Below are 248304 nucleotides of genomic sequence, written 5' to 3' on the forward strand. Positions count from 1 at the left end.
GAATACAGGTGTCGAAATGCCTTTCTAGGTATTCTTAACCTAAAAAAGCGAAGAATATTAGGGGTGTTCCAACGTTTTAAACGAAATGGTTCACTTGTATCTCCTCAAACTCGCGGTGGAGGAGATCGCAAAACTGAAGCATTCAAAGTCAAAGAGGAATCGGTGATTTCATTCATTAATGGTTTCAAGGGTGCGGAATCACATTATGGCAGAGGGAAAAGTAGGGGAATTTATCTTTCTTCGGATCTGAACAATAGAAAAATGTTTTAAATAAGCATAAAATAAGAAACGTTGAAGGTTAAGGAGTCATATTTCCGATACACTTTCAACACCCGCTTCAATATTACCTTCTCAGCGCCTCTTATGGATGTTTGTTCTCTCTGCCTTGAACTGCAAGAGAGACTGAAGCAAGCTGAACAATGAGAAAAAAAAATGAAAAATCGAAGGAAGTATTGGAGACGAAAAAGATTGGTATCTTATAAGCTAATGCATTCTTCAAGCATTTGCGAGAAGAAAGAGGACTGCGAACCATTTCTTTCGACATGCAAAAGAATCTGCCAGATCAAATGGCATACTACAGCCGTCAGCTCTATTGCTATAACTTAGCCGTCGTTACTAACATACATCTTCTACAGCCCCACAAAATACAAGAACATTAAGTGTGCAAACCGTACCAAAGTCGTGAGAAGACAGTTAGGTTGGTGACGAAATTTCCTTCCATTTGAACTAAACTGTTCTTGCAGATTGTTCTTGCTTCTTGGAATTCTGTACGTAAGTATTGGATGGAATAAGACCGTAATTAATAAAATGCTGCGTTCGTCACTTCACATCAAGTACGTTCGAACATGCCACAATTCTACACACCTGGTATTACCCGAACAGATTTACAATTCCACAAAAAAAAAAAAAAAAAGAAAATATGCTTTAATATTACACCCGCAAATGTAAGACTAGTGATTTTAACAATACGACAGTGGTAATATGTAATTCTCGCAAATCACGAGTGCCAACGTGCCAGACTAACAGTAACTGTAAGACATCGTATCGGCAAGAAAGGTTCCTAAACTGTATGGTTAGCGACACTGAAACGAGCACAACAGTTGAAAATAACTAAAAATCATTACTTTCAGTATTAACAGGGGAGAAAGTGTGTGTAGGCTTACGTGCCATTTTTACACTCTGATACCTTTCCTGACTCTAATCGCATGTTAACCGAGCTCGATAGCTGCAGTCGCTTAAGTGCGGCCAGTATCCAGTATTCGGGAGAGAGTAGGTTCGAACCCCACTGTCGGCAGCCCTGAAAATGGTTTTCCGTGGTTTCCCATTTTCACTCCAGGTAAATGCTGGGGCTGTACCTTAAGGCCACGGCCGCTTCCTTCGCACTCCTAGCCCTTTCCTGTCCCATCGTCGCCGTAAGACCTATCTGTGTCGGTGCGACGTAAAACAGCTAGCAAAAAAATCGCATGTGAAGGGATGTGTTGTAGTGAGACGAACAAAAAACCCAGCGTCCGAGTTACAGGAATTTACGAGATAAATTTAAAATCCTCGACCGGCCGACAATCTAATTCCGGGACCTTCTGAACCGAAGGAATCTAAGCTCACTACTGACGAAGTATCATAGGCCTTACTTTAAGTATATTCACTTTACGAATAGAGCAATTTGAGCGAGTTCATGAAATGTTGTTTTGTTTGAGACTGGAACACCATAAGCATTGGTCCTCATAATTAAATACTTACTATGATACATTCAATTACCATTGATATGGTATCTACAACTTTCGTACCTGTCATGCTAACAGGTGGGACACGGATGTTACGCCAACCATTTCTACCGTATAAGAGTGTTGGACTCTCCGACGTGTGAGTATGACCCTCAATGTGAACCACGTCGTATTTATTTGTGCAAAGTACAGTGTTGCGTGATCAGTAATGCTCTCAAACTTTATTAAAGTTGGAACTCCATTTCCAACCAGTGTGCCAGTTCTTTTTTCTCCTGTCAACCACGGAGTATATACGATTTTAGCCGAATTTCTCAAAAATATTAAAATATTTATTTAAAATTTAAATATATAAATAATTTGTCTTTTTTTACCTCTTATTTAATAATTTGTATTGATTTTAGTAATGTTCAGAAAAAAAGCGCAAGTCATGAATTGTGAATGTCAGAACATTCAGGGACTGCGTGGTGTGAAAGAGACGTTTGAGGTGATATTTTCTGTGTGCCTTTTCTGTCATTTCTTCCCTGTGTCTGTAATATGTATTTATATACATTGTTTGTGAGTTGTAAATTTTTAATGGTTTGCTGGCTGTATGGCTGATGAGGCCAAAATCCAAATTTGTTAAAAACAAAAGGAAAAAAATGCTAAGAGGGTAAATGCCCTCCGCCCCAGCAACTAAAGCTCTATCTGAACATTCGCTAGGCGAGTGGAAACCCAGTTCCAAGGAATACCCATACCTGTGATTGCTACCTTGCGGCGTAAGTGGAGAGTACCTAAATAACTGGGCTACCCAGCTAGCTCCAAGTAGCCTGCCTAGCTAATTGAACAGTAAGAATTCAACCGGTATAGTTGGAAACTCTTAGAATTTATTCTCCCAGATAGAATTTGTCGGAAAATTTTTAGTGTATAACACCTACCATATTTTTTATGGTTTTCGCAGACGCCATGGTGCCGGAATTTTGCCCCAGGAGTCTTTTACGTACCAGTACATCTATTGAAACGAGAATTATTATTTGAGCACCTTCAGATACCACCGGACTGACCTGCGAAGTAAAGAGTTGTCTGATATAACGATATCCCGCCAGTGTTATTGGACCTTTGATTTCTTCTGTATGTAAAGAACTGGACTCACGGATAAAGCTTTTTTCAGGTGACTTCATACTGTATATAGTTGCAAATAAGTTAGAGGGGCAACTCCAAAAAACCCCGGCAATGTTCTCAGACGATTGTATGATGGTAAACGGGATGAGAAGTCAGGTTCCAAGTTCATAAAGAGGAAAAAGTCCTCTCAGTTTTAATTACAGTGTTGATGGAGTCAAACTACCTCATGTAAATCATTGTAAGTATTTAGGTGTTAATAAAAGAAAAGATCTGCATTTCGGAAATCACATTAACGAACTTGTAAATGAAGATTACTGATCTCTTCATATGGTTATGAGGGTGTTTAGGAGTTGTAGTAAGGATGTAATGAAGAGGGTGTATTGGGCCCGCGCCAAAATTGCTTGAGACGAGAAATGCAAAAGATTCAAAGGAAAGCAGTGCGACTTGTTTTGGGTGATTTCCGACAAAAGCGTGGAAGTTACGAAAATCTTGCACATTTTTGGCCGAGAAGACTTCGGAGTAAGGTGATGAACTGCTTGACTAAGCGGTATGTTCCGAGCTGTCGGTGGAGAGATAGCGCGTAATGACATTAGTAAACGTATAAGCTTGTGTTAAGCTTTTAAAGGTAGGCAAGACCATAATATTAAGGTACATTTTTAATACAAGAGGATAAAATGGGGTAAATATTCATTTATAGGAAGAGGAATTAGAGATCGGAGCAATTCGATAAATGTCAAAGGTCTTTGAAATCATTTATGGAAATACGAGGCTAACGGTTGATAGGGATTCCGTCAATTGGGCCACAGCCCTAATTGCAGATTAATAATAATAATAATAATAATAATAATAATAATAATAATAATAAATATTTATTATATTATTATAATTATAATAATACTGGGTGAGTTGGCCGTGCGGTTAGGGGCACGCAGCTTTGAGCTTGCATCCGGGAGATAGTGGTTTCGAACCCTATTGTCGGCAGCCCTGAAAATGGTTTTCCGTGATTTCCCATTTTCACACCAGGCAAATGCCACGGCCGCTTCCTTCCCACTCCTAGCGTTCCTATCCTATCGTCATCACAAGACGTAGGGGTAAAGCAGCTTGTAAAGAAATGATGGAGAGAGAGAGAGAGAGAGAGAGAGCGGGGGGGGGGGGGAATGGATCCACCAACAAAAGAATTGTTAAGCTCAGAAGGCCGGCACTTTATACCGCCTGAGCTACTGAATTAAATCGCCTTGTTACTACATACACTTGCTCTGATAATTTCGCTACTAAGAACAGTACCGTTATGTAAGAGAAGGGGAACTGGTTTTCTGACTGAATTAAGGTTACCGGATTACATCAGCCGATGAGAACTAGCGAACTAGCTTCTGTTAGTAAATATGGTCCTTCCTTCACACTGGCCTTATTCTGCAGAACTGCGCATCACTCTAGCTGCCTAGTCTCGTGTTTCTGAACTTCACCGAGAATCCTTCATTCGGGGGCAAGCCAATGTCCACCAGACCACTCTCCTAAACAATGATAAGAGATTTCGTAACAGTGTTTGTCAACATTTGCGCATCTCCTCAATCAATGTTCTTACTTCATTCACTCCTAACACATAACCACTGACGATGCAGAAATTGCGAAAGGACAATGGTTTATCATAACAATACAGGAAATAATCTCCACTGTGTTTAAATGTTGAATATGAACGGACTCCGTCCTACATTGATATGATTGTGCGATCTGATAGAGAATTTATTTTAGGAATGAACGAGAATAATTGTTACAGGTTATAGAAATAACGTTCAATACAGAGATAAGCATGTAGCACGCTTCTTGCTTTCTCAAAGGGATACGCAGAAGATTAATATTCGTTGGCTGACGAGTGAAAGGACATCCGACCTAATGGTGACTGTCCTTTAAAGGGGCAAAGCAATGTTAAATCATCAGTTCCTCAAGATGTCGTGCTTGTACTGCTCAGTTTTATTTAAGAGTAGGCAACGCGAAAGTGCTCAAATACGCCAGCCTTGTCGATAGATTTACCGGCAAATAAGACAGCTCCTTTGGGACTAAATTCTGGTACTTCGGCATCTCCGAAAACCGTAGGTGGTTACCGGGACATATTATTATTGTTATTATTATTATTGTTATTATTGTTATTATTGTTATTATTATTATTATTATTATTATTATTATTATTAAAGATGGGAGCGATATAATTTCGTCATATCGTGAGAATAAATATAATCATAATAATAATAATAATTGTACCGGGCGGTACACCTCCACGCCGCTAATTTAAAATTTGCGCCAGTTGAAACTCCTCTGCTGGAGGAAGTCTGAACTTTATATACGCTATTAATTCGCTACCTTCTCAAAAGATGTCACCACGTGGAAAATTTTGAGTTTTTGAACTGTGTCATTTTTGATGTGTTTTTGTTTTGCTTGAAGTAAGAAGTGTGAACTTTCTCTTCTAGAGGACACTACTGAAGATCAACAATAGTGCACCCTAGTGCGGAGTCAAAGAACTATTTTGTTGGAGAAATTTTTATTTCAAATGTTCGTTCTTTGCTAAATTTCTTTCAGTCATTGGTTAAGTTGGCAATATTAACCCCTTCTTTCCCCTTGTTTTAAATCTAGCCTATCCCGAATTTCTTAAATTAATTTTCCATCAGTTATGTGTTTCTTCTTAGTATTGTGTAGGGGGTTTATGGATGAACCAATAAAATCCTCGTGGGAGGGTGTTCTCATTCCCCTAACGCCTAGAAACTTCCGCGAGAGTATATAAACTGCTAATTTTAGGGTCTCCGGGCCACTTCAGTTCCATCTTTCAGTGTATTAAGTACATAGCAGGAGGCGGGAAGCGCCTCTTTCCTCGGCAGCGGTCAACAACAAGGTAATGGCCGATTAATAACTTCTTTCTTTGCTAGCTCAGCAGTTTAACTCTCGGGGCGGGTTCGAAGCGTTCCACCATGTAACCTTTTCCTAAATGTAACTACTCTTTTCATATATTCTCTTTTAAAGCTACATACTGGGATAGAGAGTGCTAACCCTCTCGAGCTCCCACTCATATTGTTTTGAGGTGAACTTATTTTTCTCAACCTATTCTTCGTTAACGTAAAACAAATTGTTCTCTTCTTAAGTCACCTCTTTAGTATGGGATTAGCCCTTGTATTAACGGCCTAGTGCCAAGTAGGTCTTAATCAAAGTGTATTAGGAGTGCAAGTTCGCCTCCTCTCAAATTGTTATTTTAGAGGTCATTTAATTAACCTCCTTTGCATTTAATAGACCTCAGTAGATTGGGTATTTTACCCCTGTGTTTATGTCCGTTGAGGACAACTTGAAGGTGGAGTTTGGTGTGGCCTGGGAGAGGCTTAAATTTGAGAGCGAGTGGCTCTTTTGAAAATTGAGTGTTGTATGCCTCGTGGAGGCTTTTCAGTGTAATTTGGAGCTAGGGCTCCTAGCCATGAATGGGGTTTTCTGCCCCTCTGTTGAAACTTGTGTTTGGAGGTAAAACTGAGCTGATTGCCCAAGCATTGTGTTTTCAGGGCTCGAAGCCCAAATCCTGTAAATATTGAAACTACCCTTGGACTTGTTACTTTGTACCTGCCATGCTTGTTATTTCTTTGTTTTTGAAAAGAAAATATAACCTGATTAAATTTTAAATTAATTTTACTTTAGTAGCTTGAGACCCGTTCACCACCCCGCACCTTCTTTCACGCATAACTACCACAAAACCACGGTATCAATAATAATAATCATAAACTAGGTATGCTATCGAGGAAACAAAGTTATATGCAGAATTTTCAGCAAAAGTGCAAGAAAGATCAAATTGAAACGGCGTATGGGACGATTTCACAAATATTCTTCCTTCGGGATTAGACGGTTTGGCCAATACAGAAAGGGCCTCAAAACTTCAGAGGGCATTTGCACTGACCTGGGATCACTACAATAAACGAGTAATGTCACGTAATGCTAAAGTGAAACATTAAAAAACAGTTATTCTACCGGAAGCCGTATATGAATCACAAACCTTAACTTTAGGAGATAACTCTAAAATTGCAGATATCAAAATATAATAATGTTATTTGCTTTACGTCCCACTAACTACTTTTTAAGGTCTTCGGAGACGCCGAGGTGCCGGAATTTAGTCCCGCAGGAGTTCTTTTACGTGCCAGTAAATCTACCGACACGGGGCTGTCGTATTTGAGCACCTTCAAATACCACCGGACTGAGCCAGGATCGAACCTGCCAAGTTGGGGTTAGAAGGCCAGCGCCTTAACCGCTGAGCCACTCAGCCCGGCCAGATATCAAAAACCAAGAACTTAAAATTCTTAGAAAAATGTTCAGCCCCATACAAGAAAATGGAATTTGGATCAAAAGGTGAACTGCAGACCTCTATAGCAAATTCAGTAGAAACAATACACGACACTTCCGGATAAAGCCTTGTTAAAATGGGAGACAGTTCGCAAGTGGCGCTCCTAGTGGCGTGACCTGGAAATTCGCGCTAAATTCAAATATCAATGGAAAAGCATATATACGGAAATAGATAAATAAATTACATCTAGAAAGAAAGTGTTAAGATACCAACATCAAAGTTGGTAAAGCTATTCTGGATAAACGAATCCAAGAATTATTTAACAGGTTATTAGGCCTATTTATAAAGACTGAAATTAGACATATAATCAAGATGTGAAATGGACTGCTGTGAAAGGGCCTGATCTTTCATTTATGCATTACTTTTTTAGCTTTAGCAGTCCTGCCTGAACTTTCACGGCTAGATTTGTCATTTTTCTCATTTAAAAAACAATGTATCATTCCATTAAGACACTTGTCAATAAAAATATCGACGCATATGATTCAGTGAATTAACATTTAAGAGCTGGGCAATTTTCCTCTTAACCTGAAGCCTACTAACAGAAAGAAAATCTATAAATTTAGCCTCAAACACGTTCAAAATACTTGAGTGCTTGACAACGCATTACTGCATTCCAAATGGGGTGACTTGGAACACAAGCAGCCACACACATATGCACATACATTTTTCTGAATTAAATCAAAACCCACAGAATGCACCTACAACAACACATCAGTATTGAAGGTTAACTGCTGCACTATACAATAAAAAAAGCTTATCATATTTTCAGCCAGTTAAAATACGGGTCGCGCAGGTCAGAAATTAGGAAGTACTATAAAAATCTCGTGTCATTTGAAGAATATGTATGCAAACAGAATATGTACTTACATTTTCTTTTCACGACGTAAACGGAAGAAAGACCGCGAATCCTTCTGCACTTAATAGTTATTACAGCCAAACACAGCACATATCTTTCAACTCATGTTGAGAGGAGATAAAAAGGAATAACACACGCTGCTATTTACTTATGTCAAGTTACTGCAAACGCATAAATATCGCCAAAAACTTCACAAACAAATGCACGTTCTTTTATGACAGAATCATTAACTCCAGGTCACTCCGCTAGACAGAGCTCTAATCGCTGTCCATCGATATCTCGCAGTGTGTCCGTATTGTCTATAGTTACAGATAGTTTCATCACTACTGTACGGAGGAGACGTTTGAAACTTTCTGGAGATACATTTTTAGGATAGATAATAATAGACTCACAAAAAAGTTATTAAATGTAATAAATTCCCAAAACAGGAGAATAAATTGGCTGGAGGAAACAAGAGGAGACCTGAATGAATTGAACATTGGGGAAGACATCATGAAAAATCGCAGTCTTCAGGACCTCCGTAAATAAACACACACTTGTGGTCAAAACTAGCAGCAGGACTGGTACAAAGTGGTGAGAAGAACGGAAGAGGCAACAAAGCGAGTCCATGAAGAGAGTTTAGAAGAATGGAAAAGCGAGAGTCATCAAGCCAATGAACAAGTTCCAGCGCGCTCTGTGAATGGGCATAACGAAACGAGAAGAATGGTTATGGACGAATCAGTTACAAACCCACCTTCAGAAGATATCTTCGAAAACCAGTGAAGTCCAAAATACTTCCAATAGCTCATTAACATTTGTTCACGCACTCAGTATCATTATCTTGAATTAAGCTAATTAGTATTGCATCTTGTACGTTCAGTTTGCCGATACGAGATGTGTTTTATATGACTTTCTCGACACACACGAGACGGTAAACTGACGCATTAGGAACGATCATTACCGAAGTTTCGTCATCCGAGACTTCAGCATCACATCACAGCGCATAGCAAGTGATCGCTGGCGAGAGGTGGACCCGGGCGGAGAGAAAGTGGCACGTCACTACCAGATCACGAGACTACGGTCGCCCGCACCGGAAATTCAAGGTAGGTCTGCACAACCTTCAAGATCTAGATGAGATTGATTTGTACTAATATTTACCAGCAATAAACCAATACAACTTGGCTGAGATAATAGGCAGCGGATAGAGTGGCTCGAACAGTAGATATTTAGCCTTCATAGCCTAAGTTACCAAATTCAATCCCGGCTCTGTCCGGCAGACTTGAAGATGCTCAAATACGACAGTCGAAATCTCTAGACATTTTGTTAAGAATGAAGCCGTATTTTTCAGTGCCAACTTAGTTAAATGTAACAAAAACTTTTCAGTGTCTACACACAGCAAATCCAATCTAAATTATAACACTATAAACATACCTGTAAAAAATACACACTGTTATGCAGAGAATGACGTATTTCGTTCTACAAGGACATCCTCAGATTCTATCAAGTCACTTATGTACAGTATTGTTTACTTTGTGTAAACTTGTCTATAATATAGTTGAGTGATAACATGAATATGAACCAGTAATGACAAAAAATAAATTTACAAGTATTAATATAATGAAAAACTTACGTACTTACTGTCTCTAGCTGTATCAAGTTGATATATTTACCGTCTGGCTCCCTAGTTCATGATGAAAGTCGTTCAGTTGTTTAAGAACTGTATTTGTTATTTCTCTAACATTGAAGAAAAAACCCACAATATTTGTTGTCTGCCTCTTAGTTCTTGTAATATCTGTTGAAATATTCAAACTTTGTTCTGGTTTCATTTAAGTAAAATTCATTAAGTTGCACGAATAGGATAATATTTACTTCCTCTTTGTAGATCTCCGATTTAAAACGAACATTAAAGAGCATCATTGCCAATATTGTGAAATTCCTATTTTTGCTATATTTTGGTTCTTAGAGTCGAGACAAATCTTAGAAATGATCGTGCTCGTCCTATTGACTGTTGGCTATTAAGAATGTACACTCGTTTCGCTATTTGACACTTAATTGTAAGAGGCTTAACATCTCTACGGAGCGAGTTGGCCGTGTGGTTAGGGGCACACAGCTGTGAGCTTGCGTTCGGGAGATAGTGGGTTGTATGTTGAGTGCTCAGCTCGGGGACTTGTTTGGACCTCGACAGCTCCGCCATCAGCCGTTATAGGTGTCACTGAAGAGGGGTACTAGGGAAATGAGTGAGGTAGTTTCTCGTTGCTTTCCTCACTGAGCCAGAAGTTGCTGTTACATATGTCTGCCAAGCCCACTGAAATGCATACACCAGCCGACCCTATGAGCGATATTTTCACACCATTCATAGCGGGGACTGGCTGTATAAGGAATGGCATTACTAGCATCGCCCATACCTCAGTCACTTTCACGTTGTCAAGGCCAAGGATGAGACTGAGACATGGGCGTAGCCAAGGGAGGGTTACTGGGGGGGGGGGTTAGAAACCCCCCCCCATAGAAATTGTACAAAAATATTGACAAACAATAAACCTTCAGAGGCATTATGGTAGAACCAACAGATCTGGTGAATCTATTTTCTAGGAACCTGTACAACTTGTTGACTTTGATCGTATTTTCTTGATCTGTATTTTAATGTAACATAGCCCGCCTGGTGGCCATGATCGTTAAGGCGTTGAAGTCTAAATGGTCTGACACCGTGGTTAGCCAGTTCGAGTCCCGTTGGTGGAAAACATGTTCACCGTCAAGAATGTTGGCCGGGAAGGTAGAGGAGGTGGTGGTATATAATTTCTAATAACTAGATTGCGTGCCAAAAGCCTAGATTACATTCCAAATCTCTCCGCAGAGCTCATATGGAGTGAGGGCATATGACTCTTTTGATGGTGATTCTCGTCCGTCGGATGGAGACGTAAAGTCTTGAGCAGACCCCTTGGTGTTTTTCGACAGAAGCAGGCTATGTGCCGGCACAGAGTTTCACCCTATCCCTTCCTACTATATATATCACGTCATCCATTTCATCTCATTAACTCCTCTGATGAGGTTGACGTCAGGAAGGGCATCCGGTCATAAAAACCCGCCACGACAGATTCATCTCACCTCATACCCGTCCCCGTAGAGAAACGGGACAAGGGTTGGACAAACAAACACTGCATTCTGAATACCAACATAATTCACTTCTATCTTTGTCCTTATAATGACAAGTCTTGCACCTTTGTGTTCTATCATCACTTTGTAACTATTAACCCCCCCAACAATCGGCCGATCCCGGCCACGCTACTAGACTGAGACAGGTGAACGAAAGTAACAAATTCGTTCTAGCCTACACCAGAAGACACAGTGCACTGTAAACTTTAGGTCTTGCCAGCAAAGTCATGCCCTATGTTTCTAAAATACTGCTTCATCCTGTATTAAGTAAATCCATGTATTTACGACATACACTTGTTATGTTTATTTTTTTGTAGTCAGCCCGAAGCATTGATCATCACCGGCGTAATCTTCTGCATCGCGATTGTTAGTAAACACTGGCACGTGCGTAATTGGAGTCGACATTGGTTTCCTCCCTCCCTCTTCCCGTGGCCTGGCCTCGGCCAATGGGCCCAGCGCAATAGCCTGTATGACGCAACTTGAGCGAGCAGCGCGACTATGAAAAGTGTTGACGATTGCTCGATCCAGCATTAGTGTGTGATCAGTGAAACAGAGTGGTTGGTTCCTTCCTTAAACAATGAAGCCTAACCGGTGGTGTCTACTAGTATTGTGCGTCGGACTGCTGTTCCGACCGAAAGAAGCCTTCCTCCTAGACGGTAGAATATTTTATTAAATTAGTCTAATTATGTGATAGGTTGCTTTGGCCAGGATAGAATAACTCTCAAAGAACGGTGGCTTTAATCGGCACTGTCCCTCATAGTGTTCGTCTGACAACTGTTCTGGGCGGAAGAACCTTTCTGCTAAATGGCAAAACTCCTTTGTTTTAGAATTCTGAAATAGGTGACTTGACTGGCAACAGTCCCACTTTCATTACTTACATTGCTCTACGTTAAAAATGATCGTAATACTATCCTAACGGAAAATAGTGTTCATACAACGAAAATTTAGCGTCTTTTACAATTGTTAGCGCAGACCATACTTTGTAGTTAAGTCTTTCTCTGGATACATTGTTTTCTGTTTCCTGGACACAGCTTAACTGTATCTAGCGCAGTGGCATAATTTTCATCAATGTTTCACTTGGTGCGTCTTTAATCAGTGATATGAGTGCTTACGACAGCCAAGTATTTGACATATTAAGTGAAAAATTTCACACACCATTCTCACGTTCGGACCATCGAGATTTGGAAACTGGAACCAAGTAACCATCGAATATCCTATCCAGTGCCTAATCTTGTTTTTCACTGTGAATAATCAGAGCGTTATTGAGGGTTTGTATTGTCGCTGGTAAGACCCGATTAGATTATGGTTCTAACATATGGGACTCTCGCCAGGATTACTTGATTCTAGAACTGGAAAAGATATAGAGGAAAGTAGCACGATTTGTTCTGGGCGATTTCTGACAAGGTAATAGTGTTAAGAAAATATTACAAATTTCTGCTGGGAAGACAAAACAACTGGACGAAGTGGAATATTGCGAACCATTTTACTGTGATATGAGTAGCCGTATAAGCTTGAATGGAGTTTTCCGAAGTGGGAAAGAATATAATCTGAAGATACAGTTGGAATTAAATAGTAGGACAAATTGAGACACTGTTATATGAAAATGAATTAGAGATAAGAATAATTTACCAAGGGAGATACTTGATAAATCTCAGACTTCATTGTAATCATTTAAGAAAAAGACTGGGTATACCATTGGCAGGATATCTGCCACTTAGCCGCTAGCGTAATGCATATCAGTGGTGGATATTGATAGATTACAATTGGATATGTGTTTATATTTTCTCGAGCGTTTCTGAACTTCATTTATATGATCGAAGGAAATGAAAACGATCAGGACAACAGGTTCGTTTTATTGACTATGTAGTTTTAATGTACAAACTCCATTCTTTGGCTCCCATAAATTTAGGGCGTTTGTGTATTCTCTTTGAGTGTCCATTAACCCGAATCTGGTAAATATTTTATTATCCGTTAATCTTCGGCGATGTACAGATGTAAGGAAACAGTGGTGCTTTCGGATTTACGTGACTTCGACATCATGATCATAGTCACAGGACCTCTAGTTTTATGTGGAATCCGAATCACAGTAACACGACTTCTACTTCAGAAGTTTTGCACACATTGGCTGGGATTCGGAAGTGACAAAGTTGGCGAGCAGATAGTAATGATACTGCTCAACCAGTTCAGAGATTTTGCACTTTAAATACTATCTGAAATTCATTATAATTTTGATTTAGTTTTTCCGAATGAAATTTACTTTTATGCTATTACTTTTCATTTATCTTAAACAGCGTGTTACGCTGTGTATTGATAACATCCTTGCTTATTATTGATAGCCAGGCTGAATGGCTCAGGCGGTTGAGGCGCTGCCCTTATGACCCCAACTAGTCAGCTTCGTGTCGGTAGATTTACTGGCACATAAAATAACTCCTGCGGGACTAAATTCCGGTACCTCGTCGTCTCCGAAAACCGTAAAAGTAGTTAGTGGGAGGGTAAAGCAAATAGCACTATTGTTTAATTCCTGATAGTGTGGTTATTTATAGTCGAAAATGAATTATTCATTATTTTAGTGAAATTATCCATAATATTCCTAGAGTCGGACTTTGTAGGTCTAGCTCAAGCGGTACAGCGCTGACCTTTTTGAGGTCTAGTTCGTGGTTTCGAACCAAGTTCAATCCGCTGATATTTGAAGATTATCAAATACGCCAGTTTCATGTCGGTAGATTTACGGACACGCAAGAGAACGCCTTCGGGACAAAAAATTCGAGCACCTCCGGGTCTCCGAATACCGCAGAGTAGTTTAAGGTACATATATCGATGAACAGTATGCATATGTAGAGGTAATAATCACGTTCTATTGATGTGGTCTGATTTCCTATAATCGTAATAATGCTTTCCTGTGCCTACAATATTAATAGAAAATATATTTCATTTAACTAGAACAAAAATCACCCTCTTCCCGTAATCCGCTCGTGGACATGTTCCACTAAAAATTCTCTTTGTGAAAGTAAAGTAATGGCTGGTGGACTTCTCCTGAAAGTCCATTCAGTTCACAAGTGTATTAATTTCCTTCAGATGTATATTTAGTCGTTCGTAACGTGTAACATATAGAGAAGCAAATTTCAATGTCTGGGGATTATTACTGAATGTCGCTAATGTATTTCCCATTACTCAATATATTCTCGTTTAATGTGGAAGCCAAAGAATATAATATAATATAATAAGCCGCTTAGCTCTGTACCTCGATGCGGAAGCATGCTTAGGAAGGTCGTTGTGGTCTGTTCCTAATGATGTGGGGTTGGACGGTGAGAGACGAGTGAACGGATAGTGAAGCCAGTTTGCACGAGAAAGGCAAGAGGTTTTTGCTAAGTGTAGTCCTTAAACTTGAACATTAATCAGTCGATCGCTCCAGCAATCTTTCACAGGGAAAGAGAGTATGGATAGTGTGAGAGTTTCGACACGTTAATCCCCCATTGTTCGTTCATGGTCCTGCATGATCGCGAATAATGAAGGATCGGCTCGAGATGGCTGACTTTGTAGCTTTCCCTGGTAAAATGTAACATAGGTCACTTTGTGTTATTAACAATAAGGTTATTTTATCATTCGAAGATTTGAGGATATCGGTAAAGAAAACGCAGGGCTGTGAATGACGGTATAATGAAGGCCTCTCTAGACTTTCCAAATCTAAGTCCGCTGAGAGAGGAAGAGAAGAGAGGCGATATATGTCATAGACGGAAGGCTCGGTCCCGCGGTCCTGAATTAGTGGAAGTAACTACTAAGTAGACAACAGCAGTGCGTGTCGCTACACAGGGATCCTTGCAGCTAGCCTGACAGTTTTACATGACCATGGTTTTCTTCTCAACACTCTACAAACACTCAATTCAATTGAATTTGATTTAGTTTAATGTAGGATTTTTTCTTTACATCAAGAGTTGAATTTATTATTATTATTATTAGTATTATTATTATTATTATTATTATTATTAGCGAATTCTCCCAGTATTGGAAGACGTTAAGCAAATAACTCAATCGGTTCTTCTGTGGGTTCTTCTTTTTGTTCCAGTAGGCTTTCATTCTTCCCGACAAGGCTTGTTTACGTTCTTCCGACCACTTTGGTCTGTACTGTTTTTGTTGCGGTTGCTCTGTTGTAGCTTCTCAGTTGTTTACTTCTCGTGTCTAAAGATGTTTCTTTCTAGAATGTCTGAACTTAACGTTTGCGTTTTTTAGGTCATTTCGAAGTTCATTAAGTCAGGGTGTTGAGTTCTTAAGCGAGGGTACATAATCTGTTATCCTTTTTGTCATCGATTTTCTGGTAATCTAGTCAGATGGTCGAAGAATTTCATTCGTCTTTTCCTAATGTTTATTATTATTATTATTATTATTATTATTATTATTATTATCATAGCAAATGAAGAGGCTACCGTCATAAGAAAAGGTCCACGGCCTCATCCTTCCAACTCCTAGTCCTTTCCTATCCCATCGTCGCCATAAGACCTGTCCGTGTCGGCGCGACGTAAAACCATTAGCAAATAAAAACGTCCTTAATATTTTCTGTCTGCCGGTCTGAGTTGCTGTGATGGTTAAGGCGCTGGTCTTCTGACCCAAATTTGTCAGGTTCGATCCTGGCTCAGTCCGGTGGTATTTGAAGGTGCTCAAATACGCCAGCCTCTTGTTGGTAGATGTACTGCCACGAAAGAACTCCTGAGGGACTAAATTCCTGCAGCTCGGCTTCTCCGAAAACCGTAAAAGTAATTGGTGGGACGTAAAAACCAATAACTAATAAATTAATTATTAATATTTTCTTAGTTTAAATCTTGATCAATTAATAGAAAAGTATTGAAAGAAATACCGATAGTGGAAGTCGAACCCACCTCTCCTCCTAGTCCGTCAATGCTTACATCACCGGTTAATGCGTTCATCTACTTTGATCGATATGCGAAAATTGTCTGATACGCACTTTTGTTATTGTTGCGGTGTCTATTCAAGAGGACTAGGAAGAGAGAGAGAGAGAGAGAGAGAGAGAGAGAGAGAGATCTTCAGTTCCCCGGACGAGGATTGAAATCTCTAAACAAAGAAATCTAAATGTAAGTACCCAGATATTGACTGATGTTGCGAAATAACTTTCTGATCGCATGTGTGCTCATTTTAAAGTAGAGTTGAAACAATGGGATAAAAAGGTGTATCGGATGACTGACTCTGGAACGAGATGCCTTCGCGTTGTCCTTACCTGGAAATACGGGCACAGGTTTTGTCCGTACCACTTCGTAAACGACCGCTCCACTTTGTATGCGACTACAATTAACAAACCTGTAAGACAAAGTTTCTAACCACTTGCTATTCCTACCACATGCTGAGGTAAATGCAACTGCGTGACGAAAAGTATAGGAGCCACACACACACACTAACATGTGCTAATACATTTGATTATTAATTCAAATCGAATGATATAAAAGAACAGGAAGGATTGGGGAAAGTTTCGCCTTGTTCTTTTTTTTTTATTCATACACAGCAGGAAGTATGGAAGCTCAAAGAGAAATTTAGACAAAAGAATCACCGTTCAAACACAGAAGATTTGAGTTTGTTATAATTCTAGTACACTCTGCAGAGGATTAAGATTATTATTGCTCTTACGTCACGCTAAATATTTTATCGGTTTCCGGGAGGCACTCATGTGGCGGAATTTTTTCTCGAAGGATTTATGTGCCAATAAATCTACCTATACGAGGATGGCGTATTTGAACTCCTTCAACTACCACCGGCCTGAGCTGGGATCAAACCCGGGAACTTGAGCTTAGACGGCCAGCGCTTGACAATTAGAGCTGGTCAGCAGAGGCTCTGGAAATATTGCTCCTGGAGAAAGAGTACAGGATGTAAATTGAACAAACACATCTACAGTCCTTTCTTAAGAAAAGAAATTCGCGATAGATACGTACAGTATATTAGATGTTTCTGAAGATCTTTGTATGGAGAGTCGTATTACATGGAAGTGAAACATAGACAATAATTAGCACAGATATACAGTACAGTAAAAAGAGGTAGCTTCCGTGGCTCTGGCGGCAGCATGCCGGCCTCTCACCTTTTGGTCCAGCGGTTCAAATCCCACCCACTCCATGTGCGATTTGTGCTGGACAAAGCGGAGGCGGGACAGGTTTTTCTCTGGGTACTCCGTGGGTTTCCCTGTCATCTTTCATTCCAGCAACACTCTCCAACATCATTTCATTTCATCTGTCAGTCATTATTAATCATTGCCCCACAGGAGTGTGACAGGCTTCGGCAGCCGGCACAGTTGGTCTCTTCGCCGCTAGATGGGGCTTCATTGATTCCATTCCTGATCCGTCAAATGACTGGAAAGAAGGTTGTGGATTTCATACAGTAAAAAAGTACAGAATTTTTTTAAATGTGTTGATATAGAAGGTGATCTGGGCAGTTCGGATTACAATGGAAGAGATACTGAATCAAGATGATGGAAGGGGAACGATTGGCTGAAATTTGCCTAGGAAAAGAGGTACACACCCACGACTTTTTGCACTTAATTTGGAGCGCAACCTAGGCGGTAAGTGTGGTAGGCCCAGATATAGATATAACAAACAAATCGGAGTAATGTATGAAGCAGCAGTTACGTAAGGATGAAGACTTTACGGCAGCATGAGAGCTGCTTCGAATAATAATAATAATAATAATAATAATAATAATAATAATAATAATAATAATAATAATAACATAACGGCGTATGGATTTCAGTGCCGACAGTGACGGCGGACAAGTTCGGCTCGCCAGATGCAGGTCTTTTCATTTGACTCCCGTAGGCGACCTTCGCATCTTGATGAGGATGAAATGTGATGAAGACGACACATACATCCAGCCCCGTGTCAGCGAAATAAACCAATTATGGTTAAAATTCTCGACCCCGCCGGGAATCGAACCCGAGACTCCTGTGACCAAAGGCCAGCACGCTAACCATTTAACCATGGAGACGGACAATATTAAGGTGAAGTGAAATTAATCGAATAGAAACATTTCTGTTAGCCCCACCGTGTTGGGAAAGCGTGTCTGGCTCTTAACCGGGGACTCTGGGTTCGATTCCCGCCTCATTGGAGGATTTTTAATTCTGCACTGAGAATTGGAACGACGTTCACACTGCACCAGGATGTCAGCTGAAGGTATGTAGCAAATCATCGGTGCGCTGCTGTACGAGACCATCTTGTAGGAGATATACTGACCCGCATCACATGTAAAGAACTAATATTATTTAATACACAGTGAACCCTCGATCTCTGGAATCACCTCGGGAGCTGAATTTTATTTCGAGTTATCGAAATTTCAACATATAGATAAAACCGGTTTTTGAACATGTATAGCGCACAATTGAATCATATGTATCTAAGGGGTCATATTGATTAGATTATTTTTAACAGTACTTAACAATCTACAAACAAACTCTATTTTACGGCATCACTTTAATTATAACCCTTATTAAAATAACTTTTCTGAAGGCAGGATGCAGCATATACCGTAGTGAAACAAGAAACACGCCTCGGTTAACACCTTTGGAAAAAATCCGTTAGTGTCTTCTGTTTATTACGGTTAACCTTTCCTCCCTTCACGTTGAAACTTCTCGTTAATACCACGCAGCCGAGATTCGTAAATGGAGCTTGTCATCCGCGACTTCGGGGGTTGCTTTCGTACGTGAACGGTAATTAATTCACACCCGAGAAACGAGGTTCACCAGTTTTCCGATCATTAGAAGTTTGTTTTTCGGTTCCCGTCATATTAGCTCCCAGCATCACTGTAAATCTTTCTTTACTTGTTAACTGTTCCTCTCAAACCACAAATGCCGTATTGCACGATTGTTGCACACAATTAGTTACAAGTAGTATAATACAGGGATTCGGCCGCCACCGCCACCTCCGGCTCCCAGTGGCCACCTCCACCTCAGCCAGTGGCCGCTTCCAGTACTGCCAACTTAACCTAACTAGCGCGACAGTACTGCCAACTTAACCTAACTAGCGCGAAATTTGAATTTGTAAACAAAGCCACGTGCTTTTTGACAGCTGTCATCGACAACAACGCATCGCTAACCTCAGTACTGCCATCTTGACGGGCCTAAACCTCAGTAGTGCCAACTTAACCTAACTAGCATGAGGTAAACAAAGCCACGTGCTTTTTGACAGCCACGTGCTTTTTGACAGATTTGTAAACAAAGCCACGTGCTTTTTGACAGACAACAACGCATCGCTAACCTCAGTACTGCCATCTTGACGGGCCTAAACCTCAGTAGTGCCAACTTAACCTAACTAGCATGAGGTAAACAAAGCCACGTGTTTTTTGACAGCCACGTGCTTTTTGACAGATTTGTAAACAAAGCCACGTGCTTTTTGACAGACAACAACGCATCGCTAACCTCAGTACTGCCATCTTGACGGGCCTAAACCTCAGTAGTGCCAACTTAACCTAACTAGCATGAGGTAAACAAAGCCACGTGCTTTTTGACAGCCACGTGCTTTTTGACAGATTTGTAAACAAAGCCACGTGCTTTTTGACAGACAACAACGCATCGCTAACCTCAGTACTGCCATCTTGACGGGCCTAAACCTCAGTAGTGCCAACTTAACCTAACTAGCGCGAGGTAAACAAAGCCACGTGCTTTTTGACAGCCACGTGCTTTTTTGACAGCTGTCATCCGCCATCTTTAAACCACAAAGCACTGTGCTGCCCTCTATATCGCAGTAGCTGCAAAATTCGTCACCTGTCATCGGCAGTGCTGCCATCTTGACGGGTCTAAACCTTAGTGCTACCAACTTAACCTCACTAGCGTGAGATAAACAAAGCCACGTGCAGCTGTCATCCACCATCTTTGAGCATCGTGCTGCCCTCTTTAGCTACTTACCTTTGAAATGTGGTACGTTATCCGCCATCTTGCATCCGAAACCTCAGTGCTGCGCTCTATGTAGTGGCGGCAAATTCCATGTGCTCTTGTTTGGAAACAAAGCCACGTGCAGCTGTCATCCACCATCTTTGAGCATCGTGCTGCCCTCTTTAGCTACTTACCTTTGAAATGTGGTACGTTATCCGCCATCTTGCATCCGAAACCTCAGTGCTGCGCTCTATGTAGTGGCGGCAAATTCCATGTGCTCTTGTTTGGAAACAAAGCTACGTGCAGCTGTCATCCACCATCTTTAATCACCGTGCTGCCCTCTTTAGCTACTTACCTTTGACAGTTGTCATCCGCCATCTTGCATCGCCAACCTCAGTGCCGCACTCTATGTAGTGGCGGTAAATTCCACGTGCTCTTGTTTGGAAACAAATTCACGTGCTTTTTTTGACAGCTGTCATCCGCCATCTTTGAGCACCGTGCTGCTATCATGCGGGCAATTTCGTTAGCTGTCATCCGCCATCTTTAATCCAGAGAGAACAGTGCTGCACTCTATGTGGTGGCGGTAAATTCCATGTGCTTTACAAACCTATGTGCTTTTCTGACAGCTGTCATCCGCCATCTTTAATCACCGTGCTGCCATCTATGTGGTGGCGGTAAATTCCACATGCTTTACAAACCTATATGCTTTTCTGACAGCTGTCATCCGCCATCTTTAATCCAGAGAGAACAGTGCTGCCCTCTATGTGGTGGCGGCAAATTCCACGTGCTCTTGTTTGGAAACAAAGCCATGTGCAGCTGTCATCCGCCATCTTTGAGCACCGTGCTGCGAGCAACTTCGTCGGTTGTCATCCGCCATCTTTAATCTACAGAACACCGTGCTGCCCTCTTTATGGCTACTACCTTAAGCACGTAGTAGCGGGCAATTTGAAAAGTTCTGTTAGCTATCATCCGCCATCTTTAATCACCGTGCTGCCATCTTTAGCTAGATACCTTTGAAATGTGGCGGCGGATAATTTGAAAAATGCTTTTTGACAGCAGCTATCTTTGAGCACCGTGCTACCCTCTATGTGGTGGCGGCAAATTCTACATGCTTTACAAACCCACGCGCTTTTTTTTTGACAGCCATCTTTAAGCAACAGAGTACAGTGCTGCCCTCTTTGTTGTGGCGGCAAATTCCACGTGCTCTTGTTTGGAAACAAAGCCACATGCTCTTTTTGACGGCTGTCACCCGCCATCTTTAACCAACAGAGCACTATGCTGCGGGCAATTTCGTTAGCTGTCATCCGACATCTTTAATCAACAGAGCACCGTGCTGCCCTCATGCGGGGTAATTTCGTTAGCTGCCATCCGCCATCTTTAAACACCGTGCTGCCCTCTTTATGACTACTACCTTAAGCACGTAGTAGCGGGCAATTTCGTTAGCTGTCATCCGCTATCTTTGAGCACCGTGCTGCTCTCTGTAGTAGCGGGTAATTTGAAAAGTTCTGTTAGCTGTCATCCGCCATCTTTGAGCACCGTGCTGCCATCTATGTGGTGGCGGCAAATTCCACATGCTTTACAAACTCACGCGCAGCTGTCATCCAGCATCTTACATCGCAAACCTCAGTGCTACACTCTATGTGGTAGCGGATAATTTTAAAAAGAAAAATTCTACAGCAGCCATCTCTCGACGCTAATTGCACAAGATGGTAGCTATACATGACTCCTTAAAGGTGCTCATGCAAGATGATCGCTATACATAGACGCCCTTGGGATGCTTGCGCAAGATGGCGGTTATACAAGGCTCCTTATGAGGGATGCTTGCGCGAGATGGTGGTTGCTCTTATGAGGCGGCTCAAGGATCCATGGCTAGAGACGCCCTAAGGATGCTTGCGCAAGATGGCGGATGCAAGATGGCGGCTATACATAGCTCCTTATGAGACAGCCAGTACAACATGTGATCAGAACATTGATTGATGTGTTCAGAACACAAAATAAGTAGAATCGAACACTGTACTCGATGTCGTTAACTTCAACATGTGATTAAAACATTGTCTGCTGTTTTCAGAACACTACATAAGTAGAATCGAACGCTGTACTCGATGTCGTTACATGTGACCCGATACAACATGTTAGGGGATACCTTTATCCTAAGAACCGAACACTGTACAACATGTTAGGGGATACCTTTGTTTAGATTGAAACTAACAAGACTAGAATCGAACACTGCACTCGATGTCGTTACATGTGATCCGATACAACATGTTAGGGGATACCTTTGTTTAGATTTATACATAGCAAGCCTAGAATCGAACATTGTTTGATGTGTTCAGTACAACTTCAATGATTAACATACACACTGTGCACATATCGCATAGCTAAAAACACACTGTGCACATATCGCATACCTAACACTTCAAATGATTTGCTTAGTACGAAAATAAAAATAAAAAATCTATACCGCGTAGCTAACTCGTTCATCACACTGCTAAGACGCTTAGTAATTGTGAATACACTCATACGAAAATCAAGAAAGCACACTGCGTAGCCAACTCGCTCGGCACGAAAAAAATCTATACCGCGTAGCTAACTCGTTCATCACACTGCTAAGACGCTTAGTAATTGTGAATACACTCATACGAAAATCAAGAAAGCACACTGCGTAGCCAACTCGCTCGGCTCACTCGCTTAGTAATTGCAACACACACGGATAAGAATGTTCCGAGATACTTACATGTTTTTTAAGGGGGGTGAAAGATCATAAATTATATGTACACACATGTTGTCTCCTCCAAGTTGTAAGATGAAATAGACGCAGTACTGCGAGTTTCCACTCTAGCTGGCGAACGGAAGTAGCATGAAATCTCAGCAAAAAATAAAAATACGCGTGAGCTTGCAAGTCAGACACAATGATGGATACCGCGATTCAAATCCTGGTAACTTATGCCGTCGGGAAGGGCATCCGGTGAGCATCTAGCTGTAAATCCCCGATTCTCGACAGATTCTTAATCCGAGTTCTTTGACGTCAGGAAGGGCAGCCGGTTAACAACAATAGCGTATGATGTAAGAGCTTAGATACTACCAGTTTTGCGTCAGGAAGGACAACTAGTCTTAAAACAAAACAGATTCTTAATCCGAGTTGTCAGGAAGTGCAACCGGTTAAAAAACTATAGTGTATGAGGTTAGATACTGCTAGTTTTACGTTAGGAAGGACAACTCAACAAATTCATGCGATTTAAACACATTTTATTCCCAAGAGAATCGAACCCGAGACTACCGGGTGAGAGGCATGCATACTGTAGGCTATGGGTTTGTTCTACAGTCCTTGAAGTATCGGCACAGTCATTCTGAGCGAGCAGCGGAATGCGTGTGTTAGCTGAAATTGTACACGTATCTTCCGGCTCAACCTTGAGCGAGGACACTGATAAGCTACTTGTAACTCGCGAACGTCTTCTTAGCTGAGTGTAAGCTCTTAAAACACAGTACCAATTAAGGTTGTAAAATATTCTGAAATTGTCCTCCTCTGTGGTGTGATTAGCTGCTACCCCCGGAGGTCCGAGTTCGATTCCCGGCTCTGCCACGGAATGTGTAGCATTTAGCCTATGTAAGTTCCTAACGTAAAATATCATGATTGTACGGAGAGGTTAAAACACACACAGTGCCTACTCCTATCGAAAGAACCTGCACGGTACCGGCATGTAGGCTTCTCCTGGTGAAGGAGCCTGCACATAGTTTAACGCCTCCTATCAACAGCCCTTACTTAATGCTGGCTTTTTTTTTTGCACACCCCGCCTCACACCATAGTTTTATACGACCGGCTGCCCTTCCTGACTAGGATTTTAAATCGCAAGAATTTGTTGAGTTGCCCTTCCTAACGCAAAACTGGTAGTATCTAACCTCTTACACGGAATGTGTAGCATTTAGCCTATGTAAGTTCCTAACGTAAAATATCATGATTGTACGGAGAGGTTAAAACACACACAGTGCCTACTCCTATCGAAAGAACCTGCACGGTACCGGCATGTAGGCTTCTCCTGGTGAAGGAACTTGCACATTTTTTAACGCCTCCTATCAACAGCCCTTACTTAATGCTGGCGTTTTTGCACACCCCGCCTCACACCATAGTTTTATACGACCGGCTGCCCTTCCTGACTAGGATTTTAAATCGCAGTATACGCGATAAATTTGTTGTAGCGGGTTTTATAACTAGATATCCCGGTACCGATACATAGCCTACTCCACTGAAAAAGCCTGCACAAGGCTTATTGCCTCCATCCGACAAATGAATCAGCATCAACACACTTGTACTCAAAAAATAATTTTCGAAGGAGTCTGCACAAGGTTTAACGTCCCCATCAACAGCCCTTACTTATTGCTAGCTTTTTGCACACCCCGCCTCACACCATAGTTTTACGACCGGCTGCCCTTCCTGACTAGGATTTTAAATCGATATCCCGACATAGCCTACTCCTACCGAAGAAGGCAGCTTAACGCCTCCATCTAACAAATGAATCACACTAAAACACTCTTCAATCATTCTCGCTACTTCGGATGATAGCGGGTTCGAACTGGAAGCTGTAAATGCTAGGCGTGGGACCTGTGCGATCATCATTACATGATCTAGCCGGATGCCCTTCCCGACGGCATAAGTTACCAGGATTTGAATCGCGGTATCCATCATTGTGTCTGACTTGCAAGCTCACGCGTATTTTTATTTTTTGCTGAGATATCATGCTACTTCCGTTCGCCAGCTAGAGTGGAAACTCGCAGTACTGCGTCTATTTCATCTTACAACTTGGAGGAGACAACATGTGTGTACATATAATTTATGATCTTTCACCCCCCTTAAAAAACATGTAAGTATCTCGGAACATTCTTATCCGTGTGTGTTGCAATTACTAAGCGAGTGAGCCGAGCGAGTTGGCTACGCAGTGTGCTTTCTTGATTTTCGTATGAGTGTATTCACAATTACTAAGCGTCTTAGCAGTGTGATGAACGAGTTAGCTACGCGGTATAGATTTTTTTCGTGCCGAGCGAGTTGGCTACGCAGTGTGCTTTCTTGATTTTCGTATGAGTGTATTCACAATTACTAAGCGTCTTAGCAGTGTGATGAACGAGTTAGCTACGCGGTATAGATTTTTTATTTTTATTTTCGTACTAAGCAAATCATTTGAAGTGTTAGGTATGCGATATGTGCACAGTGTGTTTTTAGCTATGCGATATGTGCACAGTGTGTATGTTAATCATTGAAGTTGTACTGAACACATCAAACAATGTTCGATTCTAGGCTTGCTATGTATAAATCTAAACAAAGGTATCCCCTAACATGTTGTATCGGATCACATGTAACGACATCGAGTGCAGTGTTCGATTCTAGTCTTGTTAGTTTCAATCTAAACAAAGGTATCCCCTAACATGTTGTACAGTGTTCGGTTCTTAGGATAAAGGTATCCCCTAACATGTTGTATCGGGTCACATGTAACGACATCGAGTACAGCGTTCGATTCTACTTATGTAGTGTTCTGAAAACAGCAGACAATGTTTTAATCACATGTTGAAGTTAACGACATCGAGTACAGTGTTCGATTCTACTTATTTTGTGTTCTGAACACATCAATCAATGTTCTGATCACATGTTGTACTGGCTGTCTCATAAGGAGCTATGTATAGCCACCATCTTGCATCCGCCATCTTGCGCAAGCATCCTTAGGGCGTCTCTAGCCATGGATCCTTGAGCCGCCTCATAAGAGCAACCACCATCTCGCGCAAGCATCCCTCATAAGGAGCCTTGTATAACCGCCATCTTGCGCAAGCATCCCAAGGGCGTCTATGTATAGCGATCATCTTGCATGAGCACCTTTAAGGAGTCATGTATAGCTACCATCTTGTGCAATTAGCGTCGAGAGATGGCTGCTGTAGAATTTTTCTTTTTAAAATTATCCGCTACCACATAGAGTGTAGCACTGAGGTTTGCGATGTAAGATGCTGGATGACAGCTGCGCGTGAGTTTGTAAAGCATGTGGAATTTGCCGCCACCACATAGATGGCAGCACGGTGCTCAAAGATGGCGGATGACAGCTAACAGAACTTTTCAAATTACCCGCTACTACAGAGAGCAGCACGGTGCTCAAAGATAGCGGATGACAGCTAACGAAATTGCCCGCTACTACGTGCTTAAGGTAGTAGTCATAAAGAGGGCAGCACGGTGTTTAAAGATGGCGGATGGCAGCTAACGAAATTACCCCGCATGAGGGCAGCACGGTGCTCTGTTGATTAAAGATGTCGGATGACAGCTAACGAAATTGCCCGCAGCATAGTGCTCTGTTGGTTAAAGATGGCGGGTGACAGCCGTCAAAAAGAGCATGTGGCTTTGTTTCCAAACAAGAGCACGTGGAATTTGCCGCCACAACAAAGAGGGCAGCACTGTACTCTGTTGCTTAAAGATGGCTGTCAAAAAAAAGCGCGTGGGTTTGTAAAGCATGTAGAATTTGCCGCCACCACATAGAGGGTAGCACGGTGCTCAAAGATAGCTGCTGTCAAAAAGCATTTTTCAAATTATCCGCCGCCACATTTCAAAGGTATCTAGCTAAAGATGGCAGCACGGTGATTAAAGATGGCGGATGATAGCTAACAGAACTTTTCAAATTGCCCGCTACTACGTGCTTAAGGTAGTAGCCATAAAGAGGGCAGCACGGTGTTCTGTAGATTAAAGATGGCGGATGACAACTGACGAAATTGCTCGCAGCACGGTGCTCAAAGATGGCGGATGACAGCTGCACATGGCTTTGTTTCCAAACAAGAGCACGTGGAATTTGCCGCCACCACATAGAGGGCAGCACTGTTCTCTCTGGATTAAAGATGGCGGATGACAGCTGTCAGAAAAGCATATAGGTTTGTAAAGCATGTGGAATTTACCGCCACCACATAGATGGCAGCACGGTGATTAAAGATGGCGGATGACAGCTGTCAGAAAAGCACATAGGTTTGTAAAGCACATGGAATTTACCGCCACCACATAGAGTGCAGCACTGTTCTCTCTGGATTAAAGATGGCGGATGACAGCTAACGAAATTGCCCGCATGATAGCAGCACGGTGCTCAAAGATGGCGGATGACAGCTGTCAAAAAAAGCACGTGAATTTGTTTCCAAACAAGAGCACGTGGAATTTACCGCCACTACATAGAGTGCGGCACTGAGGTTGGCGATGCAAGATGGCGGATGACAACTGTCAAAGGTAAGTAGCTAAAGAGGGCAGCACGGTGATTAAAGATGGTGGATGACAGCTGCACGTAGCTTTGTTTCCAAACAAGAGCACATGGAATTTGCCGCCACTACATAGAGCGCAGCACTGAGGTTTCGGATGCAAGATGGCGGATAACGTACCACATTTCAAAGGTAAGTAGCTAAAGAGGGCAGCACGATGCTCAAAGATGGTGGATGACAGCTGCACGTGGCTTTGTTTATCTCACGCTAGTGAGGTTAAGTTGGTAGCACTAAGGTTTAGACCCGTCAAGATGGCAGCACTGCCGATGACAGGTGACGAATTTTGCAGCTACTGCGATATAGAGGGCAGCACAGTGCTTTGTGGTTTAAAGATGGCGGATGACAGCTGTCAAAAAAGCACGTGGCTGTCAAAAAGCACGTGGCTTTGTTTACCTCGCGCTAGTTAGGTTAAGTTGGTATCACTAAGGTTTAGGTCCGTCAAGATGGCAGTACTGAGGTTAGCGATGCGTTGTTGTCTGTCAAAAAGCACGTGGCTTTGTTTACAAATCTGTCAAAAAGCACGTGGCTGTCAAAAAACACGTGGCTTTGTTTACCTCATGCTAGTTAGGTTAAGTTGGCACTACTGAGGTTTAGGCCCGTCAAGATAGCAGTACTGAGGTTAGCGATGCGTTGTTGTCGATGACAGCTGTCAAAAAGCACGTGGCTTTGTTTACAAATTCAAATTTCGCGCTAGTTAGGTTAAGTTGGCAGTACTGTCGCGCTAGTTAGGTTAAGTTGGCAGTACTGGAAGAGGCCACTGGCTGAGGTGGAGGTGGCCACTGGGAGCCGGAGGTGGCGGTGGCGGCCGAATCCCTGTATTATACTACTGTTACAGAGTATTGTTTTGCTTCAAAGGAGGAAATGTTTGCGTCGAGAAATTCAAGTAACCGAATTTCGAGTAATAGAGAAATAAATATACGTGAAGAATTGGACAAACGGCCGGGAAATTTAAGTTACTACGAGATACTGAAAATTCAATTAATGGAGGTGCGAGATACCGAGGTTCGACTGTAAATCATACAGATGACAGAACCTTTTTCGGCCAGAATTCTGAAGCAGAATATTTCACATCGCGGTTTTTCTAGGCACAGTAACTATTTAAGGTGGAGCAGACGCAGTAATGAAAGCTAACCAATATAGCTGAGGATACCGCTACTCTCACCAGGTGATGCTCCAGTATCTGCAAGGTCATCTGACTGGACAACTCATCATCGGCGTCGCAGGCAATAGCCCTTATTGAATTGTATACGACACAATTTTTAAATTATAGAAGGTGGGAGTGAACCACCGAAAATGTCTTTTCAAAGCAAGACAAAGTAAAATAAAATAAAACAGTAACGCAGAGATTGGACAGAAATAAAGTATCGAATCAGTGCTAAGAGAAAGTAACTTAATTTCCTCTGCTGGTTTCGTAGTTGATATTGGTGTCATCCTCATTGACACACTTGGGAATCTTGCATCGGCCGTCGGTAAGAACAAGCATCGTAGCGGCAACTAGGGAGGTTAGGAGGGTGGGGGGGGGAGGGCACTTTGTGGAGAAAACATTACATTTTCATTCTATTTTATCCACCTGAAACTAGGAATTATTTTTTAAAGCAATTTCTACAAGCACCGTTGTTTTATCAGTAGAGAAATGAGTTTAAGTGTGGTCAGAAAAGGGGGGAAGAAAGTTTCTGAAAATACATACCAAAAGGTGCAAAAAAAAGGTGTTGATGAAATCACTTTATTAAGGTTTAAACCAGTTACGTGAAATTTCTTTATCCCATTCACTGGATTCTAATAATGAATAAACTTGTTATATTCGATTACACACAACATTCCAATGTTTTTGACAATCAGTTGTAATATTTACTTCGCAGATGACATATCCAAGAATGACGCCACCAGCTTCAATAAATTGCATCTTCAATTCTTCTGAAAGTACATATAACTTCTCCTTACCCCCTGGCATGTTTTTGTGTTGTGAAGTAGTGGTGAGGCTGAGGACGGAGCGGAGCAGAGCAGTTGTGACGTCATCATCTGGCTGTACAGAGTAAACTACCTAGCGAATATACTGTGGCGGCACGTTTAAACACGTTATTGGTACGACAACGTAAAGGTGTTTCACCCGTCTATTCAATGCACTTTTCTCACAACATAATTGTTTAGCTAATACAGCAATGTTGTTTTCTGCTGCAGAAGCCGACCTGCTCATTTCATCTTTGTGATGCCTCTTGATATGATCCCACAAATTTGATACACCACCACCCGTCGCGTAAATACGGCCGCAAAATTTGCATCTTGCTGATTTTTATCATCAGCAATTTCAAAGAACTCCCATGCATCAGACTGTTTTTGTGGCATTTGTGCTACAAATTTCTGTAAAAATGTATTAAATCCCTTTAAATATTCTAAAACATGAATACCATCCAAAATGGAATTGAATATCAAACTAATACCATAATTTATTATCTAATATACTTTGCATTATCTACAAAACACAACAAGCGGAGGAAATTTAGACACAAATGTAATAAGTACAGACTGAATACCCTTATAAGGGGAGGCTACGACGTTCATATCATGGAGTGTGTCCAAATAATTACCCGAAGTCGGTGCGCCTTCTTGGAAGGATCAGATCTCTTCCTCTTTTCCCATTTTGATTAGTGTTAAGGGAAGATTGTTTCACAGTTTTATTTCATCTTAAAACATCCACTACCGGGCGAGTTGGCCGTGCGGTTAGCAGCGCGCAGCTGTGAGCTCGCATCAGGCAGATAGTGGGTTCGAACCCCACTGTCGGCAGCTCTGAAGATTATTTTCCGTGGTGTCCCATTTTCACACCAGGCAAATGCTGGGGCTGTACCTTAAGGCTACGGCAGTTTCCTTCGCATTCCTAGGCCTTTCCTGTCATCGTCGCCATAAGACCTATCTCTGTCGTGCGACGTAAAGCAAACAGCAAAAAAAAATCCACTACCACCACCATCGTATGTCCTTAGCCCATAAATGAAAATAAGGTAAAAAACGATAGGCCTAAACACTCGGTACGTTAGTATACGATCAACTTTCAAACACCAGTCATTTTATCTAACGCCTCAACCTACAAGAAAATTGCATTTCAGGTCACGCGTATTCTCGCGATCTTGTTAAAAGAAATGTGCGTTGAAATTCAATGAGTATACAAGGTTTATACTCGCGCAGCTGTTTCAAGCTTCCCTATAATTTTCAAGCCGTTATCCTGCCCATAAAAGTAGTTAAGGCAGCATACTTTCCCGTCAATTTCTGCCATTAAACAAAACAAAACTGCTAATCTCGGAGAAAGTTTCTACTGCAGAGGTCAACGATAATTCCTATATAATGACATGTTTCGACGTACGTCTGTTAGTTCCTAAGACAGTCCATTGCCTTGATGGTTTCAGACGTATATTACAGGTAATATTTGGTGGCCTAATTTATAAGTTAATCTACCGACTGGGGGGGGGGGGCAATTTTCTATCCTATGAGGTAAAGACGAAAGATGCAGAAACTGCATCTATTTGCCTTCTAGACGATAATGTTGAGCGAGTTAATTAAAGGGGCGCAAAACTATTATTATGTTGACAATTGGGCTGCAGTGAGAATTGATGGTAGAATGAGTTCTTGGTTCAGGGTACTTACAGGGGTTAGACAATGCTGTAATTTTTCACCTTTGTTGTTCGTAGTTTACATGGGTCATCTACTGAAAGGTATGAAGTGGCAGGGAAGAATTCCGTTAGGTGGAAATGTAGTAAGCAGTCTGGCCTATGCTAACGACTTGGTCTTGATGACAGATTGTGCCGAAATCCTGCAGTCTAATTTCTTGGAACTTTAAAATCCTAGGTGCAATGAGTATGTTATGAAAATTAGCGTTTTTAAGACTAAATTGATATTAGTAGGTAAGAAATTCAAGAGAATGGAATGTCATATTGGGGATACGAAGCTGGAACAGATCGATAATTTCAAGTACCGGTATTTAGGATGTGTTCTCCCAGGATGGTAATATACTAAGATTGAATCAAGGTGCAGTAAAGCTAATGCAGTCGGCTCGCAGTTGTGATCTACAGTATTCTGTAAGAAGGAAGTCAGTTGCCGGACGAAACTATCTATATATCTGTCCGTTTTTAGACCAACTTTGCTTGACGGGAGTGAAAGCTGGGTGAACTCAGAATATTTTATTCATGAGCTAGAAGTAACAGACATGAAAGTAGCGTGAATGATTGCTGGTACAAACCGGTGGGAACAATGACAGGACGGTACTCGGACTGAGGCGATAAAGGCTAAGTTAGGAATTAACTCTATGGATGAAGCTGTACGCATAAACCGGCTTCGGCGGTGGGGTCATGTGAGACAAATGGAGAAGGATAGGTTACGTAGGAGAATGATGGACTCTGTTATGGAGGGTAAGAGGAGTAGTAGTAGTAGTAGTCCAAGACGACGATGGTTAGACTCGGTTTCTAACGATTTAGAGATAAAAGGGACCACAGCACTAGTTGCAAATGTTGGTAAATTCACAGAGGGTTGCAGATTGAACGCGGAAAGGCAAATCAGTATATAATGATGTAACATATGTATGTACATTATTATTATTATTATTATTATTATTATTATTATTATTATTATTATTATTATTATTATTGCATACAAAGCAGAGAGCAGTATTTTCACCAATTGAGAACGTAAACACGCAAACACTCTTCTTTCGGACATTTATACTCATCTTAGAATATTCTCCGAAGGAAAGCTGAAACGCTTGTTGCCATACATGGTGTTACACGGAGTAGTGTCGCAAAAATGTGGAGTGGTATGAGAGTTTTAAATAATGTTGCCATATTGTGTTGCCCAGTGTGTTTGGTTTTTGTACTGGTGACATATAACAGTCTTGTGGGGGGGGGGGGAACATACGCTGTAGGTTAGATTAAGGTAAGAATCTGCTGTTCTAATCTATTTTATCTCCCTTTGCCCTTAATAAAGTTCAAGTCCTGAGAGCTTCATCACTTTCACTCTATGAAATTAAATGTCTTATCCTTCATTTTTTTCTACCCTAGCCATGTTCACTCGACGTGGAACACAAGTAGGCTTGTATTTGTTTTCATGTTTTTGCTATAATTAGAGGATCACCCAATGGATATATCTCCGCATCCATTATATTCTCATACCGCTGGGTAACGAAATTCAGTGTCTCATATGGTTTTAATTTCCCAGAAACTCGTGGCTTTAATTCAAGCCAATACAGTCGAACCATGCCTTTGCTGGCGAGATGTAGTGTTTACAGTGCACTATGTCTTCTGGTATGGGCTATATCAATTTTGTTACTTTCATTGATCTGTCGCTGTCTTATCCTTGGCTTTGACAATATGAAAGTGACTGAATTATGAGTGATGCTAGTAATACCATTCCTTCTGCAGCCAGTCCCTGTTATGAATGGTGTGAAAATATCGCTCATAGGGTCGGTTGGTGCATGCATTTCAGTGGGCTTGGCAGACTGATATGTAATAGCAACGGCTGGCTCGGTGAGGAAAGCAACGGGAAACTACCTCACTCCTCATTTCCCTAGTACGCCTCTTCAGTGATACCTAGGCTATTTATGACAGCTGTTGGTGGAGCTGCAGAGAATCAAGCCAGCCTTCGGGCTGAATGCCCAACATACATACACACAGTCGAACCTCGATATCTCGAACTTCGATTACCCGAATTTTCAGTATCTCGAAGTAACTTCAATTTCCCGGCCGTTTGCCCTATTCCCTCCCTCGAAGCAAACAACTCTGTAACTCGAATTTTGTACAACACGGGCTGTGCAATACGGCATTTGTAATTAGTGAGGAACAGTTAACAAGTAAAGAAAGGGTTACAATGATGCTGGCAGCTAATATGACTGGAACCGGGAAACAAACTTCTAGTGATCGGAAAATCCTCAAAGCCTCTAAAAAGTAGTTAGTATATTTTTAAATACTGTAAAAATATTGTACCGGGCGAGTTGGCCGTGCGCGTAGAGGCGCGCGGCTGTGAGCTTGCATCCGGGAGATAGTAGGTTTGAATCCCACTATCGGCAGCCCTGAAGATGGTTTTCCGTGGTTTCCCATTTTCACACCAGACAGATGCTGGGGCTGTACCTTAATTAAGGCCACGGCCGCTTCCTTCCAACTCCTAGGCCTTTCCTATCCCATCGTCGCCATAAGACCTATCTGTGTCGGTGCAACGTAAAGCCACTAGCAAAAAAAAAAATGTATTCAGTACTGTGTAAGCCCGTAGATACATTTGATTCATTTATGCGTTATATATGCTCAAAAACGGTATTCTCTAGATCTCGAAATTTCGATAAATCGAAGTAAAATTCAGCTCCCAAAGTGATTCGAGGTGTCGAGGTTCCACTGTATTTCATAGCGGTAGGTAATAGTTATCTTATTACTAGAGAAATACTTTGCTATATTACGGTTATGAATTCTACTACGTCACAAACCTTCAGTATGTCTTTTGTTCATGTAACACTTTTGTGTGTGAAGTCTTTGCTCGCTTAACTTCTTTGCTTTGCTTGATGTTACTTGGTGGGGCGAGTTGTTGACTTGTGCCCATAATGTAGGATGCTAAATGGTTTATTTTGTCACGTATTCAATACATATAAATTTGACATTCAGGAATTTATTATTAATTCCGCTTGAGACATGTTTCGCCCTTCATTGAGGGCATCATCAGTCAAATTACCTCCTCAAGGCAAAAATCAGGTACCTCATTAGTATTTAACATGCACAAATTAATACACATTACAATGGGAAAATTAATTAATTAGGTAATTTGACTGATGATGCCCTTAATGAAAAGCGAAACATGTCTCAAGCGGAATTAATAATAAATTCCTAAATGTAAAATTTATATGTATTGAATAGGTGACAAAATAAATCATTTAGCATCCTACATTCAGTATCTTCAATAGGGACAACAATGATTTTTATCACTTGTGCCCATAACTCATTAATAGAGTCCGGATTATTAGGTTCTGATAGGTTAGAATGCAAACATACTTTAGCCAGTAACAAGTATACCCTACACTGTACAACGGTTATGGTATGAGATTTGCATAGATATTAGGAGTACAGCCTATAGAACTCCTTGAATTGATGCTACTCTTCCTACATTGTGGTACAACGGGTTGCATGACACTTCGTACAAACCAAATTACTTTGCATTCTAACCTATTACCACCTAAAAATCCGAGGTCTACTCATTAAATTATTGATCAGGCTATTTTGCTTTCAACAAAAATCATTTTTGTGTTAGGTACGATATACTTTTCAGCTTCATTTTCCCGCGCTATTCATGCTGGACAAAGAAATTAAGAATTCGGACATAGCACTTCCATTCGTCTGTGCTAGCCCTGGACCTCAGGGAGGAAACAAAAGACGGCACGATGAAACGGAATGCCACAGAAGAGTCACCGTAGTTACGTATCTAGGTTTCTCTAGTAATAATGGTATTTATTAATTTACCGCTAATTTTAGTGTTGATTTGTGTGAAATCAATTATTCTCCATTTAGGACAAAAATTACAATGAAATTTCATGGATACGATTCCTTCACGTAACCTCTTAGCCTAGTGGTTCTCTCTGTCTGTCAGGTCTTCATCCCGGAGACTCTTTGAATCCTCAAATAGCAACAACCAAAAGTTACGCGGTTATAAGGCAACCACAGAAACTGATAACGGCGGCATTATGAAGTGTACGCGGCATGATGAGGAGTGGGGTAGTTTGCCATTGTTTCTTTTATTGGGACAGAAAGTACTGTACTATGCAGTGCACTGTCAACACTACTGTATCTCACCAGTGTTTGATCTGGGCTTTTGATGCCCTAAGTGAACATCATATGTATGTAATTGTAAATTACTATGCAAAAGAAACGGAAAAATTTCTTCGGAATATCTGTATTTCAGATTTTACTAAAAACAGCTTTGGCAAATGCGTCCGTCTGTTCTACTGGACCGATTTGCTTCATTTTTGTTTTATTCTCTCCAGAATTGCCTGACGGTGAATCATGAGACATTGATAGGTCTCGTAAATTCAGCCAAGTTTGAGTAATCATAAAATCAAATTATTAAATGATCACTCCAATAATTGCAGGCGAAGGCTTACCCTAACCCGCAATACACTCTGTACTGCTAAGCAACTAACACTTTCATTAATATTCTGATATATGTGATTTTCATCCTTACTAATGGCATTGCATGCAGCCATGTTTGATTACTACCTGTGAAGCCAGGGAGTATACACTTCCTTTGATCACGAAAGAATACTATTCCCTGCTAGACACTCTTTGATTATCTAACCTTTTCCAGCAACATATGGCAGAGCGTTCCTAATTACTTGCATGCTGCTAACAAAAAAAGTCTACGTACAAACAGACCCCCATCATGACATACACTTTAGACATCTGGGAGCACCTATCGAATGACAACCTAGCTACACTATAAAGAGTGAAGGTCATGTATATTAAAGTTCTGTGTATGGCAAAAATCGCTCCTTCGAGACTAACCTATGAGCTCACAAGACAAGCGTTCTATACGGAATAACTGCGATTAAAAGTAGCATTGTCTTGTACGAGACAATACCTACCATGCTTCAAATCAAGAACTGAGGAATAAAAAAGTGAATATATGGTTAGATTTTTACCAAACAAAATGGATGTATTCTGAGTATGAACTCCGACATACTGCAAAGCGGACCTTATTACATGTTGGTAACACCTTTGAAAAGGGCAGGAAAAACAATACGACAGGCATATAAATAAGAGTTATTTGACCTTTTTATAACGAATGCTATGGAGCGGCACGGATCCTCTAGTAAAATATATAAAATCGCTAATTGTCATAGCGATATTGAGAAAGGGAGAAGATTTCAACAGCTAAAATTGGTACCAGTTATGGATTGTCTTCTTTACAAGAAAAATACAGTGAACCTCTCATGACCGCGACTTTCTTTCTTCAAGAGAAATACGTTCTATCAGGGAAGTCGCTGTCGCGTACGGTATTCGCCGTGATGACGTAGGTACACAGCTGATGTCGAACTGCGTACATCCTCGTTTGTGTTGCCTTCCACAGAGAGACTTAAACTAGTACCAGTTACGGGTAGGAACGTGCGTTTTTCGGGTTTGCCATAACAAAATATTGCAAAATATTCCCTAAAATGCTTGGGAAACGGTTACCTATGCATAATGTTGTTAAAAATTCGAAAATTGGCCAGATTTATTTCGCGAATTAAAACGAAATGAGACAGTAACGCGAATATGTGAACTTTATACATTTTATATACATAAGTACTCATCATTAACAGAAATGTCGATTCAGCACTAGTGGAAAAAGCGAAGTCTATTCCACTCTTATAAATGAGAATGATTCAGTGATCTCAAAAGGGTACAGCGAACTTCAAGAACAAACCAATCAAATTGCAAGATGGAGTAATAAATATTGTGAAAGTTCTGATTCGTTTGCTTGACAGTCGTCCTGAGTTTAGTGGCAGAGCTCTCCAATCAATGTGGTAACCGTGCTAATGTTGACTGTCACGTTTCTCTTTTTGCTACTCAAGAGTTTTGAGTGACTTGCGTAGCAACAGGAAAGTGACAATGTTCTCCTTTGACAGTTAGAAAAATAAATATGTATTTTTCTTTCATATTATGCCTTCTTCAGTGGTAATTCAATGATAAAAATGTGTTCATGTCTTTAATTAAAACTACATATTGTTGTTCAATAATTTATGTACATGAAAAAATACCTCTAAAATCTCAAAATATGATAGTAACGTGATTAAAAATAACGCGAAATTCTAAAAAAAAAACGGGAAATTCTTCAAAAATAACCTCGATTTGCACCAAAAAAAGAAACTACAAATGCTGGTCTCCAGTTATGGGTTGCAAGAACAATGCAATGAGAAAGTTTTGGAATTGGACAAATTAATTGTAAATAATAGTAGGTTTATTATTTGTATTATTATTATTATGATTCATTGTATTTTAATCTCTTCGTAGATATTATTGTACTTAGGAAGCAAAATATTAATTTATATTGTATATTCTACCACACATTTTATGTGCAGTAGGATAGTATAGTAGTATAGTAATTCATTTGTCTCTTTTTTTCATTTATGCAATATTTTAATGTTTCTTTATTTTATGTTGTTCATGTATTTCACTGGTTAAGCGTATCTATCTATGTACTAGTTGTCATATAATAGTTTCTAGTTGTAAGAAACCTGCAGAGTTTTTCAAGTTAATTTGGGTTACTGAATAATGTTAGAAAACATACGGAGTTACGTACTAATAATTCTTTCGCTAGGGATTCAAGACGTTCAGTCTCAAAACACAATCTACGTCAGATGATACGAACATACTATTTCATAAATAGTGTAAGTCCTTCTAAAGAATCACATGGTTTATGAGCGTGACGTTGGTTCAGGTCAAGTGATAGCGGCAAGTAGTTCTGTTTCGTCTTCGATTATCTGTCTGCTGAATTCAAGGCCATGGCTTATCCAAGGCTGTATCGTATGTGGACTGTTATGTAATACCATAACTGCTACACGCTCGGCTTTTCCAGATACATTGTTATAGGCCAAATTTTGGAATTTAGTCTTTTATACACGCTGATGACTCATTTGGCTGAATGGTCAGCTTTGAGGTTTTCGGTTCAGAGGGCCCCGGTTCCATTCTCGGTCATGTCGGGGATTTTAATCACATCTGATTAAAACTTCTGGCTCGGGGACTGGATATTTGTGTCTGTCGCAACAAATTTCTCTTCAAATTTAGACAATATACTGAACTACCAACCACCAAAGAAACGCGCAATAGCGATTACATCCCTCCGTGTAGGCGTCGGGAAGGGCACCAGGCCGTAAAACAGGGACAAAGCCACAGGTGCAAGACAGTTCGCACCCGCGACCCTATAGATATGAGAAAAAGCGGTAGAAGTAGTCTTATACACGCTGATCCTCTCAATGATACAGCGCTATTATGAAGTCTTCGGCTTGACTACTGCTCTTGTTACATGTAACAAGCTTTAACAGCTTCATTTCTAACAATAATAATAATCCCGTATTGACTAGGTATCAAATAGAGAATATTTAATATAAACTAACATATTATAAAACAAGTGGTCCGCCTATTCAATACAATTTATAATTTATTATATTAGTACAAGTTTCGTCCCCTAACGAACATCATCAGTTATAATAAATTAACATTAATATATCAGAATACCAAATAGATATTATTGAAATGGGCAAGACACATTAAAAATATTGATGTATGATATGACATTTAAAATAGTCTTAGCAAATTTTGTTAAAATTGTAAGTCATATGATCGATAAAAACAGTTGACTTGTCCATTAAACTCTTGATAATGTTCTTGGGAATAATAGTTGTGCTTTATATAAATTTTTAAATGATCACTGTAGTGAATAACACTCTTGATTTAAAGTATTTCTTGATGAGGTTGTTCGGCCTTTGATATACATTTCTTAAATTGTGTATACATTGAATGCTTCAGAATTTGAAGTCAACTCGGGGCCGTAGTGGTAAAGCTCTTTGCAGAAATGAATATCATTTTGCTCCTTATTATTGGCCCCGATGTGCAGAGAATGACTCGCTTCTACTGAGGTGAGTATCTGTTCTTGTCTGTACTTACGAGTGGGTAACAACATGGACAGAAGTATCCATACCCCTACCCACACAATACAAAATGCTCTATTGCTGGACCAATACGGAGTACAGGTCAAAATTACAAAACCAAACGTATACCTTGTACCGTAGTGTACATTAAAAAGCACAAAATAAATTGGAAGTAAATAACAGTACATAACAAAGCAACAAATTCGTATTCCATGACGCTACTTGTCTGGACATAAGTATCCATACCGTATCCCAGAAGAATTCACAACTCAATGAAGAGACAGATATTACCAACTCGATCAGTAGCGCGTTTTTTTTTTTTTGCCTTTCCTGTATATTATTTCTTTTAACCTGCTGGGCATTGAGAACACCAGTTTCCGTGTTAGTTCAGACGAAATGTTCTCCCATTCTTGTTGTAGTAATTGTTTCAAGTGTGCTCTAGTTGTTATGTGGTATTTTCTTAGTCTGGACTCCAATTCTCTCAATAGATGTTAGATGGGGTTGGAATCCGGCGATTGGGGAGGTGTTTTTAGTGTGTGCGGAGTGTTGTAGAGCACCCACAAACGAACAATTTCCGCCGCATGTTTGGGGTCATTGTCGTGTTGGAAGTAAAACTCATTGGAAATCCCAAGGTTTTCAGCCCTTTTGCGAAAGTCTCATTTCAGGATATTCATATATTTAAATCTGTCCATCGTCTTCTCGATAAATACCAACTCCTCAACACCTGAAGCAGCCATTGAGCCCCACGACATAACCCCACACTAAAATGCGTCCATCACTTCGGAAAATATTAAATTTTTTCTCATCTGTAAACATCACTGTCGATCAAAACGCATTTTCTTTCGCCATATGTTCCTTCTGCAAATTGTAGTCTCTTCGGTCGATTCACTATGTGCGGTTTCTTTCTTGGGACCCTAGATCGATACCCAGGGAGTGAAGGACCCTCCTTACTGTTTTGTGTGACACTGCTTGATGGAAATATTCTGCCAGCTGCGATGCTAATGCCGAAGATGTAGTGTGTGGTTGTGTTTTAATTGTGGTTATTATGAACCTCTCTTCTCGTGCGATCAGTTTCTACGGACGTCCATTTCTTTTCTTGCTTATGTTCTCTTTTAACCTTCGTATGATGCTTTGCACAGTTGGTTTACTTCTTCCTATGATGTTTCCGATCTCAGTATACGATTTTCTTTGGTGATGAAGGCGTAGAATAAGTAGTCTCTGACCAGCTAATCAGTCAGTCTCTGCCTGCATCTACTACACAGCTAATGCCACGGAACAACACAGGTTTCTGTTGACTCGTTCAAACCCCACTTTTACACGTAACGTATGAATACTTATGTCCAGACAAGTAGTGCCATGGAGTACGCATTTGTTACTTTGTTATGTACTGTTATTTATTTCCAGTTTATTTTGTGCTTAGTAATGACCACTGTTGTACAAGGTATACGTTTGGGTTTGCAATTTTGACCTATACTCCGTACTGGTCCAACAATAAAGAATTTTGGATGGGTAGGGGTATGAATACTTTTGTCCATGTTTGTATATCCTGTAGCAAGAAGACACCCGTGCAGTACAGCATATCAGGCGTATAATTATGTAGTGTCTGTCCCCTCACAGAACTAGCCAATCCTGCGATGGACCTTAGTCTACTTGTTCCATACATTCGAAGGTGTCAACCCGTTGTGTCGGGGATTTTAATCACATCTGATTAAAACTTCTGGCTCGGGAACTGGTAATCTAGTTAAAGTTAATTAATAGTCTTTCTGATTTAGGCCCTAAATTAGTTAAGGATTCTTAATCAGAATAACATTAATCAAATACAATGGGTGCAGTTTAATTAGGTTTCTTCATAAATTAGTTAAACCCTTTCGAAGATGGACTCGAACACACATGCAGTAAATGAAATGGCGTATGGCTTTTAGTGGCGGGAGTGTCTGAGGACATGTTCGGCTCGCCAGGTGCAGATCTTTTGATTTGACGACCTGCGCGTCGTGGTAAGGATGAAATGATGATAAAGACGACACATACTCCCAGCCCCCTTGCTAGCGAAATTGACCAATGATGGTTAAAATTCCTGACCCTGTCGGGAATCTAACCCGTGACTCCTGTGACCAAAGGCCAGCACGCTAACCATTTAGCCATGGAGCCGGACGTATAGGCAGTATTACCTGCTAACGAAAATCCCTGTCCATAAGAGAGCGGTGCAGTGGTGCGTGATGCGGAAAGCATCTTTCTTTGAATAGTAATATGATCTTTAGGGAAGTTATAATTCACAAAGTGGTAAACTCAAAATGCCTGCTCGCAGTAGCCAAGGTCTTACTTGCAGTAATGAATCTTCATGAGAGAAAGACAGTGATTATTCAAAAATACGCAGGAACTCCTCAGCAAAGTTTAGTACCGGAAAACAAGGACTGATTTGAAGTGCCGGCTCGAGACCTTCAGTTGACATTTAACTAGTCGGGGATCATCAATCTCCTCAAGCGAGACGGTGAGCCCACGTCACGAGCTGTGCAGGGAAGAAGTCGGTAAAGAAAAAAAAAAAAACGCGAGCGAGGTAATAAAGGAACAGTTGGAAGAAGGGACGTCGGAATGAGAGAGGGTGGAAAATTAGCCAATAGTCGCTTGTTGTTCTTCCTTACATCAGTTCCTCGTAGGCGTATTCTGTAACTTTCTCCGTTTGACCTTATTTACAATAATAATAATAATCATAATAATAATAATAATAATAATAATAATAATAATAATAATAATAATAATAGGTGTTAAGGGAAGGTATGATTGAAATTTGAAGTATTTTGGCGAAAAATATCATTTTTTCTTTTTGCATAATAAAATAACCCAATCCATGTTATACCAGAAAATAATAAATTAGTATCCAATCGACAATGCTAATAACAGCATTAACAGGACAGTTTTGAGGCGAGGACATAATTGTCATTTTTAAGTGTTTTCTCAGTTTCACATTTTACTAGTTGTTGCTGTGTACAAAATGCTCCTCGTGACAGAGTTTAGCTTATAACCTGTACACAATTTATTTACAAACTGTATTACATGGTAGAATTGACAGTTGGTATTGATTTATATCCAGTATGTATAACAGCCTAATTTTTCACTTTGTCTGCTGGGAAAGGTTTCAGTATTAAGGAAAAAATAAATGTTTTGTACCCACACTAGGCGGATACAAGGACTGTGTCATTAAGGCCGCGACACTATTCCAGAGTCACTAAGGGGCTGGGATAGTAGAACGCTGTATTTTTATTTTATCTCAAGATGGCTAGTTCTTTCCCGGTGCTACCTGGAGGTCCTCGAAGACACCAGCCTCTTGTCGGTTGATTTGACGGGAAGTAAAGAAACTCCTGTTGGACAATATTTCCGGTATCGTGGTCTCTTGGAAAATAGTAAAAGTACAGGGTATGTCATAAACCCAGACCGAGCGCAGGGTGTTTGTGTTCACCGCTACAGCAGCTGCCTCGGCCCAACTTACGTCGTGCAGCCGCCCTGCTTTACCCTTAAGTGCGCGATTTATTATTTCTTTCAAATATTGTCCGACTCGTTGGCTGAACGGTTAGCGTACTGGCCTTCGATTCAGAGGGTCCCAGGTTCAATTCCCGGCCGGGTCGGGGATTTTAACCTTAATTGGTTAATTCCAACGGCCCGGGGACTGGGTGTATGTGTTGTCTTCATCATTTCATCCTTATCACGACGCGCAGGTCGCCTACAGGAGTCAAATAGAAAGACCTGCACCTGGCGAACCGAACCCGTCCTGGGATATCCCGGCACTAAAAGCCATACGACATTTGATTTTCAAATATTATGGTTTTTCCTTCCGAAAGTAATACAGTATTACCAGAAAAATATTTTTAGAAATATTTATCAAAATAATATTTTTTAAAATTTATTTGGATCAGTAAAACGTTAAGAGTTCTGAATGTTTTACGTACCGGTATGAGCAAAACTGTAAGATTACTGTAACTACTGCAACACTTCAGAAGAAAATTAAGACTTGTAAACTCGATAAAAAAAAAAGGCTATTAAATTTTCGGTTGTACATATGCATTGCTGTGCTTTTGAGGATTAGGCGTGTACACTAGGGCCTCTCAGGGTGCATGCGCCTGGTGCGTGCAGTCTGTAGGTGCAAAAGACGACTTCGCTTGATAGCCCAGAGTGCAGACCCCCACTCCTCGATTTGGAGCAATAGCGCTGTCTCTCTCTTTCCCCACGCCTTTCTCCCTCGCTCCCCCTGTCTCCCTCTTCCTCACTTGCTCCGTAGAGCTCCAAATCTGAGCCGAGCTTAGCCGAGTAGCCCAGAAACGAAGTGTTGGTCCGAGCCGAGCCGAGTGGAACCGATGCACTGTGCACGGGAACTCCGTGCTGCTCTTTGCACGCGTGAGAGGCCCTGGCGTATACAGTCTTATATGAAATCTTGCCTTATATAACATGCTGGAAGTGTCATCCTTCATAAACACCATTGGGAATGACTGCACACCAATACGGAGAGATATGACTTTTCACACGACGATTAAGATGAAACCGGGCCTCATCCGAAAAGAACACAAGCTGTGGGTGGAATGAACCGACTATTCATGATCCAAGATACCACTCACAATATCTCACTCTTGTGACTGGATCAGCAGGTTTTAAACAATGGGCCCTGTAAACCTGTACGTTTTGATGTGTGTGCTGTGTGTGCAGAAGAAACCGAAACCCCTACTTGTTGTGCTAATTTTGTGAGTGATTTATTCGGTGACCAACATTCGCACCAATGTCGTCCAGCTCTCTTAAAACAGTTGGCTGTGTTTGCCGTCTTCAGTATTAGAGTTCTTCATAGGTAGGAAGGTGGCACTTCACCAGGAAACTACTGAACAAATCTGTCGCTTACCCGTCGAGCCGACTCGTACTTAAAATAACTTTTACATACAAAAATACGCTGTTATAGTGGTAACTATGCCACCATGTTAACAGCTGATAGTCATACTGATTATTGATGCTAGGTCGAACATGTGCCCACTCCTTGCAAGATCAAGAATCATGCGCGCGCCTCCCGTACAGCTGCTTAGGTCTCGGAGAGTAGAAACGCGGCTGGCCGGTCTGGGTTTATAAGAGACCCTCTAGTTAGAGCCCTGCACTGATGCGGATTATCCGCGGATATCCGCGAAGTTAGTGCGGATACAAACTGTATGCCAGTGCAGATAGTTTTATCAATAATTTCTAAATAATGACGTTTATTGATTTTCACTCAAGTATACTCTTGCTGGTAGTTAGGCGACCCTTGACATCGGTATGGGAGAATGTTGATATACAGAGCCTTGCGATCATAAAGCCGTAAATCTGACCTAAGCCTAACTGGCTTCTGCCCGCAATTAGTGGAAGAAAGGAACAAAGGTAAATACGTCGGTAGTTGTCGCAAGAGGAAGTCCCTCTTTAACCTTTGACTGTAGGGGTTGTGGTGCCAGGTGTCAGGCCATTGTATTACGTTAACAGATCTATCTGTTTCAATATCGTCGGTGTAATTTACTGTAGGTAAATATTTTTAATATCCGCGGATAACCATTCGCGTGTGTGGATGAAGGAAGTGCGGATGCGAATGTTACTTTGTATATCCGCGCAGAGCTCTACCTATAGTTAGTTCGACATAAACCAACAACATTATTATAAAAATCATTCAGATTGTTTATGATTACAATATCACTAAATTACTCATGCGGCTCCATGGCCTTTGGTCCAAATGGTCCCCGGATCGATTTCCGACCGGGTCGGAGATTCTAACCTTCATTGGTTAATTGCAGTGGCTCGGGGGTTGGCTGTGTGTGCCGTCTTCAGCATTAGAACTCATCATAGGTAGGAACCCATCCTTGCAGGCGGCCACACGCCATAATAATAATAATAATAATAATAATAATAATAATAATAATAATAATAATATTTTACTAAATTACTCGCTTACCACGAAGCTAGATAGATAAAGTTTGGAACCGATATTTCTCATAAGCTAATCAAGAAAGGTGAAGATGTTTCAGGCCGATATTATTTTATTAAATGGGTATTATTGGGGTATCTACCCAAAACACAGTATCTCTAAAGCGCAAACTGCCTTCAAGGTAGAGAGCTGAATTTTGGCACAAGAAGTAAAAATAAAAATAAATGAAGCAAGTTATATTCCAATATTTTGTGATTAAGAAATAAAAGAAAACGCAAACCCATGGTGCAAATAATTGTAATTGTCAGACGCCAGAGAGCTCAAAATTTCCTCTGAGAAGGCTAGTAGTAATTGGTAAGCCTAGCATTTAAATGTCAGCAGACAGCGTCGATATTCGATCCCCCTATCGTCAACAGGAAATCAGTCTCGCCCTCGGGTATCTTCATGTTGTTGTCGTGAACGTTCATTTCGGCGTCAGCAATTTGAATCACAATCCATGCAAATGAGATTTCGAAGTGGAAATTCGTAATACCGTGGTTATCTATTGGGAAGCAAAATGGTGGCTATTCCTTCCCATGCTACTGATTTGCATATATATTTACAGTTTGCTTTACGTGGCACCGACACGGACAGGTCTTATGGCGACGATGGGACAGGAAAGGACTAGGAGTGGGAAGGAAGGAAGCGGCCGTGGCCTTAATTAAGGTAGGTATCAAAATGGGAAACGGCGGAAAACCATATCAGGGCTGCGGGCAGTGGGATTCGAACCCGCTATCTATCGAATGCAAGCTCACAGCTGTTCGGCGTGTCAAGTTATTTTCTTGCTATTCACTTACTCGAAGGTTTAGGACAGGGAGGATGAAATAGTCTTGCGAATTCTTGCTCAGTTGACCGAGATCTCCCAGCCTCATATCCTGAAAACCTCTGACGTAGGATGGAATCAAAATCACAATCTCGTCGCCATACGACCTATCTGTGTTGGTGCGACGTAAAGCCACTAGCAAAAAAAAATCACAATCACCTTCTAAAGAAGCGCCCAGGAGATATTCACGGAAGTTTCCACAAGCAAATTATTGGTGCGTAAATGCTACAGCGACATCCATTCTCACAATGATCACTAAGGTCGCTAACTAATTACAGTGAGTTCCGCGCGACAACAGCGACGCCATTGCAATACATTCACCCCGCGTTGCTGGGTGCTGTGCTGTTATCATTGGACTGGATTACCATTGCTATTGGCTAGACAGCCTGTAACCCCCCGTGAGATAAACTCGCTCTTGCAGGTCGGTGATAGCAGACGAGCTTAGTCACACGACGATGACCTCGTGAGCTTCGTTCTTTTGTTTTAGGTCCGCTGACTGAATAACTTGCTGATTTGTCATCTGCGGTGGAGGTGGTGTTGATGGTTTTCTATGACCTATCTATTAATATTCTGACGTTTTCATACCAGTAACAGGTTCCGGGCAAGTTGGCCATGTGGTTAGGGGCGCGCAGCTGTGAGCTTGCATTTGGGAGATAGTGGTTTCGAACCCCACTGTTGGCAGGCCAGAACATGGTTTTCCGTGGTTTCCCCATTTACACACTAGGCAAATGCTGGGACTGTACCTTAAAGGCCACGGCTGCTTCCCTCCCACTCCTAGCACTTTCCTGTCCCATCGTCGCCATGAGACCTGTCTGTCGGTGCCACGTACAGCAAATTGTAAATATATATTACTAGCGTGGGCATGAATAGCCACCATTTTGCTTCCCAACAGATAACCAGTGTTCTTTACATTCAAAATAGGCAGATATCTATAATCTCCCGACACAATTTAACTCCTTTAGAAAAAAACTCTTCCGTTTTCTTTTAAGTGGCACCAATTTTGCAATTCGCCTGCCATTTTGTATTACGATCAATAAAGCTCAAGCAGAAACGCTATAACGTACAGGTTTCAGCCATGGCATATGTTACAATGTCAAGAGTGCGAACGTTTGACGTCCTTAAATTTGCAATAATGCCAAAAAGTATTTGTGCAAAGAATTTCTTATATAAATATATAAATCCTTCACTAAATATTTACCCCCGTTGACCGTCATGTTTTGATGGGTTTCGGCTTCTTCTTCTTCTTCTTCTTCTTCTTCTTCTTCTTCTTATTATTATTATTATTATTATTATTATTATTATTATTATTATTATTATTATTATTATTAACTGTATTGTCACCCTCTAGAAAGTGTAGTGCGGTTTGAGATTCCGGAAGTACTTTGTTCAAATGGAGCTTGAAATTGAGGAGCTGCAGTTGCCTCTTACACCTTCCTTCCAATTACGGCTGGAGTCTCCTCTCTTGCAATGTAATCCTGTCCCTACCATATCTAGAGTTCGTACATTAAATCCGTCCCATGTGGGTTACTCCCTCTAGGACATAATCTGAGAACTGAGGAATAATTAAGTTCAAGGTGCTATTAATGCATTGATTCTCAGCTATTGGAGTGAGACTCAATACCGGACCGTCGCAGAGGGATGGAACTGGAGTTTTCTTTATTTCACGATATTGCCAAATATTTGTAAGAGTGTTGAGGACCAAAAATGACATCCCAAATGTGAGAAACAATCTGATGTAACAGACAGGAACAAACATATAAATAATGATAATACTCGTAATAAGAATAAACTGAGCATTGAATATGAAATGAAATGGCGTATGGCTTTTAGTGCCGGGAGTGTCAGAGGACAAGCTCGGCTCGCCAGATGAGTCTTGATTTGACACCCATAGGCGACCTGCGCGTCGTGGTGGTGGTGGTGGTGGTGGTGGTGGTGGTGGTGGTGGTGGTGGTGATGATGAAATGATGATGACGACACATACACTCAGCCCCCGTGCCAGATAAATTACACATTTAAGGTTAAAATTCCCGATCTTGCCGGGAATCGAACCCGGGACCCCTGTGACCAAACGCCAGCACGCTAACTATTTAGCCATGAAGCCGGACAGCATTGAATATTAACTAGCATATCTCGCTTGTCCGATTAGGAGATGAAGTACGTAAATTTTCCTATAATACACACTTTTGATCACTCCTTTTGAAAATGCGATCCATGTTTGTAAATTACCATACAGTACATTCACATTCCATCCTAGCAATGTACTGCTCAATTATTGCTTGACCATTGCTAATTTCTGTGAATACAAAATTATTTCCTGATATGGTGATAAAAGACCTACGAAATGTTTCCCATGACTAAAATCTGGTGTTGACATATAAAGACAAATTTTGTCAAAAGTTTCACAGTTATTGATGTTCGCTGAGAAAGCTAATCGTACTGGAAACTGCCGTCGTTCACATTTGAAGGCTGCATGCGTCGGAGGGAATACATGTTATTCTTGGTATAAGAACTTCTGTAGTAATAGAATCTACAACAGTTGCTTCCATTATATTACGCTGTAAAACATTCATGAATGAAGGAAATTCTTTAAAATATTAGGATTCTAATGGTGACAACAATTCAGTAAATGTTTCACCCAAACTAAGACTAGAAGGAGTTACCATGTCAAAAATGGCATACATACAAACATCAAATTAAGTACTAAAATGCATGTCTGAAGAAGAGTGAAGTGGCTATATCAACGGACACAAGGAAATCGCAAACACATTATTTACACCTGCATAGACTACCGATATGAAATGCGTGGTTATAGTAAACAAAACAAGACTAACTTCAGTTACTTCACCTACCAGCAATGAACATAGTTTGTCCATTATGTATTCAATAGACCCTCTATTATTATTGTCGAGAAAGCACATGGTTGATATTTTAACGGGCCAGACATTGAAGTCATTTGCATCTAAAAGAACACCTTAATGCTGGAAGTACGAAGAATTTAAAAACTAAGTTCCTTTAGTAGGAGTATGTGGGGCATCTACAATGAAGTGAATCAGATGCTTTAGATCCCTAGAAAGTGTGTTAGTTTACAATTGAAATTAATGTATTTAAAGTTTATTAAAAATAGGTTCATAGCTTCCTTTAGTTGTAACTATTTAAATTAAAATCAGTTAGTACAAGACGAGAAAATACCAGTACGTGTTTCTTAATTTTTAACGAAGATTCCTAATACCAATTTTCACGTCTGTAACATTCAGTTTTTGAGATATAAGTAGCCTCATAAAAGGTTTTCAACCCATTTTTAAAAACTTTTTTTCCCCACTTCAAGGGGGTTTTCCGAAAACAAAGAAATACATGTTCGTTTATTTTTAAAGGAGATTCCTAATACCAATTTTTAAGTCTGTAAATTCAGTTTTCGAGATATAGCTATACTCATTTAAACGGAATATCCAAAAATCCTTCTTTAGTGAGCACCTACATTGTAATATAAAAGTATCCCCAAAATTTCATTTATGTCCAGTAGTTACGGCTGGGTGTTGATTACAGTCAATCGGACTAAGCCTTTTATATTTATAAATAGATAATCTACGTAAAGAATAACTAAGAAGGATAGATAACTTAGTTTTATTTTATTTACGCAGATATGAAAGGTTAATACTTCCCATTTAACACAAATACCTCGGAGTTTGACAGAACAAACAGCACTAGAATTACAAACATGCTCTGAACATCAAAAGATATAGAATGTTGACAGAGATCTATCACTGCAATGGATGAAACAAGATGGGGAGGGTGCACTGGCCCTTCCGCAACAACACTTTCGAGATCGCTTGATTCCCGTACACTTCCCACTCCCCGTATATCATACCACTGTATGCCTACATATAAATCAGTTTTTCGGTCAGATAATTGACTAGAAATGTTCCCGAATTACAAGAGATCTCTAATTTGTTGTGTCATTGCGGCAACCTGTGTTCGTGGAGAAGTTCGAAAATTTACTGGACCGCTATGAACAAAGCACGAGACGTGAAGGTGCTCATTCTGAAAGCATGCTGTGCCGACGTCTCCTTGTATAACGTCGTATGTTGTTGTTCAACTGCGCGTGGGTGGGGGACGCAGACGAAGAATACACTCATGGTATCCCTGCCTGTCGTGAGAGGCGAATAAAAGGGGTGACCAAGGGATGATTGTATTAGAAGGTGAAGCAAATGTTACCTCTACCACAGTGGTAACACCAAACAAGGCACAAACACAGTTAAAAGGGGAAGGTAAGAGTACAATACACAATACAAGAAAACACTACACACTCGGAAAAACAGTAGCTACCATAAGGCGGATATCCAACAAAACAAGTACGTAACTATCAGTAGGGCCAACTAGTGAACGACAAAACGGGAAGATGGAAGGGCTGGGAACCTACCAAAGGCATGGACATGGCTTAGATAGCGGATTCCGAAATGAATCACCGCGATCCTTAGTTTTTAAAATTATTATTTACAAGGTAATTCTACAAATACATTCCACTCGAATTACATATTTCACTTGTAACATCCTTCCAAATTCTAGCGTACCTAAAGTGATACAGAACTATCAGAGACAAACCCCAAGGGAAATACTATTAAACTACAATATACATATTTTAGTGAAACAAAACGGGAATGCCTCGGAAACGAACAGGTAAGTCCAGCAGAAAAACTAAGGCGTCATAAGTAACTAATTTGGTGAATCTAACTACTTTTGATAAGTACCATCACGTGGGGAACACCATGGGTCGCCTTTATTTGGGAGTAGTACCACTATGTTAGGTACACAGTAGGTTTGTAATTAGTAGCAACAGAGTGTGAATCAGGGTGGGATTTACAGTACCCGTGATTAATACCATTGTGAGAAACACCACGGGTCTGGGCGTTGCTTGTGATTAGTACCACTATGTGAGGAACACCATGGGAATACCGGCGCCCGTGATTAGTACACCTAGGTGAGGAACACCATGTGTTTGCGTTGCCTCCATTATGTGAGAAACACCATAGGTCTGCGTTACCTGTGCAATGTACAATACTTGTGAGTAGTACCATAATGTGTGGAACACCTTGAGTCTACGTTACTTTTGATTAGTACCGCAACTTGACAAATGCCATGGTTCTACTTTACTGGCAATAGGTACCATTATGAGAGGCCGTTGACCTGGATTTTGGAGCCCTTCAGAGAACAAGCATCCTCGATTCAGGATTGTGCTTTAGAAGCAGTCCCTTGGTCAGTAACACTATTGTTTAACGATAGTTTCTGGGAATAAGGGGCCTTGCGGGTCGGATCCACTGTTGGTTTGAAATTCATAACCATCCATTCATTCTTCATGTTCTTTCTTTTTCGCCAGCGGATGATTTTGAACATTTAAATTGCCATTACATTTCGTACTATTAGGGACTGATGACCTAGATGTTAGGCCCCTTTAAACAAAAATCATCTTGTAGTTCAGAGCATGCTTGTAATTTCACTTGTCAGCTTGCATTCGGGAGATAGCGGGTTCGAACCCCAGAGTCGGCAGCCTTGAAGATGGTCTTCTGTGGGTTTCCCATTCTCACGCCAGGCAAATGATGGTTCTGTACCTTATTCAAAGCCACGGTCTCTTCCTTCCCTTTGCTATCCTTCTCTATCCGATGCTATCTCATCGTCGCCAGGAGACCTGCCTGTGTCGGTGCGACGTAAAGCGAATTGTAATTTCAGTCCTGTACGTTTTACCGGATAGTGTATTTTAGCATTATCTATCGGGCGACGCGTAAATACATAGTTGTCACTTATTTTCATTTTTTATTTGAAGGAGTCAGGATGACTGTAACAAGGACAAAGCCCCACGCGAAGCAAAATAATCCAGAACTAAAACAATTAAACACACAACAATAACTCTAAAACTACAGAATAGTTCATAAAATATGAATCACCTTCAAAATAAAGAAATATACAAACATTCTTTTGACACAGGTAATAAGAAAACCTAAAAGTAGACATTGTAAAAGTACCGGGGCAGCGTGTGGGCCAGTTTTATATCAAGTCACGTTAACTCACGTATTTAGAACGACTGCTGTGGAGCAGTTCCTCCAGTAGGAACTTCAATAATTTTCTTCTTTTTCTTATTCTTCTTTCGTCTCGCCCACTTTGCGGTACGCTGAATCAATCCTTCCTCGGTGTGTTGTTCTTTTCTTAGTGCCCAGTATTTCTTCATTCTTTCTGATGTTCGTTTCCTCTATTCTTCCGAGATAATAGGTTTGGGTTTTAATGTAGATTTGTCTTCGAACCTTAAATTTTCGTCTTTAATTATTACTTTAGCTGTTCGATTTTTAGTGAATTTTCTGTAATTTTTAATTTTAATAGCTCTTTTTTATGGAATAACTTACCAAGGGAGATGTTCAATAAATTTCCAATCTCATTGAAATCATTTAAGGAAAGGCTAGGAAAACAACAGATAGGGAATCTTTCACCTGGGCGACTGCTCTAAATGCAGATCAGTATTGATTAATTGATTATTTTTTAAACCGGTTGGTTTTTGTTTTGCGGTTAGGGAAGAAGCCAAAGATTTGTTCATTCTGATAAGATGTCCGTAAAAATGTATCCTTCCTTTTCGCATAGTATTTCAAAGTTTTCCTATTTTCTTGATGTATAGTTTCCTGAATCGTTGGTCCTATGTTCTTCCTTAAATTGTCTTCCCTCTTAACTCGAGTTTCTCCATCTGACCTTTCAAATTCATGTTTAGTGTTTCTGGTGCGTATAGCGCTTGTTTGATAATGTTTAATTTTGGAACCCCATGAAAGGGATTTTTTGTTGTATGTATCTTTTGTTTCTTGGAAGACCAGTTCAAGTTTTCCTGGATTTCATTTCTTTGCACCCCACACCATTCTAACTGATCCACTCTCCGAGATATTTCTTTTACTATTTCAGTCTTTTGTTCTTGGACTTCGAGGTATTTATGTGCGTGTTGTTTGTCATGATTTTGGTTTGTTCTAAGGAGATGTGAAGACTTAGTCCAAGAATTTGCTTCCTCCATTGTTTCAGCAAACAAGACCATATCATTCCTGAGCCTTAGGTAAATTTCCTGGGGTTGGTAGATGCAGAGTGGATTTCGGCCCTTGGGTTTCGTCCCTTAAGAGGCTACAGTTTGTCCGTAGTCCAACAGCTCTGTACTCTGACCGGCCAACCGAGCAGAGGAGAGGTGGCCACGGCTCTACCGTGGCTCTACGCCTCTGAATTCCGGAGACGGGACAGGGCTGGACCTCACGCCTGGCCCCAACCGTCGGCTGTCCTGAGAATGGTTTTCCGTGGTTTTCCGTGGTTTTCCATTCTCCTGCACTAAGGCCAATGCCGGGACAGTTCGTAGTATAGGCCACGGCCGCCCATCCCCCTCACCTTCTCCGCACGTCACCTTCACCGTAACAAACCTCCCGGCCTGAGAGACGGCGTCACCGTCTAAGAGGCCCGCCTCCCCCTTCAGGGGAGGAAAGAAAACGTTTAGTAGGTAGTAGAAGTAGTAGAATTTCCTGTAGTCTGTTATAATTATACATTAAAGGTGAAGTTACAGCAAATACTATGTTAAGGAGACAACAGTCGTAATACATTGATTACTTCCAGAGACTATATAAAGATCTTTTAAGTTTCCCCATCATGTGCAGTGTTCAGTTTGACGTGTACAAGTAATGGTTTAAAAAGTCCGTATCACGGTTCGTAATTTAATACAGAGGTTTTTGGTGTGCTATATCGCACTTGGTGTTGCGTTAACGACCATACATCAATCATCGAAGACAACAGCGTCATCCAGAATGGTGCTCCAGAATACAATGCACAGTGAACGGAACAAGGGCTGATCAGCTACCAGTCTGCCTGTCATCTGCAATCACGGCCCATCAACAATGCTCTACCTCCGTTCTGTTTAGAGGGAGGGGTGAAGTCTTTTCATGTACCGTCACCACTCCAATGGATAGTTAACAGTTCCTAGGATGACAATGTTACATCAGATACTAGAGGAATTACCTTCTCTTCACTCGGCGCTTTTCATTAATAAGAAGCTTTTTCAAATAATAATAATAATAATAATAATAATAATAATAATAATAATAATAATAATAATAATAATAATAATAAAAATTACTATTTAAGTTGTTTATTTATCTAAAATATATTTGACCGAGCTCGATAGCTGCAGTCGCTTAAGTGCGGCCAGTATCCAGTAATCGGGAGATCGTGGGTTCGAGCCCCACTGTCGGGAGCCCTCAAGATGGTTTTCCGTGGTTTCCCATTTTCACACCAGGCAAATGCCGGGGCTGTACCTTAACTAAGGCCACGGCCGCTTCCTTCCAATTCCTAGGCCTTTCCTATCCCATCGTCGCCGTAAGACATATCTGTGTCGGTGCGACGTAAAGCAAATAGCAAATATATATATTTACTGAACCCTTTAGGTCCATATTGAGGGATACCTACCTTCCTTACCTGTCAGCAAAGTTCATGAGATCTGTCTCTTGGGTCGTATCGGGTTCTTCGTCACTTGCTGAGGTAAAGGTAGGGTTCAGTAATTCTAATCTATCTACTGGAATGAAAGGTCTGTTTAAAAGATTCCTATTTATTCAGGAAAATTTTGAAGCGTTTGATATGTCAACGGTATCATAGAAGTCAATTGTGTCCACTGGACACCACAATCATTTTACATAAACGTCAGAACACTGCTGTGAGACTTTAACGTAACTGCCTGACGGGCATTCATACTAGAAACCATTGTCTCAATTATTAATCATTTAAGAAAGGAAAGTCTGGAAATCCTTAAATTCGGCTTCCATGTGAGACCACATGTACCATCATAGTGATTCGTTATGGTCCAGCCCTCGTAACACGAACTCTGGACTCTGAGTATAATTAAGGCCGTCCAATCGGTGTGTGCCACACAGTGGTTCTACGACATGGACCCTTAATTGAATCGATGTGACCTGCGTCTATGTCATGGACCGACATCTAATCTTCCAAGTTACTTTAAAGTCATTGTGGATGATGACCGCAAGGAAATGATGCTGCAATGGCATATGGCTCTAATCTAAGTCACTGAGGTTGATGACCCCTGACCATCCAAGTTTCTAGGCTGAAGGCTAAACACAATTAAGTTACATCGGTTGATGACCAAAGTTTCCACTTTACTATCCCCAGCACATTCACTGCTCAATCAATCAAAGTTCAATAATTACAACAATAGCAATGCTCACAAACTTTGTGGCAGTAAAATCCATTTCCTTCGGATATGTCCCTTTAATCGTTACTTTATTTTTTAATATTCCCCAGAAAACAAACTAAAATTTCCAGAATGCATCTCCAAGTTATTCGCTTGATTAAAGTTATTTCAAAATGCGGTTTCACTGAATTTAATAATTAAATAAATTTAAATGATTTGACGAAATGTTAACGAACAACAAATTTTATCTCCGCGGACTCTGGTTTCTTCACAAATTTCTACGCAGCTGTGATGTGAATTCAATATTGTGATGTTTGTCTGGCTGGAAAAGAATTGTTACATAATTCATGTCCAGTTATATATCTTGTCTCATGATTTCACACTTTAAAATATAATCTAGTCCTAACCATTATTAAAACTTGGAAATCCTATGAATCTAAGTACAAACCAAACAACTCGCCATATAATTACGATGTCATATCTCGTCATACCATTATGAATTTTGCACACCCCTCACAGACAAACCGATCATCACAACCATCGCTCTATATTTTGGACAACCCTGAATTTGGTTACTCTGTTCCTTATACTCAAAGTTCGTGATTTCAAATGTTCATTACGTCCCCAATTACAGTATTTCACAATACTCAGATCATTACCGGCTATGAATTTCAACTAAATCCAGCATTTTAACGTTTTCCCTGGCCGAGAATACAGTACAATCTCAATTCCACGCCTGTCCCATTATCACAGCTGAGGCCTCTCATCCCCCAAGTTCGCTTGGCAGTTACATGAAACACCTGGTTTACTCACAGTTGACTGGCTTCTCAAAATGCTCTCTTTAAACTCTGCCGACATAATTAAACAAATACGATATTCCAACCAACAAAATGCACAGATTAAGCTTCAAGATGCCCACACTAATTATACGCGTCGCCAATTAATACCGCTATGGATTTCTATGAATTTCTTTCCATTCCCAACATAAAACATTCCTCGGGCCTCCATGTCCCGGCTTCAATGACAGGTCCAACCTGATTCACAAATCACATATCAACAAAACTAACCTCTGTTTCCCAGCTCCACAATTATCATCGACAAAGAATGAAATCCTCACTAGAAATCTCGACGTCTAATATCGCACAATGCATTAATCATGAATAACTTCGCATAAATGATATCGTATTTAATAACTTGATTTTTACGAGAAATGACTGAAACATTCTACTAGATCCTTTTATTGTCAGTCAGACACAGTTTAAAATGGGCATAGAAAAACGTTTCTCTCCGTGACCAAATTCATCACCCTAGGTTCTCACCCGACAGCGCGCTTCCACTCGATTGAAAATGAGTAACCATGGATTTCTACATTATTAACTCAAATTGCAGACAGGAAAAATTTACGTCGAATGAACATCTTAATTTGAAATCACAAAATATAGGCAGTACACTTCACACGGATGACGATCTACATTGGACGTGATATCACTTCGGAACCCTATTCAATAACTTTTTACAACATTATACGGCACTCGCAAGACTTCAAAAATTTATCCAAGTGGAAAATAAAACAAATGACTCTTAGTCGTATTCTCACATTTACAAAACTTAGTAGGGATGACCACTGCGTCGTATACCCCCATTCAAATACACTTTTAGAGATCACGAGACAAGATATAAGAGGTAGTAAGATGGAAAGTCACCTGCCTCATGTAGTCATAGGGCTCACCTGCGACTCTGGCATTTTATTTAGCCATTTTTACATTCATGGCTTCACAGTTCATTATTAATTTTCTTCAGGTTTCCTGGAATAAAGCATTTAAAAAAAAGAAAATACCCTTCACTTGTTTGCTGAGCGCACACGATGGACTATAATCATTTCCGCACACGGATTACTTAATCACATTAGAATTTATTCAGTACTTTGATCGTCCTATCTGGTACAATTATTTCACTCAAGAAAACTATCTCCTCATGGAGACAAGACCTAGCCACACTGGCTGAAATCTGCAGTTGAACTCAGTCTACTTTCGTTGTTTGATTTCGCAGAGCAGCTCAACAATTTTTCATCCGCTTTGTATCACAAATGCCGGAGGAGACTTCGTCATGGCGTCCCTTCATATTTATTGCAGTTACCCCCTCTCTTCGGATCTCTCCCTTTGCCCCCAAGAAAATTTCTATACATTTTCTGACTTACCTAAACTGTAATTTCAAGAGTTTTGAAAGTGACTACATGCTTGCTACATTTCTGGCGGGCCATAAGACCTATCTGTGTCGGTGCGACGTAAAGCCCCTAGCATTTCTGGCGGTAGTGTTCATGGACATTTAAAACGTTTACGGGTTCGATTTGTGCGATGATTGACCCCCTTTGATAGGCACTATATTTTTTTGACTTGGCTTGGTCACGCCATGTACACGCGCTTTGAAATAGTTCACAAAAATGACTTGAGATTCTTCCGCCGTTGACACGTGTGGCTGACGTCACGTACCCCAGAGCGTGGGACCGAAGGTAATCACCCCCTCGTCACGTGTCAAATCCATGCTATCAAGAATCCAACTTTTAAATGATTGTCGATTTATGCATAATGTTCTTAGGGCACAAAGGTCATGGGTTCAATATATATATATATATATATATATATATATATATATATATATATATATTTGCAAATGTGCAGTAAGATATTATACATTATCTTTGCACAATTATTTACACCTGCAAAGCACTTAATGTGTTTATCTGCTGGTGAACTTGTTTCATATTTTTATACATTGTTGCAATCCTTACTGTTCACAACATTAATAAGGTTTGTACACTTACATTGGCGTAATTTGCATGGTCGTTTGTTCGGTGGTGTGTGTTCTTATCAATCTCTGAAAGTATCGTTCAAAATAGAAACGTTTGTGGTACACTTTTTATACATGAGCAAATATTTAAACTGTAATTTTATTTTCTAAAATTAATAGTTTCACATGCTATTTTAAATTTTTATTTTGTTCTCAAGTGTGTCAATTATGACGGTAACTTGTTCAAAAATTTAGTAACTACAACTTCTAGTGTTCTGGATCGATGTTTGTTGTAGTATCTGATCTGAAAAGAACTTCTGTGCCTTAGCCTTGTTCCATGAGTATGTTCATTTTATAATTCTATATATAATGTGGCTTCCAGTAATTTTATTTAATTATGTTGTACATATAAAGCTGTTTAACTGTCAAGAACCTTTCCTTTTGGTACATCACTGTTAACATATCTTCACTTAAGCTAAGTATTCCCCTGTTTTCGTACTAAAAGAATGCCTTGACAATACGATTTTGTAACATTTGTACCATCTTTGTCTGTAACAGAAGCCGATCGCCATACACCAAGACCATATTAAATAAGTGTTCGGCTCCATGGTTAAATGGTTAGCGTGATGACCTTTGGTCACAGGGGTCCCGGGTTCGATTCACGGCATCATTTTTACAATCATTGGTTAAAAACTTGGTTAATTTCGTTGGCACGGGGGCTGGGTGTACGTGTCGTCTTCATCGTCATTTCATCTTCGTCAACGCGCAGGTCGCCTACGGGAGACAAATCAAAATACCTGCACTTGGCGAGCCGAAACATGTCCTCGGACACCCCCGGCACTAAAATCCATATGCTGTTTCATTGACGGTGTTATTGTAATCTAGGACAACATGTAACTTACCCTTATTATTAATTAGTGCAAGTATTTGTCTTTATTACAATTTCTCCTTAGCTTACAACAGACGTTGTGAATTAACTGAATGAATGTACGAATGAATGAATAGATGGATGACCGCATGCCTCGAAGAGCTGCATGCTTGGGTTGTATTCGTGCATACGTGAGTGAATAAACACTCCTCCCTCCCACTCATGGATAGCCACCGACTGATTACTTCCCACTAACAACTCTTACGGTTTTCGGAGACGCACAGGTGTCGGAATTGCATCCCGCAGTGCCAGTGCATCTAACTATACGAGGCTGAACCGGAATGAGCCGGGATCGAACCTGCCATCTTGAACTCAGTAGGCCAGTGCTCTACCGTCTAATTTACCTAGCCCGGCTTCTTGTTTTCCGTCTGAAGGAAATTCTCCTGCGTGCTTTGGATGTCCAGAGAAGCACCGCGTGGACGTGACCATGATTTCCTTCTCTTTCGCTTCATGCTACTATCGTACTCACAAAGATGCTACTATCGTACTCACAAAGATGCTACTATCGTACTCGCAAACATGCACACACGAGATGTTGTCAGTTGTGTACACTGTTTTATTTACAAATTATATACACACTTACAGTTACACATCAAATGAACCACAATCTTGAACTCAATCGACTACGGAACACTTGACAAGATCACATGTGGTACCAACGCAACATAAGCACTTCAACGGGAAAACATGAGTTCACATACTTGACTAACGATTCGCACTCACAACTAGACTCTACCGCCCAAGACTACCCTTTTATATATAACATGACACAACATGCATTCTCATATCTTCTCGAGTCTCCAGTAACTTATATACAAATTAATAGAGCATTCTGTAAAACTCGAGTGACAAAGGTGCGTTGTTCTAGACTCTTACACTGTGTTGCACCACATTACACCGGATTTATACATCATATTTACATACATTATCATTATAGACCGTTATGCCTTTCAGCGTTCAGTACTAAACGTCACCACAATCCCCTATTTGAAACTAATGTTATGGCCTCATTTAGTTCTAAACCTCTTATATTTAAATCGTTAGAAACTGAGTCTAACCATCGTCGTCTTGGTTTCCCTCCACTCCTCTTACCCTCCATAAGAGTCCATTATTCTCCTTGGTAACCTATCCTCCCCCATTCGTCTCACATGACCCCACCACCGAAGACTGTTTATGCGTACAGCTTCATCCATAGAGTTCATTCCTAACCTTAGCCGTTATCTCATCGTTCCGAGTACCCTCCTACCCTTGTTCCCACCGGTTTGTACCAGCAATCATTCTCGCTACATTAATGTCTGTTACTTCTAACTAATGAATAAGATATGAGTCCACCCAGCTTTCGCTTCCGTAAAACAAAGTTGCTCTGAAAACAGACCGATTCGTCCAGGAACTGACTTCCTTCATACAGATAACTGCTGATCGCAACTGCGAACTCACTGCATTTGCTTTACTACACCTTGATTCAATCTCACTATATTACCATCCTGGGAAAACACACAACCTAAATACTTGAAATTATCTACCTGTTCAAGCTTTGTATCACCAATCTGACATTCCATTATGTTGAATTTTTTACCTACTGACATCAGTTTAGTCTTCGAGAGGCTAATTTTCATACCATACTCGTTACACCTATTTTTAAGTTCCACGATATTAGACTGCAGGCTTTCGGCATAATCTGCCATTAAGACCAAGTCCCCAGCATAGGCCAGATTGCTTACTACATTTCCAGCTAACTGAATCCCTCCCTGTCATTTTATACCTTTCAGCAGATGATCCATGTAAACTACGAACAACAAAGGTGAAATATTACAGCCTTGTCTAACCCCTGTAAGTACCTTGAACCAAGAACTCAGTCTACCATCAATTATCACTGAAGCCCAATTGTCAACATATGTGGTCGTATTAATAAACATACAGCAGAAATGTCGTGACATAAACTCACATGTTCTGTTACACAAGAGAGATCATACAACACACAAATAATAAATGATACGACAACGATTTATACCAAATAAAGTCCGTACCGACAACCCGTCGTACATAACTACGTCGATACCGGTAATAATAATAATAATAATAATAATAATGCAACCTACTAATCGAGCACGATATTTCAACCATTTACACATGGGTTTAGAGAATTGTTTCCAAGTTATAGGACCTACTAGTCCATTACACTACCAAGCGCCATAAATATGAACTATTTTAACAATTCCCGACCTTCAAGGCATAAACATTAACTTACTACAGCCTACGACCTATCATTCCGAAACATCGCAGAGTTTTCATGTTTTACCCCCCCCCCCCTTTTTTTTTTTTTTTTTTTTTGCGTAACAGATGAATTTTTCAAAGAGGTTAAGCAGTAAGAGCAAACGCTGTCAAATTTCACTATCATCAATCTGGTGGTTAGGGAGATGTGATGAGCGAGTGAGATGTCGCATTTATATATTATGTATCTGAGGCTCACTCGCCTTGGAAACGATACCAAAAATGTTTGCCAGAGGAGGCAGATAATATTTTCAATCATACTGGCATTTATTTTGTCTTGAGAGAAGCAAAAATCAAAACACAGGTAAAGGTCATTTGTTATAATCCCTAATACAGCAGAAAAGATGTCAAAACTTTCAGAGAGAAGCGAGACAAATTTAATAATGTTTATGATACCTTTTAACAATGTCTTGAAGCTGTATCATAATTCAAGAAAATGTCCAAAGGATTTTCAGTTTACGTACAAAAAGTGCCTACTGAACAAAGTGTATCAGATGCACTGCAGTAATAGCAGACTTATACAAGGAAATATATCAGATTTTAGGAGTGCTATAATCTACGCTACCACAGTTAAAATTAAAATTGAAAAACTGAATGACAGAGATGTTTATGTAAAACTCTTGAGTTTCAAACTAATGGCACGGCTGAGTTGTTCAGATGGGGAAGTATTTGGAGGTGTTCAAACACACCAGTCTCGCATAGGTGGATTTACTGGCATGTAATGACTCCTGCAAGAAAAAAATCCAGTACTTCGGAGTCTTTGTAAATCATAACAGTATTTGTTAGGACATAAAATCATTATTATTATTATTATTATTATTATTATTATTATTATTATTATTATTTCTTGTTAACCAGTTTTATTAAGTATGTTTCCTCTACTGTTCAAGGTGGGCATTAGCGAACAGTCCCACAAACTACTTTATTTCTTCGTCAGTGGATAGTTTTAATTGTTCATTTTCTTACTATGTCTAGAGGGGCGGTGACCTCGATGTTTGGCACCGTAAAATCACAACAAAAACTATATTTCCTCGCACTTCTTCATAAACAGATTATACCACCCAATAAAATAATTCCCCGCAAGTAATTTGACTTGGCCACTTTAAGATAAATATTCCCATAAAACCGCCCACCATTAATATAACAGACGACTTTGCCATTCTCAGTCTGAAATAGTACTTCAGTGTCCGGCTCCATGGATAAATGGTTAGCGTGATGGCCTTTGGTCACAGGGGTCCCGGGTTCGATTCCCGGCAGGGTCGGGAATTTTAACAATCATTGGTTAATTTCGCTGGCACGGGGACTGGGTGTATGTGTTGTCTTCATCATCATTTCATCCTCGTCACGACGCGCAGTCAAATTGAAAGACCTGCACCTGGCGAGCCGAACATGTCCTCGGACACTCCCGGCACTAAAAGCCATACGCCATTTCATTTCAGTACTTCAGTATTGAGGCAAGCAGCGATGATAGGATAATAGCGGCCTAAAATCCATGACATGGCTTGGTCTCTGATGAAGGCAATGCTTGTAATGTACACCCTAAACAATTCTGTAGGTACGGGAATGGTACGTTTACCCATTGAACCTGAATAAATGCTCGGTCAAGTTATGACTCAAGAAACATTTATCTAAGAATACTGTGTATTATTTTATCGACGTTCAGAGTTCAGTTTAGCTTAATCTGCCCTCGCAATCAAAGGTCTGACCTAATGCCCTCGCAATGGGTCGTATGAGGATCTTGTATACGTCTTGTACTTACGTACGGATCAGTATTGATTTTAAAGTTGTTTAGTATCGTGTGATAGTTAGTTAGTTAGTTAGTTAGTTAGTTAGTTAGTTAGTTAGTTAGTTAGTTAGTTAGTTAGCCTCCGTGGCACAGGCGGCAGCGCGCCGGCCTCTCACCGCTGGATAGCGTGCTGGCCTTTGGTCACAGGAGTCCCGGGTTCGATTCCTGGCAGGGTCGGGAATTTTAACCATCATTGGTTAATTTCGCTGGCACGGGGCTAGGTGTATGTGTCGTCTTCATAATTTCATCCTCATCACTACGCGCAGGTCGCCTACGGGAGCCAAATCAAAAGACCTGCATCTGGCGAGCAGAACTTGTCCTCGGACACTCCCGGCACTAAAAGCCATACGCCATATATATAATCCCGGTCACTCCATGTGCAATTTGTGCTGGAAGAAACGGAGGCGGATCAGGTTTTTCTCCGGGTACTCCGGTTTTCCCTGTCATCATCATTCCAGCAACACACTCCATTAAAATTTTATTTCATCTGTCAGTCATTTATCATTGCCCCAGAGGAGCGAGGCAGGCTTCGGCAGCCGGCACTTTTTCTATTCTCGCCCCTAGATGGGGGCTTCATTCATTCCATTCCTGACCCGGTCAAATGACTGGAAACAGGATGTGGATTTGCGTTTGTTTGTTTGTTTGTTTGTTTGTTTGTTTGTTTGTTTGTTTGTTTGTTTGTTTGCGTCCCACTATTTTCACCGTTTTTGAGACACCTCGATGCTGCAATTCTATGGCCATACCTAGAGAATGGACAGCGACAGACTCGCCAAAAGATTATTTGAAATAATCAACTTATAGGAGATCAAAATAAACTGGCTAGAAGAAACTAAGGTGGACCTCCAAGAAGTGCGACATCATAGAAGATTGTGAAGCCTTTAGTTCAATAGTAGCCAAGCACAAATTTGCGGAGAAACCTAAAAAGAAAACCGATAGGAAGTGGTCCTCAGAATGGAAGATGGAACACAGTGCATTCATGAGAGAGATTTTTGGGAGGATAAGAAGGCGAAATCCATCAGGCCAACGAACAAGTTGAAACGCGCTGTTTGAATGGGTATAACGAATAATAATAATAATAATAATAATAATAATAATAATCGAACTATGGTTATACGCATGGCCATGCATTTCACAGCCTGTCCGGTATTTATTGCGGGCAAGCAAACAGTTGGGCTGGAGTGTAATGTCATGGTCAGTTCGTAGTCGATATAGTGCAAGTGACTTGCCATCACGACCAGACTACACTGGTCTTTTGTTCATGTTTGCCAAAGTCAAGTTTGTTAATTTGTCCAGCTGCTAGTAACAAGCTGACTGAAACCATCCTAGGCTTGTTACAAGGGATTTAGGAGTTTCCTGTCAGTTTTTGTTTAAATCTACCGCACCCCTTGAGTTTGACAACCAGTCGCCATTGGGGTTACACCACCACCCTTCGACATCTGCTTCTTCTGGCGTAAAGCTTGACCGATCACTATGTGGCCACTTGACAGTTGTGTGTCTTTAACCTCTAACTAGTTTTATCCTCGATCTTCTCTCGTCCTTCGCTTTTTCATTCTCTTCTTCCACCTTCCTCTAGGGACTGTATTAATCGAGTGACAAAGCCGATGGTGGCTGTGGTTCGAATCCCAACAAATTCATGTGGGATTTTTAATTAAAAGTCGTGTCCCTGTAGTTTTCATTCATCATACAAATTAACGTCCTCTCTGTTTAATAATAGCGTGATTTGGAGTTTAAGAAGGGAAGAAGAAAGAAGAATGAAATCTTTTGAAATGTGGGTATGGAGAAAGTGGAGAATATCAACTGGCAAGACAAATTAAGGAACGAATTAGTATTGGAAAGAGATGAAGAAAGTACGACAATACCATTCAGAAGAGAAAGAAGAATTTGTTAGGTCACTGTTTACGAAGGTAATGTTTATTAACACAGGCATAGGAAGGAAGAGGTACAGGAAGATACTGGAAGACTAAAAGGATGGCAGAAGGCATGCGAAAACTGTTGATAGGCAGAGAACCGATATTGAGTGAAACTAATATTAACTCACCTTTTCGACTTCATGGACCGGTTTTTTTCTTTTTTTTTTCTTTACGTCGCACCGACACAGATAGGTCTTAGGGCGACTAGGGGACAGGAAAAGGCTAGGAGTGGGAAGGAAGCGGACGTGGCCTTAATTCAGGTACAGCCCCAGCATTTGCCTGGTATGAAAATGGGAAACCACGGAAAACCATCTTCAGGGCTGCCGATAGTGGGGTTCGAACCTACTATCTCCCGAATACTGGATACTGGTCGCACTTAAGCGACTGCAGCTATCGAGCTCGGTGGGCCGTTCTTTGAAATACATGTAACATCATGCGAGTTCAAAATTAATTCTAAATTTTTTTAAAAATGGCGTATGGCTTTTAGTGCCGGGAGTGTCCGAGGACAAGTTTGGCTTGCCAGATCCAGGTGTCTTGATTTGACTCCCGTAGGCGACCTGCGCATCGTGATGAGGATGAAATGATGATGAAGACGACACATACACCCACCCCCGTGCCAGCGAAATTAACCAATTAAGGTTAAAATTACCGACCCTACCGGGAATCGAACCTGGGACCCCTGTGACCAAAGGCCAGCACGCTAATCATTTAGCCGTGGAGCCGGACTTCTAAATTTAAAGAATGTGAATATGGATTAGTCACCCATGTGAAGCCAAAAATTTACCTTAACGGGATTAACTATTCTAAGTTCACCATTGAACATTACCTTAAATCCATTTTCTAAAAATGCTGGATGAATCATATGACAAGGAACTGCTTCCCAAATGCAGTTGACTTCGTATTTCGTATACTTCAGTAGTTCATATCTTAGATTTAAAAAAAAAACAAAAAAAAGTCGATGGCGATGCACCAAACACCAGGACTTGGCTGCGAGGTATTCTTTCTCTTAACACTACGTCTGCATTTTGTCTTTATATTTCTTTACGTTTTTATTTCTTTATATTTCTTCTGTTATGAAGAGAAACGAATAATCAAATACCACTCACTCATTTCTTTCGCGGTTCCGATAGTTACAACAGCGCGAACGAGCTATCTGAGATCCTTGCTCCAAGAATTAGAGCAACATATTCCTTTCTTTTTTCGTTCTGTCCCGGTGGGAGATTTTCTTAGTCCCCTCGAAGTATGGATTATCATTCTTGAGATATTTTCCATTAATTTTGTGATTCACTACTCAGGCTACCTAGAACCCAAGCTCTATTTTATAGTAGTATTATATTCTTGAAGTTTCCACTGTTTGACAATGAAGTAGTTTCATGCGTGATATAGTACATCACACTGGGCATTCGTTGTCTGGTTCATCCTCGCACTTTGAAAGCACCTAGACATATCGAAATAGGCAGCGCGCTCAATCAAACTGTTCAGTAAGTTGCCTACACAACAGGAGGTCGATCAGCATACATACCTAACACTGTTCGGTTACCGTATTACTGTTAGGCGATGGTCTCCTTTTACCTGACCGTATGCTATGAACTTACGAGACACCAGTGTCTTCTGCCACAGAGAGTATTCCCTCTGCTTCTATATCTGGGCAACAGGGTCTCATCCTCGTTAAGAGAATCTGCACCGACCACGATTCCGATTGTTGCAGTATCCTGAAGTTTGCCCATTTCACACAGATGAAAGAAACCAGATGATCGTTACGACTATTAATGAGCCGTGTCTACTTCGGTAGTGTAACAGTCAGGGCTACTATCTGCCGTCGTCGGTAGCCCCGATTCGATTACCGGTACTGCTAGAAATTCAAGAGTGACAGAAGGGTTGAAATGTGGTTAAAATGGTATGTACAGCTCGTCTTCATTGGGGGTATGGCTGAAGAGAACTGCACCACCTCAGGACGAGGACATGACTTTATTTCCGTCCGGTCCCGTGGCTAAATGGTCAGAAAAGTGGTCTCCGCCGGATCGTAAATCTTAAATTGTTAATTCTCTTCGTTGTTGCTTTACGTCGAACCGACACAGACAGGTCTTATGACGACGATAGGACTGGAAAGGGCTAGGAGTGGTAAGGAAGCGGCCGTGTTATTAATTAAGATACAGTCCCAGCATTTGCCTGGTGTGAAAATGGGAAACTACGGAAAAACATCTTCAGGGCTGCCGATAGTGGGGTTCGAACCCACTATCTCCCGAATGCAAGCTCATGAATACCTTGATTGATCAATTATTATTTACTTGCTTAAGGAAACCTCCATTGTTGATACTTACATTGAGGTTAGTTAGTTGATAGTTATGTCTCGTGATTTCAGTATGTGACCAGTCAAGTTGGCAGCAGTGATGAGCCATTTAAAAAAAGAGAGTAGGGCATTGATATTTGCCTTTTAGTGATAGCCTTACGCGACCAGTGCTGTAGATACCTGTAGGTACTTCAAAAAAGCCTAGTGAACGGTTTAAATCACAGGAAAACTGCTTTGACAGTTACTGGATTAAGGGATAGCCTCTTTATTGCAGCCGAGTGAAGCACTAGATATCCAAAAGACGGCATGGGATTGAAATCGGTTTTGTGCTCTGCTTCTCATGGCAGGTTATCTAGGTAGAAATGTTCCCCACAGTCCCTTGTGGGCCCGTGGCAATCTCAGACAATGGTGGGGGTGGTAACCACTATTGGCCTCAAGAGACAAGATCAAATTGTACCAGCTTTATGTTCTGTTCCACTTGTTTTTCGTTCCCACCCTTTTGCCCCACTTCTCCGTAACTGGCTCATTAAAGCTTTTGAACCAACCTTACCGTTAAAGTGGGCCCTTTGCAGCCACTGTTACATTCCTTCACGGCGTAGGGTCCTTCACAATGAAACTGAAAGTAAGTCATTGCACACCATTTCACCATATCAGTCCTAAAAGTGATCTTCGATTTTAATGGCGTAGTTTGTTACTCTTTATCCTTCTGTTCCCAAGTTAGTGGGTTCGATCTCGGCTGGAGTCTGTTGTATTTGAGGGTGTCCTCATCGTTACTTAAAATATTTCTACCGAGCTCGATAGCTGCAGTCGCTTAAGTGCGGCTAGTGTCCAGTATTCGGGAGATAGTAGGTTCGAACCCCACTGTCGGCAGCCCTTAAGGTGGTTTTCCGTGGTTTCCCATTTTCACACCAGGCAAATGCTGGGACTGTACCTTAATTAAGGCCATGGCCGCTTCCTTCCCACTCCTGGCCCTTTCCTGTCCCATCGTTGCCGTAAGACCTATCTGTGTTGGTGCGACGTAAAAAACTAGCAAAAAAAAATCCTGCAGGACGAAGTTCCGAAGCCCCGTCGTCTCTTAAAATGTATAGCATTTAAAGTGATTATTAATACAGGCTTGTACTTTTACGTGATATCGTAATCATCACAGCATTTCCAGTTTTATACGAAATCATAAATGAGACTTTCCATTTTGAAAAATAATAATAATAATAATAATAATAATAATAATAATAATAATAATAATAATAATAATAATACTGGCTTAATGTTCCATCCGGGAGATAATGGGTTCGAACCCCACTGTCGGCAGCCCTTAAGGTGGTTTTCCGTGGTTTCCCATTTTCACACCAGGCAAATGCTGGGACTGTATCTTAAATAAGGCCACGGCCGCTTCCCTCCCACTCCTAGGCCTTTCCTGTCCCATGGTCGCCATAAGACCTATCTGTGTCGGTGCGACATAAACCAAATTGTAAAAAAAAAAAAAGATAAACTAGATAAAATGTTTAAGAGGTGATGGATGAACTAATGAGGATTCTAATTGAGAATGGACATCAAAAATTTAGTCGAAATAAGTTGAAGTTACAAAAAAACCGTTAAAACTTAAAAGTAGCCTGAAAAAGAACCAATAAGCCAGAAAACGCCGAAAAAGGCAAAAAAGGACAAATAAAACCCACCATATTCTGGCCTATAATTAGAGCCCTGTACGGATATCCGAAGTTAGTGTCTTGACGGATACAAACTGTATGGCAGTGCGGATAATTTTGCCGACAATTTCTAAATAATTACGTTTATTGATGTTCACTCAGGTATATCTTATTTTTGCCTTTGGTTAGGCAACCCTTGACATTGGTGTGGGAGTATAGTGATAAATAAAGAGCCTTGAGACCAAAAATCCTAACTGGCTCAAGCCCGCAATTAATGGAAGGAACAAAGGTAAATACGTCGGTTCTTGTCGCAAGAGAAAATCCCTCATAAACCTGTGACTGTAGGGGTTCTGGTGCCAAGTGTCAGGCCTATTGTATTACATTAACAGATACACTGACTGACAGAGCAAATGCAACACCAAGAAGGAGTGGTCAGAACTTTATGCCAATTGCAGGGTAGACTGACATCACTGAGGTATGCTCATGATGTGAAATGCGCCGCTGTGCTGCGCACGTAGCGAACGATAAATGGGACACGGCGTTGGCGAATGGCCCACTTCGTACCGTGATTTCTCAGCCGACAGTCATTGTAGAACGTGTTGTCGTGTGCCACGGGACACGTGTATAGCTAAGAATGCCAGGCCGCCGTCAACGGAGGCATTTCCAGCAGACAGACGACTTTACGAGGGGTATGGTGATCGGGCTGAGAAGGGCAGGTTGGTCGCTTCGTCAAATCGCAGCCGATACCCATAGGGATGTGTCCAGCCGGGCTGAGTGGCTCAGACGGTTAAGGCGCTGGCCTTCTAACCCCAACTTGGCAGGTTCGATCCTGGCTCAGTCCGGTGGTATTTGAAGGTGCTCAAATACGACAGCCCCGTGTCGGTAGATATACTGGCACGTTAAAGAACTCCTGCGGGACTAAATTCCGGCACCTCGGCGTCTCCTAAAAAAGTAGTTAGTGGGACGTAAAGCAAATAACATTATTATTAGGGATGTGTCCACGGTGCAGCGCCTGTGGCGAAGATGGTTGGCGCAGGGACATGTGGCACGTGCGAGGGGTCCAGGCGCAGCCCGAGTGACGTCAGCACGCGAGGATCGGCGCATCCGCCGCCAAGCGGTGGCAGCCCCGCACGCCACATCAATCGCTATTCTTAAACATGTGCAAGACACCCTGGCTGTTCCAATATCGACCAGAACAATTTCCCGTTGATTGGTTGAAGGAGGCCTGCACTCCCGGCGTCCGCTCAGAAGACTACCATTGACTCCACAGCATAGACGTGCACGCCTGGCATAGTGCCGGGCTAGAGCGACTTGGATGAGGGAATGGCGGAACGTCGTGTTCTCCGATGAGTCACGCTTCTGTTCTGTTAGTGATAGTCACCGCAGACGAGTGTGGCGTCGGCGTGGAGAAAGGTCAAATCCGGCCGTAACTGGAGCGCCCTACCGCTAGACAACGCGGCATCATGGTTTGGGGCGCTATTGCGTATGATTCCACGTCACCTCTAGTGCGTATTCAAGGCACGTTAAATGCCCACCGCTACGTGCAGCATGTGCTGCGGCCGGTGGCACTCCCGTACCTTCAGGGGCTGCCCAATGCTCTGTTTCAGCAGGATAATGCCCACCCACACACTGCTCGCATCTCCCAACAGGCTCTACGAGGTGTACAGATGCTTCCGTGGCCAGCGTACTCTCCGGATCTCTCACCAATCGAACACGTGTGGGATCTCATTGGACGCCGTTTGCAAACTCTGCCCCAGCCTCGTACGGACGACCAACTGTGGCAAATGGTTGACAGAGAATGGAGAACCATCCCTCAGGACACCATCCGCACTCTTATTGACTCTGTACCTCGACGTGTTTCTGCGTGCATCGCCGCTCGCGGTGGTCCTACATCCTACTGAGTCGATGCCGTGCGCATTGTGTAACCTGCATATCGGTTTGAAATTAACATCAATTATTCGTCCGTACCATCTCTGTGTTTTCCCCAACTTTCATCCCTTTCGAACCACTCCTTCTTGGTGTTGCATTTGCTCTGTCAGTCGGTGTATATCCGTTTCAATACCTGCACTGTAGTTAAATATTTAAATTATCCGCGGATAACCATTTTGCGGGTGCGGATATTATTTTGTATATCTGCGCAGAGTTCTACCTATAATTACCCAGAATGAATATATATTATGTTCGGACACTCGCGGAAAAAAAGGGATTTTCCCTCAACTTGCCAGCTGTAATTCTGACGTCATGCCGTCTGTTTTGGTAAAAACCTACCTATGTATTCGCTTTTGTAATGCTGCACGTCTTGTGTCGTAGAAGACAATGGCACTTACAATCGCAGTTCTTCTACATTGAACGGTTGTCGTGTGAACTCATGCTTAATCTCGAAGGAACGTTTTTCGCCAGGCAGAGAATTTTTCTAAGATACATGTCCTTCACTGTTTCTAGTGTAACTAGGTTATCCTTCGATAGGTGTTCCCAGGTAATGTCTAAGGCGTATGTCATGATGGGGTCTGTTTGTACGTAGATTTTTTTTTTTCTCTCAACACCATGTAAGTTAATAGGAACGCTCTACCATCTGTTGAATATATTTGGAAGCTGGGAAAGATGAGAGTATCAGTATTTAGCAGAGAATAGTATTCTTTCTTGATCAGAGGAAGTGTATACTCTCTGACTTGACAGGTAGTAATCAAACATGGCTGCATGCAATGACATTACTAAGGATGAAAATCACATAAATCAGAATGTTAAAGAAAGTGTTAGTTGCTTAGGAACTTGCTAAGTACAGAATGTATTGCGGGTTAGGCTAAGCCTTCTCCTGCAATTATTGGAGTGATCATTTAATGATTTGATTTTGTGATTACTCAAAGTTCGATGAACTTAAGAGACCTTCAATGTCTCATGATTCACTGACAGGCAATTCTGGAGAGAATACAACAAAAATGAAGCAAATCGGTCCTGTAGAATGGACGGACGGATTTTCCTAAGCTGTTTTTAGTAAACACTTTTCATATATAGATTGCATACCCGATGAGGTCATGCAGAAGTCAGGCTGTTGTTGGTAACTACATCGGTCCTTTCTCTTCGCAGTAGGATATTGAGGACTATCGTCACATGTGGGATTACGACGTACTCTGTCAAAATAGCAAGTGTTCTTACTTAGATCCTTCATTGATCCCTTGCATTTTATAGTAACATATTTATTCTGCTTTATGTTTCAGAAAAGCGAGCCTGCACGGATACAGAATTCAAGTGTGCCAATGGACGATGTATTCCCGCCCACTGGCAATGTGACAACGAGAAGGACTGCAGTGATGCCAGCGATGAGGATCCTCATATCTGCCGTAAGTATAAAGCTTAACAGCAATATAATGCTCATAGCTATTTACAACAGTACATGAAAATGTTGTGCTCAACTGCTCCTCCCCTTTCTAATACGGGATTCATGTGCGTCATTAAGATCGAATAAACCCTCCTATCCCTCCAGTATTGACGTGGAGGTAGAAGACGTAAGAGGAGATGAAAGACGCCTTAGCTTTCATAACATGCAGCTTAGGTGTTAGTAGACAAACGCTGTCTGAAATTGTTAAATTAGCGCAGTCAGGATCGACCGATTGGGAAGTGTGGGAGGGGGTGTTATGGTTACAAAATGATGATAGTACTTAATGAAGGTGCGTGTGTAGTGCGCGCGTGTCAGAAGAAAACTGGTACAAGTAAATTATGTTTATTATTAAGCTGTTTTCATTCTCCTCCCTGAAGGGGAGGGGCGGGCCACCTTGAAGGTTACGCCTTCAGCCTAGCCAGGAGTTTCGGCGGATTGGAGTAGGAGCAGTAGTGTAAGGAGGAGGGTAATTTGAAGTGAGGAATGAGGAGGTGTGTGCGGAATTTTTGTTTGTATTAATTTTATTTTTAATTGTTTATATATAATTATGTTGATATTCAGATTCCAATACCGGGACATTGCAAACTCTTGCATTAAAAGATAGAGCAAGAACAACGTGTTCCAAGTAAATAGTTTTACGGCAAATGCTATATTCAGATTACAATTTAAAATTAAACTTTCGAGGCTTCTTAGTAAATAGATCAAGAAATCTCGTGGTTTTACAATTTTGTCTCTACGGTTATTCAAAAGAGCCAACTCTTTGAATCGAGTTTCATTTGTTTGTCAGTGTATTTTTATTTCATTTTGTAAAAATTCCATCTTGGGGTAGGGGTTAAATCCCAGTAACCCCCACTTGGCTACGCCCCTTATGCGATGTACGCAGAACTCTCTTCCTTGTCACTATCGACACGTTATTACGAGTCCATTGAAGAGGGCGAAGTCCTATTGATACGTTGTTCAAAAGAAATGTTCACAATTAGCTTGTCCCTCTGTTTGTTGAGTACTGTACTTAATATAATGATTTGTGTTGTTCCTGAGTCATTTTATTTGATTGTATGAGTTTGTGATTTTATTTGGATTTCTGTTGCCCTTAACGAAATGTATTTATTTCAAGAGACATATTCATACCTTCTTCTACAGCGTTGAATATATCTACACTGTTCGGGCAAAAGTTCATATCTCACGATGCTCCTCCTGTTCATTATTTTCCTTAAAACCGGCCACGCCTCCCAGCATGCAGTCCATCAGAACAATGTTCGTTGTGTTCATTTTCGTATGCTAACGTGTAAAGAAAAAATAACGTTAAGTACATTACACTGTAAGCAAATCATAGCAATCTCCGTACAGGCCATAAAGGCCCTTGGAGTGGTGGAAGGTAAAGATTTCTACTATCCGTAACCTCGGCATTTGATGGGGTAACGTGGCAATCTTTTCCCCCAGCAGTTAACCTGGTACTTATTTTTGGTGTAGGCTGAGTGAACCTCAGGGCCATGTGCACCTCCGGAAGTGAAAATCTCGCTTCTTAAATTTTTCGACGTCCTGACGGGGAATCGAACCCACGTCCTTCCGGGTGAACCGAGCACGCCTTTGCCGCCTCGGCCAGGTAGCCCCTACATTACACTGTAGGGGTGTGTAAATAAGTCGTACATACATACATTCCTAGAGTGGGGTACGGTAAGGTTCATTTTCCTTTACACGTTTAGCATAGGAAAATGAACACAACGAAAATTGTTCTGATGGACTAAATAACCATATGTGGCTGGGAGGCGTGACCATTCTTACGGTAACTAATGGAGGGGAAGGGCATTGTGAGATAAAACATTTTGCCCTAACAGTGACGATATGTAATGTATAAATTAATCTTTAAAATGTTTACAAATAAATTGACAGATGTTTATATTCATCAGCTGTTGTGTCCGTACATACTGTATATTTTAAACCCACCTATGGTATAAACTTTAGTAATAATACTCAAAATTCTTGGTAAAATATTGCAATGGCATAGTCGAGATATAATTTTTAAAATCTGCCATAATGAATTTATATATCTTTTATAAATTAACTTAGGGAAAATTTTAATTCTAAGCGTCACATTAACTAATTTGAGAATACTTGCAATATTTTACTAACCAGAAAATATTATTTCTGAAGTTTTAAAATGTTTAATTATTTTATAGATAATCCCAGTCTCTCACTCAGAAATAAGACCCCCTATTGTGTAATTCTCAACAAATTTTACACTGATATTTCTTTTCATCAGATTCCAAGTGTGTTTCTTATGTGTTAGCTAGCAAATTTTAATTTATAACCAATGTCTTTATAGTATCTCATATTTCGATGTTTTGATGTAGAGTGAATAGGAAAAGGAGCTGTTGGCCTAAAACCACGCGTCTGAACGAGACTAAATGTGAAACTGAAATTCGATTTGATTTGCATAAGTAAATTCAGTTTAGCATTAATTAGAAAATGTATATAGATTAAGTACAGATAGTCCCTTTTAGTTTTCATCTTTCAAGTAAAGTTAATATTTTATAAATAATTTCTTCAAACAACTTTGCTTAAGAATCTGACGCTTGCATTTTGTAGCGTCATGTTTACGTTTAATAGCAAGTCCTTTTCAGACTCATACAGTCCGTGTTTATGCAAATCATTCGACTTACATGTTTAGCATATTGCCTACTGTCAAGATTTTCAGTACGCTTTGAGGAAAGAGGTCATGTTTGAGTGTATAGTAGTGTGCACTTGAAAAGTGTTATGCTCTGCTGACAGAATCCCGCAGTTGCCGATTGGGGCAGTACCAGTGTTCACCAGGAGTCTGCATTTCTGCCGCATGGATATGTGACGGCCAGGGTGACTGCCCGGATTATTCGGACGAGCACAACTGCAGTAAGTGTGTAGCCTTAAATACGGGGTCAGGCGAGAGCTCGGTGGCACACAAAGTGAGTAACTTCCATCACATTGATCGACATCAAGTATCTGATCTCTTGCTTTTAAAATGTGTGAAATGTTTCAGCGAGTATGTTCTCATCATAGTGAGACTGTATTCCCCGTGAGTATTTGCCAGAAGTTTTCTACAAAATGAATTGTGAAGTTGCATAATTTCAGCATATGAACATGGAATCTGGACGTCAAAGTCGCTCAAATGATTGGCTTGCAAGTGTTCAATTTGTCTACTAAATTATTTTTTAACAAATTAAAAGTATAACTCTCGCTATTGGTTTCTGTTCTACATATCAACTCTTCGCTCTCGAACAACGTTACAGTGCTAAATTATAAACATTCTAAATCAGACTTCTGTAAATAACTGCCCCCAAAAATTAATGTATTTCGGCGAAGGTAAAACTTCAGGGCTTCAGAATGCAGGCGGCTTCGCTATGATACGATGTGATGTGCGGTACTAATGTCTAGCGACCGTACACACAAGAATCAATGATTACAGACGGTTTTCGTTTATTTAATTTATTTTATTACATTTTTAGTTTTTAACATAAATGACTTAAATCTTATTATGATTTTTATTGTGTGAATTGAGATGCAAATATGAATTTTTTTCTAAAGTATAATGAACATATTCGGTGATTGGCTGGAAGTATATGAACCTTCATAACTAAAAGATATCTCCCTCGTAATCCAGGTATTTAAATTTTCCCTAGACACGAAGTACGGTGGTTCGTTTAGACTGATCTTCTCCTTATGGGAGAATTCAGTGCATCTGATTTTATATTATTTGGTTTTCATTTCGTAGGAATAACAGATAAATCAATTGTATTATTATACAGGAGCTACTATCGTAAAGAGTGTTGCTTACCAGGTTTAAGCCCACTGACTTGTGCAGTGTTTTATTGACGTCCATGTTTCCTTAATAGGCTGAGTTACACTGAATTTTTCTCAAGTTTTATGAGAAGTCTATCTCTGGTAAAACAGAAAATATTCTGTATAATATGTTCCATTAACATTGTAACGAAGCTTCACATTTCGGTTCCGGCCGTAAATATCTACATTGACCCTATTGCAAATGTAGTTTGCGATTAGTTTATTTAAATATTAAAGGTTACGAATTTCCACTTTTCAGATGAATATAAAGTTTGAATAGAAATCGGGTTGTATACAAATGTTATTTTATTTCGGGTAAATAAGAAGTTATTAATTAGAACTGTGAAATGGTTCACAGTATTGTCATATGTTTGCAAGAGATCAGGTATTTAAAAGGGAGGACGTTCAATGAGTTGGCTGTATACTCCAGTAATATTTGAAAATGACTGTTGAAATGCTTGATAAAGTAACATCTCAAGGGACCTTACCGCGACGGAACTAAAACTTTCGACTTACATCCTGAAAGTAATGGATATTGTGCTTTGGTCGCATATAATTCTGACAAGAGCAGTCTTCTACCAGACAGAGTGGTTTCTTTTGCAATTGCAGTCATTTTCAGGTGTTGTGCCGCCGTGTGCGCCCGGCCCGCCTGATTATCGTGCCTCTTTCTAAGTTAGGCGTGCTACTTGCAGAGAAGAAAGTGTGCAGTCCGGAGGAGTTCACGTGCAGGTCTGCGGCAGGAGAATGTGTTCCTCTCACATGGATGTGTGATGACAACGATGACTGCTCTGATGGCTCCGACGAGAAGGCGTGCAGTAAGCAAACCTCGGACAACGCATGTGCATGATCCTACCTTCCTCTTTACTTGTGTTAGTCTCGATGTCCACTTTACAAATGAAATTCGATACGGATTTTTTAATTTCCACCACGAAGGGAGGATGAGAGGAAGTGGGAAGTGAGATTTTCCCAGTTCTTTCAGTGTAATCAAACGTTCTATGATAATTACTAATTCTTTTTTGCGGATGTTCTGCGCTAACATGTTGTGTGTTTGAATTTCAAAATTCCTAATTCATAAAAACTTCAAGTGAATATAAACGAAACGACTGTAGAAAGGAGTTAGATAAGTCTTTATGCAATATTGAGTGAAAAAAGTGTGTCTACATTAAAGTATACAGTAGTATTGAATAGGTGGAAGTCTTTTACTTCGATTTAGATACTCCAGTCAATACGTAACTTGAAATATGAAGTTAACATTGATGCTTCCACGGCCCGTACTTGTAGCCATGATTTGGGCATATACCGTGTCAAGGAGCTCTAGTGGTACGCTCATTCGTCACCAGGTGGCTCGCTGTATGCTGGCACAGCGCTCCAAACGGGAGATGGTGACAACTCTATGCTCCAATTAAGAACGGTAAGGCATTCTTAAATTCAAACCCTCATTATAGTCCTCCTTGTAAACAGTCGAGATTTTCTTCTGAAGCCGTTGAACAAAGTTCTCTGCAAAACGTAGAGAGTTTTACCTTGTTCTTTTTACACGGCATGAGCCCAAAAGCCCATATCATGCCTTAAAATATGAATTTCATTTCCTGCAAACGGATGTGTACCTAGAATAATATGAACTACGTTTTAGTTCATTATCTAGGTCGATAAAACAGAGGAAACTGTGTGACAGCGAATATACTATTGTACAAGTTCACCACTGCCACTATTTTCACTTTTCCAATGTCGTACATTACCCTGAATTTACGGTCGTAATTTAGTTTTCAGATAGGCAGTCGAGGTCTAGTCATTATAATGCCGTATGCATTTCTGCATTCTCGACTATCAACTAGGGTATTGGGCGAAGGGCACTTATCAGACAACTATATCGGAGATGAGAAGTTATAGCAACTCTTATATTATGCTTGACAATCGTAAAGTAGAAAAATAAAAACAGGTTTACGAAGTGTGTTTAAAATAGTGGTGGTAAGAGTATCACAACTGCAGCTTGACTGTCAGTATCACCAAAATGTCCTCCTCACTTAGAAGTGTTGTTTTTTTATACTTAAAGAGGACGCAGAGTAAAACTAAATTTTCAGATTTCTTGACCCGGTCAAGAAAGCCAAGAATAACGGCCGAGAGGATTCGTCGTGCTGACCACACGACACTCCATAATCTGCAGGCCTTCGGGCTGAGCAGCTGTCGCTTGGTAGGCCAAGGTCTTTCGGGGCTGTTGCGCCATGGGGTTTGGGGGTTTCAGATTTCTTGAGCTTCAGTTCAAAGTGGACATCCTAGGCTCCCTTCTATTCAGCATGTACAGTGGGGTGATGGTGGTGATTGTAGTTGGTAAGAAGCATACATTGGCAATTAACTTTTATTCTAGCAAAATACCAAGACATACTGTATTATTGAAGAGTAAGATGATCTTCTCAATAGAAACAAATTCTGACTTACCAGTGCCTCATGATCTTTATCTTAACTATGTAATAATAAAAATTATGGATTCCCGTTGTTAAACCTGCCCGAACGACATAGTGAACCCTTAGTGTATGAATTGATTGTAACGTACTCCTTTAACATAAGAGTTAGTGCGACGTTAATCAGATAGATAACAAATATTACGTTACTAACAATATAGCAGTGGTTAACAAAGAAAAAACATTCCTCATAGAAAAAATACATTTGACTTCCCAGCTTCAATATACCCTATCATAAAGAATTCTTCTCAAAACTCATTTAAACCCCGAACATCTGGCTGTATCCTGCGGGTTTAAAAAAATTAATATTGCCATTAAATATGTGACGTGACTTAATCACTCTAAATGTATTCTCCGTTTTAAACGTGTAGTGATATTTTATATTATTTGTAGAGATTGTCAATATTGGATTATCGTTAATTTTTTTACGTGCGCGTTTAGTTTGCCATGCGTTATTTCTCTCTGTGTTTTTTCATAACACCCTATTTGGCAGCCGAGCGAATTTTCTCACGCTCCACGGTGAGACTGGGAAGCTGCTACGCTTCAAATTTGGAATCGCGCCTGGCAACTGATATTCTGTCAGTATTTCTTTTTCTGCGTTCAAAAAATTCCGAGATAGTGTCCGTGGCATTAAGTAAGGTACTATCTTGTCAGTCCTAGAAGTTTTCCTAAACCAGTATAGGCGAAAACTTAGCGGTGTTAATATGATGTTAAACAGCTAGAACAATGGTCATCTTACGGAATTCAAACGGGTAATTAATATATAAATAACGAATCCACTGCAGTTAATGAACTTCTTACATGTACGGTAGTTTGTATCTTGTTAGCTGCCAATGTAGGCGAGCATGCATGCATGTTTCCAGAGTAATAAATATGGTAAATGGTGATTAAGGCTGTTAACGGTGGAAGGTAGGAGTGGTAAACTGACACCTTAAGATTATAGCATGTTTGCTCACTTCCCACAACTGGCACCGACTGGTTATTTTAATCAGTATTAAGGATTATTTATATAAAAATGAGATAACTTATTATTTAATCGAATGTACGGATTTGCAAGTTTTTCATTTCTTCAATTTTCCAACTCCATCTATAGAAAGTGAATCATCTTATGGACGAAGTACTGTCTTTAAAAAATCCAATAAGGAAGTATGTAGCAAAAGAGAAAAAATTACACACATAATCCGCAAAAGACGGCACGATTTTGCGGTCACCTCAGAAGAATGGTGTACAAACATAGTTATATACATTTTCAATATTCCCTAAGTACAAATTCTTCTTATATTAAAAGTTTCTATTGACTTTATCTTCATACGATATTTTTGGCAGGCGGGTTGGTGTGTACTATTAACCCAGTGGTGGCGATAAGGACCCCGCGGGGCAGGCGGACCCATGGTTTGTGAGGGGCCCATTAGAAGAGTGATTTTACAAATGGATAAAGCTACAGCACACAACACATTATTTGTATTACAGAGGGTTATTCCATACTTAAACCGTCGTAGTACAGTGTTTCTTTCGTCAGTAGGAGTACGGTGGTTATTTCACAAGGAATGTGGGTTTCTCAACCTGTTCCAATAATAACCAACCCTTGCTGCCACTCACAACAATCAACAAGGCTTTTGAAGTAATTAGCCAGTTCTGAGAACCCATTAGTCAAAGATGCGATAACAAAGACATCATCCTTATTTAAACTCTAAATACTGAAGTTTCGAGCCTGTTTATAACTCTCGGCAGTCAGTGTAGCTAAGTGGGCCTACGATGGACAGTTGAGTTGTAAATTATTTGGTCCTAGGATCGAGATAATTTCTTAATATTGTGACGGTCAGCCTGTTCTGGTTACTATAATTGGAATGCGCATTTTTTGTGTATGTGTGTATGTGTAATAAGTGTATTAATTTTAATTCCTTCGGATTTGAAAACTAAATTGTGGAACTTATCGTTGCTGTTCATTGTATTAATATACAACCTTGTGCTAAGAAATAATCTTACAACTTTCCTTATCAGGAAACGAGGGATCCATTTTCAGTTATTGCTGGGGGGGGGGGGGAGACTTCTTAGCGCCGGCACTGTACTAACCCCTCAGTGGCGGGAACATTAGTGCCGCTTTATCAAGCGGTCGGAGGTGATTCAGGTGTGAACACTAAGAAAATGCAGCGATCCTATTAAAAATGTTACTGTTACAACAGTTAAGCTCAGATTATCCAATGTTAACAATAAAGACTTTTAAAAAAAACGTACTTTACATTCATTCACTTTATATTTACCTTATAGTCTACTTGTGGAGAAGAGACCTTTCATATTTTATACAGAGCGAAAGTGACATTTTTGTATGTACGTGGGTTGTTTCACAATGCAATGAAAAGTAAAATAATTGTTACCTCGGAAACTTTGAGCAGAAGAGCCGGAAACAATAGTTTGAAGATTCATTTAGCACAAATCTCAGGTTAATAGGACGATTAGTCCATGAGAAAGAAGGTACCGTACGTATTATGCGCACACTTTATCTTGGTGCATTTACACCCTATTGCTGAATCGATCAACCTCGGCGATCTTTGAGATTCGTACTGGCAACCTTTGAAACACAAACTATGAATCGCTTAAGCATCGTTGTGCGACATCTGGCGTACACTTTACGTACTAGTACTGTTGTTGTTTACACAACAAAGCCAAAGTATAGAATCCATGCTAGGAACAAGATTCGCATCGAGAAATGTTTTATAATGTTATATAATGTGTATGTGACATAGTTGTTGGGTTAAGATGATAACGGTTTAGAAATTTCATATCCATCGATCATATTTTCGATTCAATTCAGATTTCTTTTTCACTCAGTTGGCAGCACTATCGATACCGGGACAGCTCTGTCCTTACTCCTCACCCCCGTACACAAATGCACCAAGATAAAGTGTGCGGATAATACTTTGGTGCGTGTATCATCGTTCATTACTTGGTGACGCGTACCCTGAACTCTCATTCCGTATGTTATGATTCTACTCTCGCTTTGCTCACTTCAATCTGGTGTACTGTTGTTATCGTCTGATTTATTAAAACTTAATTACTGCACTTGTTCGTTCACACAGCACCGTGCCATGCTTCTGCACCATATCTCAAAGTGAAAGAGAGTCAAATTACCTACGAGTTGTAAGAGGTTAAAAGAATTATAAGAATCTTCATCAGATGATGTTAGCATGCATATCAGTGAAAAGGTGGTGATTTATACGACCAATCTCCACAACTAAACTTCGTGTACTGTTACATACATCCGACAGAATGCAGCATAAGTTTAAATCTATATGCTCTCAAGCAAAAAGAGTTCAGGCTACAGTCGAACCTCGATATCTCGCACCTTCATTGCTCGAATTTTCAGTATCTCGAAGTAACTTTAATTTCCCGGCCGTTTATTTCTATATTACTCGAAATTCGGTTATACGAAGTTCTCGATTTCTCGAAGCAAACATTTACCCTCCTTGAAGCAAATAATACTCTAACTCGAATTGTGTGCAACATTAACTCTGCAATACGGCATTTCGTCGTTGCCGGGACAAAACCTCTTATGTGATAATATTTTTGGAGATATACTGTCCCGCAGCACATACATTATGAAGAGCGAGAATGCCTTGACAATATTCACACAATATTGCACCTTAGTTGACAGAATCTTACCGGCCGAAGTTCTAAGCTAAAATATTTCACATAGGAGGTTTTGTCCCGGCAGCGACGATTTGTGAGAACCAGTTAACAAGTAGAGAAAGGTTTACAGTGACGCTGGGAGCTAACATGACGGGAATCGAAAACCTAGAACTTCTAGTGATCGGAAAATCGGCGAAATCTCGCTGTTCCTCGGGTGTGAATTAATTACCGGTCACGTACGAAAGCAACCCCCCGAAGTCGCGGATGACAAGCTCCATTTACGAATTTCGTCTGCATGGTATCGATGAGAAGTTTCAACTGAAGGGAGCAAAAGTTAACAGTAACAAACAGAACAGACTAACGGATTTTTTTCCAGAGGTGTTAACGGAGGTATGTTTCGTGTTTCACTACGGGATTTACTGTATCCTGTCTTCTAAAAAGTTACTGTAATAAGGGTTATAATTAAAGTGATGCCGTAAAAAAGAGTTTGTATATTTTTAAATGCTGTTAAAAATGTGTTCAATATAAGCCCGTAGATATGATTCAATTATGCGGTATACAAGCTCAAAAACTGTATTCGCTATATCTCGAAATTGCCATAACTCGTAATAAAATTTAGCTCCCGAGGTGATTCGAGATATCGATGTTCCACTGTATTTCAAACTCTTTAGAAATAAAAGAAACACTGGTGTGGACGAATTCATACATACGAGCAAGACACAGAGATCTTCACATTTTAAGATGTAACATTTCCATCTTGACAACATTAAAACTTTACAAGCTAGAGCGTAATGAGTTTGCCTACACGGATCTATACCACGCATCGTGGTCGGCGTCAAGGGACTAGTCTATGAGGAGGACCTTAATTTTTTACTTGTATAATGAGTGAGGAAAGTTCTCATACATTTACCAACATATCTGTAGAATAGACATGTTTTATATTACACACACAGTAAACATGAACACACTACGATAGTGAACTTCTTGTGCAAGTGGGGAAGGATGTTTGGCGCTTTAATGTTCCTTATATCTTTCAGCTGAAATGACGTGTTGCTGACGTTAGACCTTCAGTAATAATTTTATCGTAGTGTTTTGTGAATGTGTGAGTCGTCATGAATTGAAGTTTGAAGTATCGACGTATTGTCGTCTTAGTTCAGTCACTAAATATCTGGAGTGTAAAGCCAAAATCCCCTTCGTATTATTTCGATTTTATTAGCAACTCTCCATTCATCTGGTATAGCTCCTCCGACCAAACAATAATCAAATAAGTACTTCAGATATGGCACTATATCCAACCCAGTGTCTTTAGTATATCCCCAGAAATCTGATTCTCGCTCGAAGGCAGCAGTTCTATCGAAATTAACGACTATTCATACAAATGTAAAACCTTTAAATTCCTTCCAAAGCGCATTTGGTGTTGGAAGAAAAATGTCTGACGTCGAAACTAAGACGAAACAGAAGGGAAAATTCTAATTGAAAGATAAGGTGTCCATGTTAGAAATTTACGCCTGTAAGTAGTATGAATAAAATTGCTGTGATGAAGTACAGTAGGTTTTAAGATGATTGGTATTGAATGGGGCCTAACATTTACTTCGTTGGACATCGGCCCATGGTTTAAGACTTCAGTTTGAGTCTGGCATGAACGTCGTAATTGAGACGTATATTATTGTATCCATGTGTTGTAGTTGTATGCGCATGTCGCCGATCCGTGGCATCATACAATACGGAAGACTGCCATGACCTCGTTTTCCCAGGGTTCACGGAGAGATACGTGTACTTAAAATACATTTTGCTGTTCTATCACAATCAGAGCATGTGACGACTGTTAAAACATGTGTTGATAAACAAAGAAGTGGGTCACGATATACTAGCCTAAGTCAGGGTAAGACAGTGACACGCACGACGAGAGTTCAAGGTCTTGTGATTGGTTTTTTTTTTTTTTAATCTGACAGATCAGTCATTTCCTCATTTCAACATACAACATGTATTCGTTGATATCACAATATTACCAAATATCCCTTTCCTAAATTATTATGATAAATGTCTGAATTCTTGGCTGAACGTTCAGCGTTGTGGCCTTCGTTTCAGGGATCCCGGGTTCGATTTCTGGCCAGCCCGGGAATTTGAGTCACGTCTGGTTAATTTCTCTGGCTCGGAAATTTGATGTTTCTTCGTTCATACACAACATACCACATTACCAAACACATCAGAAACACACAATATAGTGTGATAAGCTGCCACCCCCCGGAGGCCCAGGTTCGATTCCCGGCTGGAACGGGGTCCACTCAGCCTCGGGAGGTCAACTGAGTAGAGGTGGGTTCGATTCCCACCTCATCCATCCTTAAAGTGGTTTTCCACTTCTCCTCCAGGCAAATGCCGGGATAGTACCTAACTTAAGGCCACGGACGCTTCCTTGTCTACCCCTTCCCATCCCCCAACAAGGCTCCTGTTCAGCACAGCAGGTGAAGCCAGTCTGGGCGAGGTACTGGTCCTCCTTTCCAGTTGTATCCCCCGACCGAAAGTCTTACGTTCCAGGACACTGCCCTTGAGGCGGTAGAGGTGGGATCCCTCGATAAGTCGGAGAGAAAAACCAACCCTGGAGGATAAACTAAGAAAGTGCTTAATGTAGGCTGCGTAATGTTCCAACTCATGTTGGGTTATGTTTTATTGAAGGTATGTTTACTTAAAAACATAGGTCTGCGCTGTTATCAAATACGAATATATATATGGCTGACCTTATTGTTTTCTATACAATGATGCCTGGCAGTGACTGGTACTGTGTATAGTATTCGGCTGAAGAAGTCGCAACAGAGTAAATTTGTTCTAACCAAACGTATAGGCATGAAATATGTCGTATTCGAGGCAAGTTGACATGAGATAAACGCATGGATATTAGAAGATGTTGAGTATACAATGCCCTATTTTACCAATATCAGTCTGTTCCTGATCTCTTTCACTCTGCACAGGAATGATCGATGACGTACGAGATCATCAAATGCTTAACAATCTAGAATTAAGTTATTGCACTAGTAACAAATCCAAATGCTTTGTTTAATCCAATTGTTGGGCTTCGCCGCTGGGCACATCGTAAACTCCGGTGAAACATTAAAAACACACACATTCAAGTCTAGTAGATACGGTACAATTCCCAGACATGTGGCTGTGGGAAATGCGAAATATATTCTTGTTAGATATCTCTTCTGACAGAGAGTTAGTGCCAGCGTTAAAAATGAGTGAACGATAACCTCAGGCTATTACTCTTGCTTGGCCGTGTCTATCGAGCATCCGACACGGTTCCGCTTCCTTTCCGCCCTCTGGGTAGCCAAGACTGCAACCGATCCAGCTGATGTAATCTTTCTCCGGGATTTACGAGTCTTTGAACGGAGGGGACGAACCAGCCCAAGCCTTTAATTAACAAACTGCGGAGACGTGGATAGTATGCCTAACCCAGAACTATTCAGGACACTTGACTAGAGTTGTAAACCACAGTTTAACCTCGCATAGTTTAAAAACGCAGTTAAAGTAATCTCCCTGCGTCACCACCAAAATTAAGAGGATTAACAAATGTGAAGTAAATGTAATGAAAAATGTCGTTTAGTTCTGAAGACAATTTTGATGCTTCTGTAATGCATTTACTTTTCCATCCGCAGGAAATACAACAAAACTAAACTGAAGGTTATGGTCATGATGGTTATTATTATTATTATTATTATTATTATTATTATTATTGACCGAGCTCTATAGCTGCAGTCGCTTAAGTGCGGCCAGTATCCAGTATTCGGGAATAGTGGGTTCGAGCCCTACTATCGGCAGTTCTGAAGATAGTTTTCCATGGTTCCCCATTTTCACACCAGGAAAATGCTGGGGCTGTACTTTAATTAAGGCCACAGCTGATTCCTTCCCACTCCTGGACCATTCCCGTCCCATCGTCGCCGTAAGACCTATCTGTGTCAGTGCGACGTAAAGCAACTTGAAAAAAAAAAAAAAAAAAAAAAAAAAACTATCTGTTTAATTATAGAGGTCTGTAGTTCGCCTTTTCATCCACATTCCATTTTCTTGTATGGGGTCGAAACTTTTCTAGCAATTTCACGTTCTTGTTTTTCAGTTTCTGCAATTTTAGAATGACCTCTTGAAATTAAGTTTCCTGATGCATATAGAGAGAGCTTCCGGTAGGATAACTTGTAATGTTTTAATTTCGCATTACGTGACATTACTAGTTTATTGTAATGATCCCATGTTAGTCTAAATGCCCTCTGAAGTTTTGAGGCTCGAATTCCGGCGAATGCGAGTACCGTAGGCTTTTCTCTACGACCACCCCGTTGCGGCAGCTCATCTGGCTTTACATCCCCAACACTTCGTCCGAGTGCTCCAATGACCCCATACGAACGTGGGAGGGAAGAAAAGGTAGACGCCATGGTCACTGCATAAACTAATGAATTTCTCCTCGTAAAGTCATAATACCAGGTGCAGATTTAAAGACCCAGCATAAAATTCCGTATGATGTTTAATGTACATACAAACTACAAATGTATTGAAAAATGAATCCACGACCTTTTTCGTCATTAGACCGAGTCTGGAAAGGAATGAATGAAGCCCTCATTTAGCGGCGAGGATAGGAATTGTGCCGGCTGCCGAAGCCTACCGCACTCCTCTGGGGGCAATGGTTAATGACTGACAGATGGAATGAAAAGATATTGGAGTGTGTTTCTGGAATGAAAGATGACAGGGGAAAACCAGAGGGCCCGGAGAAAAACCTGTCCCGCGTCAGCTTTGTCCAGCTCAAATCTCACATGGATTTGAACCACGGAACCCAGCGGTGAGAGACCGACGTACAAAATGTATTATTCGTCTGAAATAAAACATCGTCCGATCTTGTATGTAATGTTCTAGCATAAGCTATCTTTATAAGTTTATTGGGGATATAAGTATAACCATAACGGTGATGTGCGTTTTCAAATACTGGGTCATACATTTCAGGTTGATCTCTGTGTGTATTTTGACGAGATTATTTTCCTCGATAGAACATCACCAGAGCCATTTGTATCCTCCAAGCTGGAATATGGACTTTCCACCTCGCAAACGGTACCCCCAAAGTATTGATTCTTCCACGTTACGGTCATCGTACATGTAACAAAAATTACTAGGATGACCAAATGTCATATTGCTAGTGATTGCCACCTATGGTAAGTTTTCAGACAATAACACATTTATGAGGAACCCTCCAGAATACACCTGTCAAAAATGAACAGAACTTTTCAGAAAACCTATGATGATGACTCAAGATAATTTGTCGATAAATCAATCTTTTTATTAAACCAAATCCCATGGCACAACAGCTCCGAAGGGCCTTGGCTTATCAAGCGACCGTTGCTCAGCGCAAAGGACTGCATATAACGAGGTGTAGAGTGGTCGGCCCCAGGTTCGATTCCCAGTCAGATCAGGGATATTTACCTGGATCTGAGGGCTGAATTGAGATCCACTCAGCCTGCGTGATTACAGTGGAGGAGCTACCTGATGAAATAAAGCCACCGTCATCAGTAATAAATAGTGGGAATTAGTTTTCTAGATTAAAAGAATTGTTGCTTTTGCATCAAGTATGCATCATCTTCCAGAGTAGACACAGTACTGGTATCTTTTAATATGCATTAGCTTTCAGCAAGGTTCCCCCTGTGCAAAATCACTGCTTTTAGAGGAAAAATAATCACTAGGAATTCCTGTTCAAGTATATAAAGCTGCTCGAGCCTTGATGAATTCTTCTTTTTGATAATCGATAACAATTTCTTAACTTCTTGAAATACTAAATTATGCTCATCAATGTAACTGATATCCTATTTGAGGCCGAGACATGTACATAAGTTCAGAATAAAATATTTCAGGAGTTATATGTCAGGGCGTACTGGATGGGGGTGCTAAGCCTTAAACAGATCCCTTGGTGCTATTTGACAGGAGTAGGCTATGTGTCGGCACCAGGTTCCCCCCCCCCCCCCTCTCTTCCTACTGTTATGTCACGGTATTCATTTCATCTCATTAATTCTTCTGATAAGGCTGACATCAGGAAGGACATCCGGTCATAAAAACCCGCCACGACAGATTCATCTTGCCTCATACTCGACCCCGTAGAGAAACAGGATAAGGGTTGGGCAAATATGTCAGGGCCTTGGGAGGAATTAGCATGTATAAATGCCAGTAACACACTGAACAATTTCAGGCTTAGAAGCATCCAAGATTCAGTAGGTCTTCTGTACAGGAATACAAGAGTATCCGTCAGTTAAGTCGTCTTCAAAACTGTTCATGGTGTCTTAAAGTAGGCCAAAACAGAATCCTTTAAGATGGCACATTCAGGAGGAACCGAATTCTAGCAATATTTCGTAAAAGAAGCATGGAAAGTGATGTTTTTTGAGACTGTCAAAGAAATGTCTAATCTCAGTGCATAGCATGAATTTCCAGAGATTCAAAATATTGAGAGAGATCACCTCTCCTCACTGGCTGTGGGGAATTCCCCTGTACCTCTTGTGTAAAGGGCACAGCTGAAGCATAACATATTTTTCTACATGTATTTTGAAACATCTTTCAAAAGTTGAGCTATTTTGTGAATGCCAAATTTATCCAAAAATGCCCAAATGAAAGGACTAAATCATTCAGAGAAAACTTTGCAAACAATCTTCTTCTTCCTATTCTTCTTAAATTGAATGGTGTTGGCACCTAATTTGGATTTGCCCCAGTTTTTTTGGCTGGTTGTCCTTCCTGATGCCAACTCTATATGGAGGGATTTATTCACTTCTGTTTGTTTCTATGGTGGTTGACCATGTGGTGTGCTGTATGTAGACATACACAAACACCCTATTCCCAAGCCAGAGGAATTAACCGACACAGCTGGAATCAAACCCGAGGCCCTATGAAACAAAAGCCAGTGTGCTGAGCTTCAGAAAGGAACTGGACAAAACTTGTAAACATTATAAAGCACTATACATATCTGTGTTGCTGAAGTACATAAACATAGTAATTATCCATAATATTTATAATCAATTATAATATAGAATATGAAATTGAACTTACCTCCTTACTGGGTAACTGACAAAATATTACAAACTATTTGAAGTGAAATCTGGAAAATACTGAAGCATGTGAATAATACAGATTTTTTAAACATAATTTACATTCACAATTGTTTTCTTGTTCTGCTCTGGGATCTCAACAAGCAAAAGTATTACTAAAAATCTTGGACATGAGCATTTCAATAATCAAACTATTATTATATCAGTTTATGCCATTAAGTTACCAGTAGTTAAATTCAAACAGTCCATCACAGGAACACACTCGCCAAACGAGTTGGCTCTGCAAAATGAGTTGTACAGGTTTAAGATTGCATTCAGAACATGGTGGGTTGAAATTCCACGATTGGCAGCACTGAACATAAGTGTTCCATTATTTACTATTTCACATCAAGCAAATAGCAGGTCTGTACCTTATTTGAGGCCATAGCCATTACCATTCCTATCACAGCATTGCCAAAAACTTAGTTTGATAATCAGCATTTTTTAACACTCCCCCACTTAAACAGAGAGGGAGAGAAAATTTGCTGCAGAAGTTCTTAAAAATGTCAAGTACAAATATTCACAAAGGGGGTGAAAAAAAATTGATGTATAATTTTATATGGACAAAATTAATCAGTCAAACTTGGCTCCATTAAACATTCTTAATTACCTTATTTTTAAACTTAAATACTGATGGCACATGAAAATGATAGACCTAAAAACTATAAGTTATCGGGGAAAAAATGTTTTAACTTAAATAGTCTACATATCATTCTCTACAGAACTACCTTGTAGAAATTCAAGAATTAAAACTGAACTTGTTTATAGTTAAGTAGTATTGTCTAGGGATTCAGCTGATACAAAAATGGTTAGGTAATTTTATGTTCCTTCGATGCTGGGTTTTTGTTATCACATTAATCTAGCATATAGATGTAAATACATGCTATGAAATATCACTTACAATGAATGCAAGGGAAAGAATCTGGAATTTCTCAGTACTCATCACTTGGTTCCTCCAAACTGTAATACAATACTAATGTTCACAGTTGCAACAATTCAGAAAGATAACATTTTTACATTATTTTTCTCTTTTATCGCAATAAGCTGTAGTAGAATTTGTTACTGTTTCTGAAAATCACAAAGTATACATAACCTATGTAGTGAAACAAACAGTTTATGGTGGTTTCTTTCTCCTCCAGTATATCTAACAGTCATACATCATTCACTTTTCTAGACATGCATAATACAACAGAGTTTTTAAAAACTGAATTTTAATATGTTTATAACATGTTACTTCTTGGAATTTTTCCTTTTTGCTTTACTGTACCTTATGTGTTAACACAAATACATTTTACCAGTGACATATTCAAGAGCATGTACAAACTTCATTTCTGAAAGACCTGCTTCATCAAGATACGGGTAGCTTAAATCCAATGGCTTTAAGCTTATACTTTGCAGTGGTTGAAACAAGTCATGTTTTTCCATACTATACTGTTCCAAATATTTCAATTCAGTCAAAACATTCATTGATCTCAACAGAGAACGCGTAAAACAAAATAGCAGTGAAGTTCCCTTATTTGAAAACCCATTTCCTCCAAAAAGACAACTTTCAAATATGCCTCTGGTTAGCATTAAAATAGGGAGATAAGAATAACAGTTCTTTTTTTTAGATCCAACTCCAAACATAAGTCTTTTTCCTTCATGTTCAAACATACTTCTCATGTTACAGAACTACAGTAGATGGTAAATTTTACTACTCGTACCAATTTGGCAAACAATATTCTTGACAATCATACACCTCTGATCACAACGTAAACTTGATATAAGAAGCTGAAGTGATGAACTGTGGTACTTGTTTACAAAGTAAAAAGGTACAGTAAGTGAAGTTGAAACAGTCACGTCACCTCCATACCTTGGATGGGTGGAAAGTAAAAGCTTCCATTATACACAACCTTAGTGTAAAGTGAGATGGTGGTGGTGGTGGTGGTGATTATTGTTTTAAGAGGAAGTACAACTAGGCAACTATCCTCTTTATAATGTTAATCAGAGGGAAAAAATGGAATGGATACGACACTTTGAAAAAAGAAGGCATCAGCCAAAGAAAGACAATGGCCATGAAGGGTGTGAAAATGAGACTTCCCAGGATTCGCAAACCTAAACCGTCGGGGTCGGAAAAGAACAAGAGTTGACCAAGGGAGATTGGATAGGAGAGATAAAAGTGAGGAGCCTGGCACGAGTAAGTGGATGCAATGCCATAACTCGGCTATGGGCCCCGTGGACGCCAACCCACGCTCCCAAGTTCAGAGACTCTCGGGCCTCTTTTAGTCGCCTCTTATGACAGGAATTAAACTGGTACTCATTTCTGTTGCTCGCCAAGTGAAACCCAGGGCAGAATGCCTCTCTAGAAATGAACACTCTTTTGTACTTCCTAATGGAAAATCAAACTCTCATCTTTCCAAGTTTCAAGGCCTTGCCTAAGCAGCTACCAGGTACAATAGATAGTTAAAAACGTTTACGGTGATTATTATTGTGTCCTATAACAGACCATTTATATTGGGATTATTATGATGTCAAAGTAATCATAACATATTTAAATCTGCGATTCATTCCAATTTCTCCTAAGTAACAGAACATCAGGAATTGTAGCTCGAACATCAGTATTCTCATACTAGATAGCCTACTTCATATTCTTCACAACTTCATCTTGCTGTTGCTTCCAGATGGTGTTGTACTGAAATTGGTATTCAAGATTTCAAGTTACCCTGAATTGTTCATAGAAGAGGTCCTGTTTAGTTGATAGGTGCTGAAAAGAACGAAAAGAACCAGAATTAGCAAATATATAACTATGGATTAGTTATTTTACATTACGATAAATATCAAACACTATCCATGTTGCAAGGATTAAATAATAGCTCTGCAAAGCTATGGTAACAACAACTTACATTCAATAACAACAATAAATAGTCCTACACATACTACAGTAGCTAATAAATGTTAGTCTTTGCCAATTAAGATTTACTTCTTGTGGAGACTCCCAACACTAATGCATTCTGAAACTCCTAACAGATTTTCCCCTCCAGGAACCATACCTTCAATGGGAATGGTCCTAAGTATGCAGGATCTATAATATTCATCATAACAGTACCCACTTTCCAATAAAATCTACCCTGTCAAAAGATGTTACCAGAATGTTGGTTGTATACAGAATTGACATTCTTTGCTTTAATCTCATTGATACCACAAAAACCTATCAAATTCTTTACTAAAATGTAGCCTACTTAATAGAATTATAAAAAATATTTGATTTTACTATGAATTTATCTTCCTGCAGGAAACTTAATATGGGTACCTTAAAAAGTATAATAGTTGCTTTCAGTCAAAATCTTTAGACACAATAACTGATCTGAAATGTGGGCTGTTGTTTTAGTGGCAGACATTCATTACCAAATCATTTGCTACACAAGATTTCCCTGTACGTTGTGCGAAACAGATTGTGTCCAAAACTGAACATAATTAACAATTCACTGAGAAGTGTTTTCTAGAAGGTTGCTTGCTTGTTTCAATTCACATTGGTCTGTGAACTTGTGATAATTTTTTTGTTGTTTTCCAAGGTGAAGTGAAAATACAGCAAATTTAACTGATGTGGAAAACTGCTTTCAGCATTTTATTTAATTGGTGCTTGCATGAATGACTGCTTGACACATAACATTACTACTGGTACTTTCTTAACAATTATTACGTTCCTAACAAAATCAGATCCTGCTGTAATAATTACAGTATCAACAGATAACTTTTTATTCAACTGCTGATAGATTTTACGTAGGTAATGGAAAAATACGAACAAGTGAAATTCAAAGTCATATACAGCAAGAAAGGAACACGTAACAGGAAAAACGCAATGAACTGGGATCTGATCTATCTGTAGACAGCTACGTATGAATATGTGGAAATTGTCCTTGTCATTTTTTGTTTTCTTTCTTTCTTTCTTTCTTTCTTTCTTTCTTTCTTTCTTTCTTTCTCAACACTGACTTGTCACTGTGTTGTTCCTGTTATGTGTCTCTTTAATTATTGCTGTATTTCTATATATGACAAGGATAGATTGTGATGAGATAAAAACGGAAATGAAGCCCTAAAATGTTCTATGCAGCCTTTTTTCTTAGAAGAACTTACAGAAAACAAGATATGCCAGTATCTGTGAATAAATGATTCACTTTGATGTAAATACCAATATCTGTTGTGCCAAAAATGATTAAAATCTTAGAAAATGAACTATTTTGGATTGTTTCTCTTCTCCTTTTTTAATTTGGAGAAGGAATTCTTTTTCAGTCAAATCTTAGATAGCAGACAATATCCTACCAAAGTCTGAATGATATGGGCACAGTCTTGGAAAAGGAGTACCTACAAGATGATAATATTCAAGTCTAAAACAGAGACAATGGAACACAGTTGTGCAAAGGCAGGTGATACAGAGAATATAAACATTAGAAATGAAGTCTTGAAGGAAATTTAATGAATATTGCTATTTTGGTAGTACATAGAGTAATGAATGATGATAGAATAATGACAGGATGCAGACTAGCTGAAGTAAAGACTTTTAAGAAAAATTTGCTCATCACAAATATAGATATGCATGTTAGAAAGATATTTCTGAAGACTTTTGAATGAAGCATGGTTCTGTATGGAAGTGAGACACGTGTAATAACTGAAGCAGAAATAAAGAGAATAGTAGCCTTCAAAATCTTCAGTAACAAAAGAATGTTGAAGGTCAGACAAGTAGATCAAATCACAAATGGAGACTTACTGAATCAAATTTGGCAAAATTTCATCAGAAGAAGACAGATTGAGATATCAGAATTTGTTGAGATGAGTTGATTATTTTTTTAATGTAGGGGGTGAGAATGGTAAGAGAAAGCCTAGACATGAGCATGACAAACACCTTAGGGAAGAAATGTAATCAAATATATGTAGAGATGGAAGAGTTAACACCAGGACATGGAGAGCTGCATCAAATCAGCCTGTAGACTAAGGACCTAATAACACAATAGATATTGATAGTTCCCTTCAAATATTGTATTGCTCCTACATTTAATTCTATGCCATCCCTAAAAGTGGAACTTACTTTGAAGTACTTGCTGCCAACGTATCTAGATCCCAACGGACATTGATGAAATAGAATCTCAGTTTATTAAAAATCCCCATACTCTGCAAAGAAGAAAAAGGGAAATTTATCAAAGGAAGAACATAAGCAAGTGGAAATGAAAATAAATTATTTAGCATTTACAGCATTTTTAGATAAAGTAGCATGACATTTGAAGTAATCCAAAGCTTTGGCTTTATCTTGGAACTAATGAGGGAAATGGATTCATATGATGGCTTTTTAGGAAGCTTTTACCATATTTATGAATTACTTTATAACATTATAATACATATCATCACAAAGGGGAAACACAATTCTGGTTTTAAAAAACTTTTTTATATTGGTGGGTATGGTGTACTAATTGACTAAACCCATTCATCCTTTGGTTTCAATCATACTCACATAGATTATGGGCCAAATAAAATTCACTAATAAAGAAATAAGCCAGAATCTAGTACAGTGGTAAGTATAAAAATTCAACATTTATTTAATTATTAGTTTGTAGACGAGTCAGTTCCAGCCACAGGTAAGTAACTGTGTGTATACAGTTTGTGTTGCTTTCAATCTGTTGTTCTTGAGAGCTAATTTTTTAGTAGTGGTAGTGCAGCTTATTTCTCGTCTCCTGTCAAAACATTATCTCTTGAGAATGAACTTTAAAACATCAGTGTATATTTTTATGTTGATGTGTTTTGTATTTGTCTTCTAGTAGAATTAGCTTTTAGAGCACTGTACAAGCAAATTTTGTTAAAGTTAATAATTCTAGAACCACATTTTTGGACATTAAAATTATAGAGAAGTAGATCTGTATAGTAAAATTATGTAGAGTATTGTAGTTCCATCTATAATTGATATTTAAGTCAGAGTTGTACAGCACAATCTCAAATACTCCACATAGATTCTTTCAGTTTTTTAATGACCCTATATTCAACTGACAAAATTAACTAAGAGATAAAATGAAAAGCACAAAGTAAAGTAAGCAACAAAGTAAAGAATTATTCTTCTCATACCAATAATCTCTCCCTTAGCAGAGCACTGTGTGGAAAGAACTAAAACTACAACAGATATTTAAATGATAAAGTTATTTCTTAGAGTTCAAATCATTTAAATTCATGAAATAAACCATATTAGAGCAGCATCTTTAAAAGTTAGTTTTGTATAGAAATTTTTCATTAGAAATCAATCAAATTTTATATCTTGTGTTGCAAGGATACTTTCCTTTAACAGAACAAATATCAAATGAAATTGATAAAACTTCTTCGTGTGGGTTTTGTATATTTCTAAGATTTGTCACTTTAATTTATTCCACAAGAATTCAAAGGCAAAAATATCATGAACAATTATTCTGTGCTTGTAAGAAAGATGTCCTGTTAAAATTTGTACAAATATTGTAAGGCCTTTATGAAATATTTCATTTCCCCCCTGGAACGTTACTTAATGGTATGTTTAATCATTGACTGAAGACACTTAATGTTGTACAGTGAAGATCGAACATTCAGTAAACTTTAACAGACTATTATTAATTTACTTGTAGACGAGACATGTCGCTCGGACGAATTCACCTGCGCAAATGGTAAATGCATCCAGCAGCGTTGGAGATGTGATAGAGATGACGACTGTGGAGACAACTCTGATGAAAAAGATTGTCCACCAACCACATGTGCTCCAAATACAGAGTTCAATTGTTCCGATAACAACCTGTGTATCACAGCACGATGGCACTGTGATGGAGACCTTGACTGTCAGGATGGATCAGATGAACAGGTACGAAAACATTAATTGTAACTCAAATGAAATAAATTTAAAATATTATTTATCTGTGAAATGTACAAAAGTAAACAGATTTATGAAGAAAAAAAATCCCTCTAATTTTCTGAGTTTAATTTCTGCATTTCTAGCCATGAGTCATCTGATGAACGTTATAGTTTAAAAATATCATTGATTAAAGTAATTTTGTTACTAAACTATAACTTCAGTTGTTTGTGTATTTAACAACTTCAGGACTCAAGTGAAAGTAAAATATTATAAGAAAGGATTATGTCAAGAAATGAAGAAACATTTTTGTACTTTGCACCAAACAGAGTAATAAATGAAGTTAAAAATGTTACCAGGATTGCCCCAAGCCTGGCCCCAGAATATCGCACTGCCTGTCTCGCGAGTTTGAATGTATGGACCGCATGACCTGCATTCACCAATCCTGGGTGTGTGATGGAGACAGAGACTGTCCTGATGCTAGTGACGAAGATGTGTCACGGTGCCCAAACATGACTTGCCGAGCCGACCAATTCCAGTGTCGAAACAGGGTCTGCATTCCTGGTCATCTCCACTGCTCGGGAAAAGCTGAATGCACAGATGGTAGCGATGAAGAAAACTGCAGTAAGTATTAGAATAAATACCATTAATTTAGTTTGCACTGATAAAAGGAATAAGGGTTAGTGAAAGCAGTTTTGTTACATATGTAATTTAAGGTATTCATAAATTCTGAACAAGGAGACTAAAATTACATGTATATCATTATTCATTAGAGAGCATTAAGCTTCAACTAAGAATGATATGTAAATTAGATGGCTAATAGCTAAAACTAACACAAATAAATTGGTACCAAGTGAGTTAGCTGTGTGATTATGGGTGCACAGCTGCGAGCTTGCATTCGGAAGATAGTGGTTTGAACCCCACTGTCAGAAGCCCTGAAGATGATTTTCCTTGGTTTCCCATTTTCACACCAGGAAAATGCTGGGGCTGTACCTTAAGGCTACGGCCTCTTCCTTCAAACTCCTAGCCCTTTCCTATCCCATCGTTGCTGTAAGACTTGTCTGTGCAACTTTTTAAAAAATCATATCAAAACTGTCATATGCAGGGCCATGGACAGACCAGTTTTCTCAGGCCATTTTTCCGGGTCCTGGGACGGAGGCTCGGGTCATAGCTGGAAAAAAAAGTATCTAAATGAATATAAAAGCAAAAAGTAAATGAATTAAGTTACCAAAAATTTCTGGTCGTACCTGCAATTTATTAGGTTTTACGTTGCTTTGAAGAACCCGCACTATTGTATACAGGGGAAGAGCATGCGGTTGTTGAGACTGCCTGTCTACTCTCCCTCATCGTTTGTCTCACCACCCTTCCTTTATTGTGTAACAATGTTAATTGCTCACATTGTCATTCACAACTAAATTTGTCTATTTGGCTTTCAATCTTAATTTTCTAGTTGAGCGATCGTGTTTGTGTGGTGGTAATTATGCCGTTGAAAGTTTACTTGTTAAATTTTTTAACTGTTAGGTGTCTAGCTCCATGGATAAATGGTTAGCACGCTGGCCTTTTGTCCCAGGGGTCCTGGACTCAGTTCCCAGCAGGGTTGAGAATTTTAATCATAATTGGTTAATTCTGCTGGCGTGTGGGCTGGGTGTATGCATCATCTTCATCATTTCATCCTCATCACAACATGCAGGTCGCCTATGGGAGACAAATCAAAAAGACCTGCATCTGGCGAGCCAAACTTGTCCTCGGACATTCCCAGCACCAAAAGCCATACGCCATTGTCATCATCATTGTAAGGGAGGTTAACAAACTGTTCTTGCCCGGAGCACTTTTGGGTCAAGTTATTTGCCCATGGCCTGTCAAAGCTGTGTATGGCTCTGGTCATGTGTCAAAAACGAAGTTTCTGGAATTAATTCAGTGAAGGAAAGTAATTTGTGTTCTTCTCCTTGCTACTCTTAATGTTGTATTTTCCACATTTCAGCCTTACCGGTTCCTAAATGCGACCCTAAAACACAGTTCGAATGTGGTGGTGGAATGTGCATTCCTTTAGAAAAAGTGTGCGACAAGAAGCCTGATTGTCCCAACTGGGAAGACGAACCTGGAGAAAAATGTGGTCGCAATGAGTGTGCCGAGAACAATGGTGGCTGCTCCCAGAAATGTGTGGACACTCCTGCCAGTTACTACTGTGACTGTCAACCTGGTTACAAGCTAATGGATAACAAAACATGTGATGGTAAGAGAAAACGGTTCACCATTAGTATCTGAAGGATAGGATGCTAGGAAGTGTTAATAGATCTCACTGTTTGTAATTTGCAAAAAAATTACTTTCTCTAATTACTATCGATCTTAATTGTTAAGTTAGTACATTTCATTGTCAATGAATTGGGAGCTTTTAATCCAAATTAATCAGCAATTTCCTTTATTGTATTATTTAAGAGGTCTTGTACGTGAGCATCGCAGAAAATGCTCCAATATTTGCTTATATTCATGGTACTCCTGCTACTGAAGTTTAGAATGCACAAGATTATAATTATTATGATCACTTCACTATACCTCTAGAAGTATTTTAAACCCATTAAAGTTGCGCTTTCCTAAAAATTACTTTTGTTATGAATTTTTTAATGAGGTACATGTAGTTAAGAAACTAGTAACTTTACCGGAATGACGTTTTTCATAGATATTCACTATAATTTCTTCTTCAAAGCAGACCATTATTGCATTTATAGTATATGAGAATTCTACAGTGTGAATTTTTATATGTACAAACAAAAAATATTGAACATTTTCAGAGGTTGGTTCTAACTAAATATGGGAAGTATTTCACCTAGAATGCTAAAAGTAGTCTGCATTAATCCATTATCTGCCTAAGAGTTCTGTGAAAAATGTCAGCTCTCTATCTTCAATAGTTTGAGATACAGGTACCAACCCATGAAGTGAAACAATTTATTGAATGTTACAAAAACTCATTAAAAAATGTATAATAATGACCTGGATCCAAGGACTTTCTTTAAATAGTAATGTGTTTTGTCATATAGCCCATGTCAAAAATTAAAAATGTATTTAAGGCAGTTTTCATGTTGATTAAGATCCTTCATTTATTTATTTATTTATTTATTTATTTATTTATTTATTTATTGTGAACTGATGATGATTTCAAGGGAATTGAAACCAGTTTTCACTCAATAAATGCTATAGATTATATATATTGTTGAGTGGTGGAACATCCCTCAGTTAATTCCTATTATACTGTACTCTGTTGAACATAATTGAATCGTGCAGTCGAGTAAGGAACTAAGTCAGATTTTGCTACTTTTCAGGAGAGCAAAAAAACTGATTTTCTTCGACACGCTTCAATGAATAGTTCCCATTATTTTATATAATATTTAGATCAGTGATAGATATGTAATGGAGGTAACAGGAAAATGTTCAAGAAAAATTTATAAATTTTATGACCGTTTAAACTTTTTTGACTTGGTTTCTTTCTCCAATAATACCGAAAAAATTTGGAGTTTGGGAATAAATCTCTCATACAAACTACACCAACCTTTGTTATATATTAAACATAGCTTAATGCAATACATAAGCACTGTTTACAGTTTATCCAACAGAAAAAAACAGGGAAAACAAATACAAATGACCTTGAAGCGCCAAATAACTACAGTATTACAACCAAGACTACTAACCTAAGGGGAATTCATTGGCTGCGAAATAATGTCCAAATAAAATGCCAAAGCATCCTCATTCGCAACATATTTCAACAGTTTACGCAAGTCCTTTATTTTCTCAGCTTTTATTGGAACCCCACCCTCTGGATATGCTGCCATTGGTTGCAAGGAAAATGTGCAAAAGTTACCTTTCCCAAGATGAAACGTATGTTTCACAATGCTGTTTATGAAGGGAAGTGCTACAATAACTCCTGGTTTCTCTGCCCTATATCTGTATTCTTTAAACGAGAAGGAGAAAATGCAATCTTTCCAGCACGAGGAGTATTCTTTGTCGATGTTTCAGCTGATACAGTCACTTTTTTTTTAAAAACTCAGGCCACCACTTGTCAAAATTAAATACTGCACTTGAGTCTACTAACTTAACTGTAACATTTGCTTTGCTGTTTACAATAATTGCCATATACTCTTCGATAGTATAAACTCTGTCTACTTTTTTAATGTTTTTCTTAAATAGCCCAAAGTCCCTGTCGCATGGTAGGAATGAATGACCCCTCTCGGGAAAGTACTGTCTAATCTCCTTAAATCGATTTGAAGCTGCCAGGCCTAGCATTAGTCTTATGACCGTATGGTTCTTATTTTGGCCTGGAGAACCATCAGAGAAAACGTGTAACTGGTCAACATTTTCTGACACAAATTCGTCTATATAATCTTTCAGGAAAGAAGCAACTTCATTCGCACCCTTCTTTCCTTGGCCTTCATGATACATATACACAACACACTTGTCCGTTGCAAGATCATGAATACAAAACACATTCACCCACAACTGTCTCATGTAAAACACTTCTTGCACCGGTATGTGTGGCAGGGGCAGATTTTGCATAAAGTCAAAGGCAAGGCCTGTCACTTTGTCATTTGTTCTGCATAGTGTTGCAACTTCTTTCAAAGACCTGTAGAATTTCCTGCTTCTTCTTTTATGAACATCATATTCAGCCTGAGCTGCACGCTTTGCTGATTCACAAATATGTGGACTCCTAAGTTTAGCTGTGAACTCCTCACACTTGCTGCAGACATCGATCTGTGGTCGTCCGAATCGGTAGTTGTAATTCTCAACAAAATAAGTCCTGTAGAAGCTGTACTTGACTCCACACTCCGGGTATTTTGTGACAAACATGTTGTGCATTTCTTTAATAGTTAAGCGGGCATCTAAGTAATGCACTTCTTTCCCTCCGTAATGAGTCCGTTTCAGAGGGAATGATTGAATATGATCGGATATCAGTTTAGTGACATCTTCCGGTATCTTTCTGGTATTTGGATTGGTTCCTCTCTTGTCCCTGGGAATTTCTCCATGAAGAAGAAGAAGCATTGTGATACGGAATACTCTTTTCTGAGTGACGGCATGCATGCTCATAAAAGCTGAACGGCATACCTTCTTTCTATTGTTGCCATCCATAACAAAGTAAGTGAAACTTGCTGCTCGCTGCTTTGAATTTTCATTCCTCGGTCTTCTGGTCTTAATTTCATTCTTCTCGATGAGGCGCTGCAAGTGTAAATCTTGTGCATCCTTACTAGGAAGTTGAAGAAACTTGGAAAGAATGGACATGCGAGCCTCTTCGTTTATAATCTCAAAGCACTTCTTTCTGCATCTAGAAGAATAACATATTATTAATACTAAGTATAAATCTGTACCATACGTATTGTTATCTAAAACAAGAGTAGAAAGTTTGGTTGCATGTTAGAATATTATTTACTAAACAATCCCTAGTAATACTTCTCAAGCTCCTTACTTACCTGCAGTCAGAACCGGTTTCTTTGCCTTCCACAACTCTCCCACGTTTATTCACATATGCCAGTCCTCTGAGTTTTGCGTGTTTCAGAACACTATGTTTATGGCCCTCAGGCTGTGCCTTCCTTTTCGGAGTCATATTCTCAAACGTAATACATAGATCACTTTGTCATCCACCGAGATACAAACTGAAATACTGTACACTATAACCCACCATGTACCGTACGATTTCTGTTTCCCTCCAGTATGTTTCCTTTGTGTTGTACCAATGCCGTAAATTGAAATATCCCCTATTATACCTACATCGCATGCAACGTGCGGCAAAGAATGGAACTAAGTCATGAATAGCAAGTGGTGAAGAAACGCACTAAGTCATCGACTTAGTGCGTTTCTTCACAATATGCCTGATGTCCATCCACAGTTTCTCCCACAAGGAGAAGGCTGACTTATTTCTTTCCTTTACCAAACGATAGGGCTTGGTTATGTGCGGTAAATGAGGCAATAAAATGAAAATGGCCGATTTTGACTTCGTTCCTTACTCGACTGCACGATTCAATTCATCCTAAGATCATGAGTATCATATAAGTAAAAATATATATAAAGAAACTTTGGTATTTTACTAGATATCAATGAATGTGAGATACCAGGAGCATGCTCTCAACTGTGCACCAATGAGAAAGGTACATTCAAATGCCAGTGTGTGGATGGTTATCTACGAGATCCCCGGGACCATACCCGTTGTAAAGCCATGGAAGGACATGCCTCGCTGCTGTTTGCAAGACGTCATGACATCCGCAAGATATCTTTGGATCATCACGAAATGACTGCTATTGTTAATGATACAAAGAGCGCAACAGCCCTGGACTTCGTCTTCAGAACAGGCATGATATTCTGGAGTGATGTTAGTGATCAAAAAATCTACAAGTAAGTATAAATGTTTTCTTTTCAAATGTTCACATTTTACCGTTGATTATCTCCGTTTTCTACTTAACTGTTGGAGTACTGACATACAGAAAAAGTGTAAAACTTGGATTGTTTGAGGAAACATACACTGAATGTACTAAAATGGTACTCAAAATGCAATATATCTTCTTAATTGTTGAAGATAGCACTTATTACACTTTAGGCAACAAGCTCTGTGTTTACAAAATGAATAATGCAATAATGGAAGTCATCCTTTGTGTTTTTTGTTGCAAATTCCTATGAAGGAGCTTTACATTATTTTGCTGTCTCTATTCTTTCCTATTTTTGAACTAGCAGTGGCATGTAGTGAACACATTTTTTACCCCAGCTGCAAATTATTTTGTAATTTTAAAGAAAAAGCAATCTCCACCCCCACCCCTATATCTCTCTCTCTCTCTCTCTCTCTCTCTCTCTCTCTCTCTCTCTCTCTCAAGCCACCAATTTATAAACTCATTTGATAGTCAAGTGGAAATATAACAAACAGATTAGATAAATAAATAAATAAGGATATTAACCCATTAGTGCCTCAATTAATTTATTGTGTTTTACCACATGTTTGGTACCAAAATAAACTAATGAAATAAGTTTCAGAATTTTGGGACAGCTAGGTTGCCATATGGTAATGCTAGGTGCTTGCACTACCTATTTTTTAACAATGAGTTTTGATAGAAGAATTTAGGTTGCAGAGTAGTCTGTTTGATGTGGAACAACAGTGTTGAAAAATCTCGGTATTATTTATTATAAGAATATGAGATATCCCTTTTTATTCACACCACAGCTAAAAGAATAAAGGAAAATCTATTTGTTTGCAGTACAGAGACACATATATGTATTTTTTTTTTTGCCTGTCAAAATGAAACTCTCACTGGAACAATAGAATAAAATCAAAAATAGGGAAATGGAGAACCAAAGTACTTCAGATGCAGTTACACATTATAGAGTAACTAAGTAGTCAGTATTTTCTGAGGCAGATAAAAGCCTTCCCTCAATACTTGTGCATTCGGCACAGATATAGAGAATGACAATCTTTTCCTGTCTTCGTATCATCCTGCATGTCCCAATAAGAACATTTGGAGGGTAACTTATTGTATCCAGAAATGAAAAATATGGTGATAGAGCAACAAATTTCATCAGAAGTTATTTGTGGGTCTATACAATTTAAAAACATTGCAAACCGGTACTTTATGGTCTCTTGAACTGAATGTTCAATCAGCTGGTTATCCACAAACAATTAAAAAATGTGAACAATATTCATGGATTTGTACTTGCTGTAATTAGGCTCCGGAAATGTCTACAGTCACCCTATATCAAAATCAGCCCCTTCCGTCTATCTTGGTTTGTAATTTGATTTATTATTTTCTCTATCAGTTACCCGCTCATTTGCAGTTTAAGATATTGAAACAGATCTTGCATCAGTAGACACAAAAGGCACTTCGTCCTCTGGTAACACACCTTCACCATCATCACTAATCCTAATTCTTTCATTATTTACAAGCTTCATTTCAGCACTGGCACATAACTGTCAAAAGCTGAGATTTTCAATAAGCCCGCCATTATCATCACCAAGAGCCCTCGTCTGTAACTACACTTACATCGGATGTTTCCACTAAAACATCACTATTGAGATCTTCAGTCAGTAGCATATCCAGTGCTTCTGAAAGGGAAAATATCTTCCTGCAAGGAAGATGTATGAATTAGCATAAAGTAAACATGATCCGACAGCTGCAGAAATTTTACTGAATATAAACACCTAGCGTTGCCATGGCAATGCTAATGATTCAGCACGCACCCGTACTATTTCATATGCTTACAACATATATAATTAAGTGCGCACAACACTATTGTAAACATAATCTAATGAAACAACTTCATTTATAAATTTTATACCCTTCTTACGCGAAGCTGGCAGCCATTTTGTAGGAATCTGAGAATAACCAACAGTCCACTACTCCTTGTAGATTTTAAAATTAAATAAACTTTATTACTTGATTCTATAAACACATCTCTGTCGGATGACACCATAGTCTTACAGATTCTTTCTATTGCCAACAGTACTAAAAGAAAAAGGTGCGAAAATCGTTGCAATATGGCAACACATGGCGCTAACGGGTTAAAGAACTTCCTTATTACAACTCTCTTGAATAAGAATCTTTTCAACCACATAGTCGCACAGCAGTGACGATACCATAACAAAATAATAATCGTATGGCCTCGGCTACCGTGTGCAGACATTTCAATTTGACGCCATCTGGCTGTCTGCTCGTCAATTTTGACGTTCCGTTTTACTCTCGGCCCACTAGAGGGCAGACAGAGTAAATCAGATCTCTCATGGGCGTCTATGGCTGAGATTTAATTAATTTTGTCGGGTAAATACCAAATGTATCACCAGAGATCTTTTATATGCCGACATCATAAAACATGGAGTGTCGAATGGACTTTTTTCCGCCCTTCAAAAATCAGACTACCTCTGCCGGGTTTGAACCCGCTATCTTGGGATCCGGAGGCCGACACTCTACCACGGATCCACAGAGGCAGCTTATACCATAACAATTTAAGCTACAGCAGATTTTTAAAAATGTACTTAGAGTTTCACCCACTGATGCTTCGTAATCGTATAGTCATGATTTTCACAGAAATATGCAGGGACTAACTTCTTGTTTTTAACCTAAAAAGCTAACCTAAACTGAATGAGCAAAACTTAGCCGGTATTTTAGCATTGCCGAAGTTTTACAGTTTCACTCTCTTACTGACCGTAGGTACAGCAACGACAAATGAGGGGTAGTATTCCTCACAAAGTATACGACTGTTATATTCATGAAGAATGCCATAGAACTCGCGAAAACTTCACCTATAATCCAAGAGGAATGCTACAGAAATACACAATATACCATCATTATAAGCAAACCCACTCGTACAAAGCAACCAAATAAAAAATTATTTTACTTTGCACTTATCTCTGTGTTTATGCTGGACAACCTAAATATTTTTCTGTGTGTTTTGAAAAACGTAATCTACACATGCCATCAATAAATAGCTACCAAAAACTTAATACGTGCCGAAATCCAAAAATAAAATAAGTACTTTTATTACAATTGATTTCATGAAATGGCTGTTTCTATTAACGAGACTATCTGCAAGAGGCTATATTGTTTAATCTTGTGGCCTCTGGTGTGTGGCGCTGAACACTTAGTGTTATCTATTACAACTAACATGTACCCAAGCTAGCTGCCCTGCTGCAGTAAGACTCTGTGAATCTGCAGCGAGGCCAACAGCTATCACCCCTCCACTCGAAGAGAAGGAGACAAAGTGACTTGAATTTCACTGGGGTAGCTCTCTTTCGTGCCGTCAAAGAAACCCAGCTTGCTGGAGAGACCTGGACTGGAGTAAAGCGAACGTGTTATTGAGACAGCTGTACTTGCAGTGACTTAGCTCTTTGCAGTTTTACTTGATAAAGGAACATTCTAAGAAATAATAAGAAAATGTAAATACAAAATTTTATACCCCAGCAGTGCAAGCAGGGTTTCAGTGCACACCACTGTGAGCTAGTGTGTAAATGCTCCAGCATTAATTGATGTTATACTGCATTCCAACTGTGCTGGGAACATCGCCCACAAGTGAGCACCAAGCTGCAAGACATATTGAAAACACAACACCTTTCATAGATGGCCTGTCCGGCTACATGGTTAGCATGCTGGCCTTTGGTCACGGGTTCGATTCCCGGCAGGGTCGGGAATTTTAACCGTCATTGGTTAATTTTGCTGGAACAGGGGCTGGGTGTATGTGTTGTCTTCATCATCATCATTTCATTGTCATCACAATGCGTAGGTCGCCTACGGCCATCAAATCAAAAGACCTGCACCTGGCGAGCCGAACATGTACTCGGACAGTCCTGGCACTAAAAGCCATACGCCATTTTGTTTTTTCTTTCTCTCTCTACCCGCTGTAGGTGGGGGACGCAGACGAAGAATACACCCACAGTATCCCCTGCTTGTCATAAGAGGCAACTAAAAGAGGCAACCAAGGGATGATTGTATTAGAACCATGAAACTACTTGTGTTAAGTACCATCATGCAGGGAACACCATGGGTCGCCTTTACTTGCGAGTAGTACCACTGTACTAGGTACACAATAGGTTTGTGATGAATAGCAGCAGAGTGTGGTTCACTGTGGGTTTTTAGTACACCTAGATGAGGAACACCATGGGTTAGCATTGCCTGTTGAGTGGCACCATTATGTGAGAAACACCATAGGTCTGGGTTACCTGTACAACGTACGATACCTGTGAGTAGTACCATAATGTGTGGAACGCAGTGAGTCTACACTACTTTTAATTAGTACTGCAACATGAAAAATACCATGGTTCTACTTTACTAGCGATAAGTAGCATTATGAGGGGCCGTTGACCTGGATTTTGGACCCCTTTAGACGTAAAGCATCGTCATTTCAAGAATGTGCTTTTGAAGCAGTCCCTTGGTCAGTAATACTGTTGTTTTCAGGTAGTTTCTGGGACAGTGGGGCATTGTGGATTGGATCCACTGATTGTTTTAAGTTCATATTCATTGTTGATCATAGTCTTTTTGAATTCTACACAGTGGATCGATTTAGGAATGTTTTTTTAACTTTCAGTAACTTCTTGTGAATTGGATCTGCTGATTATTTTAAATTTATATTCATCCATTCATTCTTCATCGTCTTGTTTTGAATTCTGGTCAGTGGATGAATTTTTTACTTTAAAATTGTCGTTACATTTTGTACCATTGGGGGCCGATGACCTCTAGTTGTTAGGCCACTTTAAACAACACGCATCATCATCATCATCATCATCATCATCGTCGTAATAGACGGCCTGGATCAGGTTGTCCATGGTCTGTATCAACCAGAGATGACAGCTGTACAGGCTAGAAGATATCTGGTAGTGTGCAATGTTTTTATTAGTGACTGCACAGTTTTCTTTTAAATGGCATATGGCCTCCATAGAGGATTGCTGCAGCTCTTGCAAGTTGATCCCCTATAGACGACCTGTGTATCTGTGAAGATGGGGCCCTGCCTAAGATGAATTCTAACACTGAAGACGGCATGAAACACCTAGCTCCCAGCCCACAGGAATTAACCAATGAAGGTTAAAATCCCCAACCCAGCCGGGAATTGAACTCAGGATTCCTTGGACCATTTAGCCATGAAGTTGTCCAGCGGACAGTGAGAAGAATACTGAGAGAGGCAGCTCTGTGCTTGAGAAGACCTCTTACAGGTCCCCAGTTTACACCCAGCATAGTTAACCAATCTTCAATTTGCTCGAGAACATCGGAGTTGGACACAGGAACAAACGAGCAATTTCCTCTTCAGTGATCAATCCATATTCAATCTCAGCTCCGCAAATGGCAGGGAAAGGGTGTGGACGAGACCTGGAGAGCATTACACCACCTGTACCTCCTCAGCAAGAACATCCGTCTGGCTTCTTGGCTGAAAGGTGAGTGTCTTCCCTTGCCTCGGGGACTGGGTATTGGTACTGTTCCCAACATACCTGCAACTCGCACAACACTATCCTCCACTGTAAAATGGCAGATGCCGCCTATTCTTGTCAAAGTGCCTGCTTTACAAGGGCTGCACCCGGCTAGAAATAGCCACAAAATTATAACAGCAAGAACATTCTGATGGTTTCTTTACGGTATTGTTGTGGGGGGTGGTCATGCCTGGACTGAGTTGTTCTTTGAAAATGGGGCATTAAATTCCCACCCGTACTTACAGGAGATTCTTCCTGAACATGTCATACCGGGAGAGTTGGCCATGCGGTTAGGGGCGCGCAGCTGTGAGCTTGCATCCGGGAGATAGTGGGTTCGAACCCCACTGTCAGCAGCCCTGAAAATGGTTTTCCATGGTTTCTCATTTTCACACCAAGCAAACACTGGGGCTGTACCTTAATTAAGGCCATGGCCGCTTCCTTCCCATTCCTAGGCTGTTCCCGTTCTATCGTCGCTATAAGACCTATCTTATAGCAAATAGCAGAACATGTCATATCTTTTGCTTCTTATATTGGTGAAATCTTTGTTCTAATGCACACCACCACCCATACTCACGCTCGGTGCATGTCAACGTTCCTAAAGGAGAGATGTATTGTCACTTTGAGTGGCCAGCGTTAAGTCCTGACGTAAACTACACTGAGCACTGTGGGACTGGGCCCTATACCACAAAGTGAATAAGATGAAAGTTGTTATTGCTTCAAATGATGGTAATACCTATTGTTGAGTGTCCAGAGCCATTTTCAAATGTTTGTGCACTTCTTTAGCGGCCAGGAGTTAGTTTAAGTGGTGGTGTTGTAGGAAGGCAATTCAAATGTGGTCGAAGGATCAGTTGTGCGACTTCAATTCGCTCCCATTTTACATGTTAATTCTTGGTTAAAATGATGGTTTTTGTTTAAATAAGTGTATAGTAAGATGTAATAAGAGATGCCTCAATAATTCATGAAAATATTTTGCATTCAGAATAACATTTGGTGCATTACATTTACATTTTCCTAAAAAGTGCAAGTGTGACTCATGTTTTGCTGATTAGTATATATGAAATTTTACATTAAACTTCCATTTTGAGCTACTCTTTACCTGTAAGATTTCAGTCAGACATGTTTGGACATTGTTCTGCACTGTTTCACTAACTTCTATGATAGACAAACCCTTGACATTTAATAACAGAATTATACATCTGAAAGCATCCAACCCAGTGATGATTAATGTATGTCACAAAAAAATAATCACTTGTGCAGTTTACTTGTCACCAACTGCCTTATTATATCAGCAATAATAAAATAAAGAAGAAAATTTGTAAAACTGAATGTAAGCATGAAATTAACAAAAAGGACACCTGAAATATTTAGAAAATTTCTTCATACTTTAGTTACGATAAACTGTTACAATACTATAGATATTCAGCACACCAGTGAATCATTGGATGATTGTCTTTATCATCATTTACCCTCATCCATCTCCTGCCAAGTTGGGGTATTTATAGCACTTCTCCATCTTCCTCTTTCCTTCCACCATTCCTCTTCCACGATCTTGTCTCAGTCTAAATTTTGTCTTTTTAAGCCGCTCTTCACGGATTCAATCCACCTTGTTCTAGGTCTTCCTTCTGCTCTCTTGCCCTCGCACTTTGCCTCCAGCATCTGTCTTGGAATTCTATTCTCTCCATCCTCTTTACATGTCCAAACCACCTTAGTTTATTCTTTTCAATTCTGTCATTTAGCTTTCCTCTCCCAACTTCCTTCCTAACATCTTCATTTCTCACTCTCTTTCCTTGTCTTTCCTATCATACTTAGGAATTTCATTTTACTGGTTTGAATTCTACTCTCTTGTCTACTAGTCAAAGTCCAAGTCTCAGCTGCATAAGTCAGTATGGATACATAGTACATTTTGTACATTATCTCTCTACTTTTCATTGGTGCTTCTTTGCTCCAAACAACTTTTCTTACCCTTCGAAAATGCATTCCCCTGCTGTACCCTCCTACTAATCTCCATGTCCACCCTAGCATTTTGCATTAATTCACTTCCTAGGTATTTAAAGCTGTCCACAATTTCCAGACTCTGACTTCCAATTTTCACAGTGCCCTTTCCTTGCCTTTCCCCTCTTGACATAACCATAGTCTTGCTTTTATCTGCAATGATTTTCATGCCATACTTCTCAATTTCTTCGTTCAGTACATCTAGTTGTTGCACTTCTTTGCTGTTCTTTCCCCAGATCACATCACCATCTTCAAATAGCAGTATCTTCATCTCTTTATCTCCATAGGCTTCCTTTGTTTCCTTTACATTTTCGTCCATAACCATAATAAAGAAGAGGTGACAGCACACTCGCCTGTCTTGGTCCAGTCTTATTCCTAAACTATTCTGTCTTTCCAATTGGGGTCAGTACCCTGCGTGTATTTCTGTTAAATATCATTATATCAAACAACTAAGAGGCACCTAATTTTTTCCTTTTCAAATGTGCCTTTGCTTTTGTTGGACTTCTTCCAAATTGATCACTTATTTTTGTAATGGCAAGATTACTTTCCATGTGAGTAATTTGAATTAATTTTATTTCCTCCTTTATAAATTACAATTGGTACTCTGCTAACTTCACATATTTTTTGATACAGATACAGAAAGAAAGAAAGAAAGAAAGAAAGAAAGAAAAAAAGAAAGATGAAGTCCAAGTAAATGCTGCTATTTCTGTGTATATTCTAGTAAAGATGCTGATAATTATTGCACATTATTTCAATTTAGGGTATGTTAGCTGAAAGGCTTTGTCACTTGCTTCTTGCAAAGCAGCTATGGTTCAAATCCCTACCAATGTATTTTTGAAACTAAGTGTCCATCACCTTCTTACGGCTCAAATTCCAAATAAAACTGGAGGTCCCATGGCTATTATCATAATAGCAACAGTCTCATAAAACTGCAAGCTGACTTTTATTTTTAAAATTTGAACTGTGATTGTTCTAGAGCTCCAATTGATGAAGGCAGTGAAAGAACTGTCGTGATCAAGAACGACTTGACAACATCGGATGGCCTTGCTGTAGACTGGATTTACAATCACATCTACTGGACAGATACAGGGAAGAACACCATTGAACTGGCCAATTTTGAAGGCAACATGAGAAAAGTGCTGATTAAAGATGATCTCGAAGAACCAAGAGCTATTGCTGTGAATCCTCTTGATGGGTAAGTTGTAAATAGTCTGAACATTAATTCAGCTAAAAAACTGGAATGCTATACAGGAATGCTATACACTACAGAACAAGAAAACATGACTACTAGTTTTGAACAGCTAATTACTGAAACTTTGCTTGCTTTTTTTAAAAGTCATTAGTCCACAGACTTCTTTAACGAAATTCCTTCTGTGCTGAAAGAATCATCTCAATGTAATTTACTTATAAATTGAATATTGTTTTGCCTTATATGCTGATTTTCTCCATGAAGGCTGCTGCCAGTTGCAATATCCTGGATTCACCTGGATGAACTCCAAAATATTGAGTTATTTTCTGAAAGAATATTTTAACACCTTCAACAACTCTTAAAGCATAGGAAAGAGGTACATATTAGTAATGAGACATTCTAATTAATGAATCTGAGACGATTAAATTTGTATGAGACAGAAAAGCAACTGTCAACTAACTAAATGGATTATTATTATTATTATTATTATTATTATTATTATTATTATTATTATTATTATTATTATTATCATTATTACAGTAGAACCTTGATTATGTCACTCAATAAACCAATTATTGGATTACCAGACCATTTTTACTTCTTACATAATAAATCATTTAATGTCGATCAAGAAATCAATCTCAACTAAATTCACGTGCCTGTTAGAACTTTTTAAAATGTTGCATGTTTTATAAATTTAAATACGGTAGAAGGTATAAAGCATCCAAGAAGAGACACTGTGCAAGGCTAGAGTTGCCATTCACTACTACACATGACATTCTTGTCTGTTGAGTGAGCGGGAACCTTATGGGAATGAACATCACGAAAACGCTTCAAATAGAAATACAGTAAGAACAAGTTGAATGGAATGTCTGTCTTTACCAATTATTTGTTTGCTTATTCCTTAATTACAACATATAATTCAGGTTCTCCTGCACTTCTTCTTCTACTTCTTAAGTGTATGGCAGTAATGTGGAGTAGTAATGCACTTTGATGAAAGAATTTAAAAGATGATATTGAAAGTTATATTTCTTTGTCAGTTTCATTACAACATTATTCAATGTTTCTGCTCCTTGCTGATAGTTATACAGTGGAACGTCGGATTGCGAGTAACCTGGTCTACGAGCGTTTTGCAAGACGAGCAAATATTGTAAATAAATTGTGACTTGATAAGCAAGTGAGGTTTCGCAATACGAGCGTCACGTGTACGTACGTTTCCACCTCCCCTGTGCCTTTGTTTTCCCCTCCCCCTGCCACTCTCCTTCCTGGGAAAGTGTGTGTAATCATTTCCCGCGCTGGACTTCAGTTGGCGTGCCTCGCTCGCATAGTCAACACCATACGAGTGTACATGTTTTGTTTCTGTCATCTGTGATATAACTGTTCTGCAACGATGGGCCCTGTGAACGAAAAGAAGGCTAAAAAGGAATTCGGTCGGAAGAAGGAGATGATTACAGTGGATGAAATCTGTTCAATGACCATGCAATGTCACATTTTCGTGAAATCCTCTAAAAGAGGATAAAGCAACAGTCATTGGACAGGTTCCTCGTTAAAGTTGCACGAAAAGAAAACACTTCCAATGAGCCAACCGATAGCAGTGATTCCGTTGTGAAATTCGTGCTACACAGTAACTCTTCTCATGTCATCTCTCGTCTCCCTCACACCAACAATGATTCTATTGTAAGGTAAAGTGCAGTTTAATTGTTTTACGTTATATTTTGGTTTAGAAATGTTATGCGAATAAATGTTTTTGTGTTGTGGAGGAATCATCCGAGTTTCAATAGTTTCTTATGGGAAAATTTGCTTTGATATATGAGCGATTTGGATTACGAGCAGGTTGCCGGAACGAATTATGCTCGCAATCCAAGGTTCCGCTGTACACTTCTAAGATGTACAAAAATATATTTGATTATAAGTAATATTTTGCTATTCAAGCATTGTCAGCAAATTTAATGAAATGCCTACAATGGGAGGCTAGTGCGGGTAGTTGGAGGAACAAAACAAGAAAGCCAAGGGCAAAAATGAAAACAAATGGACAAACTTATCACACTCGCATACACTAATATGAGCTCTTCCATCAACAATCCAGGTTTCTGCAGATCTTCCTCATTTCCCAAGTTTGTAGGGTATCTGCGAATACCACTGACAGGTCACAAAGAAGCTTGTCAGGGCTGAGAAGAAACACATCTGTAAGAAATGGTATCCATGAGGGTACAGTCCTTTTATGAAAATTGAATGAATGAATGAATGAATGAATGAATGAATGAATGAATGTAAAGAATTTGTCCTTTCTCTTTTTCCTTTTTCATGTTCGTCCCTGATTCTCCTCTTTTATTTTTCCTTTCTTTCTCTGTTCTCAGTAACGGTAGTGATATGAAGCTTAATCTTGGAATGGAATTAAAATAATAAGAAACAATTCGATAAAAATCTGCCTTGTTCTACTGTATACAGCATACATTTCATAGAGAACCACTATTTTCATATCCTTTTTGGTATTTTTTTTTATTTTTCCTTATACCCAAAAACATTTGGAACTCTTACATTTTTCTTTTAACACTGTTAAGAGATGATGGTTGTCCTCGTGTACTTCATCATAAAACCACCACCACCATTACTTTTCATCATATTTGACAACATATTGGGTGCAGGAAATATTTCTCATTGTATTTTGATTTATTCTAGTTGGATGTATTGGACCGACTGGGGAACCGAACCCAAAATTGAGCGTGCTGGTATGGATGGCGCTCACAGACAAACAATTGTATCCTACGAGGTAAAATGGCCGAATGGTTTGACGCTGGATCTGGTTCGTCATCGTGTATATTGGGTGGATGCCAAGCTGAACGTTATATCCTCTTGCAACTACGATGGTAGTGGACGAAGAGTTGTTCTCTACTCGCCAGATACCCTGCAGCACCCGTTCTCTGTGACTACCTTTGAAGACTGGGTGTACTGGACCGACTGGGACAAGCAGGCTGTCTACAGAGCCAACAAATTCACTGGCAAGGATGTCTCGCCGATAACAGCTACACACATGGTAAGACACAGAGTTGTATAAAGAGGCCTAACATCTAAGGTCATTGGCCCATTGGCAAGTTTTAATCAGCAGATAGTGTTAACTGATTTTAACCTCCCCCTGAAATCCTGTCCTTCTTCTTCTTATGTATGTAGTTTAAACCCAGTTTTACGGACTGATGCCTTTCCTAATGACAACCATTAGTAGAGGTATTCGTAAGTCACTGTGCGTTGTTGTTTTCTACCTTTCAGCAAGCTTCCATGAATTCACTAAATACACTATGTGATCAAAAGTATCTGGACACCTGGCTGAACATAACGTACATGTTTGTGGCGCCCTCCATCGGTAATGCTGGAATTCAATATGGTGTTGGCCCACCCTTAGCCTTGATGACAGCTTCCACTCTCGCAGGCTTACGTTCAGTCAGGTGATGGAAGGTTGCTTGGGGAATGGCAGCACATTCTTTACAGAGTGCTGCACTGAGGAGAGGTAGCGATGTCGGTCGGTGAGGCCTGGCACGAAGTCGGCGTTCCAAAACATCCCAAAGGTGTTCTATAGGATTCAGGTCGGGACTCTGTGCAGGGCAGTCCATTACAGGGATGTTGTTGTCGTGTAACCACTCCGCCACAGACCGTGCATTATGAACAGGTGCTCGATTGTGTTGAAAGATGCAATCGCCATTTCCGAAGTGCTCTTCAACAATGGGAAGCAAGAAGGTGCTATGATAATGCCACACAAAACAACTGTTGGCACTACACGCGCTGGCAAATGATGTTCACCAGGCTTTCGCCATACCCACACCCTGCCATCGGATCACCATATTGTGTACAGTGATTTGTCACTCCACACAACATTTTTCCACTGTTCAATCGTCCAATGTTTACGCTCCTTACACCAGGCGAGGTGTCGTTCGGCATTGACCTGCGTGATGTGTGGCTTATGGGCAGCCGCTCAACCATGAAATCAAAGTTTTCTCACCTCCCACCGAACTGTCATAGTACTTGGAGTGGACCCTGATGCAGTTTGGAATTCCTGTGTGATGGTCTGGATAGATGCCTGCCTATTACACTTGACAAACCTCTTCAACTGTCGGCGGTCTCTGTCAGTGAACAGACGAGATCGGCCTGTACGCTTTCGTGCTGTACGTGTCCCTTCACGTTTCCACTTCACTATCACATCAGAAACAGTCGAATTAGGGATGTTTAGGAGTGTGGAAATCTCGTATACAGACTTCTGACACAAGCGACACCCAATCACCTGACCACGTTCGAAGTCTGTGAGTTCCGCGGAGCGCCCCATTCTGCTCTCTCACGATGTCTAATGACTACTGAGGTTGCTGATATGGAGTACCTGGCAGTAGGTGGCAGCACAATGCACCTAAGATGAAACACGTATGTTTTTGGGGGTGTCCGGATACTTTTGATCACATAGTGTACCTCCACAATTCTCTATTTATAAGCAGCCTTGTTTAGCTCAATCATTAGAAACACAGTCTAACCACAGCAGTCATTATCTCCCTCTATTTCTCTATTAATTTTTGTGTTATAAAGCCAGATAATTTTATATTTGATTATTACAACATGTGGTTCCCAAAGAGTTTATACTGTATTTAGTGTCTTTTAACTTCAATTAATATATAGGGGTAATACTTATATGATATTTTCAGCTGCAGAATCCAATGGTAATCCATGTTTATCATCCATATCGTCAACCTGATGGAGAGAACTTCTGCCAGGCTGTAAATGGTCACTGTTCACACCTGTGCTTGCCAGCAGCACAAATAAATCCTCGTTCTCCGAAGATCTCGTGCGCTTGTCCTGATGGGCTTCAATTAATGCCTGATGGATTAATGTGTGCTGAAGCTGGTGAGTTACTCTATATGTATTTCCTAAATTGATAGCAAAAGCTCACTACTTACAAACCAAATACCTATAGCTATGAAATGCTCGTGGTATTTAAAAGGCAGCCATAATGTTGCCTCTTTATAGATAAATCTTATATGTTGGCATAGCAGTTTCTAGTCGTCTATTTTCCAAAAACAGTATAAAAGATAATTTTAGCTTTTTAGATGTGGGAGGTCATGATTAAATTCAGATATTTTTCTTCATATCATGAATATATCTTACTTCATTCAGTAACTACATACATACATACATACATACATACATACATACATACATACATACATACAGTCCCTTCCATCTTCTTTTCAATGGTACTCTGAATCCTCATACTCAGTAGCCTATAGATCGGCAAATCTTAAACAAATTTTCTGGTCTCATTACTGCTCAACTAAAGCATACTGTTCTCTGAAACTTACGTCCCAGCATACAGATACATTTGCCATCTCAATAGAACCTACCAGCTACGATAGGACAGAAATGGTGAAGGTATAAATGAGTGATCGTTTCCTTTATGTAGCCTTTAATTATGCCTACATATGAAGTAAATAAGACATCAGTCCAACATGTACAGAAATGATATTCATTTGCAATTTTTGTTCAATCATTTGAAAATTAAGTTCAAAGTCTTCCTCAAACACCTTAATATGTAATCGTCAATGTTATTTCTGGAGAAAGGAGTCTCCATATTGATACAGTTACTCAGTTTGAACACTTTCAAGACATTTCCTCTCTCAACTGCTGCTGCTGTTATTATTATTATTATTATTATTATTATTATTATTATTATTATTGGCTGCTCTGCAGCATTCATTATAAATAGGTCACATGACTCTTCTTGATATTGTGTCGTAGAAGGCAATGGTATTTTTAATCGCATTGCTCTTATATAAAACGGTTGTCTTGTGAGCTATTAGGTTAGTCTCGAAGGAGCGTTTTTTTGTCGTGCAGGGAACTTAAGATACATGGTCGTCACTGTTTCTAGTGTAGCTAGGTTATCCTTTGATAGGTGTTCCCAGATAATGTCTAAGGTGTATGTCATAATGGGGTATGTTTGTACAGACTTTTCTCTCAGCTGCATGCAAGTTATTAGGAACACTCTGTCTTACATATATCAGAATATTAATGAAAGTGTTAGTCACTTAGCAACCTGCTAAGTTCAGAATGTATTGTGGGTAAGGGTAAGCCTTTGCATGCAATTAATGGAGTGATCATTTATGACTTAATTTTATGATTACTCGAAGCTGGCTGAACTTTGAGGCATATCAATGTCTCATGATTCACCGGCAGGTAATTTCGGAGAGAATAAAACAAAAATGAAGAAAATCGGTCGAGTAGAATGGATGGTTGGAGGGATGGATGGATTTTCCAAAGCTGTGTTTAATAAACTCTTTTAATATATTATTATTATTGTTATTGTTGTTATTATTATTATTATTATTATTATTATTATTATTATTATTATTATTATTATTATTATTATTATTATTATTACTACCTGCCTATGTACCCTGAGCACTTCAACTTTAAGTATGCTTTATGATTTATTGTACATTAATTAATCTTTAACAATATTTTTTTCTCTAATTGGTGTAAGATACCAGTGTAAAATGTTTGTGTGTCTTGCTGAAGAGGTATTATAAATTTGAATGTCAATGCTTTAAATATTTTAATCAGCACCATTTTCAGTCACAGTGGAAAACCAGATAATATTTATTTTACTGAAAGAGATGTTAAATGATTTTTGGTCCTCATAAAATTTCATTTCAGAAACTGGTCAACTGCTGAGAACACAGTCTGGTTTACACCCTAGCAGCATTCGTAATTTGAGACAAAATTGTTAATAAATGTCCTTTATCATTTTTCCTTGACTATTTATTTTTCAGTTAAAACCACAACTACTATTTCAAGTGCAACAAGATACGAGAATAGAGATTCGAGTTCGTGGAGCCCAAATACAAAATCCACCACCAATTCCAATTATAATATCCTGAGTGAGTATGCAGCACACCTTCACACCTATAACCACCCTTTCCCCGAACACCATCTAGGAATGGGACATTAGTAATAGTTTACTAAAAGAAGAAACCTCGCTGCAGTGGCAATAACACTTTAACAATTAATGCATGTTTTTATATTGCTTTCTTTTTATTTCTTTGTTGCATGTTGTGAATGTTGTATGATAGAACATTATTACTTGCTTGCATTATAAACCTACATTATAAGAGGTGAATGGGCTACCTAATGCTATGTTCTTGAAATAACAGGGAAATATAGATAGAAAACCAGTAAGAACTTTCAATAATATCAAATACACTACACAGTGAAAGATATATCATTGGTTCTCTGTGCTTCAGTACACACTAGTTTCCTTCAACAGAAAAAAATAACAGTTTTTTTCACCCACAAAAGATAACTTAGTTCTGCCAACTTCATAAATTTCTTTTCTGTATTATGTTCATCAAACAAGGGTAAAATATAATAATATATCATATATGAAACTGAATAACAATGAGTGTGTTAGATTGAATCTCATGGCCAAGGTCAACAAAGTTATACATATTATCAGTTATACAGTAAAATTTCATTAATTCTAAGTTGTTGGGATGCAAAAATCAGACTTTGAATTACATGATTTCGAATTAACCACCAACTCGTACTTCAGAAATGCCAACCCTTGCTGCATCACAGAATATTCTAAGACCCATTACTGCACGCAATTAACCTTGATTCACAGTTTAAATATTTCAAATGCCATGGAAGAAAACTATATCCAAGAAGGTGCATTTACATTATTCAAAAATGGACTTGGATAAATCACTGGCAAAACCGGGCGAGTTGGCCATGCGGTTAGGAGCGCACAGCTGTGCGCTCGCATCCGAGAGATAGTGGGTTCGAACCCCACTGTTGGCAGCCCTGAAAGTGGTTTTCCATAGTTTCCCATTTTAACACCAGGCAAGTACTGGGGCTGTACCTTAATTAAGGTCACTGCCGCTTCCTTCCCAATCCTAGGCCTTTCCTGTCCCATCGTCGCCATAAGACCTACCTGTGTCGGTGCGACGTAAAATAAATAGCAAAATAAAAAAAATCACTGACAAACATAACCTTCTCCAACGAAAGAAAAAACAGACAATTCAAAGAAGAAGAAAAATGCTTTATTTTTTGGGTTGCTGTACTCTTTGCATGTTATAGATGCCTTGTACTTCCACGACACCCGTAAAACATAGTGGCTTTCCTATGACGAGGGGAGGAAGTCTCTTGCTTCTGTGTACATTGCAACAAGGCACAATAACCCCCTCCCTTGTTCGATTTCCTGCCTGGCACTTCTCTCCTTCAAAACCATATGTCTGTTCGGGCTCAGCATTTAAAAGACCAATACAGTTTTATTGGCATTAACAACATTGTTCGGTGCATACGAATTGATTATATGAGCCACACTTTTTCGCCAACTGTCGGCATCGCCAGTGTTCGCGGATATTGTTTGCCTGCTACGTGATATTGTGGCATTCCCTAAAATGCTGAATACAAAAGTAGTACAATTTTACTGAAACTTATCAACTATGAAGCACACTGTAGTCACACCGAAGTGAGTGAAAGTACGAAAAGCTACCCCAACACTTTCCGGAAGACTTGTTCTATTATGACATGGATAAATTTTGAATTCAAATTACCCCATAAAATACTATACTTTTTTAAAACATAAAGGCAGTTTTGAATTAAGACCGAATTTTGGGAATGGGACCGATATTGTTCTTCGAATGACGAATTATCCGCATTTTGAATTAAACAATTTAAATAGTATACAAAATCATACCTCATGTTTCCGGGAACACGAGCTTCTTCGAATTAGGTATGATTTCAAATTAACTTATTTTGAATTATCGAGGTTCTACTGCATTTCTTTGATACTGTATGCAGCACATTGCACACTATGAGGGACAACATGAATTGCATCACCTTGTTGAATTACTGAAACTATCTTGTTATTAAAAATATAAGAATTACTAGCTGTTACCCATGGCTTCACTCGCGATGATAAAGATTAATTGTTTCTCAGTACTGCACTAAGATGTGTAAAATCTCGGTGAAAAATTGCATTTCATTTACCCCAGAACCTCTTTGTAAACCACATTGGTGGCACTGCGTTTTGGGGCTAAGATGACTAGGCTACTGAGAGAGCTAAATCTGGAACATGCGACATGGAACTCTACATGTGAGAAACAGTCCTCTTTTAAGTCAACAAAAGTTTTTCTTTCTAAAGCAGATTCCAAATACCAATTTTCACATCTGTAAAATCTTAATTTTTACCGGGCGAGTTGGCCGAGTGGTTAGGACCATGCGGCTGTGATCTTGTATCTGGGCGATAGTGGGTTTGAATCCCACTGTCGGCAGCCCTGAAGATGGTTTTCCATGGTTTCACATTTTCACACCAGGCAAATGCTGGGGCTGTACCTTAATTAAGGCCATGGCCGCTTCCTTCCCATTCCTAGGCCTTTCCTATCCCATCGTCGCCATAAGACCTATCTGTGTCGGTGCGACGTAAAGCAAGTAGCAAAAAAATAAAGGGTAGGCCTAAATCTTCATTTTTGAGATATAAGTACCTTCATAAAGAGAATTCAACTCCTTCACTTATTTTCGATATCCAGCTGAAGTTGATTTTCTGAAAACTAAAAATACTTGTTTCTTTTATTTTTAAAGGGAATTAAAAATACCAATTTTCACATCTGTAATATGTTAAGTTAATGACAAATACTGTAGATATACTCATTTTAAGAACTGCCCCACTCCTTGGCTGAGTGGTCAGCGTTGAAGCCTTTGGTTCACAGCGTTCCAGGTTCGATTCTGGACTGGGTCGGGGATTTTAATCACGTATGATTAATTCATCTGCTTCGGGAAAAGGTTGTTTGTGTTTGTCCCAACACTCTCCTCTTCATATTACCATATTTTAGAGAGATATTAAAATAAATTTGATAAGAGTTGGCTCTCAGTGACATGGAGCTTGGCACAAGCCAGAAAAGTGAGGCTTACATCATTCCCTCCACACTGGGACTTGTGTGGCTGTTGTACTTCAGATCTCTCAATTTTTGGCTCACAAGAATTACTGTACCAGCATAACTGGTACAATTTGTACGTATCACTACAATCAATTGAAGTTAGCTTGAAGTGTAGCAGGTTGTCAGTTCAGTTTGTATATTGGCCATATGTAATCAGATGGTGTTTTTTAAATGAGGGAGATCAGAAGTATACAATATGGATAACTATTTTCAGTGGCATTAACTAGTTTCAGCATACAGTGTAGTGGGTATCTTAATATATTTTAATAATATATTGTTAGTTTTCCATGATATGTCCCAGGATATATCTATAATTAACTACATTTCTTCCTCCAGTACAATGTGGGCTGCATGTGTTGCAAACAACAGCTAAATTAGAATGGCTTTATACGTTTGTTGTTGGTAGTTTACTTACTTAACGTATGGAAGTCACTTGTGTGTTGTGCATTTAACTGCATGAAGAGCAAAATTCAGGAAGTCGCTGATAGTCTTCAGCGTAATCATTAGCTCTTGAAACTTTTTATTTCAACAGATCCTATGAAAATTAAAATAGTGAATTTTCCTTCATGTTGCCTCAACTGGTTATACTGTGAAAGCTACAATGATTTTGAAATGTATTCAGTTTTGTTTTATGGCTGTTTGCTCATAGTGCAGAATGAGACAGTACTTCTGCAGTCATTTCTGGTGTGGACAAATAATTTTAAAAATAAATACAATTAATTAATTACTTACTTGCAGGATGGATCAATACAAACCAAATAATATTATGATTATGAAATCACAGCATATATGAGAAGAGTAGTACCACACTATTCCAAATAGTGCAAGTTTAAAATGCCTAGAGCCTCCCATATATGATCACAAGTATTCCATTCACCCAGCCAGCTCTTTACAGCTGAGTGAAATACTTGCAGAGGAATCCTATTCATAGCTTAAGATGTTGCATCTAATTTTGTTTTGGTTTTCAACACCTTATAATTGGAATAATTATGAAGATGATCAGAGCAGACCTTGAAATAAATGGATTTCAAAGAAAAGAAAGGAGTTCAGAGCAACTGGTGGAAAATTTAATAATCAGAGAATTTGAAAAATTATGCCCTGATCAAGGCAACCTATTAAATACAATAAGAATTTTTAGTTATATTTCAGACAATACAGAATCAAAGATAAAATTTATCACCTATAATTATCTCAGTATCACTAAAATTCTGCATGTGCTGGTCTGACATTAAACAATTAACAAGGGAGGAAAGGAAAATTGTGCACTCATTTCAATACATCTATACAGAACACTTAAGGGCCAGTTTCTGGGTCCAGGCTTTATAAGTCTAGAACTAAGGTAGTCTACACTAAATTTAAACTGGGGTTTTAAAATGCATTGCTAGGTCAGTTTTTAGTTGCGGGTTAAGTCATGACAGACTAAGTGAAATTTTAACCTCAAACTAGTTCATTTGAGGACTAAGAGCAGAAAAAGTTACATTTTACTGTTTGATGTTGGTTGTGCTTATTCTGAGGAGAAAAAAAGTGATTGCAATATAGTGTAGCACATGTGAATTCATTATTAGTACCGCATTTGTGTTGTTTGTGTCTGTGTGTTTATTCGACATGAAAACATGTCTCAAGTTAGAAAACTCAACCGAAGAACCAATTTTCACAAAACTGAATTAGAGTACTTAACCATACTAGTAACAAAAAAGCCGCAGGTTGAAGGCAAATTACACAATAAGAAAAATGAGGACATTAAGAAGAGAACTTAGGGGGAAAAATTTGCACCGAATTGCACTGTGTGAAACGAAATATTTTTACTTTTCAGATAATTACACAGAATCATCTTTCTTTGTTTTACCTGTTATGGAGGAAAATATTGAGCCCTCCACTGAGTCGCTTACTGAGACGCCTCATAATGCAGATGGTAGACAGGTTCCTGGTACCAGTACTTCTGTGAACACATCGGCGTGGGCAACAACAACAATAAGAAAAATTGTAAACAATGCTCAGGAGTACCATGAGGCAAAGATGAAGTACCTGAAAGAAGAGCATGATATGAAGATGCTGGTACTTGCTGCGGAGTTGGCATACTGGAAAGAAAGGAGGAAGCAGTCTTTAGATTGTAAAATTGTTGAAAACAATCTGTAGTAGAAGTGATTATTTTACATTTTATTTTAAATCCTAACATATTTTTATTGTTATTGATTGTTCTACCCATACAGTTAGCTGAGTATGTTTGTTTGTATTCATTGTCATAAAATAAACACAACCTCTAGAATTTGAAGGAACTGGTTCATATTTACGAAGGAGATTCACATCAAGTGTCTTTGAACGAAATCATCTCTTGACCTCACAGCCTCTTCTGCTGTAGATTGTACTCTCCATCACCAGCTTCATTCTCTTTCTCATAATCTTCTTCCTCTTCTTTCCAGTTTCTTTCAGGTTCATCCATGGCAAAGTCCTCTTGCCCTCTTCCTAATCCAAAATTATGTAGCACAGCACAAGCCAGAATAGTTATGCAAGAACAGTGAGGCAAAAACTGCAGTGGGTTGAGAAGGCACCTGAAACAATTCTTCCAGAGTCCAAATAACTTTTCTGCACTTGATCTAGCATACATCAAAGCTCTCTGGTATCTCATTTGAGCAGGCGTAGCACAGTTGTGAAAAGGTGTAATAAAAAACATGCTACATTGGTAGCTCTTATCTCCAATTAAGATGACATTCATCTCACTGCATTCAAATCTTGCATACAATGAGGAATTTTGAAATATCCTAAAATCATGGGACTTTCCCTTCCATCTAGCAACAATGTACATAAATTCATTTTGTACCCTGGTGGCCGCTAGCTCGTTTCTGGAATAGTATCCTTTGCGGTTACGAAACTCCTCCTTTTCATTGGAAGAAGGGCCAATAATTGGAATGTGTGTTCCATCAATGTAGCTTAGTACCCCTAGAAAATCAAATCTTGTCAAAGCTTTCTTTCGTAGAAATAGCTTAATCATTCACAAGAAACCGTACGTAACCTCTCCTCAGAGTTCGACAAATTGCCAGTGAACGTATCGGCAAGCTGACGACTCTGAAACTTCTATGAAGTCACCAGTTTCATGAAGGAATGTACCATCTGCAAAAAAATTAATCCTAGGAGTACTTTTTACCAAACAGGAACCAGACATCCTCTTGCTGTACCTACATCTAAGCTGGGAGCAGACAAATCAGTTGAGTAACATTTTCCTTTGAGAAATGATACTGATCTACAAACTCAGACAAGTCAGCAAAAGGATTATTGCCAACTTGACATCGAAGTCTAGGTCCTTGATTTTGAACATATTCTAAATATCCTAGGAAATCCATTGTCACTGCACCGAAATATAGGTTCGTCTGTTTATGTCCATAACTAAAATTATATTCATGCTCCCTAGGGGGTCCAAAATAAAACTAAATCCTGGACTAAAAGATTTTAGTCCAGACTGCAACTTAGCAACTGTCATGGTCTAAAAATAGTCTTGGACTAAAAATTCTCTGATCGAACAAGCTAATTTTTAACTCTAGGATTAAAATGAGCTTTTACTCCTGGACTAGTGCTAATCCTCAACTCAGAAACCACATCTTAGAAATATTGGAAGGAAATTTGTTTTGTAGATATCCATTACTTCATTAATAAAACAATATGATTAATCTATTGATAACAGAGAGAAATATATTTTAAGATATAATGTGTATGGAATTTGGTACTCCATTCAAGAGTGTAAAACATTTCAGTAGTTCGTTTGCTGGTTGTTTGCATGAAGTACAAGAAATTTCAAATTTTTGCAAGTGAAGCAATCTGTAACACTGAAACATAATGAAGGGAGAGAAAGATCTGTTATGCTGGCAGATTAAAAGCATTTTGATGGGATTGGTTCTTTGCGGACATTGATTCAAAATGAAAGATCACACCTTTCATATCAGAACACAAATGTCGTCTGCCTGGTACTTATCACATCATGGTATTATTGTATACAGCTAGAGACCTCGGGAACCCTTTCAGATCACACTGGGTGTAAATCAGGGATATGTGATCAGACTATGTTCTATATATTTGCAAGGATTGTACTGCATCTTTTTGAGGAAAGACTTCCTCTGTGTGTGGAAAAGGATATCCATCCAAATGGTCTGTTTCTACTTGGGAGATAATTACATTTTAACCTTAATAGATTGTGAATCAATAACAAAGTACCTTCAACGTCAGTTATCAAATTCCAATCCGCAAAAGACCATGTATGTTAGTCGATACGGAGGATGACTAATGAACTGTTTTGAATCTGTTGAACCAAGCCTATATGAATACTGACTTAGAACTTAACATTAACAAAAGTACAGTACTTTACCAGCCAGCACCATACTCTGAGGTAATGCTTTCCATCATGGTCAATGATAAGACCAAACACTTCCTTTACCTTGGCAGCCACTTCTAGCATTGATGCTGAAATACTGTATTGCCTCAGATGCACTAATCTGGCTTTCGATAGACTCTGCAAGAGGGTAGTAGAGAAACATGTCCTCACGTGTCGAGACCACTGCAGTTGCCAACACCTAATTATGGGTGCAAGACTTAAACTTCGTAAAGGAAAAATGGTATGGTAAACATAAGCATCTTGGAATAGGCCAGTACCACAAGCATTGAGGCAATGGTTATCAGACATGAACTTTGATGGGCCAGCCACTTTGCCTGCATTCCTAACACACTCACCTTGAACAATTGAGAACACAATCGAGAAGGAAAGCAGAAGTGATACAACAAGTGACAAGTTGATTTTGGCTACTGGGAGGATGTTGTGTTTGACCAGCAATGTAGCAACGTGTTATCTAAGAGGGCCCACAGTTTTGAATATGAACAGTTAAGGCACAAGTCCAATACAACACCGAGCTCGATAGCTGCAGTCGCTTAAGTGCGGCCAGTATCCAGTATTATATTACATGTATTGAAAAGGTGGATCAAAACAACCAACAAATTGTTAGTATATCACAGTATCCAGTATTCGGGAGATAGTGGGTTCGAATCCCACTGTCGGCAGCCCTGAAGATGGTTTTCCGTGGTTTCCCAATTTTCACACCAAGCAAATGCTGGGGCTGTACCTTAATTAAGGCCACGGCCGCTTCCTTCCCACTCCTAGCCCTTTCCTGTCCATCGTCGCCGTAAGACCTATCTGTGTCGGTGCGATGTAAAGCAACTTGCAAAAAACAAAAGTCCATTACAAGAGATTGCAGAGATAAGAAAATCAGAGACTAAATGATCACCAGGTTCTAAGACAACAAGACTTAGCAGATTTTATGCGCCAGCATTATGGCCGACTTTATGATTCTAGAATTAATTTTTCCTGCTATCTAATAACCCATAGTTGATGATTCATGGAAGAAGTCATTATACTTGCCAGCGAGGGAGTGCCTATGTGTGAAATTGAGTAAATTGTATATGTGGGGATATGACAACTTTATGTGAAAACTGGTACATAACTAAACAATTTAATATAATTATATTTCACATTTATACATGAACATTAGATAGTATGCAAAGTAGGGATTCCTTTTTTTATGGCTTAGGTACTAAGTTATTGCAGTGGCAGTATCACTATTTTAGCATGAAGTTGTTCTTCCACCTGTATACTATTTTGGAATGAGTACCGTAATCTTTCTAATAGTAAATTAATTTAATTTGTCAAATCTGTTGAAAGACTTCTTTTTCATTTCTCATTTTTGCTACCTGTGCAGGGAAGGGCATTAAAAATGTGACCCTAAGCATGCAGCATGTCTCTGTCCAAATGGTTTGCCTTTACTTGGAGCTGGTAAACCAGTGTATGTATGTGTTGCAGGTCCTGAAATCGCTATAAAAGTTTTTGCATGATCTATTACATGGTGTTTGTAGGTCATACCTGATGTCCCGCATGAAAAGCTCTACATTGCCTTGATGTGAGAAGCTTTTCTCATGGTCATTAAGACTAACTCTATGGGTAGAGAAAACTCCATGCCCCTCTCAAGATATACCTATGGCAAATAATAAACTAAAGAGAAAGGTAGTCACCTCACATATTGTGTAGTCTGACTTAGAATCAGGAGGGGAGATCACCCTGAAGGCCTGCAGATAGTGAGGTGTCGTGTGGTCAGCACGACGAATCCTCTCGGCCGTTATTCTTGGCTCTCTAGACCGGGGCCGCTATCTCACAGTCAGATCGCTCCTCAATTCTAATCACGTAGGCTGAGTGGACCTCGAACCAGCCCTCAGGTCCAGGTAAAAATCCCTGACCTGGCCGGGAATCGAACCTGGGGCCTCCATGTAAGAGGCAGGCACGCTACAACGGGGCTGGCTCAAGTAAACTAATCAAATCTTTTTTATTTATTTATTTATTTATTAGATACAGCCTATTGAGGGCCATTTAATAATAATAATAATAATAATAATAATAATATTATTATTATTATTATTATTATTATTATTATTATTATTATTATTATTATTATTATTATTATTATTATTATTATTATTATTATTATTATTAACTATTTATAACTTAAAATAATAAAATATAACAATTGGTATGAACAACAATATTAAGTATCAACAGTACATTAAGAACATTAACAATGTAACAGCAATGGCAACAACAACAACTGGCAAGGGTCGGTTACAGAGTTAGGAAGAAGAAAGGTTGTGTGTTGGATGGGCAGAAGGAAATGGAAACCTGGAGAGGACTTCAAAGGAATCTTTTAATTTGTGTTTGAAGGATGCACAAGGTGTAAACATGTCTATATCGAGCAGTGAGTTACCGAGAATTGGGAGACCGTGGAAGATAGAGTGTTGTTGTAAGGTTAGGCGTGGGCGGGACACATGATGATTATGCCAGTTGCATGTTGGGCTGGAGGGGAGGAGTGTGTATTGGGATTTTTATAGGGAAACGTGTATTAGTAATGTTGAAGGAAAAGGTAGAGGGGGGGGGAGTAAAAGAAAAAAAGGTGGTGCAGTTTATAACTATTTTTGGAGGTAGAGCAGGAGTTTAAAGGAGAAAATTAGTAGCTTGCCTATGATTTATTCCAGAGGCACTAGTTGATTCAGAATCTTCATGGGAAAAGACAAAGAATAGTTCAGAATATGACCAAAGCTGTTGTGAACTTGCAGAACGATTGAAGTATGTACTAGTATTTATGTAATACTCATTAGGCCTTTTCACTTGTGAAATTAAGTGTTTCACCCCAGTGTAGTAGTGGGCTCATCAGTTGGATTTAATTATATTCATCTGGTTGAAAATTACTAGAAAAAAACAGGCTGAGTGGCTCAGACTGTTAAGGCGCTGGCCTTTTGTCCCCAGCTTGGCAGGTTCGATACTGGCTCAGCCTGACAGTATTTGAAGGTACTGCCTTGAGCCTGTACGTTTCAAATATATTGATCGAGCGTAGCTGTGAGCTTCTGGATTTGGGAGATGGAGGGTTCGACTACCACAGTCGGCAGTTCTGAAGATGATTTTCCGTGGTTTCCCATTCTAACACCAAATGCTGCGGCTGTGCCGTAATTAAGGCCATGGCCTCTTCCTTCTCTTTCCCATCTGTGAATCACCGAAAACCTTTGCTGTGTTAGTGCGATGTTAAACCCCTAGAGAAAAAAGAAACTCGTATATACAAGGTCTCTCTTATAAACCCAGACCAAGCACATGGTGTTTGTAGTCTGTGCTACAACAGCTACCTCAGCCCAACGTACATCGTGCGCAACCACCCTGCTTTAGGCGTGTATACAATCTTATATGAAATCTTGCCTCATAAAAGATGGTAGAAGTGTCACCCTTCAAAATGAGGTGCCTCATAAACACCATTAGGATTTTCTGCACACCATTAGCAAGAGAGTTATGACTGTTCACAGGAGCATTAAGATAAAATAATAATAATAATAATAATAATAATAATAATAATAATAATAATAATAATAATAATAATAATAATAATGGTGTGAGGCCACTGAAGAGGCAACCTGCACATCTATGAGGATGGGACGCTACCTACGACGAATTCTAACGATGAAGACGGCACACACACGCAGTCCCCGAGCCATTGGAATTAACCAATGAAGGTTAAAATCCCTGGCCTGGCCAGGAATCGAATCCGGGACCCTCTGGACCAAAGGCCAGCATGCTAACCATTTAGGCATGGAGCCGGACGACCATTAAGATGAAACCAGACCTTATCCGAAAGAACACAAGCTGTGGGTCGAATAAAAAACCATTCAATGATGCAAGATACCACTCACAATATCTTACTCTAGTGGCTAGATCAGCTGGTTTTAAACAATGGGCTCGTGTAAACCTGTACGGTTTGATATGTGACAGCTTTGTAGCTCTGTGTGCAGAACAAACAGAAACCTCTACTTGTTGTGCTAAATTTGTGAGTGATTTATTCGGTGACCGTTCAAGATTCGAACCAATGTCATCTAGCTTTTACTCTGTTAAAACTGAGCCAGTAGTTTCAAATTTGTTTACAATTACGTGAATCTGTGCTCGTGAAGGTGGCACTTCACCAGGAAATTGCTGAACAAATGCATCGCGTACCCGTTGAGCCAATTCGTGTTTAAAATAACTTTTACATACAAAAATACGGTGTTGTCCAACAGTATTAGGAGCCGAGATTCAGACTGGCTCTTGATGCTAGGTTGAACACGTACATGCTCCTTGCAAGGTCAAGAACTATGCGAGTGCGTCCCGTACTGCTGCTGGATGGTCTGGATTTATAACAGAGACCCTTCATGCGCGTGTGTGTATATATATACACTGACGCAATTTTATCAATTTTCTTCAAATTTTTTTTCTTTCTTTAATGCAAAACAATTCATTTATAAAGTATTCTTCAAGCTAAATTTGACTTTCGGTCAAGTGGTATAGAACTTAGTTTATATTCCAAGGACTCGTGTAAACATCTCATGACCGAGCAGGTTGACTGTGCGATTAGGGTCGCACAGCTGTGAGCTTGCATTCGGGAGATAGTGGGTTTGAACCTTGCTGTCGGTAGCCCTGGAGATGGTTTTCCATGCTTTCCCATTTTCACATGAGGCAAATGCTGGGACTCTACCTTAATTAAGACCACAGTCTCTTTCTTTTCACTCCTATTTCTTTCCTATCCCATCATCATCGTTGGTGCAACGTATTAAAATCTTGTGAAATAAATTGTATAGTCAAAGATTTGTTGTGGTGCATGCATGTTAAAAGTTGTTAATTGACCTTACAAACTAAGAATTTGAAAATTTATCATTAACTTTTTACAGGCTACTCTTTTATTTTTGATTTTGAAAAATGAGCAAGTAGTTTGTGCAATCAGAGTACTATTTAAAGCATACTGAATATTTGCAACTGCATGAGTAGAAAAAAAACTTGATCTAATGATTAGGAATTATGCAGGTCAGTATCAAGAGATTCGTGTAGGCTATAATTTCATACGCTCTTTCTTACACAATGACATTTAATACAAGAAGTTCTACCTCGAAACACATTCTGAACATCAGTTATGTTATCTTCAATCATTTGTGAATCAGGCTCCTACCTACATTCATATGGTTATAACACACAATACTTTTTCATCAGAAAATAATTTGAACATTTTTTTGCTAACTGCACATGTGCATGTATTTTTACTCAGATTGGGTGTTTGCTATTGGAAGTTATAAGATTGTCAAAATAGCATGAAGGATTAAATTCATTAGCGAGGTCTAATAACAGCAAGGGGAATCTTATGCAGCATTTTAAAACCTCACTTTCTTCCAACATCCTCCCCTCTTCCACTCTGAACAGGTTGCAGGTGCTGGTGCTATGCTATAGAGTCTCTAGGCAGTTCTTTTCACTTCCTTTTCTGTACAAATCTCTAGCTGTAGTATCAGTTGTTCCAGACTGTGACCATTCATGGGAGATAGTTTGGTAGAGGATACTTGATAGGCATGTGGAAAAACTTGAATCTCTCTGAAAATATTCCTTTCAATCAAGGAATTTCTAAACCTTGTTAATTGTACTAAATGTTATGAGTTCAGGTTTAGCAGAACTCATAATACCATTACATTACCACTATGTTTTGTTTACGTGTTTGTCACATGCCTATACGGTACTGAAGTAATAATTGTAACATATTTTGTGCTTTATTTTTTCTCCTTTTCTTTCTACCTTCTCTCTTCCTGGTCTTGGTTTCTTGTGTGCTGTTTTACCAAGCTTTTCTCTTTTAGATTCTCCAGTAGTTCTTTCCCTCTTTTTCAACAGAAGTCACTTAGAAAGACAGTGAATATGTTTGTTGTTCCAGGTGAAAGTGTTTGTATCTAATGTTGTTTTTATTAAAAAGCTTTGCAGGTGTGATGTGAAATCTAACTCTCAATACTAAGAACTGTTCTGAAATTAAAATGCGTATGATATACAACCCTTTAGTTCTGTGCAGATTTCATTAGTAATTATTATACCATGCAGTTAGTAACCTCCCTTCATAGATTAGTCAGTAGTAGATATTATATTTCCAAGTAAAACTTGCAATTACCTTTCACATTGAGATATTATTTATCTTCTGCAATATTTTTTGTATATTGTATTTCCTTGACACTGAGTTTTGAGTTGCACTGCAAGCGAAATGAGGTAGCAAAAACTCTCCAGAGCTGGCCTACAAAGGCACTGAGCCCCCAACTGGAGCCTCAACCAAGCATATGACTCTGAAGGTCAGCAATACTAGCAGCTGAGCTTGGAACATGGGATTCTCACCTTTCACCAGAAAGCTGATTCATAACTATTCAGCTGATAGCCAGCATTCCTCATAAGGTGCTTGGCTCCTAGAAAAGAATTCAGTTGTTGAATTTTCTTTACAGTAGGTAGTTGCAGTTTACTGGAGTGATACCAGTAACAATCTTTTGTTTAAAGAAAGGTACTGAATGTTTCAACCTCTTTACACTGTTTCTTGAAACCTTACATGTCAGTAATTCAAAATTCAGGAAAAGTAACTTACTTTCTTTTAAATTATATGAAAAATGTAAAAATGCTGTTAGTAAAGGTACAAAGTCCATACAAGGAAAAGATAATAGTATGTACACTACTTATCAGCAGTATACCTTGTACAGGAACTCTGAACCAGATATTGAATATTATCTGCCAGCTCAATGACTCAGTGTCCTTTTAAATGATTAAAGCTGCCTAGTTATCTATACAACTCTAAGTTAGCTTTACAGCTTGTGTGAAAAAAAGTATAGCCATGGAAGACAAATATTTAAAACATGCTTTGTTAGTGAATGACTCACTGGCAGGTAAACAGTGTCATTTAGAAAGAAAACAAAAGTAATTTCACAGTGAATTAAGCATTTTATAAATGTATTTATTTTCTTATATATATTTTTACAGAAACGGTTATTTCAAACACTAACAAGTCTATTAGTGTCACTCCTGCCATCAGTGAAGATTCAGACAGTGGAATGGTTGCGGGTATTGTGATAGCAGTTGTCACCCTCATCCTCATCTTAGCAGCACTGGTAAGCATTAGTAAATTCAATCAATCACTACTGATCTGCATTAAGGGCAGTCACCCTGGTGGCAGATTCCCTATCTGTTGTTTCCCTAGCCTTTTCTTAAATGATTGCAAAGAAATTGGAAATTTATTGAACATCTTCCTTGGTAAGTTATTCCAATCCCAAACTCCCCTTCCTATAAATTAATATTTGCTCCAATTTGTTCTCTTGAATTCCAACTTTATCTTCATATTGTGATCTTTCCTACTTTTAAAGACACCACGCTAACTTGTTTGTCTACTAATGTCATTCCACGCCATCTGTCCACCGACAGCTTGGAACATACCACTTGTGATATAGATGTTGTTTCCATAGGGTCTGATGGTCACGCAGGCATCAGTTTTTGGTACGATAATGAGACAAAGTCTCTCATAGTGCATTGGCACTGTCGGTGACTCCAAGTAGCCCACACAGTGGCCTCCACGGTATGCGCTAGCCATGTGTCTTGGTGGGTGTGCTATTTACCAACTGGTGAGTCCAACTTAGCATACTGGGGTGAAACGCTGGCAACCAGGAATGAGTTAGTTGGAAAATTTATATTGGTATTACATACCACTTGGTCAAGCAGCTCGTATCCTTTCTCCCAAAGTCTTCCCAGCCCAAATTTGGAACATTTTTGTAACGCTACTGTTTTATCTGAAATCTCCCAGAACAAATAGAGCTGCTTTTCTTTGTATATTTTCCAATTCTTGAATCAAGTAATTTTGGTAAGGGTCAATCGCGATACAATCCATTTGACCTCCTGAGTCCAAGATATCTGCTATATTTTGCTGGAATCCTACAAGTTGAGCTTCAGTGGAATAACCTTTCCTAAACCCAAACTCCATTCTATGGAACCAGTTATTCATTTTGCAAACATGTCTATTATATATCAGAAAGAATGCTTTTCCAAAGCTTACATGCAATGCATGTCAAACTGACTGGCCTGTAATTTTCAGCTTTTTGTCTATCATGCTTTCCTTTAAATACAGGGGCTACTATAGCAACTCTCCATTTGTTTGGTATAGCTCCTTCATGCTGTCCTTATGTGACAGTTGAAGTAAGAAGGTAAATGTATTATATATCATACCTGTTAAGTTCTAATACTAACTTATGCATCAGAGTCTTGGATACTGTAATGAAAGGAAGAGCTATTAGTAGGCTAGAGTTCAAGTGAGCGAAATGAAGTTCCTGAGGAGTAAAATAGGATACCTATATAGTTTGTCTATTATTGGACAACATAAATATTCCAGTTAAACTCATTCCTGGTTGCCAGCGTTTTGCCCCAGTGTGCTAATTCGGGTTCATCAATTGGTAAATAGCACACCTACCAAGACTCGTGGCTAGTGCGTACCGTGAAGGCTGCTGCTGCTGCTGCTGCTGCTGCTGCTGCTGCTGCTGCTGCTACTACTAAAATGTTTTCATTCTTCCCCTGAAACGGGGAGATGGGCCTCTTAGATGGTAACGCCGTCTCTCAGGCTGGGAGATTTGTTACGGTGAAGGAGGTGCACGGATAAAGGGGTTGGCGGCCGTGGCCTATACTAGGAACTGTCCTGGCATTCGCCTTAGTGCAGGAGAATGGAAAACCATTCTCAGGATAGCCGACGATTGGGGCCAGTCGTGAGGTCCAGCCCTGTCCCGTCTCCCGAATGCAGAGGCGCAGAGCCACGGTAGAGCCATGGCCACCCCCTCCTCTGCTCGGTTGGCCGGTCAGAGTGCAGAGCTGTTGGACCCCGAACCAGCCGTGACCACCTTATGGGCCAAGACCCACTCTGCATCCACTGTCCCCATGGAGGCCATTGTGTAGGCTACTTGGAGCCACCGGCAGTGCCACTGTACTATTAGAGGCTCTGTCTCATTATCCGATTTGATTCCCATAGGGAACTTGAAATATTTGTTCTGAATGAGTAAATTTATAATACCACCTATATTCATTGGCGAGTTTGCCAATATGGTGGATGGATGTTTTGATGGTGGATGTTCTACTTCAGATGCTGCACATTAATGGAGTACTTCAGCGTGCATCTGTATGAAGTAAATATCATTATCGGCAGCAGTACTCTGTGCTCTCGCAGCCTGTTAACAATTCATTGCTAATAGTATTTTGAAGCGAGTGTCCATGCTGGCTACCTTACTTCGTTAGCTGCTCTTCTGCGTGCACTACACATGTAAACAAATGTCAGCACGCTCATTAACTAACAGTAATGACTGATTAGACAAGTACCGTAATACAAGTAACAGTGAAAGTTTCATCTATTTAAATGTCTTCTGGAATATTGTGTTGTGAAGCATGCAGAAAGGTGATTTGAAGAAAGTGAAACAATTTATTTAGATATTTTGATCAACAAATAGACATTTTAAACTTATAAGGGTAGGTTGCCAGACTCTAAAATCAGATGTGCCAAATTTCAAAAGTAAAAAATCAGTTTTTTTTTTGGGCATATCCAGACGTGTTATGACACATCATTGATGTAACATTGAAGAATATATAACACATTATACTACTCATTTAAGTAAATGCTCTTATTAATTAATTAACTTAAGTGTTTACTTACTTACGTACTTGTTTGTTTATTTATTTGTTTGTTTGTTTGTTTGTTTATACTGAAATACTGCATGTATCCGAGCTTTTAGAACACATGGCTCTTCATTGTAACTGGCTTAGGTTTCTTCATAAATTTCTGAACTTAGATTTATGCTCAAAACACTAGCCTTCTTGAACGGGTTTTAAGGTTTAATTTTTTTCCAGAATTCTTTTTCGGAAAGTTTTGATCTGAATTGATTTTTACTCCTTGTAAATATGCTAAAATATAGTCGCACAGTCAACACCGCTATGTGGAAATGACAAAATAAAAGCCAAGCAAGTAACTCGATGTTGAAAACATCCTAGGGATATGAGCTACGAATTTTTAGATAAAGAAAATAAGTATGAGAATATGTTCTTTATTTATTCCTAAAAATGACAATCCTTTTCATAATCATTGTTATCTGGTTGATTAGATTAGCAGTTTGCCTTTTTCCACCACTACGAGTGCTAATGTGAGTCAATGCACTGTTTTGCTTAAGCACTGCTACGAGCGCAAATGAGTCTTTGCAGAGTTTCACTTAAGCCCTTATAACTACATTCGGTGCAGACATTTTTCAAAAAACGCTTGAGGGTATTGAACCAAGAAACACGTTACAGAAAGAATTATGTTAATAAGTTAATTTGGCTAGGATTTGAATAAAAAAGAAAACTAGTAAAGGAACAAGCGATTTTAGGCTTGTTTTTCTGGAAGTGGATTTAGGCCGGAAGTGATTTTCAAATATTTAAGTTTGTTAGAGCCATCCAAGATTCATAATTTGAAAACTTCTTGGGCCCTTTAGCCCTTCAACTTTTGGCACAATCGAGGAAAATGCTTAATTTTACGTTTTTTGTAGTATGGGGACCTCCTACTTTGTCTGCTAAGAAATAGTTTCAACATTGAAAAGCATTACGTTAGAGAATCTGTCATATTTAAGAACTCCAACTGTCTTGCCAGAGCCTACTGAACATCAATTCTCTCCAGCTACTTGAAGAACAAGGGAAAACCTGGGGTTTTCAAAAAATACAGGAATACTTAATGTGTCTGCGATCATGAGAGAGGGAAGGAGGACCAAAAATAGGGAGTCTCCTGTTTAAATCAGGGGAGTTGGCACATCTGTAAAATGTATTGAGAGACTCAGAAGTCAGGTAAATTGAAATCCCATCCTTTAAATAGTCTATGGCTTTTTATTTCACCTCCAGGCAAATGTTTGTAATAGTAATGGACAAGGTCATAAAATTTATCAAGCAAATGGACAGTCAACCAAACACCCTGGTATTTGCTGATGATGTGCTTTTGTGGGGAGAGACAGAAGCTGAAGTTCAGAAGAAATGTAACGAATGGAACAATACATTCAAAATATTTTGGACTGAAGATGAGCAAAACAAAGACAGTGGAAATGACCACCAACAGGGATGGAACAAGCTGAGATATATTTCTCGAAGGAGTAAAAATCGAATCAGCTTCCCACTTCAAGTACCTCAGAAGCACAATCTTGAAAGACAACACTGTTAGGCAGGAAATACTCAGGACACAGAAAGCATCAAACTTCTACAGTCAAGTCAGAAATCTTCTCTGGGACTGCAAAATACCACAAAAAGCAAAAAACAATCGTGTACCACACTTACTTCATATCAATCCTCAGGTACAGTTTGGAGTCATGTACTCTACCAAACAAAGACTTCAGTAGAATCCAAGCAAGTGAAATGATTCATTAGAACCATGAACCAAACTACCAGAAAGGACAAGATCAGAAATGAAGTGAATAGGAAAGTAGCTGGTATCGAAGGTTCCTATTACGAGTGTCATAAAGAAATGCAGACTTCCGTGGTATGAGCACTTAAGGAGAATGAACAGGTAAAGACCTGTCAGAAAATATTTTGACCTTAATCTCGTAGGAAGACGACCACAGGTACAGTAAGACTGCAAGATCAGATGTGGAGGAGAAAGGACACACATGAAACAGAAGATGTATGAAGACAGAAGGAGATGGGGAGCACTTGTACACCACACCCGGGAAACTGGAGTTGGGAAATGATGATGATGCAAATGATACAATAGCATTCCTAAAAAAAAAAAAATGCCACTTTCTGTTCAATCCCAGATTCTGTTTTCAATACCTAATCAAAAAAAACACACAATTATGGTAATTTTATCTCAGATCAAAATTAAGAGTTGTGGTAATATGAAGAACTGTAGAACGTGGTTTCTCAGGTTCCTAACTGAAACACTTTAAAAAGTTGGGAATATTTATTTCTTATGATTTACTAATCCTTTTTTCTCTCTTTCAGGTTGCATTCATTGTCTACCGCCATTATCTTCATAGGAATGTAACGAGTATGAACTTCGATAATCCTGTGTACAGGAAGACTACAGAAGATCAGTTCTCACTTGAAAAGAATCAGTATCAACCTCAGCGGATCTACCCAGCCACAGTTGGCGAGGAGGTAAGGGCGCTTGCCATGGACAGTTGTATATTGAGATAATTGCACTGCAAATGAGTTTCTGGTCATCCACTTGTACAATGATGCGTTAGGCGACTTCACATTTATTTCTTATTTAGCAGTTAGTTAATGCTTAATATTGGTTGTGTTCTACAAAATCCCATTTTGGTAGGGAAAGCCTGAATATTATTAATATGGGAATGGAATAAACATAATTGGGCTCTTCAACATTCATTTTCATCTGAATGCATGTAATAAGATTTTCAGTTCTGCCATCAGGGAAAATACCAAAATACTGTTAAAAATAATTTCTGAATCATGTAATTAGGAAAGGCAGTGGATCAAGTTAAAAGAGGTGAACTGGAAAACGGTTCCAAAGAACAATTTTGCACAAGTGTGACATAGTTATAATTGAGAAATTTAAAGTAAGAGATTCTGTAGAAAAAAAAATTGAAAAGAAATGCTACTCTTTAATGTAGTATTGGGGAACATAATATTCAAAAAACTCTAACTTCCTAAACCATAAGATCTTCTCTAGTGTCAGTGCTACAGCTATGCACTTTATATTTACAAATTCCGCCCAACCCCATGAAAAGACTTGCACTTACATGCCATCCAATTGCCTAATAAAACACAACTGTAGATCATTTTAATTTTTTTATAACCTTCTCCTTTCGTTTGATATCTTGACTGCACTCACTTTAATTCTCTCGTACTGGCTAGTTAATGTTTATAAAACATGTGAATTAGGTTTCATGCATTGTGCCAAAGTTAAATGCTTAAATATAATTAATATATTTTACTCAAATAATGAACTTTCCATAGACAGAAACATATACAATTGCAGAGGGTAAATTTTAAAATAACTTACACAAGAGAGATGAAACAAATTTCTCCCTTTTGCCATTCTTTACAAAGACTGATACTTTATTACATTATGAAATGTGCCAAAACCTTATCATATTTAGAATATATTGATTGATATGCACAGAACTGAAAGCATTCACGTTAAACTGTAAATGCTTTTTACCTGTGTTGCCGCTTGTTTCATGCCTGACATACGTTGCATCATCAGGGAAGTAATGATTCTGTGGTAAGTAAATTAAATACTCTCAGAATTTTGGAGACTACTTGACTCCAGTATTGAAATTTATTTTTGATATTGATAGTCATGTTTTGATTTTCCCTTTTTGATCTTGTAGAATTCAGAGAATTAGAGTAGGCGAAGCTTTATTTGACCCTGTAATAATTAAGAAGGGAATTCCTCAAAGCAGTATTATTGGACCTTTATGTTTTCTCATATATGTAAATGATATGAGTGAAGACGTAGAATCAGAGATAAGGCTTTTTGCAAATGTTATTCTGCATAACATAATAAATAAGCTACAAGATTGTGAGCAACTGCAAAATGACCTCGATAATGTTGTGAGATGGACAGTAGGCAATAGTATGATGATAAAGGAGGTTAAAAGTCAGGTTGTGAGTTTCACAAATTGAAAAGTCCTCTGTTTCAATTACTGTGTTGATGGAGTGAAAGTTCCTTATGGGGATCCGTGTAAGTACCTTGGTGTTAATACAAGTAAAGATCTTCATTGGGGTAATCACATAAATGAGATTTGAAATAAAGGGTACTGATCTCTGCACATGGTTTTGGGGGTGTTTAGGGGTTGTAGTAAGTATGTAAAGGACAGGGCTTATAAGTCTCGGGTAAGACCCCAAATAGAGTATGGTTCCAGTTATGGGACCCTCACCATGATTACTTGATACAAGAACTGGAAAAAATCCGAAGAAAGCAGCACATTTGTTCTGGGTGTTCTCTGATAAAGGAGTAGGATTACAAAAATGTTGCGAAGTTAGGGCTGGGAAGACTCGGGGAAAAGGAGACGAGCTGCTCGACTAAGTGTTATGTTCTGAGCTGTCAGTGGACTGACATTAGTACACGAATAAATTTGAATGGTGTCTTTATAAGTAGGAAAGATCACAATATGATGATAAAATTGGAAATGAAGAGGACAAATTGGGGCAAATATTTGTTTATAGGTAGAGGGAGTGAGGGATTGAAATTGCTTACCAAGGGAGATGTTCAAAATTTCAAATTTCTTCGTAATCATTTAAGGAAAGGCTAGGAAAACAACAGGTACGAATCTGCCACCTGGGTAACTGCCCTAAGTGCAGATCAGTAATGATTGACTGAGAAGAGAACAGAAAAAAATTGTCAGTACATGTTCTCTGGCTTCAAAAAATTAAAATAATGTTTACATCTATTGATCTTCCCTCTGTTTCTATTATCTTTTCATATATTTTGAAGATAATTGAGCTCATGATGGAAGTTAGTGTCTAACCAACAACTGTATAACCTACTATAGAAATTTCCAGTATAGTAATTTTCTGGCTGCTTTAATATCTTTACCACTCTTATATAGATAGACTGGACTAACATCAGTGCAGAAAGCTAATTTTATCTAATGTGACATTGCAATTTAACAGTAAGTTATAACTGAATCTCATTTGTATTACAATACCAGAAAACACTTATGACATTTTTAATGCAAGGGCAAAATTGTATTGCAAGTTCTTATTCAGGAATGTAAAGATCATACATAGACATCATGCCTTTTAACAACAACATCATCATCATCATCATCTGCAGTTTCCAGCTGTTGGCAAGGTCTGCTTATCCTTTAACATGTCTTATTTCAGGTGCAATTTTGTGGGAAAACATTTACAGGATACAAGAGTAAATCTAGTGCAGTAGTGGGAGATAGAGTATGTCTGCATATATGCTAGTCAGACACCTTCCTACCTTGAGGTTACTGTAATAAAAAACGAGAACTTTTCGTGCTGAGGTCTTTTTATAGTTGCTCACAATCCTGTAACTTATTTATTACTCTATACAGTATGACATCAACTACAAAAAGCTTTATCTGCAATCCCAGTTCTTTACACACACACACACACGGCCATTTATCTGAAATACGATCAGATCGTATTTGGCATTCTAAAGGTTAAGCATACAGGGTGGCTGGTATGTGGTTAAAATGGTACATGCAACTCACCTCCATGGAGTTTGGTCTGAAAAGAGCGCGCGCGCGCGCACGCGCTCTCTCTCTCTCTCTCTCTCTCTCTCTCTGTGAAAAAAATCCCTCCTTATCACTGCAGGATCAGATAATGTTTCTCTGAGATCCATCAATCCTCATTTTTGTCAGTGATCTCCCATAATGTGCACTGTCAAAAACGTTGAATTATCTGCCTCAGTGGGGCATTTACAATAGATGACTCTGTATAAATTCTTTTGGGATAGCAGGGCATAACTGACTGAACTGGGATTGTCTTGCCTAGAGCAGAATGTCTGGTAATCTGAATGGTCACAGATAGTGATGGCTCGATCTTCTTCCCATACCACTTCCTACAAATCTGCCTGACATGAAAGAGGAGTGGTGGTGGTGATTATTGATTTAAAAGGAAGTACATCTGCCCAACCATCGTCTATTAACAGTAATCAGAAGGAAAACATGGAAGGGGTCAGGCACTTAAAAAAGGTGGTATCGGCCAAAAAAATACAGGGGCCACGAAGGGTGTGAAAATTCAAAGATATGAAAATAAAAGATTCCCTAGGTCTCAAGAACCTAATACTATTGGGGTCATAAAAGAACAAGAGTTGACCAAAGGAGGTTGGATTGGATAGATAAAAGTGAGCAGTCTGGCACCAGTTATAATGGAAAAGAAAGAAAGAAAGAAAGGCTGTGTATGCATGCTCACGGAGTCCTGCCTATTGAGAAATACCTTTTGCTAGATCTGTGACATTATCCAAGTGGGACTAAATTCACTTTCCACAGCAATAATATCTTTATCAACCAGGGGCTCTGAACTTGGGAGCATGGGTTGGCGACCACAGGGCCCTTAGCTGAGTCCTGGCATTGCTTCCAGTTACTTGTACCAGGCTCCTCGCTTTCATCTATCCTATCCGACCTCATGAGATGCTCAAACAAGCGCAAAGGAAAAAGAATTGTGCAAATATCTAGTATATGGACAGATTATTTATTTATTTAGTCTGATCCAGGACAACCTTGATTTGCCATAAGACACAGAATAATACACAATAACAATTTTGAGGGAAGATAAAAAAGATTAATGTTAAAAAAAATGATAGGTTACAATTAACCATGTTAAATGGCATGAACTCCATATAAATGGTGACGAAGAATCAAAATGGAGTATTTGATCAGTGAGACGACTATCTCATCTTGTAGGCTTCTCGCTAGTTTATATTTTTGTCGCCATGTGACGAAAGATTTGGGAATTGTTCCCCTCGCGACAAAGAAAAGTTCAGTCACCGTAATTTTTTTAAGGTTATACGACTCAAGAAAGAAAGGGATGGTTGGATTATAGATATCCTTTTTCTCATTGTCTACGTCAGTCAGCTGAGAGGCTGAAGATTCAAAGTGTACCGTAGGATCAATAATTTCTGCTTCATTCCTCCGTCTGTCAATCGCTATAATATCAATCCTGCGAGTGTTGCCTCCTTCGGCGAGGCAGTGGACTTCTTCGTACACTTCTAGATTTTTGAGACAAAGAGCATTAGCAATCGCATTTCTGATGATGTTATGGCGTTTGATCCTAAGCAGTTCTCCTTGAGGGCAACTCCCCAGCACATGTGGTAAGGTTTCATACTCACTGCAGTGTCTGCAGAGGCCTTTGCTGGTAGAACGTCCCGGCAGAGTACGTACTGGTGCAACCATCGTGGTCATCTTCAACATCTCCCTCCATTCCGAACAAGTTAAACCATCTCTTCTGGTAACCCAAGAATTAGCAGCAGGAACTTGAGCAAATAATTCAACACCTCTTCCTTTTTGTGGATATGCACACCAAGCTTCAAATTCGCGTGTTCTAAGTATATCGCGCAGTTGTCTAACAGATTTCGTTGATGTCTCTTCATTGAGTTGAAGTTCAGATAGGCAGCGAGTTTTTATTGCTGTGAAATTTCGAACAGCATTTACGTGCGAATCATTCACAGCTTCTAGCTTAAGATTGATGTTCAGCTGTTGAAGGTACGCTTCCCAAGTAGCGCGCATTAGTGCTAACCCTTTATATTTGTGGCTCGAATAGATCATACTTGTCGGTGTGTCACTCGGAAGTTGTAGAATTTCTTTAAGTGCGCTTCTGATCACGTTGTCGGCTTTTAACAGACTTGATTTGGGAATTTTCTCAACCGAAACAGTCTGGAAGGGGTATATCAGTGTAGGGCCAATAAACTGATTTATTACAATCAATTTTTGATGCGGTTGGAGTAAGTGAGTCCTGGTAATCTGATCTAAGTTAGCTTTCAATTTTTCAAGTACCTGATGTTCATTGAAGACTAAAGTCTGCCTGAAAGTTGCCCCTAAATATTTTATTTCTTCACTATCATTTATACTTCTAATGTTTCCAGAGACCGCCACAATATCATCAGAATGAAGTTTACCATTTTCTATAATAATGGCATTTGATTTATCTGCATTTATATGCAAACCTATTTCTTGAAGCAGATTTATGACAGAAGTGACTAGGTTTGAAGCTGCTGCTTGGTCTTTAGCTATGATCACCAGATCGTCGGCAAAGCATAGGGATGTTAAAGGTACAGTGTTAGGACTCAATTGAAAATCATAAATTTCTGATACTTTGATGTCTGTGAGTTCATCAAGGATGTGGTTTATACCCCAGTTAAATAAGAAAGGTGAAATGGGATCTCCTTGCATCACTCCACACTTGATGTTTATCTTATCTGTATGACCACGAGCAGTTTGAACTTGTGTTGTGTTTTCTGTGAGAAGGTTGACTAGTAACTTCTTAATGGATCTGGGTAGTATAGAGTTCTCTATTGTCGCCTTTAAGTGATTGTGTCCAATACTATCGAACGCTTTGCTGATGTCGAGGAATACTACGCAGCCTGAAATCTTTTTCATTACAGCTGTTCGTAAAATGCCATCAACAATATTCACATTAATGAAAGAGCCAGGGGTCATGACGAAACCTCTTTGGAACTGGTTCAAAGGGATGTATTCCCTTACAATTTTATCAAGGATCTTACTTAATATGCGCCGAATAATGGAGCAAATACTAATCGGTCTCCATTTGGACAGATTATGTATAAGAACAGTCCTCGCTGCCTTAAGAACCTCAGGAATGAACCCACTTTCAAATATTCTTCTGATGATATGGGCTAAAATATTAGCAGCAAGTGGATCATAAACAGATTTCAATAAAACCTTATCCGGACCTGGGCTAGTGTCAATTGCTATGCTCTTGATAATAGAGAAAACTAACTCTTGAGATATTGAAATTGTATCATCTAAGGTTTCATTCGTATAATCAATATAGGAGTCTCTCATGCAATCATTAGGAGTTTCAAATCTGTTCCCAAAATATTCTTCAACAACATCTTTCTCTAGTTTCAAATTATTAGTTCTTTTGCCACTTAAAATTTTTCTAATTGCTTTCCTCCTTTGGTAAAAATATTCATATTGAGTTGGTTCATACTCGAATTTAGCCTTCCGATGTTCACGATCATTCTTAGAGGATCTCTGCGGGTTACTGGAGGTTTTATACTGTCGGTTGTTATTTTTGTAAGTGCCACGTTTACGAGCTTCAATATATCTAGTAACTGGACTCTTTGGACCTGGCAGTAGGTCTGTAGCTGTGGCAAGGAAGTTTACAAAATTAGTGACTTGTTCATTGAATTCAGCATCACTCAATTCATGCTGAAAAATACCTAGCCATTTACTCAGTTCGTCGTGGTAAGGTTTATTTTTTTTTGCTCTCTTTGATCAGAGGTTATTTCCAACTTTGTTGACTGACCATTTTTACTAGAAATAGGAATAGGATCAGAAGGTGGAATTTTAGACTGGCTAGGTGTAGTCATAGATGGATTCAACAAGCAGGCTCTGTATTGCTCTGGGTGTGATTTACGTATATGTATCTTAAGGCCTTTATACATTTGCCCGCAAAATTGACATTGTGTTTTGTTATCAGTGGTACTCTTATTGGTGTCATTTGCAGCCATAGTATGGGATGTATAACCTCGATAATATAGTTACAGATTATATTTGTCAATGATGATAATTTATTAGGCCCATAGACATTATTACTATGAAACTGTGGAATATATCAGAAAGTAGGGATGTGTACATTATTTCGTCTTGTAAATGCAAACCATGAATTGAAGGTATTATAGTGGGATATTTAAAGAGAGTTAAAGATGGCAAGAAGAGAGAAACAAAAATATTGAGAACATTGCCTAATTCAGACGTTGAATGATTAATGGACACAGAATAGTTGTATGATAACAAGCGGCTACCTTAGTAATATGTTGGAATTACCACCTAGATGTCGTTGGTTTATCTTTAGCTTCTCTGTATACACTTAAAGCTACTGGACATACAAATCAACGCCGAACAATATAAATCAAAATGGCTGTCGTCTTGGCAAAAATTCAGCACACACATTTAGTCAAAATTTTCTATAATGGGAGCACAGGTATGACAGATAACATCAACTGGGGCACTATACACCTCAATACGCCACAAAGTACATGAATCAGCCTATAAATAAACATAATTCAGCGTGTTAAACCACTAATGCCACCCACTTGGATTCGGAAGGTTTCCATCATGGCCTTCTGTTCAGTCCAGAATGTTTGTTAGGGATACTAAGGCCCAGACCAAAATAGGTTAATGTAGGAGGTATTAAAAATATTTCTTTCTTGTAATTTTCTGGAGAAAATGTCCTGAGAATTGAAATGCAATATCATATCTGCATGTAGAGTACTTGGAATAAATGTGTAGAAATTCCTAAAAATATGAAATTAATCATAGACGTTGAAAGGTATTGTTGCATGCAATTAAACTACATTTCCCCATGAAAATGTCTGAGTATGCACAATGATGGATGATGATGATGGTTGTTGTTTTAAGGGTCCTGACATCTAGGTGTGATGGCAAACATGAAATATGTAAGAGCCATTCCTTTTATACTGTTCTATAATATTCTTTCTATAAGTTTATCCATATTGATTTAATTTAAAGAAATTGCAGTAGTGTCTCTAAAAATCATAACATGTAGTTAGTTCAACATAAAACCAGTAACATTGCCTGCCTGGTGGGATCTGACACTGTGATTAGTTCGAGTCCCATTGGTAGGAAAATTTTCACCATCAGAATGTTGGTCGGCAGGGTAGGAAATGTGGTGATATAAAATTTATAATCACTAGACTGCATGCCAAAAGCCTGCAGTGTTCATATGTAGTGAAGCTGCATGGCACTGTTGATAGTGATCCGTCCAACGGATGGCAACGCTAAGCCCCGAGCAGACTCCTTGGTACTATTAGACAGAGGTAGGCTATGTGCCAACATTGGGTTTCACCCTCTCCCTACTTGATTATCATAATCATCCCACGTCCAGACGCACAGGTCGCCCATAGGCATTATATAGAAAGACCTGCACCAGGTGACCCAGACATGTACTCAGACAGTCTTACCACTAAAAGCCATGCAGCCGGGTTGAGTGGCTCAGACAGTTGAGGCGCTGGCCTTCTGACCCCAACATGGCAGGTTCGATCCTGGCTCAGTCCGGTGGTATTTGAAGGTGCTCAAATACGTCAGCCTCGTGTGGGTAGATTTACTGTCACGTAAAAGAACTCCTGCGGGACTAAATTCCGGCACCTCGGCGTCTCCGAAAACCGTAAAAGAGTAGTTAGTGGGATGTAAAACAAATATTATTATTATTATTATTATTATTATTATTATTATTATTATTATTATTATTATTGAAAGCCATGCAATAAATAAATTAATGAATGAATGAATTAATTAATTAATTGATTAACTAGAGGACCCATGCTCCTCCGCAGCATTCATTATAAATAGGTCAGATAACTCATCATATATGACCATCATAATCATATTGTTTTGCCTGCCCCTTTCAATAAACATTTAATAAGAAGCACATTATGGTATGCTGCAGTTCGTAGTCAGAATTCATCCGTTCTGAAGTCATCATATCGTCTGTTTGGTAAAATTCTATCCATAAATTCACTTTTTTTTTAATCCTGCAGTTCTTGGTATCGTGTCGTAGAAGGCAATGGTGTTTTTAACACATTCACTCCTGTAGATGCCTTAAGGCATTTAACAGCAGCCTATGTGAGGGACCATATCAGAGTTAAGGTGTTTAAGGTCGCGCGATCTAAACGTTGTTTCCAGTTTAGCACTAAATTCGTACGAAGTTGTAGTACGTGTTGAAAACCATAGATGGCATACAAATGAACAGTCCCTCACCCTGACTTACCTGAACAGAGGGGACATTCCAATGCTTTCGTTCTTTTATTCTTTAAGTAAACACGGACCTAAGCCAGTCGTGGTATTATTGTGAGGGTGTGTTGTGAAGCAAGTTATTGTGTCGCGATAACATGACGACTTACTAATACAGTATACGAAGTGAGGAAATTGAAGGCATACTACTGAATGATGATTCTGGTGATAAACTCATCCCTGATTTCAGTGATAGCGAAACCAATTCTGATGATCATATACCAGACGCCGGACAAAGTGAAATTCAGTGCATTCAAATACCTGATACGCGTCAGTCTTCTTGCCTTGCAATCAAGTTAACTGGCCGGGTAGGATTAAATGTTGACATCGAAAATAGAAACAAAATTATGTCATTCGTCAGTTTATTTGTAAATGACTATTTCCTTGAATATGCATGCCATCAAACCAACCTTTATGCAGAACAAGTTATTAGTGCAGCACCATGTCCATTCACTAAATATGCCTATTCTATTTTTCAGACATAGAAACCGGTCGATGTAAATGAGATGAAAAACTTTTTAGGACTAATGTTCATAACTGGAATAATTAAAAAAACAGATCTGAAAATGTACTGGACAGAGGACACTATTTTCGGCTCGCTGATTTTTTCGAAAACTATGGCACGAAACTGGTTTGAAAACATCTTGTCATTCTTACACTTCAATGACAGCAATCATTATGAGGGGAATCCTGATAGGCTATACAAAATAAGGCCAATTCTCGAAAGGCACAGTGACCAGGTTTTGTACAGTAACATTTAATGTAAAATAGTGCACTATAGAGATGAGTGGATTTAAAAACGCTGGGCTGAACGTTCAAATCGCCTGCTGAGGAGCTGGTAGTCAAAGTTAATAGAACAGTTGCCTTGTGAGCTCATAGGTTAGTCTACAATAATGTCTAAGGTGTAGGTCATGATGGTCTGTTTGTACATAGACATTTTTTCTTAGCAGCGTGTGAGTTAGTAGTAACGCTCTGCCATCTGTTCAACATATTTGGAAACTGGGAAAGGTTAAGAGAATCAGAATATGTAACAGAGAATAGTATTCTTCTGTGATCAAAAGAAATGTATACTCTCCGGCTTGACAGGTTGTCGGAATGTATTACCGGTTAGGGTAAACCTTCACCTGCAATTATTGAAGTGATCATTTAATGATTTGATTTTATAATTACTCAAAGTTGGCGGAACTTGAGACCTATCATTGTCTCGTAATTCACCGGCAGGTAATTCCGGGGAGAAAAAAACAAAACTGAAGTAGATCGGTCCAGTAGAACGGATGGACTTGTCAGAACTGTTTGTTAGTAGTCTACCCTCAATGGTAGGATATGAATGTCTTCATGAACTTCTTATAATATTATTGATGTGAAAAGGAAATAAGAATGATTTGCTTTTGGTGCTGATAATGGTTGTCTTTCCATGGTGATGATCCTAAGCTACCTTTATCTCAATAGAGTCTCTTTTTTATGAACATGTGTCTTTTCTCTTTTTACAACACATCAGTAGAACCAGCATGTTGCAATGATAGACAATCTCATAGAGTTTTATTAGATCATAAAAATTATTAGCTTGAAAAATGTAATTTTGCAAATTAGTTTTAGTGAAATTAATTTCTTATTTTTACTTAAGCTTAATCTCTGGAGGTTGATGCAATACTTCTTGTTACTGCTCTAGAAAAATCTGATCATTTGCATAAGATAGAAAAGGCCTCTTGGTGATATGTTTATAACTTTTACCTTTATTCAAATAAGCTCAGTTCCCAACTGGGGTTTTGAGTTCACCTCAGCTGGAGTTACGAAATTTTTTCTTCTTTTACAAAAGGAAGTAATTAGGGTATACAAACTTTCCTTTGTATTTGATAAATCTGAAATATTAATTAGTAAAACTACTGTATAATTCATTTATCCTCAGTGTGTGCCTAAATGTATTTATTCTTGCTTGGCCCTCCTGTGACACTCTGTTACACATCATGGGTATGGAATTAATCGATTTTTTTCCTCCTTCTTGTTTCAGGCCAACGAGCCTCTTACAAGTCCAGGAACCAACGATTATGTATAACTGGACTCAAACCTAGTTTCAGGCAAAATTTTAAATTATCCTCACTGTTGAAGTGTGTGAGGGATGGAAACCTACCGTGCAAAGTAGCAAAATGTTGCCAATTTCGAAATGAACCTGTGCACGAAACTGAAGTCTCGTAAGGCTTTTCTTGGATTTTGGATCTGTGAAAAGATTTAATATATAGTCACACTCTTGACTATGAAGAAGTAAGCGAGAAGTGTTTCATGTCTTTACCATCAGTAATGTTACCTAAGAGAAAGATGTCCTGTGATAGAAACACAGTTGAAATGTGATGATGAGATTATGGTTTATAGGAAAGACAGTGCCAAATTTCTGTGATCTTTCTGTATTTAATAAATTAGTTCATGTAAGTAAAATTATTGAATTGCGAGAATTAAAAAGATATGCTTGTTCAGTTTTTTAAACATATATGCAAAATTCTAAGAGAAAAATCAGAAATACAAAATTCAGGCTTTTTGTAATATCGTGTGCGCGATCTCTTATTGCATCTTCTTGAAGCTATAAATTATATTTTCTGTTATTCGTTATTTTATGTCTGTTTATATACGTGTTGATGTTAATGAGATAAGTGGCTGGTGTAAATATTGGAATTGCTAGAACAGTGAGAGTATAACGAATGAAGTTGGGTGTCCAGTGTTGTACAGAAAGTGTGAAGGAACAAGATGACGTTCAGTGTAAACTTGTGACTAGGTCTGAAATGCCACGTCAGCGATTAAAACGTGGAGAACTGTGAAATCAATTACCTTCAATGGATTTGTACAAAAAGAAGACTATAGAATAATATTGTCTCAAGAACTTGAAAGAATGCAAACAAATGATTTAAAAAATTATATTTAAATGTTTTGTAAATATGTGAGTCACAATTTAAAAAAAAAAGTGGGTGTCCTTGAATTTGTTGTAAAAGTGGGCAAAATGAAAGTAGGTTGTTTTTCTTCTTACTTTCTGGTTAATCATTGCAGGTTAACCTAATGAATTTCTTGTCTCTGTGTGCCCCAAAATTTATTGTAAAACCTATGTGCAAATCTCAAACTTCCATTCTTACTTCAAGTTTCCAGTTTTTTGTAGTACCGGTATGTTTGTATGAGGTAAAACAGAAACATTACAGATTTCATGTTGGATTTGCTCACTAGATGAATATTTTTTTATTCAGGTGCAATAAAATTGACATTTTGTTGTTGTTGAAAATATCAACAAAGTACAAAGTGCTACACAAGGCTCGTTCAGAGAAGTTAAGTTATTAAGATACATTAATATAGCTCAAATTTGTGCCAAAGTTTACAAAGACTATATGAAAGATCTATGAATTGTAATTATTTTGAGCAAATGTCAAGTATTCAGGTGCCTAAATCCAACATGGCAGTTGTAATGATGAGCTTTAATGTATGAAAGAATGAATGTATGGTTAAAAAAGACTTGGAGCTTTTTAGTACAGATTTAATATATTGGTAAAAATAATGTAAGAAGTGCTTTGATAGAAGTGTGAAAATTACCTAATTCCCCAAGTCCACAGGTATTCAACAAATGTCAGATTCGCATGTCTGTTGCTCATTATTGTACTTCCATCATTATAGTTTTATTGTTTCTTTATTATATGTAAAGTTGTAAATATATAAATTCACAAAATTATGTAATTGACAGTGTTTTCAACTTATTAAATCCTCGCATTTAAAAATTATCCTTGAGCACTCAACCCACACTACTATTTGATACATTGTTTCCCAAAATATGTATTCACAAATAAAAATAAATGATACACATTACGTAGGTGAATATGGTGACCAGATGCAAATAGATAAAGAAGACGACAAAGCTATTTAAAAAGGAGGACAATGTCAAAAAATAAGAGGACACAAAAATCCTCCATTGAGAGTATGAATTTAGATTTATACATTCTAATTTTCACATGCATAAACAAAATGTATCCAATTCCATATTATACAGCAAATTCTTACAAAATTTAAACAATTAAAGTAATGAATTGATTATTTTCACCATGTTGGTCCGTATTGACTTCTATTCAAATCTCTATAGAACACTTTTCTGCCTTGTCAGTACTTTACACAGAGATTTAAATTAAACTAATTACAAGTAACAAGCTTTAACAGCTCCAATGAAACTAACTTTCATGCCTTGCTGGTACTTTTATGAAGATTCAGTTGCCTTCAGGAGTTTTGGCATGTCTAACATACAGGCTACTTTTAAAAAGATACACATGTAAATTCCTTTAGATAATAATAATTTCGTGTGGCTATTTCTAGCCGAGTGCAGCCCTTGTAAGGCAGACCCTCCGATGAGGGTGGGCGGCATCTGCCATTTGTAGGTAACTGCGTGTTATTGTGGGGGAGGATAGTGTTATGTGTGGTGTGTGAGTTGCAGGGATGTTGGGGACAGCACAAACACCCAGCCCCCGGGCCAATGGAATTAACCAATTAAGGTTAAAATCCCCGACCCGGCCGGGAATCGAACCCGGGACCCTCTGAACCGAAGGCCAGTACGCTGACCATTCAGCCAACGAGTCGGACATTCCTTTAGATTATATTGAACCATTAAAAGATTTTCACAGATTCTCCTTTGAAATGGTTCCTGCTGAGATTAATGAAAATAGTCTCTAAATTTGCATTGTACCCAGGTGTAGAAAAAAGTATTCTGCAAGTATTAATAACACTGAACTACAATCAACTGACTTATGTGAATTGAAATACTTTTCCCATTTCTGACTAAATAAACTTTTTAAATTTAGGGTCATTACTACTCCCATTCAGGAATTGCCTGAAATCACAGAAGTGATCAAAAGATTTCACACCATCAGTTTGAAAGGATTTAGACTTAGCTTGCAGATACATTTCTCAATCAAATCTTGGGAATAGAACCAGCTTTTGGGTTGTTAAGGCCATGTGTGTTTGCAGAGTTTCGCCCAGATGTACCATTTGGGCATCTCCATGGGGAGTACATATTTTTGAAAACACGGAATTCACTTCTCCTTTAGCAGGTTAGCAGTTCTTATTTGCTAACATGGTGGGACCATGCAGTTGGTATACCACTGTTAAACAGAATCTTGGAGGGGCATGCCAGTCCAACTGATGAGCCCATGGCACGTCTGGGCGAAACTCTGCAAACACACGTGGCCTTAACCACCCAAAAGCTAGTTCTATTCCTGAGATTTGAAGATTTGCGGCCGTGAAAGCCATTTTTGAAACATTTTTCAATATCACAGTAATCATTATCACTTTTTAGCACCATCCATTTAACCCATTTGGACCCAACCCTATTACAAATTTGTTTTCACATTTTATATTTATTTATTTATTTATTGACATCATTTTAGACTGCAAAACACATTTAAAAGAAAATTACATATACGAATATCTTCAAAAATGTATGTTCCCATTTGGGAACAATGGTCTCATACAATAGCTATATTCAGTTATTTCACTATTCAGTCCAGTCTTCTTATCTTGCACTGTGGAACAATGGTGAGCAGTGAAGGTGCAACAGGACTGTAATCTGTGCACTACAAGTTGAACACATTAGACAGGCGTTCTTTTTGCATAATCGGCATCTTCCTTGTTTCTTTGCTGGTACGAGATGATGTGCTCCACCGGTTCTCTGTACAAAAGAAAAAGTGATCCTGAAGGTCCAGTTCTGGGAGATGGTAGAGTGGATGTAAACATACCACTGACTAGCATTCTGGTGAAAGCAAGGTGGTCCAGCTTTGACTCTGGAGAGAGAAGTGTGTGGATCCGCCAAGCAGCAATTCTCAGCATACTGATGCAGTTCATGAGTATAGGCCAGTACCATTTTTTTTGACGTTATTACCGGCCTATACTGCGAAGTGAAATGGTCAAGCAAATCCACTCCACCCATATACTTGTTGCAAGGTTTTATCAAAAGAGGCTGGGTAACTTGTATATGCTTTTTCTGACTTTGGCTATACCGTTTCACCTGCTGGGTAGGATGCACTTTGTCAAAATTTGTTGCAACACAAACAACTTTGTCTTTCCACTTTGCTGAGAGGACCCTTCCATCAGTTCTGAAGTTGTATGTTCCTCGAATGGACTTGTCTGTTGAGGTAATATTCTGGAGAGGGCAGTTCTTGAGTCTCACCTCGCGCACAGTTCCCGTAGCCTTGAATCCAAGAAGACGTAATTCAGCCAGGAGATCATATGACGTGAAAAAGTTATCCATGAACACAATATGACATGATGGGTTGAGTACACAACTCAACATATTTTTCACCACTTGAGTGCCCAAAGGAATACCAGATTTCTGATTATTAATGTCTCTACCACAATATGGATCAATGTTGAATGGATATCCACGAGCAGAACATAACATCCAAAGTTTGAATCCGAATCTGATCGGTTTACCACGCAGGAACATTTTGCAACTATGGCGCCTATAGTAAGGTACCATTTTTTTCATTCACGCTCAACTCTCTTTCAAAAATCCCGAACTGTTGTAAAGATTCATTCACTGCCTGAATGAGAGGTCTCACTTTTGCCATTTTGTCTCCAGGTGTCAGCTCTTCATTGTTGGCAACATGAATGTTTCTTTTCATCGCCTGAAATTTTTTACGACTCATTTGCCTTGAAACAAGTGGAACAGAAACATCTTCTGCCTTTGACCAATACATAAATATTATTCCAAAAAATTTTAGCACATCTGTTTCATCACAGTAAAAATTAGTCATTTTTTTGATACCGCCTAGTCAATACTAATTATTATTTACCTTTCACCTTAACATCTAGTACATGTTTCGAGAATATTTATGTATTCTCTTCCTCAGCTAGTGGATTAAAATTCAGTATACAATAAGACCTGAAAAAATAGGGGGGGCCCATAAGAAAGTTCAGGAACTCTCAAATGGAATTCAACACTAGGCGCAAGTAATAATAGAACAGCCTTAACTTAGCTTACTGTTTCCTGACAAGAATAAGAAATCGTGTTCCCATTTGGGAACAATGGGATCAAATAGGTTAACAAGGGCTTCCTTCAGATCCTGGTTACCTCTTGCTACTCGTCGCGTTGTCGGTTGTCACACACTAACAGCAGGGGTATTGCTAAGAGAGGAGCATGCAATATATGGAGTGGTAAACAGCATCTATGATCAAAATACAAGGCACGCATAGAATACTCACATACACATTTCTAAATATCATTATATTGCCAGTGCGTAATGAAGAATGCTTGTATAAACAAAGTAGTAAAACAATTACCCCAAAATAAGCAGATCCACTAAAAAGAGGACATGTTGGGTTTTATAAATAATCCACCCGGACCCCTGACAATGGTTTAAAAAGGAGGAAATGTCTGGATAAAGGATAACGTCTGGTCACCCTGCCTATATAGTATGAGACCTATCAACACTTGTGGAAATGGCTATATCCAGTGATCAACTGTCACTTAGCAAACCAGGTAGTAGTAATTTACATTATTTAACATTGCTTAAAATATCCTGGGTATATCAAAACTGCAGGGAAGACACAGAAATTGTTAGTCACTGTGCAGAGTAATCGCTGGCTTAAATGTTCCCTGCGGCAGTGAATTCTGAGGACTTAATTTTACGTTGTATCGGCCCACCGGTGACCCGATGCTACAGTTAGTTATTATCGGGTCAGGTCACCGGTGACCTGACGAATTTGACTTTGGTTAGTCCCTACTATGGAATCCAAAACAATGCTGGAGCACTTGTTGTGTGCCTTATTGTTGAGGAGACATTCCATTGTATTTTCCTCTGCGACACTTTTCCGATTCACCAAGTGTGTGACCAAGAAATAACCCCGGAAGTAAATGTTAGCTTCTCGTTCATTGATCTGTTAATTATTTTCATATTACGCATAGTAACAAAATAATAAAACTAAAAATGAGGCTGTACGTAGGGTCATCAACTGATACTCAAGAGAAATCGCCGTCACTGTCATAACTTTGTTCCAAATAATGAGCTATTCGTTCCGGATCAAATGGCGTCCCAAACCTCATTCTTTTCCATACCAGCGGTGTGTCAAAATGTGAAGGCTCCTGCCTAAATAAAAAGGAAGTGAACTTGCTTGTAAACATCATTTACGAAAGATAATAAACATATCAATAAATAAAATCTGAAAGCAATGTAGAAAGGAACAGGTTACACGAGATGTCAGAAGGGTGGTACCAGTACTCCTCATTAAGCAACAATCTGCCATCTGAAGGCAACAACATTGTAGGCTTCATTCACCATAACCGTGCAAGCGATTCTCGCATAAAAATATAGGTTAGAGAACAATCCGAACATATGAATGGAAGATGTAAAAAAAATTCCTTTGGATCACCGATGGGCCGATTGGAACTAGCAATATGCTTCAATCCTTTACTTCAATAGGAACACTATGTTGCCATTAGTTATTAGAAATTTTTAACTAGGACGTTGTTACTTACTCCGCAAGTTTGGGAAGTTTGCACCGATGGATAAGAGAAACATGCTTCGGGACACGTGGTGACCCGAACTGCAAGGAATGTGTTAAGGTAATTTTCATCCAGGTCTGGTCCTGATGACCAAAACTCTCTATAATCTGGTGAATTTAACATATTTATTGCATATTTTGACTTAAAGATAAATGGAGAAACAAGACGTACAGAATAAATTCAACTTCAGTTAGAGTACTGTAAATCATCTCAAGTAATACAGCAGTGGGGAAGGGGAGTTCTTGCCTACACCAATGGAACAGAAGTAGCAACAAAATCCTATTTAGTTCAAAAGATTTTTCCTGAAAGGAAAGGAAAGTAAAGTAAATTTTGGTTCAGAAACAATACCTAATTCTTCTTATAGACAAGCATAACAAAGTAATACTCCTGAGACAAGGATTTCATCTACAAAACAAAAATCTTTTTCTAAAATGATTCATTTTAAATATAACTGAAGATAATTTCAGAATATAATTTCAGGATATTTGTCTTAAAATCACAGTATTTTTGTTTTGCCAATGAAATCCTCCTAGATTTAAAAGTGTTAGTTTTAAGAGCAAGTTTAACATGGAAATATTATGTACATAATCACTCAGGATAAATTAGTTTTAGGGATTAATGGGATATGTATAATGTATGGATATCAATTTATAAAAATGGTTTCTTAGTACTTGACCAGTAAATACATTTATAGTTTTGATGCTTTCCCCAGCCCGTACTTGCAGACATACGGGCTTTTGGGCTTATGCCATCTCAAGGAAACAAGGTGAAGAAACTCTTTAGCCTTAAATAGATTCCTTTTTGGCAGAGAAACTTGAAGTGTTTCACCTTCTTTTCTTAACATGGCATAAGCCCAAAAGCCTGTATCATGTCTACATTTATAGTTCAAGAAATATATAGATTATCCACTATCAGATTTCAGGTAAGACTAAATTGTTAGAATACAGGACAAGTTTGGTACATTTGCTTGTAGCTGTTAGCTTGCATGCTGGAGATGGTGGATTTGAACCTCACAATTGGCTTCCCTGAAGAAATTTTTCCATTATTTCCCCTATTTTGAAGATATTTCATTTTCAGACTGACTTTTATGACAGTGAAAGGTAGGTGCTGGTGGAATCAGATATCTTATTCTTAAACTGGAAGCAACAGACATGAAAGTGGTTAGAATGATGGCTTGTATAAACTGAGAGCCGATGACCTAGATGTTAGGCCCCTCTAAACAAGAAGCATGTATAAACTGAAGGGAAAATTGGTAGGAGGGGACTCAGTGAGGAGATAATGGCAAATTCAAGAATGAACTAGAGGACCTGTGCTGCTCCACAAAATTCATTATAAATAGGTCGGATAACTCTTCTTGCTGTGCCTGTTGTCATATTGTTCTGCCTGCCCTCTCCAATGGTTTTATGGACATTGAATAAGAACCAAGCTATGGTATGCTGCAGTTCAGTCAGAATTCATCCCATCTGACATCATGCCATCTGTCTGGTAAAAATCTATCCATACCCTGCAGTTCTCGATGTAAAGCTTGGTATTGTGTCATAGAAGGCAATGGTATGTTAATCGCAGTTCTTCTTTAGAACAGTTGCCATGTGAGCTCATAGGTTAGCATCGAAGGAGTGCTTTTTTGCCAGGCAGAGAACTTTATCAAGACATGGACCTTTCTAGTGTAGTTAGGTTATCCTTTGATAGGTCTTCCCAGATAATGTCTAAGGCATATGTCATGATGGGATCTGTTTGTACGTAGACTTTTTTTCTCTTTGCAGCATGTACGTTATTAGGAATGCTCTCCCATCTGTTGAATATATTTGGAAGCTGAGAAAGGTGAGAGAATCTCTAGCTTTACACGCAGTAATCAAACGTGGCTGCATGCAATGACATTAATAAGGATATCAGTCTAAGTACAGAATGTATTGCGGGCTAGAGTCAGCCTTTGCCTGCAATTATTGGATTGATACTTTATTTGATTTTATGATCACTCAATGTTGGCTGAACCTACAGATGTATCAATGTCTCATGATTCACTGGCAGGTAATTCCGGAGAGAATAAAAAAATAAATAAAGCAATTCGGTCCAGTAGATTGTACGGATGGATTTGAGAAAGCTGTGTTTAGTAAACTTTTAAAATATATATTGATTTTATGGATAAAGTTGTCCATATGAAAAGGCTTTGGTGATGGGATAATTTGGGGTAAATGGAGTAGGATAGATTACCTTCCTAGCCATAGCTAAATTCCTTTTCCAAGCATTGCTAAAAATCTATATATGTTTGTGTGATGTTAAAAAAAGCAAAGGAAAGAAATTAATACATCAATGGTTGTAGACTAACAGATGAAAACTAGCATGGTATCAGACCACAGAGTGGTCAGGGCCCAATTCTTGGTGTGCATTGAGAAACTGAAAAATGCTGCTAGAGGAATAGACAGTTGTGCTTTTAATTCAGTTATATGTGACAGAGTACCAAGGATAAGGTGTTTGCTCAGAATGAGGGCTTGTGGGATCAAGGGTAGGTTATAACTGGCAATCAGGCCAAAGTGAAAATTGATGGTAAAATGAGTTCTTGGTTCAAAGTGGTTACATGGGTTAGACAAGTCTGTAATTTTTTACCCTAGTTGTTGAATCATTTATATGGCATTAAACAGCAAGTCCAATACCTCTGTCATAATAAATAAACAGATGCATTGCATACAGACTAAACGAACTTACTACAATGATAAAACTACAGGAGGAGCAACATAAAGCGGAACCAGCCCAGCGGGGCACCCTGCATACGGGAGGTGCATGCGTAACAGGAAGTCCGCAGTAAATATATTGTCACGTAAACTATTTCAAACAAACAAACAAACACCACAAACTTACTACACTGGCGTAGCAGGGAGGGAAGTGATACTCCCACATGGCACGTCCCAGTTGGCAGATAGGGGTGTCCTAACCAGCTTGCCGGCGGACTTGAGTGAAATAAAATAGCTCTAACTGATCAAACACACAACCCCCTGTGGGTGCAGGACGCAGACGAAGAATACACCCACAATATCCCCTGCCTGTCGTAAGAGGCAACTAAAAGGGACGGCCAAGGGATGATCGAATTAGAACTACTTGTAATTAGTACCATCCCACAGCGAACACCATGGGTCACTTTTACTTGTGCATAGTACCACTATGTTAGGTACACAATAGGTTTGTGATTAGTAGCGACAGTGTGTGCTTCTGTCTGCGTTTTCCAGTACCTGTAATTAGTACCACTATATGAGCAACACCATGGTTCTGCCTTGCCTATGATTAGTACCCACTATGTGAGGAACACCATAGGTCTGTGTTACATGTTCGCATTACATTACCTGTGAGTAGTACCATAATGTGTGGAATACCGCGAGTCTACGCTACTTTTGATTACAGTGGAACCTCGATTATCCGTTCACGGAAAATACGTTTTCTCGGAATATGCGTTCAAATTACGTGGTCCCGCGAGCATCGTAATTAAATCACGTTGTAAAAGTCCCGCATTATCCGTTCCTCGAAGAAACGCTTTCCCGGATCAACCGTCCAGAAATTCCAGTCCCATCAATGCTAAATCCTCGATCAATCGTTTTTTAATAAACTGTATCTCACGAAAGGACGGCTATGGCATATTTATGGATCTTGGCGTTAACGCCCCGTCACTGCGATAATTAAAGCAAGTACTGTACCGGTACTAGAAAAGCGATCGGCGGTGAACTTGCATAAGAGACCATCTTAGCATCCCATTCGGGTGGTATTGTTTAGAGAATCTCGGAAAATCATAAAGCAGAGGGTGCCAACAACAATTGCAAGGAGACACGGCGCATTTCGACAGCTCCGCTTGAAGACGGAAAGAGTTTCGTCATATGTTCGCACTTATAAAGCGTCCGTATTATGTCCAGGGTTAAATGTTTACATTTTTACATTTTTTCGATCGTACCGCCGAAGAGGTTTTCGGCACTTTGCTCAGGGCACTGCAGAGTAACTGGGCTTTCAGGCAGGAATCGAAACTGCTCCTTCTTAACACAAATTCAGTACCTTTTGATATTATCGTACATGATATGTTAGCGAGACCAAAACAGATGTTGCACCCTACATTTAAAAAAAAAGAAAAGAAAGCCATGGAAGTCTTGGGATTGCCTATTACTGTTTAGGTCCTGATGTAAGACTGGGAATGTTACGTTTTCGTGTTAAAATACCAAAAACTGCAGTCGTTTTATTTGCGCACGTTACATGTTAAATGGTTGGTATCATTTCAAACTCGTACCGACATGTGCAGCGAGCGCGCTTTCCAGATGACCTCAAGGTCACGAATAACCGTAATTTCTGAAGTGTTTACATTTCTTTTATCTTTCCAATTTGATTGGATTTGTGACGCGCAGAACTGAATATAATGCATTCGAGAACTTTTAAGAATCGATACTTACATTCGAAACCATGTTTTCAAGTTCAACATAACCTTTAAAAGTCGATGTAGGCCTAATTTGCGCGGTACGAGATTTCCAGAAACTGACTACGAACAATATACCGGAGACCAAATTACAATGAAAGATTAAGAAATGAACGGATTTCGCCATCATTTTGGGTGCTTTTGTATCTAATGTGCTTTATTTTATTAGACGAGAGAATTAAAAACTACTTGTGGTCGATTGTCGTTTGGCTTGGCGTTATTAGATTTTTCGAAGTTTGGCTAGCCTAATCAAAGTTGCTGAACTGAAAGAAGTTTTCACGGGAAACTGACGAAGATTCCCCTGTAAAATTGAATATAAAGTACCGGGTACCGAGATTTTGAACTCGCGTACCGGTAATTAATGCGGTTTCGCGGTCTAACATACCCGCCTCTCATCCAGAGGGCCCGGGTTCGATTGCGACCAGGTCAGGCAATTTTACCTGGATATAAGTCTGGTTCCAGGTCCACTCAGCCTACGTGAATACCTTTAATTGTGGAGCTATCTAATGGTGAGATGGCGACCCCGATCTACAGAGCCAGGAAATTTGCCGAGAGGATTCGTCGCACTGACCATGCGCACCTCGTAATCTGCAGGCCTTCGGGCTGAGCAGCGGTCGCTTGGCAGGCAAAGTCCCACTGGGGCTGTAGTTTGGTTTGGTTTAGGAGTTTTTGTAAGATTATAATTATACATATTTAATTTTTGTGATGTTTAGCCAAATTGTTGATGGTTTTCATTCATTCCCGGATTTTCCGTTTTCCCGTATTATACGTTTTATTTTCATGGTCCCTCGAAAAACGGAGAATCGAGGTTTCACTGTAGTACCGCAAGATGACAAATACCATGGTTCTGCTTTCCTAGCGATAAGTACCATTATGAGGGGCTGATGACCTGGATTTTGGACCCCTTTAGACTACAAGGATCATTGATTCAGTATTGTGCTTTAAAAGCAGTCCTTTGGTCAGTAATACTATTGTTTAACGTTTGTTTCTGGGAATGTAGAGCAATGGGGTCAGATCCACTGATAGTTTTAAATTCATATCCATCCATTCATTCTTCGTCCTCATGTTTTGAATACTAGTCAGTGGAGGATTTTGGGCTTTTAAATTGTCACTACATTTAGTCTCATTTCATACCACTAAGGTCAATGACCTAGATGTTGGCACCTTTAAACAAGAAGCAACATCATCATCAAGCAAACAAACAAACAACACAAAACAACACACAAATAAGAATACTCGCATATGTTGAAACTGCCTCCCTTCATTGTTCAAGCATTTCTGGCACCTGCTTAGGAAACTGTTCATTACCCTTAAGTAACTTTTTACCCATTTGAAGAGAACCATAGGAAATTTCCATTTCTTGAGCAAGTCATCAAAGTGATTTTGTAAGAGATCTTTCCAGAGCGTTACCAATATTACCTACAGTTTCTCGTGTGAGTATTATATGTTGTTTATTACTTTTCTTATCAAGAAGACTTCCCATCTTGCATAATTTATTCACTAATCTACGAATCAGTCAGACCTGGAACTTCAACATCAGGAAACTTCTCTTGAAATAATCTCCTTGCGGCACTCGCACTTCCTGTACGGACATATGAATGGGGAACAGAATACCGATGCCAGACTTGAGCAACCTGAGCCATTTCACTGAATTCACGTACCATACTGATGTCACAAACGAAATACATGCCACTTTGCAAACGTTCAACAAAGACCAAAACCTCGCGCGGTGGTGCGGCCTTGAGTAGCCTACATCCGGCACTCACTGAGGAATTCCCGCGCACAGGATGGAGCAGTTTCGCTTTATTCTGCTCATGATACAGATGTTGACTCCCATAGGGAATCTGTAATACTTGTTCCGAATGAGCAAATTTATAATACCAATATAAATGGTCCGTTATTGGACATTATAAATTTTCCAGCTAACTCATTCCTGGTTGCCAGCGTTTTGCCCCCATGTGCTAGGCTGGGCTCATCAGTTGGTACCTAGCACACCTACCAAGATGCATGGCTAGTGCATACCGTGGAGGCCACTGCGTAGGCTAATTGTAGCCACCGGCAGTGCCAATGCACTATGAGACACTCTGTCTCACTACTAACGCTGGCAACCAGGAATGAGTTAGCTGGAAAATTTATAATGTCCAATAACGGACCATTTATATTGGTATTATTCTGTTCACCCGGTATATACACCTCAAAAGACATCTCTCATATAAACCGAGACCGAGTGTACGGTGTTTGTACTCCGCGCTACTGCAGCTGACTCAGTCCAACTTACGTCGCCACTTTTCTCCACTTTTCCCCTCTTCTATTATCCCGAATCTTCCAAAAAATACTACCTGATATTGTCATTATATCAACTAGAAGTATTTCCATACTGGCTGCCCACGACCAAAGAGTGGTCGTGAAGATAATCATATGCTCGTACTTCCTGTGACTCAATGAGTCACAGATACTCTGAAATACCATTTCAGATTATCTCTATTTGCCTTGTGGCCTCAGTTACAGAAGCTGGGCCTTCCAAATATTCAAGTATCTTAGTTGTAAGAGACATGGAATACTTGGGCGGCACTCAAAAGGTGACGCCTTCTCTCTGGCCAGGAGATTTGTGGAGGTTTGGTGGGTTGTGGGAGTAGGTTGCAGGGAGGTGAGGATTGACTTGTAGAGGAGGGAGGGGGATTTTTACCTCTCATTTATTTTCCTTAGTTATATACAGTTGATAGTACAAAGATTTAAATTGGTGTTGGAGAGGGACATTAATGGGCTCACAAAACAATAACAATTAGTAGTTCACTGTTAAAATTGATGTTGGGGAGGTACATTGGCAGGTTAACAAAACGCTATTACAACATTTTATAATACGAAGTGTTACAATATTTACAGTACGATATATATAGATAGCTCAATGCATTTTAAGTCGCAATTGATTTCTGTAAAAATAATACATACTTGGTCATAAGTGTCCATTACATTACAATGTATGCAGCTGATTGTTGTTTCTACTATGGAATGATGCAAATTTAATACTTGATTGTATATGAAGTAGAAAAATAAAATGATTAGACAGAAATTAAATAGAATACAGTATGTTCATAGGGGTTCATTATAATACAGTACATGTTACAATATGTACAGATGTTGGTTGATTAATACAAAATTACTACTTCATGTTTAAAGGGTAGAACAATAAAATGATTACATAGAATTTTAATACAATATAATGTGGTCATAAGGGTTCATTTTGTTACATATTATCATATACACTGACTGAGCAAATGTCATGGGATAGCGGAGCACTGATGTGCAGGTGTGTTGTCTGTGCACCACACGCCCCCTGTGCCAGCGGCAGTTGTATAGGAGACCTTGTGAGCAGTGGCTCTGCATGTGACAGGTGTAACGTGGAATGTCGTCGTGAGCTGACACTGTTTGAACGGGGTATGGTGGTCGGTGCCCAACAGATGGGAAGTGCGATTTCGGAAGTGGTGCGGGAATTTGGCTTCACACGATCAGCCGTGTCCAGAGTGTATCGTGAATGGTTGAATGTGGGTGTCACCGTCCACAACAAACGAACGACCGGTCGTCCAGCCACCCTTGATGACTGTGACTGGCGACATCTGGGACGGATTGTCAATAGTGACAGACGGGCAACCGTGCAAAAAAATCACAGCACAATTCAATACAGACCGTGCTAGACACGTCTCCCAGTGGACAATCCATAGGAACGTGGGTTCTATGGGGGTACGGGAGTCGGCGCCGCACATGGGTGCCACTGTTAACCCAACGTCATCGGGCACAACGACATGCATTTGTCGCCAATCACCAGGGATGGACACTAGAACAATGGCATAACGTGATATGGTTGGACGAATCACGATTTCAACTGCACCATGCCTGTGCATGGCGCAGACCACATGAAACGATGGATCCCGCCTGACTCGAAGGTGTTGTCCAGGGTGCTGGTGTCTCTGTTATGGTCTGGGGTGCATTTTCCTGGTATGGAATGGACCCCCTAGTTGTTCTGGAAGAGACTTTGAATGGTACGCAGTATGTTGAGCTGCTCGGAGACCATATCCACCCATTTTTGGCCTTCCAGCTTCCAGACGGTCCTGCGGTGTTTCAAGATGATAACACGCCGCCACATCGCTCCCACATCACCCGAGAATGGTTCCAGGAACATGCAGCGGAGGTCCGACGACTACCATGGCCACCCAGAAGCCCCGATATGAACCCTATTGAGCATATCTGGGATGTCCTGGAACGCAGGCTCCGTGCCGTGGATCATGCACCCACGAACAGACCAGCATCGGCAGCCACTCTGCTAACAATTTGGTGTCAGCTGCGTCCAGAGGACTACCAGGAACTTGTCGACTCACTTCCATGGCATCTCACTGCAGTTCGCAGGGCCAGAAGAGGCCCCACACGCTATTAAGTGCCTATCCCATGATATTTGCTAAGTCAGTACATACAGATGTTAGTTTTTCTGCTACAGCTTAACATAGAATTAATACTTAATTATCTATAGATTGGAAAAACAAAATGTTAGACACAGGATTTTTGGTTGCAATGTGGTGGATTGAAAAATAAATAGAGTAAATAACAAACATTCGGCTGTGATATGGATTCTGTACACGGGGCAGGAGGACGTTGGATTGAAGGAGCAGTGGTGAGGACTTGTGTGTGTGCTCCCAAGTGTGCCATTTATTTATTTATTTATTTATTTATTTATTTATTTATTTATTTATTTATTTATTTATTTTAGAATGTCCCAGTGAGCTAGTGGCTCAAGGAGGGACTGCCCTTTACAATCACAGCTTGGCAGCTTTAAGTTTCATTTAACAGATAAGGCATAGGCCTACATATATAACAAGAAATATTTACAATTATTGATTTACATCATAATATCATTATTTTACATGGAAAAAGAAGATTTTAAAAATAAACTAAACTTAGGTGGAAAAATAGGTACACAGTGGTTATCAATTTATTCTCCAACATACTGTTCAAGGAAGTACCTGCGTACTTCTTTTTTTAAATCTGTACAACTTATTGATTTGTTTTAATTTGGGAGGTAGATTGTTAAAGGCTGTGCTTGCTGAATAAGAAATGCTTTTAACACCATATTTGGTAGTGTTAGTGGAATCTTTGTAAAACTGGTTTGCTGATCTTGTGTTATGGGTGTGAATGTCCTTGCTGTATCGTAGTTCTGTATTAACAGAAATCATATTATTTTTATACCTGAACATAAATAAAGCTTGAGAGTATTTAATCTGGCATTGTACTGGTAATATGTTTGTTTCCTGAAAAACTTCCACAGATGGTTTTAGAAAATCATATCCATACATGATTTTTAAAGTTCTCTTTTGGAGTACTTCTAGTCCCTTTATAGCTTCCTGTGTACAATTTCCCCATATTATATTCATGTACATAAGGTGTGAATGTATTAGGGAGGCATATATGTTTCTTAAGTGTTCGTTGTTTATTCCATAGTCTTTCAATCTGTTTAGTACTCCAATTACACTAATAATTTTTTTCCTTACATTTAAGATATGCTCATTCCAACTTAAGTTATTGTCTAAAGCCAGGCCTAAATATGAAAACTGCTTTACTCTTTCAATGGGCTCATTGCCAATTTTTACTACATTACAGGTGTTGATAATTTGTGTAGGTTTACGAAATATCATTTATTTTGTTTTTGGGGTGCTTATAACTAGGTTATTGTTGTTCAGCCATGATGTTAGTATGTCCAGATCTTTTTGCATATACTCCATCATCGTTTGTTCACAACTGCTGTCATAAAATATAAATATATCATCTGCAAACAGGAATATCTTACCAGTAAACTCAAGATAACCTATATCATTAATAAATATTAAAAACAGTAATGGTCCCAGCACTGACCCTTGTGGGACACCACGTTTAACATTGTAGATGGGCCCTTTAGTTTCATTGATATTAAAATATTGCTTCCTATCAGTTAAGTAATTTTTAAACCACTCAAAGGCTATTCCTCTAATTCCTGCATTTGCTAGTTTATTAAGTAGTAGGATATGGTTAACTGTGTCAAATGCCTTTGCAAGATCTATGAAAAATCCAGCTGCTATTTTATTACTATCTAATGCATTCTGTATCAGGGACACTATGTCAAAAGCAACTGAAAGTGCACTATGTTTGGGTAGGAAGCCATACTGAAATTTGAAGAAGAAATGTGTTTTTGTTAGGAAATTCAAGACTTGTTTTTTTATTACTACTTCAAGTACTTTTGCCAACGAAGATACTATACATAGTGGCCTGTAATTACTGGGGTCACACTGTATTCCTTTCTTAAGAACTGGTACAACTCTTGCAATTTTACATTTATCTGGTATTACTCCTGTTTGCAATGACAAATTAATTATTTTGGTGAGCAAGGGGGCCAGATGATTTACACACCTCTTGAGGAGTATGTTATTTATTCCGTCATCTTGTGGTTATTCTTGCTGGCTAGTGCTTCTATGATTTGTGTAACTTCCTTAACATCTGTTGGCCTAAAGTACACAGAGTTGCAGATCGTATGATTAGACAGCAAAGGTGGGTTACATGGACCAAGATCCTTAACCAAGTTTTCTACTACATTAACGAAATATGTGTTAAAAGCTTTACAAATATCTTGACTAGAAGTGTGGTGAACATTTTCATACACAAGTTCTGTAACTTTTGGTTTACTAATAGTTCTCCCAAGTATTTGGTTTAACTTACTGCCTTCCACATTTCTTTATTAGTATCCCCTTTTCTAATAACATGATTATAATATGACCTTTTTAGCAATCTTTTCATTTTAATTACGTCCTTGCAACATCTTGTGTACTCTTCGATTGTTTCAGTTGAAGGGTTTTTAGCTTTAGTTTTTGCATATAGGATTTTTTTTACAACTTCTAGGAATTTTTCGTTACCCATGGCTTATGTGTATCTTTTTGTGGTGGTTTTTGCCCAGTATTTGAACTAGCTACTCTAAGTCGTTCACTAATAAAAGCACAGAGCTGGTCGTAGGCTTCATTCACGTCAGCAGATAAAGTTGTACATGTATTTTTTGTGAAAAAATCATTTAGCTTCGTGTAATTTTTTTTTCATGTGTGTTTGTATATTTGCTCACTTTAATTTGTGTTGTTACTTCTAGAATTAGAATATTATGATCACTAAGGTCACTTATTACATTATATACACAGTAATCAGCAGTGGCAAAGTTTGAGTGTATATGATCAATTAAAGTTGAGGATGTGGGTGTTATTCTTGTTGGAAGCCTTGTATTGCAGGGGTAAAAATTGTAACAATTCAGTAAGGATATATAGTTCCTATAAATATTGCTATCTTTTAGAAAATCTACGTTATCGTCTCCTATCAGCAATGAGTTTGATTTTCGGGTATTGCACAAAACAAGTTCAAGGTCTATCATAAAGCTAGTAGTACACCGAAGAAAATGGAAATTGCAACACCCAGAAGGAGTGGTGCTACATTGCTGCAATTGAACATGCAGGGCAAGTGTTTGGTTGTGATTCCATGATTACACTTTCAGGTCCCTCTTACCGCACGTTTGGACAACAATCAATACAGGATGTGCCAACCACGGGCTGCAATACATTGATGAATTCGTCGAGGCATGGAGTCAATAAGGCCCTGGATCGCTTCCTGAGGAATTGTGGCCCATGCCTGCTGCACTGCGCGGGTCAGTTGTTCCAGAGTTGTGGGTGTCTGAGAACGGTTGGCCAGTTGTCGACCCATCATGTCCCACACATGCTCAATAGGACTGAGGTCCGGGGATCTGGCAGGCCATTCCAAGGTTGTGATGTCGTGGAGAGCTTCTCTGGAGATGCGTGCAGTGTGAACTCGGGCATTGTCCTGCTGAAACATCCCATTAGCAATGTTCGCCATCATAGGGACAACCACTGGATTCAGTAACCTATCAACGTACTGTCGAGCAGTCATAGTGTCCAACAAGCACTAATTGTGATTTCACATTAAAACCAATAGTTCCCCAGATCATAATGTTTGGTGTTGGCCCTGTGTGCCTCTCGAAAATAAGATGTGGGCGGCCCTTTTCCCCGGTACGTCGGCGCATACGATTCCGGCGATCACTGCGGGCAAGGCAGAAGCGCGATTCATCACTAAAGACGACCCTATGCCATTCGTCGACCCTCGTCGATCTTTCTCAACACCTGCCCAGCCTTACACGTCGCTGTTGTGGGGTCAATGGAACACCTTCTGCAGGGACACGGGCTCGTAAGCCAGCTGCACGCAGGCGATTACCAACTGTTTGTTGTGTAACGTGGGGTGCCACAGCTGCTCGAATTTGCGCTGCTGTTGCATGGGGTTCCATCCGGGCCATCCGAATGATGAGGCGATCCTCTCTCACAGTTGTCTGTCGCGCTGGGCCTATGCCAGGTCTACGAGTGTGGGTACCTTCATTTGACCACTGCTGCCATACACGTACCGTAGATGCATATCGGCCAACACGTGCAGCGACAGTCCTTAGCGATAATCCAGCCTCACACAGCCCAATTATCCGAGCCCTCTTAAACGGCGACAGTTGTTAATAGCGTGTTCTCTGTCGTCGGGGCATGTTGACGGGGAACACTTCACTGCACAGACTGCAAGTTGACTACGCTACACCAGATTCCATATACTGGAGTCGATTCCTCCGCGACCAATCACGTGGGGAGACCTGTAGCAACAATCCAATGAGTCTGAAACTTTGATCGTTTACATACCTATATGGCATCGTTCCATATCTTTAAATCAACACAAACGACCAAGGCCTTAATGGTGTTGCAATTTCCATTTTCTTAAGTGTATTACTCTCCTTTGGGCTGTAATATGAAATTATGTTATATCTCCGGTTTTTGCTGAATACTTCTATTTGGAGAATACTGTCATAACTGTTAATGATCTTTAGTTGTCCATTTTCTTGATACATACATTGACAGTCCCCTCCAAAGCTAGGTATGTTATAATAGGATGTTTATTCTTCTGATAGCCAATTGTCTGTTATAATTATAACGTCAAGTTCTGTAACCTCGTCAATAATAAGCATAATATCCTCAAACTTATTCCTAACATCTCGTGCATTGATACATAGCCTATATTTAAATTTAGAATTTAGAGCTTGATTCTTAGTTTGTAATTTATTCTGCTTCAGTAGCCTGCACCTTCTTGCAATGTTCTCATTCTTGGGCGAAAGTTGATCATTAATGAAAATACTTTGCGTGATGGGCAGTTCAGTCCAATAACCTGGGTGTTCAACACTCCTTTCTGTATTCTCGCATTCACTATTTCGTCCTTCTTCCACCTGGTAGTGAATTTCACAACAATTCTTCCAACGTGCCCACCTATTGACGGCAGACGATGAGCGACGTCAATCTCCTGAATACTCAAATCAACCCCCAATGCCCTAGCTGTTTGTATTACCAAGTCATATACATTTTCTTTTGTCATTTCTGGCATTCCACTGATTAACAAATTGTTCCTGCGGGTGTACTGTTTAAAGTCTTCTGACCCATCTAAAGCCTGTTTGGTATCATTGCTTACACTCACCAGAGATTTTTCTAATTCAGATGTTCTTTTCTTCAACTCACCTGTGAGGGCTTTGAATTTCTCAAACTGGTCATTTATAAATTCTGTCACTTCCTTAATAGCACTGAGTTCAACCATGAATAAAGTCTTCAGTTCTGTAACAGATAATTTTATCTTCTCCGTAACCACCTTAACTACGTCACATTCGCTTAGGTTAGGTGGCGGGTGACAATCTTCACGTTTACATTTCCACACCTTTTCTGGATCACTCCTTTACACCTCGTAAGCCTTCTTTGACATTCGTGGGCATTCCTTGTGAAAATTACATCCACAATCTCCTTCACAATTAACGAATTCCTCACAATTTCTCACTTTTTTACCGCACGAAGAACAAACATTCCTAGCTGCTGCCGCCATTTTAAATTACATTAATGTAGTATTTTTAATGGGGATGGGGGTTATTGTGGTTGGTGAGGTGGGGCTGGAGAGCGGGAGGTGGTGTAGTGTGGTCACAGTCCTCAGGGAGGCATCACTTCAGGGCGGAGGCAGGGAGCGTATAAGTGGAAAGGTATTTGGATGAAATGTGGGGAGGGGGTATGGGGGCCATTGAGGAGGTGGTTAAGGGAGGGGTGGTCGTAGTCGAGGGCTCGTCGGTAGGCGCGCTGGAATTGGATGAGGACGTAGGAGTCAAGTTTGGAGAATGGGAATATGTCGTGGAGGTCCGAGGTGGGATAGTGGAATGGGAGACGGGGGCGTGGCGTAGGGTGCTTCGCTCTATGGAAAGGAGGTGGCGATAGAGGTTAGGGTTGGATTTAGCTCTGGCTGCCCAGGTGGTGAGTCCGTAGGTAATGGGAGGACGGACAAATGTCTTGCATGTGTGGAGGAGGAGGAGGGAGGATTGGAGACCCCACCCTGTGCCGGCCAGGCAGCGCACCACTCGGGCACGGGAGGCCGTCTTGGACTTGAGGTGTTGGAAGTGGGGGCGAAAGGTTAGATGGTGGTCAAAGAGGATGCCGAGGTATTTTAATGTGGGTTGGGTGTGGATGCGGGTGTCCCGGACTTTGAGGTTGAGGTGGTCGGGGTTGCGCGTGGTGCTGGATTTGCCACGGTTGCGGTGGAAGAGGATGGCTTGGGTTTTATCGGGGTTTATTTTTAGGTGCCACCAGTCGCATCAGGAGATGAAGTTGTCGAGGTCAGTTTGGATGGTTCGGTTGGTGGTTTAGACTGAGTAAAGGGGGGCCAGGATTGCTGTATCATCTGCAAACTGTAGGATTTGGGTGGGGGCAGGGGGTTGCGGGATATCAACTACGAAGAGGATAAAGAGTAGAGGGGAGAGGGGCGATAATTGGGAGACTCCTAGAGTGAGAGAAAAGTGTGGAGAGAGTTAGTAGTTTATGGATATCTGGGTAGTAAGGTTGGTTATGTATGAGGATATCAGGTGGATATAGGAGATGGAGAACTTTTAGCTAGAACTTCAAGATATAAATTGAAAACGCAAACTATACTATCTACCAGTACTTCCAAGAAATTAAATATAATCAGTTTTTGTAAGAAACGTCTTGTAAAAAGATGCATACCACGGGAATGAAAATACTGATATTCACAAAACGCATTGAATAATTTTAACAGTAATTATTAAATGGGCCAGTATTGAAGAATAGAATTTGCAAAATGTAGACTACCGATTATTCTACACTGTTGAGTTTAAGCAAATACAGTGGAGACGATATGCGACACTTCCGGGTTTAGCCTTGTTAAAATGGGAGACAATTCGCAAGTGGCGTTCCTAGTGGCGTGACCTGGAAATTCACGCTAAATTCCAACATCAATGGAAATGTATATATGGATTTGGATAAATAAATCACGTCTAGAAACGAAGTGTTACTAAAATATTAACTTCAAAGTTGCTAAAGCAATTCTGGATAATTGAGTGAAGAATTATTTAACAGGTTATTATTTAAAGACTGAAATTAGACATATAATCAAGATGTGAAATGGACTGTTGTGAAAGGGATTGATCTTTCGTTTATGCATTACTTTTTTAGCTTTAGCATACCTACCTGAACTTCCTCGGATAGATTTGTCTTGATTCTCATTTAAAAGCATTGTATCATCACATTAGGACACTTGTCAATAATAATATCGGCACATTCCTTACACACATGTTTCAATGAAGTTACATTTGAGAGCTGGACAATTTTCCTTTTAACTTGAAGCCTACTAACAGAAACAAAATCTATAAATTTAGCCGCAAAAACAATCAAAATTTCCCTATAAGCAATACTTGCCATTACATTAGGTAAAACAAATTTGCATCATCATATTGTTTCAACAAAATATGTACATATTTTCTTCAGTGCTTTACAACTCATGACGGCATTCCAAATGGGGTAACTTGGAACACAACCAGCCACACACATATGCATAGGCATTTTTCTTAATTAAATCAAACCCAAAGATCACACCTACAACAACACATCAGTATTGAAAGTTAACTGCTGCACTAATGCAATAAAATAAGCTTATTATATTTTTAGTCAGTTGAAATATGGGTCACGCGTGCCAGAAGTTTAGGAAGTATTATAAAAATATATTTGTAACTGGAAGAATATATATGGAAACACAGTATTTACTTACATTTTCTTGTCACGAGGGAACCCGAAGAAAGACCGCGAATCCTTCTGCACCTCACGGTTATTGCAGCCAAACGCAGCACATATCCTTCCACTCATATTGACAGGAGATATAAAGGAATGACACACGCTATTATTTACTTATGTCGACTTAATGCAAACGCATAAATAAAGCCAGAAACTTCACAAACAAATACACGTGCTCTTATGACAGAATCAGTAACTCCAGGTCACTCCGCTAGACAGAACTCTAAGCGCTGTCCCTCGATATCTCGCAGAGTGTCGCATATTGTCTCCACTGTATTTGACTTAAGTAATCGCCTGCGGATTGTAAGTTTCCACTTTTACATTGTTTTCTTTAAAAATTCGTCACAGGTTTGAAAGAGACGGCAGTGTTGAGATACGGCTTAACGGCTTAACGGTGGAGGAATGTCTGCTTCTACAGTTGGGCCCACGAGAGTTGAAGTCTGACATTTGTGCGGCGAAAGCAGTAACTACGAAGTACGCCGTGTTGTCATAGTTACCTCCCTCTGCGGCATACAACCCTTTCATACAGGCTGAATATTGTATCAAGTTCCTACATTCGCGCTAATAATTGCGGCATTTAAAATGGAACACGTCATTGCCGATAAATGTGAGATTTCATATTCACTAAGCTGACAATAACCTCAAAAAATGCACAAGTTAAATAGAGGATAGAACTATCCAAATAGCCACTGATTCATTTACCAAAAAAAAAAAAAACTAACAGCGAAAAATAATATTCAGGAAACAAACACTTCAATTATTACATAAACCAGCAACAATTAACATAGCTAACACAGTACCACTCCGAATCATATCACAAAAGCGACTGAGAGCAAACCAACCCACGTGGCGGTAGCAACATTAAATTAGGCATCACTGTTATCGTTGCCACAACAACAGACCATTTTCGAGCAGCGTTAGTCAACTGTTTCTCGCCGGTGGCGCTACACGTCAGACTTCAACTCTCGTGGGCCCAACTATATCAAATCAGCATGATTTTAAAATAGAGAGTACTTCAACAAGGAGGCTCACGCCTGACGTATGATTGTGCTGGTGTCTATAGGTGGGCCGGCACAAGGTTGCAATTGACAGTTGTAAGTCATGTTGGCACCACTACAAAAATAAAAATGAAATGAAGAACGTCACCCGTCAATCAGAATCACCAATCTACTACTTTTTATGTCAGATACAGTTACACATTTGATTCATGTTAATTCTATTTAATTCCGTATAATGCTTATAATATTTTATTTGCTTACACAAATATGAGCATTTCAAAAAATGTTATAAGGTTTAAGCGAGCCACAAAATAAATACGAACTATTTTCAGTTGATTGTTGTTGGCAATATGGGTAGTATAGTGGTGCCACCTATAACTGGCTTGACTACCGTATTAAAGTGTTGCCGTTTTTTCAGGCGCCGCTAGCACGTGGTCAGGTGTGATTCGCGCGTTTATGGAAGTTTTGTTTTCATTGTGAGATAATTGTGAAATTTTATATTAACGAATGCAGTGCGATGTCTCGGAAACGGCAACATAGTCATGAAGCGCAAAGTGATAATTCTTTGCACCGCGGAGTGTCCCTTAATAGTCAGGCATTAGAATTAGTGTAGTTTTACGAGAGGGAGTGGTAATTCGTACGCTTGTATAGCCGTCTCTCTGTTCCTGCAGATCATGTTGTGGAACGCATATGTCAAATATTTGGGCTTTTACAACGTGCTGTTATTCAGAGAGGTGTTCGCCTCCAAGAACAGAAGTAAAAATGGACTGGGCTACATAGCAGTAGCGGAAACGGGGCTGTTAGTAGGGACTTGTTTCACAGCACTGCGGGAAAGAAACGAGTTAAGCTCTACTGTAACAGGAATTAATTATTTTCAGGCTGTTGAAATACGAAGACACGAGTACGATTCTTACAGCTCGAAGTCCCTTCTGTCATTGTTATGGACAATGCACCTTACCACTCCGTAATAATGGACAAGACCCCTACTTCGAGCGCCCGTAAAGAACTGTTAGTGGAATGGCTGCAGTAAAGAAATATCCCAGAGCATATGTGTGTGACTAAATTAGTCGACGTAGTAGCGAAGGAACAAGGTCGCGAGGTTATTAGGTTGCTGTCATACCACTGTCACTTCAACCTCACTGAGTTGGTACGGTATAGGGTGAATTAAAACATTACGTACGCACTAATAACAAGTCTTTCACAATATTACTAAAATGGAAGGACTGTTCCGGGAGAGTATTGCTCGAATGGATGCGGCTTTGTGGACGAAGAAAGTTAGCCATGTCGCAACATTCATTAACTTGGCAATGGCAATACATGGCATCATTCGTGACTGTTAGGAGTTGATGATCTGCCTAGACGACGATGACAGTGACAACGAGGGCGACAGTAGTGATGGCAGTGATCTGGAGGCTATCGAACCTCTACCTTTGTGAATCAGGTATTAAAATAAGGTTTCTCAATTTTCGTAAATTTTATATATTTTATTTGAAACCTTTTGAGTTAGCACCGGTGTATATTATTCTAACATTTATTAGTGTATTTAAAGGGAGATCCTTGTTGGCCGATTTCTTCCGTATTTTCTTTTTTTTTTTTTGCTAGGGGCTTTACGTCGCACCGACACAGATATGTCTTATGGCGACGATGGGATAGGAAAGGCCTAGGAGTTGGAAGGAAGCGACCGTGGCCTTAATTAAGGTACAGCCCCAGCATTTGCCTGGTGTGAAAATGGGAAACCACGGAAAACCATCTTCAGGGCTGCCGATCGTGGGGCTCGAACCCACGATCTCCCGAATGCAAGCTCACAGCCGCGCGCCTCTACGCGCACGGCCAACTCGCCCGGTCCGTGTTTTCTAACATCGCGATAATAAGTTCGTAGTATATTTATCTCGTATCATTTTGTGTGATGAATAATCGGTAGGTTTTGAAAGTTCGATTTTTTGTCGGCGGATTTCATTTGTATTGTGTATCATCGCGATGGCATTAAAAATATTTCTCCCTTGTTTTTAAAAACTCACGTGTCGTGCAATCAGCTGTTGTTGCGGCGGCAACATCGCTTCCTGCGTCATTGCAGTGTGACCAACATTGTGCTCAGCTGTCATGTGCAACCTTACGCCGGCCCACCTATAGCGGTGGACGTTGGAGTTGGTTGCAACGGTGCACTGCCTGGTCGCGGGAGACTTAAGATCGTTGCTTACGCTATTATACAAGGCTGGGAAATACAAGGCCTCGCTGGTTGTGAAACTGGTTCCCGTGAAACTCATTGTCTCGTGAAACGCATTGTTTTGCCGCTAGGTGCGCGCTTCTTAGTCATAAAATTGCGCGGGTGAAGTACGCATTCAAACATTCGCGAGCGTGTCAAGATGTATTTTTGTACTTTATGAGCTTTCTAGTGTTAGTGCGGGCGATTATAATTTAGTGACTGATTTTATTTATTTAAATTTTTTTATTGCTAGTTGCTTTACGTCGCACAGACACGGATAGGTCTTACGGCGACGATGGGACAGGAAAGGCCTAGGAGTTGGAAGGAAGCGGCCGAGCCTTAATTAAGGTACAGCCCCAGCATTTGCCTGGTGTGAAAATGGGAAACCACGGAAAACCATCTTCAGGGCTGCCGATCGTGGGGCTCGAACCCACGATCTCCCGAATGCAAGCTCACAGCCGTGCGCCTCTACGTGCACGGCCAACTCGCCCGATCTGTGACTGAAATTAATGATCGTGTTTATGTAATTCGAACATCGGATAATTCTTTAAAATCATGGTGTACTGTAGTGTCCTCAAAAGGATGTGGTATTTCGTTTCACATATTTCTGAAAGACGAGGAACTTAAAAAACTAAACGGTGTTTGGCAATTTCTCGTCAAGGAAATGGACTGGGAGATCTGTGGAAATGTAGTGTTTGCAGAAGGCATTTTAAAGACTCAGATTGGTGTAAACACAGCACTATAAATCCTACTTTCGAATGTCATTCAATCTGTATTTCAAGTTTTCCCCGATCACAGACAATCGCATAGGTACAGGAAAACCACATTAGAGGAAGGCTACAGAAGTAGGAAATGAAGCTAAACTTTATTAGAAAATAGAACTTCATATAGAACCAACCACATCTACTGCCAGCCAAGGGAAGTACTCCACCTGTAATTATCAGTGAACCGTTACCTGTATATAAAACCACAGGCACACAGTGTTCTATTAAATGTCAACTATACAGCACTAAAGTAGGTTTGAAACTGAAAAGAATAGTTAGAAAATGTAGGAAACAAGCAGCACTTATAGTGAAGCAGACACATATTATTACCACTTAAAAAGAAAGGATGCATCAACTCAAATATGAAAAAATCACCATGCCCTTGAGAGTCAACTAAATAACACTACAAAGTGATTTGAAAGCAAATTTCTTGATTGAGCAGAGTCAAGCTTTTTGTAAACAGAAGTGTAAATTCAGAGTGAATACTATAAAGGTCTGCACATTACTGTCCAAATTTACATTGGCCTTTCAAGAGGAGAGAGAGGGATTTCTTTCTTTGGTAGAAGCTCGTCTGATTGCAGAAAATAAATATTTACAGCACGATAATGAAAATTTTGCTTCTCTCATCAGAGATGCGATGGCATTAAAATCAAAGCTGGTCTATGACAGGAATTTGGATAAGCTTCTTGCAATGACTGATGTACTGTAGAGAGTGATGCTGTCAGTATTGAAGACAAGCTTTCTGATAAATTGCTCTGCATTCTGTTAAAAGGTCTTCCCACACGTTACAGGATTCCTGTGTCATATTATTTTACACACAGCAAACCTTTGAACAGAGAAGTGTTAAACCTAAGTTAGGCTGGGTAGTGATGTGAGATTCAAATGGTTACTCTGATGTGGAAACCTTCTTCAAAGACTACTTTTTTAAATATTACATTTTACATGTGTATAAACTGACTACAGATTCTAGTAAACACTTAAAACACCTTTGTATATATGTATAAATTCGTGTTGACTGTGGGTCCATGCTACGATAACTCATAACCTCAAAATACTGATGTAAAATGAAAGGATAATGAGACAACACATACACCCAGCCCCCGTGCTGGCGAAATTAACCAATGATGGTTAAAATTCCCGACCTTGCCGAGAATCGAATCCGGGACCCCTGTGACTAAAAGCCAGCACGCTAACTATTTAGCCATCTTCATCACGACGCGCAGGTCACTACGGGAATCAAATCAAAAGAACTGCACCTGGCGAGTTGAATATGTCCTCGGACACTCCCGGCACTAAAAGCCATACGCCATTTCACTGCTGTAAAAGAGTTTCCAATATGCTAACAACATATTGATGGATTATTTGCAGTACAACAAAAATGAATCATAAACAACATTTAAAACACGGGGTTTCTCCTAAGTTCATAATTAGCTATAGCCTGCATTAGCAAACATTTTCACGAGCTCTTTTCACAAGATCCATGCTGAACATAGGAAGTCATTCAAAACATGTCTTAGAAAGGAGATTCTAGCGGGAGAACTGAAAACTAAATTCAGTGACCCCACTTCTCATTGCTCATTTCCCAGCTTTGTATAATAACGTAAGCAACGCCTAAGATTCACCACCATGTGGCACCACACTTGAAGTTACGCACAACCGAGCATAGCCGACACGATTGAATCAATCCAGACTAGCATTTTGTGAGCTTCACTTTCTTGAGCGGAGGGGGTACTGATCGGCAAGTTCGGTTAAATGTGGTGGGGCTAGGAGAGCGAGTTAGTGGTAGACTCTAGGGATGGCATAAACTGCTTTTGTCTTGCTCTTTAAGCAGCCTCGTTCCCTCGTTGGTAGAGCAGTTGAAACTTTTTGCTTGAGGTTGTCTGCCTCACTCGACGTTAGCCCCTGACGGGGCGTACTACGGGTTCACGGCCGAAGCCATATGGAGCAAGCCGAAGATTTCGGAATGGCGTACTCCGGCTTCATGCATCGAGTAGGTCAGACGAACTAACTGATCTGAACTATTCTGAAGAACATATCTGTGTGTTTATTTTTAGCTACTACAGCTTCACATGGTCAGCTGTGTGCTGAACATCGTCAACATGTTTTTCTTCATGAATAAAAAAAGAGCGGCAAGACATTTATTAGTTCTACTAACGCTTCATTTTATATTCTTTCTTAAACTGTTTACCCTCCAGGATTGGTTTTTCCCTCGGACTCAGCGAGGGATCCCACCTCTACCGCCTCAAGGGCAGTTTCCTGGAGCGTGAGGCATTCGGTCGGGGCAAACAACTGGAGAGGATGACCAGTACCTCGCTCAGACGGCCTCACCTGCTATGCTGAATAGGGGCCTTGGTGAGGGATGGGAAGATTGGAAGGGATAGACAAAGAAGAGGGAAGGAAGCGGCCGTGGCCTTAAGTTAGATACCGTAACATCACGGCATTTGCCTGGAGAAGTAGGAAACCACGGAAAATCATTTTCAGGATGCCTGAGGTGGGAATCGAACCCACCTCTACTTAGTTGACCTCCAGAGGCTGAGTGAACCCTGCTACAGCCCTCGTACCACTTTTAAAATTTCCTGGCAGAGCCGGGAATCGAACCCGGGCCTCCAGGGGTGGCAGCTAATCACACTAATCACAACACCACAGCGGCGGTTCGATTTATATCATGATCCAAAGTAGATAATGTGCCTTTCAGCTGACGTATGGTGTGTTATTTACCGGCCGACAAGGTTAATCAGTAGACTTAACGTACGTGACCTTTTTGGTATAACACTATTGTAAACACAGTAATGTACATTTCGTGGCATAGTATTGCTGAAAAAAACATATTAATATAATCAATGCGATTGAACAATGTATAGGGCAACCTTAATGTACCACTTTCCCGTGTGGGTTTACTTGCAACACTTCAAAACTTATCATCTCCTTAAAGCTGTCTCCGAACTTATTCCTATATACACTACGCTTCCCCCCCATTCGTTGTAATGTATGTCAATTCTCCATTACAATACCCCTTCATCCACTCGTTCAAAATATATAAATGTTCTAGTGCACATAACTCCAGCAGTCTTTCCACATAACTATTTAAACATTTTTCTTTACTCCTCCTTCGACACCCCCTAACTGCCGTATAATTTATCCCATAGTCCGGTATTCTATTGCTAACTTTTGAATTCCAATCACCCATTAAAATCATCCCGTCTTATTCATACAACCCTTTAATCATGTTTATTTCCTCAATCAGATCATTAAAAAAACATTCATTCGCATATACTGAGTCTTTTGGATGATTGAATAGGAGTGCCAGACAAATTGCCTCATGATCCCCTCTTCCCATATTTATTCTAAACCATACTACCCCGTCTACCTCACTCTTGATTATCTCCACTCTCCCGGCTACCTCGTTTATTATTAAAGCTGGTATTCCCCCTGGCTTCCTCCTCATCTTCCCTATTTTTTTATTATCACATTTACTACTCTATATCCATCCCATTCAATTTCTACACCTTGTCCAAACCAAGACTCCACTAGGATAATTGTCTCAATTTTTTTTGCTGACACTGCCGTCTCTTCTGTCTCCATTGTCTCCGCTGATGACGTCTTGTGCTCGGTCACTGCAACTCCCTTTTTCCCCGCCCCTTTCCAGCTTCAGCATTTTCTCCGGGGTCCAAGTTCGCGATCATTACCTGTCTGCTGTAACCAAAGACTTCCCTACTATCTTCGCTCGCAGGCCCTATACTCTCGCCTTCCACATTTGCAGCTTTAAAATTTCAATCTGCTTCCTCTCACCCTTGCCTATATCTGCCTTCAAATATATGTTTGAGCATACCAGATTCACTGCATTTCTTAATAATATGTCCGCCATCACGGTTGAAATCGATCTCATTTTCACCGGCCTATTCCCATTGTTTCTTCCTACTCTATACAAATCATCAATGTCTTCTTCAGGAAAGTTCATTATCACATTATTTGCAATTAAATCTACCACTTTCAGCACCAACTCCACTTTCGATTCTTTTTTATCCTCTGGTACTCCATACACAAAAACGTTCTTGCTTGTTGACTCCTGCATCGCACGCCTTGTTCCTTTCTTCATTTCTGCCAGTTCCTCTTCCAGTGCACCCACTTTCTCTCTCAAACTACCCACTTCTTCTTCTAAGTCAGCTATCTTATCGTTTACCCTACCAATTTCTTCTTTTATAAAAATGTTTAGGTCCATCATCTCTATTATTTATGTGGATCGGTGTTCCTGCAGCATTTCTTTAATCTCTTCTCCCTTACTAGCTTCCTTTACCACCCTCTTTATTTCTTCCAATTCCTCCCACTCAAATAACCCCGAATTCGGACCTGGGTTCTTCTCTACGCCTCCCACCGCCAACAACGTTGCTATCACCACCGCACACATGACTTCTAGCAGCCCCTTAGTGTTGCTTTTATCTCTCCCTCCTTCTATTCCATATTTCCTCCAGCACCACCTTGCTCCTTGCCAACACCCTATTCTTATTCTGTACTGCTTCGCCGTTATTCCCATCACCCACTCATCGTTTCCACTGACACGTCTGCTCTGTACGTTGTCTCGCTCACGACTGCAGTATACAATAGTGTCTAAAAGTTAAGCATAATCGCTAAACGAGGCCATACGGCCCGATAGGAATGTCAGACGGATTGCTGAACAAACCGAAGCTCACTCTCACACCATTTGTCACACAACTTGTCCGAAAAGCAGTGTCAGAAAGGTTCTGATAGCTAAGGTACACCTTTGACAGCAACTAACAAAACTTGGCAAAGTTTTCCACTACAAAATATGCTGTTAATAGGGTGTATGGTTACTCCTAACCGCCACACATGCTTCGCAGCGACGTGGCATGGTTTCTATCAGATGGTCCAAGAGCTCTTGTGGCAGTCAATCCCATTCAATCAATCAATACTGATCTGCATTTAGGGCAGTCGCCCAAGTGGCAGATTCCCTATCTGTTGCTCTCCTAGCCTTTTCCTAAATGATTTCAAAGAAATTGGAAATTTATTGAACGTCTCCCTTGGTAAGTTATTCCAATCCCTAACTCCCCTTCCTATAAATGAATATTTGCCCCGGTTTGTCCTCTTGAATTCCAACTTTATCTTCATATTGTGATCTTTCCTACTTTTATAAACGCCATTCAAACGTATTCGTCTACTAATGTCATTCCACGCCATCTCTCCGCTGACAGCTCAGAACATACCACTTAGTCGAGCAGCTCTTCTTCTTTCTCTCAATTCTTTGCAACATTTTTGTAACGTTACTCTTTTGTCGGAAATCACCCAGAACAAATCGAGCTGCTTTTCTTTGGATTTTTTCCAGTTCTTGAATCAGGTAATCCTGGTGAGGGTCCCATACACTGGAACCATACTCTAGTTGGGGTCTTACCAGATACTTATATGCCCTCTCCTTTACATCCTCACTACAACCCCTAAACACCCTTATAACCATGTGCAGAGATCTGTACCCTTTATTTACAATCATATTTATGTGATTACCCCAATGAAGATTTTTCCTTATATTAACGCCTAGATACTTACAATGATCCCCATCAACGCAGTAATTAAAACTGAGAGGACGTTTCCTATTTGTGAAACTCACAACCTGACTTTTAACCCCGTTTATCAACATACCATTGCCTGCTGTCCATCTCACAACATTTACGAGGTCACGTTGCAGTTGCTCACAATCTTGTAACTTATTTATCACTCTATAGAGAATAACATCATCCGCAAAAAGCCCTACCTCCGATTCCACTCCTTTACTCATATCATTTATATATATAAGAAAACATAAATGTCCGATAATACTGCCTTGAGGAATTACCCCCTTAATTATTACAGGGTCAGATAAAGCTTCACCTATTCTAATTCTCTGAGATCTATTTTCTAGAAATATAGCAACCCATTCAGTCACTCTTTTGTCTAGTCCAACTGCACTCATTTTTGCCAGTAGTCTCCCATGATCCACCCTATCAAATGCTTTAGACAGGTCAATCGCGATACAGTTCATTTGACCTCCAGAATCCAAGATATCTGCTATATCATGCTGGAATCCTACAAGTTGAGCTTCAGTGGAATAACCTTTCCTAAAACCGAATTGCCTTCTATCGAAACAGTTATTAATTTCACGAACATGTAATATAATCAGAAAGAATGCCTTCCCAAAGCTTACATACAATGCATGTCAAACTTACTGGGCATTCTTCCGAAAGGGCAATGCGAAGGTCTTGGAGGGGCTTTGGTGGAGGCTGACGAAATGCAATTCGCCTCCCCAATGCATTCCAGGCATGTTCTATAGGGTTTAGATCCGCAGACCATGCTGGAGAGTCCATGCGATGAATGTCTTCCCCAGCCAGAAATTCATCCTCCAGAGCAGCGCGGTGCGGTCGGACATTATCGCCCATTAAGGGGAAGTCTGGACCAACCGCACCTCTGAAGAGTCGAACATGTGGTCTCAGTACCTCACCCATGTATCTCCGAGCGTCAACAGTGTTCCTAGGACCACCCATGAAAATGTGTAGGTCCGTACGGCCATTCAAGATGATGCCCCCCACAACACGATGCCACCACCACAATACAGGTACCGGCTACCCGGTTCTCTCCAGATTAATGTGCAACGGGAATCGTTCTGCAAACTGAAGCGGGTTTCATCTGTAAAGAGCACATGCCTCCATTCATTCATGGTCCAGTTTTGATGTTGACGGCTCCACAATAAACGGGCCCGTCTCTGGGCTGGAATGAGCGGGACACACATCGCTGGACGTCGGGCTAAGAGTCCTGCTGTTCTGAGCCTCCGGTACACAGTTTGCCGAGAAACGGCAACCCCTGAGGCGGCTGCAAGCTCCGCCGACAATTGTCTTGCAGGTGCACTCCGATTTCATCGGGCGGTTAAGGCCAGATATCGGTCCTGCTGTGGGGTGGTTACCTTTGGACGACCTAGTACTGGCCTACGACTAACATCTCCTGTGTCTCGAAATCGTCTCCAAAGCCTGGAAATGACACTTTGTGGATACGGTGACTTCGGTCTGTGTCTGACCTGCTTCCAGGCGGACGAGTATTCTACTCTGCAAAACGGGGTCCAAATGGCGTCGTTGTGCCATTAAGTTTTCACGTTCACCACGAGGCTACACAACGCACACTATAACAGGCCAAACACGACTGAGGGAATACGGGTCGCAGGCACTGGCTATGTTTACCTTGCGGTGACTTCGCTAGTCAAAGCAGGGAACACTCCTTTCCTATACAGAGCGAACATGTAAGGTTGGTAGGTGTATATGTCGTGCGATTTGCGGTCTATTCCCTGTTGCCCTGCTTACTCGTAACTTATGCTTGACTTTTGGACACTAGTGTAGAATACCGTAGTTATTATTGTTATTATTTATCGTATGATGAAAGGAGGAATATCAGCTATTTACAAAATATGTACTGTCCCCGACGTAGTCAGTCAGCGAACACGAGACACCCCAGGAGTGCTCAGTTCGATGGCTGTAGGCTTATAAAATAAATGACTGTGGCAGGATTAACATAGGGTTCATCGAATAAGCATGTTCAAGGTATAGAACAAATATGACACTTTTATTGAATTAAATTAAATATTAGCCATCCTGAAGTCTGTGATTATGATTCTGATCACTACTTTATGTAATTTAATATGGCTCTTGATGTAACAAATTCAAATGCAAACAAATGGGATGGTACACGGCAGTTGTTTTCCCTAATATTCTAACAGAGTATTTTACATTGTTAATTTCTTTATCATCTTTAAAGTCATTAAATTATTAATTTAAAGTTGAATCAAAAATTGTAATTCAAAAAATGAGGTCTGGGCCAAGCCTTCCCCGAACAATCTGGAAAAAATGCAGTAATTGTAAGAACGAGTATAATAAAGAAATATCCATGGTTCAATCAATTAACAGTTATAGCATAATAAAATTTACATTCGTTATATCGACAATTTTTTAGTTATAAAATGAAAAGTTGAATTTGCCTTTGTTTTCTCTAAGTTAATCCGAGACGTCGGATATATCTGTTCACGTCTTCTCACATCTCTTTTCGTGAGAATTAATACTGAACTTTAAGCATCTGATCAATAATTGAACAAAATAAAACGCCTTCTGAGCTTACGAACATTCATAAATGGAGATAATATCATCCATGTGGAAATCCCATCCACTATCCATCGATAATATCAAAGTGTCACACATTATCAGAACAAAACCCATAGAAATAATTCTCTAACTACTAGCAAATTTCTACATCTACAGCTAACTACTGAAATTATCAAGAAGACTGAGATTATCAAGAAGAAAATATCTACAATATTTACATGTCGACGAGTGTCGATCAACTATATCACTCTCCTGTTAACAGATTTATTACGTTCCAACAAGATCGAGTTACCTCATGAGAGCGAAATATTGCATTAACGAATGAACTTGCCTAGTCACGAATCAAATATTATTGAGATATTTCATCGAGGATCAGTTCTTCAGACTTAAGGCCTTCGCGAACATTCACCTGTACCTTCAACTTGAAATTATTAAATTACTTAAGCAAAATTGGGATATTCTCATGAATTAAGAAGTGCATCGATTAACATGGATTTTACTTTTCTTCATCTGAAGACACTAATATTAGACTACACTGCGTTCATCTCGAATAATCCATATTCACATTACAACCTAATCAACACCAGGCTTAATAATATTACAACATAACATGTGAAAAACTCAGTTTCACGAAGATTCATATGCGCAATTATTCCACATACTTTACATGTACAGTGTACTACCATGACGACTCTAACTTGTCGCATCCTAATACCAAATATGTGTAGCCACGAAATATAAGGACCTGCCATCGTCCTACAAATACAGAATATCCACTTAAATGCGTCTCGATGATTAATTAATCCAATTAATTATCACATGCCACAATGCACATATTCTCATTAAATTCATACATAGAATTCAGACTTAATATCCCGATGACACGTTATCTCAATCACGAGGTACAAGTAGAAGTTCCATTTCAAGGAAAATATTGAAAATATTGACAAAATATCTTTTCATCAAATCCATCGGACATAAATTAACTCATATTCGTAACGAAATTCACTCAATAAGCAAAGATGGTTTCGATAACACATGGATAAGTCTATCAGAACCCTCGCTGTCAAATGCATGGCCACATGGTCATTAAGCAATCGCATGTGCTAATTTTACGACATATCCGAGCGAAAGATACAACCATAAAAATGTGTCAAAATAAATTACTAAGAAGAAAGAAAGAATAGGACAAAACTACATAGGACAGATATAAATGAGACGTAATCGACTTAACTTAAGGAGATATCTTCACGTCTGGAAGTCTGGATTCTCAATCAGCCATTCTAGGATGAAAGAATCTGCATCCCGACGCCGCCGACGGTGGTCGATGGTTTAGAACTTCATGGTGAAGCACAGGTAATCCATAATACGAAGTTCCGTCCTCTTCTGGAAATGATCAAGTCCAGGTCCTCTACGTTCACTCGTGAGAAAGCTGAAACTTACACAAAGTGCTTTAGAATAAACTCCAAACACACACGTAACTGTAATTTGGAAATGACACGTACTTAAGGGATTAATATCTGCACATTCGACGTCTGATCACAACACTGTTCTACGTTGTAGACAATTATCAGAAGTGTAGAGCACAGGAGTGAGGCCACTATTCCTGACGACAATATTCACGATGTTCTACGTTGAAAATCTTGCTGGCAAGGACTCTGAGCAACTGAAGATGATAGTTCGGGAACACGTCAGTATGTGAGAGTGAGTACTCTTATCATATGACTTAAATATCGTGTCTGGTGTTCATGCACGGAAGTAAAGTCAATTTAGATACTGAATTCTTTTACCGTATGAATATATATTTTATCACCATTTTAGCCAAAAGGTCGTGTAAATTAGTTCAAAAATTTTAGTTTTAATTTATATCATCTAAACGTGCTATTATTCATCCAGTTTATTTTAATTTAATCCATGAGTATTCCGTAATTGTGCATGTCACGCCACCAAATATATTATAAATATTTCATTCATATCGTTCCTCGCAATTACAAGTGACACGCGCTAGCAACTTTTTTCTCTCGCCAACCTTCATTTTTTTATTTTATTTTGTTAGTCGACCAGCCACCCTCTCTATGTCAAAAAAAACTTGTTCTCGTCCACGAGCCAAGGTCGCGCACACTCCCTCTCGCCGACAAGCGAACACAAGCCACACACCAACACCTGTACAGTCAGCTTGTGACGTAATTACGGCCACAGTACAAAAATACACACATATACACACTCTGTCAAGTTCATAAAATTATTCACAATTCTATGTCCAGATGGTTAATCCACTCAGCGGCTTCTTGTGTTAGGTTGTGGAGATCCTTCATTGAGCCTCTAAACGCTCTGAGGGGACATTCGAGCACTATGTGATCCATGGTTTGCTGTTCTTCACCGCAGTCGCAATGAGGAGAGGACTTCCATCCTCACTTGTACAGTATTGCCCCGCATCTTCCTTGGCCAGTACAGTACACACCACTGTCGTCGAGGTGAATGAAAGCCTGCGGGCTGCACCCAAGGAGTTTTAATTAAGTAATGATGTGTCAGGGAATTTTGTTTTTTGCAGGTTGATTGCTGTTCGCCACGATGGTTGTCTGGACTTTAATCGCTGCGGTAATGATACTGGACAATCTGAATGTATTGGTAACAGTGGGTTGTTTTCAATTTTCTTCCATGTGTTCAGCAATGACTGAGATCTTCTTAGGGGTGAGAGTGGAATGTTACTTAGAACCGATAGCCAGTGCGTGTTAGTAGATTGAATACATCCTGTGATGAGGCGCATTGCTTGGTTGAGCTGCGTGTCAATTATTTTGGTGTGAGCACTGTTTAACCATGTAGAACAGCAGTATTCTGCAACTGAGTACGAAAGAGCCAGAGCTGTGGATCTAAGGACTGATGCATTGGCATTCCAGGTGGTCCCTGTTAACTTCTGTAATACGTTGTTCCGGGTTTTAATTTTAGCTGCTACATTCTTGAGATGCATTTTGTATGTCAGTGATCTGTCCAGGGTCACCCCTAGGTATTTAGGGTTACTGCAGCATTGGAGAATCTCATCTCTGAAACTGACTGTAGGATTGTAATTTGCATGTTTGTTCCGTAGATGGAAAGTTGATACAATTGTCTTTTGAGGATTCGGTCGAAGAGAATTATGTTTGAAGTATTCATCCAATATCTTCAGATCTGCTGTTAATGTTGCTTCAGCTTCGGGGAAGCTTTGATTCTGGGCTATCAAGGCAATATCATCAGCGTAAATAAATTTCTTGGACCTGGTATTTGGAAGATCGTATGTGTACAAATTAAAAAGGAGTGGAGCCAACACAGAGCCCTGTGGGAGCCCATCATTTATTTTGTGCACCCGACTTGTAGAGTTTTCTGAAAACACTTGGAATTACCTATTGCGCAAAATATTGCCAATTAGAGCGGTTAGTTTCCGACAAGGGATGATACTAATGAATTTGAGGAGCAGTTTGTCATGCCAATCGGTATCATAAGCAGCAGTTAGATCTAAGAAGACACCCATGCTTATCAGCTTCTTCTCAAAGCCATTTTCGATATTAGTTGCTACTGCTAGCACCTGTTCCTCACATCCTCTGCCAGGTCTAAATCCAGCTTGTTCTATAGGGACAACCTTGTTGATGGCTGAGGAGATTCTATTGTGGATCAGTCTCTCTATCAGCTTGAATGTGACACTAAGGAGTGCAATAGTGCGGTAGTTTTCAACTTTTGAAGGGTCTTTGTTTGGCTTTAGTGTAGCAATGATCTTGGTTTTCTTGAATAGTGGAGGCAGATGACCTGTTTCTACAATGTTGGAAAAGAAGGTGTTCAACCATCTGATAGTAGCTGGACCACAGTGTAACAGAAATTCGGGGTAAATGCCATCAACACCTGCTGCCTTTCCAGGTTTCATGTACTTCATAGCTTCTACAGTCTCTTCTAGTTCAAATGTGGCAGAGAACTCAGATGATTGTGGAGCTGACATTTTCTTTTTATTCAATTGATGTCTGACTTCTTTTATGATATGTTTTCCTTCCTTGACTTGGAGGTAGTCATCATGTGTTTGGCCATATCATCTAAGTTTGTTTTACATTTTTGCCTGATAGTATTTTTTGCTGTATCCAGTTTCCGGATTAAGAACCAGGCCTTTCTGCTGGAGTGAGTATGGTCCAAGGATTCTATGGTTTCTTGCCATTTATTTCGTCTGTTTTCATTTAGCGATTGCAGAAGGACAGAGGCAGTTGCAGAATCACCATTGTCTTCATATTCCTGGAGAAGCTTTTCGCTGTCTTCATTCCAGCCAGAAATCTACTCTTTGCGGTAACCTCTTGGTATGCATCGTTTTGCTGCACCTTTTAGTATACCAATAAATCTGCTGTAGTTGTTGAAAGTTGGTTTTATCCATCTTATATTGGAGTCAGTCTGCTTTGAAAATTCTGTCCAATTTGCTTTGTTGAAGTTCCATCGTGGTCTCGGGTAGGAGAGGATAATGGGTATGAACAGACCTGTCTGGAGAATTACTGGCCGGCGCTGGCTGTGAGGGAACCTGGCTAGTACTGTGCGATGTACCTCATTGGGAAGGTTAGGAGACTGTGTAATGAAGCATAGGTGAGGTGTATAGCCATGATGCCATCGTGCAGAGATAAAAGTTGCCTTGGACTTCGTAGTTGCTCATGTTATTTCTTATATAGGTTGCTAATCCATATTTGGGGTGATTGTTTGTAACCACAAGCTTAAACCCTGGAATCCTTCCTCTGCTGTAAAGCTGTAAGTCATCTTCAGCATGGGTTTCTTGGAGTAAGATGACATCAATCTGATGATTCTTCAAGCTTTTGGATAAATATTCACATTTTGCTCTGCTTATACCCTCTACATTGAGTTGGTAAATTTGTATTGATGGACCAATCTTACGAACTTGAGGGTCCTAAGAAGGACCCATTCGAGTAATATTTCTCCTTAATCTTTGACCGAGAGGTCGTTTAAGACAGTTCGGTCTTATCGTGATTATTGTTGCTCGCTTAGCACCACCCGAGGGGCACGTGCAGAGTAGTAGAAGCACGGGTACATTTACTAGTCATTTTTTTTCTGTGTTATGCTTTAGTCTATATCAAAGTGAATGTACAGTTCTACTATACTTTATTCAAATGCAAATGCAATTGTTAGTTTCACGTTAATATTATACCTTTTGATGTATGAACGCACATTTTCTGTCTTTCTTCAGAACACTATAAAAAGCTCATTCAAAAAGTAGAAACGATAAAAAAGTGCAAAATTTTAGACTTCAAAACGCAAAAATATTACCAATCCTACATATCCTGTAGATCTTGAATAGTTGTAGGTCTACCAGCAAAAGAATGGAACAAAAAGTGACAATGTTAATTACTTGCATGTTCTTGTGGTGGTGACTAAAGATTTTTTTTTTTGCTAGTGGCTTCACGTCGCACTGACACAGAGAGGTCTTATGGCGACGACGGGATAGGAAATGGCTAGGAGTTGGAAGGAAGCGGCCGTGGCCTTAATTAAGGTACAGCCCCAGCATTTTCCTGGTTTGAAAATGGGAAACCACGGAAAGCCATCTTCAAGCCTGCCGACAGTGGGATTCGAACCCAATATCTCCCGAATGCAAGCTCACAGCTGTGCGCCCCTAACTGCACGGCCAATTCGCCCGGTGACTATTATTTTAAGAGGAAGTACAGCTATGGAAGGGATCCGAGACGTCGAAAAATTGCGGTATCGGCCAAAGAAAGACAAAGACCACGAAGGGTGTGAAAATTAAAGACTCCATAAGCCTTGGGAACCTAACACTGTCAGGGTCGGAAGGGACCAAGAGTTAACCAATGCAGGAGCCTGGCACGAGTAAGTGGAAACAATGCCAGGGCGCAAAAGGGCCCCGTGGTCGCCAACCCGCACTCCCAAGATAAGAACTCCTGGGGCTTTCATGTTCTTGTATCACAATAAGATTCACAGGTTCATACCGATAGGAATGATTATTGAAATAAAACTTAATAAGCGAGAACTCAAGCCTGTACATACTATTATGTTAAAATTACGTTAAAATGAACATGTCATTTATGACTGCTTCTGATATAAGGTGAGAGGGGAAAATTTTAAGTACCGGTAGCTATTTAAGGGAGTGTTTAGATTTTATGGGACATGCATATGGACTCTCGGGTCGTCGAAAGCCTATAGGCTATATCACGAAGGAAGTGCTCTGAATAACTCGAAACAATATTACGGTTCAGAGTTTGGAAGCTTGATATGTCGGACTTGTTTCCAAGGAAACGTACAAACTTATTATTGCCACAAAAACGCATTAATGTATGAGAAAATGGCAGCTTGTAATACATGCGATACCCAGTAATCACTGTTCGTTGAGCATGATGCACCATCTACAGGATTGAGGTAGTATCACTACTACAGTATTTGATATCCTTAAAGGAATATGTGTCCAGAATAGAATTCGAGAGCAGAAGTTTCACAGCCCAATTCAAGAATCCGCCGATAGGAAACAATGTAGTATACGAGAGAAACTCAGTTCTCTTTCCTTTCTACCTCCTTAGTGTAACACAATTTTTAGATCTGGTAGGAAATAATGGTATTGGGAGAAGTCTTCATTCTGCTCTATAATCAGAACGCATTCGGTGCTCAGTCAACACCAGACACGGCAGAAACCTACTATTGTTGAACAGGTCGTTTACTGTGCAGTCCGCATTCAGTTAATATAAGAAGGGTAATAAAGGTTTTCGCAATTCCCCGTTCACACAGCACGCGTCCGTAAGGATTCCGGGGGCGATCAAGCGTGCTGACTCTCTGGATGGTTGCCACGGGTGATGGCGGGGAGGGGCCATCACTACGGGGAAGCCTGCTGCGATCGCAGCTGGTACTCCCCCACTGTACTTGTTAATATCGTCGACGTGACAGCCGAACTCGACACGATGTCACTGCTCCTCAGAACAGGGGTTTTCTGTGTTTGGGGATTCAGTCCCGAGTGTCGGAAACGACTGAAACTTCGGAGATATTAGCAAATACGCGGGATGAGGTGCGCGTCCGAAAGGATTGCGGGGGCGACAAAGCGCATCGACTTACTGGATGGTCGCCACGGGTGATGGCGGGGAGGGGCCATCACCTTTACGAAAGCTTCCCGCGTTATAGTCGTCCCCGTGTAAGGACGTACCCTAAGGGTGCAACCTTACCCTTTCTCCCCTGTAATATTAAAGTATTGATTTATAGTAACTTTTCTTGCTGTTGGGTCTTTTTCAGTGTCGGTAACCATACAGTTTAGGGACCCTACTTGCCGATACGACGTCTTACATTTACCGTTAATCTGGCACGTTGGCAACGTTCAATCACTGTTCTAGCGTGAATTGCGTGTTGCCACCGCATTGGTATTAAAGTCACTAATGATACATTTGCGAGAATATTTAAAGAATATTTTCTTTTTCTGTGGGATTGTAAATCTATTTGGCTAATACCAGGTAAGTAGAATTGTGGCATGTTCGGATAATGCATTTAATAACATAGTTTGTGTGAAATGATGAGCACAACATTTTATTAATTACGTTCCTATTTCGTCCCATACTTATACGAACAGAATTCGATTGGGATGTCTAAGAAGGAATAAGGAAGAAAAATCTGCAAGAACTCCTCCGAAAAGGAAAGCAAGGTTACGTCCTTTACAAACATCAGGTCAAGAAATGCTTGTACATTGCTACGAGCAATTGAAACACGAACTACGACGAAGAAGGTATCAGTCGCAGTGATACGAAGCTAATGGCAAGAGTTTCATTATTAATTGGGGTAAGTGTTCGTTTTTATCTTGTTTCTATGATACGTTTCTGACATAATGACAATCAGTTCAAATGGAGCAGTATTTCATTCTGAACCTAACCTAACCTAATCATGTAGGCCTATACCATGTCTTGTGTCGACTTCGATACGGTTTGTAGACTTAACCTTTGTGTATTCCTGTTGACGTACGGTGTATGTGTATGTAATATATTTCTGTGTGTGTATTCTTACAGGGTAGTGGTGAATATATATGTTATATTTTATTTAAAAATCTTAGAATAATTTATCTTCATCAGGTGTCTTTGGTTTCAAATGTGCATTTCTCTTTCAGGGTCGCCCACATACTCCTGGAATAAACCACACAAATCTGGACATGATGTTCAAGGAGTAATTCGTCGACCTGTGTCTTAGGGAGGAAGACTGGTTATTGTTCATGCTGGAAAGAAAGATGGCTTTATACCTGGTATGTTCTTACTTTATTTTACTTCATTTTATTATAGTGAGGTGATCTCTCTTTTCATAGTTATGAGGGTATTTAGGGTTTGTAGTACGGATGTAAAGGGGGAGGGCACGTAAGTCTCTGATAAAACCCCAACTTGAGTACAGTTCCTGTGTATGAGACCCTCACTAGGATTACTTGATTTGAGAACTGGAAAAGTTCAAAAGAAAGAAGCACGATTTGTTGTGGGTGATTTCTGACAAAAGAGTAGCGTTACAAAACTTTGTCGAGTTTGGGCTGGGAAGACTTGGGTGAAAGGAGACGAGTGGCTGGACTAAGTGGTGTGTTCCGAGCTGTCGGTGGAGAGGTGGTGTGGAATGACATTGGTAGACGAATACGTTTCAGTGGTATTTTAAAAGTAGGTAAGATCATAGTACAATTATAAAGTTGAGGATGAAAAGTGGGGCAAATATTTGTTTTTGTTTTTTTTAAGAAGGGAGTTAGGGATTGGAGTAATTTACCAAGGGAGATGTTCAATAAATTTCCAAATTCTTTGCAATTATTGAAGAAAATACTAGGCCTATCCCTGAAACTACATCTTCCACCTGGGCGACTGATCTAAGTGCAAGTCAGTGGTGCCCGATTGATTGAAATTGACTGGCACGAGATCGGTAGTGGCATTATAACTTACCGCTCATTGGGTTCTGTACGTGGTTTTTGATTTTGACTTCTCCACTGTCAAGGGATCTCTTGGTTATTAAAAAGACTTGCAGGTATTCACTTTAGGCCAATGATTAACCTTAGAGAGGTACTTCAATCAAAACTTCCCCAGTGTATTTTCATATAATATTACTGGATATTTTTATCAGTAAATTACTTGTATTGCAGGCCTATTTATTATGTTTATTCTGCATTCGACAATCTCCACCTGAATCGGTGCTTGATACCTGACTGTTGAACACCTTCCAAGCTTCTTATTTCTTACTGCCTGATATAGGTTCAGTGTTCGCAGCAATTACATTTGTTCTAAGGTATTGAAATGGGTGTTTATACTTATATCTTTAATGCAAGTGATCGTGGACTTCTAATCCAGATATAGGCCTACTAATGGAAATACATTCATGAGAGATGTTAGGATAAAGTAGTGTAAGTAGTAATTCATTGACTTCATCATCAGGTGACTTTGCTACACAGTAGTTGGTTTCACTTAAAATCAGACATCTTTTTGTATCATTCAACAGAAATCACATTTTTTATCAATTAATAGGCCTATCCTTGAAGAGGATCTCATATTTTTAGGGAATACTTTTTTTTAGAAGAAATAACTTCCAACTAAAACTTTAAATTCTTACAGGTGCTGATTTGATGCTACAAACTTGAAGAGAAATCAAGATTATGCTACAAAAGATGAGCTGCAAAGGTTGTGTAATATGAATCGAAGTCACTTAAAGAGGTACAGAAGCACCTAAACATAAGTTTAGATAATGTTGTTTACATTCATGTTGTTGACTTTCATGTATGCATAATAATATTTCTCTGTTTCTTTAAAACCAGGTACATTGTTGACGAGATGCTGCACAGTGAAGGCCATACTGTCCTACGATTTCCTCCATACCACTCATTTTTCAATGCCATCGAATTTGCATGGTCTGTGGCAAAACAGTATTATAACAAAACAGTGGCTTCAAGACCTGGTCATGGATTGGACAGAGCTACAGCTGTGTGGAAAGAATCTCTTGATCAGGTAGGCCAAGTGGAAATGTTATTTATTGGATATAGGCAAGTGGAGTTTATAATATACTTGTCAAGTTGTGATACTTCAATATATTCTACAGGTGACAGCAGAGATGTGGAGAAATGAAGTGAAACACACTGAGAAGAAGATTGTCGAGTCGGCCAACTAACTGGGTCATCTTTGAAAATGTCTTTTTCTATCGGCAGAGGCTTTTTTTAAATCGTCATATTTTGTATAGGCTACGCGAGATGGACAGTAGCCCACTGGTTTTCTGATTAAACATAATTTATTTAAGCTATTGCATCAGTCTACTTACATACTCACTGTCCACGTATACCGGTAACCTGGTGATTTGATTATTGAAGCATTGTGCAATGATGCGACATACAAACTGAGACAATTTCGAGTGGTCATGAGCATAACTCATAGTCATAAGGTAGGCTAAATAATAATGTTATTGGCTTTATGTCCCACTAACAACTTTTATGGTTTTTTTGAGATGTCAACGTGCTGGAATTTAGTCCTGCAGGAGCTCTTATGTGCCAGTAAATCTACTGACACGAGGCTGAGCACCTTCAAATGCCATCGCACTGAGCTCGGCCCTGCCAAGTTGGGTTCAGAAGGCCAGCGCCTCATCCGTCTGAGCCATTCAGACAGGCGTGGAGGCTAGAGAGCTGAGTTTAAGTAATTGTCGAACGTCAACTAGTTATAAAAATACTGATTGATTAAACTAATACGGTAATTAGAATAACCTAATTGCCTATCTACTTACAAGCTAGGTACTTTGGAATTATGTTCTATCTTTTTAACACTGCAAATAAATCCATCTATTATTTAAAACTCCCTGTAAGAAGAGGACAGTGAATGCGAGTGGGTATTATTTTCAAATGAGCTGAGCTCGAGAGTCCATTGTAGCATATGATTTTTCCAGTGTACCATGACTCTGTATGTATTGCTTCAGAGGAAGTTTGGCTTCCCGCCAATGTCCAGTGTACCGATAATGAGCCGTGTGTGTGTGTTGTGTCTCACTGATCCGTGACTATGCACGATTCTTTCAGTGTGCCATGATTCACTGTGTCTCGCTGCAACGGAAGCTCGGCTCCCCGCCAGTGTCCATTATGCCGATAAGGAGCCGTGTGTGTCATGTGGCTCACTGAGCCGTGATTGTGCATGATTTGTGTGCCGTGAGCTTGCCGTTCCTGTGAATCGATTCACTCGGACACTTGAATGAATCGATACACTGCTTCGAATCATGCACTCAGTAGCCAACATTAGTACAGGTACATAGTACATTACCATTAAGACAGATAGCATTGCAAAGTAATTCGTCTTTACCATAATAATAATAATAATAATAATAATAATAATAATAATAATAATAATAATAATAATAATAATAATAATAATAATCGTATGGCCTCAGTTACCGTGTGTAGACATTTCAAGTTGACGCCATCTGGCTGTCTGCTCGTTAATTGTGACGTTCCGTTTTATTCTAGGCCCACTAGATGGCAGACCGAGTATACCGAAACTCTCTTGGGCGTCTCTGGCTGAGATTTAATTAATTTTGTCAGGTAAACACCAAATGTGTCGCCAGAGATCTTTTACATGCCGATATCGTACGGCATGGAGTGTCGAATGGACTTTTTTCCGCCCTTCAAAAATCCGACTACCTCTGTCGGGTTTGAACCCGCTATCTTGGGATCCGGAGGCCGTCACTCTACCACTGATCCACAGAGGCAGCTGTCTTTACCATGAAATACATCGTCAACATAGATTAGTGAGGTTGGACATCCCGCCCGTCATCATTCATGAGTCGCTGTTTAACATACTGTACTTGTCAAAACTAGTAAGTTTCTATTTTACACAATAATAGTGAAATGTTGATGAAGACTACATACACCCAGCCCCCGTGCCAGAGATATTAACCAACGGTGGTTCAAATTCGTGACCCTGTCGGGAATCGAACCCGCATCCTGTGACCAAAAGCCAGCACGCTAATCATTTAGCCATGGGGCCGGACAGTAATAGTGAAAAACCACGTTCACTGCAGCTATTGTTGACTGGATATTTCTTCTCTTTAAAGAACAGTGAGTACCACGAATTAATATCCTGTTTTGTTGATTCCTGTAAACTTTGTATGTACCGGTACGGTGTTGGTTCGCCAGTTCCTAGCGTATCTACTGAATGAAAACTTTGTAGATCAATGGATTCAGTTTTATGTTTATTGCCTTCAGTCATCACGGCAGTGCTTTCAATGACAACAGTCGCTCGAGTACAATTCCTGTCGAACCTAACCTAACCCTGTGACAATCAGTGGTTTTCGGTGGATCACAACCTAACCGGTCATTATAATTTGTTTTCGGTGGATCACAACCAAACCTGTCCCTATCAGTGGTTTTCGGAAGAATACTGTGGTTTTGTCACAAGCCAATACAGACTCTTGAATCAATGTGTGAAAATGGGAAAGTGCAGAAAACCCTCTTCAGGAATGCCAATCTCAAAGTCCATAGTCTTTTTAGCGTTGTCACACAGCTGAAATGTCACTTTAGAGGTAATTGTAAAAAGTCTTGTATATAGGCTCTACAGATACATAGTACATTACCAATTCCATCTCGATAGCTGTGAGACGCACACTGCATAGCGGTTTCGCTCTATAGATAAATCATATTATAGTGAAAAAAATTTGTTTAAAAAAAATCTGACATGAAGGTCCAGAAGGAAAATACTTTCATTGGAATTCTTATTTATGTGTTCACCACCTTAGTAGGTTTAAATAAACCTTATAAATGCTTCGTAAGGCCCATTCTCGAATATGGATCTGCATGCTGGGATGCGTACAGGATGGGTTTAATAAATTCCCTAGAGAAAGTTCAAAGAAGAGCGATGCGTTTCGTAACTGGGAATAGGAGGAATACCATTAACTGGGAAAGTCTTGAATCTAGAAGAACTAGAGCTCGCCTGTGTGGTCTTTATAAGAGCTATACGGAAAGGGCTGCTTGGAGTTGTATTAGGAATAATTTGGAACCTCCCTCATACTTATCGAGAAATTATCATAAGCATAAAAACCAGCATACGGATGTGGGCAAGTTTTCCTTCGTCAACAGGATCGTAAGGGATTGGAATAAATTACCTGCAGCAGTCTTTGATAGATTCCCTTCTGGTATCAAGTCATTTAAGAAGACCATTAGTGTTTGTGTAAAGTGAAAAGTAAAAGTTGTAAATTATGGGCACTGAATTTGTGATTTTCTGCTTGGATTCGATTGTGAAACTGGGAGGTTTTTACTTGTGGTATTCTCTTTCCAGGAAATTGCTTGCTGTACTCATTTTTTTGTAATTGTTGTTGTTCTTGGTTAATTAACAATGTTTTTAACTTTATTTTTTATCACTTGTAACGTTAAGCTAGTAGTAAGCTCAATCTATAGTTTTGTAAGCCATAGTGGAAATAATTAAATTGTGTGTGAAACTGTACATGATGCTGGATTTAAAACGACTAGTAGTATTTCTTGTAATATTTTTTATGGAATTCCTTTTTGTACCGATACTTGAGTTGTTGTAGTTGTTGGGTAGTAGGTTTTAACTTTATCATCACTTGTAGTGTTAAGCTAGTAGCAAGTTCAGTCTGTAGTATTGTAATTTGTAGTGTTAAGTACTGGAAATACTTAAGTTATGTGCGAATATGTATATAATGACACTGGATTTAGAAAGTTAAATTACTAGTATTTCTTGCTTGTTGTAATGTTGTTGTTGTAGGGTAATTACGGTTTAACTTCACTTTATTATCACTTATAATGGTAAGCTAGTAGTAAGGTCAACCTATAATATTGTAAGCCATATTGTTAAGCACTATAAATACTTAAGTTGTGTGAGAATTTGTATATGATGTTGCTCGATTTAGAATATTAAACTAGCAGTAATGCTTGCAATATTTTCCTTCCGTATATCTGCTTTTTGTACTCTTGTTCTTTGCTTGTTTGTTTGTTTTTTTGTTTGTTGTTGTTGGGTAATTATGTTAACTTTACTTTATTATTACATTACTGTAAGTGACCGTTGCCACCGGGATATTTCCCATTTGCAATTTAATAATAATAATTGTCACCGAGTTTTTGTGGTAGTTAAGCATGAAAGAAGGTGCTGGGTGGTGAATAGGTCTCAAGCTACTAAAGAGAAATTAAATTTTAAAATTTAACAAGGTTATATTTTCTTTTCAAAATTAGGTAACAACAAATAGAACAGGTACTTAGTAGCCGAAATACAACTTGAAATGTACAATTACAGGGATTAAAGAATTTGGGCTTCGAGCCCTGAAAACACAATTCTTGAGCAACTAGCTCAACTTTACGATATACCAATTTCAACAAAAGGGGCAGAAGACCCCACTCAAACCCTGGAGCCCTTGCTCCAAATTACACAGCAAAGCCTCCTCGAGGCATACAACTCTCAGTTTTAGAAAAGAGCCACTCGCTCTTAAAGTTAAGCCTCTCCCAGGCCACACCAAACTCAACTTTCAAGTTGTCCTCAAAGGACATATACACAGGGGTAAAATACCCAACCTACTGAGGTCTATTAGGTGAGAAAAGATTAATACATGACCTCTAAAATACAACTTGAGAGGAGGCGAACTTGCACTCCTAATACACTTTGCTTAAGACCTACTTGGCACTAGGCCGTTAATACAAGGGCTAATCCCATACTACAGAGGTGACTTAAAGGCAATTTACATTACATTACGGGAGAATTGGTTGAGAAAAATAAGTTCACCTCAAGATGATGTGAGTGGGAACTCGAGAGGGTTAGCACTCTCTATCCCATAATGTAGCTTTACAAGAGAATAGAAGAAAAGAGTAGTTACATTTTAGGAAAAGGTTACATGATGGAAAACGCTTCGAACCCGCCGCGAGAGTTAAACTGCCGACCTAGCAAGAAAAGAAGATATTAATAGGCCATTACCTGGTAGTAGATCGCTGCCGAGGAAAGAGGCGCTTCCCGCCTCCTGCTATGTACTTAATACACTGAAAGATGGAACAGAAGTGGCCCGGAGACCCTAAAATCAGCAGTTTAAATACTCTCGCAGAAAATTCTAGGCGTTAGGGGAAAGAAAACACCCTCCCACAAAGATTTTATTGGGTAGGACCCCGCAACAGATACAAGATGGGGGAAGATACCCCTGATTGGCCAGAAATTCATTGAAGAAATTCGTGATTGGATACATTCAAAGAAAGGGGAAGAAAGGGGTAAATATTGCCAACTTAAACAATGACAGAAAGAAATTTAACAAAGAACAAACTCCTGAAATTAAATTTTCTCCAACAAAATAGTTCTTTGACTCCGCACTAGGTTGCACTATTGTTGATCTTCCGTAGTGTCCTCTAGAAGAGAAAGTTCACACTTCTTAATACAAGCAAAACAAAAGTACGTCGAAAATGACACAGTTCACAAACTCAAAATTTTCCAGGTAGTGACATCTTCAGAGAAATTTGGAAATTAAGACCGTAGATAAAGTTCAGACTTCCTCCAGAAGAGGAGTTTCAACTGGCGCAACTTTTAAATAAACAGAGTAGAGGTGTACCGCCCGGTACAGACCTCCCCCCCCCAAAAGTTCCTCCAGGGGTGACACATGAAATCAGTTTGAAACAACTTCCAAGTTATAAGGTGAATATGAAAATAGATTACAAGATTTTCAGAATGTTGTGTGATTCAGTTTCACAATTTGTTGTTGCAGGTGAAGCAAAGTCTTTCTGTTTGTAGAAGTAGAATTTCTGAAGATAAGCTTTTAGTACTTAAAGGTGAAAGAAAAATTTGCAATGTCCACCAAATATTGCTGCTGAATTTCCAAGAGTAGTTATTGCTTAGGGTGACTGTCCATATAGCTGATGTAGATTAAGAAGGATGGCCAGACCGGCCGTTGCAGCTTGCGTCCAAGGGAGGCCGCTCGGACCCCTTAAGTACCCTGAGATACCGCTCGCCCGCACTATGAGGGGAGCAGAGGTGTAGAAGCACGCCGCGCCCGCGGTGAACATATACAGGCTGCGGGCCAGTAGCAGGTCGTGCGCCGCACATCCGCCTTGGCCGGGAGGAGAGCTCCGGCTTGCCGTGCACATGTCGGCCTCGCTGGAGAGGAGGGGGCCCATCCCCCTCCCCAGTTGTTGCACGGCGCTGCGCGGCTGCGGGGGCACTGAAACATTAAAGCTAGGCGGCAGAATTGTGTTGGACCATCGTCTTCATTGAGGGTACAGGCATTATGGAGAGGTTGAGGGGCCAGCGGCGTGTAGATACCCATTGCATTAAACATAATGAAGCCACAGTGTAAGGTGGAGCAGGAGACGGGAGCGTGGTAATGGCCGTGGCAAGGACAGAATGGCAGTTTAACGGGTCGGGACAGGTTTTACAAAAAGCTTACATCTGAAACAAAATATTATAGGTAGTGCAGAATGCCTTAAAAGTAAAACTCAAAAAAAAATATAACCTTCATATCCTTTCAAAATAATATGAAGCAAGTTAACACAGAAATTACACCGGTTTCACCTGGGACAGGTGAACTCTAAATATCCTCTCGGTGGCTGGATTACTTAACAATAAGGTAACCGGCGTAAGAAAATCGAGAATGATACAAGGCCCATGAAATCTGGGGGCAAGCTTGCCCGCGGGAACAAAATTTTTGACCATAACCTGGTCACCTACCTTCAAAGGGGTGGGTCTCCGTCCACGATCATACCTTTCCCTAACCTTTTCATGAGACACTTTAAGATTGGCTTTAGCCTTCTTCCAAAGATCTTTGATGTTGTCCGGATCTATTGTCTCGGGCAGAATGTCACTCAGAGACCAGAGGTTAGAGAGCGGCGAGTTGGGAACAAACTTGAACATCAAAGAAGCTGGAGTAAACTTGTGAGATTCATGAACCGCCGAATTCAAAGCAAAAGCTAACCAATGCAGGGACGTGTCCCACCTGGAAGGATCTTCATGATGATAAGCAATGAGAGCGGACCTGAGATTACGGTTAACTCGTTCAGCCAGAGATGGTTGCGGGTAATAAGCAGAAGTAGTTACATGAGATATTGATAAGTCAAAACAGAATTTACGAAATAAATTAGATGTAAAAGCCTTAGCATTATCAGATACAATATATTGACACGGACCAAAAGAAGCAAAAATAGAATTTAAGCAGGTAATGGTGGACTGAGCGGTAGCCAGCTTAGTCGGAAATAACCAGGAAAATCTAGTAAAACCATCTACACATACAAGGATAAATTTGTTGGCATTTCCCTTCGACTGGGGGAAGGGTCCTACATAATCAATATACAGGCGTTCCATGGGGCGCGATGCTTGATGAGAAGACAAAAGGCCTACCTTAGTGGACATGGTTGGTTTACTAAGCAAACAAGATTTACAGGCTTTTACAAGTTCACGAATTTCACCGTCCATACCTTTCCAGATGAACCTTTCACGAATCTTTTCACGGGTTTTAAAGATTCCAAGATGCCCCCCCAATGGGGTCTCATGATAGTATTTGAAGATCATAGCCACGAGAACAGCTGGAACGACAACTTTCATCATCTTGTCATGCCTCGAAGGGCAACATAAAACACCATTCCTCAGAACATAAGGGACGACATGCTCCCCAGAAGAAAGGGTTTCCATTATCGGAGCCAGCGTCGGATCTTCACGTTGGTATTTCTCGATATCCCTAAAGAGCATGGGGGTATCAGTTAAAATGGCATTAACATCAAATAGTGTGGACTCGGGAGGTGATGAACGGTCGACCGGTTCATGGTTCTCAACGTCGTTTGAAAACATACGGCTGAGTCCATCAGCCACCACATTTTCAGTACCTCTGATATGCCTGACATCGAATTGGAAGGCAGAAATACGGATAGCCCAACGGGCTATACGACCAGTACGACGCGGCCTCCCGAAGACCCAGCTTAAGGCTTGGTTATCTGTCTCCAGGTCGAATTTGACATGTTCCAGATAGAGACGGAACTTTTCTAAGGCAAATAAAACTGCCAAACCTTCGAGCTCATAGATGGAATACTTGGCTTCTTGAGCCGACAAAGTCCTAGATGCATAGGCGATGGGGCGCCTCCCTAGTTCAGTCTCTTGAAGAAGGACTGCAGCTACCGCTGACGACGACGCGTCGGTTTGGACGATGAATTTCTTCGAGAAATCAGGCATGGCAAGAACAGGGGCATTACAAAGAGCTAATTTAAGGTCTTCAAAAGCGGCTTGTTGAGAAGGTCCCCACTCGAATTTGATGCCTTTCCTACGAAGAAGGTTTAAGGGCGCCGCTCTATTAGCAAAGTTAGGAATGAACTTTCTGAAGAAATTCACCATACCAATGAATCTGGCGATACCTTTAATGTCCTTGGGAGGTTTAAAATCACGGATGGCCTGTGTTCTAGAATGATCGACAGCTACACCATCAGGTGACACAATATGCCCAAGGAAAGACATAGAGGGCTTAGCGAAGGCAACCTTGGACAACTTAACAGTTAACCCCGCCTTACGAAGGCGATCGAGAACTTCTCGCAGATGATCTAGATGCTCTTCAAAAGTCTCTGAAAATACGACGACATCATCCAAGTAGTGATATAAGTACTCAAATTTGATGTCGGAGAAGACCCTATCTAGTAGCCTAGTGAGTACAGCTGCTCCCGTGGGGAGCCCGAAAGGCACGCGGTTGTATTCATATAAATTCCAGTCCGTGGCAAACGCTGTAAGGTGTTTAGACTCTTCGGCAAGGGGAATTTGATTATAGGCCTGATTCAAGTCCAAGATAGTGAAGAACTTGGCCTTACGAAACCATGAAAAGCAAGAATGAAGGTCGGGAAGGGGCACAGATTGCAACACCACCTTCCGATTGAGAGCCCTGTAATCAATGACAGGCCTGAAGCCTCCTTGGGGTTTCGGGACTAGAAAAATAGGCGATGAATACGCCGATTTAGAGGGCCTAATAATACCATCCTTCAACATCTGATCGATGATTTCCTTCAGAGCCTTCATTTTAGGAGGAGACAGCCTATAAGGTGGAAAGCGAACAGGAATTGAATCCGTGACCTCAATTTTGTATTCAATAAGGTCAGTAACACCAAGAGAATCAGAGAACACCTCGGGAAACGACTGACACAGTTTGCGAATACTATCAGCCTGCTCCTCAGGTAGATGTCTAAGGTCTAACAACATCTCATCCTGGGTAGGCGAAATAGAAGAACACGACACAGAATTACACTTTAATAGTGGTATTTTACAACTAGAAACAAATTTGAATGTGCACGACCTAGACTGGAGATCGAGCACAAGACCAGTGTGAGAAATGAAGTCCGCTCCCAGTATGATGGGGCAAGACAAGTGTTTAGCCACGAACAGTTTAATTTTCCAGGTAAATTTAAAAATACGAATTTTGACCAGTACGGAACCAAGAATTTCTAATGGAGATGAATTAGCCGAAACATATTGAATACGAGAAGAGTCATAGACAGGTAGTTTACAAACAGATTTCAATTTCGAGTACCATACAGCCGAAATAATGGAACAAACACTGCCTGAATCTAATAGAGCTGTTATAGGTTCGTTATTTAACTCAATCTTAAGAAAAGGAACAGGTGCGGGGGTATCCGCCGCAATCCTAAGACACTCTCTGGGGCATTCAAAAAAAGAATTTGAAGATTGCTCATTCCCTGAATTCTCGACCTTTTTGCCCGGGGCTGAGCCTTGGAAAGCAGAATTAGTCGACTCAGCCGAAGCCGCTAGTCACTTTTTATTATTGGCATAGGTGGAATTTGCACCAGAAGTTGAGCAGGAGGGGGTGCTATTTGAGTTTGGGCAATTCTTGGCGATATGTGAGAAGGCCCCGCACTTAAAACAGCCTTGTGATGACCCGGCTCCATTCCTTGTCCCACTTGACTTGATCAGTGGACATTTGTCGCGCAGATGGTCAGGCGACCCGCAAGCATAACATTTACGAGGATTGACTGGTCGGCGAGGTGGAGGCCGAGTGTTACTAAAGGAAGGCGGGGGTTCTTTCGCGACACGCAAAGAATCGGCGTATCTAACTCCTTCCGCTGAAACGGCCAATGCTTCAAGTTCCGAGAAAGTTTGCGGGCACGCCGCGAAACACAAATATGACCTATAGGGAGGTGAAATTCCCTCTACAATAGCCTGCACAATCTGATCTTCAGGAAAGTGCAGAGCAAACACCCTAGTGTAGAATTTGATATCTTGTATGAAATCAGCCAAGTTTTCATCCAAGCGCTGTACACGGTAATAGTACTTCTGAATCAGGGAGGACCTGGCCCTAGCCGGGATGAAGTTAGCTAGCAAATGGGCATGGAAATCCTCAATAGATGATTGCTCGGCAATGGCTCTTACGATTTTATCAGAAAGAATACCAATAGCATACGGATAGATAATTTGCAAAATTTGACATGGCGAAAGAGAAAAAACCAGAGCATGATCCTGAAATTCCACTAGAAATCTTAAAAATGAAATTACATCACTGGTGGTATTAACGGAAAACTTGGATATACCTCTGAGCAACATTGCCAACGGATGAGGCAAGCTGCTGAACCCGGGCGACATAGTAGGCAAAGGTTTCAAGGGTAAGGAAGTCAACTCCGAACGGATGTTACTCAACGATGCACGGTGTTCAGATTCGTTGTTCGATGGGGCAGAGATAGTTTGAGCAGCCACGGTTATCCTATTGACTTCTCCCTGAGGAGGCACTTCATCACTACCTACATTCACTGTGGCGGGTTGATCAGTTTTGGGAGGAACTTCGCCGGTTAGCAATTGAGTGACCTTATTAGACAATTCAGAAATAGTTTCAAGGAGTGTATTAGCGTCCTTCCTCTGAACGTCATTCACCTTTAGAGACAACAGATCATTAACTCTATTTGCAAAGTGATACAGCCTGCCTTGCACACGCTTAATTTGATTAGGAGACGGATCGTTTTCATCAAAAAAACTAACTACAGATGCTAGCCCAGTAATATTTTCGACGATCGTGGAAAGAGAATCATCAATTTCTTTCTCTCCCAAATCGGGGATGGAAATGGGTAAATCAAGGGACTCTCTAAGCTTGTTAGTGTCTATTGCAACCGTGCCTCCAGATTGCACATTTCTAATAGTCAATTCATATATCAACTCCTCCTTGCGCAAATAGTTAAGAAGGAGAACATCGCGAGGGCCGGGCATGATGACAGAACGAATTTGAAAAACTCACAAATGCCAGCAACTGAGAAAATGGTTAGAGTTTGAATTAAAGCAATGTTTGACCGTCAAGAGGGGCAAAATTGAGACCCATTCAACCACGCTCTGCTACCACTTGTTACCGAGTTTTTGTGGTAGTTAAGCATGAAAGAAGGTGCTGGGTGGTGAATAGGTCTCAAGCTACTAAAGAGAAATTAAATTTTAAAATTTAACAAGGTTATATTTTCTTTTCAAAATTAGGTAACAACAAATAGAACAGGTACTTAGTAGCCGAAATACAACTTGAAATGTACAATTACAGGGATTAAAGAATTTGGGCTTCGAGCCCTGAAAACACAATTCTTGAGCAACTAGCTCAACTTTACGATATACCAATTTCAACAAAAGGGGCAGAAGACCCCACTCAAACCCTGGAGCCCTTGCTCCAAATTACACAGCAAAGCCTCCTCGAGGCATACAACTCTCAGTTTTAGAAAAGAGCCACTCGCTCTTAAAGTTAAGCCTCTCCCAGGCCACACCAAACTCAACTTTCAAGTTGTCCTCAAAGGACATATACACAGGGGTAAAATACCCAACCTACTGAGGTCTATTAGGTGAGAAAAGATTAATACATGACCTCTAAAATACAACTTGAGAGGAGGCGAACTTGCACTCCTAATACACTTTGCTTAAGACCTACTTGGCACTAGGCCGTTAATACAAGGGCTAATCCCATACTACAGAGGTGACTTAAAGGCAATTTACATTACATTACGGGAGAATTGGTTGAGAAAAATAAGTTCACCTCAAGATGATGTGAGTGGGAACTCGAGAGGGTTAGCACTCTCTATCCCATAATGTAGCTTTACAAGAGAATAGAAGAAAAGAGTAGTTACATTTTAGGAAAAGGTTACATGATGGAAAACGCTTCGAACCCGCCGCGAGAGTTAAACTGCCGACCTAGCAAGAAAAGAAGATATTAATAGGCCATTACCTGGTAGTAGATCGCTGCCGAGGAAAGAGGCGCTTCCCGCCTCCTGCTATGTACTTAATACACTGAAAGATGGAACAGAAGTGGCCCGGAGACCCTAAAATCAGCAGTTTAAATACTCTCGCAGAAAATTCTAGGCGTTAGGGGAAAGAAAACACCCTCCCACAAAGATTTTATTGGGTAGGACCCCGCAACAGATACAAGATGGGGGAAGATACCCCTGATTGGCCAGAAATTCATTGAAGAAATTCGTGATTGGATACATTCAAAGAAAGGGGAAGAAAGGGGTAAATATTGCCAACTTAAACAATGACAGAAAGAAATTTAACAAAGAACAAACTCCTGAAATTAAATTTTCTCCAACAAAATAGTTCTTTGACTCCGCACTAGGTTGCACTATTGTTGATCTTCCGTAGTGTCCTCTAGAAGAGAAAGTTCACACTTCTTAATACAAGCAAAACAAAAGTACGTCGAAAATGACACAGTTCACAAACTCAAAATTTTCCAGGTAGTGACATCTTCAGAGAAATTTGGAAATTAAGACCGTAGATAAAGTTCAGACTTCCTCCAGAAGAGGAGTTTCAACTGGCGCAACTTTTAAATAAACAGAGTAGAGGTGTACCGCCCGGTACAATAATAATAATAATGAGTGACAGGGGTTTAACGTAATTTGGAAGGAATGTTTTGCGTATGATAAACGAGTACCAGGTTAACTACTGGGGGGCAAGGGCGGCATGCGTAGAGCTAACCACTCCACTCCACCAAGTGCCAACGTTATGGATAGTGGAAGCCTTCACCTTCCACCCTTCCAATGGCTTTCATGGTTTGTACGGAGATGACTTTGCTTTTTGCTTTTTAAATATTAGTATTCATGTTTATTATGTTTGTTTATTCATACCCCTGCTTTGTAATTCAGTGACCATGGAATGGCTCTAAATGTTGTAAATTATATTTACTTGTATTTATTTCCTTTTTCCATATTGCACATGTTTGTTGTTATTATTATTACTGCTACATATCGCTTAACATGTAAATAAACTAATATTTAATACAGTAAATAATGTTTATCTCTTTGGATTCATTTTTTCGTTGCATATTCTTTTTGCTATGACAACATTACTTCTTTATGATATAAATAAATATAAAATAAAAGTATTTCTTCCCAAACATATTTGTTATACGTGCACCAATCAGAGAACCAACTAGGGAAGTACCTTTTACTAAGGTGCATAATGTTTTTGCATACATGTATAATTGAAGAACTGAAGATCCATATACAGGTAAGTGGGTCGCCCATGTGGTAGGCCTATTACGCGTCATAGGAAACTGAGTGAACTGGCTGTGCAGTTCGATCACATTGCTGTGAGCTTGGTATCAGGAGATGGTGATGAATTTGAACCCCACACTCGGCAGGTCTGAAGTTTTTTTTTCGCCCGTCATTTTCATTTCAGGCTAGTGCTGTGTCTGTACGCTTATGTACATTTTAAACGTTTGAAATCTTAGCCCTCTTTCCTATCCCATTCTTGCCTCACAACCTGTCTTCATGTGATTTAAGGCAATGTATATGTAAAAATCTGGTAATGTTGTTTGACTCATAGTGCTCCTGTACATTGGTTTCTGTAATGTTGTAAGCTTGAGATACACCAACTTGTAAGCTGAAAATATTTTTCAAATGCCAAATGCCAAATTGCCGTAAAAGTACTTAGTGGGATGTAAAGCTATTAGCATTATTATTAAAAGGAAGGACAGATATGTCTTATGTGGTAAGTCCTTGAACTTGCAGAAATCGCAATGAATTATACAATCTATATTCCCTCCCCCCTTCCTTTTTTTTTTTTGCTTTACGTCGCTCCGACACAGCTAGGTCTTATGGCGACGACCCCCCTTCCTTTAAGAATGCAGTTATAGTAATGCGTACATCAGAATAAAGGCAGGATTTATTAAATTAATTTAAGCAAGTGAAGGAGAGAATGTATGACTAGCTCAGGTTGGCGGATTCGAGTTAGGCGGTATTTGAAAGTGCTCAAATGCGCCAGCCTCATGTCTAGATCTACCGGTACATAAAGAACTCTTGCGGGACGAAATACTGGCACCTCGGCGTATATGAAAACGATAGAAGTAGATAGTAGAAGTAATATTCAATTCTGCAGTGAGCTTGAAAGCTGACCTAATTTCCGTTCACGTAGCTTGGCACATTAGTGTTCTTATATGGTGGGTTCGAGTCCGGCGGTATTTGAAAGTGCTCAAATACGCCAGTGTCATGTCTAGATCTACCGGTACATGAAATAACTTGCGGGACGAAATTTTTTGGCAGTAGAACTTACTACATTATTATTTTCAAATCCGCAGTGAACTTGAAAGCTGACCTAATTTCCGTTCACGGAGCTTGGCACATTAGTATTCCTATATGTTTCCTGGTAAGCTTGAAGATATAACCAGCCTGCAGGCTGAAAATATGCCCAGTAATCTCTCTCCTTACTGGTTACCGGTATTGAAGAGAGAAGGAAATGTTCGCGCAAAAGAAAGGGAAGTCATTGGATGTCTGGAACTTTCGAAAATCACACTGCAAAGATTTATTAAATAAATTGTATCGTTTAACACGCCCCTCTTTTCAAGAATATGGTTAGTACGCCTACTGTATATCAAAATAAAGACAGATACATGTAACATTAATTTGAGTGAGAAAGTGTGTTTATTTCCTTAATTCCTCATTGAGCGTGGAAACCGACTTAATTATGAATATCTTGATTTATTTCATCTTAACTTTTAGCATTTACTAGGGTAGGGACACATTCATTATCGGTGTTTACATTGAGGTTAGTTTGTTATGGTTATGTCTGGTGATTTTAATATGTAACCAGGCAGGTTGGCAGCAGTGATCAGCCATTACAAAAAAGAGAAAAGAAGAGCATCGGGCGGCGATATTTACTTTCTGGGGTATTTCCTTACGCGGCGATTACTATAGGTGAAGGAAGCAAGACACCCTCATCGTATTTGGTGGTATCCTTGGGCTGACAGCCGAACTATATACGAGGTCAAGGACTGTTGATCTGTTTTGAGGAAACGTCTGCGACCGAGTCGGTGGGACGACTGAAGGCTGGGAGGCATATGCAAATAAGTGTTGGGTACGGTGCCCGTCCGAAAGGATACAAAGCGCGCTCTCCACCACCACTCTCTGAATGGTAGCCACCATTGCGACTTGCTACATTAGTTAGTTAGGTCAAGACTAATCGAATTCTCATTGGTTGATTGGTTATGTCCTCATAACCTACTTCCTTTGCTGCGAGACCGCTGGTGTCTTCCAACTTCCTCCTAACTTCCAAATTACCGAGCTCGATAGCTGCAGTCGCTTAAGTGCGGCCAGTATTCAGTATTCCCGAGATAGTGGGTTCGAACCCCACTGTCGGCAGCCCTGAAGATGGTTTTCCGTGGTTCCCATTTTCACACCAGGCTAACGCTAGGGCTGTACCTTAATTAAGGCCACGACCGCTTCCTTCCCATTCCTAGCCCTTTCCTGTCCCATCATCGCCATAAGACCTATCTGTGTCGGTGCGACGTAAAGCCAATAGCAAAAAACTTCCAAATTGGCGTCCGAAAACATTCTTGGAAAAAAACAGAATCTCTAGCTCATCTCCACGGATAATGACCCGGACCACCTTCACAATGAAGACAGATATCAAAGTACCTTCCTTGGATTGCTTCTAGGTAGATCTGCTGAAAGGTGTTGTGTACAATGTTTCTTGAATGCTTTTCTGTGCTCTAGTTGTTGCTGCTGCTGCTCTTCGTGTTTTATCACATACTACAGATGTCCGACTCGTTGGCTGAACGGTCAGCGTACTAGCCTTCGGTTCAGAGGGTCCCGGGTTCGATTCCCGGCCGGGTCGGGGATTTTAACCTTAATTGGTTAATTCCAATGGCACGGGGGCTGGGTGTATGTGTTGTCTTCATCATCATTTCATCCTCATCACGACGCGCAGGTCGCCCACGGGAGTCAAACAGAAAGACCTGCACCTGGTGAGCCGAACCCGTCCTGGGATATCCCGGCACTAAAAGCCACACGACATACTACAGATGCGACAGATGGACCTAGCAGAAATTCTACCCACTATCTGACAAGAGAGAAGAAACGTGCGGTGAATCGACAAAATGGCGCATGTTCAGTTGCTGTGAAGAGCTTTAATTGTAAATTTTGGTATCAATGGATGGTCATAAAATCTATGTATGGATAATTTTGCCTATCTCTATGATATTTGCTAAATAAAATTCAACCTCACAGCTCTTAACCGCAGTTTTCTTTAATATTATAATATAGAAGGCTAAATATATTTTCACTATCTGTACTCCCCGTAGCTGATGGGTTATAGAAAAACTCACAACCAGAGGGACAGCAGGAAATTTAAGGTAAGATAATACCCTTCTCCCATTATATCGGAAACCACAGATCCGGGAGAGGGTATTATTTTTTCTGCTATTTTGCTTTACGTCGCACCGACACAGATAGGTCTTATGGCGATGATGGGATAGAAAAGAGATAAAAGTGGGAAGGAAGCAGCGATGGCCTTAATTAAGATACAGCCCCAACATTTGCCTGGTGTGAAAGTGGGAAACCACGGGAACCATCTTCAGGGCTGCCGACAGTGAGATTCGAACCCACTATCTCCCGGATGCAAACTCACAGCTGCGCGCTCCTAACCGCATGGCCAACTCACCCGGTATTGATTATTTTAATCTAAATTCGATACATGCAGTTTACAAAACAATATAGCATAACTGAAAAACATGCAGTAAGGTCACAAATAAAGTATAAGTTGTCCGGAGAATATCATGAAACAAAATTTAACATTTGTAAGTGATTTAGAAATTGAACAGAGAATGGCCTGAAAAGTGTGTTAGAAACATTGTTGTAAGAAATGAAACTTTTCGGACATGCTATCGAGGTTTATTAGATACTCCGGAAACATGATCCTCACCCCCAAAGAGTCCCTCCATATCATATACGACGCCTGTAATGAATATTAATATAGACTATCGAAAGGAAAACAAAAAAACCCTATAGACAAATAGAACCACGACGATAAATTAATTATATGCTATAACTATAATTACGTCCGAGTCGTTGCCTGAATGGTCAGCGTACTGGCCTTCTGTTCAGAGGGTCCCGGGTTCGATTCCCGGCCGTGTCGAAGATTTTAACCTCCATAGGTTAATTCCAGTTGCCCGGGGTCTGGGTGTTTGTGCTGTCCCCAACATCCCTGCAACTCACACACCACACATAACACTATCCTCTACCACAATAACACGCAATTACCTACACATGGCAGACGCCACCCACCCTCATCGGAGAGTCTGCCTTACAAGGGCTGCACTCGGCTGGAAACAAAGACTTTAATATTACTTATCTAGACTCACAGAGCGCGCTGATGCTAAGCGGAATATTGAACACTTTCGCGCATCGCCATGTTGCGGGCGATTCATCTTCGAATGCATAGCCAGCACGTGGTAATGTTTACAGACCCTTGCATGTTTTCGATTTGAATCATGCCTGTTAGTGGATCTCGTTTGGTATTATATGTGACGGAGTGATAATATATTGTCAAATATTGTCAAGGAATGTGGATGTTCAATCAATCAATATTGATCTGCATTTTGGCCAGTCGCCCAGGTGGCAGATTCCCTATCTGTTGCTTTCCTAGCCTTTTCCTAAATGATTTCAAAGAAATTGCAAATTTATTGAACGTCTCCCTTGGTAAGTTATTCCAATCCCTAACTCCCCTTCCTATAAATGAATATTTGTCCCAGTTCGTCCTCTTGAATTCCAACTCTATCTTCATATTGTGATCTTTCCTACTTTTATAAACGCCACTCAAACTTATTCGTTTACTAATGTCATTGCACGCCATCTCTCCGCTGACAGCTCGAAACATACCACTTAGTCGAGCAGCTGGAGATGATACATTACGTTAGTTAAATTGATCGCCAATATTAGGCCTAACGTTAGGCATTACCTGTGGAATGGAAAGATATTCACGAGGGTGAATTCGTGTCCAACCTTAATTTGTACAGACTGCTATCAGAAGGTATCTGCTATTTCTTTTCACATGTGAGTAGAAATTGAACTGTTAAAAAGTAACTGTCATTTACCATAATCGAGAACTAAACAGGTTATAGGGCGGTTGATTCAAAGAACGCATGGACATGAAATTTAGAATATTTAGGCTTATTTTTCTTGTTTGCCTTTTTCCAATTCATCGGGGATAATTGTTTAGAACTAAAAAGCTGCTCTAAAAAGGACTACCTACATATTTTTCATACAAACTGTGTAGCGGTATTACAAATTTGATAAACCTGGGCCTAGAATCCGTAAGATATGATTGATACAACTTGATAAAACCTAATATTAGGGTAAGGATTTGCTTCAAATTATCAATTATCTGAAAAATGATTTATTAGTATTGCAACCTGCGGCAACAGTGGTTTTCTCTTCACTTTGCCCCATGTATGGGCAACAAGTTTAATGCAACCTACTGGTGGCCTCGTAGTCCTAATTCTTACCAAGGTCCAGGTTGGACTGATAAAAATATAGGTATCACCATCGCGCTGTACTTCCTCATACTTCACCTCAAGTTGTAGTACTAATTTAATATGATGTTGCCCGTGCAATATTTCCACTTACATGTTGCTAATTAACTATGCGAAATCGGGGATGGATATACCAATCAAACGCGGTGGTTGCATGTCCATATTAAGTCGATATCTCAGGGTAAAAACATCTATATATATTCAACAATACTATTTACCTTCGCAAGTTCCGTTGAAGAGGGTGTATAGTTCAATGTGTTACTCATTTACTCCGAAATCCTACCCTAGAATTAATATAAGCCTTTAAATATCATGACTCCGAAATATTAGCCTAAATGTATCCTTACAACTAATCTTCCTATCTCTACCTTTGAAAATAAACGCTAGAATAAACTTAAAACTAATTTATTAGCATGCCAATATTATAATTAACAAAATAATTATCATCTTTGGTAATAGACGAAAGTAAACTCAAAAAAATCACATATTATTTTTCTTGACAACTAAAATTGACGAATTGACATAATTAAAATTAGGCAGGTATCTTTAATTTATCTGGGCAATTATTATTTTGTTGCGTGACCACACTTCATCATTTTATTTCAATATGGGGACAACTAGGATTTACTCTTTATTAAAGGAGGGAGTGGTCTTTCTTTCCTTTAGGTCTATTTGCACTACTCTTTGGAATTGGTTTGGGAATTTGCGTATTGACTTGTTTATGGCATGAGATAAGTAACTCTTTCCAATGATGGCTTCAAAATGCCATTTTAAGTATCTAAAAGAAATTAATCCTAACCATAAATATAAATTCCAACATCCTTATATATATTAAAAATGTGTGCCAAAAATAAAATTAAATATCTTCATTTACGAATGCCATCGCCATGTTCTTCAACCGTCATGACCTGTCAGAATCGTACCGACCGATCAATTATTATGTGTATTTTCAATTACAGTTACTCCTTCTACTGCCTACTAATTTTACCATTTTCAGGTTAACGCGTGCTCCACTGCTATATATTCATTATGTGAGACGAATATATTACTAGGTGACTATATCTCTTTTCTATATGCACTTCAAATACATGTAAATTACGATCCATCTATCTCCATATTCCATATAAGTTCGACCAATAGACCATTTAATCTCACTGCTACACTTAATATATTCACGTATCTAGGCCTTAATTTCATTGCTTGCCTCATTTTCAATCGCAACATAACTATAGCTAAGCATAAATTCGCACCTATTTCCTTCAATCATTTACTTACACAATACCTATTCAACATCTCAAATCTCCAACAACATATTATCATTTATGCTTTTAATTACTGCAATTCCTCCGCATACAACAATATCTCTACTTAGATTCCACGTAATGTCTACCACGTCGCATTAAAACATTCCTTTTACCTAAATATCTACTCAAAACACCGCAAGCTGCTACTGTTTATTTCAACTCATCGTAAATATGGACGATATTGGCCTAGTTATTCAATCTGGTCATTGGGTAGCCTAGGTTTATTATTATTATACTGCACTTCACTATCTTAGCCTTGCCTAGTTTAATATATGACGTTCTCGTAAGCATATAGGTTCAAAAACATCAATTCTCTTCCCGATACTGCTCACATTAACCTCATATCAAACTTATGAGCACGGCAGTATATTACTGCACATAAATAATACGTATCTGTGGTTATTTTCTCCGGCATATGCCTTAGAATTCACACCTTGGCACAAACAGGTCATATCTTTGGCACTTCAGCATTCCTACAATTATACTATACCAAATGAAATACTTTATAGTTAAATTTCTTATAATGTTACTTATCTCAGGCCATTTTATGTCCGACGTTGCTTTCTTCTTCCTCCTCACGGCATCTCGGAACGTCTAGCCTTGTGCTGGATTACGTCATGCTGGATCTCTAGGTCTTCAGGCTTGAGCTTACGATGATCTGGTCAGCCTCCCTCCATCGCTTTAGGCTAGCTCCATTTCGTGTCCAATTTCCATGCAACGAAAAGACAATATTAAATTGATAGAATACATCTTAATTTTCAGTATATAAAGCTTTTCCAAGTACATTCTCTAACTGTATTTATATTTCTTTTCCTCTAAAGATACTGCTCAGATTCAATTTTATTTTCATAAACTGGCTCTTCCTTGTTTTTTTTTTTACGTTGTCTGAATAATGTTCTTTAAATCTTATTAATGGGCAATACGTATAATTTGATGAAAATTTGGCCGTTTATTAAGTCAGTGTAGGCCTTATTTACGAATGCCGTATCCCAACACCTCTTCTTCCGTACAGTATTTGAAATCTATTATGCGTGTTTCCCTGCCGTTTTTATGTATTTTCCAGTAGTTTGTTTCTGGATTCTTCCTTCGTATGGCTCCTATTATGGTTATATTGATTATGTCAGCTAATCTTCTGGTCAAGTAATCGCAATTCACAGTCCGTTTACGACGAAAACTCTTCTTGCCAAAGTAGATAATAATAGACCGTTTTTCAATTTTTTTTTTACGTATAATGGTTCATTTCTCATAGTTTCCTTTCCATCTCGCCAGGCACTGCCTCCTAATTGCGGTCAACTTGTCACAAAAAGTTATTCCGTGCATTCTTAACGCTGGAAGCTGATCTGCGCCATTTTTCTTCCGATTTATTTTCATGCCAACTGACGTCAAAATGTAACGTAATGGTACAGTATCGTATGTCTTAATTTCTCCAATTTTTCCCACATGCTTTATAATAAAATAATACAATTGTTAATACGCTATTCCAGAAAAATCTGACAATGTGAAGTCTAAACAAAGCTAGTCAGGGTTAGAAAACGCTAACTTTTTACGATGACATGGTGCTCATATTAGAGAAAAATTAGAACGCACTTTCAATTTTTATGTGCTCACATAATGTTAATTCAGAATGAGTTTGTAAAAGCAGTAATTTTTAAGAAGATAATATTATGAGGAAGGTTTTACATCTTAAACGATAACATTCTTATTTAAGCCTAACTGGGGGAGTTGGCCGTGCGGTTAGGACCGCGCTGAGCTTGCATCCGGGATATAGTGAGTTCGAACCCCAATGTCGGCAGCCCTGAAGATGGTTTTCCGTGGTTTCCCATTTTCACACCAGACAAATGCTGGGACAGTACTTTTAATTAAGACCACGGGCTCTTTCTTCCCATTCCTAGGCCTTTCCTATCCTATCGTCGCCATAAGACCTATCTGTGCTGGTGCGACGTAAAGCAAATTGTAAAAAATAAAACTTGAGCCTAAACCACGCAGTGAAACCCAAACTAACCCTAGACATTAATTTCATTTTAAGAAATATACCGGGCGAGTTGGCCGTGCGCGTAGAGGCGCGCGGCTGTGAGCTTGCATCCGGGAGATAGTAGGTTCGAATCCCACTATCGGCAGCCCTGAAAATGGTTTTCCGTGGTTTCCCATTTTCACACCAGGCAAATGCTGGGGCTGTACCTTAATTAAGGCCACGGCCGCCTCCTTCCAACTCCTAAGCCTTTCCTATCCCATCGTCGCCATAAGACCTATCTGTGTCGGTGCGACGTAAAGCCCCTAGCAAAAAAAAAAAAATTAAGAAATACACAATAGAAGACTAGCACCAGTGTAACGAATGTCAGGCAGCATTTACCTAAATCCAAATCACACAAACATGATAATTTAACTTCTACTCATCCAATTACGGTATTTCATATCCAAACCAAACCCCATGGCACAACAGGCCCGAAAGGCCATGGCCTACCAAGCGACCGTTGCTCATCTTGAAGGCCTGCAGATTACGAGGTGTCATGTGGTCAGCACGACGAATCCTCTAAAAATTACATTGCTATTTTTTAAATTACGTTTTCCTGTTACCCTAGAATTAAGATGCACAATTTGAGAAAAATGATCGGAAAAACCCGTATTATAAACTTCTGTTTCATAATTCCACATTTCCTCATTCAATACAACTTAATCTACTACTGACTTGGTATCCCCACATATTCTAGTTGGTTGATTTACAACTTCCTTTAGATCATACAAGGAAAGCAACATTTCTGGCCTTCGCTTATCTCGCCCAGCATTATTCTCTAAAAAATCTACATTAAAGTCGACCATGATTATTACATTTTTATTCCTATACTGTAGGTCATCTAAAACATTTCAGTATTATTAAAAAAAGCCAGCCCCGTGGTGTAGGGGTAGCATGCCTGCCTCTTACCCGGAGGCCCCGGGTTCGATTCTCGGCCAGGTCAGGGAATTTTACCTGGACCTGAGGGCTGGTTCGAGATCCACTCAGTCTACGTGATTAGAATTGAGGAGCTATCTGACGGTGAGATAGCGCCCCCGTCTCGAAAGCCAAGAATAACGGCCGAGAGGATTCTTCGTGCTGACCACACGACACCTCGTAATCTGCAGGCCTTCGGGCTGAGCAGCGGTCGCTTGGTAGGCCAAGGTCCTTCAAGGGCTGTAGTGCTATGGGGTTTGGTTTTTGTTATTATAAAAAGTTTCAGCGGTAGTAAGAGCTAGGGGGATTCTGAGCCACCTCATCAGCATTTGTTGTGCTGAGTCAGCACCCGAGGTCATTGACCCCGGCTAAAGGTCACTGACCCCATGACGTCATGACCACGTGATCTGCCATGTGCTATTGTTTGTAAACAAAGCCACGTGCTTTTGACAGAGAATTGTTTTTTTAATTCTCGCTCGGTGACTATGTGTCTGTGCTTTGAAGTTGGTGGTATATATAGTTCAATGCATGTGTATGAAATGACTTAAGTTTTTACTGCGAGCAGTGTTGAGATATTTATGTACATGTGTGGCCAGCTCGCAGGAATCAGGAGTGAGGTAGTTTCCCGTTTTTTCCTCTTCAGGGTTCGAATCAATGGCTGTGATAGAGAATTTTTTATTCAGGTCGGTGACTGTGTGATTGTCTCTCGTCACAGTCTAGGTTGCCTGCGTGTCAATTTCGATTGTTTTGTTTTATACTATGTGAGACATACAGTTGTAGGTTCGCATTTGGAAGACAGTAGGTTCGAGAATGACATCACTGTCTGCCACGAGATTGCCTGCGTGTCTATTTGTATGCCTTGTCACAATCTAGGTTGGCTATGTGTCAATTTTTTACAGCTTGTTTATTTTTCCCTCCTCACCGCCCTCCTCATTCAACTGGCATTTTTTGAACAAGGTACCGCGCCCTCCTCCTCATTCACCGGGCATATATTTATAATCAAGGTAAGTTTTTTCTGTTCAGAACACAAGGGGGATTGTATGTTGACTGTTCAAACCTTTACTGTTTATTACAAAAAAAAAATTACAATATATATATAATTATGTGCAAGGTAAGATAACAACAGACCATGTATGTTCTAAACACAAAAATATATATGCATTCAAAAATTGTCAGTTATGTCACCATCTTGAGAGGTCACAGCACAACGCATTTCCGGTCTTCTGTAACAGGAGAGAACCTGCAGAGTTTGCTTGTGCCCTGTCGTCATGATTAGACTTGTTCATGAGGAGGGGGCAGGTCACGCTGTGACGTCAAGTTATTTGTACGTCGGATGGAGACGTAACGCCTTGAACTGGGCCACGCCCCCTCCAAAATGGCGTCCGTCGGATGGTGACGCAAAGCCATGTGCAGACTGCACAACTAAGTCGTCTGTCGGATGGAGGTTAGGGTTGTTCTCTTATTCAAATTCCGCGCCTAACACGTGCTTATGTTGGTAAACAATAGAGCACGTGGTCTTGTTTGTAAACGATAGCACGTGGTACTAGGGGTCAATGACCTCGTGGGAAAAATGCTGATTCAGCACCCATTATTTTAGAATCCCCCTTGCTACAGTACAGTACTCTCGTTTGCCATATTATTTATATTTTAGGAAGAAAAGTAATAATTATTGTATCGGAGGTACACCAACTGTGTGCATTTAAATAAGTGCCTTTTAGAAGTTTCGAACATTATCTCCTAATGGCTCTAGTGTCGATGTATGTGCTCCCTCTAGTGAGAGTTGGGACAGTTAAATTTAAAGATAATTTTTTATTCATAGGTTTTCAAAATTGAATTGTTTGTAGGTTTTTTCCGGTGTTCTAAGGTTACTCTTCTATCTCTTCCCGCCTGCTTAAAATTTTGCCAATCAGGAATTTTTTTTATATTTATTGAATTACAAATAGGAACTGCGGATGAGTACAGAGCTTCGTCCCAGAGAATTCTGGAACATTCCTCTCCACTGTAAAAGCTGGGACCTATTAGGCCATGTCGCCTTTTCGATCGCTCCAGTCTAGTCAAGAAGTGGAGTGTCTTCGTAGAGGAGGCAGGAGCTAGCCTGGCCCATCTCTGAAAGGCTCTCCAACTCAAGGTAATGGCAGACATCTTTTAATCAAGTAATAGCCTCAGAAAGCTAGTTGGAGGGGAAGGTTCCCAATTCTTTCGTAATGTAAAATTCAATCTTTAAATGTAAATGTTCAATTAAGTCTACTTTTGTTTCCTAGTTGCTTTACGTCGCACCGAAACAGATAGGTTTTATGGCGACGAAGGGACAGGGAAGGCTAGGAGTGGGAGGGAGTCGGCCGTGCCCTTAATTAAGGTACAGCCTTAGCATTTGCCTGGTGTGAAAATGGGAAACCACAGAAAACCATCTTCATTGCTGCCGACAGTGGTTCGACTACTATCTCCCGAATACTGGCCGCACTTAAGTGACCGCAGCTATCGAGCTCAGTCAACCAAGTCTAAAGACCATAGTCTAACTTAGGGAATTAGGAGTATGAACCCTCTCTTATTCCCCTTCAACTTGGTATTGAGATGACTGTGATTTCGTAAACTTTAAAATGTATCTCTTCTTTTGGTAATTTTAAATTTTCTATCCATCTAGTCACCTCCGTAGTATAGGCTTAGCCTCTGTAACTTCGGGCCATAAGTCCACATTCGAATTTTAGAATTTTTCAAGTGAATTTCAAAGGAGCGCAAGTGTTCGCCTCCTAACATTTTGATTTTCGGCCAATAACTTAGCTGCATCAAACCAGTCTATGGAGTGATGACTCAAACAACAACAACAACAACTTTAATCTTTTCTTTTTCCACTAAGGCCAGGTAGAATGTGCATTTATTGCCTCTGTTAAAGATTACCTTCCAATTTAAATGTAATTCAGACTGTTGAGCGGGTAAGACATTGGAAACTGTTTGTATTGACCTTGTGTTAAAGTTAGATTGTGCCTTGGAGAGGCTTGAATCTTGTAAATTTTGGAGAGTAGCCTCCTAGAGATGTAAGTGTGTGGATCAAAGGCACTCTTTTGAATGTAGTACATTTTGGAGCTCAGTTTCTTAGTGGATTAATTTAATGGAGCAGTGGTGCTTTTGTAAAAATTTGTAACTTGGGAGCTTCAAGCTCATTTGGTTAAATCGTTGTTGTCTGCCTTTCTAATATTGTTTCTCGAGCTCAAGTGCTAACCTTTATGTATCCAATTGTTAGTTGTTATCGTTCAACAAAGTTTAAAAGCTGAAAAGAAACAAAAAACAAAGAAAGGAATAACATTTCGAATTTTAGAGCTTGAAATTATACTTTGGTCTTTCCTCTGTCCACCCATTCATGCCTGCATTTTCTTACTCCTCTCTGTTGCGCAGAATCCCCGGAACAAGTGGTAGCAGAGCGTGGTTGAATGGGTCTGGATAAAGACCCTTTTGACGGCTGTTCATAGAATTTGAAATCGAAATCTAAACATTTTTCCGTTTCTGGAATTTTCCAAATGTTGTCACTTTTCCTCCACTATGTCTGATCCTAAGGAAGTCTTTGCACCATGGTATCTGTGCGAGGATCTATAGACGCGGTTAAACTTAAAGAATCTTTATAGTTTCCCATCTGCATTCCGGTGTATGGGGACGAGAAAATAGAGGCTCTGTTCACCATCACAGTCAATACTACTGAGCTTGCCTCTGTTTTAAGTTTTTTGAAGTGTAGGTAAACCTTCTGGAAATCAGCTAAAGCGTGTTCAAGCTAGATTGTTCCATTTTTACAATAGGGCTAGGGACCAATTTTCTCTGAAATTGAAGGACGGTCGTGCTAGTGTAGCTAATACTCTAGTTGAGCACATTTCTGAATTGTCAAATAAGGTTAATCAATTTTTGTCTTGAGCCGCTAGTGCTAAGGGTGACTACCTTCTTCCAGTAAATGTACAAACTTAAGAGTCTTCTGAAAGTAGGGAACCTGCTGACCAACAACAAATTTCTGTCCGATCTGAACAAGTTAAGCATCCACTACAACTTCCACCCTTTATCATCAGTAATGCCGCTTTTGAACCCCCTCAACCTCCTATAGCGTTTCCAATTATTTCACCAGGTTTCAGTAGCTTGCCCCACCCCTTAGCCATGTTGCTTAAGCGCATCTCAAAATTTTCTGTAAATTCTACTAACGATGTGGTCACCTTCCTAAAGTTTCTGGTGGAATTTTAGGATCCTGCTTGTGTTTTCTCTTTCTCATTCTCAAATTCTCCAAACCCCTGGTGTTACTGATAGAAGCTCTATAGAAGATTTCCATGCACACATTTTAGTTAATTTCATTCCTGCAAGAGCAATGCAATCCCTAATACAATAGTTATACTTCCGAGTTCAAAGGCTAGACAAGAACCTAGCGGATTTTATTCAAGATATAAAGTTTTATACAGGGGTGTTCGCCCTTCATTACTCAGAAGATCAGATTGTACTGAACATTGTCGAAAGGATTTCTAGATAATACAGGTCTTATATATGTTTTGCTTCACGACCTCAAACATTTTCGGAACTCGAGGCTATGGCAGTCTCTGCGGAAGGAGTAAGTAAGTGAACTCGTGTCCTCATCCCGAGGTGGTACAGCTCTTTTCAGGCACACCCCCATTGGAGGTGAGCTGCATGTACCATTTCAACCATATAACAGCCCTCCTGCAATTCTTAAATTTTGGCAGTACTGGGAATCGAATCTGGGCCCCCGAGGATGGCAGCTAATAAGACTAACCGCTATGCCACGGAGGCGAACTGCGGAAGAAGTTAGATACGCTGACAACTTACGAGTCGCTAGGGAGAGCGTCCTCCATCAGCTAATAATTCTCGGGCACCTCCTCGCCGAAACTTTTCTCCACGCAAGTGTTATGCGTGTGGATCGGCAGAACACCTTCGAAATAAGTATCCATTTGCAAAATCTAGTGGAACTCATCTCAGGGATGTTTTACGTGAGGATCATTTTCATATCTTTCCAAAAACTGTACTTCGCCTAACAGTACACCTTTCTGTTCAACTTCTTGTGCTGCCTCCACTAACTTAAGTGATAGAAAGTGACTAGCGCGCCCGGCTGAGTCCCCAACTTCAGCTTCTGGAGGCTCAGCCCAGGTCAAGTCGGGCACAGAACTTTCTGAAGAAAAACACCATCTAATTTATCTTTTGAAGGTCCAAGGGAATGTCTTAACATCACCTCTGATACCTCAGGATTTGTGACCTTCCTCAAATTTGAGATAAATAACGAACCAGTAACGGCTCTGTTAGACTCAGGAAGTGTTAGCTCTATTATTTCCGAAGAGTGGTATTCTAAATTGAAAGTTTTCTGTAAATTTCCTGTTTATTGTTTTTCTTCTGTCAAATTTGTTTCGGCGAATTCTTCACCCTTAGAAATATTAGGCTTTATTAATGCTAAAGTTCGTATTCCTAATTACCTGGAAAATTAAGTTGTTTGCTGCCAAAAAGTTGTCATTAGGGGCACATTTCATGTCGCATTCTGGCCTTGTGCTTGATCTTCAGAGCAAGTCTTGCACGTTCAAGTTTGAAAGTAATTTACATATTCCCATCTTAAAATGTAATTCTACTTCATCATCTTTAATTTTGCCTACCCAGAGTAAGATGTCGTTAGATCTTAGACATCTAACTGAGGATCAGGCTGATAGTGTTCGTAAATTATGTCAGTCTTTTCCCGATGTATTATCGGAAACCCTTGATGTTATTAACCTAATTGAATATAAGATTGAGGTACCGTAACTGATTCACTTGTAAGGTTTCCTCCATATGGGCTGTCTCCACCTAAAATGAAGGCTCTTAAGGTTATTGATCAAAATGTTGAAGAATGGCATTATTCGACCTTCAAATTCGGTGTATTCATCGCCCATTTTTTATGTACCAAAACACCAAGGTGGTTTCAGACCTGTCATTGATTACAGAGCGTTAAACCTTAAGGTCGTATTGCAATCAGTGCCCCTTCCTGATTTGCATTCATGTTTCTCTTGGTTTTGTAAGGCTACGTTCTTCACCATCCTAGATCATAACCAAGCGTGCAATCAGATTCTTCTGGCGGAAGAATCAAAACATCTGGCTGTTTTCGCTACAGATTGGAACTTGTACTAATACAACCGCGTGTCTTTCGGGCTCCCCACGGGCGCGACTGTTCTCACTAGACTGCTAGATAGGGTCTTCTCCGACATCAAATTTGAATATCTGTACCATTACCTGATGACGTCGAGATTTTTTCGGAAAAATTTGAAGAACACTTACATCATCTTAAGGGAGTCTTAAATCACCTTCGGAAGGCCGGATTGACAGTTAAGTTATCTAAGGTAGCTTTTGCTAAGTCTTCTATGTCCTTCTTAGGGCATATTGTGTCACCCGATGGAGTTCCAATACACCACTCCGGAGCGCAGGTAATTCGTGACTTTAAGCCTCCGAAAGATGTTAAAGGAATTGCTAGATTCATTGGCAATTCTTCAGGAAATGTTTTCCCAACTTTTCTAATAGGGCAGCGCCCCTAAACCTACTTCGTAGGAAAGTTGTCAAGTTCGAATGGGTGCCATCGCAGCAACCTACGTTCGAAGACTTGAAGTTAGCTCTCTATAACGCCCCAGTCTTAGTTATGCCAGATTTCTCTAAGAAGTTCATCGTTCAGACAGACGCCTGATCATCTGCATTCGCTGCTGTCCTTCTCCAAGAAACTGAACTCGGAAGGCGGTCAATTATCTATGCGTCTAGGACCTTGTCGGTTCAAGAAGCCAAGTACTCCATTTATGAGTTAGAAGGACTGGCTGTTCTGTTCGCCTTGGAAAAAATTCCGCCTGTATCTTGAACATGTTAAGTTCGAATTAAAAACCGACAATCAAGCTTTGGGCTGGGTTTTGGCTAGGTCCCGTCGTACAGAACGTTTTGCTCGTTGGGCTATTCGCATTTCAGAGTTTCAATTTGACGTGCACCGGGCGAGTTGGCCGTGCGCGTAGAGGCGCGCGGCTGTGAGCTTGCATCCGGGAGATAGTAGGTTCGGAACCCACTATCGGCAGACCTGAAAATGGTTTTCCGTGGTTTCCCATTTTCACACCAGGCAAATGCTGGGACTGTACCTTAATTAAGGCCACGGCCGCTTCCTTCCAACTCCTAGGCCTTTCCTATCCCATCGTCACCATAAGACCTATCTGTGTCGGCGCGACGTAAAGCCCCTAGCAAAAAAAAATGACGTGCGACATATTCAGGGATCTGAGAATGTGGTCGCAGATGGGTTAAGCCGCATGTTTTCTGGTGGGGTTGATTCCATTGAGTCGAAGGAAAGTTCTTCTATTTCGATACATTCTTGTGTTAGTGTCATTTTGACTCATGCCCCTATTACGAAAACCCTTTCTTCTAGGGAACATGTTGTCCCTTATGTGCTGATAAATGGGGTTCTGCGTTGCCTTTTGAGGCGTGATCAGAATTTGAAAGTTGTAGTCTCAACTGTTCTTGTGACCACGATCTTCAAGTATTATCATACGACCTCATTAGGGGGCCATTTAGGCATCTTCAAAACTAGAGAAATGTTAATCTGGAAGAGTATGGACGGCAAAATTAGGGAAATGATTAAAGCTTGTAAACCTTGTTTCGTTAGTACGCCCATGTTGTCTACAATAGCTGGGGCTATTGTCATCCCATCAAGCATCTCACCCTATGGAGCGCTTATACATATATAATGTAAGACCTTTCCCTCAATCTAAGGTGAACGGGAACAAATTCATCCTTGTGTGTGTAGCTGGCTTCACAAGGTTTTCATGGCTATGTCCGACTAAGCTGGCCACCGCCCAGTCTACCATTTCTTGCCTTACAACAATTTTTGCTTCTTTTGGTCCTTGTCAATATGTAGTCTCTGATAATTTATTCTGCAAATTCTGTTTTGACCTGTTTTGTAACAACATCTGCCTATTACCCACAACCATCACTTGCTGAGCGTGTTAACCGTAATCTCGATCTGCTTTGATCACTTTTCATCATGAAGACCATTCTAGGTGGGATACTTCAATGCATTGTTTATTTTTGCATTCAGCTCGGCAGTTCACGAGTCATACAAGTTTTCACCAGCTTCTCTTGCGTTTAAGTTCGTTCTGATTTCGATTCCTAAACTTAAACTTTTCTAAAATGCTACATTTCAAAACAGTATTGACCGAGGAAGGACTTTCGGGGGTGGAGGTCTGTACCTGAGGTACACCCACTCCGTATATTCAAAATGAGTGCCTCTTAGAAGGCCATCTATAATATGAACTGTGAACCTTATATCAGAAGAAGTTTGGAACTTTATCTTCAGATGTCTCTTACTATTGACTTATTGCCCTCTCTGGTGGGAGGATGAACAATTAATTTTCAAAGAAATTTGTTGTTTCTAGGTTTTCAGTACTGAAATGTTTGTAGATTTGTAGAAAACTAAGGTTACTAGGACTGCTATCCCTTCCTTCTTCATCAAAATTTTCCACCAATCACAAATTTTGGATATTTATTGAATTAGCCAATAGGAATTGAGGGTGTGCACAGGGCTTCGGACCAGAGAGTTCTGGAACTTTCCTCTCCGCTATAAAAGCTGGGACCTTTTCGGCCATGTGGTCTTTCAGTCAAGAGGTTTAGAGTGCATTTGTAGAGGAGACAGGGGGCAAGCTTGCCAGTCGTCATAAGGCCCACCAGCTCAAGGTAATGGCAGACATCTTTTAAACACGTAATAGCCTCCGAAAGCTAAACTGAGGGGAAGGTTTCAAAATGATTTCTTAACGTAAATTTCAATCTTTCAATGTAAATTTTCAAACAAGTCTATGGACTTTATTCTAACTTAGGGAATAAAGAGTGTGAACCCTCTTTTAACTCCCATTCAACTTGGTATTGGGGTGACTATGATTTTGTACAATTTATCTTTTCTTTTGGAACTTAATATTTTTCTCCATCTAATCACCTCTGTAGTATAGGATTAGCCTCTGTAACTTCAGGGTTTTTAAAAGTGTATTTCAATGGAATGCAAGTGTTTAGTTTTCAGCCGATAACTTGAACTTTTTCTTTTGATCACTAAGACAGTGTAAACTGGGCACTTATTGCCTCTGTTTAAGTTTATTTCTATTTAACTTAGAACATTGAGCGAGTAAGACAGTGAAAACTGTTCTTATTTGATCTATTGTAAAATTTAGATTGTGCTTTGGAGAGGCTTCATTGTAATAAGTTTTGAAGAGTATTCTCCCGGAGTATTAAATAAATAGATCAATGGTGCTCTTTTGGAATTTTAACTTTGGAGCTTCAAGCTCATTCTGGAATTTATTGTGTACCTGAAGTTAAATCATTATTGTTACTAGAGCCTTGAATTCAAAAAACAAAGGGGAAGAAATAAAATTTCAAATTTTTAGAGTTTTAAATTATACTTCGATCTTTTCTCTGTCCACCCATTCATGCCCGCACCTTCTTTCCACCTCTGTGCTCCAAAGAATCTCCGTAATAATTTTATTTTGGGAAATTATCATTCTTATCATGCAATTTTGTTAATAAATTGTCCCGCCCATTATTTATGCGAGTTCTCATTCACAAAATAGGTATTCTAGAACTTGTCCTCTTGATTTATTTTAATATTAGATAGACTTTGCGACCCATTTATTTCACTGAGCACTCCACGCAGCTTCTCTGCTGAGCTAAATAAATTTTAAGGACAGGAGAAGGTTCGGTACTGAGCTATCAGGTTCCGATAGTTCAATATTGTGCTGAGTCTTACCTAATTCAGTCAAAATGAGAAGACAATTTGATGTTACTGGTTTATTAATATAGCTGATTATTTCTATGTACAACTGTTGTTAAATTACATCTCTACTATAGAAGAGGAAGGTAAGCTTTTTATTGTCAAGAAACTCATGTTTCTTGGAGAGTGCTTCCTAAGTGAAATAATATGAAACAATATAATTTTACTTCCTTCTGAGGCAGCCAAGAATGTTTTTAACTAGTGGCTTTAACATAACTTATATACTGTATTTAAAATCCCAATTTCGGGACTGTGGGAGTCCTGGACTTGGCTTCAGGTGTCGAGATACATAACTCCTCCACCGTCAGTTCCTTATTACTGTCCTTGGTAAGATATTTATTAGTTTTACATTTTACAATTTTACATAGGTTACATAATTGATACAGTCTTTTTATAAAGATTAAGAAAATAATACAGAGTATAATTATCATCAAAATTACAGTCAAATATATAAAATGCCTTGCAGTAGTATTACCTTTCGGAACAGGTGTTAGGTATGATTTTAGTTTCTTTACATCAAGGAATTACATAATGGAATTTTACATGGGGTTCATTTTGGATTGATATGTGTGGGAATGAGTACACATAATTTGTTGGATGCTGTTACAAATGCTCGAAATAGGGCAGGATTCACTAGTATATATATTGGTCTGGAGAGCTTGATAGTTCTTTGAAAGTCTTGGCATGTTTGCAAAATAACCCTTGGGGTTTTGCTGAAAAAGTTAATATATTCCCTGTTTAAGGACTGAAATAATTGTACATCATTGTTGCAATAGGGCAGGATTCACTAGTATATATATTGGTCTGGAGAGCTTGATATTTCTTTGAAAGTCTTGGCATGTTTGCAAAATAACCCTTGGGGTTTTGCTGAAAAAGATAATATATTCCCTGTTTAAGGATTGAAATAATTGTACATCATTGTTAACAAAGGCAAATTCACATCCTGAAGTGTTGGTTAATTACATTTAGTGGTTCTGACATTATATTATATACATACATACGACTGAGTGTTGTTAATACAAGGTACATTTGACCATTTCAAGGTGGAACCTTGTAAACAGTATATTTCTGAAGGAATTAATACAAGATTATTAAAAATATATTAGGCATATGTGAAAATGAATAAATTGATACTGATTTCCATCTGCGATTGGCATAGCAAGACTCAATCATTTCTTTGTCCATTATAAGAACTTGCGTTCTTGATAATTTAAGATTTTTCGATTTGAAGGTACTGATCAGTATGAATCATAGTTTCAGTGGGATAAATTGATAGTACATGGTTAACTATATTTGACAGGTCTCTCTGTGAAAAGATTTTTATATTGGTAATTTCATTAAATGATAAATTGAAGCGATGCGCCGAAAAGGGATCTAACTGACATTTTTTCTGAATGTGAGGTTTCATCGGAATAAGGCTCTATATGGACGTTCATGCATAGTGGCGTAGTCATGTGGAAGAATTCAGAACTTGTTGTTGTGCTAGAGGGTGGAGAACTTCTGTCTTGCGCGGAAAAGGGATCTAACTCCAGTCCAAGAGTGTGTTTCTTGCAATTAACTCATAACTGAGATTTTGGTGGTTAGACCCCTATTCGGCGCATCGCTTCAATTGATGGTTCTTGTAGCACTCGCACAATTCTTTAAAAATTTACTCGTGCACAGTAACACATATTGTAAATGTTCCAATATATTTGTCTTGAAGTCTTCTTCCTATAAGATACCTTGGATTACCTTCATGTTATCACTGCCATGGTTCATCACAGAATTTTTGAGTGAGTTAGCAAATGATACAAGTTTATTTATGTGTTTAATTTCATTATTATGACTGTTTTAATGAATCTATTTGACTTTGCAAGTTATCTAAATCATTTTGATCTAAATTGCCTAAGCCCTTTTAGTCCTAGGTGCATTATCTTATCTTATCCAATTCTTTCTTTGCTTCCTTACTGGCTTCATTTAATTTAGACATTAAATAGGGGAAAGTGTTATTACTTCTTGATACTGAGCTTGTAACAGTGTTGCAAATATTATTATAAGATTCTCTTAAACTAGTGAGACCAAAATGAAACTTATTAATTATTATGGCAGATCCCATTCAGTCAGCATAAAATCCTTGGGTTTATAAAAACTGGGTGAAGATGGAGCCGTATCTGAGGAAGAACCTGGAAGTGGAAGAATACTTCTTTACGTTTATGTCCCGATTTTTTTTTTTTTTACATGTATCTTACGATTTTTCATTTTATGGTGTACCCTGCTTTCTTCAAGTTTGGTTATTACACATTCATTGTACAGGATTTTTGATTTCTTGTTCCTAGTGAGTGGATCTAATACATACACAGTTTCATCTATTTGGTAGGTATAGAGTGTTAGGTATAGAGTAACTATTTTTTAGAATTTTCGACTGATTACCTTGTCTTTGAATATACTCGGTAATTTTAGGATAGGGTCTAATGCTTGGTAGTAGGGACAATAGAGAACGTTAAATGGAGGTCGTTTAGTAATGGAATGGATTGAGGAGTTGTAATTTGTGATTATTGTAGTTACAAGTTCCAAGAGTGGAGTGAATTTATCAGAGTCTCTTGAAATACATAATTTTTCAAGCAAGGTTGAAGTTAATCTTGCTACTGGTGAGTTAAATGAAGAATTCAAAGGAGTGGTAGCGTGGTACTCAATATTCGTGGCTTTACAGTATTCTTTAATGACTTTGTTCTTGAAATCTCCTCCTTGATCATGGGTAATTTTCTTTGGAAACCCATGGTATGAGAAATATATTTGTAACTGACTAAGTACAGCCAAAGGTGTGCCATTTGGCAGTACATATGCTTGTCCTTATTTTGAAAATGCATCTATCACAGTTAAGATGTGATTCTGTTCAAAATGGAATGTATCAATGTGCACTTGCAAAAATGGGTGATTCACTTTTATGGGATCTTGGTTCTTTACTTTGTTAGGGTGCCTCTCATATAGATTTCTTTGACAAAGGTTACATTGGTTTATCAGTGTTGTAATTTGCTCACATAAATGTGGCCAATAGTATTTAGTTTGAAGATGTCCATAGGTCTCTATGATACCACTATGATTTTCATAATGATAGTGTAGGATTACAGTAATTGCCTCTGAGTTTCTGGACATTCGATGTCTTTCAAGAACTTGGATGATCTAATGATAAAATAAATAATAAAGTAAATAATTTCTGACATGCTCTAATAAAGGGAATTTCTAGAGTTATGTCATCAAAATAAGTAGCATTTTGAGTAGATGACCACTTAAATCTTTCTGAAGATTATTTTGTATAACAATCATGTGTTATGTATATTTCTTGAATAATTTCTGTTCAAGAAAGGAGAACTGCTGTATTTAACTATGATCTGGTTACGATTCTGATTCAGATGATATAGATGTTGATTCCCATAGGGAACCTGAAATATTTGTCCCGAAAGAGTAAATTTATAATACCAATATAAATGGGCCGTTATTGGACATTATAAATTTTCCAGCTAACTCATTCCTGGTTGCCAGCGTTTTGCTCCCGTGTGCTAAGTTGGGCTCATCAGTTGGTACTTAGCACACCCACCAAGATGCATGGCTAGTGCATACCATGGAGGCCACTGCGTAGGCTACTTGGAACCACTGGCAGTGCCAATGCACTATGAGGGATCAAATCAAATCAATCAATACTGATCTGCATTTAGGGCAGTCGCCCAGGTGGCAGATTCCCTATCTGTTGCTTTTGTCTCATTACCAAAAATTGATGCCTGCTTGCATCTGGGAGATAGCAGGTTCGAACCCCACTGTCGGCAGCCCTGAAGATGGTTTTCAGCGGTTTCCCATTTTCACACTAGGCAAATGCTGGGGCTGTACCTTAATTAAGGCCACGGCTGCTTCCTTCCCCCTCCTAGCCTGTTCCTGACCGTGTTGGTGCAACGTAAAGCAACTTGAAAAAAAGAAGAAAAAAAGGAAAAGAAAGAAGCAAAGTGTTCGGATGAACATCAGTCAGTTTTTATGGATTTAATGATAACAGGAGTGTAACTAAACAAAGCCACAGAGCCAGTTGCAGACAGAAATTTGTGGAGGTGCTTAGTTAATTATTCAGAGAGGCTTACAGACTGAATAATGAAAGGCATAACTATCTATAGTGAAGATATAGATATCATTTTCAGGACTGCTGATGGTGGGGTCAAACCCACCATCTCATCATGGAATACAAGCATAGAGCTTCACGAACCACTTCACAGACAACTCACTCAGCCTGCAAATCAGAACTTGGAGTGAGACTTATACATTTAAACTTTTGAAAGAGGCCAAGATGAATGCAGTCACTCATACTGAATGATCTTATTACAAAATTTATATTTTTCTTCAGCTCTTAAAGAAAGGGGACATTTCCTCATTTTTTTTCAAAAATCCTTGTGGGTGCATTTTCTGATGTTAAAAGGGGATATACAGTAGCTGAAACCCTTGCTGGAGCTCTTGATGTCGGAGTTTCATTGCTTGCTCCGAGGGTTATCCAGAAATTAAGTTCCATATTTTAAAACAAACAAACAACATAGTTACATAAAAAAATTTATTGGAACCCGATGTGGGAGCTATTTTTTTTATAGAATCGCCACCAGAACTGAGACACTTGTCATATCGTGCGATCGACTTTTGTATGCTGGTGTCAAAGAAATCTGCTGCCTGGGAATGAATCCAGCGTGTGACATTCGTCTTCAGCTCTTTGTCCATGAGAAAATGTTGGCAGGAATTTTTTGAGATGCAAGGAAAGACGAACATCACTGGGAGCAAGATCAGAACTGTACAGTGGATGATCAAACATCTCCCAGCCAAATTCCTGCAGAACAGTAGCTGAGCGCCGAGCCGTATGTGGGCGAGCATTACTATGGATCAGCACAGCACCTACACTGAGCATTCCACATTTCTTGTTTTGAATGGTCCATTGCAATTTCCGTAGAAACTTTATCACAGACCAAACCTCGCAGGCGGCGGGAGAAAGAATACAAGCCGCCATTTCGTGCTACTACTGATTATTTTTATTTCCATCAGGTAAAGCATGTGCTGAAACACATAAAAGAATATTTTCCTGGAAAACTATTAAGAGCAGTAGCATGCATGTGTGGTGCATGCCAGTGGTTTAAAAGTTCAGTGGTGCACAATATTTACCAATGATATAATATGATTACAGCTTAATTTTCAAATCCAGATACATCAACAAACTTTTTTTATTATTAAAAAACCATTTTACTTTTCTATTTTCAGGAATATTACTACAACCTAATAACAATTTTTTAATTAAAAAACTCTTTTTACCAAATTGAAATGAAATGAAACACTTTCAGGTAGCTTAATTCCAGTATTGAAAGAAATTCCTTTTGTAATGTGACTGGTTTTGAAATTAAATGACTACAAATAAATAAATAAATAAATAAATAAATAAATAAATAAATAAATAAATAAATAAATAAATAAATAAATAAATAAATAAATAAATCACAACTCACCTACTTATACAGGAAATCTGCCCTCCTCTCCTTACACCTGGCAAACTTATCAATAACTTTTGCATTAAAGACACTGAGTCTCATTACAAATTCTCGCTCTATTGAAAGCATTGTGAGAGCTGACAACCTGTCTTGTGACATTGTGTTCCTCAGAAATGTTTTTACTCTATTTAGAGTGGAGAAACATCATTCTGCTTTTGCAGCAGACATCCGAACAGCACTTTCAACTTCACACTTTCACTAAATGTAGCAAACAAATTATTGTCTCTAATGAAGTCCATTAGACATACAGCACTAGACATATTTCGGAACTCCTCTCTAGTGTAGATTACAGACAGTTCCGTGCAAATTTTGCTCTCATTAAATTCAGAAAATTTTTCAGAGTGAAGAAAAGTTGCAGCTACAAGGTGTCCCGTGACTCTAAATCTGTCATTGACTTCCCTTAGAATAACATCACGCACTTCAAAGCCCTCCCTCTTCACGCACTGCTCTTCAGTTCTTCTCTTTTCTGATTGTTCATGTGGCTTCTCATCTTCCATCCTGTTTCTAACTTTTTGTACTTCTCATTCAAATGCCTTTAGCTGAGTCAGAATAAGAGGTGGATTACAATCACGCTTCTGCAGTTGATTGTACAAAATGTCTACACGAGGCATTATCTTGTGAAAGAAAGAGAGCCAGTATATAAAATCGTCATCTTTCAGAGTCCCTATATATCCAGAAGCTTGAACAAGTGTGCTGTTGTTACTAATCTGAAATCTCCTTTGAATAACATTCATGCATTCAATCAGGTCTTCTCTGTGTTAAAAAACGGTATTAACAGTCCTGGAATGAAAATTCCACCGTGTCGGAACCAAACGTGGCAAGTGTTTCTGCACTTCAACAAGAATGGCAGTTCTTTGAGGAGAATTTGAGAAAAAGGCGCATAGTCCATGAAGGTTTGCAAAAAATATCTGCACATTTCTGTTTATTGATGCTGCAGCCAACATAATCAAATTAAGTTGATGGGCATGGCAATGTATGTAAGTAGCAGCAGGATACTTTTCTTTGACAATGGCCTGGACACCACGTTTTGTGCCTCCCATAACAAATGCACGATCATAAGTCTGTGCTATAAGTTTATTTGGGCATCCTTGGAGATGAGAAACAAGTTCAGACATTATGGCCGCAGACAGTGATTCTGAATAATGACCAATAGGTCGAATGAAACTCCAAAATCTTTCTATAGGTTTATTATTTACTAGATACCTATACATAATAACCATCTGAAATATTGACGCAACATCACTAGTTTCATCAGCTATAACGGCCAAGAACTTATATTATCCTATATTCAGGACATACCTGTTCTGCGTAACCCTGTCATTATGTAGCTGGATGTTTCTTCTATAAGCAGTGTCCATCTGTAACATTTCCATACATGGTTAAACTTATCGAGTTCTTCATATGAGATGAAGAAGGTTCGTGTTATTTAACAAGATCGTGAAGATTTTGTATATCCCTCGTACCTTGTTTTACCCATGAATGTTCCCCTCCAAAAAGTATGCATGGAAAATAGTATAAAGCATCACTGACCTCACACTCGCATAACCAGTCATATTTCTTGTAAATCCCAAGATTGAAGTTCCTATTGAACGTTCTACTTTTTGTCTTGATCGTTTGCGTTATGTGAATGTTTGGCGTGGGCCTACCTATTCGCTTCACCTCGGATTTTTCTTCGTCAGTCCGTTGCGGAAACGGCCTAGACATTAAAAGCTGCACCGATTTCATGATCTGGCAAAATACCACTAATTGATAAAAACGCACAATAATAAAAATACACACGATGACACAAAGGTTTACACAATGAAATCAATAAGCTACTTAGCTTGTACGCACATAACAAAGCTCGAGACTATACTGAAAGAAATGGCGGTTTTATTTTCAAATTTAAAGCCATTGGTCCACTGCAAACTTTTTGGCTCCTGCAGTGAACATTTAAGTAAAGTCTCCTGTAGTCAATATTTACTCTTTCAAGCTCTTGAAAGGTTTGTCTGTCGAATGAAAATACAGTAGCTGAGTAACCTAAATTATAAAACTTTACTTAAAATAAATATACAAAATGAAAAGGGGTAGCGCAAACCTTATGGAGAAACCGCCCCTGGTGCATGTATGAGTGTCATTATAAGGACACTGATACAACTCACTTATGTTGATATTCAAATTAGAGTACTGGAACACTACAAAATCTTGCATTAAAATACAGAACAAGAACAATATGATCAAAGTGAATAGTTTTATGGCGAATGGCATGTTCAAATTACAATATAAAATCCAACTTTTGAGGCTTCTAAGAAAAGAGACAACCCATTAAGTCGACATTCACTTTTTTGTTGTCAGTTTGTTTATTTTCCTTCATAAAAATTCCATGGGGAGGGGGGTCTGACCTACCCCCCCCCTAGTAACCCCTTCTTGGCTACACTCCTGGTTAAGAGTTATGATTAAAATGCAGGTGGACGTTTTTTGTTGTAGCAAAGTGAATTTGTATGCTCCATTTTTAATAGAACTAACTGTTTAGGCAACATATTCATTTTACAAGCCTGCATGGCCAAGCTAAGGTGACACTCCGGAGATAAAAATATATTTTTACCTAATGCATGGATTTTCACAAAACTTTGTGGGAATGTCACCGACATAAAAGTAGAGATATAACGAACATTTCTTTCATATACAATTAATAGTTTTTCCAAAAAAAAATTTTTCTTTTGAACTTTTTAAATTCCATTTTTTTCATGACATTTAATTAACATTTTAATGTAAATTCGTAATTAGGTAGATAATACTTCTTTTAAAAGCACTACGTATCAATTTTTCTGTACATAATTTATAAAAGGAGATATATTGTACTAAAGTTTGTGTAATTTTTACATTCTAAAATTTTGGACTTAAAAATCCCTACTACTTGAAAAAATTCTGCAATCAAAAATTCCATATGCAGGTTTCTTAATATAGTTGTGATACATATACCATACAAATTTTGTTACATTTGGAAGAATATAATGGGAGAAAAATGGGATTTAAATGTAAAATTACAATTGGCAACAAAGCATTATTATAAGCTCCGTGCGCTGATGGGAGAAATGCACCACTGCGCTGCGAGTGGTGACCATTGTAAGTTAATGCGCTTTATTGCGCCAATATCTGCTGTCATCTCACCACATGCTGCCATAGCCGACTAAATAATAACAGTGGGATTTCAGAGTGTTTTATGCAACAGCAATTGGCCACATCATTCCAAACTTGCAGAAAGTGGTCATGTAATCATTTAACAAGAAAAACAGTTCGCAGGAAATAGCAACAGAGCAATAACTGCAAATGTGATCAGAAAGAAACATTGGTTTATTAGATATCATACCATTTCACAATACGCCTAGAAGCAACGTAGTAGTGGTGATAACGAGATTAGTGTTCATATACACATTCAACAATGCTGTTTCAGAAAAATATACTTGGTCTCTCCAGGATGAGAAAATTAGACAGAAGTACATGGATATGATTAGTGAGAAGTTTCGAACAGTAGACAGTAAGCAGGTTCAGGATATAGAAAGTGAATGGGTGGCATACAGGAATGCTGTAGTAGAAACAGCAAGGGAATGCCTAGGAACAACTGTGTGTAAAGATGGGAAAAGGCGAACATCTTGGTGGAATGATGAAGTGAGAGCAGCCTGTAAACGTAAAAAGAAGGCTTATCAGAAATGGCTCCAAACAAGGGCCGAGGCAGACAGGGAGTTGTACGTAGATGAAAGAAACAGAGCGAAACAAATAGTTGTTGAATCCAAAAAGAAGTCATGGGAAGATTTTGGTAATAACCTGGAAAGGCTAGGTCAAGCAGCAGGGAAACCTTTCTGGACAGTAATAAAGAATCTTAGGAAGGGAGGGAAAAAGGAAATGAACAGTGTTTTGAGTAATTCAGGTGAACTCATAACAGATCCCAGGGAATCACTGGAGAGGTGGAGGGAATATTTTGAACATCTTCTCAATGTAAAAGGAAATCATCATGGTGGTGTTGTAAACAGTCAAGCTCATGGGGAGGAGGAAAATGATGTTGGTGAAATTATGCTTGAGGAAGTGGAAAGGATAGTAAATAAACTCCATTGTCATAAGGCAGCAGGAATAGATGAAATTAGACCTGAAATGGTGAAGTATAGTGGGAAGGCAGGGATGAAATGGCTCCATAGAGTAGTAATATTAGCGTGGAGTGTTGGTAAGGTACCTTCAGATTGGACAAAAGCAGTAATTGCACCTATCTATAAGCAAGGGAACAGGAAGGATTGCAACAACTATCGAGGTATCTCATTGATTAGTATACCAGGCAAAGTATTCACAGGCATCTTGGAAGGGAGGGTGCGATCTTGAGAGGAAGTTGGATGAAAACCAGTGTGGTTTCAGACCAAAGAGAGGCTGTCAGGATCAGATTTTCAGTATGCGCCAGGTAATTGAAAAATGCTACGAGAGGAATAGGCAGTTGTGTTTATGTTTCGTAGATCTAGAGAAAGCATATGACAGGGTACCGAGGGAAAAGATGTTCGCTATACTGGGGGACTATGGAATTAAAGGTAGATTATTAAAATCAATCAAAGGCATTTATGTTGACAATTGAGCTTCAGTGAGAATTGATGGTAGAATGAGTTCTTGGTTCAGGGTACTTACAGGAGTTAGACAAGGCTGTAATCTTTCACCTTTGCTGTTTGTAGTTTACATGGATCATATGCTGAAAGGTATAAAATGGCAGGGAGGGATTCAGTTAGGTGGAAATGTAGTAAGCAGCCTGGCCTATGCTGACGACTTGGTTTTAATGGCAGACTGTGCCGAAAGCCTGCAGTCTAACCTCTTGGAACTTGAAAATAGGTGCAATGAGTATGGTATGAAAATTAGCCTCTCGAAGACTAAATTGATGTCAGTAGGTAAGAAATCCAACAGAATTGAATGTCAGATTGGTGATACAAAGCTAGAACAGGTCGATAATTTCAAGTATTTAGGTTGTGTGTTTTCCCAGGATGGTAATATAGTAAGTGAGATTGAATCAAGGTGTAGTAAAGCTAATGCAGTGAGCTCGCAGTTGCGATCAGCAGTATTCTGTAAGAAGGAAGTCAGCTCCCAGATGAAACTATCTTTACATCGGTCTGTTTTCAGACCAACTTTGCTTTATGGGAGCGAAAGCTGGGTGGACTCAGGATATCTTATTCATAAGTTAGAAGTAACAGACATGAAAGTAGCAAGAATGATTGCTGGTACAAACAGGTGGGAACAATGGCAGGAGGGAACTCGGAATGAGGAGATAAAGGCTAATTTAGGAATGAACTCGATGGATGAAGCTGTACGCATAAACCGGCTTCAGTGGTGGGGTCATGTGAGGCGAATGGAGGAGGATAGGTTACCTAGGAAAATAGTGGACTCTGTTATGGAGGGTAAGAGAAGTAGAGGGAGACCAAGACGACGATGGTTAGACTCTGTTTCTAACGATTTAAAGATAAGAGGTATAGAACTAAATGAGGCCACAACACTAGTTGCAAATCGAGGATTGTGGCGACGTTTAGTAAATTCTCAGAGGCTTGCAGACTGAACGCAGAAATCAGATCAAAAATTAGATGTATGGCGTTTCAGGCGTTTGCTCTATTAACCAGCATTTCGTCTTAGGTCTGACACTAGACTCGTCAGAGTGGGATGTGTCAGACCCTACCCACTTATGCTGGGGTGTATGCAGGTGAACTTATCAGAAGCCTCTTATGTGGCACAGTCTGATAACTGCATACGGGAGATAAAACTCCACAATGGAATTAATGCCCGCCTAGCAATTCCAAATGGTAATTTCATGAAGGTGAATATTTATTTCCATGAAATGTAACCATATTTCAGCTGTTGTTTATGCATTTTGCTCAGAACATGTCACCTCGTGTACTGATCGACCGTGTGAATGGTCTCGACCTTGCATCTCAAACGTAGGGAAAGAGAAGTACAATAGGGGGAAGAGTAGAGGAATTTCTTCTGATAAAAAGGCTCAGGCTTGTTGTTGGACCTATTGAAATTCCTGATATTCTGCATGTACACTATAAAAACTTATGCATGTTAAGAAAAGTTCAGAATCACTTAAAGTTGCCATTGAGTGATTATTTATATCGTGTGTCTATATTTATAATATTATGAAGTCCACCTCTGCAATATAACGGTTGGCGTTACTAGCTGCCTTCCTCGGGGGCCCGGGCTTGAATCTCGACACTGCCAGAAACTCAAGATTGGCATGAGAGTTGGTATGTGGTTAAAACGGTGCATGCAGCTCATTTGCATCAGGGGTGTGCTTGAAAAGAAATGCACCACCTCGGGACGAGGACATGAATTTACGGATGTAAAATACGGTATTTCTGTGAGCTATTGATATTGCATAATGGAGGCCTATTTGTGTAATTATTTGTCTATTGCCTTTCCAAATCCATTTCGTTAGGTTGTAACGGAATTCTATAAAATTTTATAGTTTGGTGTATAGTAACAGTACGGTATATTATTGTTAATATTATTATTCTACTGGCTATAACTAAGACTATGGCAATACGATACAATGTGTAATTATTATGATGTGCTCTAAAAAAGATGACCTACTGCAGCTTGCTTTGCAAATATAACATTGCTATAATAATTTGTTTCTAATTTTTAACCTATTTGTAAAATGGTTAAACTACATGTTGTAAAGAGTTATTTTGTATGAATTAAAATGTACACCATAAAACCCAAATTACTTCTTACGATTTACTGCTATGATCCACCATCTTTTCAAATGCATTTCATGAGGTTGTGAAGAAAACCTCTGTATCACAGTATCTATTAATGCAGCCAACAACAAGCATATAGTATTACCCGAATGTTATGACATTAAAAAATAATCTGAAGACAGCATTGTAAAATGATTCTTCTTCTTCTACTTATTCTCCTTCTTAATTTATTTATTGGGTTCCGCTTTCGCGTTATACCCAGCCACTAGTTGTTTTATCAATTAAAGCCAAAACTAAGGATGATATATTAATTGTAGGGGGGGATAAGAAATTAGCTGAAAAAACATATGTAGGTATCATATACTGTGTCTAAAACAAAACAAAAATTGGGACAGAGAATGTACAGAGACACAAGATTCTACTCTTCACGCCAGTGTGATCCATCACAGCGGCTATCTACATCACAAACATGACCGGATCAACACATAGGGAATGTGGTCTTAGATTCTAATAATGGCTTTAGACAAAAACAAAGAAAGGGATTCAGCGACAAAGGCTGTAAAATGATTGAATATATGTATGTAAACATCACACACATTCCAGCTTCTTATGGTCAGCTGTTGATGAAGGTGCCCCTAAGTAGTTCTTGTAATTTCCACCCACAGCACCACATTGCTATACGCACGGAGCCTATAGTGATAAATTGTTTGAATTCAGCAGAATAACTTTGTGACAAGAAAAAAGAAACTCAATCCTTTCAATTTCAGTCATAAAATAAATTTCACCAAAATGACCAAAACATCAATTTCTAACTCTGGAGTGTCACCTTGAGACAATATACTGTATTAGTAAGTAGGCTGTACATTATTATCCCAGATCATACTCAAATTGTGTGTGGAAGTTCATCCAGATGTATCAAGTTGTTTTAATGTGATAGCTGCACAAACATTTATTACATTAGCAGGGATTTAATCCTCATTCAGCAATTAGCAAGAAATGTGAGACTGGGAAGATGAAAGAGAAGAGCTATATAAATTGCAAAAAGCCGGTCTCAAAACTCGCAACACATGCTCGACTGAATACGATAGCCTCTCACAGCTTGTAAAAAGCAAGCCAAGACCTGTAAGTGTGGTTTACTTCCATCTGTTGTTTTTTTATTACTACATGAACCGGTGACGCTGGATCTTTGACCATTTAATATATTAAATTCCGCTCGCAGGCGACCTGTTGTGGGATTTAATATATTAAATTCCGTGCTCTAAAGGTTAACATGATCACAGACACCTGGTCCCCAAGCTTGTGGAACTAATCAGGCGCAGCTAAAATCGCTAGCCTGGCCAGAAATCAAATACGGGACCCTATGAACCGAAGACCAGTATGCTGACCAATCAACCAGAGCCAGACTAGACAAATATATTATAACTGATGCATATTTTGTGCCGTATAATAAACATACGTACATAAAACCTTTAAAAATAAATCAACAGTGAATGACAGAGCCAAATCTATTTGAACTGTGTTTGAAGATTTAACAGTTGCAATTGCTCTGTGTATTAACTCATTCAAGTCAGTGGCGGCTCGTGGGGTGTAAGTTTGGTGCAGCCCAACTCGCGCCTATGCAGTAAATGTGTACATTTTGAATAGGTGTGTTGGATAATCTAGCTAGGAGGAAATAAGGTATCGGGGTGATGTTTTGGGAAGATTTTGGGCTACAAATATGCGCGGTATAATTTTCATGCACTTACTTTAAAAAGCACAATGTAATTAAATTAACTAAAAAACAAATATTGCTCACATTCGGTAACATCTATTGCTTGTTTGTTAAATCTATTCTCCGGTCCTTTGAAGCAGCGAACTTGGCAATAATGTCATCGTAAAAGGGCATTGTATGCATCAAGTCGTTCAGAAGTGACTTCTCCAGGGATATGCTTGCCAGCGCACTCAGCCTCTCCTGGGATGTTAATTCTTTCAGTAGATTTTTATCCGCTTAAGACACGAAAAACTTCTTTTTACTGATGAACTAGCAGACGGTATGGTACGTATTAAACAAAATAATTGATACGCTGCTTTGAACAAGTCCTTGAGTTCATTTTTTATTGTGCGACAGAATTATTTCCTCCAAACTGGTATCTTTGCAGGTAGAATCGGAATAGATGTACTGAAGTTCATTTTTTTAACCGGTGTGCGTCAAATATCCCGGTCTAGAAAGCCAAGAATAACAGCCGAGAGGATCCGTCGTGCTGACCACACGACACCTCGTAATCTGAAGGTCTTCGGGCTGAACAGCGGTCGCTTGGTAGGCCTTGGCCCTTCGGGGCTGTTGCGCCATGGGGTTTGGTTTGGTTTGGTTTGGTGTGTCAAATATCGTGGGATAAGAGATTTTTAAGTTCTCTAGAGCATCAAAAGGGATAATTTTAGAAAATTCTTCAAACGAAGAGCTATATCCTAAGAAAAGAAATTGGAGCTTCTGCATATCTTGAAATCTTGTATCAGTTTCCACGGAGACTACATCCAGTATCTGAAAATAAAGCACTCCATACTTTAGAAAAGTCACTTTCTGTTTTTAAACTAGAATTTTATTTTTAGTTGAATTTTGGTTTTCTCCTCAGCCATATGAAAGTCGGTTTTAAATGTTTCTTCATTCCTTTTACCCAGTATCAGTTGCCGTGTGGTGCTTATTTTTGAGAGGCAGAAGTAAACGCCCAGAGACTTCTTTTCGAGCACGTTAAATAATATATTAGCACGCTCAAAAAGTCATTGAATACTATTGATAAAAATGTGAACTGCAAGCTATTGACATTATTAAGCAACCCCTCTGATTGACTAACGTTTTCTTCGTCTGACTGAGGATCGTACACAGGTCTTTCAAATATTTTTCTTTCAATCCCACCCACTCCTCGACAACCACGTTCAAAAGTTTCCTATGTGACGACCAACGTGTATCCACACCAGATGGTATTCGCTTCGCAATTACTGAATCAGCGACAAAAGTTCTTTTGGCTGGTAAATGAAAAAATGAAGGAATACCACCAAAGCTTGCAAAAAAATAAAAGAACGGCACTCTGGTAATATGTTGGTAATAATTTGCTTTACCACTAGACTCGGTGTGCGAAATAATGTACAAATAATGCTTGAGGGGCACCTTTTTGACCTTAGTTTGAAGGCCATTTACATGACCGCCATGACACTAGCTCCGTCATAACACTGGGCAATCAATTTACTTTTGTAGGATAATTCACTCAAAACAATATGCAGCAAGATGAATAAAGTAATCGCAGTACAGTCCGAACTAACGTCAAAAAACCGAAAGCGTTCAACTAGTGCACATTTGTGGGTAATACGTATACCGAAGTATCGCCGAACACTGCGATTTCTTTGTATCGTCGACCTGTAATGAATAGAAAGAGGTTTCTAAAATTTCTTCTTTCGCAGCAACCCTAAAGGAGGTATAGATGCAGTCTATTAACTCACATTGTATAGTTTTCGATTCTCCGCTATAAACCTTTACAGAAGCATAATGCTGTTGCATTTCTAATGAGCTGCTGGAAAATAGAAGTTTCAATATATAAGGAGGAGTCGCTCTCATCATACCCTCTAAATGCCATTTCCTGCTTAGAAAGAAATAAAACTGCACCGGTTGGTAATCGCATGGAAAGTCTGTTAAGCCTCACACTCTCATTAAATGTTGTGATGTATAGACGAGCATTTTCTCTTAAAGCGTCAGCAATTTGATTCTGATTCTTTTTTTCTTTAAATCCCACGGCATTTTTATATGCTGCGAGGAACCTTCGTGCTTTTGAAAAGACCTTGTAGCACAGGACATATTTTCTAATCCTGCGTGATTCCAGACTGTCTGTTTCACTCCAACAATAAGACAAGGCCAACAAAAGAGTCTCTGCAAATAATGAATACCGCATAACCACGGATAACTACTGTATCAAGATACCTGGAAATTTCGTGTGTACATCTGTTCGGAGGCAGAACCAGTTATTTTCTGATAAGTCAAAACTGGTTGGGGACGATTGCTTGATAAAATTTCTTTTTTATCCTCCTCCTTCCATTTCGAAAATGGAGTTTCTCTTAAAATACAAACTAAATGCACGGAGGGTTCCATGTTAAAACACGCCTTGGAAGAAACACTATTCTTTCACATTATAAGAAAAGATTTCAATACTATATATAAGTATGGCCTCACACGCTACATATTTATATCTCTAATGAATTTCAACCGCACTTCCTCTCCAAACATTCATACAACAATAATTATGCTACGCTTCACGCAGTATATATAAAAACGCCAAGAGCTCACTCTTTGAGCTGTGCTACTAAATGCTCTTCAAAAGCGCGTATTTTATGTACAGTTCACTCACGATTAATCCGCCACATGGTCAGGATTCACATTATAACAACGGACATTTACTTTCACGATAAAAGAATACTCCGAGCACCACACGTTCAAATTTATAACAAGCTTCTTGTTACAGGTGTTGTAACAGTAGCCACAACTCTCGCGACAAAATATAATAGTAAATGTGTCTTGTTTGTTCGATTGTGTTTCAGTGTGAGATTCTGATACGAACATAGCAGCAAACTAAGCAGAGAGGCTGCGTTACATACCCGGGTGTGTTCGGATAATATCGTCCCAGCTCGTGCTAAGCAGCCGAATATCCCAGTGTCTCAATGGGCTGCACCAAGCAAAATATAGCCGTATGCGTACTGGAGGCACTCTTGAGCGTTGTCATGGCAACCGTTGTGTTATACGTCACAAGTCAGCCCGGACTGCTGTGAGCATTGAGAGGGCTGCACTCAGACCGCAAGACGCACTCGTAAAGGAAACGAACTGCAGTGTTTGCTTAATTATGGGCGCTACACCGGTTGAGTAATCACAACGTATAAGGAACAGTCTTCGGTTTTTTAAACGAATATGTTTAAAGAGAAAATATAGGGATGCAGAAAATGATAGAAAACTGTTTTGAGAAATGGTAGTGCAGCCGGGCTGTACCTGATGCACTTGAAAAGCCGCTACTGATTCAAGTCACAATAAATGGCCACATTGTTGACTGTGGAATCAGATTTAATTTGCCTGCCCATAGTTTGAGCGTACCTGTCACACAAAAAAATGTGCATAAAATAACAATTTATGCACATAATTCACTCAAATTTGGCATTCATGCCATTGAAGTTTATGACTTTACCACTCTTCATTCCTTGAGTGACTGTTGGCTGTGGTACAAATATTTCATTTGAAATGATTTCAAAAAAAGAGGAACCATGTTCTCTAAAAACATCACAATTTCAGACAGTGGGTGGACTATAAATTTCTTGTATTTCTGAAACACCACTGTATCCGCAAAACGGATATATATCTTAGGATTATTGTCCTTTTCCTCCAATTTCCAATCGCTATGGTTCTTTTGTGTCACCAGCTGCGCGTTTGGAAAAACCTGACGGGGCACTTTCAGTATTCTGTTCATTTCAGTAACTTTCACTGTTGCTATCACTATCCTCGATATCCTGGATTCATTTTCCAAAACATTGCTATAAACGCTATCTAAAACAATGTCTACAAGCGCTTTCATTCAGTTGTCAACATTACCGCGAAACCGGTTCTACTGCATAATGAATACTGAATACTTATGAAAATAAACTGTTATTCAACAATCCTAGTGTTGCACAGAAATACAGACAGCATTATTTACCAACAGCACATGCCTCTTGTTCCTTACAGTGTGTATTGTTAGAAATTATATTGCAAAGGAATTATACGAAGATAAGCAAGGCACTGCGTTGTTGCGAGCTGAGCTGGTCATTTTATTCATGCGCCAAAACGCTGCGCGTGACCACAGCTCGCCATATGACGCAAATGGGTTAAGGGGCCTCAACGTCAAGATAATTGGCCTATTTGAGAGCAGAATAGCTTTTTAATCAAAGTTAATTATTTAATTAACATATAAAAATACAGTGAACACATTGCACATACTTATACACATTCTATATGACAGTACAGTCCAATAACAATAATCTGCTAATTAAAAAAGGTTCCTGTAATCAAGACAAAAGGATCAATAGTTATTTCTAGAGCTCAGGCAGTAACAGATGAGAACGCAAGCTAATTTGGCAAGTAGTCTCGTCCGCTCTTCCGTAATGTTGTTCAAGCTCGTGTATACTTGTTACTTCTTTCAGTAAACTTGAATTGTAACCTCTTAAACACCTGGGCTCTAGTTAGTTATTTGCATCTTGATTAAGGTTTAAAGCAGGGAGTTTCCTGCATACTGAGAAGTATCTTCCTCAGAAAATTATACTTTCATGAAATTTGAAGGAATGCATTATAAATAAATTAACATTGTTGATCATAATGTAATGATGATCAATATGCATAAATGAATAATTCTGATTTCACTACACTTAACAATGGTAAAATAATTTAGGCTACTTCATTAGAGTACTCTGCCATGAAAATGGCTATTATTTTTATTTACCAACTGACTCTCAGAAATGCCACAAAACATTAACAGCAGTTGGTATGCATCCTTGAGTTTAACCCATTATAATGGTAAAAAGCATGCGATTTAATCATATAAATTCATAAAGAAAACTGATTAGTAATACTAATATGATACTGTTTAACATGTATATTTTCATTAACCCTGCGAGTGACAATAAGGTGCAAAGCATACAGAGTCATGGGATTCATACGCAGATCTCTATTCGGAGCCAGATCGAAAGCAGTTCAGACAGCCTATTTGGCATTATTACGGCCAATACTGCTGTATAGGCTTCCTTCCTGGCACCCCTCTAAAGTGGAGAACATGACAAAACTAGAGAGAGTTCAACGCCAAGCAGAATGACTAATTACTAAACACGGTCATTTAAATACAGCCAGGTCACTGTCTCCCACCCCATAACAGCTCTCTGCAAACAAATAGACACGGCTTTTCTGAGAAAATTCCTTGCATGTAACATTCACATAAACCCTTTCAACCGCTTACAGCTGAACTTCCGCCCACTCAAAGAGGTCGAGGTGTGTCCCTTTTCCATCTATTTGCAAGAACAGCATCATATCAAAGTGGCTTCTTTATTTGTTCTGCTCGGCTGTGGAATGAACTCTCATAACAGATAAAAGAACTACCTGCAGAAAACTTTTGTAAAGAGGCAAAAGGAATGTATATACAGTATAATGAAACCTTCTGTACATAACATAATTTTCTACTGCGTGAATGTTCAATATGTGTGGGAGGACGGATCAAAGTTGATGTGATCCTGAGTGAGTGAGACTGTATGTAGGTATGAATGACCCGGCCTAGCTGAAGTGTATGAGGGGATTCGTGCGCGCGTGTGTGTCGAATTTCTTGAATGTTGAAGGTCTTGTGAATATTATATAAGTTAATTAATAGGAAAAGCACCCGAAAGGGCATATACAATATTATTACATCAAATTTGAAATTATTCTTTGCTAATTTGCGTGATGCTTTTGGTCCTTTTTGAACATAACACAATATGGTATTTTTCGCAGCGCTTTCCACAGAGCGAACATATGCAATTCCCGTTTGGTAGGTGGAATTTCTTTTTGCTACATAACTTGTGGTGGTAGCCATGAATGGCTAGTCTTGTGATTGTGTGTCCTTGTTAGCGTTTGTCCATGATCTGTCTTGCATAGCATCGGTATTGTAAAATTCCAAGTCGATGTCCATTCGTTTCCTTTGTCTAGCAGCTAGAAGTGCCTGGTAAGCATCAGTAGATGGCAGGCTGAGCTTATACCTGATATCCTCTATGAAGAAGGTCTCTCTTGCTAATTCATAGGCAAGTCTCGATGGTGCATACTTCCCTATTTGCAGGCAGTGCTTTATGAATCCTTTTCAATTCTCTCGAGGTTCTTGTACGTTAGATTTTCCTATATTACTTCTATGCCATATGTTATTATTGGTGTTATTGTGGCATCGAAAAGAGTCATAGCTGTATTCAGCGATAAGCGATGAAGGTTTTTGAGTCCACATATGTATTTAATAGCCGTTGTTGTCCTTTCTTCCACATGGTAGCTGAATGATCGACCCGTTGTCTGCAGGGTGATGCCTAGGTATTTAAATTTATTAACCACTTCCATCTCTTCGTTGTTCAATAACAGCATGTCCTTTGGTGATGCTGTTCCCCCTTTCCTGAATGTCATCTGCGCTGATTTCTTCATGTTTATCTCGAAACCATTCTCCAGTGCCCATTTTGCCAGGGCGTTTAGTGTCGTCTGTAATTCCTCTTTGTTGGGGCCCGCTATGACCATATTGTCGGCGTACATCAGGAGGGTCGTCTCCATTGTATTTCAAAGGATATTGGTGATGTTCGCAGTGGCTATATTAAACAGTGTTGGGCTAATGGGGTCCCCTTGTAGTACAGCATTTGTTTGCCTGATTTTGTTAGAGACCGAGCTCGATAGCTGCAGTCGCTTAAGTGCGGCCAGTATCAAGTATTCGGGAGATAGTAGGTTCGAACCCCACTGTCGGCAGCCCTGAAAATGGTTTTCCGTGGTTTCCCATTTTCACACCAGGCAAATGCTGGGGCTGTACCTTAATTAAGGCCACGGCCGCTTCCTTCCCACTCCTAGCCCTTCCTTGTCCCATCGTCGCCATAAGACCTATCTGTGTCGGTGCGATGTAAAGCAACTAGCAAAAAGATTTTGTTAGATGTTGTTATTCCATCATCTACTACAATGTCGTCGTATGTCAAGATGTCTTCTATTATTTTACTAATGTAGTGTGTCTTTCCAATCATGTCTTCAATGTTTTGTAGTAGTTGTTTTCTGTCTATAAGATCAAAAGCCTTTTTGTAATCAATGAAGACTGCGCAGTATTTTCCCTTGGGCATTCTTAGTGCTGATTCTATCTCGTCCAGAAGAAATTTTACAGCTTGTGTTGTGTTTCTACCCTTCCTGAACCCAAATTGGCATTCTGGTATTTTTGAGTCTACTTCCTGTTCAAGTCTCCTCGTTAGTATTTTAGTATAGATTTTGAAGATGTTATTCTCCAGTGCTATTCCTCTGTATGAATTTGTGTCATATGTTTCCCCTTTACCTTTGTATAACATTTTAATCTTCGCAGTTCTCCAGCTTTCCGGTATTGTCCCTGATTGCCGGCATTTGTTGAAGAGATTGGTCCATAAAGGAAATAGTGTTTCCAATGAGTCTTTTAAGATTTCCATGCAAATATTATCTGGCCCAGGGGCTTTCCTACTTTTCGCTTTAGTGACGACGTCTGTGATCTCTTCTAGTGTTATCGGTGGTGGATTTTGAGTCCGTTCCTCAGTTACACTTCTGCACACAGCTACATTAATGTTCTGTTGATTTAGTATTTTCTTGAATTCTTGAAGTGTTCTTCCCATTCTTTCATCGGTATAACTGTGGCTTGTGTTACATTTCGTTTCCTCAGGGCAATGAATGGGTCTTTCTTTGCTGCTTCTGCGATTCTATTTGCTTCTTCTTTCATGAATGCAGTTTTCGTTTCCTTCAAAAGGTGC

General features: G+C 39.5%; 1 protein-coding gene and 1 long non-coding RNA gene across 4 annotated transcripts; one reads left to right on the forward strand and one right to left on the reverse strand.

Annotated features, from left to right (window-relative positions):
• Window positions 1–11694: 11694 nt before the first annotated feature.
• Window positions 11695–150323, forward strand: LpR1 (Lipophorin receptor 1). 3 transcript variants are annotated; one of them, XM_067145022.2, is made up of 14 exons: window positions 11695–11823; window positions 71731–71853; window positions 74661–74777; window positions 95490–95719; window positions 96067–96331; window positions 97689–97940; window positions 101779–102079; window positions 110587–110805; window positions 113479–113833; window positions 115479–115677; window positions 117600–117707; window positions 132127–132254; window positions 137125–137280; window positions 148627–150323. In XM_067145022.2, exons 1-14 carry the CDS (start codon window positions 11745–11747, stop codon window positions 148669–148671), a joined length of 2577 nt encoding a protein of 858 aa, XP_067001123.2. In that variant the 5' UTR covers window positions 11695–11744; the 3' UTR covers window positions 148672–150323. The 3 variants fall into 3 exon arrangements, with proteins under 3 accessions (XP_067001123.2, XP_067001122.2, XP_067001124.2); XM_067145021.2 differs by lacking the exon at window positions 74661–74777 and adding an exon at window positions 76397–76519; XM_067145023.2 differs by lacking the exons at window positions 74661–74777; window positions 117600–117707 and adding an exon at window positions 76397–76519.
• On the reverse strand, window positions 96209–131651 carry LOC137500401 (uncharacterized). The gene is made up of 3 exons (XR_011018022.1): window positions 131279–131651; window positions 122793–122845; window positions 96209–96326 (listed from the first exon to the last, which is right to left on the reverse strand). It is a non-coding gene; the product is annotated as an uncharacterized lncRNA (long non-coding RNA).
• Window positions 150324–248304: the final 97981 nt, after the last annotated feature.

This window comes from Anabrus simplex, chromosome 4 (assembly GCF_040414725.1).
Source record: "Anabrus simplex isolate iqAnaSimp1 chromosome 4, ASM4041472v1, whole genome shotgun sequence".
Classification (NCBI taxonomy): Eukaryota; Metazoa; Arthropoda; class Insecta; order Orthoptera; family Tettigoniidae; genus Anabrus; species Anabrus simplex.

What these genes read in the sequence shown, in the direction of transcription:
- LpR1 (XM_067145021.2), top strand. Translation starts at nt 11,745, where the DNA reads ATGAAGCCTAACCGGTGGTGTCTACTAGTATTGTGCGTCGGACTGCTG. An exon ending in TAGCGATGAAGAAAACTGCA is followed by an intron (nt 96,332 to 97,688) that starts GTAAGTATTAGA and finishes TCCACATTTCAG; the next exon opens with CCTTACCGGTTCCTAAATGC. An exon ending in GCTGTGAATCCTCTTGATGG is followed by an intron (nt 110,806 to 113,478) that starts GTAAGTTGTAAA and finishes GATTTATTCTAG; the next exon opens with TTGGATGTATTGGACCGACT.